Below are 282,899 nucleotides of genomic sequence, written 5' to 3'. Positions count from 1 at the left end.
TACCTCACATCGACGCGTACTATTATAAGGGTAACGCTCTTTTTCAGGGCATTATCATTTGCAGAAGCCCGAGGTCTTCCATTAACTGCCCGACGAAGGAGGGCAGTTGAAAAGACCAAGGGCTTCTGCAAATGATAATGCCCTGAAAAAGAGCGTTACCGTTATTATAGCTAAAATGGATGGAATTTATCAAATAAAAAGAAACAACAATATCGGTTTTGAAACATTTACTGCAATCAACACGAATGTCACTGACCCACTTTTACAAATATGGAAACGTCATAGAACAAACCAGATGACGTCACTATTATACGTGACGTCACTTTCTCTACCCTATGACGTCACCTAACAACGGGCTTGATAATGGCCCGCCGTCATGCAATATGAGGGAATTATCAAATTACAGTGGCCCGCTCATTTATGATAACGTGCGGGCGGTTTAACCCCCTGGATGCCAGAGGGACATATATGTCCCTGCTCTACAACCCTCACTTTGAAGTCGAATAAAATTCAAAATACATCACCCACACAACTACACTTTAGAGTTTTGAATAAGGTGGGAAATTCCCTGTTCTGTGATATCATCCACTGGCATTTTAGGCCAAGCACAAGTACTGAACATGACCTCTGAAAATTAGGTACATTGTAAATGTCGCCATTTTTTACACATTACTAAATCACCACTCACGGCGTTATTTACAGCATGTTTTGAAATCTAAATTTCGGATATTTACTCGGAGAAATGAATTTCAAAAATAGCATATTAGTGATCACGGGTATCAGTCTTTTATGAAATCACCAATGATCATTCCAAAACGTCTCCGATAACCCTAGAATCGTTTAGAATGTTTTGGAAAAAACGAAAACACGAACGCCGAATTGAACTTTCCGCCATATTGGATAGTGTTTACAAAATCACGTTTCAGGTACACCGGTTATGAGATGCCTGTAACATCACGTATATTTCAAACTTATCTGCGATACCTACATCCTTGAATTCCTCATACATTTTAGAATCAAATGACCAGTGGTCTTTGTCACCAATACAAAGTGGCTAGATGAAATCAAGCAAAATACGTTAGATGTGAAAACGAACGCTGTGCTCGAAAAACTGCACATGGTTGAAATGTAAACAAAGCAAAATTCAGATATTACACAGTGTAGCATATTCTCCTATTTTGAGCTATCCATTCGTCTAAGATATTGGCTCAACATTTTTAGAATATGCATGGGAAGAGAATCGTAGGAAGAATTAGGGAATTTCAAATAGATACATTGCAATGATTTGATATTTTCAACAGAAGTTGTCAAAGTTACAGTTCTGGTTGACGCCATGACTGATGCAAAATCACGCACAACGACAACGGTATTTATCGGAATGTCTGACTATTTCCGTTTGTTTCAATGAAAATTATGACAACAAATAACAGTACATAGATTGTCAGAATGTTTCTGATTACTTACATGTCACATTTATGTTTTTACGATCCCTGAATCAACGAAAGTCCCCTCGTACAATCCCGCGTACTGTTGAAAGTGTACACGCCATTTTGTAAAAGTGGGTCACAGGTAGTGATGTCATACGTCAACATTGTTGTACATATTTGGTAATTTCTTTGAGGTGAAGGTCCTTGAATGAGAGTGCACACGATCATTGTATCATGCTGTTTACAGTTTCAGTTATGGTGTATTTTTTGCATGTCTTTTATACATTTTTTCACACAATTAATTTCACTTTGGATATTTGTCAATGTTCAAAATGAAATCATACGTACATATAGACCACAACATGTATGAACGAACCTTTGATAATCTGAACATTGTTTACATAACAATGTGATAGGTTTATAGTGTCGACTACGATATTTCTTTCCTTTTGACAAGTGTTACAAGATGAAGTGTAAATGTAACTGCAGCATGTACGTATTTCTTGGGATGTGTAATAAGTCAATATCATAAGTTCATATAACCAATGTCCATGAATAGCCGTTTCATTTTATTTTATAACTAAAACTGAATACATTACTTTAACAAAATGGATAAATTTTTACGGTAAAATATATGCACACATTTCTGAAATGTCTTGGTCTTGGATTTGTCTTTTATGTCGTTGGAGACAGAGAACAGTGATATCTAACGATTCGCCAGGTGCGCGTTAGTCTCAAACAATTTACGAATTATTCCTCTCGTTTTGCATTAAATAATCAATGGTTACATTATTTTTTCAATATTGTGATCACAGGATAGTAAACAGTTTACTTTATTTCTCCAGGAATTGTAAAATGTATTAAAATAAAATCCATGCCAGGTACCCCGTTGGTTCAAACGTATACGATTATCCTGATAATTCTATACCAATAGAGCTTTCTTTGCATCTTTTATTGTGTAAGAAAAAATAGCATAATCATGAACAAATATATGTCCAATATTGAATATAATTTTGGTTGTTTTGAAATATTCTTTTGGGAATTTCATTACGTAAATTGATGCCAAACAGGTGCGTGTCTTGTCCAATTAAGATATACGATAAACTACCTAATTGTTTACATATTCAAGACATTATTTACTTAGTGAGAGCAGTCATTTTATGTTGTGTCGAAAAAGCGTCAAATTCCGTTCCACACATCGAGATTTTCCATGCCATGAACGAAAATTAGGGGAGATATATATTAATCAAAATACCAGTGTCGTCTTTTTCCGACGTTATCAAAGACATAAAACCAGCCATGACGTCAAAAGGAATCGTGTCATTTTTAGGGTATTTCATTACATTTGATGATAAGGCTTGTGCTCCATTAATAATGATGCAACATTAGTCAAATTACACTTAAAAAATCAGGAGAATGTTGGAAGCTAAGGACTAAGTTATAGGTTAGATAGGGCCATCCATTTCTCTATTACCTCCTTTTTATGAAGTACGATTTCATCATTTCTTATGGGTATATTTTATAACTAAACGTGTACAGTTTCAATATGGATATTTGTGTTGGAATAGTTTGGTTCCTCCTGAACAAAACACCACGAAAATATATTGTCCTTACCCACAGCTAATTCTCACCAAGTGACCTGAGTTACAACAAACTAGAGCTAAGCATAGCGGAGTTATGCCCCCTTTTCTTTGTACGTGTGTAACCTCTCTGTCACCTTTTGACGTCATAGAGAAAAATCTGTTTTCGTCATTTACGGCATGCTATTTTTGGAATTGAATGTATGTCGTTATACATACGCATATAACTCCATTTGATATGTAGTTATGTCGTTCAGATATTAGGCAGTATTTTGTTCGCTCACAGTTTCCGTAAAGCTTCTTAATAAAAAAAATTGTCGCACAGTACTTTTATCGGTGTACGATAAAAAGCGGAGAAATTTCATGTTTTTCAACGCAGAATAAATTCTCGGACAACACTTAGGAGTGTCTTTTTTAAAAACCGGTTTGATATTTACAGTTAAATTTAGACTATCAAAGAAGAAATTTAATATTCTCCACCTCTGCGTAATTTTATAGCCAGAGACAGATCCAGTGCCGCGTGAGCGCAATTCTCGCACAACCTTCACTTTTCCGATCTGAGGAAAATGTGCGTCAGAAAAAAAACTCGGCATCCAGAGGGTTAATGATAATTATATCCATTTTAGCTATAATATGTGCTATTGAACTCGTTAACAACTCTAGAACTTGTTAACCGAGACAGGACACACACATATAAACATCGTCCTACTTGTTGCGGACCACCCGCTACCTCTTTCTTCACAATGGTACGCGCCAGTTGGTTGGTTGGTTGGTTGTTTAACGCCGCACTCAGCAATATTCCAGCTATACGACTGCGGTCTGTAAATAATCGAGTCTGGACCAGACAGTCCAGTGATTAATATCATGAGCATCGATCCACGCAATTGGGATACGATGACATGCATCAGCCAAGTCAGTGAGCCTGACCACCCGATACCGTTAGTCGACCCTTACGACAAGCAAAGTCGCCCGGATCTTCACGGCTTGGTACGCGCCAGTTGGCGGACCTCGTGCATAATCATACGGGGTAAATTGTCAGGTCACAACTCAACTTATCCTGGCTTACCAGGAGAACATTATCCACCCGTACTAGATATGTAAATCAGACATATTCTATACACCTTATTTTGGGAGAGGGGGCACGGACGGCCCAGTCGTCTAAGGCGCCGCGATTCGTTGTGCAGAGTTGCGTCCCTTGGGTGCGCCAGAAACCTATGATTGTGGGTTCGAATCCCGGTTCGCCCCTATTATGTTTCTAGGTTTGTCAGCACCATACCCGTGCTCGTGGGTTTCACCGAAGTGGTAAACGTCTAAGACCTGCATCACTTCGGGCTTCCCTCCCACATTAAGCTGACACGCCGCGACATAACTGGAATACTGTTAAAAGCGGCGTTAAACCCAACTCACTGACATACTCACTTTTAGGCCCAGTGGAATCTGTTGCGGCGGAAAACGTTATTCCCTGGGTTTGACGTTTCGTGTATATTTGAGTTAAGTGACAGTCCAGTGATTGACATCATGAGCATCGATCTACGATAACATACATCAGCCAAGTCAGCAAGCCTGACCATCCGATCCCGTTAGTCGCCTTTTACGACATGCATGGGTTGCTGAAGAGCTATTCTAACCCGGATCTTCACGTGTCTTTTGAGGAAGTAGTCTAGTTGACCTCATTTGCATATTTATCGAATCGTGATACAAAGTTTATTGGTTTGGTGTATCTCATCGATAACACTATCCATTACATGACAGACAGTAGTCTCATAAGTGACATTTACCATAACCGAGAAACGGAAGGGTCAGTTTTACACTGCCATGTGCTGCCTCACTCGGCGCCTAACCATTGGTCTGTAAATTAAATGTATGGAAGTCAATGTCAGCTTAAATACATATGTCCATATCGATTTATGAAAAGTAACTGTAAACCTTTTAACTTTTTGTGATGAGTATGATATAGATATTATAGCAATTCTTTGTGACGTTCATGTTTCCTTCATTGATCCATGTGACGTTCATGTTTCCTTCATAGTACCACGTGACGTTCCCGATGCCGACAACTACGTGACGTTCATGTTTCCTTCATAGTACCACGTGACGTTCCCGATGCCGACAAATACGTGACGTTCATGTTTCCTTCACAGAACCACGTGACGTTCATGTTTCCTTCATTGATCCATGTGACGTTCATGTTTCCTTCACAGAACCACGTGACGTTCCCGACGCCGACAACTACGTGACGTTCATGTTTCCTTCATAGTACCTCGTGACGTTCCCGACGCCGACAACTCCGTGACGTTCATGTTTCCTTCATAGTACCACGAGACGTTCCCGACGCCGACAAATACGTGACGTTCATGTTTCCTTCACAGAACCACGTGACGTTCCCAACGCCGACAAATACGTGACGTTCATGTTTCCTTCATAGTACCACGTGACGTTCCCGATGCCGACAAATACATGACGTTCACCTTCATAGTACCACGTGACGTTCCCGACGCCGACAAATACATGACGTTCATGTTTCCTTCATAGTACCACGTGACGTTCCCGACGCCGACAAATACGTGACGTTCATGTTTCCTTCATAGTACTACGTGACGTTCATGTTTCCTTCATTGATCCATGTGACGTTCATGTTTCCTTCATAGTACCACGTGACGTTCCCGATGCCGACAAATACGTGACGTTCATGTTTCCTTCATAGCACCACGTGACGTTCCCGATGCCGACAAATACGTGACGTTCATGTTTCCTTCACAGAACCACGTGACGTTCATGTTTCCTTCATAGAACCATATGACGTTTCCGATGTCGAAAACTACGTGACGTTCTTGTTTTTGCTACAGAATCACATGGTGTTCATTGTTTCTTCATATAATCATATGACGTTAACCATCGCTACAACTACATGAAGCTCGGGTTTCTTTCACAGGACCGCCTCCGTGGTCTTGTGTTCGAGCGTCCGCCCGGAGCGGAAGGTCCAGGGTTCGATCCCGGGCCGCGTCATACAAAAAGACGTTAAAAGATTGTACTTGTTGTTACCCTGTCTGGCGCTCGGCATTAAGGGGCTAAAACAAGGACTGGTCGGCTCGGAGTCAGTATACTGTGTCTGAGTGGGGTATTCATGTTAAACTGCGGCATGGTTTCTCAGTGAGCTAGCACTATAAATCGGCATCAGTCCGGACTAGTACAAGCAGCCACACACACACATACACGTGCATGCACGTCGTTATATAAGTGCAATAATCTTGGACGCGACGTTAAACCCAATTTCACCTCACCTCACCTCATGTTTCCTTCGGAGAAATACGCGATATTCACCTTACCTCTATAGAACCACACGAGGTATTCACCTTACCTCTATGTTTCCTTCTGAGAAATACATGACCTTCACCTTATCTCTATAGAACCACACGAGGTTCATGTTTCCTTCAATAAAACGTTTCGATTAATGAATGACTATTGTTTTAATGTCGTTACACAAAGGACTATTTCTTTTCCTGTCCCTTTTATGATGATGTAAGACATGATTCATTCTTCTACTCTGAGGGAGTTGATCTTAACTATATTGAACGGTAATGCTAATTTTACAAAAATTACTAATCTAGATATCTTAAAATCGGTACATTCATGCATACTTCATTTCAAAAGGTTCATACTAACGTGAGAGTGTAAATCCCGAAAATATAAAAATCTTCTACTCTTTACACCAAACTGTTGTCCATGACCACTTGCTCTTGTTAACGTATTTAGTTTATTATCATGTATTGTTTTGTTTAATGCCTTCGTGAATATAACTTGGTCTGGAGAGTTATTAACACAAGCATTTTCGCTTGTTTACCGATCCAGATTCATTGAATACAAATATCACACAAAGGAAATGGCAGTGACCAATGATGTTTACTGTTGACTGTGCATATTATGTCTGGTACGGATCAAAGTAGGGTCAATCACCAGATTGTATGGCCACAAGCCAGTGGCAGGGTGATGATCAAGCGTCTGGAGAAGGGTCATGAAACAAATCACTATAGACAGCATAGACTATTCTGATTGATGACATATTTCTTCAGGGGCACACGGAGCGCGGGTGGGGGTGGGCGTTGCCAAGTCGTTGTAGGCGTGGAGTGTTGCCTCCCTAAGTCTTTATGAGTTATAGTAAGGTGTTATAACAAAATGTGGTACAAATCAGGCCACTATTGAATTAACGGCCAACAGATACAATATAATGTGAACCCTACATTTGGGCTCGTCTGTGTGGGGATCTCAGAATATGTATTAGCGGCAGAATATGTTTTCTGTCACTGATTCAAGACATCCATTTTTCCCTAATATATATACAAGTCCTCAGAATATTTGGGAAACTATTTCAAACTGCTGGGATCTCTCCAGTTACACGCCAAACCAGTTAAATCCTCCGCACGATACTGTAAAATCCATCTCGAAAAGTATGTAAGACCCAGTGCGTGATGAATGGGACCGCCATGTCTAAAGGCTTACTTTTTATATCATACGCAGTGAAGACCGATAAGACCTATAACGTTCGTTCTGGATAACCCGGATAACTCGAACTTTTTTCCAGGGCCCCACGAGTTCGACAAAACGAGGTTCGACAGGTTTGTATCCGTACGCTACTTCTGTAGTACTATATTATCAATGTGTATACGTTTTGACAAATATTATTACTGAATATGAGGAAAATACTTATGTTGTACATGTTTTACAAATATAGATTGCAAGCCTAAAAGACAATATACTTCCTGGAAAAGCCGTAGCCACTCAGTGAACAGCCTACGTGGTCGTGCAATCTGTGCAAGCTAACGTTCATATGACAGCGGTGTTCAGTTGCCAGGGACGAGATGACTTCGGCAGTGGCACTGTTTTTGGTCTGGGTTCAGATGGGCGCTGTTGCTGGTAAGTATATATACATAAAGCTTTCATTGAGGGCACTGCCATCTCGCACGGGCAGCAAACTGTCTATTTTAAGCGTGCTTCGTGTTTCCCAAGCTTACATGGATAGCCTTTCGTAGGGATCTACAGATTATATTTTGATATTTTTGGTTTTGGTTTTGCACTATTCGGAGTTATATCGAATGGCGTGTGCCAGATTAATTCAATGCCGGCCTTGATCATCCAAGTTGGTCAGTGTTGGTCCATGTCGGTCCATACTGGTCCAAGTCGGTCCATGTTGGACCATGTCGGTCCATGTTGGACCATGTCGCACCACACTACTGTGAATGTTTGCCGGACTACTTTCCAGTTTGCACCGTCTGTCTGTGGGTTTGTCTACAGCTTTGTATATACATGGCCGTGTGATGTGTGTTATTCGTATTGTACATCCGTGTTCGTCCATTTATCTGTGCGTTATTTGGTACCTATTACCTCATGTTGTTAATGTCAATCTGCCGCTCATTCTCATCAATTTGGTGTACTTACTACAGCTTGTTAACGGTTTAAGAAGCTAGATTGAAACGTCGCGAAATGAAAAACTCTCTCTCTCTTCTCTCTCCCACTCCCTCTATCTTTCTCTCTCCCTCTATCTCCCCTCCCTCTCTCCCTCCCTCTCTATCTCTCTCCACCCCCTCTCCCCCTCCCTCTCTATCTCTCTCTCCCCCTCCCTCTCTATCTCTCCTCTCTCACTCCCTCCCTCTATCTCTCTCCACCCCTCTCTCCTTCTCTATCTCTCTCCCCCTCCCTCTCTACCTCTCCCTATCTCTCTCCCCTCCCTCTCTATCTCTCCCCCTCTCTCTATCTCTCCCTCCCCCTCTCTCTCTCTAATATCTCTCTCAATCTCTCTCCCCTCCCTCTCTATCTCTCTCCACCCCCTCTCCCCCTCCCTCTCTATCTCTCTCCCCCTCCCTCTCTATCTCTCTCCCCCTCCCTCTCCCTCCCTCTCTATCGCTCTCCACCCCCCTCTCTCTCTCTCCCCCTCCCTCTCTATCTCTCCTCTCTCACTCCCTCCCTCTATCTCTCTCCACCCCTCTCTCCTTCTCTATCTCTCTCCCCCTCCCTCTCTACCTCTCCCTATCTCTCTCCCCTCCCTCTCTATCTCTCCCCCTCTCTCTATCTCTCCCTCCCCCCTCTCTCTCTAAATATATCTCTCAATCTCTCTCCCCTCCCTCTCTATCTCTCTCCACCCCCTCTCCCCCTCCCTCTCTATCTCTCTCCCCCTCCCTCTCTATCTCTCCTCTCTCTCTCCCTCCCTCTCTATCGCTCTCCACCCCCTCTCTCTCTCTCCCCCTCCCTCTCTATCTCTCCTCTCTCTCTCCCTCCCTCTCTATCGCTCTCCACCCCCTCTCTCTCTCTCTCTCTCCCTCCCTCTCTACCTCTCTAAATATCTCTCTCAATCTCTCTCAAATAATCAAAGATTGTACTTTCAACAACCTTCTTCAACAATCTTGATTCAGGTGCAGCCCTGAACTTGACCCAGACGTCACCTCAAGCTTTCTTGGGACTATCGTTGCAATTCAAGTGTGCCCTGACGACGGCAGGCACAACGGGAGCCTTGCTCTTCCAAAGGAACACATATGTCAAGTGTTCGGTGAAGAGAGATGATTGTACCCAATACACCTCCGACCATCGCTCCCAGACACAGTACACGTGTGGGTGTGGACGGCAGAGTGACGGCAACTACGTCTACATCCTCAACGCCACCTCCTTACACGACGATGTTGAAGGAAGCTGGAAATGTGAATATCAAGCGTTTAGCAACACCATCAACATTAAGCTGACGGGTAAATATGAACCTATACTTGGTCTAACATTAACTAGCGTTAAAAGTCCTCGACAGCAACATTCCTCTACTCTGTGGTTTGTCTTTAGGGTTATAAGTCAGAGGGAGCTAGGTCTGGAGCGTGTATGGCATGGGCATGTCAAGGCTGCTGCCACTGTTATTTGCCACGCCTGAATTGAGTGTGAGTGAGTTGGGTTTAACGCCCGTTTAACAGTATTCCAGTTATATTGCGGCGTGTCAGCTTAATGTGGGAGGAAAGCCCCAAGCGATGCAGGTCTCAGACGTTAACCACTTCGATGAAACCCACGAGCACGGGTATGGTGCTGACAAACCTAGAAATAATCGTGGCGAACCGGGATTCGAAACCACGATCATTGGTTTCTGGCGTGCCCAAGGGACGCAACTCTGCACAGCGAATCGCGGCGCCTCAGACGACTGGGCCACCCATGCCTCGCCACGCATGAAACAGCACAGAAATTCCCCGATGTGTTTCTTTCATAGCTTCTCTCGATTTATGCAGTTCTGTGTTATAGTATTGCCCGTCGATGGCCTGACCTCGTTGCCAATACTCCTTCCCTTACTGTTCCACAAACCAAAAGCCATGACTTTGCCAAATGACTCTACCCTTTGGGATGCTTTGTTCGGGCGAGGACAAATGTTTTCACTGTTTGCTCTGACGTTTTGGCTCAAAGTGATGGACCAAGATCTCATACTGGACACAATTCGCTTCCAACGTTAATCAGGATTCTGCAAAAAGATGGTTGAGAGGTCCCTTGATATATTCAGTCGAGGCCTCTGGTGTCAACATTCTGGTATCAGGATAATCTGGACTGATCGCAACTAATACCAATAGTGTCAGCGATTGAGCCAAGGTCTGTCACATCCACGCGATGGACAGCTTCCACTTGGATTCAGAAGTTGCATCATTAGGATGCTCAACCCTCGAGTCATCTTCTGTGTCACACAAGGATGGCAATTATTGTCATTGTTCTTTAAATGTGTCACTTCCTGGGTACCTACACGGCATGTGCAGATCTTGGGCTTGGTATGAAAAAAAGCCAAGGGATGTTATTACACACTAAAGTAACAAGCAGGTGCAAATACATTCAGGATACGAATGCTATATCTCAGTGGGCCCAAGTGTGAAAGAGGCGTCAGTGCTTGTCAAGTCAGTGATATGTAAGACGTCAGCCACCTCCCTCCATGCATTATGGGGCCCCTTATGAAGTTCACTAAAACATACCCCCCTCTGACTCAATTCCGCTTCAATTCAGCAGCCTATTTTTTAACCGTTTAATTCGAAGGGCAGTCATCCGAATGGGTACAAGACGAACGTATAGGCGGACGTGCTTCAAAATTAACATCTTTCTATTTCGACAAGGTCGGTCAGTGCGCTACCGTGTCGCTTGTTTCTCTGGTACATGGATGGCTTGATTGACTGATTAGTTTACAGGCCGCCGTCGCATGGCTGGTTGTGTTAGTGGCGGGTGCTACCAGTAGGGCAGGTCATGCTTACCCTTTTCGCGAACACCTGGTGTCAACACTGATTTTCAGTGACCCACATAATTTTCGCCGCTAGTTTATCCATTGCGCTCGAAGGGATCTGTTTCTGGCCTTGACGGGTATTTCTCATATCTTCATGCCTTTCCTTTGCTGACAAGGGGGCACGGGTGGCCCAGTTGTCTAAGGCGCCGCGATTCGCTGTGCAGAGTTGCGTCCATTGGGCGCGCCAGAAACCTATGATTGTGGGTTCGAATCCCGGTTGGACCCGATTATGTTGCTAGGTTTGTCAGCACCATACTCGTGCTCGTGGGTTTCACCGAAGTGGTTAACGTCTGTGACCTGCATCACTTTGGGCTTTCCTCCCACATTAAGCTGACACGTCGTGATATAACTGGAATACTGTTAAAAGCGGCGTTAAAAACCCAACTCACTCACTCAATCGTACAATGGGCTCTGCTTTCAGCAGAGGTTTCTTGCATTGTGGATCTGGAAATGACTTTTGTCGCTTCTATTTATCGAAGGATTGTTGTCATCTTATTATCAAAGAGGGATCCAATAACCCAATACGTTGATTACTAAGTCTTGTTCAATGAGTTAGATAAGTAACTGTTTTTCTCCCCCCAGACTCCGAGGGTCCAACACAGATGCAATTGGACAAGACAGAACCCCAGACAAAGGAGGGAGGTAGTGTCAACCTGACCTGCTCCGCCAACTGTCTCCCCGACTGTCGTTACAGCTGGACCAAGGACGGACAGGACCTGACCAGTCGGGCCAGGGGTAGTCGGGGTCAAGTCCTGGCACTGAAGGGGTTGGTGGGCGACGACAGCAGTAACTACACCTGCACAGCCGTCAACCCCTCATCTAACAAAGCCAGCGACATCTCCGCGTTCCTTCTTGTTCAGAGTGAGTACACTTATATTTTACTTGTGCAGACGCCGGTGGGTATTAAAAACACATGCTTATGATTACGAGTCGGAATCGTACGACGAGAACGCGATAGCACGAGACAAAGCACGAGACGAGAAGGCGATACCAGAGTCTCGTGTTATCGCTTTCTCGTCTCGTGTTATCGTTTCATCGCAATATCGCAGCCGTATTTAAAATCGATAAAGCGATGTCCCCTCTCGGCCACCATAGTCTCTAACCACTGAACTGCAAAATGCCGGCATGGGTTCACTCAATTTTGTTTTCGCAGTAACCTTTGTCAACAATGGCTAAGATTTCGCAAACTGCACTTGACAACGTTAAAGCAGTTTTTGCACTAAAACAATTATCAAGAACGGTATCGCCTATCAGGAAGTGTTGACTAATATCGTTGTTGACAAGCATGAAATTGTGGCTTATCAAATAAATAACAATCTGAAGGATGTATTGATTAGAGATTGATCGCATTACACCCTTCAGACTATGCTTGCCGTAAAAGACGACTATGCTTGGCGACTAACGGGATCGGGTGGTCAGGCTCGCTGACTTGGTTGATTCATGTCATCGATCCCAGTTGCGTGGATCGATGCTCATGATACTAATCACTGGATTTTCTGGTCCAGGCTCGATTATTTACAGACTGCCGTCATATACCTGGAATATTGCTGAGAGCGTCGTTAAACAACAAACCAACATCCTTCAGAATTTTTAATAGTGCTTGTGGCGGAGTGCTGGTGGACTGCATTACAAGTTACATTTGGCGTCTTGGGATACATCCCAAATTATAAATTATTTAGGATAGGGTTGCCCGCTTTACAGCAGGAACCAATTTATCCATTCTGCTTTACAGCAGATGGCTTAGTGTCCGCTTTACAGCGGATGGTCAGCTTGGCAACAATAGTTGCCCTCGCTCATGGTTTGGCAATGGTACTTGCCTGGCAGCGATAGCTGCATAGCAACATGGGTTGCTTGGCAACGGTAGTTGCAGGGCAGCGGGTTCTGCATTGGTAAGCAACATGGGTTGCTTGGCAACGATAGTTGCAGGGCAGCAGGCGCTGCATCGGTAAGCAACAACATGGGTTGCTTGGCAACGGTTGTTGCAGGGCAGCGGTTGCTGCAGTTGGGGTTAAGCTCATTGCTGCAGTCCACCAGTACCTCCACATCCACGATCATTTCATCCAATAATATCTCTTGTCTTAATTTGAAGTTCCGCTATCATGCATGATGGCGGAGCCTGTCATAATGGAGCCATGTCCTTATATAATATTGTTTTATGTGACATTCACAATAAATATATGCGACAATGGATTCGGTGTGTTTTGGAAATCACGATAACTTGTAGCAGGATCACGAGGGGTACATTGGGTTTTTAGATTTTATACCACGAGCAGGAGGTCATATAACGTAAATAGTGCTGCAACAAATTCAACTTACCTACATGATTTAATGTGACATTGTAAATAAATTAACACAAATTAAAAATTGATAGAAAACAGCTGTTCCATTGAGCTGAGGTTAATTTGTGCTATGTCACGTGACTTTCATTGACTCGGAAAAAGCGTGCGGTTTTTTACTTTGAAGCGGGGGATATATTCTGCCTCTCAGAAATCCACGTGAAGCCTGTACTGATCGTTGCGGGGTATAAGAGATATAATTAGCGAGAGATTATTACATATTATTTTATCAAGATCACGTCTGAACAATCATATCTAATCATTCTGGTGAGGTGAGGTGAGGTGAAATGGGGTTTAACGTCGCGTCCAAGACTATTGCACTTATATAGCGACGTGCATGCACGTGTGAGTATGTTTGTGTGGCTGCTTGTACTAGACCGGACTGATGCCGATTTATAGTGCTAGCTCACTGAGATACCATGCCGCAGTTTAACATAAATACCCCACTTAGACACAGTATACTGACTCCGAGCCGACCAGTCCTTGTTTTAGCCCTTTAATGCCGAGCGCCAGACAGGGTAACAACAAGTACCATCTTTTAACGTCTTTTGATATGACGCAGTCGGGGATCGAACCCCGGACCTTCCGCTCTCCGGGCGGACGCTCTACCACTAGACCACGGAGGCGGTCTTATTCTGACATGGAGGCATGATAGAGTTCGTTATGCATCGCACTTAATAGACAGGCATATTTAGTCTAATACAAATATATAATATAGCCCATGCAAGTCTATGTTTGGCAAGTCTAGATTATTGAAAATAAAGAGAGTGTCTCGGCTCCTTTTTGTAATATTTTTATTAAGATAATTTTACAGATTTTCTTTCTGTAATATGTTCACTTCAGACACTAGATGTTTGTCTAGGCATTGTGTGAATCCCGCCTTAGGCGGTAAAACCACCTCTCATTCCTTTCCGCGTGATACTTATGGAGTCGTGTTTAGGCGCGATAAAGCATTATTTATCAGGCCTGAACAGTTTCTAAGTAACCCAAAACACCGAGTGCATTTTTTACAGCATGTACGTAGCTTATTCAGGTTTTAAGTATGTTTTGAAAAGGTGTTTATTTATACTCCTCTGCTTTTTCCTGGTCAACTAGGCGTTTATGTTTCCTGCTGCCATAGCAAGGCTGCTAACTTGTATATTATGCCTTCTCTCATTCGCTCTGTGTTTGCGATAACATAGGTTTTATTATGATAACCTAAATACCGTCTATGGGTATCGCAATATGCACCCGGCCAACCTCAATCCCGTATTTCATGTCGACTGTCATTGGTATGAATTCATATGGGAACTAGTTTCACTCATTCACGTGACTATCACAAAAAAGACCGCAATCTGACTAGACTATCATGTAGTATATATCGTACAGAGAAAAAACAGTAACTGTTGTTGAATTATCGTAATAAAAAAATATTACAAAGTAGCCCATAGAACATTATATACTTGGATGAGCTGTATTTGATATATTTGTATCAGGGTCTGTAAGACAGGCTACAATCTGACGGCAGTCGTGACCCTTATATTATTGTTGCCAATATCAATATCAAATATCGCTTTGCGGAGTTGCGTCCTTTATATGTTCCAGGATCTTTGGTTTGAAACTAAGTTTTCCCTGGCTATGAACCCTAGTGAGTGCGTGAGTGAGTTTGGTTTTACGCCGCTTTTAGCAATATTCCAGCAATATCACGGCGGGGGACACCAGAAATGGGCTTCACACATTGTACCCATGTCGGGATTCGAACCCGAGTCTTCGGCGTGACGAGCGAGCGCTTTAACGACTAGGCTACCCGACCGCCCCCGAACCCTAGCGTGTAAGCGCAGCACCATTGCTCGTGGGTTGACCAAATGGAGCACTTCTACGGCCTTCCTTTCCTTCCACCCCCAGCTAGGCTGACACGTCGTGATATAACGTAAATAGTGTTCAAAGCGGCGTTAAACTATACATTACTTTGTGCATGCCACATCCTCTCCCTTAGGGGTAGAGACCGCCTTCGTGGTCTAATGGTAGAGCGTCCGCCCGGAGAGCGGAAGGTCCGGGGTTCGATCCCCAGCCGCCTCAAACCAAAAGACGTTAAAAGATGGTACTTGTTGTTACCCTGTCTGGCGCTCGGCATTAAGGAGCTAAAACAAGGACTGGTCGGCTCGGAGTCAGTATACTGTGTCTGAGTGGGGTATTCATGTTAAACTGCGGCATGGTATCTCAGTGTCCTAGCACTATAAATCGGCATCAGTCCGGACTAGTACAAGCAGCAACACACACATATACACGTGCATGCACGTCGCTATATAAGTGCAATAATCTTCGACGCGACGTTAAACCCCATTTCACCTCACCTTTGGGGTAATGCATACACGACGTGTCACTGTATAGTGTGTACGACACTCCGAAATATCACTGACAGTTTTATTGCGATTTCAGTTAACACACAAGCATCTCATTGTCAACCGCCCTTTATGAGGAAATATTCCAAATTTACACAGTACAGCAAACTACGTTTATAACGAACACGCTTATATCGGACTTACCGATATAACGAACTTATTGTTTAGTCCCGGCTATTTCTTGTATATATGGTGTATATATGCTTATAACGAACTACGGTTATTACGAACTAAAATTGGTGGTCATTCATAACCATGGTATACTGTATATCAATCAGGGTGTATGTCAAACCATAGCAACAGCACAGAAATGTTTGCACGGCCGCGATACAGTTATAATCAGTTCACCACATCATCAACACTCTTTCAACTGGTGTCGATTTCAGGCATTAAACGTAGGAAACTAACCTCATTTTACAAATCCATCTGTCAAGTTTGAATACACAGAGATAGCATTAATAGCTTCCCCGGCTGCAAAATCAGTTCCCCTGCCGAAGGACATATGTTAACATCACGTTATCACGTAATTGCCAAATTTCGAATGTTATCAAAGCAATTTTATCAATTCGACTATCGTAGGCCCACTAAGCATGGGTGTTACGACCACATTAGCGCTAAGATCGCTTTGTGGAACGGGTCCCTGAAGAGGGCTTTGACTTTCCTAGAAGATAGATCATTTTATATTCGGGTATTTTTTTTAACCGGACGTGACTCCGTTTCACCTTGGGACCCGTATCCTCATAATACTTTGGTATTACGAAAAATGTTAAAAACGTGTAACCTATTCTGTCACAGATATCGTTTAAAAAGAGACCACCTGGCCAACGTAGTCTGTCCAAATGTTTATGAATCAGACCCTTGTGTCACGTACATGCTCTGTCATATCGGGGTCCAAGATACGTCTCAGACGTTGGCCTCCGCTGCAATATATTATCTGAAAACTCTTTTCTCGGAGATTGGTCACTCGATATGTTGTTGTTGTTGTTGTTGTTGTTGTTGTTGTTGCTGTTGTTGTTGTTATCATCATCATCTTCACTCGATATATTATTGTTGTTATTGTTGTTGCTGTTGGTGTTAAAATCATCTTCTTCACTCGATATATTATATTATTGTTGTTGTTGTTGTTGCTGTTATCATCATCATCTTCACTCGATATATTATATTATTGTAGTTGTTGTTGTTGTTGTTGTTGTTGTTGTTGCTGTTGTTGCTGTTATCATCATCATCTTCACTCGATATATTATATTATTGTAGTTGTTGTTGTTGTTGTTGTTGTTGCTGTTGTTGCTGTTATCATCATCATCTTCACTCGATATATTATATTATTGTTGTTGTTGCTGTTGGTGTTAAAATCATCATCTTCACTCGATATATTATTGTTGTTATTGTTGTTATTGTTGTTGTTGTTGTTGTTGTTGCTGTTATCATCATCATCTTCACTCGATATATTATAATCCCCCGCACCGAAGTGGAAGGGGGATATAGAAATGGGTGCTGTCCGTCCGTACGTCATTCCGTCCGTCTGTCCGTCACGTTTCGTTTCCGGAGTAGAACTAAAAAACCACGAGATATATTTAACAAAACTAGGCACATAGATAGGTCCAGTGGTGAACTGGTGCCTTTTGATAGTCTGGGTTTGTTTCAAAGCAATATTTTCGCGTTTCGACAGCAAAACTATGACTTTGACTGAAAATGGCGGTAGTGCTTGTTTCCGGAGCAGATCTTGAAAACCGTACACTATTTCTTCACTATGGGCAGTCGGGTAGCATAGTGGTTTAAGCGTTCGCTCGTCGCGCCAAAGACCCGGGTTCGATTCCCCACATGGGTACAATGTGTGAAGCTCATTTCTTAAGTCCCCCGCCGTGATATTGCTGGAAGATTGATAAAAGCGGCATAAAACCATACCCACAAACTCACTCACTGTGTTATAAAATGTAATATTACCACCCAACATCATTTCGTGGAGGGGGTGCGGGTGGCCCAGTCGTCTAAGGCGCCGCGATTCGCTGTGCAGAGTTGCGTCTCTTGGGCAAGCCAGAAGCTATAGATGATTGTTGGTTCGAATCCCGGTTCGCCCCAATTATGTTTCTAGGTTTTTCAGAACCATACCCGTGCTCGTGGGTTTCACCGAAGTAGTAAACGTCTGAGACCTGCATCACTTCGGGCTTTCCTCCCACATTAAGCTGACACGCCGTGATATGACTGGAATACTGTTAAAAGCGGCGTTAAACCCAACTCACTCACTCACTCATTTCTTGGAGTTTATATAAATTTCGTACAGCCATCACTCGGTTTATATGTGTGAACATATCACGGTATGGCCGATAGAAAATATCTAACACACATCAGAGAGTGTCATACGACTCTTGCTCAAAAGTTGTTTGATAGGCATTACGGCAGTTAAGGCCTTTGCCTTCAAGAGTTTCCATGGTGGAAATGTGGAGGGCATTTTTTAATTCAACGCGCCAGTGACCAAAATGCAATTTGACTTGCCTTTGCATGTGTTTGTGACGGGCGTCACAGACAGGATAACTGATGCCCGGTACCATCGCTATTTGATAGTTATTCATAAACACATGTTTATGATAAAGTCGGAATCATACATTGGACATTGCGTTCAATATATATTACTTATGATTAGGGAGCAAGCTTTTGTCGCTAATATTTTATAGCTGGTCCGAAAAGAAAAGACGGCGCATCCTTCACTCCGACCTTGAGAACTTCGAAAGGTCAAACGGCCAGATTGGAGGCGACCTTCACCGGTGACCCTCGACCAGAGCTGACCTGGTGGAAGATTGAAGAGGGTGCTCTGACCCCTGTGAAGAATGGTTCTGGAGAGACGGTGCGTCAAGGTAGGTAGGACTCTTCTTTGGCCCCTTCACAAACAGGAGGGGCGGGCGGCATATGAAGGCGAGCAGCTCTGGCCGTTGTACAAGACGGGTGCGGGGAAATGGGACATCAAGGTATGTAGGGAGCTCTGTCCCTGGTACAGACGGGAGCGGGGACATGGTACATCAAGGTAGGCGGGGAGCTCTGTCCCTGGTACAGACGGGAGCGGGGACATGGTACATCAAGATACTCGAGGAGCTCTGTCCCTGGTACAGACGGGAACGGGGACATGGTACATCAAGGTAGGCGCGGAGCTCTGTCCCTGGTACAGATGGGAGCAGGGACTTGGTACATCAAGGTGTGTAGGGAGCTCTATCCCTGGTACATACGGGAGCGGGGACATGGTACATCAAGGTAGGCGGGGAGCTCTGTCCCTGGTACAGACGGGAGCAGGGACATGGTGCATCAAGGTATGTAGGGAGCTCTGTCCCTGGTATAGACTGGAGCGGGGACATGGTACATCAAGGTAGGCGGGGATCTCTGTCCCTGGTACAGATGGAAGCAGGGACATGGTACATCAAGGTGGGTAGGGAGCTCTGTCCCTGGTACATACGGGAGCGGGGACATGGTACATCAAGGTATGTAGGGAGCTCTGTCCATTGTACAGACGGGAGCAGGGACATGGTACATCAAGGTATGTAGTGAGCTCTGTCCCTGGTACAGACGGGAGTAGGGACATGGTACATCAAGGTATGTAGTGAGCTCTGTCCCTGGTACAGACGGGAGCGGGGACATGGTACATCAAGGTAGGCGGGGAGCTCTGTCCCTGGTACAGACGGGAGCGAGGACATGGTACATCAAGGTAGGCGGGGAGATCTGTCCCTGGTACAGACGGGAGCAGGGACTTGGTACATCAAGGTATGTAGGGATCTCTGTCCATGGTACAGACGGGAGCGGGGACATGCTACATCAAGGTAGGCGGGGAGCTCTGTCCCTGGTACAGACGGGAGCGGGGACTTGGTACATCAAGGTGTGTAGGGAGCTCTGCCCATGGTACAGACGGGAGCGGGGACATGCTACATCAAGGTAGGCGGGGAGCTCTGTCCCTGGTACAGACGGGAGCGAGGACATGGTACATCAAGGTATGTAGGGAGCTCTGTCCCTGGTATAGACGGGAGCGGGGACATGGTACATCAAGTTAGGCAGGGAGCTCTGTCCCTGGTACAGATGGGAGCAGGGGCATGGTACATCAAGGTAGGCGGGGAGCTCTGTCCCTGGTACAGATGGAAGCAGGGACATGGTACATCAAGGTGTGTAGGGAGCTCTGTCCATGGTACAGACGCTGGCGGGGACATTGTACATCAAGGTGGGTAGGGAGCTCTGTCCCTGGTACATACGGGAGCGGGGACATGGTACATCAAGGTATGTAGGGAGCTCTGTCCATTGTACAGACGGGAGCAGGGACATGGTACATCAAGGTATGTAGTGAGCTCTGTCCCTGGTACAGACGGGAGTAGGGACATGGTACATCAAGGTAGGCGGGGAGCTCTGTCCCTGGTACAGACGGGAGCGGGGACATGGTACATCAAGGTAGGCGGGGAGCTCTGTCCCTGGTACAGACGGGAGCGAGGACATGGTACATCAAGGTAGGCGGGGAGATCTGTCCCTGGTACAGACGGGAGCAGGGACTTGGTACATCAAGGTGTGTAGGGATCTCTGTCCATGGTACAGACGGGAGCGGGGACATGCTACATCAAGGTAGGCGGGGAGCTCTGTCCCTGGTACAGACGGGAGCGAGGACATGGTACATCAAGGTATGTAGGGAGCTCTGTCCCTGGTATAGACGGGAGCGGGGACATGGTACATCAAGTTAGCCAGGGAGCTCTGTCCCTGGTACAGATGGGAGCAGGGGCATGGTACATCAAGGTAGGCGGGGAGCTCTGTCCCTGGTTCAGACGGGAGCGGGGACATGGTACATCAAGGTATGTAGGGGGCTCTGTCCCTGGTATAGACGGGAGCGGGGACATGGTACATCAAGGTGTGTAGGGAGCTCTGTCCATTGTACAGACGGGAGCGGGGACATGGTACATCAAGGTGGGTAGGGAGCTCTGTCCCTGGTACAGACGGGAGCGGGGACATGGTACATCAAGGTATGTAGTGAGCTCTGTCCCTGGTACAGAAGGGAGCAGGGACATGCTACATCAAGGTATGTAGGGAGCTCTGTCCCTGGTACAAACGGGAGCGGGGACATGCTACATCAAGGTAGGTGGGGAGCTCTGTCCCTGGTACAGACGGGAGCGGGGACATGGTACATCAAGGTAGGCGCGGAGATCTGTCCCTGGTACAGATGGGAGCGGGGACATGGTACATCAAGGTATGTAGGGAGCTCTGTCCCTGGTACAGACGGGAGCGGGGACATGATACGTCAAGGTATGTAGGGAGCTCTGTCCCTGGTACAAACGGGAACGGGGACTTGGTACATCAAGGTATGTAGGGAGCTCTGTCCCTGGTACAGACGGGAGCAGGGACATGGTACATCAAGGTATGTAGGGAGCTCTGTCCCTGGTACAGACGGGAGCGGGGACATGCTACATCAAGGTGTGCATTGGGCTCTGTCCCTGGAGGCTCTCGATATCAACGTAAGCAGAGGCTAGGCACAGGGTTATCAAGTTAGACATAATTTTCTAATATGAGATTAAGCATGGATCTCTGGCCTCAGACGAGATTTGGGGACACGGTACATCATGGTAAAGGCATGATCTCTGGCCTCCTTACAGACGAGATATGGGGACACGGAACATCACGATGAAGGCATGATCTCTGGCCTCAGACGAGATTTGGGACACGGTACATCATGGTAAAGGCATGGATCTCTGGCCTCCTTACAGACGTGATTGGGACACGGTACATCACAATGAAGGCATGGATCTCTGGCCTCCTAACAAACGAGATTTGGGGACACGGTACATCGCGATGAAGGCATGGATCTCTGGCCTCCTCACAGACGAGTTTTAGGGACACGGTATATCATGGTAGAGGCATGGATCTCTGGCCTCCTAACAAACGAGATTTGGGGACACGGTACATCGCGATGAAGGCATGGATCTCTGGCCTCCTAACAGACGAGATTAGGGACACGGTACATCATGGTGAAGGCATGGATCTCTGGCCTCCTAACAGACGAGATTGGGTAGACGGTACATCATGGTAAAGGCATGGATCTCTGGCCTCCTAACAGACGAGATTTGGGGACACGGTACATCACGGTGAAGGCATGGATCTCTGGCCTCCTAACAGGCGAGATTGGGGACACGGTACATCATGGTGAAGGCATGGATCTCTGGCCTCCTAACAGGCGAGATTGGGGACACGGTACATCATGGTGAAGACATGGATCTCTGGCCTCCTAACAGACGAGATTTTGGGACACGGTACATCATGGTAAAGGCATGGATCTCTGGTCCCGTAAAAGACGAGCTTGGGGACACGGTACGTCATGGTAAAGGCATGGAACTCTGATCCCGTAAAAGACGAGATTTGGGGACACGGTACATCATGGTAAAGGCATGGATCTCTTGTCCCGTAACAGACGAGATTGGGGACACGGTACATCATGGTAAAGACATGGAACTCTGGCCTCCTAACAGACGAGATTTGGGTACGCGGTACATCATGGTAAAGGCATGGATCTCTGGCCTCTTAACAGACGAGATTTGGGGACACGGTACATCATGGTAAAGGCATGGAACTCTGGCCTCCTAACAGACGAGATTTGGGTACGCGGTACATCATGGTAAAGGCATGGATCTCTGGCCTCTTAACAGACGAGATTTGGGGACACGGTACATCACAGTGAAGGCATGGATCTCTGGCCTCCTAACAGACGAGATTTGGGACACGGTACATCATGGTAAAGGCATGGATCTCTGGCCTCCTAACAGACGAGATTTGGGGACACGGTACATCATGGTAAAGGCATGGATCTCTGGTCCCGTAAAAGACGAGCTTGGGGACACGGTACGTCATGGTAAAGGCATGGAACTCTGATCCCGTAACAGACGAAATTTGGGGACACGTTACATCATGGTGAAGGCATGGATCTCTTGTCCCGTAACAGACGAGATTGGGGACACGGTACATCATGGTAAAGGCATGGATCTCTGGCCTCTTAACAGACGAGATTTGGGGACACGGTACATCATGGTAAAGGCATGGATCTCGGCCTCCTAACAGACGAGATTTGGGTACGCGGTACATCATGGTAAAGGCATGGATCTCTAGCCTCCTAACAGACGAGATTTGATAGACGGTACATTACGGTAAAGGCATGGTCGTGGAACAGACAGTAGTCTGGGCGCGATACTTCACGGTAAGACCTCTGGTTCTGAAGGACATTCATGTTTAAGGGCTAAGAGCATGTATTTTGGGTGTTTCATGTAAACTATTTTTTAATCAATATTGTTTTGTAACTTATTTATTGACATCTTTCTTTCCACTAAGTTGCGCATGTTGTTTGTTTTAGATAGCACAGGGGGTGTGGGTGACAATCGGCGAGTTGTGTTGAGATTTTGTTGGACTAGGTAAGACATGTACATGACTGTTTCAGATACCCTAGGGGGAGCGGGTGACAGTCTGACAGCTGAGTTGGAGGTTAAGGTGGAGACGGACGACGACCTGGGCATGTACTGTGTCTCAGCCGAGAACATCGTCGATACGACCTTTGTCTACATTGACCTGCAAGGTGAAGGTCGGTGACAGTTCTGAAGGGCCAAATGCGTTTGTCTGAAGGGAGTGTATGTTTCTGTCTGTCTTTCTGTTTCTTTCTATGCCTGATTGTCTCTCTTTCCTGTCTGTCTGTCTGTTTGTCTGAATGTCAATCCTTCTCTCCTCTTCCCTCTCTTTCAACCTGTCTCATTTATCTCTCTATACCTCTCCTTTCCTTCTCTCAAGCTGCCTCTGCCTCTATCCACTTCTCTGTGTGTCTCTCTCTGCCTCGTCTCATCCTCTCTCCTTTTCTCAATATTTATCTGCCTCTATCCACTTCTCTCTGTATCTCTCTCTGCCTCGTCTCATCCTCTCTCTCCTTCTCTCAAGCTGCCTCTGCCTCTATCCACCTATCTGTATATGTCTCTGCCTCGTCACATCCTCTCTCCTTCTCTCGAGCTGTCTCTGTCTCTATCCACATCTCTGTATCTCTCTCTGTCTCGTCTCATCCACTCTCTCATTCTCTCAAGCTGCCTCTGCCTATTTCCACTTCTCTGTCTCTCTCTCTCTCTGTCTCGTCTTATCCTCTCTCTCCTTCTCTATTTGTCCTATTTATATCTCTACGTCTTTCCTCTCCTTCTCTCAATCTGTCTCTGTCCACCTATGTGTCTCTCCCTGTCTCGTCTCATGCTCTCTCTATCCTTCTCTGAGAGTCTCATCCACTCTCTCATTCTCTCAAGCTGCCTCTGCTTATTTCCACTTCTCTGTGTTTCTCTTTGTCTCGTCTTATCCTCTCTCTCCTTCTCTATCTGCCCTATTTATCTCTCCATGTCTCTCCTCTCCTTCTCTCAATCTGTTTCTGTCTCTGTCCACCTATGTGTCTCTCCCTGTCTCGTCTCATGCTCTCTCTCTCTCTCTCCTTCTCTCAGTCTGCCTTTACCTCTATCCACCTCTCTGTATCTCCCAATGTCTCTCCTCTCTTCTCCTCTTCTCTCAGTCTGCCTCTACCTCTATCCACCTCTATGTATCTCCCAATGTCTCTCCTCTCTTCTCCCCTTCTCTCAGTCTGCCTCTAACTCTATCCACCTCTCTGTATCTCCCAATATCTCTCCTCTCTTCTCCCCTTCTCTCAGTCTGCCTCTACCTCTATCCACCTCTCTGTATCTCCCAATGTCTCTCCTCTCTTCTCCTCTTCTCTCAGTCTGCCTCTACCTCTATCCATCTCTCTGTATCTCCCAATGTCTCTCCTCTCTTCTCCTCTTCTCTCAGTCTGACCCTACCTCTATCCATCTCTCTGTATCTCCCAATGTCTCTCCTCTCTTCTCCTCTTCTCTCAGTCTGGCCCTACCTCTATCCACCTCTCTGAATCTCCCAATATCTCTCCTCTCTTCTCCTCTTTTCTCAGTCTGCCTCTACCTCTATCCATCTCTCTGTATCTCCCAATATCTCTCCTCTCTTCTCCCCTTCTCACAGTCTGCCTCTACCTCTATCCACCTCTCTGTATCTCCCAATGTCCCTCCTCTCTTCTCCCCTTCTCTCAGTCTGCCTTTACCTATATCCACCTCTCTGTATCTCCCAATGTCTCTCCTCTCTTCTCCCCTTCTCTCAGTCTGGCTCTACCTATATCCACCTCTCTGTATCTCCCAATGTCCCTCCTCTCTTCTCCCCTTCTCTCAGTCTGCGTCTACCCCTATCCATCTCTCTGTATCTCCCAATGTCTCTCCTCTCTTCTCCCCTTCTCACAGTCTGCCTCTACCTATATCCACCTCTCTGTATCTCCCAATGTCTCTCCTCTCTTCTCCCCTTCTCTCAGTCTGCCTCTACCTATATCCACCTCTCTGTATCTCCCAATGTCTCTCCTCTCTTCTCCCCTTCTCTCAGTCTGCCTCTACCTCTATCCACCTCTCTGTATCTCCCAATGTCTCTCCTCTCTTCTCCCCTTCTCACAGTCTGCCTCTACCTATATCCACCTCTCTGAATCTCCCAATGTCTCTCCTCTCTTCTCCCCTTCTCTCAGTCTGCCTCTATCCATCCCTCTTTATGTCTAAATGTCTTTCATTCCCATCTCCTCCCCATATATCAGACTCGTCTCGTCTTCAATACAACTCTGTATCTTTCTATGCTCGCGTGCGTTTGGTTGTGTATATAACAAACACCCTCTACCCCGAGCCAAAATGCTCCATATAATGATAAGTTTTGTTTGTTTGTTTGTTTGTTGTCTTACGCCGCACTCAGCAATATTCCAGCTATATGACGGAAATAATCGAGTCTGAACCAGACAATACAGTGATTGATATCATGAGCATCGATCTACGCAATTGGGATTGATGACATGCGTCAACCAAGTCAGCGAGCCTGACCACCCGATCCCGTTAGTCGCCCTTACGACAAGCATAGTCGCCTTTTACAACAAGCATGGGTTGCTGAAGACCTATCCTACCCCGGATCTTCACGGGTCATAATGATAAGTAATGATATGAGTACATTGTATTTTAGGTCATCAGCCTGTGGGTGCAGTTTGCGGCCAAGCTGAAACAGGTGCGTTCTAAAATGTAAACTATACATCAAACATAAACGGCAGGTAAGATGTGATTTTTCATCATAGAACATTGTTATAATGTCACTTTATGGCATAAGCGTAACTGGGGTACGTAATTTTATATTTTTGTTTGTTTGTTGTTTAACGCTGCACTCAGCAATATTCAATATAAATAAGCAAATAATCGAGTGATTGACATCATAAGCATCGATCTACGCGATTGGGATACGACGATTGACGAGCGTCAACCAAGTCAGCGAGCCCGTTAGTCACCTAAGGAGGGGGGGGGGGGGGGGGGGGGGGGGGGGTAGGGGGGCTTGGAGTTTCAACATACCTGGTGGAAGTACGTGATACCATATCCTCATGGTGGAACGTCATAATATAGTTGTCCTAATGAATTACGTCCCAACATACCCATAACATGCCGTGATGGAAGTAGGTCGCCACATACTTTGACGCAGGTACGTCATAACATAACACACCCAGAAATAGAAACCTTACAATGTCTTCCTGGTTAAGACCAATTCCTCCTACGTATACTATACATAAACACATGCTCGTGATATAGTCACAATCGTACATTCGACTGTTCTTTGGGCAAAGATTTCTTTTGAATATAAAAATGTGTTGTCGCTATTTACAGGATATCCAACGTTCGAAATCGGCGTCAGCGTCGGCGTAGGTGCCATGTTTGCCATCGGAATCGTCGTTGCTGTTGTATTCTACATAAAGTACCAGACGATGAAGAGAGGTAACCATCCTTTTATCGGTATCATGAAGTACGATATGGTTCTTCAAATGCTTTGAAGGTATCAAACTCTCATGTCTCGTGGACTGACGAATTAATGAATGACATATCAGGCAATGGATGGATGAATTAATGAATGACATATCCTTTATCGGCAATGGATGGATGAATTAAAATGAATGACATATCCTTTATCGGGCAATGGATGGGTGAATTAATTAATGACATATCCTTTATCAGGCAATGAGTGGATGAATAAATGAATGACATATCCTTTATCAGGCATATGGGTTGGTGAATTAACTAATGACATATCCTTTATCGGGCAATGGATTGATGGATATGAAAGACATATCCTTATCGAGCAATGGGTTGATGAATTAATAAATGACAGATCCTTTATCGGGCTATGGGTTGATGAAGTAATGAATGACATATCCTTCACCAGGCAAACTCTCTTGTCTCGTGGATAGACGAATTAATGAATGACATTTCAGGCAATGGATTGATGAATTAATGAATGACATATCCTTCACCGGGCAATGGATGGATGAATTATTGAATGACATATCCTTTATCAGGCAATTGATGGGTGAATTAATGACATATCCTTTATCAGAAAATGGGTTGATGAAATAATGAATGACATATCCTTTTTCGGGCAATGGATGGATGAATTAATGAATGACATATCAGGCAATGGATGGATGAATTAATGAATGACATATCCTTTATCAGGCAATGGGTTGATGAAATAATGAATGACATATCCTTTTTCGGGCAAAGGATGGATGAATTAATGATTGACATATCCTTTATCGGGCAATGGGTTGATGAAGTAATGAATGACATATCCTTTATCGGACAATGGGTTGATGATTTAATGAATGACATATCCTTTACCAGGCAAACTCTCTTGTCTCGTGGATACACGAATTAATGAATGACATATCAGGCAATGGTTGGATGAATTAATGAATGACATATCCTTTATTGGGCAATGGAATGATGAATTTATAAATGACATATCCTTCACTGGGCAATGGATGGATGAATTATTGAATGACATATCCTTTATCGGGCAATGGATGGATGAATTCATGAATGACATATCCTTTACCAGGCAATGGGTTGACGAATTAATGAATGACATATCCTTTATCAGGCAATGCATGTATTAATTTCTGAATGTCATATCAGGTATCAGGTAGCGAATGGATGAATTAATAAATGACATATCCTTTATCGGGCAATGGGTTGATGAATTAATGAATGACATATCCTTCACCGGGCAATGGATGGATGAATTGTTGAATGACATATCCTTTATCGGGCAATGGATGGGTGAATTAATGAATGACATATCCTTTATCAGGCAATGGGTTGACGAATAAATGATTGACATATCCTTTGTCAGGCAATGCATGTATTAATTTTTGAATGTCATATCATTCAGTTAGCGAATTGATGAATTAATAAATGACATATCGTTCATCAGACATTGGATGGATGAATTAATGAATGACATATCCTTTATCATATGATTTATCAGACGACTGACAAAAGAAAAATCTAAAAGGCACATCATTCATCGGTCAATGAATGAGTGAACGAACAAATCAACGAATTTATGTTTTAGTTTAATTTTTAAAATTGTATGGCATTTTTTTAACGTTTTAAATATAATTGTATCACTGGCAGTATCGTTTGTCACATGTCTTTACAGAGTTGGAATCCCCATATGCTTCAACTAACAGGTACGTGGAAATTGTCACAAGCAGCTGATGAGTGAGTGAGTGAGTGATTTGGGTTTAACGCCGCTTTTAACAGTATTCCAGTTATATCGCGACGTGTCAGCTTAATGTGGGAGGAAAGCCCGAAGTGATGCAGGTCTCAGACGTTTACCACTTCGGTGAAACCCACAAGCACGGGTATGGTGCTGACAAACCTAGAAACATAATCGGGGCGAACCGGGATTCGAACCCACAACCATAGGTTCCTGGCATGCCCAAGGGACGCAACTCTGCACAGCGAATCGCGGCGCCTTAGACGACTGGGCCACCCGTGCCCCCAAGCAGCTGATGAGGGGTATGGGAAACATATAACATCAGCTTGGAAGTATATCAGGCTAAGTGAACACCTTGAGGATAGATACTGGTCATTTCATGATTTCCCAAGAATTAGAGAGAAATCACTTTGTCGGAACTATACTGTCACATTCATTTTATACGAAATGAAAACACTTCCCCGATTTCTGAAATTTGCGGATCCTGTGACGTCATTCTCGGGGAAGTGTTTTTGTTTCATTGCGTTTGTAGTGCAATCGTATTTTCATCAGTTACATATATCTGCAGTGAAGATCTGACGTCGGCTCCATAGAGGGTCTATCACGTTATGTGGACAGGATTGGCCTCCATTCTAAACATTATGCGAGGTTGATTTCAAATTTCTAAACATCGATTAGGTTTCATTTCTGTACCAACTCGATTTGGAAATGTCGATCTTAACAAAAGAAAACCAACTGTTTGCGCAGTCGTCGAAATCCAGACAGTTCTTTGTGCAATAAAGGTCATAAAACGTGGCTTATCCTATTATCGTGGGTTCGAATCCCAGATTTTCCGGATGGGTCTTTCCCACCATACATGTGCTTGTGAATTTCCTCAAAGTCATATAGGACCGACCATTTTTCGGTGGGTTGGGGGAGGATTGGCATTTTGTATCAAGATTAAATAACATTTCAGCTTCATGTGCAAAACCAGATTGATTAATATAAAACTTAAGAGCCTGATTTTTATAAAGAAAGACATATTGCAACAAAGTAATTTTTGTGGCAGGCAACTCATTCAATTCATCGTTTTCAAAGGTCTGATGCATAATTAAATATCAAGAATTTTCAGGGTCAATTTATGTTTTTCGATACAACACCCACCCAACCCCCCCCCCCCCCCCCACCCCACACACACACACACCACCAACCCGCCACCCCCCACCACCATCCCCACACCCACACCCACACCCACACCCACACCCACACTCACACCCACACCCACACCCACACCCACACCCACACCCACACTCACACCCACACCCACACCCCACACCCACATCACGTTTGTCTTTTATGCAACCTCCCTCACGTTTTGGTCTCAATAACTAACAATTCAACACGTAAGCATAAGAAACATTATTTATTACTATGGAACACAATATGTTTTCAATGTAGACGCCCCAGCGGGATGGATCCCAACCACTACCAGGAACTGCCCTGCCCCAAGATGTGGAGTAAACAGCTGGAGGACGGGGGGTACATTCTGCCGGTGGAGGGTCACCTTGAGGGTAAGGAAAAATGCTTTCTGGGTGAGGGTTAACTCAGTTCCCAGGACCTTAAAACCTTCTGACCAAACTGTAGGGGTTCAATGTAAGGAAATAACTATAACATTTGACTGTTCCCCTTATCATACTAAGGATAAAGGATCGTCCTCTTCGGATAAAGGATCGTCCTCTTAGGATAAAGGATCTTCCTCTTCGGATAAAAGATCGTCCTCTTAGTATAAAGGATCGTCCTCTTAGGATAAAGGATCGTCCTCTTAGGATAAAGGATCGTCCTCTTCGGATAAAGGATCGTCCTCTTCGGATAAAGGATCGTCCTCTTAGTATAAAGGATCGTCCTCTTAGGATAAAGTATAGTCCAAAGATGAAACACTCCCAGGATAAGCGACAATTTAACGTCTTTTGATGAGAGATTAGGATTTGGGACGTAAGTCTTTGATAAAGAACGAAGTCCTTGGGTTGAGGGAACGTCCAAGGGTGGTTGTATTGTAATAATAAAGGATTTCCTACGTCCTGGGGTCTCACGGTATAGGCAGGAGTAGTAGAGTGAGTGAGTGAGTTGGGTTTAGACGATACAGCAGTAGTAGAAGAAATGATAATAAATAATAGTGGTAGTAGTAGCCGTCGTCGTAATGGTTATGGTAATGGTGTAGTAGAAACGTATTGTAGTAGTAGTAGTAGTAGTAGTAGTAGTAGTAGGGTCGTGGCGAAACGAGCGACGCTTTAACATCTAAACATCCAACCGCCAACAAATAGTAGAAGTAGTAGTACATATAGGAGTAGGTGTAGTAGAAACGTAGTAGTAGTAGTAGTAGTAGTAGTAGTAGTAGTAGTAGTAGTAGTAGTAGTAGTAGTATCTGCAATAAACTTCTTTTTCTTGTAGTGTTCTCGACAAAGGTTGACATGAAGCCGGTTGAGGGCAAGGTCATCACTACCAATGCGGCAACCAATCCCGTCTACGACCACATCAGCCTCTTCGACGATGGTACCTTCCCTAGACAGTAAGCATGCCACCATGCACATTATGCATAGAACCTACTACCCAAGAAGCTGTGAAGCAGCCCAAACCCAAACCCCAAACCCATCCTTATCCATAGCCCCAACATCAACCACAACCTCATCCGCATACTGAACCCCATCATCAACACCAACCCCGACATCAACACCAACCTCATCGACAACCTCATCCACATCCTCATCTTCACCCCAACATCATCCACAATCTCATCCACATCCTCATCTTCACCCCCAACATCATTCACAACCGAATCCACACCCTTATCCTCACCCAAACATCATCCACGACTTCATACTCATCCACAACCTCATCCACATCCGCATCTTCACCCCAATCCTCATCCGCATCCACAACCCAATCATCAACACCAACCCCGTCATCAACCCCAACATCGACCCTATCCTCATCCACAACCTCATCCACATCCTCATCTTCACCCCCAACATCATCCACAACCTCATCCACACCCTTATCCTCACCCCAACATCATCCACAACTTCATCCACAACCTCATCCACATCTTCACCCCCAACAACATCCACAACCTCATCCACACCCTTATCCTCACCCCAACATCATCCACAACCTCATCCACATCCTCATCTTCATCTTCATCCTCATCCTCATCCTCAACCCCAACATCAACCCCAGCCTCATAACCATCTTCATCTTCATCCTCAATCGCAACCCTCATTTGACATAGAAAGTTGTACTTACTAGCTGATACACCTTAATTCTACCGATGGCTGTTATGCTGCCGTTTTGATGGATTTATTTCTTTTACCCTAGGAACAGCAACTGTAGCACCAGCAGCAGCTGAAGCGCTTGGCCTGACATGGACGATGTTGAAAAGGGGCACTGACCAATGTCCAGTCCGTTCACTCAAACGACGCCTATCTGTGGACACATCAGAAGAGAAGTGTTAAGAAACATTGCTTGTCTTTGGTCCTTCACAATACAATGTCCATGACCAACACTTGTTACATTCCAATGTTCCTATCACCTAGCCTCTTTATTAATGCTGGTATCAAAGTGTATATATTTCTCTGATATTAACTTGGACCTACCAGCTGTTGTTTGTTGCTGTTAAGATGAGATTGCCATGCATGGCACACAACATACAGTACCACCGTTAACCTCAACTCTACAACAACCCCGCTCTGTCGCACACACATCGGGAATGTAGGTCTGTGTGTCGAGAGAATCCATCTCGTCCAGCCCCCCCCCCCCCCCCCCCCCCCCCCTCTCCCCACCCTTCCCCCGCTCCCAGGCTTCTCACTGCGTCTCCTCTCTAAGATCACCCTACCCTAGCAGTTCTCCATTCTATTTTAAAGACTGTCACAAAACCCACTTCCAATGGTACGACCCTCAACCCAACAAACAAACTTTCTCAAGTCTCACCAATCCTTCCTCAATCTGTACTCGATACCCAATCCCCAATTATGTCCTCAGGCCTCCTACAAACCTAGCCTCTATTCCTACCCTCTACCCTCTTCTGCGGTCTCCTGTATCTCCATCTCTACGTTCAACTTTACCCTCAACCCAACCCTCAGATTAACACCAAGCTTTTGCTCACAACCCAACAGGGGACTTCGTTGTTACCAGGGAGTTTATGGTAACTGGGGACTCCATAGAAACAATAAATCCTTTGGTAACCAGGGACTTTACAGTAAGGGGGAGATTGTGTTGTTACCAGGGACTATAGGTAACCAGACACTTTACAATAACCAGGAATTTTATGGTAGTAAGTGAGTGAGTTGGGTTTACCGTCGCTTTGAACAGTTATCCAGTTTTATCACGGCCTGTCAACTTCATGTGGGAGGAAAAACCGAAGTAATGCAGGTCTCAGACGTTTACCAATTTGGTAAACCAACGAGCAAGGGTTTGGTGCTGACAAACCTAGAAACATGATCGGGTCAGACCGGAATTCGAACCCGCATAGGTTTCTGGCGTGCCAAAGGGACGCAACTCTGTACAGCGAATTGCAGCGCCTCAGACCACTGGGCCACCCGTGCCCCCGATTTAATACTAAGCAGGGTACTTTCTGATAACCAGTGTCTTAATGATAGCACAGGACTTGTGTAATTTGGAACATATATGACAACAGGGAAACGTTAGGTTAGCTTGGCTCATTTCTAACAGTTAACTTGAAATATGTTTGTTGAACCAGGAAGGGCTTTGTTATCTCACTGGGAAGCTTTGACACTTCCGTGTTTTGATGATAAATGAGAAATCTCAATCAACCAACCAACAAGGACATAAAGTTAACGGACATTTGTTACAGAACTACAGTGTATAAACATTTGTAGACCATATTGAATTTGGAACCGAACGCGCAGCGTGGGTTTTCAAATGATAGATCCTTTGACAAATCTAAATTCAACATTCGAAAATGCACATTTAACTGTCTCAGCTACAGACAACTAATATCATAGCTCTGTTCTGCCTTATAACTGTCCTGTTTTATACCATTATGCTGTACAATTATTTGCTGTATAATAATTCTCATGTTGCACCTTATGTTAATATAGGAAGCTAGATACGCATACCCCCACAGTAAACAACGATTATTATACGAGCATATGTGTCATTCTGATATTACGAAACGAATGTCAGAAGTCTTGTATTTAACGATCGAGAACAAGGATTTTGAAAAATCAGTATGGCATACTTGCAAGTGTATTATACATTATACCTGAATCATTTTTAGCTCCACTTTAGAAAAATGTATTGATCACGACCGTCATCTTAGAGACCCACAATTGTCGATTACGTTATGTCCAGCTATGACGTCGTTTCTGGTGTGACATAATTCCGACCTTACGTCACAAGATTCGAATGACGTCAACAATGCCGTCCGGATGACGGAATAAAAAAAATAGACTGGTGCGCATGAAGTGATATTTCCTAAGTGCACATAGCATTCTTACGAACTTGGTTATTTCTTACTCTATAGGTGATAAATATGGGATATTCCATCTGTCTCGTGAAATATCACGTTTCCCTCCCCGTGACTGGGGAAAGGGGAAAGGTACCAACATATTTGAGGACAATGAGATTCCTTATCACGCATTTGGATATGATTACATACAAAATAAACTTCAACATAAAATATTCTTGAAATCTACGAGACCGCATTTGGAAGCGAAAGATTACACGCTGGTCAAGTAACAAAAATGGCGCTTCGCGAAACGATCAATCTCGATCGAGTTAAATGCGAAATTTACAGTTTATAACGCAACGTTTTCAACGTTTCCATAAACGACCATCTTTCATTATTTGGCCATCTGTCAATGTGGAACTAACATAAAAAAGAAGTCGACAGTTCTCGTACGGGCTCGACACTGATAAAGGGGAGACAATTTGCGGGGAGGTAACTCTTATAAGACAGTAGTGTTATGTTCAATGTAGTGAAATATGAAAATGAAAATATCACTTTTCCTAACTTCAGAAAACTCTTTTATACTGAAGTACAGTAAACTAAGGTTATAACGAACACGCTTATATGAACTGACGGATATAACGAACTTACTTTTTTGGTCCCGACTATCTGCTGAAGTTATACTGTATATATACTTATAACGATCAACGGTTATAACGAACTAATATTAGTTGTCCCTTTGAGTTCGTTATAGCCGTACTTTACTGTATATAATAAATGAAATAATTGTAAGGCATAGTCACCAGCGCCAACCAAAGACCTGTTTCATTCACACTCCAGTGCATTTAAACAATAGCTCTTCCAGTATGACGTACAGTCGAGTCTAACGTATCCACCTGCATTATCAAAGTACAGGGAACTAGATTGTGCAAAATATTATGTCAAATGTTTTACCTCTCCCCTTTCAGCTTTTTGTTATCGTTAATAAATTTCCTAAAAAAATACGACTTTTTGTTTTGTCAAAACGGACTGGATTTCACAAGTAAGTATATTGTTGACCTCGGAACATTATATTCCTGGGACATGAGAAAGGGGTTTGTTTAACGCCTCTTTGAACAGTATTTCAGTTATAGCACGGCGTCAGCTTGAAGTGGGAGAAAAGCCTGAAGTGATGAAGCCTTAAATATTTACCACATCGGTGACACCTACTAGCATTGGTGTGGTGCTCACAAACCTAGAACCATCAGGACGTGGGATTCGAACCCACTGTCATAGGTTCCATGCACGCCTAAGGGACGCAACTCTGCACAGAATTACGGTGCCCTAAGTGACCGGGCTACCCGCTACCTGCGTCCCCATTGACTTGATTAAACGGCTGGCCCAGAGGTCTATGGCGACCGTAAGCAACTCAAGCAAGTCGAAGACGTGGGTTTGGGTCTGAGATTGACCCATATCCAGATTGAGGAGCGGTTGGGTAGCCTAGTGGTTAAAACGTTCGCTCATCACGCCGAAGACCGGGTGGGATTCCCCACATGGGTACAATGTGTGAAGCCCTATTCTGGTGTCCCCCGGCGAAATATTGCTAGAATGGGGCTAAACCGGCGTAAAACAATACTCACTCACGCACCCCAGATTGATGGTTTCTCATCCAGTGATCATGATTTTCACAACGTGGTCAACATCACCGAGTTGCGTAGACTTTTTTTATAATGTTCAGGTAATATCACAGCACATATTTAACACTTGCGGGAAATAGAACCCAAGCCTTCTCTTTAACCACTAACACAACACAACACACATCACACACACACACACACACACACACACACACACACACACACACACACACACACACACACACACACACACACACACACACACATCACACACACATCACACACACACATCACATACACACACACACACACACACATATCTCACACACACACATCACACACACATCACACACACACACACACACAAGTCCTAGTTGTCACATTCGACATCCTTTTTCAAGAATCTGACACGCTGTGATATTATACATTCGGACCCCGTTATCTCGAGATCTGTTGTGTCAAATGTACTGATATCTCGAACCTATTCTGCCGCCCCGACCGCCTTACTATGTAAATACTGCGCTATAATGACCACTTATCTCGAATTCGAGATAACAATATTTAGCGATATCTGAAACATTGGACACGTCCCGACTTTGACTTCTCGACCGCCTCACTGTATAAATACCGTTTTATAATGACGCTTAACTCGAATTCGAGAAAACCATATTTAGCGCTATCTTAAACATTGGACACGGTCCCGACTTTGACTTAACCGACCACCTCACTGTATAAATACCGCTCTATAATGACCGCTTTTCTCGAATTCGAGATAACAATATTTAGCTATATCTGGAACATTAGACACGGTCCCGACTTTGACTTTACCGACCGCCTCACTATATAAATGCCGCTCTGGAATGACCGCTTATATCGAATTCGAGATAACCATATTTAGTGATATCTGGAAAATTGGACACGGTCCCAACTTTGACTTTTCCGACCACCTCACAATGCCGCTCTATAATGACCGCTTATCTCGAATTCGAGATAACAATATTTAGCGATATCTTGAACCTCAGACACGGTCCCGACTTCACTGAAGGCGTTTTGCCCATTAAACTCGAAGTTGGCATTTGCCAAATGTTGTGGAAATAAAAACTACAATACTGTCCAAATCGGTGTTAAACCCACCTCACTCACTCGCCCACCCACCCACTCACTCACTCACTCACTCACTCACTCACCCACCCACCCACCCACTCACTCACTCACTTACTCACCCACCCATCAACTCACTCACTCACTCACTCACTCACTCACTCACTCGATCTCTCACTCAAGCACTCACTCACTCAACACTTACTCTCAGCATTAAGACTCTACTTTTGTTCAAGCGAGTAACTGTTAAGTATTATAGCTACAGCTGTAGGCAAAATGTATTTTCGTTTCCTGTGGGTTACAGTGACTTTTTGTAAATAATATACTTCCGTGCGAACTACATGGAAAGCAAGGATATCAAGGATCAAGTATGTTGTGTACCGATGATACAACATCTCTGGGAGACATTTCGTTGTGCTGACCTGTTCTCAAGAGCCAAGCACACATATGATAACACATCCTTCTCAGACAACAAAGTTCAAAAAGGTTTTGAGACAAAACGTATTCTCAACGAAGGCACAGAAAATGAAAAACAAAATTAATAATAACAGTCAAAGCCTAATTATTCATTTTCAATTAAATCATGAGACATTAACACCTTTTAAGAGTAATGTAATTTTTTTTAAACAAATGACGCCCAAACTTCATTAAATCGTTATGTCAATAAATCTTCCAGTGCGGTGAAACTGATGTTCCTAATATACTCATCAAGAAAGAAGGGATACATTCGGTATTCAAAGTCAAAGTAGCCGACTCTGTCGTACATTTTGTCATACTAATACCACGTGTGGACCCCACCATACTCCCATCGTTAAAGTAACAAAACGCAGTCACTGGAAAATTCAGATAACGGTCTGATATCTGTACCCTGTTGTCACGAACTACGGGTATATCGACGTATATTAATTGACCACACACACACACACACACACACACACGCACGCACGCACACACACGCACGCACGCACGCACGCACACACACACACGCACGCACGCACGCACGCACGCACACCCCCCCCCCCCCCCCCCCCCCCCCCCCACACACACACACACACACACACACACACCACACCACACCACCCCTGCCCACCCCCCTGGACTCGAATTAACGAGTTTACCGCATTGTGATTAAAATTAGTCGGAAGTAAATTCACTTTTGCCACGGGACAATCCGACAAACAAATAATTGATCTGATGTAGGGCACCTCGTACTTGTCACTTCCTTGCGCTAACATACAAGGAAATATCTGGTACAGAAACATAGTCAGGCTTGTGCTGTACTACATTCCACGAAATTGTGTGAGGAATAGGAACATTTGGCACAACCTTGGCACCGCTGGCTGTGCGGGACAAGATGGCCTTGATCTTTGTCTTGGCGCTCGCTTACGTACAGAGTAACACGGCAACCGGTAAGTACGTATAGTTACGGAAATGTTCAGTGTAGCATTTGATTGTGATAGTATTTTAGTTCTGTGTGTAGTGAGACTGCATGTCAACACTTTAGAAACAAATCTGCAAATGTGCAGTCGGTACTCAAATAAACGAGAGTGAGGGAGTGAGTTGGGTTTAACGCCGCTTTTAACATTATTCCAGTTATATCGCGACGTGTCAGCTTAATGTGGGAGGAAAGCCCGAAGTGATTCAGGTCTCAGACGTTTACCACTTCGGTGAAACCCGCGAGTTCGGGTATGGTGCTGACAAACCTAGAAACATAATCGGGGAGAACCGGGATTCGAACCCACGATCATAGGTTACTGCAGTACCCAAGGGACGCAACTCTGCACAGCGAATCGCGGCGCCTTAGACGACTGGGCGACCCGTGCCCCCTAAATAAATGAGAGAAAAGGGTAAACGTGAAACTAATGCGAGATACTCTTCTGGACTCCCTGTCGAATTTGGGGCTACAGATCGTTTAGGTCGGGGATTTCGGGGAGCCCATTTGGATAAGTGAGTGTGAAATTGTTTTAAGCTGTATTTAGCAATGTCCAGACCATATGAGAGCAAGGCAACAGAAATTGGCTCCACATATACTGATGGAAACGAATAAGGGAACAATTAATAATATGGGGAAACATTTGAAATAGCGCGCATACAAATTCAACACGTCAGAATCAAATGTTCAGATGTGGTTGTGTGCATTGTTAATGCGTATTTGGTAGACAAGGCTGGGAGCCCATGATAGCATATCATTTAACTGTGTCTAAAACTAAGTGTCCCCTTGCCATTTCTTTCAGTATATTGATGCTTTTATTCAGGTAATGAGGCCACCGGCCCATTATACACGTGCAGAGCATGATGGCATACACATATGACAGAGCGCTGAATTATAAGATTTACAATGCAGTATTCAAACTGTTAATATTGGAGTTAATTATACGACACAGGTATTCCCTTGAAAATGGAATTACGTTTCTTACCAGCAAGAAATACATATTTTGCTAAATTGTTGCAAATACTTTGATTAGTCGAGCTGAATAATAAGGACATGTTCTCACGACTTGGAAACATGTGATAATAACTGGGTATGAGATTAGACCGCAGATCAAGATAGAACGGACACACCATACAAAAGTGGAACTCATCTTCGATAGCACTTACAACACAGAGGGGACAGAAACGTTCATGTCTTGGTATATTATGGTATCTGCCTGTTTCAACCATAAGCAATGATACGATGATTGGATCCAAGAAAATTCAAGATATTAATTCGAAATAATGTTACATCAATTAATCGAATCCAGTTATTATAACCATATTGAAAATGGAACCCGGGCCTTCAGTGTAACGAGTCACCCTCAACTACTTAGCTACCCAGGGGACGGGATACATCTATGGGCTCTGGTTATGTCAATAGGGTAGAAAAGACACAGCTTTCTAAAAAGAAAGTAAACACTTGATTTGACAAAACAAATACAAACGTTATAAAAACGTTTCTAGTCTGAAAACAGTCGCCGAAACACTGCAAAGCTTAGGTCCAAAGACATCATGAGCATCGATCCAAGCAATTAGGATACGATGACATGCATCAACCAAGTCAGCGATTCTGACCACCCGATCCCGTTCGTCGCCTCTTACGACAAGCATAGTTACCTCTTACGGCAAGCATCGGAGCGATCGGTTTAACTTCTACTCAAACGCCCAAATGAAGGAGAAGGTTGACTTCATGAAGCAGAAATAACGTTTCAGTTGTGAGAGGATAATGTACGGTGGCCCATAAGGGACACGGAGTCTGTTTTTCAATATTTTGATATTTCACTTACATTTATCGTAACCTTTTGCAAATTAACACGATTTGTCTTACAAATATGTGATAAATCATGTGTAAAGAAGATATTGAATCGCTGAAAAACGAAACGAAAATGTCAAAAACTAAAACGAAACGAAAATGTCAAAAACTAAAATGAAAATGTCAAAAACACAAAACGAAAATGTCAAAAACTAAAATGAAAATACAGTAAACTATTTCCACCGCGGTGTAAATATTATCACCGCGGTGGAAATAGTTTTCTGTGTATTCATTTTAGTTTTTGACATTTTCGTTTTGTGTTTTTGACATTTTCATTTTAGTTTTTGACCTTTTCGTTTTGGTTTTTGACATTTCCATTTTAGTTTTTGACATTTTCACTTCACATTTCAGCGACTCAAAAGCTACTTAAAAGTACATTTTTTCTATGTTTTCGGATGTTTTTATACATGATTTATCACATATTTGTATGGCAGATTGTGTTAATTTGCAAAAGGTTAAGATAAAAGTAAGTTAAACATCAAAATATTGAAAAACAGACTCCATGTCCCTTATGGGCCACCGTAATAATGAGTTAAGGAAGAAGAAAGTACGCTTTAAGTGGTTTGGATACAGTAATGCATATTATTTAATAAAACGGAATTTGAAACACAATTCACATTATTTTATGGAAACAACACAAAACGTAGACATACATATGCTTATTACGCCAGGGTTCGAGCCCCCAAATGGGTACAATGAGTGAAGCCCATTTCTGGTATACCCCGTCTTGATATTTGTTAAACATTGCTAAAAGCGGCGTAAATCCATACTCACTCACTCACTCCAAATTATACGTTTGTTTGTTTCGTTGTCCTCTTTCCAAATCATACGTCAATTCTGATTAAAAAGCACATTGACCCCTAACCCCTGAAACGCCATTTCTGCCTCCGTGGTGTAGTGGTAGAGCGCCTGCCCGGAGAGTGGAAGGTCGATGGTTCGATTCCCGTCTGCGTCATACCAAAAGACGTTAAAAGATGGTACTTGTTGTTACCCTGCTTGGCGCGCGGCATTGAGGGGATAAAACATAGACTGTTTGGCTCGGAGTCAGTTAGCTAGCACTATAAAATCAGCATTAGTCCGGACTAGTACAAACACACACACACACACACACACACACTCACACACACACGTGTCGCTATGTAAGTGCAATAATCTTGAACGCGACGTTAAAACCCCATTTCACCTCATCTCATCCCATTGTTCTCTGACCATGACGAGTCCTATTTCAGGTACGTCCTTGACCTTGACCCAGACACATTCACAGGCCTTTTTGGGTCTGACGCTTCAATTAAAGTGTGACGTCAAAACAGCCACCAGACAACCACAAGGTCTGCTCTTCCAAATGAACACTGTTCCAAAGTGCACGGTGAAGGTAGATGATTGTACCCAATACACGCGAGACACTGATTCCCAGACACAGTACACGTGTGGGTGTGGACAGCAGAGTGACGGCAACTACGTCTACATCCTCAACGCCTCCTCCTTACACGACGACGTTGAAGGAAACTGGAGATGTGAATATGAAGAGTTTAGCAACACCATCCATGTGAACCTGACTGGTAAATATTCACATATATTTAGAATGAATGTATTTCGACGGACATGTCACCAATATGTTTTACATCGACTCCAGCATTGCGTGAGGGAGCTTCGTTTGAATAGCAAGAATGGTGTGTCTATCACTGCAGCTTCTCTCATCTGAATTGGTAATGACACAATGAGTGAGTGAGTGAGTTGGGTTTAACGCCGCTTTTACCAGTATTCCAGTTATATCAAGGCGCGTCAGCTTAATGTGGGAGGAAGTGATGCAAGTCTCAGACGTTTACCACTTCGGTGAAACCAACGAGCACGGGTATGGTGCTGACAAACCTAGAAACATAATCGGGGCGAACCGGGATTCGAACCCACAATCATAGGTTTCTGGCGTGCCCAAGGGACGCAAGTCACAGCGAATCACGGCGCCTTAGACGACTGGGCCACCCGTGCCCCCGACACAATGACTGGGTTGGTTTAGCCCGTGTTGAACATTTGTTTTGTAGTTATGTCACGGCGTTACTACTTAATGTCGTTTACACCATTGGGAAACCTAAAAACACCGAGATTGGTGCTTAAAAATATCAGAGTATCCTTGAACTAAGGGACACAACTCTGCACAGCAACTTGAGGCACCTAAGACCTCTTGGCCGACCTCGCCCCGTTGCATGACCACGAAGTATTATCGAAATAAATGACACAATAAACCCGGCTCCCCATAAAACTCCCCCATGACGTTGTTATTGAAATAATAACGAGTAAATTATTATGAGTTCTTGAGTCGGTGTTTTTTTCTCCCTCCAGATCCTGAAGGTCCAACACAGATACAAATGGTCAAAACAGAACCCCAGACTAAGGAGGGAGATAGCGTCAACCTGACCTGCTCCGCCAACTGTCTCCCCGACTGTCGTTACAGCTGGACCAAAGGTGGACAGGACCTGACCAGTCAGACCAGGGGGAGTCGGGGTCAAGTCCTGGCAGTGAGGGGGGTGGTGGGCGACGACAGCGGCAACTACACCTGCACAGCCGTCAACCCCTCATCTAACAAAGCCAGTGACACCTCCGCGTTCCTTCTTGTTCAGAGTGAGTACACTTGTCTGCACTAGGTCTCCTTGTTTCGAAACAAGAATGTTTTAACCTTTGGTTACTTGATAAAATTGAGAACCGGATATATTAAATTCGAATTCTATTTTTATTTGATTTTTTTTAGAAATCTATCACTTATTGATATAATGAAAGGAAAATCGGAACATGGCCGTCGACTTAAAAACAAACTGAAAAAACATCTACGTATCATAAATGCGACCAACAGACGTACTGACAAAACCCATCCTGCATAATAAAACAAAGTTGACACAGATAACGAAATATCGCGGAGAGCCTGTGTGGGCACAACATACTGACGTCACATATTGACGTCACAACCAACACGTGGATGTAAATCCTGCTGGGGTCCATGCAAAGGTACTGTAAGCCCCCATGGTCCCCAGAGAGGTGATCCACCTTCAGTTGCTGGCGATCTATAGCTTTTTTTTATAATGTATTGTTCTTTCTAGTGATGTATTTTTATGGTTCCATGCTAGTTTTAAATCAGAATCTGTGATAAGTCTAGTTATTTTACTGTCCCTTGTTGACAGGTTTTTATAGTTTACATCTATTTATTATGTATAACCTTTGAAAGTCACGATATGGCCGAAATATTGCGATGTGACTAAAAATCTTAACTCACTCACTCACGCACTCACGTATATGAATCCCTTAAAGCGTTAGTGTGTAGAATATTTATTTATCCAGAATATCCACAAAATGCATTAGCCATAAAAACAAATGCAAATATAATATGGGCACAATAACGTACATGCATGCCATGTACATGCTCTCCACCTGAGGCAAGGGAGTTAACTGACTTTAAAAGTCCAGTTTCCACCCTTGCCGAACTAGGCTGGAATTATGGAGTTACATTTCGGCTGGACTAACGAGTCTATGCATAGTCCAATCAAAATCGCGCAACGAAATCGAAATCCGGTTCGTAATCTGTCGTGCAGATTTCGGTCGATTGCAAGATTTGCAAAGCAGGTGCACCGCCAACTCGTTGTCAACAGATATTTTCCAAATCTATTCATGTTTTTAATCAAGTCGCTCGCGTGATTTGATGCACTTCGCGATGTAAGGCCCGTTTTATCACAATATCATATAGATCTTGATTATCGATCAGATCGTCATGACTGGGCGCCGCCATTTTGTTTGAAACAAATGCCAGTGATACGAGAGTTGGAATCTGATTGGTCCATAGGAGAGGCTTAGAAGGGACATAACTCGTAATACCCCCTAGCGGCGCTACGATCGAGTCCAGGAATTCCAGCCAAGTTCGGCAAGGGTGGAAACTGGACGTTTGAAGTCGGTTAACTCCCTTGCCTCGGGAAGATGGTACATGCAGACTGTGGGCCTTCACGTGACACAGCTCAAACCATTCGTCACCACTCGCCCTTTTCCGTAACCAGCAAGATGCCTCGTCCCTCTATCGATGAATGTTATGTGTGAAAATACGACAAACCAATCAGAATCGGCGTATGACTTCAAGTACTTCGGTCAAAGAATCCCTAAGGAATAATTTTGTATTTTACTTATGTCTTACATCTAAAAATATACTCTAGATACATTTAAATGTGTTCAATCATACTGTATAAATACCGTAAGACCCGATGTTTTTTTAATCGCATCTGGGCGATATATTTACATGGGGAAGTATACGTGAATCATTACGCAACGAGATGACAATTCTTTTAACTTTTCCCGTTTGCGCTCAGACTGAACCCAGTCGCATAAATGGCCACGAGATGGGCACAAGTCGCTATTCGGCTTGTCCCGGAATGACACGAGTTGGTCACGAATGAGCTCAAAATCGAACTCATTATCTTGTTGTGTCGTTTAAGGAGATATTACTTTTTGGCCCCGTAAGAATTCTTATAGACATCATGACCTATTACTCGAACTCCGTTTGTCTCTAACAACGGATAACTCGACATCTGTTCGAGTGTTTTCGAATTAACGACGTATCTATATGTACATATTCTCTTTATTTGACACTTTTGTATCATGAATGTGAAATGTATACATGCAACGATTGACTTCCGGGAAGTAGTTTTTTGTGCTGCTGGGGAAAATATGTAGACCTGGTTGATTGTGTGTCGTCGTGGATCGGTGTTCATGCTATCAACCACTTGTTTTACTGGCCCGGGTGTTATTATTTACAGGCCGTTGGCATGTGGTCAGACTGTAGCTGAACTTCAGTGAGTGAGTCGTTTTTAGCAATATTCCAGCAATATCTCGGCGGGGGACACCAGAAATGGGCCTCACACATTGTACCCATGTCGGGAATCGAACCCGGGTCTTCGGCGTGACGAGCGAACGCTTTAACCACTAGGCTACCCGACCGACCCCCACCACTATAAAGGATGCAAGCCATGCATGGATGCTGCTAACAGTCAACAATATACCCAAGGACATAAAATGAAGCCGGTTATAGTTTAATATTTGCTATTTTGGGAGCCTAAATGGTACATTGTCACGCTGTCGCCCACACAAAATTAAGCACCGAATGACAAAATTAAATGTCTCGTAACAACGAGACAACGAGACAACGCGACATTTTGACCAATTGTCGCGTTATCGCATTTTCGCTTTTTGAATAATTTCTGGTATTTAGAGAAGGCAATATATCCGACAACGCGACGATACAGTTTTCAAGGTAAAAATACGTCGGCGTTGACATTGTCGCCCCGTCTAACATATATTTTAAAAGGCCTTATAATGTACGACAACGCGACATATTAATTATGTCGCACTGTCACGATGTCGCACGGTATGGGGTACTGTCATAAGAACCCATTTATCACAATCCCAGTTATTGTGGGTATAGGTGGCCCAATCGTCTAAGGCGCCGCCATTAGGTTGCAGAGTTGCGTCCTTTAAGCATGCCAGAAACCTATGATCGTGGGTTGAATCCCTGATTCTCCCAGATTATGTTTTTGGTTTGTCTGCACCATACCCTTGCTCGTTGGTTTCACCAAGTTGTAAACATGTGGGATGGGCATGCCAGAAACCTATGATTGTGGGTTCGAATCCTGGTTCGCCCCGATTATGTTTCTAGGTTTGTCAGCACCATACCCGTGCTCGTGGGTTTCACCGAAGCGCTAAACGTCTGAGACCTGCATCACTTCGGGCTTTCCTCCCACATTAGGCTAACACGCCGCGATTTGACTGGAATACTGTTAAAAGCGGCGTTAAACCCAACTCACTCACTCATTTTAGGGTAGGAGGTGGTATGTGTGAATAATATGTGTGTGTGTGTGTGTGGGGGGGGGGGGGGGGGGGGGGGGGGTGGCGTTATATCTAATCAATGTCATGGGTTTTTTTATAATTTAGGTGAAACAATAATAGCTTTTAATCGTATTTTTATCGTGTATGTATTTTTTGGGTGCATAGGTATATATCAAAACTGTATTATGAAATGCGTTTTTCTCATACATTGGATTTTTCAATTTGCCATTTACTGAAATATACGCAGTGCCCTAAAAAGATAGCGGATGTGTTTGAATCCAAAAAAATGTATGTATGACGCCAGTATCATTTTAGTAACACCTACGGAAAATGCACTGCATATTTTAAACATAATATATATCTTTTGAAAATATCCTATGTGATTCGTTATATAGTCGTTCCAATGTTGTTAAACCGCAATTATCGGGACCACGTATAACACAGTGAGTTATCATTAGATAGAGACGTACGCAGTTCCAACGTTAGACCATTATATAATTTTTATATGTAACCTACACAATGACTGTAAGGATATATCGCCACCTGTAAACGGTACATTTGCACTTGGTTGTTATTATATGATTTATTATTAATTTTATGTTAAAAGCGGCGTTAAACCCAACTCACTCACTCACGTCTAAGATCATCCCTTATATTTTTAGAGGGGGTATCCCTTGTTCATAAGTAGATAGTTTTTAACAACTATCTTCACAAATCATCCCAAAAGGCTACACATTGTTCACGAGAACAATAACAAAGCTGAAACGCTGCGTTGTTTGTTCTTGTATATCTGGGGGCACGGGTGGCCCAGTCGTCTAAGGCGCCGCGATTCGCTGTGCAGAGTTGCGTCTCTTGGGCACGCCAGAAACCTATGATTGTGGGTTCGAATCCCGGTTCGCCCCGATAATGTTTCTAGGTTTGTCAGCACCATAAACGTGCTCGTTGGTTTCACCGAAGTGGTAAACGTCTGAGACCTGCATCACTTCGGGCTTTCCTCCCACAATAAGCTGACACGCCGCGATATAACTGGAATACTGTTAAAAGCGGCGTTAAACCCAACTCACTCACTCACTCACTCACTCACTCACTCACTCACTCTGATATATCTATTACATTGTACACATATTCGCTGGCAACAAAGAAGCAAATTCAGTTTCCCTAAACAACATTGTTAAAACATTTCCTTGTTCTGGCAAAAGGGTCAGGAAAGTTGCACACCCTTTCCCTTCTATACGATGTAATCATGAAAACGGAAGTATTTTACACGTTTAAACACTTTTGCCCGAATTGTGACACTCGGCTTGTTCCGGTGCCTATTTAAACGTGAAGGTGAAATGGGTTCGAGGTCATTGCCCTTCAATAGCGATGTACATGTGTCAGCACGAGCTTGTGCTAGTCCTGACTATTGCCGGTTATATTGTGCAAGCCCACTGAGATACCATGCTGCAGTAGGGGGCAGTCGGGTAGCCTAGTGGTTAAAGCGTTCGCTCGTCAGGCCGAAGACCCGGGTTCGATTCCCGACATGGGTACAATGTGTGAAGCCCATTTCTGGTGTCCCCGCCGTGTCATTGCTAGAATATTGCTAAAAGCGGCGTAAAACCATACTCTCACTCACCATGCCGCAGTATAACATGCATGGGTACCCAACTGAGACACAGTATACAGACTCCGATCCGATCCGCGGATACTTGTTATACCTCAATAATGCCGAGCTCCAGGCAGGGTAACAACAAGTACCATCTGTTGACGTCTTTTAGTATGACGTGGACAGGGGATCGCACCACCGACCTTCCGCTCTCCTGGCTGACCATCCATCTTCTTGACCACGGAGGCTGTCGCTACCTATATCAAACCTCGGACAGTACTTGTACTTGTGTAATGATTTCATTGTAACCCGCGCACCACAAGATCCCGCCCCTGTGTCTTGTCTAGTTCGTAACACATGTAGGTCGACTTCAAAACAGTTCTTTCTAGCCCCCAAACATACGTGGTCTAGTGGTAGAGCGTCCGCCCGAAGAGCGGAAGGTCCCGGGTTCGATTCCCGGCCGCCTTTTACCAAAAGACGTTAATAGATGGTACTTGTTGTTACCCTGTCTGGCGCTCGGCATTAAGGGGCTAACACAAGGACTGGTCGGCTCGGAGTCAGTATACTGTGTCTGAGTGGGGTATTCATGTTAAACTGCGGCATGGTATTTCAGTGAGCTAGCACAATAAATCGGCTTCAGTCCGGACTAGTACAAGCAGCCACACAAACACACGCACGTACATGCAAATCGCTATATAAGTGCAATAATCTTGGACGCGACGTTAAACCCCATTTCATCTCACCCACCAAACATACGATTATCATAATATTTGTGCAAAACGCTAACAGAAACACTGTGAAGGAATGCGACTGCCATCATGTCGTGTTGTCACATGATAGTCATGTGACCGAAATAGTTCAAATATGGTTTCCCTTTCACCCTGCATCCGGGTACTTCAGTCAAAGCCACGGTACCCGGATGTCTCCGACAGCTGAGGGACGCCACGTGATCCGAACAAATTCATATCTTCTCCAGGTGACATAGAAATGTGGTTATGTGGTTCCTGGCATCTGTTATATTCCTGCGTGGTATTCTTCCCGAGGAACACGACAACGGTGTTGTAAAACATCAAAGCGTTTGTTTTAGGGCTGGGACGAGTCCAAATTTACTACCCGGGTATCCACCTCCCTATTAACCGACCCTACCCGGGTACCCACTGTAGGTCTCAGGAGATGTCTCAAAATGTACGATTGGGAACATCTTTAGCATAGCCCTGTCAAACGTTTTAAGAACAACCTGGTTATTCATACACTTAAGTTGAATTGAGTTATATCTTCATTCAACCATATGAAAAATCAGAAGGAATGGGTGCGTAGTCAGAAAGAAATGCGAACATTAGTGACTTGTAGTGTTACCATAGAGTTCCAGATATTTTTTTGTCATTAAACAATATATCACGTGACTAACCACGAGTCCGGGTAGTCCTATGGGTACCCGGGTCCTACTCAGTTCCCACCCGACCCGGGTACCCAAGTTACCAATCACAGCCCTAGTTTGATTGTTATTAATTGCTTTACTGGTTCAACAACAATCAATTCCACAAATGGAGAGTCAAATTTAAATTATAATCATAGTTGGGTCTGTATTCCAAATTATCACCAAATGTCACAAACACGAAATTACTCGTGTCACAATTTACGTCTAGTTCACTTGGAGTATTTACCATCCTAACTGTATAAAGATCCTCAGATCTTGACGCAGAGATATAATTATATATCTTCAAGGATGTTTAGTCACAGCCTGTGATGAAGTATGATTTTGACATGTGGTCATACCGATAAAACGCAAGTATTCCATGTCCTGATAGATATTTTCTTCCGTTTTGCTAGCTGTGAGATCCTACACAGAGAGTGTATACAGTAGAGAGCTTACAAGATACCACAAGAAAATCCTCAACTTTTTTTTACAAAGAAACATACATACAAGATATGCAAGTCCTATGTATATTTCTTTGGTGGTATGTACACACAAAAAACATTATTCTATGTAAAATACTATCTGTGTCGTTACGAATATTTAATCAACTGGCATAGTGTCCAACTGCTTTTTGTGGCTTAATTTGGTTTTCACAAGCTCCGGGACATTAGCACATTAATCGCACGCTGCAGTCTCAAATAATACCGTAAACAATATCACTTGAACGATCTCACTGAGCATTAAGACGTGTTGTTTTTAAGCAGTGCATTACTATCGTTCTGGCTTTGGTTACAATGTTTCAGAAGCGTTTTTTAACCGAATAAAAATAACATTACAAAATGTGCGTCCCCGTATGTATCGTAACGCTACGGCATACTTGGGGCGGCAACCTCCCAAAACCCCTACATCCCATTTCCCCTACAGCTTAAGACAACATAGTTCACGGTCCATGGCACTGCTAATCCCTAGTCTGTTACCTATTTCATACAATAGAACAACCCAAGAAACACGAATAGATTGAGATAAATATTTAATAACGATAACGATATTATTCAAAATTCATAATACATTATAATAACATGTTCATTTTTCAAAATTCATAATACATTATACTTTCCTTTAAGTCCCCTAATCCCCTAAAGCTCTACCCCTTTCATTTCTACTACCTCTACTCCAGACCTTAAACTCTCCTTTAGGTGAGTTCATAATGCCAGACAGGTAAATGCCGCGTGTAGTTTTAACTAATTGTAGGGGAACTGGGTTGTAGGGGAAATGGGATGTAGGGGTTTTGGGAGATAATCCTTGGGGCGTATATGCCACATCCTGCAACGTAACGCTCCCTGAGTGAAAAATCGGTGTTTCCACGCGGTGCGAGCTTGCGTTCATCGCTTCTTAATTAGATGGATATTTCTTGTAAGAATTTTCTTTTTACCTTCGGCATCTTCGTTTCGAATTCTATATATTTATCTCCAATGCTTGCTGGATCTATCTATAATTTCAACAAACATATCAACCTTCATTGATCAATTGTACATGACAATCATATGAATAAAATCGTCTTCTGGCGAAAACAGAATCGACACCAGCATCCAAAACATAAATATTTATCTTTTACGGGGACATTTTGTATCTTTAAAAATGTATAATAATACTTTGATATTCATGATTTAATACATAATTATGCATATATGAATAATTTCCATCTTGGATATTCCCTAAATAATCAATGACGTCATTGGAAAACCTCCGTCGCAAAGAAAGCTCACTGTCTCAGCTAATACTTGTGTTAGGAGTAAGATATCTTTGGGATACGTTTAACACAACTTAAAGAATAGCTCTTATAGCTCTAGTCGTAATTTTAGTCGTAAGTCACTTTAAACTCCAGTGAAGCACACATACATTTACATGACATTTAGGAGACTGGAGCATTGACCTGTGACGATACACATGGTAAAATAGACATAATTGCGAAATTATCAATCGCAAGACTCTTCTTATCGGTAGCCATTCCAAACGCCAGCGTCCATTTGTTTTTTGTTGTTATTTTAAAAAATAATTAAAAACATTCTTTTTAAAAAAATTTTTAGGTGTGGTGAGGGGCGGGTAAATGCATAGTTTGTGCAGAAATAAGCCCAAAATGAATAGTTTGTTGGCAGTGGTGTTTAAAATTAATCGTTTGTTTTATAGAAAATACACCCTCACCCACCACCCAACTCCCAACTCCCAACCCCCATCCCGCGCATATTAAAAGGACGCTCTGGTATCCTAAAATAAAACAACGGTTATATTATCGCGCTAATTTAACGTCACTATTTTTTCTTCACAAAATGTCCTAACAGGTACTTGTAACTTGTGTGTAGTATTACTGGAGGTGTAAATATATTTGCAGTAATCATCATTGGCAGCTGTTGATCAAATGACAAGTACAAGTGGTCATGAGTGGCCCAGTCGCCCAAGGTAGCAAAATTCACTTTGCAGAGTTGCGTACCTTCGGCACTACAGTAACCTATGATTGTTGGTTCGAATCCTGTTTCGCCCCGATTATGTTTCTAGGTTTATCAGCACCATACCCGTGCTCGTCGGTTTCACCAAAGTGGTAAACGTCTGAGGCCTGCATCACTTTGGGCTTTCCCCCCACATAAGCTGATTCGTCGTGATAAAACTGTTCAAAGTGGCGCTAACCCCAACTTACTCACCACTACAAAATATCAAGTGCTGTCGTGGCCTGATTTGATCCACAAACGACAGCTCCGGGGCTTTACAGACTGGTTTTGTACTGTTATTTAGAGTTATCCACCCTTGATGTTGCTATGACCACAGCTGGTATGGTCGTGATGGAGAATCACATTATGTCGGGTTTTGGGGGGCGTTCATGATAACTCCTATCACATAATTTCCTGCTAAATAAGTAGCACTTAGAGACATATTATCTAAGCATGTATGCTGTGGCATACTGAATCAATCGGCCAATCTCGCCCTTTCCCGTAAGAGTACTCAGCGACTCTGGTACGGCAAGCATAGCCCTACTTTTATAGAAATAACCTCTTGCTTTTTGACACCGGCTCAAAGCCTATGCGGAAGAGAATTGGTGTCATTTACAATAATTCAGAGTTTAATATGGTGTATGTAAACAAAGCAATAAAAGTCAGCTGATATCAGCTACAATGTTGCCTCCTTGTCAATGAGTGAGTGATTTTGGTTTTACGCCGCTTTTAGCAATATTCACGGCGGGGAACACCAGCAATGGGCTGGGTCTTCTTCGTGACGAGCGAACGCTTTAACCACAAAAAGGCTACCCCATCGCCCAAGTCAGAATAATAACATAGCAGGGTTTTTTTTTAATAATGGTTTTATTACAGCTGTTGACTCGAACAATGTTTACGTTTTATTGCAGAAACCTGATTTATTTCAAAAGTACAGACGTCTGCCGCATCATTTTATCTATATTAGCACTTTTGTATTTCTCCCGCAAAAAAAACACAAATTACCATTCTTATAATCATATTATTAAACCAGTTGTCTGTTTGGCCACCATCAGGAACAAAAAGGTGTTAAGAGTTTTAATATGACGAAAAGAAATTTCAAACTATACAAGTAGATTTTACAATCACTGAACATGCATCTTCGAAGGCAATTCCTGCGACAGCCTCCCCAGAGTGTCACAAATGTCGTAACAATAATATTATTCTGAGAAGTTTTCTTTCTTCGCATCGAGTCTCAGCTATATTGGCAACAAATTCGTTCACAGGTAGGATAATAGGGGTACATATTTGGTTTGTTACAGATATTGACGGTGTACGCATGTGATGCAGGTCATGACGTGAGTGAGTGAGTTGGGTTTAACGCCGCTTTTAACAGTATCCAAGTTATATCACGGCGTGTCAGCTTAATGTGGGAGGAAAGCCCGAAGTGATGCAGGTCTCAGACGTTTACCACTTCGGTGAAACCCACCAGCACGGGTATTGTGCTGACAAACATAGAAACATAATCGGGGCGAAACAGGATTCGAACCCACAATCATATGTTTCTGGCGTGCCCAAGAGACGCAACTCTGCACAGCGAATCGCGGCGCCTTATACGACTGGGCCACCCGTGCCCCCGCAGGGCGTGACGATGAAACTGACTACGCCCATAAGACTATTAAGAGGTCTGTGTGATAGTCGATACCAGAATTCTCGCATTGAACTATCACTGCAATACACCGCTAAATTGCATTCAAATCAGTCAAATCCAGCATATAATTGTACTTTCAACCCTCCTCATGAGAACCTGTTTCAAAACTTATTAAGCCTGGTTGCACCACTCGGAATCAGAATTCAACCACATCACTGCAGCTAGAATAGATACCAATACTATATCACCTTACCGACTTCTGCAGATAGACCTAACTCTCACCCAGCTAAAAAGTGGCAAAGTTGCAAGTGCCACCGTCATTGGATCCAAAATTATTTCCAAGGAATACCAGATAATAGTTCAATCTTTATGACTGAGGCCAAAGCTATCTTGACAGTTTGAACCTACAGTATATGAAACAACAAAACTATTGTAAATATTTCATCATCTTTTCAGATTCATTGTCTTGCCTTCAGGCACTTAAAAGTGTCTCCCCAAATCACCCTGTAATCCTTGACATTTTAGAACTTTAAAATGATCTTTCTACTGGCCAATGTGACATGGTCTTTTGCTGGTTACGAAATCATGCAGGCATAGCAGATAACCCAAACGCCGATGCTGCAGCTTAAGTAGCTCTTAACAAACCGCTATCTCCATTCCTTATCTCGTAGAGTGATTTCAAACCAACCTCGGGATCTTATGCAATAAAGGCGGGACACCCGGGTGGGAATCAGTAAACTTCAAGAATTTAAATCAACAATCTGCCATACCTTCTCAGGTTGTCAGTCAAGACTGAGGCGTTTTGAGACTCGTATAGGCCACAGTCGGTTTACCCATGAATATCTGCTTATAACAGGACGAGGCTCCTAAGTGTATCTCATGTGAAGAAAGGTTCACCGTCACATATTTTGCTTGACTGTGTGGACTTAGCAATCGCAAAGGATTCACATTATCAAACAGTAAATCTGAAAGGACTCTTTTTCTCCGCGTAAGCGGGCACCTCATTCCAAGCTAAGTGAAAGAAACTGGTCTATATCATTAATTTTTTTTAAATGTATGTGTATAACTAAATGCTTGTTTTTAAATTGTCTGTGATGCTTTTATCAACATAGATCATTGAACGCTGTGCCCAGGAGTTTAAGGTATTGTCCCTCTGTGTGACACGTAATTCCTGTCATAATCGATGTAACTATCATCAACCAGTGTTTGAAGCCAACTCATTGCTGAGTATTTTTTAATATCGACTACCAATATCACGGCGGGGTACACCAGGAATGGGCTTCACACGTTGTACCCATGTCGGGAATCGAACCCGGGTCTTTGGCGTGACGAGCGAACGCTTTAACCACTAGGCTACCCGACCGCCCCTATTGTGCACAGCCACCAGTGGCTAAAGTGATGACGTTTATCCTGCTGGGGTATCGTGCAGGAAGTTGAGGCACCGTCAGTCACCACGATCCCCGGCAAGGTGGCTTAGCTTAGGTTACTGGTGACTTATTACCAGTGTTTTAAACTGTTATAAATAATATTGTTATGCCAAAACATGCATGGCAAATTTGCTTGTAAATATACCTTTCTGTTCTTGACACACTTGCCTATATATCAACTTGTTCTCGTTGCTACATGGCTGAAATAATGCCGATACGACGTTTAATTTGACCTCATTCACTCACATTTATCTGAAGGTCGTCAGCGGCTATGACACTGTAAAGGAAGAGTGGTTTAAAGAAAATGTATGATGCGAGAAACGTCTTTGTGTTACAGCCAGCCCGAAGAGGAAAGTTGATGCACCCTTCGCGCCGACATTGAAGACCGCGACAGGTCAAACAGCCAAGATGGAGGTGACCTTCTCCGGTGACCCTCGACCAGAGGTCAGCTGGTGGAAGATTGAAAGTGGCTCTCTGACCCCTGTGAACAACAGCGTTGGAGACACAGAGCGTCAAGGTAAGCAGACGGGAGTTGGGCCACGGTAGATCAAGTTGAGTAGGGAACTCTGGCCCTGGTACAGACGGAAGATCAAGTTCAGCTGGAAGCTCTGTCCTTGTGCAGACGGGAGTGGGGACACGGTACATCAAGTTATGCGGGGAGCTCTGTCCGTGGTACAGACGGGGGTGGGGACACGGTACATCAAGTTGAGAAGGGAGCTCTGGCCCTGGTACAGACGGAAGATCAAGTTAAGCGGGAAGCTCTGCCCTTGTGCAGACGGGATTGGGGACACGGTACATCAAGTTATGCGGGGAGCTCTGTCCGTGGTACAGACGGGGGTGGGGACACGGTACATCAAGTTATGCGGGGAGCTCTGTCCCTGGTACAGACGGGATTGGGGACACGGTACATCAAGTTATGCGGGGAGCTCTGTCCCTGGTACAGACGGGATTGGGGACACGGTACATCAAGTTATGCGGGGAGCTCTGTCCCTGGTACAGACGGGAGTGGGGACACGATACATCAAGTTATGCGGGGAGCTCTGTCCCTGGTACAGACGGGATTGGGAACACGGTACATCAAGTTATGCGGGGAGCTCTGTCCGTGGTACAGACGGGATTGGGATCATGGTAGATCAAGTTCTTTGTCAGTTATTATGGCAGGACGTGGTGTGACTAACGTGGAGGCTCTTCATGACAGAATTTTAAAACGGAATTCTTGGTTATGTGACTTTATTATACATACTTGGAATCTTCCGGCTTTAGAGCAGCCCAGGCGATCTTTATTAAGGATTTGTATGGACACTTTTGTAAGTAGGCTTCTGTGTTGGAAGTGTTTGGCACCAAGTTTACATACTAGTAATTGTTTCAGATACCCCAGGGGGCGTGGGTGACAATCGGCGAGTTGTGTTGAGATTTTTTTGGACTAGGTTGGAAATGACTGTTTCAGATATCCCAGGGGAAGTGGACGGCAGTCTGACAGCTGTGTTGGCTGTGAAGGTGGAGACGGACGACGACCTGGGCATGTACTGTGTCTCAGCCGAGAACATCGTCGATACGACCTTTGTCTACATTGACCTGCAAGGTGAAGGTCGGTGACAGTTCTGTGGGAGCCAAGTGTATTTTTGTGAGTGAGTGAGTGAGTATGGTTTTATGCCGCTTTTAGCTATATTCCAGCAAAATCACGGCGGGGGACACCAGAAATGGGCTTCACACATTGTACCCATGTCAGGAATCGAACCCTGGTCTTCGCCGTGACGAGCGAAGTATTTTTGTGGACTAGTTTACAAGGTGAAGGTCAATGGATATGTTATCTATGTTATCTGAGTGTATAATTACGTTAGGTAAATGTCGATGAATATGTCTTTCTCCATTTTTAGTGATCTGAAATCAAAACCGTAAATAAGTTCTATATTTGATATTGTTTTACTTGTAGACGAATTTGATGAGGATGCTCGCTGTCACTCACAGACTGCTGTCGCAGGTAGGGTTCAGCCTATTCGTTTTGGGATGCAGTTTAACATCCGTTTATAAAAGTACTTTATAAATATAGCCTTGATGAAGATAGTTATATCATCTACCGTGAAGATAGAGTAAAACTGGTCTTCGGCAACCAGTGCTTGTCGAACAAGGCGACTAACGGATCGGGCGGCCTGGCTCCTAAATTGGTTGATGAATTTCTTTATATCCCAAATTGCGTTTATCGATGCTCATGATGTCAATCACTGTATTTTCTGGTCCAGACTCGACTATTTACAGACCGCCGTCATCTGGCTGGGATATTGCTGAGTGCGGCTTTAAACAACAAACTGACACAACTTATGAAGGCACGTTGTAACACGGCCTATTTTGCTCATATTACGTCAGAAGGTGTTAGTGAGAAGGGCTTGTCCCATCAAGTAGCAAAGTTCAAATGCTCTCACGACAGATGATGAAGGTTCATTATGATATTCTGAGTGATCTAACATATCATGATGAAGGTATGTTATAACATATCATGATGAAGGTATGTTATAACATATCATGATTAAGGTATGTTATAACATGTCGTGGTGAAGGTATGTTATAACATGTCGTGGTGAAGGTACGTTATAACATGTCGTGGTGAAGGTATGTTATAACATGTGGTGAAAGTACGTTATAACATGTGGTGAGTGTACGTTATAACATGTCGTGGTGAAAGTATGTTATAACATGTCATGGTGAAGGTACGATATAACATGTCGTGGTGAAGGCACGTTATAACATGTCGTGGTGAAAGTATGTTATAACATGTCGTGGTGAAAGTATGTTATAACATGTGGTGAAGGCACGTTATAACATGTCGTGGTGAAGGCATGTTATAACATGTCGCGATAAAACATGTTATAAGATGTCGCAATGAAGGTACGTTATAGCATGTCTCGGTGAGGATACGATATAACATTTAGCAATAAAAGCATGTAATAACATGTGATGAAGGTACGTTATAATATGTCACGATAAAAGCATGTTATAACATGTCGCGATGAAGACACGTTATAACATGCCGTGGCCCAGGTACGTTATAACATGTCGCGATGAAGACACGTTATAACATGCCGTGGCGAAGGTACGTTATAACATGTCGCGATGAAGGCACGTTATAACATGTCGCGACGAAGATAGGTTATAAAATGTCGCGATGAATGTATGTTATAAAATGCCTTGAAAAAGGCACGTCGTGACACGTGTTGAAGGTACATGTCGTCATCAGGTACGTTATAACATGTGAGGAAGATACGTTATAATATATCGTGATGAAGGTGCGTTATGAAGACACATCATGCACACATGTCCTGACTAAGGAACCCTCAACAAGACGTTCCCACCTACAACGACCTTCATGTGTGATCGACAAATAACGTCTGTCTCTATTTATAGAAATGTCGATATTGAGGATCGGTGTCATTGCTGGTGCAGCTGCCATGTTGCTTGCCATCACCGTCGTTGCCGTCGTCTTCTGCAGAAAGTACAAGGAGATGAAAAGAGGTAAATATCCTTCAGTCAACTCCGCGTGTAACGAAGTCGATTAAACCGAAGTCAACCGTCTTGACAATACATCTCTGAACTTTAAAGGTTTGCTTATATCAATCGCTTTACCAACCCATGAAGATCCAGGGTAGACTAGGTCTTCAGCAACCCATGCTTGTCGTAAAAGGCGACTATGCTTGTCGTAAAAGACGACTATGCTTGTCATAAGAGGCGACTAACGGGATCGGGTGGTCAGGCTCGCTGACTTGGTTGATGCATGTCATCGTATCCCAAATCGATGCTCATGATGTCAATCACTGGATTGTCCAGACTCGATTATGTACAGACCGCCGTCATATAGCCGGAGTATTGCTGAGTACGGCGTTAAACAGCAAACAACAAACAAACAAGCCAACCTATCTTCACGTACAAATGCTATATTTCAACACAAAATAAATGTAAAATTTGTAATCATAAAAGTGCATTTAGAACAAGGGCATGTCTGCTGACCGCAATTGTTATGGAAGGAAGAACGGATTTTCAGGGAAACAGGATGCGCGTCACTGATAACTGTCAACTCTACAGTAAACTACGGTTATAACGAACTCAAAGGGACCACTAATTTTAGTTCGTTATAACCATAGTTCGTTATAAGCATATATACAGCATATAAACAACCAATGGGCGGGACTAAACATAAGTTCGTTATATCGGTCATTTCGTTATAAACGTGTTCGTTATAACCGTAGTTTACTGTATTTTTACTATATTGTAGGTAGTCAATCCATAAATGTTCTAATTTTACTTAATGCCACATTAAACATCACATACAGAACGAAATGCCCGGTTTAAGGCATCGAAAGCTTGCAGAGTTGCGTCCCTTAGCTGTGTCAAGATCTGCCAAGCCCGGAATTCGTTGGATGAAACCCAGACTCTTTCTGTTTATGATCACTGATTCGTCATGATCTATGACCATTAGATGTACTTTTCAGACACCCTTACTCACTGGCACTTAATTTAATCGATCGAGTGGTCATGCTTGGTGACTTGGTGGACTGTGTGTAGGGTTGTTCCACAACGACGGTGATTATTGCTCATGATACTGATCACCTGATTGTCTGGTCCAGACTTGATTGTTTTAAGGCCAACGTCGTACACGTTTGGCAGGAGTATTGCTGGGTTCGGCGTTAAACAACTTACACTTACTCTTTTAGGAACATTGTGTTATGTGAGGAACCCGATTCGCGAACACATGGTGTCATCAATGATTTTCAATGATCGAATCATTTAAGTTAAATCACTATTCGCCTTTCACATCCAATGGAATATTTATTTTCGTCACATAATTAAGATTGATTGGTCTCGGGAGTTGACGTTTGAAGAATACATTAGCGTGTTTCATAATTCATCTACGATAGCATACTGACCGCCTCCGTGGTCTAGTGGTAGAGCGTCCGCCCGGAGAGCGGAAGGTCCGGTGTTCGATCCCCGGCCGCGTCATACCAAAAGACGTTAAAAGGTGGTACTTGTTGTTACCCTGTCTGGCGCTCGGCATTAATAGTCTGAAACAAGGACTGGTCGGCTCAGAGTCAGTATACTGTGTCTGAGTGGGGTATTCATGTTAAACTGCTGCATGGTATCTCAGTGAGCTAGCACTATAAATCGACATCAGTCCGGACTAGCATAAGCAACCACACACACGTGCATGCACGTCGCTATATAAGTGCAATAATCTTAATTTCTTAACTCAATTTCACCTCACCTCACTTCGATAGCATACTGACACCTCATGACATGGCCAGTTATACTGATGTACGGTGTTAAAACTTGCGTGATGAAACTTGTTATAACTTGTGATAAAGGTACGTCGTGATAAAATGCCTTAGCAGAGGAGGTTCTATATGTAACGTAAAGGAAAATACAGTTACGTTATATCACTCGTGATAATGGTATGTTATAACATGTCGCGATGAGGGTACGCTATAACATGTCGCGATGAAGGTACGCTAAAACCTGTCGCGATGAAGGTACGTTATAACATGTCGCGATGAAGGTACGTTATAACATGTCGCGATGAAGGTACGTTATAACATGTCGCGATGAAGGTACATTATAACATGTCGCGATGAAGGTACGTTATAACATGTCGCGATGAAGGTACGTTATAACATGTCGCGATGAAGGTACCCTATAACATGTCGCGAGGAAGGTACGTTATAACATGTTGCGATGAAGGTACACTATAACATGTCGCGAGGAAGGTACGTTATAACATGTTGCGAGGAAGGTACGCTATAACATGTCGCGATGAAGGTACGTTATAACATGTTGCGAGGAAGGTACGCTATAACATGTCGCGATGAAGGTACGCTTTAACAAGTCGCGATGAAGGTACGTTATAACATGTTGCGAGGAAGGTACGCTATAACATGTCGCGAGGAAGGTACGTTATAACATGTTGCGAGGAAGGTACGCTATAACATGTCGCGATGAAGGTACGCTATAACATGTCGCGATGAAGGTACGTTATAACATGTCGCGATGAAGGTATGTTATAACATGTCGCGATGAAGGTACGTTATAACATGTCGCGATGAAGGTACGCTATAACATGTCGCGATGAAGGTACGCTATAACATGTCGCGATGAAGGTACGTTATAACATGTCGCGATGAAGGTACGTTATAACATGTCGCGATGAAGGTACGTTATAACATGTCGCGATGAAGGTACGTTATAACATGTCGCTATAACATGTTGCGATGAAGGTACGTTATAACATGTCGCGATGAGGGTACGCTATAACATGTCGCGATGAAGGTACGTTATAACATGTCGCGAGGAAGGTACGTTATAACATGTCGCGATGAGGGTACGCTATAACATGTCGCGATGAAGGTACGTTATAACATGTCGCGAGGAAGGTACGTTATAACATGTCGCGATGAAGGTACGTTATAACATGTCGCGAGGAAGGTACGTTATAACATGTCGCGATGAAGGTAAGTTATAACATGTCGCGATGAAGGTACTTTATAACTTGTTATTCTTTCACTGCGGCAATTATCTCAAGCCCTTTTAAGGTAGCATATTATTTTATTTTTATTTTGTCACTGCAGCGCTGGATTGCCCGTATGCCTCCACACAGCGGTATGTGAAACCATTCTTCAACTTCAAACTTTAACATCCTGACCAAACACATATTTTATATAGTTATACTTTTTTGTGTTCCGTTAGACAGGAAATTTGGAAGGAAATGAAATAAATTTTATCATTTAGATTCCTGCTTCATCCTTTTTATAAAATTCAGCGACGCGGCACGTCCTACTTCAACAACATCAAAACAAATGTAAAGGGATGTATTCATGTACTCAGTCTGAATCACATCCCTGAAGCATTGCTGGCTGACAGCTTCCGGGACATGCGCAGTCCGACTAACACGACAATATTTTCCTTAATGTATAAAAATATAAATTATAAAGTTTTCTCGGCAAAATGTCATCGGTAAAAGTTGTCGAACGTACTTTATTTTTGACTGGTCAACGATTGGGAATAGTTAAAGTTATTGAGGAAACTGACATTTTTATTTACCAGGTTGGGCAATGCTGTGGTGGATTCAAACCACTACCAGGAACTCCCCTCCCCGCAGACATTGAGGAAACAACTGCCGGAGGGAGGCTATACTCTACCGACAGGAGGCACTGGTTGGGGTAAGGAATGTAGTTCTGGGGGGTGGGTGATTATCTCGGAGAGTTGGGTTAGCGTGTGTGTCGGGGTTAGGATGGGGGAATAAATATCATGGGGAATGACATGGATAGTGAGGGTAGGGCGGAATAACGTAGGGGGAGGAATAACATTAGGGTGGGAAGTGTCAGATTGAAAACCATGACGTTGAGGAAAAACTTTGAGTGTCGTTGGGGGGGGGGGGGTAGGGCGGAATAACGTAGGGAGAAGAATAACATTAGGGTGGGAAGTGTCAGATTGAAAACCATGACGTTGAGGAAAAACTTTGAGTGTCGTTGGGGGTGGAGGTGGAGTGGTGATGTTGGGGAGGTCACACACACACACACACACACACACACACAATATATATATATATATATATATATATATATATATATATATATATATATATATATATATTGTATGACGCCACAAATACTACTGCGTCGTCTAGGACTACATTGTAAGTTAAAGTTTTCATTACACCTGAAGAGCCGTTGAACGGTGAAAGATCTTCTTGTGTGGATAAAGGAGTCTTGACAAGCACGAATATCTGGACTCTTTGTTTGTTGTTCATCTTCGCATTCATCAGTATTCCAGCTATATGACGGCGGTCAAACCTGAAGATAACCACGTGGCATTCTGTTCTTTCTTGCAGTGTTCTCGACAAAGGTTGACCTGAAACCAGTTGACGGCACACACCCCATCTCGAAAACAAACCCCATCTACGACCACATCCACGATGACAACATCATGATCAAATAAAACACACCGGGTCATGGGTCAGCCCTGAGGGTTGCCAAGGTCACATCGATCACTGCACGAATAACAGCGGTTCCCAAGTGACATACAACATTTCATAGTCGGCTGAACATGCTATCCCTCGAAGTATACGATGGATTATTTGAGGGAATACACAAGTTGCACTCCATTCTTCAGAATACAGAGCCCGATGTACTACTTACTAACTGTTGTATATCAGGGGATGAACTGTTTGACCTGACAGAGGACTGGCCAGCATCCACGACTCCTCCCCCCCCCCCCCCGGGAAAAAAATATAAATCCACACCCTGAACTTTAGCCTCGCTATCCTTACCCTTCATTCTACATATGGCTCTTATTTGTAAACCTCAGCTCCACCCACATCCTTACTCTTCACCCTACCATCCAACTAGTTCAAAGCCGCCCGTTAACCACAACCCAGTTGCTACCATCATTCATACTCCCAACTCATCCCAACCTTGACCCACTTTCCCACCCTCAAACCAATCCCCATCCTCACCCTACCCTAGAAGATCCGGGGTAAAATAGTTCTTCAGCAACCCATGCTTGCCGTAAGAGGCGACTAACGGGATCGGCAGGTCAGGCTCGCTGACTAGGTTGATGCATCTCATCGATCCCAATTGCGTGGATAGATGCTCGTGATATCAATCACTGGATTGTCTAGTCTAGACTCGATTGTTTACAAACCGTCGTCATATTGTTGAGTGCAGCGTTAAACAACAAACAAATCAACCATCCGCACCCCTAATCAAACAATGAATCCAATTCTTCTTCTTCTTCTTCTTCTTCTTCTTCTTCTAATAATAATCTTTATTTATTTATTATTATTTTTTATTATTGTTGTTGTTGTTGTTGTTGTTGTTGTTGTTGTTGTTGTTATTATTATTATTATTATTATTATTATTATTGGAACACATCATACTCTGGTGAGAATGGACATTCATGGCAGGAAGATCTTGTCGCCATATTGAAACTAAACTTCCTCTTTCAAATGGCCTTGTTTCGATTGATTAGTCATCACTGTCTTAGTGGAAATTAAAATAAGCTCGTGTTGACTTTATATAAACTTGGCGTGTTTTTGTCGAAAGTATATTAAGGAAACGTTGAGATAACGAGTCCGTTGTATAACAAGAGGGATATGTAACAGGATGGGTAATATGGTACATTGAAAACGTCAGCGCTTGAGAAAAAGCAGTCTCGAATATATGCCGATGCAGATTCCTTTAGGCGTAATAGTCAAAACAGTTATGACAACAAGGGAACATTGAGATAGTGAGTGAGTGAGATGGGTTTACGCCGCTTTTAACAGTATTCCAGTTATATCACGGCGTGTCAGCTTAATGAGGAAAGCCAGAAGTGATGCAGGTCTCAGACGTTTACCACTTCGGTGAAACCCACGAGCACGGGTATAGTGCTGACAAACCTAGAAACATAATCGGGGCGAACCGAGATTCGAACCCACAATCATAGGTTTCTGGCGTGCCCAAGGGACGCAACTCTGCTCAGCGAATCGCGGCGCCTTAGACGACTGGGCCACCCGTGCCCCCTGAACATTGAGATAACCAGAGATCCTTAGTAAACAAGTTCTTTCAGATAACCGGGGATCCTTTGTAAATAAGTTCTTTCAGAAAACCAGGGATAATTCGTAAACGAGTCAATTGAGATAACTATGGATCCTATATGAACGAGTCATTTGAGATAACCCGCGCATTTATATAACCTAAATATTTGAGATAACCAGGAATCCTTCATAAACGAATCCTTTGAGATAACCACGAATCCTTTATGAACGAGTCACTTGAGATAACCAGGAATCCTTTATGAACGAGTCACTTGAGATAACCACGAATCCTTTATGAACGAGTCACTTGAGATAACCAGGAATCCTTTATGAACGAGTCACTTGAGATAACCAGGAATCCTTTATGAACGAGTCACTTGAGATAACCAGGAATCCTTTATGAACGAGTCACTTGAGATAACCAGGAATCCTTTATGAACGAGTCATTTGAGATAACCAGAGATCTCTATAATTGAGAATTTTGAATTGACGATTTCTTTCAAATCCCCTGGTATATATATGAGGTGGACTTGCTTACATTTTACGGTAGTATCGTTATAGGTAGTCAGCAGGTATTCAACAAGATACTTTGGTGAAGCGGTTGGGACATGATATGTTCGAGAATCATTTTGGGAGTGTCACCTAGAACTGACATTAATTCGGAACGTTCTATTTTGTTATCGTGTTATATGTAAATAAGATGATGTATCACTTTTCAAACTCCAACCTCTCGCTTTCGTTTGTTTACGTGCTCTGTCGTAAATAACAAGGAACGTACTGTGCATGCATCCGGACAATGTTTGTCAGACAATATCATCTTATGTTTAGATTATATAAGATTGCAATAAAATTACTTTTAACATAAGATCGTCTTTCGTCACTATTAAAATGTCAGTGTCCAGATGGAACTGTGTATATGGCACTGTCTAGACAACTGTCTTTCATGACACGGCTTAAGGGGAAGGGAGTGGCTGACAGAAGATGTACTGTTACCTCACAGAAGAGCAACCCTTTCTGTCAATGTTCTCAAAGGCATAACCTTGAACTGTATTCTACAAGACACTCGATTTTGATTAGGTATCTGATTTGGATAACCCATTTGGCAGCCAATAGCTTACTGTAGTCGTTTAGTGTTCACAAATAGTATATCTTTTACGTATATTTCTGTACTGAAATATAACCAAACTGAAGAAAATGTGCACCATTTCCATTATTGACGCCTTTTTTTATCAATATTGACATCAATGTCAAGTGTAGTTTCATGATAAGAGGAATGGAGATGTATTATTATCTGTTAACTGATCCAAAACGTAAGAACGATTAAGTATGAAGGGTTTTCAGAAAACAATTACAAAGTATCGAATAGCATTGTGCCATGTACCGTAAAACCGTGTGGTCTGATCAGACTGCGGTGTATTGTGATGGTGTCCCCTACTCCATCCATCCTAATGTAGCAGGGCGTGGAGTCATCCAATAGATGACATCCTCATGTTGCATGCCTAAAACATATCAAGATCAGGACTGTTGATATATCAACTGGACTCACGTTCCTCATTCGGCGTCACCCTCTGTAGCGCCCCATTGTTGAATACGGAAGTGGAATGTCGCGAGTTATCCTGGTTCATCGAGTAGGTTTCATTCGGTGATATGATATACCTTAACCTGTAGTACAGTGAGTGAGTGAATGTTGTTTTACACCGGAGCTGGCAATATTCAAACTATGCCACCTTGACCTATTTATAACCAAACTTGGCCCAAGTGAAGGAGTCAGTTGGCTTTAAAGCCGCTTTTAACACTATTCCAGTTATATCCCGGCGTGTCAGCTTTATGTGGGAGGAAAGCCCAAGTGATGCACGTCTCAGACGTTTACCCCTTCGGTGAAACCTACGAGCACGGGTATGGTGCTGACAAACCTAGAAACATAATCGGGGCGAACCGGGATTCGAACCCACAATCATAGGGTTCTGGCGTGCCCAAGGGACGCAACTCTGCTCAGCGAATCGCGGCGCCTTAGACGACTGGGCCACCCGTGCCCCCTACTTGGCCCAAGTACACCAGTGACTGAGTGATTCGCTTTGAACAGTATTCCTGTTATGTCACGGCGTGTCAGCTTAGTGTGGAAGGAAAGCCCGAAGTGATCCAGGTCTTAGACGTTTACAACTTTGGTGAAACCCACGAGCACGGGTATGGTGCTGACAAACCATAACATAATCAGGGCGAACCGGGATTCGAACCCACGACCATAGATTCATGACAAAGTGACTGAAAGCGTGAACAACGATGAACGTCAACGAGGCAACATGACACGCCCACAGCCAGGTCCCAGACCCTAGCCATCCGATCCACGACAAGCATGCCGTGCCGTGGACCTGATCTGACCTGGTATCTACACACGGAAAAAGTAACCAAGGAAAATATATTGCAAATGTTTTATTTTTTATAACTCGTATCCACGCGTCTACAGAAAATGATTGCTAAACATACTCATGAATTTTACTGTAGCAAAGGCCACGTGCATCACAGATATTTGAGTAATTTCAAACAAATACAATTTCATAAAACGTATGTTTCTTTTATCACATGAATATTAACATAAATTTCTAACCTGTGTTGAAATGATGACTTTGGAGAGAAATAAGATACGAACTGGTTCGGAGGGTCAAGGTCGTGTTAAACACACTTAAGGTCACAGGTCACGCCATAAATAAAGCACAGTGTACAGACAATCGATCTTCACTCTGATTTAGTTCAAATGAACATAATTGTTTTCACCATAGTTTACCCAAAGCGTCGTTTGATATGCCTTGCTGAATAAATTATCACGGTTTTTTATTGTTGAGTGGGCTGTTAATTTGTAGATGTGTATTGAACAGTAAGTGTGACAGCATAAAACAAGGTAAGGACAAAACAATGTATATCGACGCAGGCACGCGCATAATGACAAAATAGAATAAATGCATATAAATTAAAATAAATATCAACTGGTACTTTTGGCCCCAGTTACAATATTAGAAAGTGTAAAATTGTTTTGAAAAAGTGTAAATTGGTTTTGCATGAATACATCTACATGCAGTAAAAATCATATTTATGTAAAATGATGGCGAATTGCATAGGCGGCGCATTGCACTAGGTCGTGTCGAAGGCTTCTGAGGTTTGAGCATTGGCATTTGCTTCCACTTCCGCTTCCGGAACTGGGACTTCCGGCCGTGGGGACAGGTGACTAGTATTCCTCACCCTCTTCCTCATCCTGGTTCTCCTCTACAGACTCGAGACCAACCTCTTCATAATCTTTCTCAAGTGCCGCGAGATCTTCCCGAGCCTCCGAGAACTCGCCTTCCTCCATTCCTGAAAACAAAATAGTTTTAATACAACTTCCTTGATACTGTCGTTTTAAAAATAAATGTAAAATATCAACATTGTGCCGTCGTTTGACATTTCAATGTGAAAAATATGTAGCGAAAATCTTGCCTTTAACTGATCATGCTCCCTTAGTACAAAACCAAGCCGCGTACTTTGCTTCAACTATTTCAACGGTTTCGAATTCTTCGTTGATACAATTTTCTGTAAGTTTGGATATACATAAGTTTTGCTCCAATTAATAATGATAATCACAATAATTTTTCAACCGACTTAACTGATTGGGTATTGATAGTTGTGAAAGTGAAACCACAGTCTAAAACATGATGAGCTTCCTTCTGGCGTCACCTCTTGATATATATATATTTCGGTTATAAACCAAGTGATTTCCTCAGTGGAGTCAAAAATAGTTATACGAAATCCGTGGTTTCGCAAAATTAGGAAAATGAATACGACCTGCTTCAAGCTGTGACTTCCTATGCGTTAAGTTGTTACCCGGTAATGTTGGTCAAACTTGATCAAATTTACTAAGAACGCGAAGCTCGTATTTAAAAAAACAACTAACACTACACCGCGTGTCTTTTGTCTAACGCGGCACTCAGCATTACTCAAGCTCTTAAATCTATTCTGGGTTAGACAATCTCGTTATTGAAGTTTGGAGTAAGGATCTACCCCTTACCCTACCTCTCGACCCCTTATGTCGCCTCCAAGAGGGGGTCAGTTCAAAGAATTGGGACAGAATGAGCTGCGATTAGAGCGTGTCTTCTCCATATTAGGGAGTTCTCATCCATTTCGCAATGTCAAGTTAGAACGATATGTAATATAGGCCTTGAGAGATTTATCGGAGTTGACGGCCAATTAGGTCTTCTTTAAGTGAGTGATTAAATTGAGGAAATATGCCAAATACTCGATTCGTTTGTCCCTCTACAGAAGTAAAACTCGACCAGCGCTTGTCAATTTCCCACGGTCAACCCCTAGCTTCTCCTGACTAAAACAACGAGCTCGCATCCTTTTCTTTCAGCAATATAACATATACTGTCGTGAAGATCTATCTCAGCAGAGTCGTGGATGGTTAATTTTGTAAAACCCCACCTCTACAAGCGACGTGGACTTTAATTCAAAGTACAGTAAACTACGGTTATAACGAACACGCTTATAACGAACTGACCGATATAACGAACTTACTTGTTAGCCCCGGCCATGTGTTGTATATATGCTGTATATATGCTTATAACGAACTTCGGTTATTACGAACTATAAAATGGGTGGTCCCTTTGAGTTCGTTATAACCGTAGTTTACTGTAGCATGCTCATTTAAAGTAAAAGAGATTATCATAAACAATTGACGGCTCGACTCACCTTCTCCAACGTACCAGTGTACGAAAGCCCTCTTGGCGTACATAAGATCAAACTTGTGATCCAGTCTTGCCCAGGCCTCGGCTATGGCGGTGGTGTTGCTCAGCATGCACACGGCGCGCTGAACTTGAGCAAGGTCGCCTCCTCAAAGAAACCCAACGAGTAACTAGTAGAGGCTTTACAATGAACAACTCCCACAATATTACTTCTCCGGCAGCCTATATCTGTATATATTCACTACGAAATTATATAGATTATATCTAACAATCTACCTGAACTGATTTTGTAGTTTACACTTAAGAGGTAAAAAAAACATTTCAGCAGCCTATACATGTACGTATAAATATGGATTAAATACAAAACATATTTGCCGAGCAGGCATGCCTACATATACAGATATATACCAAGATCCGGTCCACAAAGTGAACCGGTTTAATTTCATTAATGCAAAGGAACGTTCAATCAGATGCAGGTGTGTGTCAATAGTGTGAACGGATTTCATGTGGTATTTTACGGATGCTTCTATCGCCTGTATGCTTCTATAGCCTGTATACTTCTGTTCCCCGATTCCGTATGCGCAAACTGGGACTTTGAACATATCTAATCAAAGTAAAATGGCCAAATATCGAACTAATATTCTTTCCAAATCATATTTCCAGGACGGTTAATACGTCTGGCTGCATTAACTCGATATAGCGTTGAAGACGATGTCATTTTATTATCATCATATCATCCTTATCGACTCTAAAGCCTTTTATCGACACTCCCTTGAATCGAACTGCTGATAACTCGAGGTCTTCGAGTTAACGAGGCTTCAATGTAGTATAACCCAAACCTTCACCGATTTAAAAGTGAAGAAAACAGGCGTTAATTTGCCGGACAGAAGAGGTAATTAGGAGTTCGCTACACTATGACATGAACACGCCTAAGTTACGAACTAGTCTTTAATCACAATCAAATCCACATTACTATTACTGCGTGGAACACGTATGCCACCATAGACTTTGTTCTGTATCGCTACATGGCTGGAATATGTCCGAAGCGACGTTACGTTTTAAGTCACTCACTCGTTTTTCTGTAATGTCGATTTTGGATTCACGTCTTGTTATATACATAGATAGAACTTTATCATAATTATACGATACACTGATGTGTGCGAACATTTGTTTCGATACCCTCCCGCTTTGAAGTAGCAGTTGTGCGCTGAGCAAACAGGTCATCAAGTACACTTGTATTATTTGAGGGAATATTTGTTTACAATATTATACAGAAAGATTGACTGGGCTATGTGTATGGTGTGTTATGCCGGGAAAACAGTTGTGTTTCTTGTCCCCGACCGCGTCATTTACCACCGAAACAAAAGAGCTCGTCCAAATAGAAAACAAAAGTCGCGTCATTTTAGGCCAAACAAAAACACCAGAAACATAACATTTGTTTTGGCCTTCAATGTAAAGTAGATTTATTCCTATTCCCAATTCACGTTAATCCATGAATAGAAAGTGTGCACCAAGTTTGAAAAGAATCTTTGTTGTAGTTTTCAAGTCGCACGCAAAGATGTACTCTAAAGGACGGACGGAATTCCTTGGTATAACTATACACTCCCGCCCTTTTAGGTCGGGGGTATAAAAAATAATTAGGTGTATTCAGTAAAAGCTCGTTAATTAAGATAGTAAATCCCACTCAAATCGATCTGAATCACATATTTCCGGATTAACGAGTATTGGATTGAGTATTGAATAATGTCCCTTTGTATATATTTAGACGTCCCTGATGTAACTAGGTTTCCCTGTATGTGTGTAACCTGCTCGCCTTACACATCAAACCGACCTGGGACTACCGTTGGAGGCTGGTAGTTGATGCCGACCTTGAAACCAGTGGGGCACCAGTCGACAAACTGGATAGTCCTCTTGGTTTTGATGGTAGCGATGGCTGCGTTGACGTCTTTGGGGACGACATCACCACGGTACAACATGCAGCAGGCCATGTACTTGCCGTGACGGGGATCACACTTTACCATCTGGTTACAAGGCTCAAAGCATGCGTTCGTGATCTCGGAAACGGACATCTGCTCGTGGAAGGCCTTTTCAGCTAGAACAAGAAAAATTGGTAAAGTTTACAAATAGTGTGTTAGGTTTTTTATTGTATACTTCAGTGTGAAAGACTGAGTTTTCTGAAGTTTAGAAGAGTGATATTTTCATTGCAGTGAACATATAACTTGATATTCCACTGCATTGAACATAACACTTTGACGGAACTATAGTCCTACAAGAGTTACCTCCCCGCAAATTGACTCCCCTTTAACGTAAGTGTCTGGCCCGTACACAAACTGACTTCCTTTTTACGTTAATTCCTCATGTACAAGGCAAAATAATGACAGATAGTCGTTTAAAGAGTTATTATCGCTTCTTGTCATTTAACATTTTTGTTACCTGACCAGCGTGTATTCTGTCGTAGCTTTACAAGAATGTTTTAGAATATGTATGATAAAGAATTGACCTCAAATATTTTTTGTTGTGGTGGTGAAACGTCCCTTCGTGTTAGGTAGGGAGAATTTACGTTTCATGGTTTTACATTTGTAATGATATAATTTTAGTTTGCAGCAGAAACACAAAAAGTATATTCTAATTAGGATATTCAATGTGTCTCGTGAAATATCATGTTTCTCTCATCTCGTGACGGGGGAAAGAAGATAGTTTCGTGTCACTCGCTTTCTTTTGGCAGTACCGAAAACGGTTTCACACATTTTACCTATTTGAGTAATCAACCCTGGTAACTAAGCCACCCACCGTTCCATGTTAACCGAGGACAAATATACATATCGGCTTGCTATGTTTTAAATTGTGTTTTTAAAAGATCATCTTGTTGTCAAGTAAACGCATTACCGAGATACAACTGAAAAAAATTTCAAAACGGATTAAAAACCACTTCACTCTCAAAATTAATGAGATAAACACTCGTTGCGGTTACCCACACATAACTCACCAGACACAATAGGGGCATATGTTACAAGAGGGAAGTGGATCCTCGGGTAGGGCACCAAGTTGGTCTGGAACTCGGTCAGATCCACGTTCAGGGCACCATCGAACCGGAGCGAGGCAGTGATGGAGCTGACGATCTGACCAATCAGGCGGTTCAGATTGGTGTAGCTCGGACGCTCAATGTCAAGGTTACGTCTGCAGATGTCGTAGATGGCCTCGTTGTCGACCATGAAGGCGCAGTCTGAGTGTTCCAGAGTGGTGTGGGTGGTCAGGATGGAGTTGTAGGGTTCCACCACGGCAGTTGAGATCTGGAAAAGGTGAGTATTGCGTGAAGCGCACGTACAATCATCATATTCATGCTGCTTTCCTCACTTGCGGACAAAATGCGTCAAACGACACCTCTCGGGCACGTACGCGTCACTTTAAGAACCTGCGCAATTGGACTTTTTATTTCAGTTTGTGTTTTATTTCCCGTATCGTATGACGGTATTCAGGGTTTCTGCGGGTATTTTTTCAATTTGTGTTTTCAATAATAATACGTAGAAGTCATTCCTCCATCGTCACCCATGAAAATATAAGCCCCAGAAACATTTGATTTTTTTATGCAGCCTTACCGATTTAGTCTTTGCTAAAATCTGAACAGACCAAAATCAAAGTCTAAAATAACCGACGCGGAAAAGTGTGTCTCCGTTAAAAATGCGACTTTCTCGAATTCGAGTGAATGTGAATGTGAGTAAATATATACAGTTAATTACGGTTATAACGAATTCAAAGGGACCACTGGTATTAGTTCGTTATAACCGTCAGTTCGTTGTAAGCGTGTTAGTTATAAACGTACTTTTCTGTATTCTGTTCATCTTGTTCTCTAAGTAGAGAGTGGCAATGAGAAAAATAAGTTTTTGTTTGCCAATATATGTCGGTCCTGCACCTCTGCTCGCACATAGGCCTGATGTTGACATTACTCAGTTGATTCCAGGGAGGAATCGGTCCCCAGTATCCCGTGTTTGTCTAATAAGGAGGGGGCACGGGTGGCCCAGTCGTCTAAGGCGCCGCGATTCGCTGTGCAGAGTTGCGTCCCTTGTGCACGCCAGAAACCTATGATTGTGGGTTCGAATCCCGGTTCGCCCCGATTATGTTTCTAGGTTTGTCAGCACCATTCCCGTGCTCGTGAGTTTCACCGAAGTGGTAAACGTCTGAGACCTGCATCACTTCGGGCTTTCCTTCCAAATTAAGCTGACACGCCGAGATATGACTGGAATACCGTTAAAAGCGGCGTTAAACCCAACTCACTCACTCACTCACTCACTCACTCTAATAAGGAGCATCGTGTGGTTACAATGTAACTTGGCTGATTGTCTCATCGCACCCCGGCGCGGTTGTTCATGTTATCAACCACTGGTATGCCAGACAGAGGTTCCATTATTTATAGGCCGCTTTGGTATAACTGGAATATTGCTGCCTTCGGCGTAAATGTGGACTTACACACTGAAAATGATATATCAGAGCGAGGCAACAGGGGTCACGTGTCTACCTGAGGAGCTGGATACACCGCAAACTCCAGCTTCGATTTCTTCCCATAATCCACTGACAGCCTCTCCATGAGCAAGGAAGAGAATCCACTTCCGGTTCCGCCTCCAAAGCTGTGGAAGACGAGGAATCCTTGTAGTCCTGTACATTGGTCCGCCTGTAGAAGGTGAAGTCAGAGATTCATTTTTTTGCAAAATTTAACATGGCTTATGAAATTATTTACCGGAAGAAATGTTTTGTTTTATTCAAGATCGAAAATCCTTCTCAAAATAACTCTAACATTCCTATCAAATCGGAACGATTAAACTAGACACATGCAGTTGACAGATGATTTTTTAGCACCAGCGATTCAGTATCTTATTTCAAAAGAACACTGGCGACAACATGTCCAATCTCTTTCTTTATGCCTACATAAAGTGTTTGTGATAGTTTGAAATAATATAATCTTTCTGATTTTCACTAAATTGTGTCATTTCCTACAGCCCCGCTCTTCACAAACTAATGACTTCTACTTCCGGGTCTCTCCACCCGACGTAAACTTGTGACATGAAGGGACTGAGCAAAGTTTAGGGCTTCCACTTACCATTTTCCTAATTCTATCAAGAACTAGGTCGACAATCTCCTTGCCGACGGTGTAGTGGCCACGGGCGTAGTTGTTGGCAGCGTCCTCCTTGCCGCTGATCAGCTGTTCAGGGTGGAACAGCTGGCGATACGCGCCCATTCGTACTTCATCTAGAGTAAGAAACGTCACTATTATGAGCAAATGTTTTGTAGAGAAATATATATTAACATCATATTCTTTGGGGAGGTGTGTGTGTGTGTATTGTATTTTGTATAGCATATTTTTACCCTGTACTTGTGAGGTGAGATTTAAATAAATTATCTGTCCGTCTGTCTGTCTGTCTGCGTGTGTGTGTGTGTGTGTGTGTGCGTGCGTGCGTGCGTGCGTGCGTGCGTGCGTGCGTGTGTGTGTGTGCGTGCGTGCGTGCGTGCGTGCGTGTGTGTGTGTGTGTGTGTGGGGGGGGGGGGGGGGGGGGGGGGGGTCGTTTATCGCCGCACTCAGAATATTACAGCTATATGACGGCGGTCTGAAAATGACACTGGACCAGACAATCCAGTGATTGATATCATGAGCATCAATCTCGGTCTCCATATCTCCATGGCGCGCATTTCGCTAAACCTACACGAACACTCAACCCGGGATCCATTCCCGTGCCTCTCGCGATCTCAGATTACCCGCCCTTGCTTTTCATGAACATTTTCCCGACCAATCAAACGTCGAGATAAGGAAAAGGAAATGTGTAAGGGAGGTAACTCCTATTGTCTTGTTGATATCGCCAACCCAAAACTGAGGTTGGTTTGTAACTCACTGTCTGATTGACTGAATAGCGTAGCAAACAAAATTCGCTTATGAAAATCAAGGGCGGGTAATTTGAGAACAACGAGAATGGATCCAGGGGTGGGTGTGAGTGTAGGTTTAGTGAAATACGAGCCCTGGATAGAGGATGCATCGATCTACATATTTGGGATACGATGGCATGCATCAACGAAATCACCGAGCCTGACCACCCGATCCAGCTAAATCGCCTCTTACGACAAGCATGGGTTCCTGAAGACCAATTCTGACCCGGATCTTCATGGGTGTCGTGCATCTTGACACAATGTTGGTTTCAAGAAGCGAATACAATCGAACCTTTTTATCTGAAACTCTGCTGTTTATCTGGAGGTCGAATCTGGAGTTCGAATCTCAGATTATCCATGATTATGACCCTTGGTCAATAGCTCCGAATGCATTTTTGTGTAACATATTCCTTCATACTTGACATATGAACGGTTGAGACAGGTGATTCACTCTCCAAAGCAGGACCTTTTAGGACATACTCAGAACTGTTTATATCCTATGGAGTAAGTGAGTGAGTATGGTTTTACGCCGCTTTTAGCAATATTCCATCAATATCACGGCGGAGGAGGGGCGGTCGGGTAGCCTAGTGGTTAAAGCGTTCGCTCGTCACGCCGAAGACCCGGCTTCGATTCCCGACATGGGAACAATGTGTGAAGCCCATTTCTGGTGTCCCCCGCCGTGATATTGCTGGAATATTGCTAAAAGCAGCGTAAAACCATACTCACTCACTCACTCACGGCGGAGGACACCAGAAATGGGCTTAACATATTGTACCCATGTCGGGAATCGGAGCGGGTCTTCGGCGTGACGAGCGAACGCTTTAACCACTAGGCTACCCGACCGCCCTTTATATCCTATGGGTAATCTATTACTACCACTGCAGGAATCCTTAATACTAACGTAGATAATATCACATACGCGGGCCCTTTCATTGTAGAAATTATTAAAATTCGTCTCGTACGTAGATGTTATAACATACGAGAAAATATGACGACCTCCGTATAATACGCTCCCTCCTTCGTAGACATAATGACATATGCAATACCAATAATTACCAATAGAAAGTACATTTCATCCTCCGGAATTGATCAAACGTTTTCGTTTTGGCCACTGGTGTTAGCTTAATACGACGATCTACCTACCGACGACACTGGGTTCAAGGTCGACGTAAACTGCACGTGGCACGTGCTTCCCGGCGCTTGTCTCACTGAAGAAGGTGTTGAAAGACTCGTCCCCATTGGCCATGACCATCTTCTGGTGCTCCATCTGCCCATTGGGGTGGATGGAGTGCTCCAGACAGTACAGCTCCCAGCATGCATTGCCGATCTGGACTCCGGCCTGGCCAACGTGGATGGAAATGCACTCCCTCTGAAAGAAGAGGAAATTCGTGAGGGAGAATTGTGTTAAAATAAATAGAAGGGAAACGAAAATAATACTTTCGCTGGATTTTAATTAATTTTGATAAACATACGTACAAGATATATACAGCAACTGCCCGGAACACAAAAAAACGGTACGTTATATCTGTTAGTTCTTTATAAGCGTGTTCGTAATAAACGTAGTTTACTGTATCTCAATATTAGATAGCTAATCTGTTTTCTTATGTCATTGTAGGGAGAGGTCGAACTCCGATGTTTCCCCATACACGAGACAACATTAACAATCTCGACACATTGCGACCCACAATACATTAACCAGCGATTCTTAAATTAGATTGGGTAGTTCAAACGCATGTAGACACATTTAACGGCTGAGTAGATAAAGGTTCGTGTGCATTTATTTACACAGGCACTACAATCTAATGAAAATAGAAACTGTTGTCTTAACTTTGGGGGTTTCACGATGGATTGATGGAATGCAGGAGGGTGACGGTCTTGCCGCCTGTAGATGAAGATGGGTGAGGGGAGATAGACAGTGACAGCCACACTGACGGCAATGTTTTGGGCCGTGGGGTCACTGGCAGTGATAATTGCATAAGTTCAAGACAAGTAATCGCGCACAACCGTTTCGCATGCTGCACGTGAGTCATTGCTCGCGAGAAATCTGATAGTGTAAGAATCTCGTGCGCACTGCGCGCGTGCATGTGCACCACTCCAAACATGCATGTGCGGTGCAGCTTTATGCAAATGTTGACCGGGAAAAGTCAATAAAATACGAAAATAACTAGATACATATTTAAAGGGCTGAATAAGCGGGGATAAAAAGCTGAAAATGTCGGAACTCTAATAGGTGTTACTGTCGACATAAACGTTGATAAAGGCTCGTAGCATATATGGCTTGTTTAAATCTAGTTATCTACTGTTGTGTGCTCTTGACTTGTGACAGCGCTTCCACACTGCATGTTCGCTCCAAATACACGTGTACATTCATTCCAAGGTTTACGTACATCCAGGCTGTGGCAATATCGGCGGATCACGAGTGATAGCAATAAACAAGATCCATTGCCTAATAACAAGAGAAAATTATTAAACATTTAAAAGTGGGGGCACTGTACTTCCCCTTAAAGAACTGGACCACTTTTGAAAGATATGTAATGTTATCGGCAAGATATGTAGCTACCACGTGACTGTTAGTCTGTCATACAGACCCTGAAACAAAAATTTCCGAAACAAAGCAATTCTACAATACTTTGACAAATCTAAAATGAAAAGATTCTCTGAGCTTCTTCATATAATATATTGAAAGACAATTTAACCAAAATGTATTTAAGAATATTTTACTACTTGGCTGTTTTCAGTTGTAATAATGAAGTTTGATGTATAACGGATACATTATCATTAAAACAACATTTACGGTTACCGTATTTAACCCTCAAGGTTTTAGGTTGTAATTATAACTACATCAAAAACCTTGTTATCTTTAACTCCATTATTTTGATATATAATTTATGAAGATGTAACTATTGTTTCGGAAGAAAACGTATCGACATTATTGTCTCATATCGGCACTCCGCTTGTCTCGCATAACTCGAAATATTTCTAACTATCCCTAGGATTTCGAATTAATGAGGTTTCCTTGTATTTACGTTTAGAAATAAACACCATATATATACTTGGAATTGGTAACTGTATCTAAACTTTCGTGATTAAAAGTGATATCTTTCATAGAAATTTACACGACATATATAGTGAATAGAACGTGCCTGTTTAGAAAGAAATGCCTTCACTAAGAAAGTGTAACCTCAAATATAACGTACGTTACATTATATTCAATGTGAATTCCTATGTACAGGTATAAAAACATACATATTTCATACTATCAAAGACCCGTAAAGATCCAGGGTTGGATCAAAGACTTGGTTGATGCATGGCCCGTGAAGATTCCGGGGTAGAATAGGTCTTCAGCAACCCATGCTTGCCGTAAAAGGCGACTATGCTTGTCGTAAAAGGCGACTAACGGGGTCGGGTGGTCAGGCTCGCTGACTTGGTTGATACATGTCATCGATCCCAATTGCGTGGATCGATGCTCATGATATCAATCACTGGATTGTCTGGTCCAGACTCGATTATTTTACAGACCGCCGTCATATAGCTGAAATATTGCTGAGTGCGGCGTTAAACAACAAACCAACCAACACGATCCCAAATGCGTGGATCGATGCTCATGATGTCAGCACTGGATTGTCTGGTCCAGACTCGATTATTTACAGACCGCCGTCATATAGCTGGAATATTGCTGAGTGCGGCGTTAAACAACAAACAAACAAACATTCTATCAAAACGCTTTCCCTAACGCCGATATAACCTATCTAGACTTGCTGAGAGACATAAAGATAGCCCACAGTCATGTGTAATACAATGATCTGTGCATCAGATGTAAGTAACACCGAACTCCAGACAAGATCACACTGTGTCAAGATGGTAATACGCTATTTTGATAACGAGGTCGCAATATGGACGAGTAGCAGTAGACGGCACAGAAGTTAGTTTTGATAAGGCCAGCTGACTGTTAGGAGATACATTTCACACATGGCTGACGTGGAAGTAAGTTTCATATCAATTCATTTCTAACGGAGAAGTCTTAGATAGTTGCGGTGTCTCGATCACACGGATAAGTGAGCCGTATCGCTAGACGCCCTTTATGACAAACGCCGTTGTATGTTCCTGCCACAACATGGGTTGATAACACTATTGAACAGAGAGCCCATGCATCGAGCTCGAGGGGTTACTATCTGTGATAACGGAATAGCTGGATGGAATCTGTAGGAAACATGCATCAGTCACTTGATATGCGTACAATTGAGAGCAAGATGCTGGCGAAAATCTTCTCTTTTTTTAATTTATATATGAGATTTTGCTTACTATTTGTGCATGTCTATAAATTCATTTTTGTTTAGTCAGCGTTATTGCAGGTTTATCACGGCGTAGTCCGCGATTTTACAGCTATATCGCGGTGAAGTCGGTGATGTTACAGCTAGATTGCGGCGTATTCAGCGATGTTACATCTATATCACGACGTATTCGGAGATGTTACAGCTAATGTGGGCGTAGACGGCGATGTTACAGCTATATTGCGGCGTAGTCATCGATGTTACAGCTATAATGCGGCGTAGTCATCGATGTAACTGCTAAATTCCGACGTAGTCAGCGATGTTACAGCAATTTTGCGGCGTAGTCAGCGATGTTACAGCTATATCACTGTGAAGTCGGAGATGTTACCGCTAATGTGCGCGTAGTCGGCAATGTTACGGGTATATTGCGGGGTAGTCAGCGATGTTACAGCTATATTGAGGCGTAGTCAGCGATGTTACAGCTATATCACTGTGAAATCGGTGATGTTAAAGATAATGTGGGCGTAGTCGGCGATGTTACAGCTATATCACGGCGAAGTCATCGATGTTACAGTTTTATTGCGGCGTTGTCAGCGATGTTACATCTATATCACGACGTATTAGGCGATATTACAGCTATATTGCGGCATAGCCAGCGATGTAACTGCTATATTCCGACGTAGTCATCGATGTTACGGCTATATTGCGGCGTAGTCAGAGATGTTACAGTTATATCACTGTGAAGTCGCTGATGTTACAGCTAATTTTGGCGTAGTCGGCGATGTTACAGTTATATCAGGAGGTTACCAGCGATGTTACAGTTATATCACTGTGAAGTCGGCGATGTTACAGCAAATGTGGGCGTAGTCGACGAAGTTACAGCTATATTACGACGTAGTCGGCGATGTTACAGCTAATGTGGGCGTAGTCGGTGATGTTACAGCTTTATTGCGGCATAGTCAGCGATGTTACAGCTATATCACTGTGAAGTCGGCGATGTTACAGCTAATGTGGGCGTAGTCGACGAAGTTACAGCTATATTACGACGTAGTCGGCGACATCATACAGATACATCACTACAGTCTGAGATGAGCTGCAGCGACTGGATCAGACTAACCAGTGGTTGATAGGACGATTGCAAACAAACAGAAAAGTAACATATGACACATGTTTTTTCAGGGTATCCGTCAAACAACAACAACAACAACAACACTTTGCCCCGAAATATCCACACCATGACTATTTAAATTATTGTACCTACATGTACAGTATTGTACACCCAGGTGATGATCGACACGATACAAGAACAAGCTTACTGACTTACCATGGGTCGGTTGTAAGACATTCCCTAGCTCTACCGTGAGTCCACGAACTGACAACGCGATGTGCTAATAAGCCTTTTGAGTCATGGACGTTGCGATTCATCGTCATTAAAATTCCGTTTAATCCCCTTTCGGATTAGTTGCCATATATGATCGACCGTCTTCCAGTGGCCGCGAGCCTAACGCTATCACTGCAGTGGTCCAAGCTTGCGGAATGGGTTTTAAGAAGCGTGCATTTTGTCAACACATGACAGCATCAAGGAGATGGAATATCGTTATTGGATGCTTAAACGGGAGTTGTCTGCGTTAGTTAAACTCTACATTATTTACAGTTACGGTTATTTTTTATAGAACTGAAGATGGAGGGTTTAGGATGCGTCTGTTGATTATGTAAGCGACACTAGTGCTTAGTCATTACGTTATACTGAAACATTTTAGATACGCAACATCTATAACGGAGTAAGTGGGTTTAACGCTACATATATACCAGAAGGGTGTTTCAGTAAAACTGCTGCAGAGAATTGTGAGAGGAAAGCACTTAAAGGTGCAGGTTTGGGGCTATACTAACAAGTAGTTACAGAAAAAGGTTATCTTATTTCAAAATATGTACAAAATACAATATGAAAATGAAGCCCGGAAGAATGCTTAGTTTCGTTGTCATCCCACTTGATCTAATTTTTAAACCCAAGGTACCCAAAATCAATTAGGTCATATGGGAATGCACGCATGGTGACTTCTTGATATTAGATCGTGTGGGAATGTGTTGTCAAGTAGGATATGTCATTTCATGCCCATCTAAGATATATATATATATATATATGTAAATCAATAACAATGTCAATTCAAAGACATAAATATATAAATATCAGTGTGGCCAGAAATATGACTTGTGACCATAAATTTATCCATATGTACTTGTACATCAATAAACAGACTGGGTATTAGTATCACATTCCTAGATCACAGTCTCATTGTCTCTCTCATTCAAAGGCTAATCTTCTTCCCAAGCACACAACAGTCGAGCCATTCGTGACCAACTCGTGTTATTCCGGGACAAGCCGAATAGCGACTCGTGACATGCGGAATTATACAGTACGATTGGTTTTGGTTTGGTTTGTTGTTTTACGCCGCACTCGGCAATATTCCAGCTATATGGCGGCGGTCTGTAAAATAATCGAGTCTGGACCAGACAATCCAGTGATTGACATCATGAGCATCGATCCACGCAATTGGGATCGATGACATGCTTCAACCAAGTCAGCGAGTATGATTGGACACATTTAACTGTGTCTTGGGTATATTTTAGATGCAAGACATATGTGAAATCAAAACTTATTTCTGAGGGATTCTTTGACGGCATACGTGCATTCTGATTGGTTGGTCGTATTTTCTTACATAACATTCATCGATAGAGGAACGAATCTTCTTGCAGGTTACGGAAAAGGGCGAGTGGTGACGAATGGAGTCGAGCAGGTCTATCAGTATACTCCATAAAGGTGACAACTTAGGCTGCTTAAGCTGAGTAGAGCGGATTAATTAGCATTTCCTTAATTAACCCCTTATCCCCTATACTCGAGTCTCGATACGCCTCAGTGAACTCATGCTTTTTGATCAACTGGGATCAGAGTTACTTATAAAAAAATCTAGTTTAGAAATTAGCTTAAGTGCTTGGGACTTATTATTGCTTTGAATTAATTGTCTGTGCCACCTTCCATTTGCCAACTGCTATTGTCCATTGCTATTTACTATCAATGCTAATTACCCCTGCCTCCCTTTTGCCCACTGCTTATTATCAGTCAATAATAATAATAATGTAACTCCTGGCTTCCATTTGTCCATTGCTGATCATCTGTCAGCGCTAATTAACTGTTGACGTCCATTGTTAAGTTTCCACCTTTGTTATCTTTTGTTGTCTTTACCCGTACATATGCTCTCTGCTTCCTGACCCGTGAACGTCCGGGATAGAATAGGTCTTCAGCGACTCATGCTTGCCATAAAAGGCGACTATACTTGCCGTAAGATGCGACTAACGGGATCGGGTGGTCAGGCTCGCTGACTTTGTTGATGCATATCATCGTATCCCAATTGCATGGATCGATTCTCATGTCAACCACTGGATTGTCTGATCCAGAATCGATTATTGACAGACCGCCGTCGTATAAATGTGAGTGCGGCGTTAAACAACAACAACCAACCAACAACTATCTGCTTCCTAGCATCCATTCAACTGATGAAGGAGTATGTACATGCATATGCCCCGAAACGCTTCCTCATAATAAAGTCCATAAAGTTGTACCTCTTCTTACATAATAAAGAAGTTGATATCCATAAATTCTCTTCCTTATGTGTATCACGTCTAAATGCCACTCAAAGATTAGAAAGGGTTATACGTGATTCCGCTACCCTTAGTTTTTGTGCCATTTCTTCTGATTTGACTGGTGCTAGACAGAACAGAACAGAACAGATGTGTTGTGCCTAGTGGTAGTACCGCCTCCGTGGTCTTGTGGTAGAGCGTCCGCCCGGAGAGCGGAAGGTCCAGGGTTCGATCCCGGGCCGCGTCATACAAAAAGACGTTAAAAGATTGTACTTGTTGTTACCCTGTCTGGCGCTCGGCATTAAGGGGCTAAAACAAGGACTGGTCGGCTCGGAGTCAGTATACTGTGTCTGAGTGGGGTATTCATGTTAAACTGCGGCATGGTATCTCAGTGAGCTAGCACTATAAATCGGCATCAGTCCGGACTAGTACAAGCAGCCACACACACACACATACACGTGCATGCACGTCGCTATATAAGTGCAATAATCTTGGACGCGACGTTAAACCCAATTTCACCTCACCGCCTAGTGGTAATCGTGGCACTGGCATCTATGGAACAATCAGGAGAGCTTTAACCAAGCATGTCCTTATCTAGGCGTAAAACATCTTTAAACACTTCTGTACGTTTTCTTCAAACTATAACAACTAGTAGATCATTAAAATTCCGTTCAATCCCCTTTCGGATTACTTGCCATATATGATCGACCGTCTACCAGTGGCCGCGAGCCTAACGCTATCACTGCAGTGGTCCAAGCTTGCGGAATGGGTTTTAAGAAGCGTGCATTTTGTCAACACATGACAGCATCGAGGAGATGGAATTTCGTTGCTGGATGCTTATTGACAGACCACCGTCATATATATGTGAGTGCGGCGTTAAACAACAACCAACCAACCAACCAACAACTATCTGCTTCCTTCAAACTATAACAACTAGTAGATCACTTCAACACATTGTTAGAAAAGTGTTCAGTATGTTACGAGATTCTCTGATATATATATATATATATACTGAATCAACCCATTCACGTTGGAAGCGTTAACGTGTGTCATTGTGAGCCTCGTACACATTCAATTTAACCATGACAAAAACACCTTCTCGTTGCCAACAAACAGATCACGCCAAGTGATTAAATATTTAGGTGTGCGCCTGTCATAGCCAGCACTAGTCAGTAATATAAATATCTATTTATGTAAATCACTGCTGTTTCATACTGCATTCGTTTAACCATCCAAGTTCAACATAAAACTGACACGAGCGTGTTTATGTGGAGTACAAGTGCATATGGACTGTAAAAAAGTCGCTTGACATTCGCCCGAACGCGGCTATCTAGCATCTGCCGTTAATTTAAGAGCAGATTCCCCGCGAGTGCCTGAGTAATGAAAGGTCTTCTCTCTACAAGAGATATGCCTGTGGAAGCCGCATGTGTTGGTGGACGAAAACCTCCATCGCCAGCTGAGCCGTGTTTTTGTCTTTCCATCATGAACGGCTGTTGCTGTATGGAGAGATTGTTAATACCTTTTTGGATTGTGTTTACTGTGAAATGCTCCAACGTAGACTTTTAATAGATTTGTGTATGCCCGAATCTATCACACATAAGGTTGATGCAATCAGGGTCCTTTTACATGTACTTATCTTAAACACATGTAACAAGTTATATTTGAAACTCATCCACGTGTAGATATACATTAGCGTTGTGGTATTTCATTATGTAGGTGAAATCTGAGGTTAAAATAACATTGATGGATTCACAATTTACGATTAATTATGATACTGTCTTTTAAGGTATAGTGGAGTCTAAAAGTGTGCGACGAGAGACTCACACGTGCAGGTCACGTGATATAGCGCGAGGAAACACGAGACGTGAACGCTCCTAGCAGCACAAAATCGCTCGGCTAAAATAGCTTTCTAGATGTGATATAGTACTTACGTTAAAGTAAAAGACTCATGTGATAATTTTCTATGTTTAACAGCGTTATTTGTGGAAGGGGCATATCACATTATCCCTCTGTAAGTGGCATTTTGTCGTGTTATAGATTGCATTTGTCTGGCCCTGACAAGGCGAATAGGTAATTTCAAGGAACTGGGAAAACATGTATGTGTATACAGAACTATATGTGTAAACAGATGTGTCACTATCAGCAAGTAATCGAACCCATTAGCAATGATAATGGCAAACTACCGGGCAAAAGAATGTATACACGCATGGTTGCTGAAAATGAAACAAACAAGAATTCGTTATTCAAGTGAGTGAGTGAGTGAGTGAGTGAGTATGGTTTTACGCCGCTTTTAGCAATATTCCAGCAATATCACGGCGGGGGACACCAGAAATGGGCTTCACACATTGTAACCATGTCGGGAATCGAACCCGTGTCTTCGGCGGTCCCTGTTATTGAAAGGTGATGTATTATTTAATTTACATCGAGTTATCCATAGTTCGAGACAACCGAAGTTCATAAGTAAGAGGATACCTATTCACAAAATCACAATGCCTGAACGAAATGTTGAGATAATGTAGTTCGAGTTAACGCATTTTCGCTGTAATGTGCACTCCCAGTGACTTGGTAAGTTAACCCTGGATACATAAAAAAAACACCTAGGGACCTTGTTAAAGGGGTTCGTAATAACAGGTTCACCCATGCAGTGACTCGGAGGAGCTTAACATAGATATTACCAGAGACCATATAATCTGTTATATTGTCTCTGGTATTACGAAGTCCTAAAGTCTTTGTGGAAGGGATTCATCCATAGACTGACCTTTAGTCCCAGAAATAAGGTCCTCTAATTTAAAAATCTATATGTACTAAATATATTTTAAAATCCAAATGGAGCCCAGAACAATCCTTAATTTAGAGTGGAGGCAATGTAGACTTGCCAAATCATTCTAGACTAGCTTTCAATAATGTTATTGTAACCTACGGGTGCTTTGATGGTGTTGACAAACCAAGGATCATAACCAGCAAATCTGGAATTTAAACCAACCGCCATTGAATCTTACGATACATCAATCTTATGTCGCAGTCAAACCCTCAACGAACCCTCCACCTGGTCTCAAACTTTGGTAGGGACAATTTCTCAAATTTCACGATATTCTGAAGCTGCCATCTTCGCGTTATAACGAGACTTTACTTTTTTGGGGAGGATAATCTATTTTGAGGAGAGAAATTGGGAAAATTATACGCGTTTGAAATTCAAGTGTTATACCACCAAGTTCGGTCAGCATATAACCCTCTGTGACTTCAACTGTTGTCACAAATATACCGATATTTCAAATCTATTCTTTGGGGCCAACTGTTCACAAAGGGTTATCTAAAAATAATGAAATATAAAATATTCGCTCTCTTTAGGCTAAATAGTCAGTTCGCTATAGCTGTCCATTCACGATACAGAAATTGTTACAAAAATGAAATTAATACAAAAATATATGATAAAGCAGTTGTGACATTTAAAACACTTCATACAATTTATATATGTTCGATATTAACATTTTCTCAAACCTGTAAATACGGTATAAACAGGTTAAATCCCAAGTCATAATTTAAAATAGCTTTTCAAAGTTAACCTAAATTTTAACCTTCATATAAACCGATATGCATGCACATTAACAAAGTGCTCGAGGCATTTCAAAATATCCATTTTCAATTAACTTCCGAACATGATAACATTTGTAATTACAGTTTATATCGCTTCCATGATTCTGCAAAGATGTATTTAGCTTTTTTTCGGGTGTCACTAGAATCGCTATACTGTTTAACATATAGGCGATGCCCGTGCCTGACATCCAAAGACATTCTGACTTAACGAGCCAAGCAATGTGAGTCTACCATAATCTACTGGCTGGCAGGTGCGCGAGAAGATGCGCTATGGTTAGATTATAAGAGTTCTGACAAGAAATACGATCAGGGATTGTCTCAACAGCTACACTCGGGCTTGGAGAACGTTATTGGGGCATATGCAGAGAATTTTCTGACTTCGTTTCGTTTTAATGCATTTATAGATGATATACATTTTCTTTCGTTTTACGCGTTGTAGTGTTTCATGAGAACTCAGGATCCGATTTTAATCCTATCTAAGGCATTACTTGAAGTGGGATATAGTATATTTTGTTGCAGAGCAGAATGATAACTTCTTACGTTCCAATGTGTTACGTCGTTCGAAAAGTATGGTATGACGAGCGAATGCATTGGGCTTTGAAAAGTAGACTATAATAGACTCGGGAACTTAAAAAGAAGGATGTAACGGACCCACGAACTGTAAAATGTAGGCTTTAACGGACTCGGGAGCTGCAAAAAGAAGGATGTAACGGACCCACGAACTGTAAAATTAAGGATGTAACGGACTTGGAAATAAGATATAATGGACTAAGGCATTACGTGAAGTAGGATATAGCAAATACACTTCATATAAAATGACGAACAGCACATTTCTGTTACAAAACTGATTCCAAGACATTTTGTACCGCAAAGCAAAGTAATGTAAATTGGATCAGATTATCGAGTTTAGAGGTAAACACATAAAACTATGTTACAAATTGTTGGAAACACAGTAACATATGCGATGATACCATATGGCTATTTTTCCACTGTCCGTATAACATCTCCTTATGCCACTGAAGCAGTACTTGGTGAACCTTAGATGTCAATACTCGGACCATTCATCATAGAGCACGTGCTCTGAGAACACATATTCCGTTTTCCCTGTAACCAAACTCTTCCCTCTTCCCCCTGTCTACCTGAGATAACACGACCCGTCCGCACCTCCCGATCCCACTCCCCCTCCCCTCAATCTCCCTTCCGCTGCCAGCTGTTTCGTCCCTCTTAGTTGTCACTGAGCATCCCCTCAAAACCTCATATCTCACGCGCAAGTAGGGGAAGAAGTTTTAAACCCGCACTCATAACATAACTGTGACTTTTGCTAATAAACAAAAACACACATAGAACAAAACATTTAACGCTCTACGAACGTTTTCGGCTAAAGTCATTCTAAGAAGGTCGCCAAGCACTAGAGATGATAGTAGCGCGGATCTTTCTTTCTGCTGTGGGGTATATATACAGTAAACTACGGTTATAACGAACACGCATATAACGAACTGACTGATATAACGAACTTATTTTTCAGTCCCGACCATTTGTTGTATAAAGGTCGTATATATGTTTATAACGAACTACGGTTAATACGAACTAAACATAGTGGTCCTTTCGAGTTCGTTATAACCGTGGTTTACTGTATATATAAACTTGGTTTGATGGCAATGATCGTCTCTGGCGTTGCTGTTGTTTTTTATGTAAATATTGCATTTACTTACCTCATAGAATGATTTTAAATCAGCAAAGGTAAAAGTATTATTAGCGTTCGGAATTTCGGAGTATTTCTGTATATGTAATATCCCAGTCGAGTTAATAGAATAGGGTAGGATAACCTCATTAGTCCCATAGTACTTGAAGTGTGTGACTGAACTTAACGCTGCTTTAAAACAATATTTCAAATAAATCAAGGCGTAGGCAGGTAGTGAGGCAGGTTTTAGATGTTTACCACATTGGTGAAATCCTCGATCACGGATATCGTGCTGCAAAAACAAGAAAAATAAGCATTGCTAATCTGGAATCCGAACAAACTAACACAAACAAACAAACATGCACGCAAAAACACACCCAAGCACAGACACACAAACACTCACCCACAAACACTCACCCACTCACTCACTCACCCACTCTCTCTCTCTCTCACACACACACACACACACACACACACACACACACACACACACACACACACACACACACACACACACACACTATCCCCCAACTCCCAGCCCCCCACCCACACCTAAGTCCACATTTTGTGTCTAAAGACGAATGAAACACAACGTAAATCAATCCAGGTATCCAGTTATTGAAGGGTGAGAACATCAACAATGTCCCAGACGGTGCTGTGTCGGTCCCTCGACTAAAGCAAATAAGTCAGCCCTGGTGACGCTGGCAGCGCGGAGCCAACCTTTAAAGTTCTTTCTAAAAAAAACTTCATAAACTTTGAGTAGATATTCAAATAATGTCAGCTCGGGACCTACACATTCCTGATATCAAGGAAGAATGGGTGCACATGTTGAAAGAAAAGCTCCGTCAGTATCCGGTATCCTGACAAGTCCATCACTTGTTTTTTTCAGGCGTTGTTTCTTTTATGTCAGTTAGGTTTTTTTAACATCGCTTACATGTTTTGTGAATGTCAGTCTAAGAGACGAGATAATGCGAGATCTTAACTTCATCTCAACTTTCATGTGACATTTACATCACGTGGTGCGGCCATCTGTGACAGGGGGAGATAACACAAAAACATCCCCTTGTCAGTGCATCAGAGTCGGGCAGCAAAAGATGTTCCGCCATGGTTTATATCAATAAATACAAGAATGTTTATTCGACAAGGGTGAAGCGCAGGAGGGTATGGAATCGTATTAAAGCTATATTATAAAAAGAGATATCTTCGTAGACGCAAGTATCAACTACAGAGACATGATAGATGAAAGTATCATATACGGATTTCTTTTAGAATGTGGCACTAATACGTTTCCATAAAAACGCTTCCATGGGAGAAAGGTAATACAATGTACATGTATGTGGATGTAAGATGACAAGAACAGAGTGACAGACTGAAACAATATCGTAATATGAGTGTCATATCCAAGTAACATTCTTCAAACACCTATCCATCTGTTCATGTTTTAATACCCTTCCGGGGCTTGTTTCTTCTGTTAAAAGACAGATCTATTACGTTTAATTTGATTGTTTGTTTTCCATCTTAATGTTAAGTTACGTTGATGTTGTTCACGAGCTTTCAAATATTTCAAATAGCTTTTCTATATTTTTTTATGACCTTTCCCCGAGGGTGTTTTTTTTTTTACCCTCCCTGATTCACCACCCATTTCGTAATATGGCCAGTTTCTACAGCAGTCCCGATATAACGCGTCTCATTAAAATCTAATGAATCTATCAATGTAACGAGATATACACCGTCGAGAAGACGTGCAGGATTGTAACCGCCATCTCAGTGTGTGAGTATGGTTTTACGCCGATTTTTTAACATCATATTCCAGCAATATCACGGCGAGGGACACCAGAAATGGGCTTCACACATTGTACCCAGGTACCGCCATAACAAGCCAATAGGGTACAAACGCCTGCTTTTCATTGATGGGTCAAAGACGTTATAAACTACAACGACTGGTAATTTCTAGATTTATTTGATCCCAGTATGACGGAGATGTGGCTGTAACAAATTCAATATCAACAAAAGGATATCTCAGATAACAAAACCAGATGGCGATGCACACAACCATCCACAGGTTTCCCTGCTCGAGGTTGATCGGATTTTTTCAAGCACTTCTGTTGCAAATTACGCGTTAACTCAAATTCGTGTAATCGCTCAATAAACGCCTATTCATGATTCTCTGGTTTGTTTGTTTTTGGGTTTTTGGGTTTAACGCCTCACTCAGGAATATTCCAGCAATATGACGGCGGTCTGTAAATAATCGAGTCTGGACCAGACAATGCAGTGATTGCCATCATGAGCATCGATCAACGCAATTGGGATACGATGTCATGCATCAACCAAGTCAACGATCCTGACCACCCGATCCCGTTAGTCACCCCTTACGACAAGCACAGTCCCCTTTTAAGGCAAGCATGGGTTGCTGAAGCTATTCTTACCCGGATCTCGAGTCGATTCTCTGGTAGGCATACGCCTATAAAACACAATAATTAGTCACATTAGTGAGTCCTAACGGGTCATTGGTTATTCCGTCTGCGTACAATCAGTGGTCCATTCATCATTCGAAGAAAGTCTTTGCGTTCGGGCCACTCTGTTACTCACCCTGGTACAACAAAGATCTGGCCAACACATGTGTTTACCTTCTGAACGATCTTTGTTTTCCTGCTTATGTTTGCTATATGTTAAACTCTCCACTTTCATCTCTAACACCCCAATGATCTTCCTCTCGGGTTAAATGCTATTCCTTGATGTCAGCCTACATGGATTAAGGCACAAGAGGCCCCAGCTATCACTGTCAGCCTTAGGGATGTAATAGCAGCAGTCTCAGACATCAATAGAGGCCCTGCTTGTTCAAAGCAGATGACGAAGGGTCAAAGCGATGCCACTGAAAGGGATTCTTGCTTCTAATTTACTGGGAAAGTGAGTAAAAGTAGGCAGCCACTTATACCTGTTTGTTGACAGGTGCAGACAGACCAACCCTCATTCCACAATAGGTTCCTAGACATGCTATTGCTAATGAATGGTTGGGTTTTCAAACGTTATAGCCCTTTGGGCGAATGTATTAGCGACATTGGACCGTGTTCATTAGGGTCATACCAATACTGTCTACATTATACAGTGTTAATTATTTATATAGGTATAGGTCAAAGGTGAATTGTAGAGCAAAGCCTCTTAAAATATTTAACACATACAGGTAACACTGCCTGCCTTCACTGTTCTCAACGAACGTCCGTCCCTTAATCAACTACAAACAGATTAAACACATACTAAGGGGGGTGTGTGTGTGAGGGGGGGGGGGGGGGGGGGGGGGGGGGGGTGTCAGCATTTATAACGAAATATGTGTCTTAGATCTATTAATTTTAATTTTTGTTTTACCACTGTGGAGTAAACCACGGATAAAAGGCATGTTCTCGGCGTAACACCCCCTCCGAATCAAAAATCGGATATCAGACTGATATAATAAATGCTTTGCAAGTAATTCCCTGGATAAGTTAGCATTTTCAGCGTTTATGTTCCAATAAACTTTGGCCATGCCCACTGGCGGACTACTATTTCTTGGCTGGCTGATTATTGACAATAGACGGTGATTGTGTTAAACTATTGTGTTGATGTCACTGATTTCGTATCGTTAAATAGAGATGGGTTACTGTGAATGATATACCTTTTGTGGAGTTTTTATTGTTGATATTTTTATTTATCAGAATTGACGTCAATTCATAAATGACCATAGTTTGAAGTGGACATGAACCAGTTACACCTTTTCAAAGACATCCGCTTCAGTCTGTCAAGGGAGGCAATTTTCCAGAAAAGATCAACTCGACTAGCCTAACCACCACCAATGCCGACACCCCACCAACACACGGGACCCAACTAACTCCGGTACACGTGAAGCAAGAGCAGATGTTTCTAAAACTTTTCTCTTTGGTATTACACGTATATTTACTTAGCACTGGGTTGAAATATGTTTTATTGCTCATTATACATGTATTTCACATCAGTGGCTAGAGATTGCGATACTAGACGTGAAGGGGCAAACACGAATAGGCTCCATTATGGAAGTGGCGCAAGGTTGAGTAGCCCCTTTGCCTTGAACAGAGAATCTTAATGGCTCAGACAAGCTCTTCGCAGTTGGCAGGTAATTAGCCAATGGCAAGATCCCTTACGGTGATATTTTCTATTTTTTGCTTTTAACCTTCACTTGAATGATTCCGTCAAACACGAAGAGATCACTGTTTAGTACGCATTGGGGGAAAACGGAATAGAATATCTCTCGTTTCCGTCATACAGTTTCTTAGGGTTATAGTCACGTTATAGTCACGTAATGACTTACAGCTGGTCATGTGTGACTCATGATCACGCGAGAGGAGAAACAGTTTTTCACCTGGATTAAAGTTGCATCAAAGTGATAGATGTAAGAGGTAATTTATAGGATTACGTAATGTTATCCAGTCCGCCTTCAAAGGCAACCTAACTGACGAAATATCTTCAGAATTATTTTTATCCACTTTTTACAGTAACATGTTTTGGGCCACAGCCAAAACGTATTAGATACTCCAATTAGGTAAAAGTGCATGTGTTCTAAAAGAATACTCATTGAGAGTGTGAGTGAGTTGCCTTTCGCGCCGCGTTGAACTGGTATTATCAAATATTAGCAGCAAGTGCCATAGTACTGAAAAGAAAACAGCTTGTTTCGCCAAGAATCGTCACACACTCTTCGTATTGTTTGCTTGTTTGTTTTTTAACGCCGCACTATTCCATCTTTATGACGGCGGTAATCGAGCCTGGACCAGACAATCCAGTGATTGACATCATGACCATCGATCCACGCAATACGGAAACAATAACATCCATCAACCAAGTCAGTGGGCCTGACCACCCGATCCCGTTAGTCGGCTCATACGACAAGCACAGTCGCCACTTATGCCTTTGTATTGAGTATCGTGTCTGTGTGATATCACTAAGCACAGGCTATACTTTTCATACGTTCATCGCGCCTAAGACCGGGTTCGAATCCAGAGTAGGTGCATCGGAGCCATTCTTACTATATAATAGTGTCTTCCGCCATGATATTGTGTTCGCTTGGTAACCTCCCAAAACCCCTACATCCCATTTCCCCTACAGCTTAAGACAACAAAGTTCACGGTCCATGGCACTGCTAATCCCTAGTCTGTTACCTATTTCATACAATGGAACAACCCAAGAAACTCGAATAGATTGAGATAAATATTTAATTACGATTACGATATTATTCAAAATTCATAATACATTATAATAAAATGTTCATTTTTCAAAATTCATAATACATTATAATAAAATGTTCATTTTTCAAAATTCATAATACATTATAACAAAATGTTCATTTTTCATCTCAACTGTAAATCGTCTCATCTCAGTTTCTCAGTGTAATACTTGTTTCTTCCTATTGTTATTCTTGTAATTTCTAAAAATTGTCTTCTCATCATACAGGCATCTTTCATCACACTTACATTAATTTTTTTTTTTTAAACTTTCCTTTAAGTCCCCTTATCCCCTAGAGCTCTACCCCTTTCATTTCACTACCTCTACTCCAGACCTTAATCTCTCCTTTAGGTTAGTTCATAATGCCAGACAGGTAAATGCCGCGTGTTGTTTTAACTAATTGTAGGGGAACTGGGTTGTAGGGGAAATGGGATGTAGGGGTTTTGGGAGATAACCGTTCGCTTGCCACTTCGAAGACCCGGGTTCAAATCCCATTATAAAGTACAATGCAGCTGGTGACAGTGAGAATCTGGTAAATGCATTCATGAGCGTCACTTATGACACGACGAGGCGTTTGGCTGTCTTAAGAAATTGATGGTTGCTGATAGAGGATATATTGAAGTAAACATCCCACTCATTGCCATCCATGAAATTCTGAGATGCAATTGTGTCTTTTTCGATATATTCCTCTTCCACGGAGAACAAAATAAACTATAAAAAATATGTATATACCCCCATGGCCCTTAAGGCGAAACACCTTGCCACTGTCTAATCAATGCTGCATGCAGGCAGGGCGGAGAGAGAGGCACCATCAGGCATTGTGGCAGCCATCACGCCGAAACCCGTACCATATGTACGAAGCACCTTGACCCAGCCACGTGCCTCCGTCAACCAGGAAATCATTCTCCTTAGAGAACGCCAGGCACGTGGCTGCACATTGTTGATGCCAATGCTTATTGGTCAGAACATACAGCAGTTGCGTCAGGTTTCAAACACTCTCCTCCTCATCTGTTCCGATTTGTTTCCGATGAGTGAGTTGGGTTTTGCTCATTGTAAGCATTATTAGGCAAAGGCGTGACCTCACAAAGTATATAGTACCCATTTGAGTATCAAATAAGTGAGTGGGTTTAACGCCGTTGTTAGTATTAGTCCGGCCATATGACTCTAAGAATGAGTTGCATTGTGCCAGTACAGGGAATCAAACCTGGGCCTTTGGTGTAACAAGTCGTAACAAGTCATCACATTAACCACCAGATTACCCCAGTGCCCCCTGTGATTACCGAATCAGTTTCTCGAACTGCGGATAACTCGATAGTATCGATGGCACACAAGAGTTGAAGACCTTCAGTTCAGACATTGTGTATCGATATATATATACACTCTTTTCCTTCTTCGACTTTAATATCCACACGACTATTAAGACATGATTCCGAGGCGGAGTGGGTTAGATCGCTGACTTTGTGTGCTGGGGATTCGGTGCCTCACTCTCAGAGTGTGGGTTCCAATCTCGGATGGGACTCAACCCTAAAAAGTACTAGAATTTGTACTTTACTGAGGAAGTGTTATCCCAAACATAACATTAGTTAATATTAAGACGTATACTGTCTAAGAAAAGCTCACTCAGTAACTGAGGGTATTGTGTACACTATATTCCTCTTAACTACTTATCGTTTTCAAAGCAGCAATTCATGTGAGAAATAAATCAATATGAAATACTGAATATATTCTCAAGAAGAAATAATTATAATACAGGTAGGTCGGTGGATATGTTCAAAAAGGACAGTTACCTTGTCATTTTAGAATTACCCTAAATGCTGATCCATTTTTTTCAAAGTACAGTAAACTACGGTTATAACGAACACGCATATAACGAACTGACCGATATAACGAACTTATGTGTACAGCCCCGACCATTTGTTGTATAAATGCTGTATATATGCTTATAACGAACAACGGTTATAACGAACTAAAATTGGTGGTCCCTTCGAGTTCGTTATAACCGTAGTATATTATACTCCCCATGCACATGCACTTTCACATTTTATTTCTTGTTGTGTGATGTTACAGTAACACTGTTCGTAACTTCGTATAAACAACCACAAATGACCCTTCCCGAGAACCTGTAAGGTATTTGGCTGACCCTCGAATGATAATTATTTTGTCTCAGCCAGGAATTGAACCGATTGAACTGAATTGAACCAGCGTTTTTCTGTTATTGCACTGTTCTTCCCGTCATGCACCTCTTCACACCACTGCAATTCCTGACATACTCTCAGCCGTTGGCTGCTTTCCAGGTCCGCACTCCACACTCCAGTCTGACAGACATATGACACGTTACTTCTCTCTCAACAGACTACTCGTAACTGTTTCCCATTATGTCCAGTGTTTGTAAATCTGGCTTCATTCATGGTCGAAGCCGTGCATTCGAGGAGGTTAGAATAAGTGGATTCAGCGATGTAACACCAATGTAACTGTCTTAGTATATCGTATACCCCCATACGCGCCTGGTTGCCGTTGTACAAAGCGATCTTAACGCTAAGGTGATCGTAACTCCCATACCTTAACATAGACATGCGACAGTCGTAGTGCTAAAGTTGTTTTGTTCAACGGCACCTTGATCAATTACTAAACTCGGCGAGCTCACCTACCCGTCGCTTATTTGAAGCAAAGCGATCATTATTTTTTCCGGTCTCTTGTCACTTTGCTAATGTGGAAATCAGACATTTGGTAGAAATGACAACCCTGTATTCGAGTCTCTCGAAGACCGCAGGGCGTACTTTCGATGAAAAATTCAAAAGAATCTTTTCTCCTCTACTGTTTTCATGATCTGGGAAACTAGACTTGGTTTAGTTTGATATAGACATGCCTCGGCTTTTAGTAATATATAAACAAAAGTACTTGTAATTCGAGTGTACTGTCCAATATATATTTTTAAATTATTCCACAGCCATGACGCAGGATTAATTCACCCATCTTCTCAGCTCAACATATCTGGCAGCCTATAATCATCCCCTTTTCAGCTCCTAGCTGAAATTAAGAGATATGACGATTCCTTTATAGAATAATGTTTGTGTTACCTAATACAGAACATTATTTCACGGACGATATGTTAGTCTACTCGTATAGACCCGGGGGTTATGGTGTTCGTGTGGAATTACATCTACATACGACGATTAGCACATTTGTTATTATAGTCCTGCACAAGGACTGTGGAATATCTGCATATATGTCTTATTCTAGTTCTCGTTAAATACCAAATCTAGATGAATGACTCAGTGTGGTTTTACGCCGCTTTTAGCAATATTCCAGCAATACCACGGCGGGGGGATACCAGAAATAGGCTTCACACATATTACCCATGTGCGGAATTGAACCCGGCGTGACGAGCGAACGATTTAACCACGAGGCTATCTCATCGCCTTCAAATGGTTGAGACACCTCTATATAGATTGCGTTCCACATCAGCATTAGTGGAAATGCTTTTACGAATCGTTTCTGTTGCACAGTCATAAAATAACTTAAGTCTATTAAGTCTGACACAATACATCGACACTATACACGATGAGACCGTGCAATAATCAAATAAATAAGAGCCCAGATAGCCGACATGTTCTTGTGTTTATCGCGGAAACACCGACTGCGCATAGGCGTAGCTCGAGGCTTAGATAATATGGCGAATTGTAATGCAATTCTAAACCCATCCGAGCCAATATCTCGAAATTCGAGGATATAAAATCTGGGGTCACGTCAAAAGTACAGCTGTGAACATTTAGATGAAGCTAGTCAAAAGTTTAGATTGATTTTTTAAGGCTCTTTCCAAACAAGCAGCTGTGCTACTCCAATTACGTAATGTCGTCTGCTTGCTTTATCGATCGTCTGCTGGTCCTCGGAACCTTTGCAGCAGACTATCACATTCATCAAACCAGCAGATCGACAACTGACATGCTGACGATTATTCTACTCGTGAAATGGCCGAGCTTTCGTCACCTGGGATGTTTGTCACGAAAGACAATGTTTGTGACCCGCATGGAAACGACCCAGTTGTTTATCCTTTTAAATACAAACACGACTAATTTCTGATGTGACACGATAGCAGTTGAAGGCAGGCCCGCCGTTCTAAACAATTCATGTTTAAAGAACTCATATAATTAACCCTCTCTGCACTTCTGGTTTATGATAAAGATACGTCTGCAATTGATAACCCTAAATATACATCAGTAAACAATATTTCACACCAAGAAGTCTCTGTAATATCGAAACATTACCTTTAAATATCATTAGATTTCGGAACTTTGTGCACTTCTTCGAACATTCATTGATAATTTAAAAGTTGTCAAACTTAGTAATCAAACGTTTTAGATCACAATCGGAAAGTCAACATAATGTCAACACGATGACTCCATATACCGTTGAAAGTGTACAGTGAAACCTAGACATTCCGAACAACTTGCTCTACCAACTATTACGGCTGGGGGACATGTTTGAAAATTGCGCTACCCGATAATCCGGAAACCCGTTAAACCGGGCGGGTTATAATTGCCTCGTCTCGCTTTGGTTAAGGAGGTTCTGCTGAATGAACCAAGGTATGTGGTGTACTCCGCGCTATCACAGTAACTATAACACCGTCTGTACCCTGAGCCGGCTGCTGTCGACAGCATTCCCCACTCCCACAATGCCGTGGTACTACGACGTGAGGAAGCATGATATCACACACAAGCACTCCCTCTCATTGATAACAATGCAGATGCAGTGGGAAAAGTCCGATACACGCAACATGGGGGCAATGATATCAGAGTTCCAGTAATGAGATTTACCTCAGGCTCCTCTATATGAATCAGCACTCTGTCACAGCAGATATTTCTGGCTAGCGAAATAGTATTCCAGGTTTAAAACATGCGTCATGATAATATAGACTTGGTTCTGTCTACAGACATATGTCGAGCGAGTTCCAGACGGTCGCGTATTTCAACAAATGTACCAGTTTACATGGAACCCTAACACTCACCGTTACGAATCACTGTGACTAGATTGATGACTAGAATGACAAAAAAAGATACTTATCTATCCCACTATTAGTCATTCTAAAACTACGCATCTTAACGTCTTCCTCAGGGTCATACTGACCGTGTATGTAGAAACATATTGATTCTTTGATTCACCAGCATCCCCGGTGTTTTAATTGTGTTAGTTTGATAAGCACTCTCAATTTCGCTGTCCGTGTGTATTCCTGTGTAACAGTCATGCTATATTTAGCCATCTATTTGTGATTTAAAGGATCCTTAACTCTTCAGGAGAAATATGCGACCTGCTTAGAAACAAAGCCTGCTTTCATACTGTCTGAATAAACACTTCGGATTTGCTTTGAACACGAATCAAATATTTTTTTTCTCGTTCTAAGTTTGACATGCTAAGAAATGTTTGTTATCGTTTACTTCAATAAACAGTATCGGGACCCCTAGTCGGGCACGAGGATGAGACCAATGTGTAGAACAGAGGGAAGCATACATATCTCCCACAAACAGATGGCCTGATACACCGGTTAGCGAGCCAGGGCCACATAGACACAAGGGCTTGGGAGAATATCCATCGAAGGGAAAACCAGCGGAGGCAGGTAGAGTCGGGGATTATCCTCGGGGCGGACGAAACTTCCCCGGGCATCGGGTCTTAATGGAATATCATCATATGATGAGATATTCATGTAATGTTGGCTGGTTCACGTGTGGAATGTGAATGGTGTATACATTTGACATGGAAAGATTTAAAACGTACAGCAGTAAGACGATACACACAGAGGTATTTACTTCGCCCCTGTGCAAATCTTGGGGAAGTTCCAAATATTTATGGAAAACTACGCCAACAGACAATCTTTGCTACATTCCAACTAAAAGGATTACTTTCTTTACAAATTGTTTTAACCTGTTGTTTCAAAGACTTATAACAATATCATACAATCTCTGCTTCTTAATATTGAAATGATACATGTAGTTTGGCCAAAGCGTGTATTTATGTGAAACAAATACATCACACGGCCATAATGTACAAACACGTTAGAAGTAGACATTCCTTGCGTTTGTGTAATGCACATCAAGGCTAGATAATTAGCAGTTTTTATATGAAAATTAACGACGAGAAATACCGGACGAACAAAAAACCTAAGTACATTTTCGGTATAGATAAGAAAACTGTTCACTATCATTCTTAATCAATGTGTAAGTTTTTGAAGTCCAAGCAACTATGATTACGCAAGGCTAGGCCATGTGCACGTGCACTGTCTAGCAGACGACAAAAAGCAGACGATAGTAGATATGAACTCACCATATTGTCTGTGTTGGTGTGTGGAGTTTCACGGTGAGGAGAAAAGCGCCGGGTTCGGTAGTTGTACTGGGTTGCGCTACGGGCCCTGTACAAATCGGAACTGGCGAGATTTCCAGCAACGCAGGGGTTTTCTCAATTCCGTGACGTCATCGCTTGTGCTCGCGACAGCAACGGATTACTCAGACAATTGTATTCGGCAGAGATCACTCACGCGGAGCTCATCCCCGGAGCTGTTTTGAAGCTCGATGTTCTGTCATAAGTTAGTGGGTGCTTTTTGTCACATGTGTCACAGATTATTGAAAGTTGTTAATGAATACCAGTGTAACAGAATGGTAAGAATTTCAGTCAGAACGTATACTCACACAGAGTATTTGTAAATGTGTTTGTCACAACGGGCGATGGTTGTAACAATAATTTTCCTTTAAAGGGAGTTTATAGATTCAGGATGCCTGCTAATTTTCTGTGTCATTTTTTCTCACAAACCCAACTCAAACACTCCCACTTTGTTAACCTTCTACCGGCGCCATCTCGACATATATTTACCGAATTGATCAGAAACTCGTCAATTTTTTCGACCGTCAACCTCTAGTACGTTCACGCAGATCACACGTTAACGTGTTTGTTTCGAACGGTAAATGTTTGTTGTTGGTATTTGGATGAGTTTAATTAATGTTTTCAGATAATATATTTTCTTTGAAAACATAAATGAATTAAATAACAAGATCCAACTGTCGTTTATGATTGTCTCCGAATGCTGAGTCACCAATGCATCTTCACCACGTACATAGTTGGGTTTAAAGACTGAAGAGGGCATCAACATTCCGATATTTCACGTATACATTCCTCTACAAAGTGCATAGCATTATGCCCTGCTATTCCAGATTGATTGATCCATGGACTAAGATACCTTCCAGCGTCATGCTGGAACGCCACCGTGGATAGAGCGTCTGCACGAATGGTTGTGGTTCGATCCCCTGTCCGCGTCATACAAAAATTCCTTTAAAGATACATCTTGTTACCCTGCCTGGCGCTCTGCATTAAGTTGATAAAACAAGCACTGGTCGGTTCGGAATCAGTATACTGTCTGGGTGTCGTTTCCGTGTTAAACTGCGATATGGCATCTCAGTTGGCTAGCACTATAAAACCGGCATTAAGTCCACACTAGTACACGCAGCAAAACACACACGTGTATGCACGACGCCATATAACTGCAATAATCTTGAACAGTGTTAAATCCCACACTAAACTCCAAATATCCATAACGACAGTTACTATACAAGTAAATGCAATTAGTATCTGAGAGAAACTCCAAATATTCATGATAGATTCTGTTCAGGGAAACCCTTACTGGAAATCCTTAGAGTCATCGAATATATTCAGTTATCCATAGTTCGAGATACCGGTACTCATTTTAGACCACATTAATTGTAATGACCGCGAAGTACCATCGACGTGAGCACTATATGAGGTAATGAAGTCCGGGGTAACGGGATTGTACTGTAATAACCTGGACTGCAACCCCTGCTTGTCGCAAAAGGCGACTAACGGGATCACATGGTCAGGCTCGCTGAGTTGATGCATGTCATCGTATCCCGATTGCGTAGATCGATACTCATGATGTCAATCACTGGATTGTCTGGTCCAGACCCGATTATTTATGGACCGCTGTCATATAACAAGAATATTGCTGAGTTCGGCGTTAAACAACGAACAAACGAAACATTTGATGATTGTTTTATTGACAACGATATATACTCAATATACTTATCATGGTTGAAGTGCCTTTTTAATCACAAACATTTTATCTCTCAGGCCCGCTGCACAAAGCGAAAATAGTGCTACGGCTAACGTAACTCCTATGCCTTAACATGGATTTACGATAGTCGTAGGTAAGATCCCTTGTGCAACGGGGAGGCCTTGGAAAAACTCGAAAGAAGATTTTCTATGAGTAATATCTTTTCCATTTGGCATAAAACTACACTTACACGTTACCTTTACAATACAGTGATATCTACATAGCTCGACGTTCTTGGGGCAACCGAACAAACTTCGAGATATTCGTAGGTCGAGACAAACGGGGTGTCTTGCAGATCATATCAACGATTCTACATGGGCCATACCTAACATGGTCTTGACGAGGTTACTCGGAAACATGGACTGGGAACAAATATACTGTCAGGCAAAAGAAAGTATACACCCATGGTTGATGGTGGCTAAAACTGAAACAAACAAGAAAGCATACTCTAGGCGATGTTGACGCATCATATCAATGAACACCTCACAGGGGACCTTTTACGCGATCTTTTATTTATGAAAACCATACACTCTCTGAAAACGAAATGCACAACAATCACATAATGTGCAATCAGCCTTACGTCTGAAATCATGTAAACATAAACATTACAATAAACTTAGGACATCGTTGAGAAAAGATTAAACTGAAGTCACATTTGACTGAAATAGAAATATACATTTTGTATGTAGGTTGGTGAACGTTTGGCTGTATTACACTGGTCAACCCAAATCGACAAATGTGTTAAATTTGTTAAAGTAGACTAACGCTTTGTCTCTGGGGATGTATACTTTTGATAGGAACAAATAACTCCAAAAAAATTGAAAAGAAGCCTCAGTGAGATTGGAGATTGAGGAAAATCTAGACATGGTTTATTTAGGGATTTTGCATTTCAGAAAGGGCTGGGCGGAAGGGAACTGAGACAGACTATTGGTAAAGCATCAGAATCGGATCAATCTGACGCCAGGGGGCGCCTTCACACCCAGTGTCACTGACGTCACATTTCGTCATAGTCAGCTGTTTAGATCAGACCGTCCATCCTTATGTCACATCACAAAGTATTTTGTAACATGATGACACTAAACGATAACAAAGTCTAGATATGCATAACAGATCTCCAGGTGTGAGGGCACATAGTATGATCAATATCACCCGATTTCATATTACTGGAGGGGTGGAGCGTGGCCTTGCGGTAATGCACACATAACGGCTAAGACACTGGTTCGATCCCCAGCATGGGCACAGAGCGTGACGGTCATTATTGGTGTCCCCCGTCGTGTTACTAGCTATAGCTCGTGTTTTTAACAGTTATAAATAATATTGTTCATTTAAATATGTTTGACAAATTTGCTTTAAAATATAACTTTGTAATTATGATTTTGTATTTGTTTGTTTATTTATTGTTTAACGCCTCACACAGCAATATTCCTGCTTTATGACGGCGGTCTGTAAATAATTGAGTCTGGACCAGACAATCCAGTGATTGACATCATGAGCATCGATCTACGCAATTGGGATACGATGGCATGCATCAACAAAGTCAGCGGGTCTGACCACCCGATCCCGTTAGTCCCCTCTTTCGACAAGCATAGTCGTCTTTTATTGCAAGCATGGGTTCTTAAAGACCTATTCTAACTCGGATTTCCTCGGGTGGATGTCATATGTTATATAACGCTACCCCCGTCCGGTCGTTTTTATCCAACATTGGCCTTGATATATGATAGGCAGAAATTTCGTTTGCAGAATTAGTCGAATGTCCGATTGCTATCAGTCATGAAATAATGGCGACGTTGAAAACAACCTATCAACCACAGCCAATGAAAACGAAGCTTTTAATCCCCAGTTAGCTGTTGCACCACACCGAATGCCTGACAGCGCCCATGCGTCGAAAGCAGCGTGTAACAATGATCGCAGTAACTAGGCACAGATGTGAAAGTTGTTATCTACATGATCAAGGCACTTTATTTTTTTATGTTTTATAAAGCGGCAATAAAGTGCGATATTGATATGACGCTATGTATGGATTCTGTGTTTCGCCGATATTTAAGTGGAACGCGTGAAGTCGTGCTTGCAGCAGTAGAAGTAGTAAGCAGAAGCAGTAGTAACGGTAGTTGCTGTAGTCTAAATTGATGTAATAGTCGGAGTTACAGACGTTGTTGTCGTAGTTATTGTTGTGGTAGCTGCTGGTTCAGAAGTATTTAAGTAATTAGTTGTTGTAGTTATATGTGTGAACATATTTTACAGAAAGAAAGTTGTTACATAATACTTATAAAATATTATAAAAAAAGAGCCCAGAAACTTTCCAGGAATATAGACTTGCCAAATAGTTTAGACTTGTATTGGCTGTATTTGATATATTTGTTTCAGGGTCTGAATGACATACTGTAGTAGTAGTAGTAGTAGTAGTAGTAGTAGTAGTAGTAGTAGCAATGGTACTAACAGTAACAATACCTGTTGTAGAAGTAATAGTAATATTAGCATTAGTAGTTGTAGTGTGCATTACGAGTCATGCTTCTCATATATGGTTACGGCAGCGACTGAAGATAACAAGGTATATCCGCCTCCAGCGCCTACAACAGCTAGGCCTCTGTCGACATGCGGCGCCTCCAGCATGTCGGTCTGTGGTCGCTTCACAGACAAGATAACATCAGAAATAGATGGCTCAATGTTGAGAGATAGTCCTCGGTGTTACATGAGCTTGCAAAAGTCCACTTTTTACCCAATTTTTACTCGTTGTCATGACGACAGAGTGAAAATACAGTCGATGTGTTATAGCGTTGTCGACTACTCAACAAAGCCACATGTGTACGATGTATTTTTGCGAGTCTATACTATTTCAGGCATGTTTGATGAACAGACGGGCAGATGGGGAAAATCACTCTTTATGAGTGAACGCGTCAAATACCCCAACATATATGCATCTGTACAAAACAGTCTGTCAGTCAGATTACTATAAAGAGTATATTATAATATGTCTTGCAATAGGTCGAGTATAAGATGGCATCTTCATGACTGAAACGATCTCCCAACGGCTCCCGTGAATATCAGGCTTATAGTCGAGGCGACCTGAACGAAAGTAAGGCCACGCTGTATTTTCTGATATGTATACGGATTTTCTGAGCATGTTGAAAATAACTTAGGTAATGTCGTAATGAAATAAAACATAAATTAAAAAAATAACTTATAAAAAAATTATATTATGTCAAAGGGTGTTGATCTCCAAGTTAAAAGTTGTTTTATGGTTTTCAGGTCAGAAATATTGCAGTTCTTTTATTGAGACAATTTGACGCTCAACGGAAATACAAAAATTCAGCTGAGTGGAGATTAGGCCCTTTCATACTGATATTGTGTTTGCTCGTCATCTCCTATTGCCCGAAAATAATAATTATTCCCACCGCCTGATTGTATATGTATGCTGCTATTTATGCTATTTAGAATTAAAATAAAATAAAAATATAAATAAAAAAGTTCGAATGATTTAAAAACGAATACACTGACAATCCGAGGTGAAAAATGAATCTCAGGGACATTTCACAAGTCAATATTAAAGGAAGGGTAAACAACAACATCACAGATAGTTAATCATTAACACAAAAAGCTGAAGGCAACGATACGAAATCAGTAGCATCATTCAGCGAAATAATGCAACCCAAGTCCCGTCCACTCTGTTACCAGCCAATCAGGGAACAGTAGCCACCTAGAGGGCGTGGCCTTTTCTTTTCGATTCATCGTCGTCGTCGTCATCAACATCATTATCATCATCATCATGATCAATTCTTAAACTGATTTTAACGGATCATGTTCCATGTCTCTACATGGAAACGTCACACAAAATATTTAAACTAAATTATGTAATTTCTTCCTCTCTAGTGAATCTTTTCATCGGAGGTGGTGATGATGGTGGTGTTGGTGTGAGATTTGAGTATGGAACTAGCTTGAGCTTTTTGTGGTAGATCAATGATGTGTTTTTTGGAGTATACCAATGGTGTTCGAATTAGAGAGGTGCCGTGCTCTATTTGTAACTGTTTTGTGAAAAATCCATGGAGGCTCATGTGTAAGAGAATGGGTAATACATGAATTGTCAATTTTTTCAAAGTGTGTATTCATCTTTCGGATTAACTAAATATAAAAACCAGATATCAAGTTTACGTTAAAAGACTTACGTTCAAGTGATAATATCAAACAATGAAAGGCTGCAATAATGAGGGGAGGGTTTCATATGACTGCTCTTGATTCGTACACCGGGGCTACGATGGGAATGCGCGGCAGGGTCCGGCGATATCACACCTTACCCAGCTTGAACCACCTGGCACAAAAGTTGGTTGGTTGGTTGGTTTGTTGTTTAACGCCGCACTCAGCAATATTCCAGCTATATGACGGCGGGCTGTAAATAATCTAGTCTGGACCAGACATTCCAGTGATTGATATCATGAGCATCGATCCACGCAATTGGGATCGATGACATGTATCCAAGTCAGCGAGCCTGACCACCCGATCCCGTTAGTCGCCTTTTACGACAGGCATAGTCGCCTTTTACGGCAAGCATGGGTTGCTGAAGACCTATTCTACCCCAGAATCTTCATGGGTCGGCACAAAAGTACGTCGGTCACAGCACACAGCATGGTGTATATATTATTAGATTGAAACAGTCTTTTCTTTCGGTATTTATAAAAGAATATTTCTGGTGGAACACAAACATTGTCAGCATACATTGATTGTTGACAACCTGTGCACTGACAACTATGCAGACTCACGGGAACGAGATCGCATTAACAATCATAGTCCATAACTCACGATATAATCTATTGTATAAAAACATGGATCATGCTTCTGGACGACCTCGGCTGACACTCCAACTGCCTTTCTATAGTAACTGGGGTACCAATGGGTGTGGACAGCACCCGCAACTCATTCTTACACTTCACCATGAATGCGGAAGGTTATACTTTCCCCGCTACTCGGAACATTTTGACCAGCAAAATACACCCCTATATCTACTGAGCACATTCTTCACAGGGAAAGTCCAGCATAGCATGGCTTTCTCAGACTGGAGCACGCGTGACCACGGACAGTTGTAGTGTGTAACCCATGTCCAGGCACCTTGGTCGTCTAGGTATATTCTACTAAATGACATGTACATGTATGAATTAAATTCAGGTGAGGTGAAATGGCGTGCAAGATTATTCCACTTACATAGCGACGCGCATGCACGTGTGTGTATGTGGCTGCTTGTACTAGTCCGGACTGATGCCGATTAAAAGTGCTAGGCCACTGAGATACCATGCCGCAGTTCAACATGAAAACTCCACTCAGACACAGTATACTGACTCCGAGCCGACCAGTCCTTGTTTGAGCCCCTTAATGCCGAGCGCCAGACAGGGTAACAACAAGTATCATCTTTTAACGTCTTTCGGTATGACGCGGCCGGGGATCAAACCCTGGACCTTCCGCTCTCCGGGCGTACGCTCTACCACAAGACCACGGAGGCGGTCGAGTTGAATTCATGTCACCGTGATAATAAAACTATTGCCAGTTAATGTAGATACCGATCATCTTATATCATGTTGTGTTTATATCTGTACATGCGAGGGTTGATTGATAATTTCCGAGCCTCACATAGAAGGAATAACGTAATAGTAAAGTCCTCAGCTGGATGTCATAGAGGTATAGCCACAATTGAGTCAATTGTTTCGCTGCGACAAGTCAGTGAAATAGGCAGGAGTCTGTGACCTTTGGAGAAGGGGCAAACTCGAGGAACCACCAAAGAAGGCAAACACTGTCCCATCATCTCGAAAGGTTACGGGCATCCTTGTTCTGGGTGTCATCATTGTGGACTATCTTCCCAAAGACCAGACGGAAAATATTGATATGATGCACTTGAGAGGCAATTACGGGATAAAATACTAATAGACGTCAGAAGCTAACAAAAGGGATTCTTTTCAAGGCCAATGTACCAGGGCAGAGCACCAACCTTATTCTCATTATCTGGCTCCGTCAGACTTCCATCTGTTCCCAAACATGAAGAAAGCTCTGTCAGGAACTCATTGCGACTCGAACTATGGCGTCATAGCAGTTATGGGGAACTATTTGGACAGCTAGAGAAGGTCTCCTCCGAAGGTGGGGTGAAATAACTCCAACATCGTTGGCAAAAGTGTATCGATGTTAGAGAGGATGATGTTGAATATATTCCTATACCGCGGATAGCGATCTGAGAGTAAATAAAGCTCTGTCGTACAATTGTAGCTTCTTCAAGTTCGAATTAAATTTGGATTATCCATGTGACAAGCTGCATATTTGTCCTTCACAAGGGACGAATATTCAGATATTTTTCATTTTTGACATATTAGAAAATACTATTGCATTTATACAGATGAATTTTGCTTTTATTATTATATAGTTGAGTGTTTATTGGTTGTATTATGTCAAGGTATACCCAGTCAAAATAAAAACTTCACATTTTTAAAAGATATCCCATATATGATATACAACGGACAAATGTATCAGAGAAGGTAATTTTTAATCATTAATGTCCAAAGAAGGATTTTAATTAACGGTGGTAACCATAATTTGTTCCAAGCACCTACGGTATTCGGTAATAACATCAACAGTTTAAATCATAAGTCCCAAGCAATCTGATGGCACACAAGTTCAGTAGCGTGTATGGCCACCATGTGCGTTGACAACTGCCACACAATGATGATGGTGATGCTTGTGAACACCTGATTGGGAAGACGACGCCATTGTTGCTGCAAAATGGTGCCAAGATCTTGCAAATTCTGTGGTTGGTTCTGGAGAGTGCGCAGACTTCTGCCAAGAGCATCCCAGACGTTTTCGATTGGATTGAGGTCGGGAGACCTTGACGGCCAGTCCATGACGTTGACTCCCGCATTCTGAAGGAAATTCCTTGTCAAAATTGCTGTGTGGGGTCTGGCATTGTCGTGTTGGAAGATCAAATCGGGTCCATGTGCTGCCATAAAAGGCAGAAGTTCTGGTGCCAGCAGCGTTGAGGTTGCCACGGATGACAAGAAGCCTGGAACGAGCATTGCCACAGAAAGCACCCCACACCATGACACTTCCGCCTCGAAATCTGTCAATTTCGTGTACACAACATTGGGCGTAACGTTCATGACGGCGCCTCCACACCCTCGCCATACCATCAGCAAATCGAAGATTAAATCGGGATTCATCACTGAAGACGACTTGATTCCAATTCCTCTAAGTCCATCGTAAGTGTCGCTGTGCCCACAATTGACGTTGACGTCTCATGTAATTGAGTCAGAATCGGCCCGCAGTATGGCCGTCGTGCTTGAAGGTGATCAGTTCTCAGACGGTTTCGAACAATTTGCGCACCCAGTCTACCCCTAAACAGTTCATTTCTGGTTGATGTAGCCGTCAAAAATTACGGAGGTGATGTAAGACAATCTGACGATCCTCTGCATGTGACGTCACACGTGGTCGATCTGGCCGAGGGCGATCAGCGGTGGTATCCGTTTGCTGTAGACGCGTCTGTAAATCATAAACAGTCCGTCGACTACAACCCATCGCCCTTGCGACTTCAGCTACGGACGTTGCCGTCTGCAATATGCCGATGGCACGTTCACGTTGCACATTTGAAAGGCGTGGCATGACAAATGGCCGTAAATGGTTTTTCTTTGTTAATGACTGCTAACAAGTATGGCTGAAAACACGTGCGGTATTATGGCCACGTGACCAGTTGCACGCGAAAAACCACTTTTGCCACTATAGTGCTATGCACATGATTTTGATCGATTCACCTGCACAAAAACGGGTGTTATCTGAAGACAATACGTGGCCATTACTGTTTAAATACACAATAAGGGCCCACAATGATAACTGGTCAAAATGTTAAAATTTTAGGATTGTGAAGTTTTTAATTTGGTTCAGTATATTTATTAATACCGACCTGTTTCACGTGCTTACTGCCGAATGATAGCAACGGTGTTTTATCATTTCTTATACAGTTGAAAAATACATGTTTTTAATAGCTTACTTTTTGTACATTTGATAGAGCGAAAGGGGGTTTAGATTTAAACTGTTCTGAATTGGTATGTCATGGTCTATCAAAACCCCTTTTCACTTATATACAGTGTAGTTGTTGATATGTTTCTTCTCTAATTTGTCCCTGATGGTAACAATGCAGAAGGAATAAAGAATGATCTTATGTGTTCTTTTATCACACACTGATAAAAAAAAAAATGGCTGTTGAATTATGAATGCGACAATGTTAAGATAGCATTCACAACTGCACTTAGAAGTAAGAAAAATGGGATTAGACAATATTTAAAAGAATACTTAGTCTACTACTTTGCACCAGACATAAGCGCATTTGCATAGGAGGAGGCGACCGTGAAGATTCAGGTTAGAATAGGTCTTCAGCAACCATGCTTGCCGTAAAAGGCGACTATGCTTGTCGTAAAAGGCGACTAATGGGTTAGGGTGGTCAGGCTCGCTGACTTGGTCGATCCCAATGGCGTGGATTGATGCACATTATGTCAATCACTGGATTGTCTGGTCAAGACTCAATTATTTACAAACCGCCGTCATTTAGCTGGAATATTGCTGAGTGCGGCGTTAAACAACAAACAAACAAACAGAGGAGGAGGCTGTTGTTTCGAATATTGGTCTGTGCAATATGAGAATGAGTGAATGAGATGGTTTTAATGCCGCTTTGTACAATATTCCAGTTGTATCACGACGTACCAGTTTAATGTGGGAGGAAAGCCTGAAGTGATTAATCCGAATTAATTTCCTTCAAACTGTCATATAGTTGGGATATTGCTGAGTGCAGTGACTGAGTGAGTTAGGTTCAACGCCAATTTTAACATTATTCCAGGTATATCACGGCGTGTCAGCTTAATGTGGGAGGAAAGCCTGAAGTGATGCAGTTCCCAGACGTTTACCACTTTGTTGAAACCTACGAGCACGGGTATGGTGCTGACAAACCTATAAACATGATCGGGGTGAACAGGAATTCGAACCCACGTTCATAGGTTTCTGGCGTGTCCAAGGGACGCACTCGTGTCATTCCGGGGACAAGACGTGCCCCTCTCGAAGGTTTGCATGTCGACATGTGAACACAAGAACTACATAAAACAAGAAGGATAACTCTTATTCTTCCCATGCCTTACAGTAAAATGTAGGTTTTATTGCAGCGCTTGCCTATTCCTGTTGCCAAATTATTGAACCTCTGATATAAATAGAGATTCTATAATTCTGAGTGAGTGAGTTGGGTTTAACGACGCTTTTAACAGTATTCCAGTTGTATCACGGCGTGTCAGCTTAATGTGGGAGGAAAGCCCGAAGTGATGCAGGTCCCAGACGTTTACCACTTCGGTGAAACCCACGAGCACGGGTATGGTGCTGACAAACCTAGAAACATAATCGCGGCGAACCGGGATTTGAACCCACAATCATAGGTTTCTGGTGTGCCCAAGGGACGCAACTCTGCACAGCGAATCGCGGCGCCTTAGGCGACTGGGCCACCCGTGTACTTTCATGGACAACGTTCGCAAATAATATACACATTTTCTATGCGTTCATTACAAGAACTCTATGAAGGAATGGCATATCCGCCATGTCTGGAGAGGTACAGTCCGTTTGACTCCAAATGAGAACGATGAATTGCAAAATAACTCGAAATCCAGAAAAGTGTATGAAACATCAATACGGTACTTGACCATGAATACCCTGTACCCAACAAAATCTGAATTTTGTTTATTTTAAGACCCATGACGGATGAAGTTCTTTAAGAAACTATCATGTAATTTTGTATAGAAATGTGTACATGACACGTAGGGGGGACAAACCGTGGAAGGCACAGCGCAAACACGCATGCACTGCACGTTCTGTGGTAGGGGAAATGACAGAGCGTTAGAGGGGCCGGCTCATGATAATTTCAGTCGCAATCTGACTCGCTCATGCCATAGATCTCGTCGTCGGAACTGCTGGTGCCTGAACCGACTGCCACTATTATAGGTTGGACTGTTGCTGGCCGTAGTCCATCTCGTGACCAATAACGTGGCTCTATCTCGTCAATGACTGTGGCCACACAACGCCTCCATGTTTCTACTGTTACCCGACCAAGGCATTCCTTTACGAGTTGTTTAACGTCTCGTAATTTGAACGTTGTGTTCGATCGTCCAACGTCACCCTTGACGATGCCCCATACCAACTCGATTGGATTCAGGTCGCAGTGATAAGCCTTCATAAGGTAGCAGTCGTAAGACAGCGTGACCCTGACCCTTGATTTTACTGTCAACTTTATACACGGGGTCAGGTTTCATAGTTTTGATGATTTCATAGAGCTGTGGTGTCGTCGCTCGAGAAGGAAAGGTAATGTTCCTCCGTTGCAGCCAAGTAACCATGTCTCCTTTACGGTTATTAGAGGTTCGAGTCTTGCTTTCTGGATCCTGCACACTATGATACGGTGCATTGTTCATGACAATGAGAGACTTGGTAGGCAAAGCAGGGACTTATTTATCTTTCACCCACTCCAGAAATACATTGCCGTTCATTTCTGTGTGGTAGTCCCTGTTGTCTTTGGCCTTGGCTCTAAAGACGAGGTCACAGTCTGGGAGAAAACCCTGACTAGCAGAACCAGCATGGAGAACTATGAGTCTTTCACCCTTTCCCATTGGTAACTTTCTACCAGACTCCTTACAGTCACCACTGGGTACCCACTGACTGATGGCTGTGTGTGACGCATTTACCCATGTCTCATCTAAGAAGACGGGCTCATATCCTTCTTCACGTTTCTGCTTGATGATACGAAGGTAATGATTTCGGAGACGAACAATGTCAGACCGTTCACACAACACAGCCCTATTTTCTCCAGTTATCTTTTTGTATTTGTAACCAAATGTATGAAACAGCTGCCATAGTTTGTACTTTGTAACACGTAAATCATGGTCAGTTTCAAAGAGTTTTTTCAAAATTCTTAGGGACAGGTACTTATTTTCTGAGTGCAGTTTAACAATTGCACGTCTGACTTGATCCCTCTGAAAACTGTCTAATTTATCAACCTTGCGTGGTTTTGACATGTTCCCTACCTCCTTGGCCTGACTATTTGTATCTCGTCGACTAACAACATTTTTCAGTTTCTGAGGGGACATACCAAGAGCTTTTGAAGCTCGTTTCAAGAATTTATTAATTGCATAAAAAGGCTTTGCTCTTTCTGCTTCACTTCTAAAGAAATCATACACATTCAACATCAACTGTTTAACATCTGCTGAGTAGCGCATCTTGTCATTGAATGAACACGGTCACTGTGTAGCACGTGCAGATCGTGCTTGCGCTGTTCCTTCCACGGTTTGTCCCCCTACGTGTCATGCACACATTTCTATACAAAATTACATGATAGTTTCTTAAAGAACTTCATCCGTCATGGGTCTTAAAATAAACAAAATTCAGATTTCGTTGGGTACAGGGTATTCATGGTCAAGTACCGTTTTGATGTTTCATACACTTTTCTGGATTTCGAGTTATTTTGCAATTCATCGTTCTCATTTGGAGTCAAACGGACTGTACATGTATAGAAGTATTTCTAAATACATACAAACAACATAGTAAGACCAGTTTAATATTCAAACCCTGTTGAGAATCCCAGGTAGCCTTTGCTTGCCTTTTTGGATAGAATGGCCAGATTCGGTGAATAGGGGGATTGCGTGCCCCGTACCCCGACGATGTAAAACGTTGCTTACAGTATCAAAAACTGGTTTGCCTGGTCAAGTCTTGATTTATGTTAATCAAGTAAAGACATGTAGCTGGATACAAATAATATGCAGGATATGCCGGCTTTGGTATAGTCAGTATTTAACTGAATAAACTGTGTTGGAAAAACACAGTCCTTTACAGGTTTAATAAGATTTGTTTGTTTGTTGTTTAACGCCGCACTCAGCAATAATCCAGCTATATGACGGCCTCAAGGGCAGATTGGGTTGTGGGTTGTATACTTCCCTGGAAGCTGAGAATGAATATCGAGTGCACACTGATCCACTGACCGGGGACACCCGTGAATATCCGGGTTAGAATTGGTCTTCAGCAACCCATGCTTGTCGTAAGAGGCGACTTACGGCATTGGGTGGTCAGAATCGGTGACTTGGTTGATGCATGTCATTGTGTCCATCGATGTACACGATTGTGATCACTGGATTGGCTTATCCATACTCGATTTTTTATTGACCGCCGTCATATATTTGGAATAATGCTGAGTGGCCAAGAACAACAATCAAACAAAAGTTGCAAGGGCCATAATGTAGCGCTTTCAGTGTGGATTTGGCGCATTATGAATATTGATATTATTAATATGGTTTACATTATATGGTCAAAGACAGGTTGTTTAATAACATATTATGCACTTACCTTCTTTTCAACGTTCCCTCGGAAAATCACAGCAGCACGAGAACTCACGTTGAAAACGTTTCTTGGTGGACAGTCTTCATAAGTCAAAAAACACCATAGCGCCAATATTGGAGAAAATGCAATAATTATTTCATTATACAACCCATTTCATGTCGGTTTTAATGAATTTTTACCATCTTGTTTGACTTAGATCGACATGCACCGATGAAGTTGTTGAGTGTGTGCTACGTCTGCTTCTATCCACACTGGAATTAACGCGCACGAGAAACTTGTGCAACTAAAGTGACCTTTGATTGGTTGAAATCACAATGAGGCATCACGTGACACTGCTGGCGAACACCTGCGTGAAATATACATCGCCTCAAACCTGATATGACATTTGTTTACGTTAGTGATCTACAACCACGCCGTGATTTGAAAAAGGTTTAGACTTTGTACTTGTCTAGTGGTAACTGACATAGTAAATGCGGCATTACTACACTTAACTGTTATTTTCACCTACCCTGCAAAACAATTTATACATGTACACAATACATAAAGCAGAAATTTTCTTGACAGAAAAACTTCACAATGCATGCACGCTATCATTTGAGTTCATGTGATAAGCAAGTGATGTGGTTTCCACAAATATCAAAATTATCGTGCCCTGAATAAACATATCGGCATGGATGGCTCCGTCGTCCGAGGGTGGCCGAGTTGCGTCCCTTGGGTGTGCCAGCCTCATTTGATCGTGGTTTCGAATCCCAGATTCACCTGCTTATAATTCTTAGCTTGTCTCTCCATACCCGTGCTAGTGGCTTTCACATCAAGACCAGCATCACTTCACGCTTTCCTCCCTAATGAGACCCGTGAAGATTCCGGGGTAGAATGGGTCATCTGCAACCCATGCTTGCCGTAAAAAGCGACTATGCTTGTCGTAAGAGGCGACTAACGGGATCAGGTGGTCAGGCTCGGTGACTTGGTCGATGCATGTCAACGTGTCCCAGTTGCGTATATCGATACTCATGATGTCAATAACTGAAGTGTCTGGTCCAGACTTGATTATTAAGCGACCGCCGTCTTAAAGCTGGAATATTGCGGAGTGCGGAGTTCAACAACAAACAAACTGGGCATACAGGGTGAAACTGAACGAAAAGTATTTTTTTCTTTTCTATAAATATGTATAATATGAAACATGGCATCGTCTGCGGTGGTTCTTTTTCCCTATGAATTTATTCTGTCAAAGTACTTACACATCAAGCGTCATTTTACTCCGCTTCAAATGTTAGGGTCTGTAGGCATGTGCGTGATCTACAAAAGCTAAACAGGTGAGGTGAAGCGAACTGGGGTTTAACATCGCGTTCAAGATTATTGCACTTTCATATCGTGTGTGTGTGTGTGTGTGTGTGTGTGTGTGTGTGTGTGCAGACAAACAAATTAATCCGAATTAATTTTCTTCAAGCTGTCATATAGTTGGGATATTGCTGAGTGCATTGAGTTAGGTTTAACGCCGCTTTTAACATTATTCCGGTTATATCACGGCGTGTCAGCTTATTGTGGGAGGAAGCCCGAAGTGATGCAGGTCACAGACGTTTACCACTTCGGTGAAACCCACGAGCACGGGTATGGTGCTGACAAACCTAAAAACATAATCGGGGCGAACCGGGATTTTCACCCACAATCATAGGTTTCTGGAATGCCCAAGAGACGCAACTCTGCAAAGCGCAATCGCGGCGCCTTAGACGACTGGGCCACCCGTGGCCCCTAGTTTATATTCCAACTGCGACTGTTCCTTTATCTGGCAAAGACTCAACAGTTACAAGAGTTGTGTGGAGTTCACATGAAAGATTCAACTGAAGTTGCATCAGTTATGAGGATGGAAATGTCAGGCTATTTAAGGTACACATAAGCATTCACCTGTTTTGTTCGTTTCGTTTGTTGTTGTAGCTGTTTCCAGCCAAATGCCAGTCTGGTAACGAAACGTATCCTCATTACATGCCCCAAGATCTGTCCATATATACTAATCGGAGTTAATTTCTTATGCATACTTTCACATACGTTTTCATTCAAATAGGCCTGCCTTCGTGGTCTAGTGGTAGAGCGTCCGCCCGGAGAGCGGAAGGTCAGGGGTTCGATCCCCGGCCGCGTCATACCAAAGACGTTAAAAGAAGGTACTTGTTGTTACCCTGTCTGGCGCTCGGCATTAAGGGGCTAAAACAAGGACTGGTCGGCTCGGAGTCAGTACACTGTGTCTGAGTGGGGTATTCGTGTTAAACTGTGGCATGGTATCTCAGTGAGCTAGCACTATAAATCGGCATCAGTCCGAACTAGTACAAGCAGCCACACAAACACACACAAGTACATGCACGTTGCTATATAAGTGCAATAATCTTGGACGCGACGTTAAACCCCATTTCACCTCACCTCATTCAAATAGTGTGACTTGCGGGGGCAACCAATAGGGCAGCAATGTTTAGCCTTTCCGCGAACACCTGGTGTCATCACTGATTTTCAGTGATCCATTCATATAATTTTTACCTCTGTTTTGTCGTTTCGCCCAATGCGATCTGTTTCGTCGGAAAATCGTGACTGGTTAATCATTCTCTATGTTAAAAGATTCATGAACGCAAAAATGTCCCATGCATATTCGGGCCCTTGAAAAATGAACTTAAGCAGTGAATTGCCATCTTCCCGAGGCAAGTGAGTTAACTGACTCAGAGTTCGAAATACCTGCCTGCCCGACCGTCCGAGACGGGTTGATTTCAACTCGGGCTGCCAGATTTTCAAATCCCCCTGCCCGACGGTCGGGTTATATTTCATATGTGAAAATATTCAAAATATTTCCCGATGATAAGCATTAATTCACATGTAAAGATGAATGATAAAATGTAACCAAAAAGAAACCCCGTTAGCTTATCCTGAGAAACATATGATTATAGTGGGCAGGCAGGTTTTGGTCAGGGCTGGCAAGTATTTCAGCTAGCCAGTCCTGTGGTCTGGCTGAATTTTTTGGGAGTTTCATACCCTGACTGACTATAAAAGTCCAGTTTCCACTTTTAAAGTCAGTTAACTCTCTTGCCTCGGGAAGATGGTGAACTGCGTGTCAAACCCACATATACATTATCCCAGGTACGCGCCTGATAACATCAATCACGGGTTCGTCTGGCCTGCACTATTTACAGGCAGCTGGAATATTGCTTAAACAATAAGCAAATACAATTGCAACTGAGGTAACAAAGTTCTTTGTGTATTATGCAATGTAATCGTTTGTTTACCTTCACTGTTTGCTGAAGTCCAAGGTAATGTGAGGCTAGTGTTTATACACAGAGAAGAAAGCTTCTCCTTGTAGTCTACCCCGTTGCCGGATGTGCAGACAAGATATACATGCCCACGATGGTGTCGATGTCCTTGTTGCTGACCCACGTTCACGTGGAGGCACGCTCCACGCTAAATCGAATTTGGAAGCGAACGCGAACCGTGAGGTTTCAAATGTTCAATTTAACGCAATTTAACATAAATATCCCATTTAGACACTGTATATTAATGACTCCGAGCCGACCAGTCCGTGTTTCAGTCCCTGAATGCCGAGCGCCAGGCAGCACCAAGTACACAAGTACAGTGAGAGAGAGAGAGACAGAGAGAGAGAGACAGAGAGAGAGAGAGAGATGCACAATTTATATTTCAGCTTTGCCCTGATAATTAAGTCAAACGCAGTCAAAAACATATAATTTATTATACACTTCGGGTGTTGTTATCTTGTCTATACAAGCCTCAATTTAACAGGAGTAACCACAAATACATGCTACACATCCTGGTGTTCCGTTCATACACGCTCATCGAACATACATTGGCAATCATATACATCCCGCGTTTTATTTCAACAATTACAGCATTTCAATCTGTACTTTTCCGAGGTCAATATTTACATAAAAAATAGATGATGTTGGTGTAAGAAAGAATGCACGGTTTCTTCTATCCAGAGGGACGACAGTGCAGTCCATCGAATGATACTATAATGGTACTCACAAACCAAGAAACATAATCAGGCGAACGGGGATTCGAACCCATGACGGCATGTAATTCTGCATTGCAACTTGTGGCGCCTTTGACTATTGGGCTAGCTTTGTGATGGAGTTACATGAAGTTGATGAAGTGTATACAAACCCTCGAGTACTGGCGATGTGGGCACGTACAGCAATATCTATATACCTCGAACAGAATTATAAATTTCCACGTTTGCCGAACTAGGCTGCAATTATAGAGTTACACTTTGGCTGGTCTAACGAGTTTATGCATAGTCCAATCAAAATCGCGTAACGAACTCGACATCCGGTTCGTCATCTTCCCGAGGCAAGAGAGTTAACTGACTATAAAAGTCCAGTTTCCACCCTTACCGAACCGTTCATCTCGGCTTGGACACTCGCCCTGCGAACACGTCCATCCAAGCTCTCAACACTCCAACCGACTATGAGAGATCTCTCTAGGTCACTACCGAGGGAGCTTGTCTCCATCCTGGAGCCCCTGCTGGCTTACCGGGTTGGGGACTACTCTCTCAGGACTTCCTACAAGTCCAAAACCTCTACCATCTCCATCATCTTTGACTTAGGTCAAAAGAAGAGGCCTCTGGTCAAAGCCTCGGCCAAGACCAAGCCCAAGGAGAAACCCACCTCGGCCACAGCCCCTCCTGCACCCCATCAGGCGCAGAAGAAAAGGCCCCCACGGAAGAAGAAGTCCCCTCCCCCTGTCCTCGACATGGAGATCGAGACCACCCTCCCTTCCACCCCCCCCCCCCCCCCCCCCCCCCCCCCCCCGGCAGCTGCGTTGGAACTCGCTCCCCTCGAATCCAGAGGGGAGGAGCCCTTCCTCTCGCCGGAGGGCACTGGTCACGGAAGAAAAAAGAGGAAGAGGAGAGCCATCTCCTCACCTCAACCTTCTACCCCACCGACCACACAAACAGCGTCAACAGAGTCCCAGACCTTGGAGCCCGCCCTAGTGGACTCCAGCGTCCAGACCACGACGCCACCACCTACTCCATCCGCTGAAGCCCAGACCCAGACCACCCCGGTCGAGGCACCCCCTCCGGTCAAAAGCTTCGAGGATGTCCTAGTGGAAAAGGCACAAATCCTGATCCAGCACTACAGGACGCACCCGCAACTCCAGGCAGATAAGGTCCACACCTCCACGGATCACATCTACGCCAAGCCAGGAGTACCATTGGCCATCGTCCACAGAACGGCAACCGAGGAACTGGAGTACGACATTGCAGGCTACACGGAATTGCAACACTTCTTCCAAAACAGCAACGTCAAATTCTCCAACCACTTCATCGCCAACACCACCGCACTCCTTACAAAGGTCCTCTTCAGGGGTTCCAAACCCCATGAAGAGCAGGTCTCCAAGCACCTCCTGCAAGGACAGTGTCGGTAAAACTTCCAAGACCACGCTCGCCCGCCGACGCCGTGCCTTCCCACGCTTGACCCCCTCCCCTCCAACCCACGCCCAAATTTTTCCATATTATTGAGTATTTTATTACCACCCACACCCCCCCAGCCAACCCCACTGCCCCCCTTAGCTTTATTAGATTAGCACTGTAAAAGTTACATTTTTTTGGGTCGCACTTCTTTATTTATTTATTACGCTTTTTTTTCTCCCAATAGTATAAAGTGCTTCCCCGTGTGCGAAATACGCTTTCAGTCGGAAAGCGCACGTAAAATCTCCTAGGTACCTAACCTAACCTAACCTTACCGAACAAGGCTGGAATTCCTGGGCTCGATCGTAGCGCCACCAGTGGTTATTACAAGTTATGGCCATTCTAAACCTCTCGCTATGGACCAATCAGATTCCACCTCTCGTACCACTTGCATTTGTTTCAAACGAAATGGCGGCGCCCAGTCAAGACGATCTGATCGATAATGAAGACCTATATTGTGATAAAACGGGTTTTACATCGTTAAGTGCTTCAAATCAAGCGAGCACCTTGATTAAAAACATGAAATGATTTGAAAAATATCTGTTGACAACGAGTTGGCGGTGCACATGCTTTGCAAATCCTGCAATCGACTGAAATCTGCACGACAGTTTACGAACCTGTTTTCGATTTCGGTGCGCGATTATGATTGGACTGTGCATAGACTCGTTAGTCCAGCCAAAACGTAACTCCATGATACCAACCTAGTTCAGCAAGGGTGGAAACTGGACGTTTAAAGTCAGATAACACTCTTGCCTCGGGAAGATGCCGGTTCGTAAACAACATGGATTTCAACGTGCAGATTTCGGTCGACTTCAAGATTTGCAAAGCATGTGTAGCGTCGACAGATATTTTGCAAATTCTTTCATGTTTTTAATCAAGATGCTCAAGTGATTTGATGCACTTCGCGGGGTAAGCCCCGTTTTATTACAATAAAGAAATTGATTATCAAGCAGATCGTCTTCGACTGGGCGCCGCCATTTTGTTTGAAGCAAATGCAAGTGATATGAGAGATGGAATCTGAATGGTCAATAGGAGGAACATAGAAGGGACATAACTCGCAATAGCCACTGGTGGCTATACGACCGAGTCTGGAAATTCCAGCCTAGTTCGGCAAGGGTGGAAACTGGACTTTTATAGTCAGTTAACGCCCTTGCCTCGGGAAGATGTCAAGTCTTGTGCAGCAGCAGTAACATGGAACCAGCTGCCATTTGGACTCGACCCTGTCTTGTCTACTCAACGTTCAAAGAACTTCTCAAGAAAATGAAGATCCGGGTTACAATTGGTCTTCAGTAACCCATGCTTGTCGTAAGAGGCGACTAACGGGATCGGGTGGTCAGGCTCACTGACTTGCATGTCATCGTATCCCTGTTGCGTAGATCGATGATACTAATGTCGATCACTGGATTGTCTTCTCCAGACGCGATTATTTACAGACCGCCGTCATATAGCTGAAATATTGTTGAATGCGGCGTTAAACAACGAAACTTTTAATTGATGGGGTTTTTTTTAAGTTAGTAGTAGTAGTAGTAGTAGTAGTAGTAGTAGTAGTAGTAGTTTTTGAAAAAGTATTGTCATTAAACGATTCACTAAGTCCACAGTGCATCTGGCATACAGTTAAGTGCAATACGCTCACATTCGGATTTCAGGGTTTTTTCTCTGCTCGCACACAGTGTCTAGTAATAATAATAATAACACGTTGTTGTACCGAAGGGTATACACCGAGAACAGAAGGATGAGAAAAACATCCCTTCATCACATTTCAATACACCCATAGTTCTTTCTCTCTCGCATCTGAGGTACCAAGGGTAGTTGATCCGGTTTGGCAGAGCGTGGTTCCCATTCGGTTTACCAACACAAGATGGCCGTAGCTCCGAACAGGGCAGACAGTGTAGATCTGTGCATGTGATGTTGAGAGCTTGGTAGTCGCCTGTTGGTAAAGTGTGAAGACGTTAGAAATTGACACTAGTCCTAGAGTGATTGCCAAACTGCCCAATAGTTAAGCTATCATAAGGACTAGTAGAAATTTGCTGTCGTTCAGGGTTTTGCAATATGTTACCATTTTAGGACAAGTGGAAAAAAAAAAAGTTTTATCGATGAAAGTCATATATTATAGTTTATACGCGGTATGTGGTGAATGAGTGATTGGTAAACGTTTCTCGCCGATTTCGGAAAAATCAAGCAATATGACAGTATGGCGGACACATCCGTGTACCCCGGGTCCCGTCAAGTTCTTCAGCAACCCATACTTGATGTCGACTAACGTATCGGGTGGTCAGGCTTGCTGACTTAGTCAATGCATGTGTTCGTATCCCAGGTGTGTAGGTTAAAATTATGTCAGTCACTGGAGTGTCTGGTCTAGACTCGATTACTGACATACCGTCGTCATATTGCTGGAATATTGCTGAGTGCCGCGTTAAACAACAAAAAACTGGCCTCTTCGGGTCTGACGGACGACCCGGGATACAGGGTGAAACTGAACGAAAAGTATTTTTTTCTTTTCTATAAATATGTATAATTTATTATAAAACATGGCATTGTCTACTGTGGTTCTTTTTTCCTGTGAATTTATTCGTTTACGATTATGATTACTGATAACAGCAAGACTGTTACATTTCACATTAATCATTGCAGTGACAAAAAATACTGTGTACTAAAATGTGAAGTGTGTAAGCATTTATGGGACGCTTTATTGACTGTCCTCCTACGAACTTTGTTTATTTAGCGTGGTAGCGAATAGATGTGATTTACCAAACAGTAATTAAATATATATTCTTATAAAAAACAACAATTAATAACAAGCTCACCTCATTGTCTCTAATAAATGAAACATCTAACCGGATTATTCACTAGCTATGCATGAAACAACAGAGTTTGCAATATCACTTGGTTCACGGTATCCCATCTTCCCGTGGCAAGAGAGTTAACTGATTTTTAAAGTCAGGAAGATGACGGTACCCCCAATACATTGACTATATATATATGAGCATGGTGAATACGTAATTAACAACATACACCGCCGTCATATAGTTGGAATATTGCTGAGTGCGTCGTTAAACAACAAAGAAACATTAAAAATATACATTCCCATATGTTGTGTCAAGCCTAACACTAATGCATAAATTCAAACTTATGTGGGAATTAAGCGGTTGGGTAGTCCAGAGGTTACAGTGTTCGCTCTTCACGCCGAGGATCAGGTTCGATTCCTCACATGGGTACAATGTGTTATGTCGCTGGATTACTACTCAGAGAGATGAGTTGCCATCATTCTAGTTGCTACAGACTCAGATCATTAAGGAGATTCAGTGAGTGAGTGAATTGGGTTTAACGCCGATTTTGACAGTATTCCAGTTTTATTACGGCTTGTCAGTTTGATGTGGGAGCAAAGGCCGAAGTGATGCAGGTCTCAGACGTTTACCACTTTGGTGAAACCCACGACCACGGGTATGGTGCTGACAAACCTAGAAAACCTCGGACCGGATTCGAACCCACGATCATAGGTTTCTGGCGTGCCCAATTCTACAGAGCGGATTGGGGCGCATGAGACGACTGGGCCACCCGTGTCCCTTAAGGATATTCAAAAAAGACCCATTGCAAGTATGCAAGTCCCGCACACCGGATATGACACGAACTAAAATGTCTCAAATAATCGTTGTTTAACCTCTTTTCATTACAACGGATCTTATGTAATATATGTTTATTTCTATTTGATATCCCGCCCTTGTTCAAGTATGTATACGGCAGTAACTTACATGGGGCTTTCGGCACTGGCCTCCCGTGACAATGTTTCTCTGCAGACCGGAAGTCCTCGCAGAGCCCGGATGTTGGGTTGAAGAGGCTGGGGTAGGGGCACTCCCCCTTCAACCCCTGAGCACCCCCACTGCAGTCATAGAACGAGGCGCAGCTTAGGGTGGAGGGATAGCGCCCTCTTGCGGTCAGGCGACAGAACTCATTCCAGCGAACTGTCAAAGACAAAAAGGATAAGATTGTATGTTACTGTGTTATTTCAGGTAAAGGTCACACATTTAATAATTACCTAATGTTTGTGGTTTAATTGACATTTGTCAAACTTAGAAAACAAATTATTTCTTCTTTTTGTTGAGATTGCACCTAAAATAAGTTTCATTTGTTAGTGATATTGTACACCTGAATTGAGAATTATTCAACATATTATTTCATATTATTGTGACTGAACCATTCAGAGAGGTTTCGTTGTTCGTTAATATCAACCAAGGGTCCAGCATCTTTAAAAGGGTGATTCCAAAATATCAAAATCCTCGCTGTCTACAACATGCTACTGCCTACAACATACTACATTTGATTTTCAAAAGGGGGGGCGGACCCCCTGGACCCAACCTCTGGTTAACTGTACCTAACAAATAGAAACAGCGTTTAGTTCATTGTACATAAAGATCTAGCGCAAGAAAGTATACATGTATGATTGATGGTAGCTGTTTGCAGTGTTTCAGCGACATAATCACTGTAACGTTTTGAACACATTTGTAATTTTTGGGTCAAATTCAAGTCTCTCTTTTGCAGCTTATAACGTTAAATGTCTTAGCGAGTTGTCATGCGTAAGCGTTTTCGACATTTTCTATGACTGTAATTACAAGCATTATATATATTCGCATAAAGTCTTGCAATATTCAATATTTCGTTCATCTTTCACATAGTCCCTACCTTTCTCCTGTTTCTTACACTCCGTGCTGTCCATCACACAGATTGGTTCCCGCAAACCAGTAACGGTTCTAGCATCCACCGGGCACCTGCTCCAGTAGGCTGAATCTCCAACACATCGGACATACCCCGTACAGGCCCAGGGCAGTAGAAACATCACCCCGTCCTTGCCCTTACACAGGTAGTTCAGCTGAGGGTAAGGAAATGCCGGCCCTACGTGGTAAAAGCGCGTTTGGCTGGTGGGAGGGTCCATGTATTTAGTGAGGCGGTACATGTACTGGGTCGAATCTGTGGTCGACAGGAGGACGCTGAGAGCGAGGAGAGTGGGGATGCTCATCTTGGACTGCTTCTCGCTTCATTCGATGTTTCTAGTGAATAGAATAAAACATATGAATACAATAAACTACGGTTATGACGAAGACGCTTATAACGAACTGATTGATATAACGAACTGTATTTTCTTGGTCCCATCCATTTGCTGCATATATGCTTATAAACAACTACGCTTATAACGAACTGAAATAAGTGGGTCCCTTTCAGTTCGTTATAACCGTAGTTTACTCTACAAAGGAGCCTCATTACGCCGGAAACCTGTCTGGGGTTTTATTGTTGGTAAAGTTTATATTTCAAGATACAAGTTGGCAAGTGGCTCAGGAATTATATTAATCCGGATACTTAATTTAGATTAGTACGGTATCTTACAGTAACACTATTTCGTAAAAGAGAGCGGGAAAAGAAACACTCGGGTATTAAGTTGGCACCGTTACCACGAAAATAAATGATTTTACGTCCGCATCAATCAATGGACAACTACTGTACTAGTATCTTAGAGTTAAATGAAAGTTCTGACTGAATTCATTACTTCTTACTGACCACTTTATTTATTCGTGTCACATTTGGAGAAGGTATGAGTTTTTTCTAACTTTAAAAAGGGAAGTTTCCTAATAATGATTAATGGTGTTTCTACACAAAAGCGCCTGCAACTGTAAAGGATTTTTTCATTCTATTAGAGATCCTTATTTTGGATTGAAATTAGAGGAATGAATATTCATTGTAATCGGTTCGACTGCATTAATACAAGAAGGTGTGTTTTAGGACTTAATGAGATGCAACAAATGTTATATTTGGGAAAACACTTTCTTTGTAAAGTTCAGATTCTTGTACTTTTGGGGGTTGAGGCCCATCGTGTGTTCACGAATTAATGAGACTTGTACATTTTATAAGTACAAGAGTAAATTATGTTTGTATTTTATCTTTAAAAAACGGATAAGTGAAAAATCATGAATCGATGGTTACTTCATCATAAGGTCAAACGGAAAATCTAAACTTAGAGAAATGCCTGACTTTTTTATTCTGCATTTCACCAGAATTATACTGGGATGTTTCCCTAGAATACTTACCATCAAAAAGCAGTTAAATATTAATTAACAATTATAAAACGTCACTTTACGCTAATGACTGATGGAGTGAGTTTCGTTGTTGTCTCCCCATATACATCACGGTGTGTCAGCTTAATGTTGGCGAGCCGAAGTAAAGATCGATGAAATTCATTACTTTGCTGAAACACACGAGGGTAGGTATGACCCTTGCAAACCAAGAGTCGCAATCTGTTCGAATCTAGGATTCGAACCAATGTTCAACACCCTCTGACGCACGTAAACCCGGCCACCCTATACCCTCTTTTGGTTACTGAAATTGCTAATGTTTCTCCACATCAATGAACAGATTCTAAATTCTACCTAAAGAAGTTAATTGATTAATGTTCATAAAAAAATATGATACTTACACAGAGCTGTCTTTTAAACCTTAACACTAACGCTTGCTCACCTGTATGTTGTCTGTTGATGTAAGGAATGCCGGCCTGGTCATACACCACGGCTTATAAACCTGGCCATGTATCACTCGCCGTGACAAATTAATACTGTCCATCGCAACTTGAGCCACTGGACCGTGGGCGGACAGCTTTGCTGGCTATAAACAACACAATTTATACAGGTAGTCAAAGGGTCACAGCTTACGTACATGTGTTTATGTATGTTTATTGCAATGTAAACATGTACGAATGTGTTTTTGGTTTACGAACACGCCCTAAAGATCACCAACGGGACTTGAAGTTTGATTTTTGAGAACAGTATTTTTTCTCCCTGACAATTCTGTTAATTAATTTCAGTAATTACAAAACCTTAAGTGTATGCTAATCGGGATAGGTGTTAGTAGCCGCTTGACTTGCCATTTAAAAAATAACATATTTGCCTTTAATGTTATAATTCTATTGGTTTGTTTGTTGTTTAACGCCGCATTCAGCATAATCCGAACTGTATGACGGTGGTCTGTAAATATTGAGTCTGGACCAGACAATACAGTGATTGACATCATGAGCATCGATCTACGCAATTGGGAAACGATGACATGCATCAACCTAGTCAGTGAGCCTGACCACCCGATCCCGTTCGTCGCCTCTTACCACACGCATATTATATATGTATATAATATAATATATAATATGTGTGTATATATATAGCAACTTCGTAAGCTTCTATCATCACTACTGCTTCTTTAATTATTGTTTAAGAGGGACGGTGGAATGGCTTGGCGGTTTAGGCGTTCGTCACGCCGGTCACTGGTTCGATTCCCCATGTGAGTCATTGTGTGAAGTAACTTTCAGATGACCCCCGTCGTGATATTGAACCCCTCTTTACAAACACCTGAACAAGCCTGTGCGTGCAGATGCTTTAGCCACAATCTCCACTGGTTTTCTCCACGTGGGGGTGGGGGTCTGCCATACAGACCCTGACACAAATAATAACTGTGCTTCATATAAAGTGGTGTAAATGTTATGTTAATAATATGTTCTCATTCTCATAACTAGTATATACAGTGTGATCACCATTTGCGTTTGATGCAGGCGAATAGGACCAGCGCATTGAAGACACCGGATGATTAAAAATAGACTGGATGATGATGTTTCAAGTGTCGACCAATGATTTGCCCAACTGAACTGGGGTTACCGTCTGGTTCCGATCCTGTCGTAGGCGTCGCTTCATCTAATCCCAGACGTATTCTAGGGGGAAGGTCTGGAGAGACAGCTGGCCATGGCAGTCCAACAATGTTACGCTGCCTCAAAAAATATGTTACAACACATGCAATTGCCCTGCTATAGCGTGACGTCACGTCCCTGTATTTGCACAAAAGGTAGAAAATGATCTCGAACGATGTCGTCTGGTAGCGTAGACCATTCAAATTGCCATTTACAATGATGAGTTGTGTTCTCCCATGAGTTTTGATGCCACCCCATACCACTACACTTGCAAACTGACGACGTCCGGGACGCCTGTAGACCCTTGCACGGCCATCAGAGATGTCCAGATGAAACACTCTAAGAATGTTTACGAATACCGCCTCTGGCCCCACTAAGCTGGGCGTGCCTGAGGATGGTGTGGCAGCAAAATTGGACGTCGGGGCCGGATGTTGTGCTGCCTCAACTGGTTCGCATGGTTTTGACACTAATTGTTCTCAAACCAAGAATTGTCCAAGCTGTTGATGTGTCAGTTTGGTATTGATTCCGTAGGTGCACCAACCGAACATGGTTGTTGTGTTGACGTGACGTCAAGTGACTGGTCCGTGGCAAGTCATGAGTGTTGTCCTGCTGTAGATAACGTCTCCAAAGAGGTGATATTTTGTTTCCGATGAACATTAAAATGTCTGGCAACTACGTTCAGGGCCATTCCTGTTTGCAGCATACTTCAGCATGCTGTAGCATAGCTTTATTTACGGTTATATATTTATTTACGGTTAAACAAAAGTATTTTTATGAGCACCTGGTAGCTAAACATTTTTCTGTCTCCTGTTAACATTAAGAAATGCACGTGAGTGTCATGCTTCCAACAAACACGCAAACACCCACATTCTTCAAATTGTAAATCGCGACCTTAATGTCAAGGGGATGTCTTCATGAATATGTATTGAATGTTGTATTATTTATTTTCAGAATAAATCTATTTTTATGTATCTTTATATGAAGCACCGTTACTTTTTTCCGTTAGTATACATTGGACGTTTCTCGTCCATAACGCTGAGACGTCGATATATGTATAGTAATATTGTTCAAAGCGGCAGCGTTATATTTTATTCACCCACCTTGATAATAGTCATTTATCGGAATCTGCTTGTTTGTTTGTTTGTTTTTGTTTAACGCAGCACTCAGCAATATTCCAGCTATATGACGGCGGTCAGTAAATAATCAAAGTTGAACAAGACAAACCAGTGACTGACATCATGAGCATCGACCTAAGTAATCGGGATACATGTAGCAGCCATATCAGCGAACCTGACCACCCGAGCCCCTTAGTCGCCTATTACGACAAGCCTGGGTTGCTGAAGATCAATTCTAACCCGCATCTCTAGGGGTCAGAAAACCCTTGTACAGTACAGAATTGGTTGCACTACGAATATAACCAACAACGATACGGCGAGGGAAGATACGAGCAAACGTACTTTTGGAAAACTTACTCTCACTCACTCATTCATTCACTCACTCACTCACTCACTCACTAACACACACACACACACACACACACACACACATACATACATACTTGCAGCGAACAAAGAAATCTCAAGTGTCACTGACAACTGGCTGTACGCAGTCAGCGGTGAATGAACACAATCGCGGCGAATCAACACAATCAGCGGTGGTGGATCAACCTTGTTAAACTTAAATGAATGTTATGAAATGTTATCAATTGAATTATTTATATATGAAGTGATCACTGCTATTACAAGTCAATGCTCCAATTATGTGTAATGTGTTTTGTTTTATCCAAGATGGTGGAGGTTTCCCAGCGAAAACGTATATAACGAACAACGGATATAACGAACTGATTTCTCCGGTTCCTTGTACATGTAGTTCGTTATATCCATGTTCTACTGTACTTACGAGTCACCCAAAATCCTATGGGAGGCCTCACTCATGTGATTATATGAGAACATGAGAACTTGTGTTCTCGGTACAGTCACGTGCTCAGGGATGTGTTGATGACACGGGAGCATGTGTCGTTTATATCCTACTTTGTCGCTCGGGCAGTGGCCAGCATAAATTGCCCAAACGAAGCAATAAATAAACAGGAATAAGCAAGTAGGGTGTTTACACCATCCAGCGACAAGGGATTAGTCTGATGGATGGTGCATGGATACAATATCGGGAGAAGTTCGTTCATCCGAGAAGAAATGGTTCATAAACACATACATGTTTGAATATCGCTACTATACACATGTGTACGTTGCATCGTGTGCATATTAACATCGACCTTTGTAAACAAAACATATAGTTCTTCTTAGTGTCATTTGTTTTATCGTGAAAACCATTTCTTGGTTAAATATATGTTATGTATTTCCCTGTACGCGACACTCTCTTTGTAATATTTGTTTTGTTTGTTTGTTTTTAACACTGCATTGAGCAATATTCCAGCTATATGACGGCGGTCTGTAAATAATCGAGTCTGGACCAGAAAATCCAGTGATTAATATCATGAGCATCGATCCACGCAATTGGGATCGATGACATGCATCAACCAAGTCAGCGAGCCTGACCACCCGATCCCGTTAGTCGCCTCTTACAAGCATTGTCGCTTTTACGGCAAGCATGGGTTGCTGAAGAGCTATTCTATCCCGGATTTTCAAGGGTGTTCTGAAAAGAAAGCGGTGTGGGTCTAAAAACTGTGTGTATCCTCCTTTCATAGAAAAAAAATGATTTTTTTGTCTTGAAGCGCGGACAGAAAACATTCTGTCTCCTATCCCCTAAGATATTAAATTGCATGTCCTTTATCACCTTATATTTGCACAAAACGTGAGTGAATTGTGTTTATCTCGAAAGCCGCAGTAACAGCTATAATTATGGTAAGAGTCAGCTTAATTTGTTATATTCTGTGTCCGATGGCATGGTTTGATGTTCATGTTATCAACACCTGGTTTGCATGCCCCAGACTCATTTGCAAGCCTGTCGCCTTGACATCAATATTGAATTTGTGAAACGTTTAATATCACATGTTCATCGATGTACTTGTGTATCGTTTAAGCCTTGCTGTTAAAACATAAAATGTTGAAAAAATAGAACAGAAAAAGTCGCAAGCAAACTCTCTAAGAGCGTGATTAAACAGTTCAGGCCCTTTGCCAGACATTGCCAATATTGCTCGGTGAGTGTGTTGTCCAATCGTGAATTCTTTTGAACCAAAGCAGAATGTCTACTCTGTGTATCTCACGCCTAGGCATAACTATATGTATAATTGATGCGCATACAATTACAATTTAAAACATAAAACAGTAGATCAAATTGAAACAATACTTGCTTGAATATGTTGAATCTATACATTTCGCCGTCTTTCGGTATATATATTTTTTTTCTTCTAAAATCAAGGCACGTATCACATATAGGTGAACTTGTCAATGAACATTAAAAAGCAAATAAATAGCCAATATTCATTAAGTATTGAAGTACTGGCTGTCACATCTGAGACAGATGATATTGCCTTCTGTATATTCCCTGACGTAATTAACCGTCATCTTATTAACCGTATTTCATTATTGGTTCCATAAAGCTGTTCAATCTAGTTAATTAGGTTCATTGTGAATGCATGCTAATTACTGTTGGCTATTCAGGTGCCCAGTGACCCGCTATTCGCCCAGGTGTGACGAGTACCTGTTGAGAAGAGTTAACTCCCTTTGGGCACTCCTTCGTGAATAAAGTCCCGTTTGTATTACAACATATCCCAACATGCACAGCGAGTGTCCATATTTCAGAAAAGCATCACTGGCAACAAGCGATATGTTCGTAGACAAGTGTCAGTTTGAAGAAAATGCCAGTGTTCGCAGTCTCATTTTTATCTAGTTTGCATGTAATCGGTAAATAATTCAACGGGACGGGAGGATTTTACCAGAAACCGATGACATCATCATGTTAAGATCACGTAAACTAAATTTTAGTATCTTGTCTACTTGCCAAATATTTATACAATGGTCGTAAGTTGTCATGTGTTGCCTGGAGTCTTATGGATTGAGAAATCCTCTGAATATCGTATGACTGATATTTGTCATGGGTTTTATACAGCTGTCATGAACACCATATACTCAAAACATAAAATGGGAAGACATTAGTCATTTCTTAAGTAATGTTTATATTGTGGTGTTTATAAGAAGCATTTGATAACTAGAAAAACAACTAAGAAGCCAAAATGTCACTTGATGAGTTTGATAAGATGAAAGTTGTTGGTAAAGGAAGTTATGGAGAGGTGTGGCTGGTTCGTCACAGGAAAGACCGAAAACAGGTGCGGATTATTGACTTTTCCTTTCCATGTTTTCCTTTTGTCTCAGTCATTATGCTTTATCTGTGAAGATCTGGGTTAGAATAGGTCCTCCGCAACCCATGCTTGCCGTAAGAGACGACTATGCTTGTCGTAAGAGGCGACTAACAGGATCAGACTTGCTGACTTGGTTGATGGTTGATGCATGTCATCGTTTCCCAGTTGTGTGGATCGATGCTCATGATGTCAATCACTGGATTGTCTGGTCTAGACTCAGTTATTACAGACTGCCGTCATACAGCTGGAATATTGCTCAATGCAGTGTTAAAAACAACCAATCAATCATTGTGTTTTAAAAGTTTAATGCCCAATTTATCATGTTTATGTGGAAATGTATCCTTGTTTGGGTAGTTTGAACTTTTGTCTATTTTCACAATGTTTTATTTCCCAAGAGGTAGGGCCTACTTGTACAGATTATTGTATACAGTGTCATGTAGTTTCAACATATGGTGGTGCAAGAGAGTGACATCATGTGTACAGTAAAACAACTTTTATTTTATGTGCATGGTTACATTTTGTAATTTGATATATATACATGATATATGCAGCGTGATATGATTAACAATGTTACATGTTTTACAAGCGTGTAGTTCTTTATCAGTAAATCATAATTATACAAAGATTCTTCTTAAAGAATATTTGCTTGATAGCCATTTCAACCCCTATGTTATTGAAATTAATACTAATATGTAATCACTGTAAAATATATGTACAAGTAGATACAGTTTGCCTGTCCCAATATCATGTATATTATTATTATTATTAATAATAATAATAATTATGAATTTATATGGCGCCTAATATCCATCAACAGCGGTAGAAACTAACATTTTTGGTCCGCTAGTCCTTATAATGATAATACATGTATATAGCAAAACCCTTAAAAATGGCAATTTTCTACTAGTCCTTATGATACCTTAACTATTGGGCAGTTTGGCAAGGACTACAGGACAAGTGCCAATTTCTAATCCTGCATCAATAGGTGCTCAGTGACACTGAACACATAAATTAAACACATGTTAAAAGATGGCATGGAATTGCATCTATTGTTTGCCATATGTATGGATGTATACTTTAAGCATGAAAGAGTTATGTAGGGGGTCAAACACGGAGAAGGTCAAACACGAAGAGGGTCTTGCCCCTATTCAATGTAACAATGGATGCTGTGGGTAGTTATCTTAGCGAGTGACCAGCAAAGTACATGTCCCCAACGCTTTTTGATCTAAAATCTAAGGATTGTTTTAAATTATGTCAGCATGAATCATGCACCTATGTTTTTGTCTTATCCATCAGCAAAAGAAACTAACATTTTTAGTCCACTAGTCCTACTGATAACATATAGCAAAACCCTTAAAAATGGCAAATTTCTACTAGTCATTGTGATACCTTAACTATTAGGCAATTTGGCAAGGACTATAGGACTAGTGCTAATTTCTACTGCTGTTCATAATGATCAGAAGTACACAGCTTATTACTTTCTTTCAGTATGTGTTGAAGAAAATGAACTTGTCACGGGCGTCCAAAAGAGAGAGGACGTCTGCCGAACAAGAAGCTAAGCTTCTGTCCAAACTGAAACATCCAAACATCGTGTCATACAAAGATTCATTTGAAACACGAGAAGGATATTTGTACATTGCTATGCAATATTGTGAAGGAGGTGACCTCTACACAAAACTTAAAGAACAGAAATGTGTGCTTCTTGATGAAAGACAAGTGGTGGAGTGGTTTGTACAGATAGCTATGGCGATGCAGGTAAGGTTTCTTTTCTTTTACTGCAACACTGAAGTTCTTTTGTCAGAGAACTTTCTTTCAAGTTGACATCCGACCCATGGGGATTCCTGGTTAGAATCATGTATAATAGGTCCCCAGGTGGTTGTAAGAGGCAACAAAATGGATCAGGTGGTCAGGCTTCTTGGCTATTAATATTTCAGCACTGTTCAGAGCAGGTTCAAAAGGTAATGCTATCTGTAGACACATGTTCGGACAAGCTATTTTTAGTTGTGAACTTGAAACCCTAATAACAACATATTTCGGGATATTTGACTGACGAAAATGTTGGGTGCCATTAACATGATTAAGCGAGTAGTAAGTAGTTTATTTAGCAAAGTGTATCATCTTGTATCATTACAGAAGAAACATATGCATAGCATCGTCTCATGACAACCAACGATGCACCAGTGCATCGATGTACCATTTCACCCCTATTCACAGAGCCCACGAGCCTATATGGTTCTGCCCCACAACATTGCTTTTTCAATCTCTGAAATTTAAAATAAATGATTCAGGATTTTCATTGGTACCTGCAAAAACAAAGAATATTAACTTATGAAATAAAAATACTGTATCAGGATGCATATTGCACCCATAGTATCGGGATACATATCATATCGCGACCCCACCGTATCATAACACCTCTCTATTATATCTCTCACCATAGTAACTGCAAACTGTGTATTTATGTTTTCAGTATATGCATGAAAGGAATATACTCCACAGGGATCTGAAGACACAGAATATATTCTTAACCAAGAGTAAAATAATCAAAGTAGGAGATCTTGGTATAGCAAGGTTAGTATTGATATGGTTGAGTGATTGAGATACCAGCCTAAAGATATCCAACAGGTCCAGGGCTCAATGGTGAAGATCCGGGTAGAGAATAAGGTCTTCATCAGCCCATGCTTTTCATAAGAGGCGACTCATGGGATCAGATGGTCAGGCTTGACGACATGGTTGATGCATGTCATCGTATCCCAATTACCTGTATCAATGATCATAATGTCAATCACTGGATTATTTAGTCCAGACTCAATTATTTACAGTGAACCGTCATATAGCTGGAATATTGCTAAGTGTTGCGTTAAGCAACAAACAAACAAACCTTTCCCATCATGCTTATTCAGTGTATGTTTCGACCCACACCACCCACCCCTACTGCCACCGAACTTATACATGTTACATTACAAAAGGAACTCCAAAAGACCTTCATTGTTTGTGGTCAATATTTGATAAGATGAATATTTTACAGCTGCTGTTGTATACATGATACAGCTGGAATATCGCTGCTAGCAGTGTTAAACAACAAGCAAACAAATATCGAATTCTGTATTTTTATGGTTCATTGATATTGTTTTGGTTGTTTTTCAGAGTGCTAGATAGTTCAAATGATATGGCGACAACGCTGATAGGAACGCCCTACTATATGAGTCCTGAGCTATTCTCCAATAAACCCTATAACCACAAGGTAATTCCAGGACAGCACGGCCAGCCACCTTCCACCAAGTGATCTTAGTGCTAAGACGAACATATCTCCCATACTTTAACACAGACTTTGGGATTTCTCCAGAATTGCAATGAAGTGCCCCTTGCCAAGCATTTTGGGGAGAATAATTAGTTTGTGCAAATTGGTCATTGAAATACGTGTGAGCAGTACAACATAACATTAATTATTACTACAGTAGAACATGGATATAACAAACCACAATATTTACAAAGGAAAGGAGAAATCATAAACGTTCGTTATGTACTTTTTCTCTCAAAAAGGTCCGCCATCAAAACAATAATTGCAGCATTTACTAGTTGAATGTGTATTTTACAGCAAAGATTTGTACAATTACGGATAAAGATTAACATGAAGCAAGTCTAACCAATTTTATAAACCTACTGGCTGTTTGTGTAACTCGATATGGAGTTTTTGAAATTGTGGTAACACCTCATAGGAGGTATTACGATTGCAACACCTCGTGGGAGGTAAAGATTGTAACACCTCGCAGGAGGGCTTACAATCATTGTAAACCCTTGATAGAACAAAAACTACGAACAGCCTACAAGACGCACGATATTTCATCTCCGTTACAGGTTATACATTTGAGAGTTTTTATTACAGTTATTTAATTAAAAACGTCTATGCGATGAGTCGCTTTATAAGTTGGACAAACCATGTCTCCTCGAAATTACTAGAGATTGTAAACACTCACATTCGGGAACGTCCCTCATGTGAGGGTTTACAATCTCTAGTAATCCCTCGGAGACATGGTTTCTCCTACACTTAATCCTCACCACTGATTGTGTTGATCGAGTATAGTAAATTGTCAGTGTGACACTTAGTGACACTGTGTGTCTACATGTCATTTGGTATATGGGCTCTTCGGGGAACAAATATCAGTTCCCTGTATATGTTAATTTGCTGTAGAGAGTCGGTTATGTACATTTCATGATAATATACATAAATTAGGGATTTTGTAACAGTGTGTTGTATCTGTTTGTTGAGTCTATCCATGTTTGATTCTGGAAATTGATAATTCCAATATTTACTGACATTTGTTTTGAATATCGGTCTAGCAGGCCTAGGTAATATAGGTCCTTATAATGATAACATATAGCAAAAACCCTTAAAAAGGGCAAATTTCTACTAGTCTTTATGATACCTTAACTATTGGGCTACAGGACTAGTGCCAATTTCTAACACTGTAATTCTCTGTTTATCCATGTTTGATTCTGGAAATTGATAATTCCAATATTTACTGACATTTGTTTTGAATATCGGTCTAGCAGGCCTAGATAATTCAGTTTTCGTCCACTGGTCCTTATAATGATAACATATAGCAAAAACCCTTAAAAAGGGCAAATTTCTACTAGTCTTTATGATACCTTAACTATTGGGCTACAGGACTAGTGCCAATTTCTAACACTGTAATTCTCTGTTTATCCATGTTTGATTCTGGAAATTGATAATTCCAATATTTACTGACATTTGTTTTGAATATCGGTCTAGCAGGCCTAGATAATTCAGTTTTCGTCCACTGGTCCTTATAATGATAACATATAGCAAAAACCCTTAAAAAGGGCAAATTTCTACTAGTCTTTATGATACCTTAACTATTGGGCTACAGGACTAGTGCCAATTTCTAACACTGTAATTCTCTGGACTTACAGGGGTGGGAGATGGGATAATCATGATAATATGAAGCTGAGAAAACTGAAATGGGGTCACAACATGTATGTATATGATCATGCTTGTGTGACCCTGACAATCTTTAGACTAGCAACCCCTGGTTTGTCTGGTCAAGACTCGAACCTGTACAGCCCACTGTGATAGACATTGCTGACTGAAGTGTAAAATAATATTCACTAACTCAATCTTTTTCCTATAATTTGTTGACATTTCAATAACCAGTTTTCACCAGAGTTATCAGCATATGAGATAAATTTTATGAAACTTATTAATAAATTCTTCTATAAAAGCACATCACCTCCAAGTTTCTAAGTGGAAAAATGAGAATTGCTAAGGCATGTAAAGAAGTACCTTTTCACATCCAATGCATTTCTTCCATGTAGCATGGCCACATTCATTTTCTAAAAGTATAGAGTGTCTGATCTGAAAGTGGAAGGTCAGTGATTCTATACCTTGCCGTGTCATACCAAAAGAGGTTAGAAGATGGTGCTTGTTGTTACCCTGCATGGAGCTCGGCATTAAGGGAATAATACAAGGACTGATCTGCTCGGAGTCGGCATTCTGTGTCTGAGCTGTGTATACACATTAAACTGCGGCATGGTATCTCAGTCATCAGGCACTTGAAAACCAGAGTACCGTATTCAACGTAACAAGCGCCCAGGGCGCTCTCAAAATTAGGAATAGGGGGCTCTTATTAGAATATTGTTTTGGGAAAAAAACAGAGTTGAAAGATAAATTTCTTGGTTTATGCTGACAATCTGAAATGTTTATGTACGACAGATATATTTTTCCAGAATTTAATTGCCCATAATTAAGGGTGCATATAACACACGAGTGCATATTATACGCGAATAGATAAGTCTTGCATACATTGATCAATTGGAAGGGGTGCTAATTGGGATTGTTCACTAGCCAATATATTAGCAAATGTTGCCGTGGGCGCTTATTAGAGCGGGGCACTTATTACGTTGAATACGGTATGTCCAGACAAGTACATGCAAACGTGCACCAAGTTGCTATACACTGCAGTAATCTTAACCCCGACGTTAACCGCCATTTCATCTCGCCTCATCGGTAACCGAATGTTTTGTGGCTTCAGTCGGATGTGTGGGCCCTAGGCTGCTGTGTGTACGAGATGGCCACTCTGAAACACGCCTTCAATGCCAAGGACATGAACTCCCTGGTGTACAAGATACTGCGAGGCAAGGTGAGTAGGGCTAGCACATCCAGACGGGAATGTTAGACCGGTAAACATAGCGACGGATATGTTATCCCAATCTGTGACTTGAGCCACTAGTGCGAAGCCCGAGTAGTATTTTTTCCTGTCTAGTAAGAAAAGCTGGTCATAGTTCCTGCAGACATTATGCTGAAATCCAATTTTGGGGAGTAGGCATAAAAGGGAAGGGAAGAGATATGTTATACTCCTGAGAACTTTGAGGAAATATTCAGGTTAGAGTCCTGGGGGGATGATTGTGTTCTGGACTAAGATATCCTCCTGTGGGGATTATGTCGTAAGTTTCTCCTGTGGGGATTATGCAGTAAGTTCTTCTGTAGAAATTATGGAGTTTGTTATACAGCTGTGGGCATTATAGATAATGTTATACAGCTGTGGGCATTATAGATAATGTTATACAGCTGTGGGCATTATAGATAATGTTATACAGCTGTGGGCATTATAGATAATGTTATACAGCTGTGGGCATTATAGATAATGTTATACAGCTGTGGGCATTATAGATAATGTTATACAGATGTGGGGATTATAGAGTCTGTTATACAGCTGTGGGGATTATAGAGTATGTTATACAGCTGTGGGCATTATAGATAATGTTATACAGATGTGGGCATTATAGATAATGTTATACAGCTGTGGGCATTATAGATAATGTTATACAGCTGTGGGCATTATAGATAATGTTATACAGATGTGGGGATTATAGAGTCTGTTATACAGATGTGGGGATTATAGAGTATGTTATACAGCTGTGGGCATTATAGATAATGTTATACAGCTGTGGGCATTATAGATAATGTTATACAGCTGTGGGCATTATAGATAATGTTATACAGATGTGGGGATTATAGAGTCTGTTATACAGCTGTGGGGATTATAGAGTATGTTATACAGCTGTGGGCATTATAGATAATGTTATACAGATGTGGGGATCATAGAGTATGTTATACAGCTGTGGGCATTATAGATAATGTTATACAGATGTGGGGATTATAGAGTCTGTTATACAGCTGTGGGGATTATAGAGTATGTTATACAGCTGTGGGGATTATAGGGTATGTTATACAGCTGTGGGGATTATAGGGTATGTTATACAGCTGTCGGGATTATAGAGTATGTTATACAGCTGTGGGGATTATAGAGTATGTTATACAGCTTTGGGGATTATAGAGTACGTTATACAGCTGTGGGGATTGGGGATTATGTCCTACTGCTGTCGGGATTATGGAGTATGTCCTACTGCTGTCAGGATTAGGGAGTATGTCCTTCTGCTGTCAGGATTATGGAGTATGTCCTACTCTGTCGGGATTATGGAGTATGTCCTACTGCTGTCAGGATTATGGAGTATGTCCTACTGCTGTCAGGATTATGGAGTATGTCCTACTCTGTCGGGATTATGGAGTATGTTATACTGCTGTCAGGATTATGGAGTATGTCCTACTGCTGTCGGGATTATGGAGTATGTCCTACTGCTGTCGGGATTATGGAGTATGTCCTACTGCTGTCAGGATTATGGAGTATGTCCTACTCTGTCGGGATTATGGAGTATGTCCTACTGCTGTCAGGATTATGGAGTATGTCCTTCTGCTGTCAGGATTATGGAGTATGTCCTACTCTGTCGGGATTATGGAGTATGTCCTACTGCTGTCAGGATTATGGAGTATGTCTTACTGCTGTCAGGATTATGGAGTATGTCCTTCTGCTGTCAGGATTATGGAGTATGTCCTTCTGCTGTCAGGATTATGGAGTATGTCCTTCTGCTGTCAGGATTATGGAGTATGTCCTACTCTGTCGGGATTATGGAGTATGTCCTTCTGCTGTTGGGATTATGGAGTATGTCCTTCTGCTGTCAGGATTATGGAGTATGTCCTTCTGCTGTCAGGATTATGGAGTATGTCCTACTCTGTCGGGATAATGGAGTATGTCCTTCTGCTGTTGGGATTATGGAGTATGTCCTTCTGCTGTCAGGATTATGGAGTATGTCCTACTCTGTCGGGATTATGGAGTATGTCCTACTGCTGTCGGGATTATGGAGTATGTCCTACTGCTGTCGGGATTATGGAGTATGTCCTACTGCTGTCAGGATTATGGAGTATGTCCTTCTGCTGTCAGGATTATGGAGTATGTCCTTCTGCTGTAGGGATTATGGAGTATGTCCTTCTGCTGTCAGGATTATGGAGTATGTCCTACTGCTGTCAGGATTATGGAGTATGACCTACTGCTGTCAGGATTATGGAGTATATCCTTCTGCTGTCAGGATTATGGAGTATGTCCTACTCTGTCGGGATTATGGAGTATGTCCTACTGCTGTGGAGATTATGGAGTATGTCCTACTGCTGTCAGGATTATGGAGTATGTCCTACTCTGTCGGGATTATGGAGTATGTCCTACTGCTGTCGGGATTATGGAGTATGTCCTACTGCTGTCGGGATTATGGAGTATGTCCTACTGCTGTCAGGATTATGGAGTATGTCCTTCTGCTGTCAGGATTATGGAGTATGTCCTTCTGCTGTAGGGATTATGGAGTATGTCCTTCTGCTGTCAGGATTATGGAGTATGTCCTACTGCTGTCAGGATTATGGAGTATGTCCTACTGCTGTCAGGATTATGGAGTATGTCCTACTGCTGTCGGGATTATGGAGTATGTCCTTCTGCTGTCGGGATTATGGAGTATGTCCTGCTGCTGTGGAGATTATGGAGTATGTCCTTCTGCTGTCAGGATTATGGAGTATGTCCTACTGCTGTCAGGATTATGGAGTATGACCTACTGCTGTCAGGATTATGGAGTATATCCTTCTGCTGTCAGGATTATGGAGTATGTCCTACTCTGTCGGGATTATGGAGTATGTCCTGCTGCTGTGGAGATTATGGAGTATGTCCTACTGCTGTCAGGATTATGGAGTATGTCCTACTCTGTCGGGATTATGGAGTATGTCCTTCTGCTGTCAGGATTATGGAGTATGTCCTTCTGCTGTCGGGATTATGGAGTATGTCCTACTGCTGTCAGGATTATGGAGTATGTCCTTCTGCTGTCAGGATTATGGAGTATGTCCTTCTGCTGTGGAGATTATGGAGTATGTCCTTCTGCTGTCAGGATTATGGAGTATGTCCTACTGCTGTGGAGATTATGGAGTATGTCCTACTGCTGTCAGGATTATGGAGTATGTCCTACTGCTGTCAGGATTATGGAGTATGTCCTACTGCTGTCAGGATTATGGAGTATGTCCTTCTGCTGTCAGGATTATGGAGTATGTCCTTCTGCTGTCAGGATTATGGAGTATGTCCTTCTGCTGTGGAGATTATGGAGTACTTTATATTGGTTGGGGATTATGGAGTACTTTACATTGCTGTGGGGATTATGGAGTAAGTTATACAGCTGTTGGGATTATGGAGTAAGTTATACAGCTGTGAGGATTATGGAGTATGTTAAACAGCTGTGGGGATAATGGAGTACTTTATATTGTTTGGGGATTATGGAGTACTTTACGTTGCTGTGGGGATTATGGAGTACTTTACATTGCTGTGGGGATTATGGAGTAAGTTATACAGCTTTTGTGATTATGAAGTAAGTTATACAGCTGTGGGAATTATGGAGTATGTTATACTGCTGTCAGGATTATGGAGTATGTCCTACTGCTGTGAGGATTATGGAGTATGTTATACTGCTGTGAGGATTATGGAGTATGTTATACAGCTGTGGGGATTATGGAGTAGGTTATACAGCTGTGGGGATTATGGAGTATGTTATACAGCTGTGGGGATTATGGAGTAGGTTATACAGCTGTGGGGATTATGGAGTGTGTCATACTGCTGTGAGGATTATGGAGTATGTTATACAGCTGTGAGGATTATGGAGTATGTCATACTGCTGTGAGGATTATGGAGTAGGTTATACAGCTGTGAGGATTATGGAGTATGTCATACTGCTGTGGGGATTATAGGGTATGTTATACAGCTGTGGGGATTATGGAGTATGTTATACAGCTGTGAGGATTATGGAGTATGTCATACTGCTGTGAGGATTATGGAGTATGTCATACTGCTGTGAGGATTATGGAGTATGTCATACTGCTGTGAGGATTATGGAGTATGTTATACTGCTGTGAGGATTATGGAGTATGTCATACTGCTGTGGGGATTATAGGGTATGTTATACAGCTGTGACGACTGTGTATCTTACTACACTTATTCTAGAAGGTTTACAATCCCAAGCATAGCAGAGGAGTATTTTACCTAACTTGGACACCAACAAATAACAGACAAAATTTTTTTGACAAGGCCACTTGCAATTCATTCCTCGCTTGATGCGTATCCTGTTCTTATAGATGCCAGCCATGCCAAAACAGTACTGCACCGAGCTGACATCACTGATTAAACTGATGCTGCACCAGGATCCAGAAAAGAGGCCCAGTGTTAACAGGATACTCAGGGATCCCTACATTAAGAAGAATATTGCAATATTTTTAGAAGACACAAAGAAAAGGTAGACACAGTGCTGCTTTGTGGAGGTTCTTGAACAGAAATAATTTCGCTTTCCTTTGTTTGCTTGAAGCAATTATTAACTGATAACAAGATGTGACCCTCAAAGATGGTCAGGATGAATCTCAGCATCTTGTGGTAGATTTGAAGTGAATTTTCAAGGCAAAACCATTAGGATGACATCATGCTTTTGTTGTTGGAGTCTGGAATTCACTGGCCATTCTGAACGTGCGTTTTATGCATGTAAAACTAACACAACTATTGGTCCTTGTTCTATACTTATAGAGACCGCCTCCGTGGTCTTGTCGTAGAGTGTCCGCCCGGAGAGCGGAAGTCGGGTTCGATCCCCGGGCCCGTCATACCAAAAGACGGTAAAAGATGGTACTTGTTGTTACCCTGTCTGGCGCTCGGCATTAAGGGGCTCAAACAAGGACTGGTCGGCTCGGAGTCAGTATACTGTGTCTGAGTTGGGTTTTCATGTTGAACTGCGGCATGGTATCTCAGTGAGCTAGCACTTTTAATCGGCATCAGTCCGGACTAGTACAAGCAGCCACACACACACGTGCATGCACGTCGCTATATAAGTGCAATAATCTTGGACATGACGTTAAACCCAATTTCACCTCATCTCACCTCACCTCACCTCACCTCACCTTACCTCACCTCACCTCACCTATACTTATAGAGACAAAACAAAACATAACATGGTTGAAGTCAGAGTAGAATCAACAGATTCGAGTGATTTCTCTCGGGGCCCGTTTACTCTACTTCCAGAACCAACAGATTCGAGTGTTTTTTCCATTACGGAATTCACTCCAATCTGTTGTTTCCTGAAGCTCAATCAACAAGCCCCAAAGGCGTGTTCCCCTTCTAGAGGGGGCACGTCTAAGGCGCCGCGATTCACTGTGCAGAGTTGCGTCCCTTGGGCATGCCAAAAACCTATGATTGTGGGTTCGAATCACGGTTCGCCTCGATTATGTTTCTAGGTTTGTCAGCACCATACCCGTGCTCATGGGTTTCACCGAAGTGGTAAACATCCAAGACCTGCATCACTTCGGGCTTTCCTCCTATAATAAGCTGACACGCCGTGATATAACTGGAATACTGTTAAAAGCGGCATTTAACCCAACTCACTCACTCACTCCACTTCTAGAATCAACAGATTGGAGTGATTTCTCCATTTCAACTTCAAATATATCCTTTATATTCAATCAGGCTATTCTCCAATATACTTAGTCTCTCTGTTTTTTTAACCATTTATACCCACAATGACCCACAATGAGTCTTTAGTACATTTTACTACCACCATTGCATTCCTTAGGCATTGATGATTCGGAGGATGTAATTTTCTAAACAAGATTCCACACAAGAGATTGCAGTTTGTAGATGATATGACCTGACTTATTGGGTGAATTTTACTCATTTTTCATTTCATCAATAAAAGTTGATATTTTTCACTTTGCAATGATACAATACAATCATTAGGAATCTATATTGCTGTCTATGTCCTTTATTTATATGTTATACTTCACTGAAGACGAAAAGGGATAAGATTGTTAGAAGACATGAAAGATCTGAAATGAGGTAATTGAATTCCAAAACTTAACAGAATTAACATTTAGGAAGGTGCTTAAACAGGTAATTCTGACTGATAATTCCATCTGCAGTAGTCGACGCCCGTCCAATTCGAGACCTCCGTCCGCCTCCGGTACAAGGCCTAGCTCCGCCTCCTCCAGTCGGCCAACATCTGCAGAGTCTCGCCGCTCACTGCCATCTTCCAACAACAACCTTCCCTCCGTTGTGTCGCGGGATGTCAACAGCAGGCCGCCCCCTGCAGTCAGGGACAACTCAGACAGCAGGCCAACCCCAGCTGCGAGGGAATACGTCGACAGTAGAGCACCTCCACCTGCAGAGAGGGACAACGTCGACAGTAGAGTTCCTCCTGCAGCGAGGGACATCGACAGTAGACCACCTGTCAACATACCAGTGGAAGCTGAACCAGGATGTTAGTAATCATGGACGTTCGATTAATTCGTTGTCATGTTTGCAAGATATGTTTATACCCCCCTCCACGAAGTGGAATGGGGATATGGGAATGGGTGTTCTCTGTCATGTTTCATTTTCGGAGCAGAACTAAAAAATCATGAGAGCTATCTTAATCAAACTTGGCACATAAATAGGTCTAGTGATGAACTGCTGCCTTTGGATAGTTTGGGATATTTTAAAAATTTATTCTTCGAGTTTCAATTGCAACGATTTAGATTTAGACTGAATATGGTGGGAGTGCTTTTTCCGGAGCAGATCTTGAAAAACGTACAATATTTCTTGCCTTGGACACAACCAGACATGTCATATTGGTAGGGGATATGAGTATTCCATGCTTGAATGTTTAAAATATTTCATTTTGTGAAAATACTGAATAAGGCACACCTGGTCATAAATAATAAACAACTTTAACATTAAGATGTAATCGTGCTGAGAGGTGAAAGACAATATTCACTCACTCACCTGGGAGAAATGTCACATTCCAAGGTTCTGCAATTGTGTCTGTGTCAGGAAAACCAATGATTGACAGCATGAGCAAAACTGAGCACCATGGTGACACATTATGATCATATGTTCCTCATAACAAGGAGGGATACTGAAGACGTATGGTGCTTATCAAAATCACAAAATAGTTTGATCTTTTGTTCCATGATTGTTGTCTTATCTGTGCAGTTGAAACAAATGAAACATTTATTTTTTCTGCTGCCTCTTCAGACGACAGAGGCGCTGGTGATGCTCCGGTTGTGGCTGAAAGGAAATCAAGTCACAGTCGGAAACCCTCTGACGCAGGTCGCCCTGACCTCGAGCCCATCCGAGAGAAACATGAGGAACGCAGCATGCATTCATCATCAGGGTCATCGGAGTCGCATGACACCATCATACCTAAGACAGTCAAAGAGGTAGGTGATAACACTGATATCGCAGACATCCTCTGATTATCGGAGTCATGAGACACTGTCATACCTCAGCCAGTCACAGCCCTCTTATTAGCGACGGAATTTTGACATTGGCGCACTTATTTTAATTTTGGCCGCAAATTTGGCTCTTTGATTACTGTCATCTTTACAGTGAATTAACTGATGCATAGCTGGAAGTTGTTCACAAACCCTACTTGAGAAAACAATGTCTGTATTCCATTGCACATGTCTGGCATATGAATACTGTAATATCAGATACTATGCTTCGTCTTATATTATTTTCAAATACAAGTCATAATATGGCATACACATCTTCTTTGTACTTAGTAGGTAGTGATAACACTGATATGCTGTAGACATCCTCTGATATCTGAGTCACACAACTCTGTCATACCTCAGACAGTCAAAGAGGTAGGTGATAACACTAATTAGCTCAGTCACATGACACCATCATACCTCAATCAAACAGGTAGGTGAAAACACGGATATACAACTGACATCCTCTGAATATCTCAGTCACATGGCACTGTTGTCCTTCAGACAGTCAGAGAGGTAGGTGACAACACGGATATACTGTAGACATCCTCTGAATATCCCAGTCACATGACACTGTTGTCCTTCAGACAGTCAGAGAGGTAGGTGACAACACGGATATACTGTAGACATCCTCTGAATATCCCAGTCACATGGCACTGTTGTCCTTCAGACAGTCAGAGAGGTAGGTGACAACACGGATATACTGTAGACATCCTCTGAATATCCCAGTCACATGGCACTGTTGTCCTTCAGACAGTCAGAGAGGTAGGTGACAACACGGATATACTGTAGACATCCTCTGAATATCCCAGTCACATGGCACTGTTGTCCTTCAGACAGTCAGAGAGGTAGGTGACAACACGGATATACTGTAGACATCCTCTGAATATCCCAGTCACATGGCACTGTTGTCCTTCAGACAGTCAGAGAGGTAGGTGACAACACGGATATACTGTAGACATCCTCTGAATATCCCAGTCACATGGCACTGTTGATCTTCAGACAGTCAGAGAGGTAGGTGAAAACACGGATATACAACTGACATCCTCTGAATATCTCAGTCACATGGCACTGTTGTCCTTCAGACAGTCAGAGAGGTAGGTGACAACACGGATATACTGTAGACATCCTCTGAATATCCCAGTCACATGGCACTGTTGTCCTTCAGACAGTCAGAGAGGTAGGTGACAACACGGATATACTGTAGACATCCTCTGAATATCCCAGTCACATGACACTGTTGATCTTCAGACAGTCAGAGAGGTAGGTGACAGCACTGATATATATGATGTAGACATCTCACAGTTATCTGAATCACATGATGCCATCGTCCCTCAGACATTCAAAGAGAATTTCTGGATGTCAACTTCTCAATTGTGAAGAACATGTTTCCGAGTATATTCTTAGTCCTTCATCAGGTGAATGAATGATATGGGGCAGAGAACATATATATATGTACCTGCAAGAACAACAAATATGTCTTCTCTGCCCCATACAATAAAGAAGTTGACATCCATAAATTCTCTTCCTTATATGTATCACTTCTAAATGCCTTTTAAAGACTTGATACGACATCAACATGGAGATAATGCAGTAATATCCATCAACAAGTACAACAATAACTATCAGTGTTGTTTTCACATGCACATACAGGGATAATTCTACCATGGGGCCTCATGCTTTTAGCCCCTAAATTTAAAAAAAGGCCCACATTTTCAAATACAATGGGGCATTTTAACATTGTGCGGTATGGGCGTACCTCTGGAATATTTTAAATTTTCACATGAAGGGCCCATGTCAGAAGCCCATAAAGTGAACCCTGCACTGACATACCGGATTATGTATGCCCCCTGCATCCTAGCATTCATTCACCGGATGAAGAAGTAAGTATATACTCCAAAACATTGCGTTACTCATAATAAAGAAGTTGATATCCATAAATTCTCTTCCTCATATGTATCAATTCTAAATGCCTTTCAAAAACTTCAGAGGTGAAGATGATAGCTCTGATATACTCGGGGGCGGTCGGGTAATCTAGTCGTTAAAGCGTTCGCTCTTCATGCCGAAGACCCGGGTTCGATTCCCGACATGGGTACAATGTGTGAAGCCCGTTTCTGGTGTCCCCCACCGTGATATTGCTGGAATATTGCTAAAAGCGGCGTAAAACCATACTCACTCACTCACTCACTCTGATATACTGTAGACGTCCTCTGAATATCGGTCACAACTTTGACAGATGGAATTGTTAAGATGACTGTACATCCATTTTCAGCCAAAAAAGTCTCCAAAGAAAGAAAAGGCAAAGAAGGAAAGCTACCTGCGAAGGAAAGTGGACAGTGCTAACAAGTCATCAGCAGAGTCGAAGCCAGAGAGATCCGAATCCACAGCCAGTGTCAGATCAGCAGCCAGTAACTATAGCAACAGCAGCCGGAGCAGCGTGAGTGATGCATTTATAAACTCTCTCCTGATACATAAGACAGGGGGGACCTACAGACTTCAGTAGACTAAGCCGTGTTCAACATTGAGCACGAAAGTCAAGAGATCTTTGTCAGGACCTTAATATTAAAAGATAAATAATCAGGGGTGAAGAATCAAATACTGAAGGAAGAAAGTTCAAGGGCCCCAGGACCACCTTAATGTCAAACTCTGCTAAATAGTCATAATACCAAAGGTGGTGGGGTAGCCCAGTAGTTACAGTGTTCGCTCTTGACGCTGAAGACCCAGGTTCTGTTCCCCACGTTTGTGAAGGTGACCCCTGCTTTTCAAGACAATTGCCATAGTTTTTAGTTCTTTCCGAACTTGATGAAGTACACAATGTACATAGTCCAGGGTTTCTGATTGTTTCTAGTATACTCGGACCCTGTGGTACCGCAGCATTCATCGTATCGCGGCATTTGTGATTTCCGGTAGCTCACACGGGACACACCTCTTAGCGGCTGTCTATTAATGCAAATCAGTAACCAGGAAGTGCTCACTTCGTAAACAATTTCAGTTTCCTCGGAATGTTCCGTCTGCTGTAAGTAAGGAGTTATTAATGCGTTGATACTTACTTCTGGCATATTTTTTAATATTGCCTTACCCCCTACTATCAATGGCCAACGATATAACCCGCAGTTCCCCAAGTAAACTTTCTCTATCGACCTGAACTAGATCATCTGCATATTCATGGCGACTCATAAGGTAACGGAAGTTACGTAGTCCGCACATTTTTTCCCGCTCTGTGCCGAGAATCTATTGGGAGATCATAAGGACCATAATGCCAAACTTAGAAATACGTTCTTCACTAGTAGCCAAAAGATAAATACATACTTTGGGCATACTAAGAGTGCTTTTTATATATTTATTGTTGACTTTTAACATTTTTCCATTTTGTGACAAATTATTGTCATCCATTTTTTTTTTTAAACAATCTTAGAATATCATTTCTTATATTTTGTTGTTGATTTTAAAAATATTCTTTCCTTACTTTTCGGTTAATATGCATTGAATACCTAATACTGATAACACATTTAGAATTTTACTTGTGCTGTCTTTGCACTTGTCTGGACAAATCACTGATGTCTGGCATGATCATACCAAGTGGTTGGTAGAATTATGTCCTCTTTTTGTTCACTTCTGACCTCCATACACAATTTTTCTCTGTACCGCGATATGATGGAGTTCTCTCCCTTGTCAAACTGAGCTCGTGGCCCGGCTTTTACTCGGAGCTACTAATTTAAATAATGAACTTTTGTCAATAAAATATGCATTGTTAGATAAAATATAATACACCTGATATAGAGAACACGAAAAATCATAAAGGTTAGTGAGTGCATTTTGTTCTGCTTAGCGTACATGACAAGTACCGCGATACCCCGAGATTGCAGGCTACTAGGACATTGACTGACTAAAAGAACGAAAATCGGGTTGTTTTCGGAGGTTTTTATAGTTGTTGTTCTCTTTTCTTGCATTATATCAGGTTACTGTAGTGTAACAATTGAGAAAGTTCCTCCTACCTTCTCAAGTAGATTGTAGGAGCTGTACTCTTGACAAAGGGAATATCGAAATTTCAGATAAAAACAGTTTGTGCATCTGAAGAAAAACACTAACCTCGAAAAATGTTGATATTTCAACCCCTTTGCACATTTTGGTAACTTTAAATTTGAAATATGTGACAGTCAGTGTTGTGAATAGTGAACTTGAAGTTGGAAACAACATGGTTTGTAAAGTTTCTGCATTAGTTAAGCTCAGAAAGAAAAACAAAAGTTTGACCAACATCCGGAGATGTTGGTGATGGTTAGGGAAACTTCTGAGGCATCTTTCATAAAACTTGAGAAACATCAATTCAACATGTACCTGCTTTTTTTAAGTCTTCCTGTTCTTGTTTTTGCATCTTCTGTATCTTACATTTCTGAAAGAAATTCCCATGTCATTTATTTGGCCTGGCTTTATAACAAAATAAAATGCCTCCTGTAGCCATCTTCCCGAGGCAAGAAAGTTAACTGACTTAAAAGTCCAGTTTCCACCCTTGCCGAACTAGGCTGGTATTATTGAGTTATATTTTGGCTGGACTAACGACTAACTGGCTATTACCAGTTACGCCCTGTCTAAGCCTCGCCTATGGACCAATCAGATTCCACCTCTTGTATCACTTGCGTTTGCTTCACACAAAATGGTGGCGCCCGGTCAGGATGATAAGCAAGATATATATTGTGATAAAATGTGTCTTACATCGCGAAATGCATTAAATCACTTGAGCACCTTGATTAAAATCATGAAAAGATTTGGAAAATATCTGCTGACAACGAGTTGGCGGTGCACATGCTTTGCAAATCCTGCAATCGACCGAAATCTGCACGACAGTTAAGAAACCAGATTTCTATTTCTGTGCGCGATTTTGATTGGACTATGCATAAACTCGTTAGTCCATCCAAAATATAACTCAATAATACCAGCCTAGTTCGGCAAGGGTGGAAACTGGACTTTTATAGTCAGTTAACTCCCTTGCCTCGGGAAGATGCCTGTAGCACATTTGTTAATAAATTGGATGAAACTCTTGTAATCCTTTTTTGTGGCCTTCTTTAGCTGGACTATAGCTAAACATGCTCAGTGCAGTTAAGCTCTCACTTTCATAATACATGGCCACGATGAGGCATGCATCTGCCAGTGTCTCTGCTTGTAACTATGAGGAGTTGTCTCCCTTTGATGCCAGGATCTGCTGTTTGTCAACTTGAATCCTATGTTTGACCAGAATAATGATTCTTGTACTCTTACCTGGGCACAAGTAATTCAATCAATAGTTTTCATTGTTTATGCTTCTCATGATGTTTTAGAATTAAATGAACTGTTTATTTCATATGTTATGAATTAAGTATTATCTGAGGTATCTGTTGTGAGGAAAGAGTCGATGAGAACTACCATCATTGGATTGTTACTTGTCCTCAGCACAAATTAGTAGATGTGGCAAGCGGACTTGCGTGAATTTTGAAGGCTGAAAGATATGTAATGATTGATAATACATTAGCCGTTGAAGTTTCTCAATATCAAGCACATGATGATGTTGTTGCTGCAGATGACACCGCGACCGCTGCCAGTGCCGAAGGTGGAGGAGAGCTCAGGACTTCCCCAGAAGAGGGAGGAGTTGAGGCTGAAGGAGTCCTCTAGCTCGTCCTCCAAGTCCTCCAGTGTTTCCAGCTCCAAGGAGGACAACGCCAACATAGGAGACCTGGAGACTCCCAGGGTTAGCGGCTATTTGTTGTCTTGTGTTAGAAACGAGGATTGGTAAAATACCTGTATGGGGATCTCCAGGACTTAGTGGTGCATTGCAGGGCTGGGACAAGTCTAAATTTACTACCAAGGTACCAATCCCCCTATTACCCGACTCTACCCGGGTACCCACTGTAGGTCTAAAGAGATAGGAACAAAAGAATGTTTCACAAAATCAACATCCACGACAAGGGTAGTATCTAGGCCTTGATATAGGCTAGTGGACACGCTTTCCTTAGGAAGATGATGATAGGAAGGAGAAAGTGTGTTGACATTCAAACAGAATTCTGGGAAAATAATAGGGCAATACCCTAATTTAATGACACATTAATTGAAATTTTACACTTCAGGTAGACAGTTTAATTACATCTTTGTACAGCCCTTTTTAATGCCAGCATTAACTAAGGAAACATTAACATGATTACAAACCCATCAGCTCATGAAGTTTAGATACAACCAGATCCATCCCTTCAAGCTTGTTGTAACCATGGTAACAGCTGACTAAAATGGTGACCTGGTGGTCAGGCTAAGTTGTTGATTGTAGGTCATAGTACCCTGATGGCTTGGGATGGTCTTCCTGACCCAAACTTGATTATTCACAGGACAAGACATGGCAAGACAATATAGCTGGAGTATTGCTAAGTGCAGCATTAAACAACAAACAAATAACATTATACAGGGTTCTACAAACATCGTCACATTTCCCAGTAATGTCGGATGTAGTTGACAGATGCTGTTAATGTTAGATGTAGTTGACAGATGCTGTTAATGTTAGATGTAGTTGACAGATGCTGTTAATGTCGGATGTAGTTGACAGATGCTGTTAATATCGGATATAATTGACAGATGCAGTTAATGTCGGATATAGTTGACAGATGCTGTTAATGTCGGATGTACTTGACAGATGCTGTTGATGTCGGATATAGTTGACAGATGCTGTTAATGTCGGATGTAGTTGACAGATGCTGTTAATGTCGGATAAAGTTGACAGATGCAGTTAATGTCAGATAAAGTTGACAGATGCTGTTAATATCGGATATAGTTGACAGATGCAGTTAATGTCGGATATAGTTGACAGATGCTGTTAATGTCGGATGTACTTGACAGATGCTGTTGATGTCGGATATAGTTGACAGATGCTGTTAATGTCGGATGTACTTGACAGATGCTGTTGATGTCGGATATAGTTGACAGATGCTGTTAATATCGGATATAGTTGACAGATGCAGTTAATGTCGGATATAGTTGACAGATGCTGTTAATGTCGGATGTACTTGACAGACGCTGTTGATGTCGGATATAGTTGACAGATGCTGTTAATGTCGGATGTACTTGACAGATGCTGTTGATGTCGGATATAGTTGACAGATGCTGTTAATGTCGGATGTACTTGACAGATGCTGTTGATGTCGGATATAGTTGACAGATGCTGTTAATGTCGGATGTAGTTGACAGATGCTGTTAATGTCAGATTGATTGTTTCAGAGTTTACCCAACTTGTCAGCCCGTCAGAGACGCAGACAAAAGAACCCAGCTGCCGTTTGTAAGTCATCCCTCCACTTCACTCTGTATGTTGATCAGCTTGCATAGATTGTCATGGGATTCCTATTGAACATGCTCACAGTATCTGATAGTATCTGATAATTTTATTATAATTGTTATAACCTTGTGTTGTTGTCTTCCAGCTCTAGAGCAACCGAAGTCAGCAAGGATCCGATTGGTTGAGAGGAGGTCATCTGACAAGGCTGAGAGGAGCAGGGTATGGCTAATGACTGTTGTTATATCAGGATGGGTAGGTGATTGTGGTTCACAGTAGGTGCCCAACACCCCATGTGTCCCAGTTATCCAAGGCACCGAAATTTTGCCATGAAGAGATGCATCCCTTCGCTCTGATTGTGATTCTTTGGTTGGTCAGCACCATGCACGTGCTCGTGGGTTTCAGCAAATTGGTAAACGTCTGAGATCTGCATCACTTCAGGCCATCCACCCACGTCAATGTTTACAGGTCCTTACAGTGTTGTTACTACCCCTAGTGTACAGAACATTCACCCTGTGCACTCAAAAGAACCCACTCGTCCGATGGTAGATGGCCAGATGGTGGAAACACGAATACAAACATACACCCAAAACACAAATGTCAACACGTGTGGTGTCACCCTGGGCAAGTGACTTGGTTCACATGTGCCTTTAAAGCGAGAGATAGATGATGATCTTGATGGAATCATACAGCCCGTAACTGTCATTCGGAATGACTTGTATTAACCTTTTCAAGGTTGCATGATTAGAAAACACATTCGGATTTCATTTCGCGACCTTGTAAGTAACACTCTGGATAGTTTGAAGGAAAGTCATTCTGACATGACCCATAACTGGGTCTCCTTATCAGGGTTATTGAATAGTCCTATAGTCCTTGCCAAACTGCCCAATGGTTAAGGTATCCTAACAACTAGTAGAAATTTGCCCTTTTTCTAGGGTTTTGCTATGTGTTGTCATTATAAGGACTAGTGGTCTAAAACTGTTAGTTTCTATCGCTGCTTGTATATATGTGTAGCAGTAGCGAGCACTAAGATCTGATTTCAATGAGATTGTTCCCTGTCCTACACGTTCCAGATTTCTCACTATGTAAAATATAATGTGTGTAGGAGGGTCCAGTGAGGTCGAAGCCCCTCCCAAAGAAGGCACCCCGGCAGCCATCTATCGACGCCGAGTCCAGCAGCTCCTCAGAGGAGGTGACCCGGTCCACGGACAGTGACAACAAGGAGAAGCAGAAGCGCAGGTATGCTCAGCACCATGTCTAGCAGGATTCTGTACACATTCCAGGTTTCACCCTGTCAGTCAGCTGGACCAGGCAAGGTTGTAGGGTACAGTGATGTACGTCAGCCTGGAGACCCACCCAGCTGATATAACTCGGATCTCTGTCATATCTGCCAGACCTTCCATAAGGCTCAGAGTTCATGTCAAGCAAATTAAACCCCGAGGAAACTTTGAAAGCCTCATCAAAATGTCAAGTTTGCCCAACTTTGTTATCAGCCAATGGGTATGGAGGTTTCTAAATTCTCGGTTTAACAAAGCATTTCGTGCCTGATGTCTGCTTCTCAGGAAGACCATAAAAGAGAACTCCACTATTTTGTGTATATGTTGCACTGTTGTTTCTGTCACATCTTTCAAGCAACGACAGAAGATTTTCTTTTTGCCATGGTTTCAGTGATTCATGCATAATTTTTAAGAATGGCACATAAAAAATACACACAGGGGCCTGCATACGCGTTAGTTTTCTTACACCACCAAATTTACATTGACTGACAAATCACAGTTTAATTTCATTGCCACCAGTGAATTGCTGGTTTGCCGCCATCTTTGTTTACACAACTGTACTCATTCGCACAAAATCGTTCAGGGTTTTTTTTCAAAATGTTCCGATTACATATGATTTGATCTGGTTACACCATGGATTTGCTCAGGGCTATTTACAGTGATTCGGGTGAAGTTATGTTGAATTTGTGGCCCATTGAACTTATCAATGGGCCATAGAGTGAAAGTTATGGCCTATTCTTGCCCAAAAATGGCCCATAGATTTTGTAAACATATTGCCAAAGGCCTATGAAGAAAATTTCCTTCCCAATCACTGAACCATAAGTAAAACCTGCCTGTAAAGCACTGTCTAAGACTGACAGAACTAACCCTTGCTAGCAACTCCTTAATACAGTAGACTGCTTCTGTGGACTAGGTGATAGAGCGTCTGCCTAGAGAAGGGAAAATCAGTGGTTCAAGCCCAATCCACATCATATTCAAAAGGGGGGCGGGGGTGTCCCAGTCGTCTAAGTTGCATCCCTTCGCACACCAGAAACCTATGATTGTGGGTTCGAATCCCGGTTCGCCCCTATTATGGTTCTAGGTTCTAGGCACCATACCTATGCTTGTGGGTTTCACCGAAGTGGTAACCGTCTGAGACCTGCATCACTTCCGGCTTTCCTCCCACATTAAGCTGACACGCCGCGATATAACTTGAATACTGTGGCGTTAAACCCAACTCACTCCCTCAATCATACTCAAAAGATGTTAAAAGATTGTACTTGTTGTTACCCTGGCTGGTGCTCAGCATTAAGGGTACGAAACAAGGACTGGTAGGCTCGGATTATACTGTGTCTGAGTGGGGTATTCATGTTGAGCTGCAACATGGTATCGAACTAGTACAAGCAGCCACACACCCACACTTGCATAATAAGTGCAGTTATCTTGAACACGACTTTTGACCCCATTTCACAGATACTGAATACGGTATATGTTGGTATACACTGTATCCCTATGTCTTTGAATAACAGCATGTCATGAAGACACTCTGCTATTTCAGCTGTCAGCAGGTCAGTTGGCCAGCCATGAACAGTGGTCATAACAAATACTACTATGAGCATGATGAGTGAAGCCCATTTCTGGTGTCTCCTGCCGTGATATGGCTGGAATATTCATAAGCGGCATAAAACCATACTCACTCACTCAAAAGAAGTTAAGGACCACCCATGACGGATTGACTGTAGTAATATGAAAGTATCAGTTGGTCCTTAACTTCTTTTGAGTCATATATATGTGTATCTTTTTCAATTGAAGTTTGGCTGTTTTGCAACTTATCTTTATAATATCTTGCTCCTCTACTGTTTTATCTGTTTGCATTATTCACCTATTAATTTGTTTTTTTATCTGTTTTTTACTCAATTTTTTGTTATTTCTTGATGTTTTTCTGTATTTCTTCTGTTGTTTTGTTGGCAGCAGGTGGTATGTTGACATATTGCTCAATGACACGGGTGTGCCTTGTGATGCTGACGTCGTCAACCATAGGTACATTCCCACACACACATCACACGGGAGAAGGCTGCACATGCATGTGTATACAAGCTGTAGCATGTTAACCTGTAGGACAAAATGCGCTTTAAAATAACAAAGCTTTGTGGATGTTGCAGATATATAGCCATTGTGTTTGGGGAAGGGGAGGAGGATCATGCTTATACATAAAACCATCTTCCCGAGGCAAGAGAGTTAACTGACTATAGAAGTCCAGTTTCCACCCTTGCCGAACTAGGCTTGTATTATGGAGTTATATTTTGGCTGGATTAACGAGTCTGTGCATAGTCCAATCAAAATTGCGCAACTAAATCGAAATCCGGTTCGTAAAATGTAATGCAGATTTCGGTCGATTGCAGGTTTTGCAAAGCATGCGCACACCAACTCGTTGTCAACAGATATTTTCCAAATTTTTTCATGTTTTTAATCAAGGTGCTCACATGATTTGATGCACTTCGCGATGTAAGACCTGTTTAATCACAATATAGATCTTGATTATCAATCAGATCGTCTTGACTAGGCGCCACTCTTTTGTTTGAAGCAAATGCGAAGTGATACAAGAGGTGGAATCTGATTGGTCCATAGGAGAGGCTTTGGAGGGACATAACTTGTAATTGCCACTGGTGGCGCTACGATCGAGCCCAGGAATTCCAGCCTAGTTCAGCAAGGGTGGAAACTGGATGTTTTGAGTCAGTTAACTCTCTTGCCTCTGGAAGATGACCTAAAACCAGCTGGTTCTTGGGCAATGACTTTTAAGAATTGCATACAAGTAGTTGAGCTGTTTTGGGTGTCAGTGTGACAAGGAGTGCTTGCCTGGTCTTTGAATTTTCACTTTTTGACTAAAAGAAGTAATAAGATGAAATCATGGAGGATGTTTAAACTGATACCACCATTCTTGTCCAGAGAGCTGACTATAATGAGACCCACTAAGATCCGGGGTGGAATAGGTCTTCATCAACCCATGCTTGCCGTAAAAGGCGACTATGCTTGTCGTAAGAGGCGACTAACCGGATCGAGTGGTCAGGCTCGCTGACTTGGTTGATGCATGTCATCGATCCAAATTGCGTGGATCGATGTTCATGATGTCAATCACTGGATTGTCTGGTCCAGACTCGATTATTTTCAGACTGCCGTCATATAGCTGGAATATTGCTGAGTGCGACGTTAAACAATAAAGAGACAGACAGACAGACTATAATGAGGAACAAGTGGCCAGAATCTCTGACCATACTTGACCAGCCTTTGAAATTCACTACTGGTACTTTATTGTGCTGAGGGCAGTAAATTCCAATGATGGTAGTTAGGGCTGTAACAATTCACCGACACCTACAATATCATCAATACTTAGGTACACACGATACTTGAATCGTCAGTTTGTGAGATTGGGATACTCTATAAATAGAACAGTTACCTCCCATAATAGGAAAGGAAACAACAAACATCTGGGCCGGGTTAGTGACAGTATATTTGTTTGTTAGACATTTTACTCTCTGGTCAGCAGAATCAAAAACACTGAGTTTCTTTTATTATATTTTTTTACATTTTAATTTGGAGTCATCAAATTCATTAACAACGTTTTAAAAAAAGCCTTAGCGAGAGTTGACTGCACATGGTGGGGGATGCCTTTTTTAACCTGAGTCTAAAGAGGAAAGCATGCACAGTCATGTACTGTATGTGATGTTCGCAGGTGCTGGTAACATTGCAAAGTGGATGCTTTGACAAGGAGCCCTGACTTTCATGCTTATTGTTTTCAGATTTGCAGGTGTTATTGAGTATTGGATGGCCAGAAACTTTAACATTTGAAACCTGCTGCAAAAGGCATCCATTCCAAATGAAATTTGACATCATCAAATACTCAGTAACGCCTGCAAATCTGAAAACACATGTTTATCTCCTAAGTGAGTGAGAAGAGCCATGCATGTCGGGATCGATCTGTGTGTGGGTGGTAGATCAGCTGGTAACTCCATCAGAGTGGCTCTACTAGTGGAGATATTATTGTGTGATGGAGCATCCATAGATTCAGATGCGTGTGTATTTTGATACCCTCTGAAACACCAGTGCTCCAGGTTCATGGTAGAAGTTGGAATAATTATGAAAGTCGTTGATGCAATTCAGGGGTTTATCACAGGATTCTTGGTGCACTTGGTGCAAGCAAATCGGGAAGTATTTTAACATTTCATTGTAACATTGCATTTATGCAATGATGTAAAATTAAGCCCCTTCTTCTTTTTGGGTCCAGTTACAGGTGTAAGTCACTTTGACCTAACCATCACATTATTATAACTACATTTACATGAAATAAGAACTTTTAATTCACATTTGGGAATCTTTACCGACAATAACTACAGACTTGGTGATGAATGTGACCTCTGAGCAAGTCTACGTTTGTTGTCATATTGACAAAGTTGTTGATGCAGTTATTACTTATATTACTTATATGTCGGTCAGATACTGAATGATAAGGAAAATTAAGATTAGAATGTTGACCTCAGTTTTCCTGACAACAATGACCAATATTGCTGAATTACAGTCCATTATGGATATTATTTATAAATTATATTTTATTGATCATAAATTTCATGATCAGTGCCTTGGTTGGAAAAGGAAACCTACCAGTCAAGGATGAAATTCATTTCAGCTTAAGAATGGTGTAAGAGTCTACATTGAGCCATCGCCAGAGTAATTGAACTGAAGATGTCGTCCATAAAGCCACACGTTTTCTCTAACTTGCTTTAAAAGTTTTACAGGAAAATAGCTGTCAGAAGGTGGGGGCAAAAAAGCAATTCAGTTCGGTATTTTTAGTTTTCTGCTCCACAACAGGTCAGCTGGTAAACAATGCAGACCTGATAACTCAACAAGAATACCGCTGTGCATCTGTTCATCCTATCAGTTTCAGGAAGAACAACAAACTTTATTTTGACACCCATCATTAATACAAACCAACTTCAGCTTATTGGCATGATAAAAGAAGCAAATTCAGAATAATTTTTTTTCCATTTCAAGAAAATTTACACTCAGTGGATCCGTAAAGCAAATGCAAAAAAAGTGTGGCCTAAAGTTGTGTTTTCTTGTTTACTCACCAACGTGTAGAATGCCAATGAAACAGTTAACATAGCTGTTTTGACACATCTTCACACCGCAACCTGTCACTGAACTATCGGTGCAGTGGGATAGCCTAGTGGTTAAAGCATTCGCTCATCATGCTGAAGACGCGGGTTCGATTCCCGACATGGGTACAATGTGTGAAGCCCATTTCTGGTGTCCCTTGCTGTGATGTTGCTGGAATATTGCTATAAGCGGCGTAAAACCATGCTCAGTCACTCACTGAACTATCCTCTTGATCTTGTTGATGCTGCAGGGAGAACAAGGAGATGTCCAACTTCATCTCCCTCCTCAACACCACTCTGAAGATGAACAAGCAGGAGGACAAGTCGGATGATGACAGTAACGACATCATCTCCCCCAGCAAAGTGAACGGCAGCAACCACCCTCCACCTGAACCTGTAGAGCCGGAGCCGGAGGAGCCTATACACAGGCCATCATCTATGCCAAGTGAGTTGTCATGGTTACAGTCCACATGGTATGATAGTCTCGATCTTCAGCAAATAAGGCAATTACATTGTTTATTGGGGGCAGTGGGGTAGCCTAGTAGTTAAAGCGTTCGCTTGTCAGGCCGAAGACCCGGGTTCCATTCCCAACATGAAATATGTGAAGCCCATTTCCAGTGTCCCCCGCCGTGATATTGCTGGAATATTGCTAAAAGCGGCGTAAAACCTTACTCACTCACTCACTGACATTGTTTACTGCAAGCTTTGTTCTGACATGACAATAAACTCCAATATGTCCAGATAAAATGTGTCCCTTTATTAATGCGAGCAAGGGAAACTCATTTTTTTCGCTTTATTTCCATGATTTACAAGGTTTAAATTTTAACCATGATTTCCCAAGTATTTCTGTTTTTTTCTTCCTTAATCTCTAATTGTTTTGGATTTGATCACCTTGTTCTGTTTAATTTCCAGGTGTTGAAACGCTCACAAGTACAAACAGATTGATGGAAAGAATACGTCTTTTACAAAAGTAAGTTCTGAGGAAAATAGTTTGCTTGGATTTTCGTATCATGTCAATATCATATTCCCATAACATGGGTGCCACCTCAGTGGTCTACTAGATAGAGGCTCTGCCCGGAGAGCGGAAGGTTGGCTGTTCGATCCCTGGCACGTCATTCCAAAGAAGTTAAAAGATGCTATTCATAGTCATCCTCTCCATATTTGACACTGCTAACTCTATATCATCAATGTGCCAGGTATTTGGCAATCCTGTCTTTGAAAATTGTGGCTTACGCACCACAGATATGAGCACGGTAATCTTAATCTCTGCATATAAAACAATGCCGTGGAGACCAAGAAATACATTTTAGATGGTAAATCATCAAGTCTAGTGATGTTTTATATCAAATTTCTGATATTCCTGAATTCGTTGAAGGGATACGATGTGTTTTTTTTAAAGCACATATTAATACTTGATAAGTCTTTTTTTAGACTATGAATCATAAACAACTTCTATTCTAATCTTTTTTTAAACTCTGAAACATGCAACATAGATCGTGTTAGGTAAGCAGAGCATGTATACAGTTTTGTTGGTCATCTACCACCTACGACTCGACCTTCGTTATACCGCTGATCATCAAAACGCTCATCAGTTATTTGGACCCCGAAGGTGGCGTTGTAGCGAGGGATAACTGTATTGTGATATGTATGGGATTGTGAGCAAGGTATAGTGATACGTATCGTATTGCACTGTTAGAGTATCGTCCCAGCCCTAATACATAGACAGTGATGTAATATGTGTACATATTCAGAGTATTCATGTATCTGTTCCAGGGATTGTGTGACAGGCGTTGGCTATGACATGCTGAAGAAAGCCTACAAAATACTGGAACGTATTGAAGACGATGAAGTCGAGGTAAGCGCCATTTTGATTTATGACTCGGTGCTCCAGAATGACTGTGTGTCCTCTAGGGCTGGGATGGGACCAAATTTACTACCCAGGTACCCACCACCCTATTACCCGACCCTACCCGGGTACCTGCTGTAGATATTTAGAGATACATGTAGGTACAAACTGTCCGATTTGGAAAAGTTTGACCATAGCCCTGGCAAAATGTATTTAGATGCACGTGTAAGACGATCCGCTCATGCATACACTGAAGTTTAATGCATGAAGTTTTATCTTATTTTATCTTATTTTATCTTATTTATCCATATTCAAACATACAAAAGTCAGAAGGAATGGGTGCATTGTCAGAAAGAAATGTGAACATTAGTGTCTTATAGTGTAACCATTGAGTTTTAGATAATTTTTGTCATTAAACACGGGTCCGGGTAGTCCTGTGGGTACCCGGCTCCTACTCAGGACCCAGCCGACCCGAGTACCCAAGTTACCCATCCAAGCACTAGTGTCCTCATAACAAAACTATCACCATTACCCAATCTATTAAATTATAATTTTTTTTATAAAAACACTACTGAAATAAGATTGCATTATTAGCCGATGAAGCCTTGTCAGCTTGTGCACCTGTATTTCTTTACTGATCTTTTGTAACTGATCGAATGAACGTACATGAACTCTGCTGCCCTGAATAATGCATAAAACCACCAACTCTCTTATCGTAACTTGTATGACTGTTGTGATGATGAAGTGTGCTGCCTGACTCTCTCGTTAAGGAATCTAAGCATTAAACTACTTCATTTGTGTATATAAAGAAAGCAAAACCAAGTGAGTCCTTTCACCTGAAACATCAGTTAAGATTATAGCTTCTTTGGAAATGTCCAAATCATCTGTTGAAGAATATGCAATAAATTTGTAAGAATACATAGAACCAAAGAAAAATCAAGGACTTCAAGAATTATCTGAAGCCCTGTAGCTATGGTATGGTATTTGTCTGTAGTTATTATTCTTTCAATCTAAAGTGAGGACAAAATGCAGTCTGAAGATCTGGGATATGCTTGTTGTAAGAGGCGACTAACGGGATCGGGTGGTCAGGCTTGCTGACTTGGTTCATGCATGTCAGTGTATCCCAGTTGCGTGGATTGATGCTTGTAATGTCAATCACTGGATTGTCTGGTCCAGACTCAATTATTTACAGACCACCGTCATATAGCTGGAGTATTGCTGAGTGTGACAAACAAACAACCAAAATAAAGTCTGATGACATGGTGCACATGTTTGCATGTTTGTGTCATCAAAAGTCCTGATAGATGCCTGATTCATAAGGTGGACTTTTTCTGGGTGCAAGTTTGGTAGGTAAAAATTGATAGCTCCACAATAACAAATGTGTACAAGATGAGTTACCTGCCCTTGTTTCAGCCCCGCCTGGTAGAGTTGCTTGGGAAGGAGAAATTTGACCTGTTTGCTGGCAAAATCTGGCAGCTCAAGTTCTGTGAAGAGTCCCTCTTCTCATAGCACCAACTGGTAGAGGTGGTCTACTTGGAACCAACCAGTGGAGATGTCCTACGTAGAACCAACCAGCGGAGATGTCCTACGTAGAACCAACCAGCGGAGATGTTCTACGTAGAACCAACCAGTGGAGATGTCCTACGTAGAACCAACCAGTGGAGATATTCTACATAGAACCAACAGCGGAGATATTTTCCATAGCACAACCAACCTGCCATCATGCAAACCCTTGGAGGTTGGACATGCAGCATCCAGTCTCCATCTACGTTGACACAGGAGGTCACCTTCAGCGGAAATCAAAGGTCATCAGGTCACCAGTTGGGGTGATGAGGATATGCATCTGTGTTTTGACAATTTTATTCTGTTCACCATCTACAGGAACAGTGTAACTGCAGCTGGGACTTATTATTTCACAGATGAGGGCAATGCAAGACATATCCACATGTTCAGACATGAGGACATCAAATATATCTGTATATAAACCAGGTTGTGATATTCTGTAGTATAGATGCATTCAACAGTATACCCAAGCATTCTGCATTCATGAAGTATGCAAGTCACATGTGATACTGTCAATGGTCTTCTTGTTTCTAACTGTCAAACATGTTGATATGGGCAGGGTTTCAAATTAAGAGGGGTCCTTGATTTTTGCTCCTTTGGTATTTGAATCTGGGGATTCGGGCTGGGATGAGTCCAAATTTATGAGCCGGGTACCCACCCCCTATGACCCAACCCTATGACCCAACCCTATCCGGGTACACGCTGTAGGCCTCAAGAGATATTCAAGAGACCCTTTCATCACCGAAGCTTCATATTCGAAGTAACATCACCATCTCAATAGCATGTATCACTTACTTGGCACAACATTTCCAACAACCAATCAAAATGACTCTCTAAATGAGAGTTCTGCATGAATCTGCATTAATATTAATCAAATTGCAGACTCATCCTGTTACCAGTTCTCAATATATTTAGTCGAATCAAAAGATTTGGAAATGAACTTTTTGCTGGAAAAGATGTTTTCTTGAGTATCAACATAGGAGGAGGGTAGTCAGACTGCCGTCAGGCATCCCCATTTGTATGTGAGACGGTAGTGAGGATAACGTCACTTGTTTCAATCATGGATTACAGTGTTCATTCTGAGGAGCCAACCACACTTTGGTACACCTGATTCCCAGCCCTGTTAAGTGGTGTTCTGGATGCCTCAGTGTAGTACCCTTTATTTTTTATTTTAATTTTTGAAAGAGTCAGGAAATACACTGTACACTGATATGACACAAAAGTTCTTAAATTGGATGCCAAGAAAAACGAAGTCATATTCCCGACACCTAGAAGCATCATCACTTTTAGTGTTGTGTCTTGTCCTTTGAACCAGACTCAAACTGAAGCTATGGTTTGAAATGGTCCAGGGTTTTTATCATTATAGAATGGCGATAAAACACCCTGGATAATCGAGGATGATCAATATTGATATAAAATTTAACAGACCTTGTCACATGTGTGATAGCTTTCCTTACATATCATTTTTGGAACTAGTGCCTCGTGAGTTGATTTCTACCACTGCAAGTGTATGTTTTGCATTCACCATCAGATCATACACTAAAGTGACAAAAACGTATTTGCATCATTTCATAGATCATGGCTATATTTACACATCTCTCCGTCCAGTAGGTACAAACATTTGGCTGTCTGTGTACTGTGTCTTGGATTTACTTTCCCATGGTTACAACAGCGCTCATAGTAAGTAGATCATCAGTTTAATGTGATAGTGGTTGCTCTGGGATGTGTGCCTTTATTCCCACATGTCTATATTTCATAAGAGAAATATTTTGTACGTACTGCTTATACCGCCCTTTTCCATGTCGGTCTGATTGTTTGTGACTGGTATGTCTGCTTACAAGATTAGATATTTCCTGTAAATGTTAAATTCCTAGTTGCGTATTGACAACTGTGAGGACAATCTATGCAGTAGCTCCCTGCGTGAACAGCCAGGGGAAGTCGTTCCATCCTCACTGAAAATGTCCAGTACAGAAACAGCAGAAGAGGTGGTACTGATTTATTAGAAAAGATTGCTTATTTACGTTCAAAACCTGGTTCTCACCAATCTCCTTCAAATCAGATCGAAGTTCTCGCTGCCGCAAAACAAAGATCTGAACAACCTTTCGCGAACTTAGACCAACCCCTGAAACAACTTACAAGAAGTCGACATCAGCCAATTAGAAAGCAGCTTTCTTGAACTTTACGACACTCGTTTCAACCTGGCTACTTCTATTTCAGACTACGCTTGAAAAATATGTTGACACAGTTCTCGATTAAAATTCTGAAAACTGAACAAACGATCATTCCGGAATGTCTAATATATGGTTGCGATTGCATGACAGTGCTTCCCATGTACTGTGCAACGCCTCCTCCGTTCAAATGTTTATCCCACAGAAGCGAGAGTTTGACAATAATTTTGACGGAATCAGTCATACGAGCCGTAACTGTCGTTCGGAATACTCCGTGTTAATGTTTTCATGATTGCATGATTAGAAAACACATTCCAACTATCACTTTCATGATCTGGTAAGCGACGCTTTGATTGGTCGGATGAAAGGTCGTTCTGACATGACCCGTAATGGGATGTCCTCAGATCTTTGTTTGGCGATAGTTACAACTAAGATCTGTTTAAATGAGATTGTCTCTCACTCTTGTAACAATGCCTGAAACCATTACAATTTTTCCAGTTATTCTTACCTGTCTCATTTAAATATGCCACATTTAGCATCCCTGCTGCTTCTTCCATGGAAGTCTGATCACATGCCAAGTCAGTTCCTTTCTTCTAGTAAGGAAAATGATATTATTTTTCTTAATCTGCAGTAAAGGTGTTGTCATTAATTAATGAATTAATTTCAAAGTTAGGGTTACTTGCATTAATTTAATGATTTATTATTGGATAGGGGTCGGCACTTGTATTAATTTGGTGACGTATTAATTTCATGATTTACAGTATTGCAAAAAAAAGAACACATGTGACCCTAACTACTAACTACACAAATGCCTTATTTCACTACTGGTACATTGTTAACCAAAATGACTTAGTAATGGCTATAAATAGCTTTTTCAATATGGCTGCCAAGACGGCCATTTTGTCACATTCCAGCACTGAATTATTTGAACACAACCTGGTTTTACTGTAAAGTGCCATGTGTCCGTCTAGTACATGATTACATCATAACCTGGACTGTTCCTCGTATGTGTCAATGTACATACTGTTTATTGTCACAATGTCTGTTTTCTGTCCCGAGTGGAATACATCACACGTTTGACTGCCAGTAATGCCATATATATACATGATATACAAACATGGAGGTACCTCTTCCCGGGAAAGAAGTTGTTCTCAGGTGGATGAACTGATCATGTATTTCTTCAATATTAATGTTGAGGATACATCTCAATCTGCTTGTGCAAATCGATTGTTTTATGTTGTTTTGTCTGTCCATGACTGTCTTTGACCTGACGTAGGTCAGTAGATCATGATCTAATGTTTACAATGATGATGATTAATCTGTGATAATTACAAATGTGACAAGAAGTTTATATCAAATCGGAATAAATATCAAAACACAAATGTGAATTCATACTTCACATGCTCATACGGACTTGAATCGTCCACAGATGTCATATCGTGGGGTTGTTTCTGCGAACTGTTTAAATTAGACTCCCCTCGCCAAACTAAACAATGTAAAATGTTTTAAAAAAATAATTTTCCTGTCACTGTCTATATAAATAGATTATTTAAATTATGACTTTGGACGAATCCCTATTCCTCTCACCTCCACCTTTTTTCCTACCCACTTAAATTTTTTTTAAATATTTGAAAGTTGATTTCTTTATTATTGACCTACCGACCTGAAGTTTAAAATTCTGTAAACCCCCAAAACAAAAAGTCTGGCCTTATGAACATTATAAAGAGAGAAGCATATGTTAGGCTGAAATTTTGTATAAATAAAATATATGGCTATGTCAATCATTTTATTTATTCATTTTCATGGAAGTCATTCTGCCATGGAGTCAAAACTGCAGCTGGCTTCTTGAATCATTGATAGTAATATAGACATGGAATTGATATATATATAATTTTTTTATTGTACAAGAGGGTCTATATTACTTGCGGAAGACATAATAAAAATAAAAATGTTGTTATATTTAATATATTTCTTGGATCGGCTGCTTTCAGTAGGGGCGGCGGTCCTGTAAAACAACAAGATAAAAAATGTGTGGTCTCATATAGATTGGGCAATCAAAGTTCACACAGGTCTACCTTCTAGGGAGGGTTTGTCAGGTCTTCAGGTAGTGAGGTATAGTTTTGGAGTAATGATCTGATCTTAATAAGATTGATAAATTTCCATTTCCGTTTGTTCCTCATATATTTCCAACAGTATACCTTGGCAGGTTCATCCCGATGCATATCACTCTACTGTACCCTACGTTCATGTTGCATCAGTAAGTCTTATGATAAGGACAGTGACAGAATGTGTGACTTATTCACAGTAAGGGCCTGTGTGTCACCTGTGAGGCCCTTACCCAGTACTTATATAATACACCAGCATTATGTATTTATTAGTGTTGTGAATGATTGTAATATGAAGTTTCATGTGAAACTATTGCCACAAAACTGTTTCTGATGAAGTTTTAGAATTTTATATGATGACAGAATCAGGTCAGGTTTTGTTCTCATGTTTTGTTTTGTTTCGTTTTGTTTAGTCTTGTTTCTAGTTCTGATGGGTTTTGTACAATTTTAAGTAGAAATAGTATAGTAATATATATACCGAGAATTGTATCTGTATATGTCATAACAATGCCAGTCAAGAGAACACAAGTTTAGTAGCTTTACATTAACTCAGGCTGAGGTTTGGGAAGATATTTTAAGCAATATTTTCCTGGGATCATATCCGGGTTCAGACTGGTTCTCTTTCTAGGACATTGACTCATTGTCCGTTAAAATATCCTGAATATTGTTCTAAACTTTGTAGTGATATTGAAGAATGTCCTGTCAATAGTTGATAAAATCATAAAAATATCATTTGGCCGTTCGTCTTCTTCAATATCACTGTTTGTGTTTGAGAAATTGTATGAAATATGTGGGTTAGATTTATGAGGACATATTGTCCAATGTCTGTCCTGTGTTGTTGAGTGTTCCGAACATGTTTTAAGCAACATTTCCTAGGGGAGACCTCAATAATATTTGTATCAAATATGTCATTATGGTCATTTACAAATAATTTAGGAAGACTTGATTTTTTATTGTTCCATGTCTCCTGTTATATGATTGTGTTGAGAAGGACACAGTGTGTACATCTGGAAGACCTCCGAGGATATGTCGCCGTGCTTGATCTTCATCCACTCTCTTCATCAACTCAGGTCATCCGGTCCATCTCATCATCTCATGATATGGCAGTAGATGCATGGGTGGCTGAGACATCTCAGGTGCTGCAATTCACTTTGCAGAATTGCGTCCCTTGTGCACGCCTTAAAAACTTAGGATCGCCCCAATTACCGGTATGTTTCTTGGTTTGTCAGTACCATACCTGCGGTAAACCAACATCTGAGCCCTGCATCACTTCGGTATTTCCTCCCACATTAGTTGACACGCCACAATGTAACTGGAATACTGTTCAAAGCGGCATTAAAACCCACACACTCAAGTAGAGATATATAGCATGAAGCATTTGGTAAATCAGTGTGAAAAACAACTCTCACTACATACCAATTTCCCATATGAAGTTATGTTTACATTTACATGAAGAAACATTTACTTCACTTTTAGGTGAACAGGTACTTTTAATGATCACTGGTTTTAATGGCTGTAAATATCACCACAGCCGCCTCCATCCCACTCCATCATCCACCTCTCCACCCCATCCCACTCCATCACCACCTCTCCACCCCATCACCGTCACCCCATCACCGTCACCCCACCACAACCTCTACCCCCCACCTCCAGTTAGGTTAGGGTATTCTGCATAGCCATGACATGTATTTACTCTTATGTGTTAATCACCAAATGCAGGCTAGGTCAGGTAGTCTTGTTTGTCCAGATGTGTTATCTCCCTTTGCCCACTGTACATACAGGTCCAATGGCATGGTGTCAGCTGTGCGGAAGTCATTACTGATCAGTCAAAAACAGATGTGAAGCACCATCACTGTTTGCCCAATCAGACGTCACCTTCACAGGGAACAATGCCACAATGATCTCTTCCTGAGACAGAGACATTTTGACCACAGTGGTCATAACTCTCCATAATTTAACATTGAACTCTTGTAGTCATTCCCTTACATGGAACAAGGCTAGGGCTGGGATGAGTCCAAATTTACTCCCCTGGGTACCCCACCACCTTTTACCCAACCCTACCCAGGTACCCACTGTAGGTCTCAAGAGTTTGGAACAAAATGTCTGTTAGGGAATTGTTTTTTCCCGCAGCCCAGGCAAAACCTATTTAGATACATGTATCAAATGATCTGATCATGCTTACATGGAAGTTGACTGAAGCTTTATCTTTACTCCAACATATACAAGTCAAAAGTAATGGGGGCATAGTCAGAAAGAAATGCGAACATTCGCGACTTGTAGTGTAACCACTGAGCCATAGAGTTTTTGTCTATATACAATATATCATGTGACTAACCACAGGTCCGGGTAGTCCTGTGAGTACCTGGGGCCTATTCAGGACCCACCCGACCCGAGTACCCATCCCAGCCCTAAACAAGGCCCAGGGTCTAGCTTAAATGAGAGTAAGTCCCGAAATGTTGGAAGTCATGTATGGGATTTTTGGTAGTTGTTAGTAACCTCTATGATGATGCCTGAATTGCTTGTTGGTCGCCCATTTGCCGTGATCTGGATCCGGTGGTATAAGAAACACAGTGCTTGTTTTGTGTTGTCCGTTGTTTGGGCAAGGATACTGCTGAAAACAGGGTGAAGCCGACTTGTGGTGGAATCCTATTTTGTATCATATTCTGACAACATTTTTAAATATGACATCGCCATTCAATTTAGTTATTGATCTTGATAAAGGTATTGTCACATCTGCAACCAATTAATAACGATCGCTTGTATGAGCTTGGGATGGGCAGGTTTGCAGAAATTCAATGCAAAACGATTTATTTTTATGAAAATCATGCAGTAAATTATGCTGACAGTTACTGCAATTTTATTGTAAATTTTTTTTAATTTTAGACCCATATTATCTCAGATGTTTTTAATTTGCCTCAATTTGGTATGTGCATCTCTGGATGAAGAGAGTTAAGATTGTATATTATTCTAGCTTGTGTATTTCTGAATATGGCCATCATTGTAAATATATCATATTATCAACATACACCATTTGTATAAATATATTTCTGTTCACATGTACATCAAATGCAGGGGCCTTGTCCACTAGACTGACGAATGCAATGTTGGACACATTTTGATATGACTGACTGTGGTGGACTTTGACGCATCACATATCTGATATTACAAACCAACATAACAGGAAGCTGTGTTCACAAAACAATAATGCTTGCTTTAAGGGGAACACTATTGCAAACTTACACTTACTGTGTGCATGTTTTTTGTATCTTATTATTTATACAAATAGATAACTTGCAAGACTTTGGGGACTGTTGAAAGTGTCCTGTTTTGCCTGAAACAAGTCGCATGGCAGGACTAAACATACCACTCAACATTTTCTAATGATCACTCCTTTGTCTAAAGATGACTATTTTGGTCCTTAGCAAATGGGGGCTTTGGGGTAGCCTAGCGGTTATAGCGCTGAAAACCAGGGTTCAATTCCCCACATGGGTACAATGTGTGAAGCCCCTTTCTGGTGTCCCTGCCGTGATATTGCTGGAATATTGCTAAAAGGGTGTAAAAAAACATAATCACTCACTCACCTTAGCAAATGTTGAGTAGCATATCAGGGTGGGAGGGACTGATATGGAAAATTATTTGAATAAGGCATATATGCAAGAACAGGGAAAAGCTGTTTCAATTCAATTTATGCAGTATCTTGAGGGTGTCCCTTTTCCCGAGGCAAGAGAGTTAACTGACTTTAAAGGTGAAACTGGACTTTTATAGTAAGTTAACGCACTTGCTTCGGGAAGATGGAGGTATCCTGATATGATGCATGTTCAGTTTCTGAAACCATATTGGAATGTTTTACCACTATTTCCTGCAAGTATTTTGAACACATGAAGCAATATGGACTAGATATTTTAGTATACACTTTGCTTGAGTGGTCAGTGTGTGACTGAAGTCTGTATTGTAGGTTCAACACGGTCAGTGCTCACTGCTAGAAGTCCAGCTCATGTCTACTGTCTCACAGAGTATTAAAATATGGAATAAACTCAGCTGGATTTGGGTTTTTTCATTAGTATCTTTACAAATATGGGATTGTAGGGCAGAATAGGTCCCCCAAGACCCTCTGTCTCACAACGACCTGTGACCCCAACGAGCCAGCATTAATCTCCTACCTGGGGGTCTCGGGTAAAATAGGCCCCAAGAAGCCAGTGTTCATCTCCTACCTGGGGGTCTCAGGTTAAATAGGCCCCAAGGAGCCAGTGTTCATCTCCTACCTGGGGGTCTCAGGTAAAATAGGCCCCAAGGATCCAGCATTCATCTCCTACCTGGGGGTCTCAGGTAGAATAGGCCCCAAGGAGCCAGTGTTCATCTCCTACCGGGGGATCTCAGGTAAAATAGGCCCCAAGGAGCCACCGTTCATCTCCTACCAGGGGATCTCAGGAAGAATAGGCCCCAAGGAGCCAGCGTTCATCTCCTACCAGGGGGTCTCAGGTAAAATAGGCCCCAAGGATCCAGTGTTCATCTCCTACCTGGAGGTCTCAGGTAGAACAGGCCCCAAGGATCCAGCGTTCATCTCCTATCTGGAGGTCTCAGGTAGAACAGGCCCCAAGGAGCCAGTGTTCATCTCCTACCTGGGGGTCTCAGGAAGAATAGGCCCCAAGGAGCCAGTGTTCATCTCCTACCTGGGGGTCTCAGAAGAAAGAGCGCCTGCCAAGAAGGCGGAACATCGGTGGTTGGATCCCCCGGTCATGTCATACCAAAAGACTATATATTATGGTACTTGCTGTTACTCTGCCTGTCATTAAGGAGATAAAACAAGGCCTGCTCAGTATACTGTGTCTGAGTGGGGTATGCCTGTTAAACTGCGGCGTGATATCTCAGTGGGCTTGCACTTAGTTTATGAAACCAACATTTTTTCGAACCAGTACAGGTAGCCACAGACAAACACGTGCATGCACGTCACAATATAAGTGCAATAATCTTTAACATTAAACCCCCATTTCTCCTCACCTTGTTCTTGTCTGGTTGAGGGATTGGGGTAAAATAGGTGCCCATTTCCACAGTGCTTGTTTGTCTTTGGGGGATTTGGGGTAGAAAATGTACCCATCATTACTAGGTGGTTTAAGGGCAGACAAAACAGGACTGGTATTTTTTGGAAACAATGGCTGACAAGCATGGCTAGAACTTGAATGAACTTTGGAAGACAGACCTTCAGTAGCGACCTGGCTAATTGTGTCAGGACTAGACCAACCAGTGGTTGATATAACACCGTCTACGTTGGATTGCACACACGCTTTTGGTATGTCAACGAATATTGATAAAGCAGCGTAAAACCATACTCACTCTTTCCGTGTCTCTTCAGAATATTAGACCTTGTTCAGTCAATGAACGTTTTAATGTGTAATGATACAAAAAGACGTTAAAAGATGGTACTTTTTGTTACCCTGTCTGGCGCTCGGCCTTAAGGGGCTAAGACAAGGACTGGTCCACTCGGAGTCAGTATACTGTGTCTGAGTGGAATATTCATGTTATACTGCTGCATGGTATCAGTTCACCTCAACTCCCCTAATGTAAAGCTTTTGTAATATGGTTTCTGAAACTGAAACCGTTCAAGCGATCTCAAGTTGAGGGACATCAACAGCATTTCCGTTGGATTAGGGAAGATCAGGGAATTAACACTGGAGAGACTGTGCGAATAACATTCTTTGTACCGAGGCTTTAATGTTAATGTCAAACCCATTTCTGGTGTCCCCCCCCCCCCCCCCCCCCGCCATGATATTGCTGGAATATTGCTAATGCGGCGTAAAACAATACTCACTCACTGAAAACAATATATACTTTGCCGGAACTCCAGCGGATACAATTTCAACAAAGTACAGTAAACTACGGTTATAACGAACTCAAAGGGACCACTTATTTTACTTCGTTATAACCGTAGTTCGTTATAAGCATATATACAGCATAACTACAGCAAATAGTCGGGACCAGAAAAGTAAGTTCGTTATATCCGTCAGTTCGTTATAAGCGTGTTCGTTATAACCGTATTTAACTGAAACACCACATTTGTACTCGGGTTAGAATTGGTCAACCCATGCTTGCCGTTAAAGGCGACTATGCTTGTCGTAAAAGGCGACTTTGCTTGTCGTATAAGGCGACTGTGCTTGCCGTAAAAGGCGACTATGCTTGTCGTAAAAGGCGACTATGCTTGCCGTAAAAGGCAACTAACGGGATCGGGTGGTCAGGCTCGCTGACTTGGTTGATGCATGTCATCGTATATCCCTGCAATTGCGTCAATCGATGCGTATGACAACAATCACTGGATTATCTAGTCCAAACTCGATTATTTACAGACCGTCGTCATATAGCTTGAATATTGCTGAGTGTGGCGTTAAACAACAAACAAAACAAAACACTCCCCGTTTGTATTTTGCTTACTCCATTGGCGACTATGATGTGAGGATTGAATGGACATAACGGCATTGGGGTGTGGCTGGCGACCAACATTATCCCGGCTGTGATAGTATGTAAGTGTACGGCCGCACAAGCAAGGTTGTGACAGACCCTAAATATCGGCCGCACCCTAAAGCACCACATGAATTACTCTCGAAAACGGCGTTAACCCCAGAACATTTACATTAACCCCTGTTCTATCGCACGCATGGTTTCAAACAGATTTAGGTTCTGTGTAACCAGCTTAAATGAATAAGGTTTTACGCCGCTTTAAATGTACTTTGAATTAGTGTAGACAACAGGACCTATTATAATTGTATACAGGCTTCCTGCGTGACAAGCAAGTTAATCGTTTAAATTTTAGTGGTGACACGGTGTTAATGGGTACATCGCACCAAACAGCCATGCAGGTGGTCGTGTTTACGATGCCATATAATTAGCGGTTGGTTTAATGGTTATAGCATATTATCAGGATACGGCAGTACATTTTGTACCTGGCCCGTGAAGATCCAGGTGAGAATAGGTCTTCAGCAACTCATTCTTGCCGTAAAAAGCGACTATGCTTGCCGTAAGAGGCGACTAACTAGAGCGGGTGGTCAGGCTCGCTGACTTGGTTGATGCATGTCATCGTATCCCAATTGCGTGGATAGATGCTCATGGTGTCAGTCACTGGATTGTCTGGTCCAGACTTGATTATTTACAGACCGTCGTTATATATACAAGGAATATTGCTGAGTTAAACAACAAACAAACAATCAAAACATATTGTGCCTTTGTTTCAAACTGAACACGTGCAGCCTAGACATGGTCATTGAAACACTATGTGTAGAACTACGAGATTACAACGGTTCTTTTCAAAATTCACTTATATTTATCGGTACAGCTTAAGGTGATCCTCTGATTTAACAAACATGAAAAGCTCTTTACGGCAGCATATTTAACTCTAACATTTGAAACACGGAATTTCCCGGTACCGAATTAGGAGATAAAAATACTGTTTTCAATGTTGAGCGAGCTAGGTTACCTGTAGATGTAACCGCGCTAAAATGAATTTGCATATGAATGAATTCATATACGAAACACTGAATACTCCTCGCTCGCTAGTGTATACACAAATGTCATATATAATGTACGTGACAAATGTCAATCAAAATTTAACTGGAACCCAAGCACACATTTCTATATATATTTTTTCCTCCTCGAGGTCGGATCACGTGATAACAGCGTAGAACGGAAGAGGGAAGCGCCCCGTTATCAAGGCTTCCCAAAGACCAAACGCGTTTTGTAGCTGTTATGCTGGATGTAATCAATAATATTGAATGTGTTTACACCACGTGGCAGCTGTGGGAAGTGATTTATCACATAAACTTCATTTGTCTATATTCATCGCAACAGCTGATAATGACTGTAGAAGCGTGTTATCACTTCGTTGTTGCGTTATAGCGGGGAAAAGGGGTAGTCGACTGTATTATTGGGTGATATCCCGTGTTTACATAATGAAATAAAGGGGAGTATATGTTCAACCAGTTCATAGATTTGCGACCATGGGGCGTACATGGACAAAATACAAATTCGTCTGCTGACCACACCCATTAAAACATCCGGGTCTATCATCGTCGAGGGTCGTAAATTAGTGGACGAGAAGAGTGAGTGGGTAGTAGAGGAGGAGGTGAGTTATTGAGGGGCTACGAGGAGAGTGGGAGAGGAGGGGAGTGAGTGAGTGAACGGGAGAGGAGGGGGGCGAGTGAATGAGTGAGTGGGATAGGAGGGGGTCAGTCAGTGAACGGGAGAGGAGGGGGTGAGTGAGTGAGTGGGAGAGGAGGGGAGTGAGTGAGTGAACGGGAGAGGAGGGGGTGAGTGAGTGAGTGAGTGGGAGAGGAGGGGTGAGTTAGTGAGTGAGTGGGAGAGGAGGGGGTGAGTGAGTGAACGGGAGAGGAGGGGGGCGAGTGAGTGAGTGAGTCGGAGAGGAGGGGGGTGAGTTAGTGAGGGGCGACGAGGAGAGGGGGGAGTGAGTGAGTGGGAGAGGAGGGGGGAGTGAGTGGGAGAAGAGAGTGAGTTAGTGAGGGGCGACTAGGAGAGTGGGAGGAGGGGGGGGGGGGGGGAGTGATTGAGTACTATTCCAGTAACTGTTATATTACGGTGTGTCGGCGTAACCCAAGTGATGCCGGGTTCACAGACTAACCCCACTTTGGTGAAACCCATGAGCATGGGTATGGTGATGACAAAAACCTGAAAAGAATAATCGGGCGAACCGGTATTCAAACCCACGACAACAATACAAAATCAATGAGAATATTCAAGGCAAAATGGACGCACAAGCCCGGCCAACAGGAAACAACATAGTCCACTCGTGGGCGTTGTCCCTTTTCGGTTTATTGATAACATGAACGCAACAATGTTGCTTGGTTACCCAATTTAATGCCATGGTATCATTTACAATTTAAAGTGTATACGCCTATTTTTAAGTTTATTTCCCCATAAAAACAAAATTATTAAAGTCAATTCCTAATTATTACTTTTTTTCGAGTAACGCCAGGTGGTGAGCAAAAAACTGAAAACCAAAAAATAATGTGTGGTCTAATATACTGCATGCACTTATTGGAGGTACATATTGACAAACCTGAGATCAAAGCTTGCTTTACCTAGTCGCTTCTGGGGTGTGTGTGGCGGCATTAGGGTAGCCTAGTGGTTAAAGCATTCGCTAGAAGGCCAAGGTTTGATTCCCTACATGGGTACAATGTGTGAAGCTTATTTCTGGTGTCCCCAGCGATATTGCTGGAACATTGCTAAACGCGGCGTAAAACCATATTAGTTCACCTGGATGATGTGTGTTCCTTTTGACGTTGTCCGCTAGCTCTAAGAGTGTAACAAAGGTCTGACACCTTCGTTACACTCTCATAGCTAGCGGACATGACGCTGGGAAGGAGCTTGCTAACTTGTTTACCAAGGGAGACAACTCTGGTCACACTTTACAAATATGATACGCGAATTTGTCTCCCTTGAATCAATGAAAGCATTGGTTCTATACGTGTACACACCTTTCATATGGTGAATATTGATGGTCAAAATGATTTGAAAAATTCTCAATAATTTTGGTCAGACTATACCATGCCGCAGCTTACATGTATGCCCCACTCAGACACAATATGCTGACTCTGAGACGATCATTCCTGCAGTCCTCGTTTTATCCCCTTAATGTTGGGGCCATACAGGGTAACAATTATTAACTTTTTTTATGGCGTCTTTTGGTATGACGCGGCCGGGGATCGAACTACAGACCTTCCGCTCTTCTGACAGACTCTCTATCCGCTCGTTGACAGAGGCGGTCCGAGAGAGTCACAGTATTAGTATTCCAGAGACCTCTTTTGTCTTTAGATGTACTTTGTATTGCTTTTTGTCTGAGATCAAAGAATATGGAATGGATATTGAGTGGGTGTGCCCCTGGGTGACCTTTCAGTGTAAGAATGTACATTTAACATATCTCAGCAGTTGATATGCTGACGATATGGGTCATGGTGCAAATTTGCATTCCCCATGTCTTGGAAAAACTTTCTGGTTCAGAGCACAATTTGCGAAATTTGTCAGTTATGTGAGCAAATCGAAATTACATATCCTTTTTAATATAGATCTCTACCCAGCGTTGATAGACTTACAAGCAACAAATCAATATTGAGGTTTACTCATTTGAAACTTAAGATTTGTACATAATATTGTTTTTCTCTGTTTTTAAAACGTATAAACTTATGTTACTTGATTGAGTATTGATGATCAGCTAGTGTGTATACTCTGTATCAACGGTATGTTCAATATCTATGTCATAAAAGAGTAATATCGAGAGGTTCCGGGACATCCTCCATGTGATGGGAAAGAGCCCTCCATCGATAGAGACTTTGGGGCGATAACTCTATTCTAACCAGAGGGCGCTCAGTCACCGGCAGGTCACACACTTCCGGTTTGTTCAGTCGACTATGGTGGGTGTATTCGTCTAATTTTGTTTAATCTTATTTGACATTCAGGCTCGACAATTGTGTTTGGTAACTCATTTTGACACCACAGTGTATTCATGGAATCGTCAGTTTTTAGGAAATATTGTCAATTATTACTTTTTTGCCTTTTCGATAGAAGTAAAGATCGTCCGAAATCCGGAAGTGCAACTGGAAAGGAGCGAACTTGAGTAACTCTGACTCATGAACTCTGCACCTGTAGAGAATTAACAGCTAATCCTGCTGTTGTTTTGTGCATTAACTCTAGTAAAGTATTGATTTCAGCCACTTTAACGTAATGGTTACTTTGTTTCTAATCTTTCTGTGAGGCCGGCGGTTGTTTCGTAGGCCGGCAATGTACGTCCATTCACTGATGGCGAAATGAGCAATTTTACTTCCTTCCTCGTTGTATGTATTCAATGCAAGGTGCAGCCCGAGGCTGGTGCTGTCATTAGTGACAGATTTTGTGTCTGTGCCCCTTCAGCTCATCGTTTGACTTACTGTTACTATTAGGCTTTAAAATAATACAAATATTAATTATATTACATTAACAACATGCCATCAACGTGGAAAATTTGTTAAGGAAGGAATTTGAAAATTTATTTAAACCTGACCTTAGATAACAGATGATACGCGGATCAGTGATTGTATGTAGCTTTCACATGATTAAGGTGTGGGGGGGGGGAGGGTGGCCCATTCGTCTAAGGCGCCGCGATTCGCTGTGCAGAGCTGCGTCCCTTGGGCACGCTAGAAACCTATGATTGTGGTTCGAATCCCGGTTCGCCCCGATTATATTTCTAGGTTTGTTTGTCAGCACCGTGCTTGTGGGTTTCACCGAAGTGGTAAACATCTGAGACCTGCATTACTTCGGGCTTTCCTCCCACATTAACATGATTAAGCTGACACACCGTGATATAACTGGAATACTGTTAAAAGTGGTGTTAAACCCAACTCACTCACATGTTTAAGTTAGAAATGCTGTTCAACCATGGATTGAAACATGCTTTCAGCTTATTCAGGGCCTTATTTTTATATGAGTAACAATTTTGAGATTGTATTAATGACAGTGATATTTATACTGGAAAACTTGTAGCCAAGAGCCATGGAGGGTCCAACGCTGAAGACAAAACCAGCCTCAAGAATGAGAACATAAAATTAATAAATCTATAGGTACTTTAAAGGCCAATTTAGGGAGCTAATTTTATCAGATCTTTTATACATAGTTAAAAAAAGTCATTTGGGACCTGAATTATTTATATATCCATCTTGGTCACGTATACCATGTATACAGCAGTCATTTATTTAATGTCTGCATATTTATGTATTAACATGATTAAAGTCCCTTTAACTTTACATGTTTACAACTTTGTTGTGCTATCAATAAACTTGTTCTTGTAGTTGACATTCAGCAGATACATTGTTTTCAAAAGAAGACTAGGGTCATTCAGGTGATAAATGTGATAACCGCTATTTTTAGTATTATGAAGCCATGTTGTAGTGTTTTGGAGGGCCATGTGAAATTGTTTAATCCTTGATAATTTGAAATTGATTTGACAATGAATTAGCCTGTTGTACATGTATAACATTGCAACTATTTAAAATGACTTCATATGACAAACCTATTTAGAAATTGTAGTTTATAAAGGGAAACATGGTAAATAAGGACACTTATTATTTATTACCTGATTTTGGTTGGGGTGACCATGGTAACCTAGTGGTGAGAGTTCACTCACCACAACTGCAACATTGTTCAAAAGTGGCTTAAACATGTGAAAAAATACTTCCTCTTATCATACTTATTATTTGTGCACACAAAAAATAGGGATTTAACTGGGTCTGTTTATTTTCGGGGGCGGTCAGGTAGCCTAGTGGTTAAAGCGTTCGCTCGTCACGCCGAAGACCCAGGTTCGATTCCCGACATGGGTACAATGTGTGAAGCCCATTTCTGGTGTCCCCCGCCGTGATATTGCTGGAATATTGCTCAAAGCGGCGTAAAACCATACTCACTCACTCACTCACTGTTTATTTTCGAGCCCTGGGAACTCCCAGTAATAAATTTGGTGGGTCCTAATTATTGAACATGGGGGACCCTGGAGGTGACATGTGCCATGCTTCATTTCATTTCCAATAATTTTAGTGCACATGCTCAGAAGCCTGAAGCCTAATAAAGATGAGGGTTTCAATTTTAGATTAAGGAAAACAGCCATTGATACCCTCGACATTGATTGTATTCCTTATCAGAATAGAAAAGTTGGTTATATCATGTATACAACATGTAAGAACAATCTACAATTTTGTTACATTTAATGTTTTAAACAGCCCAACTGTTGAGCGTCCCACAGGACCCTCAATGTAAAATATTTGTGTCCATCATTTGTAATTGTATGTGTATTAGACATGTTAGATGCAATAGTTTGTATCAAACCCTGAGGAAATATGAATGTTGCATTTCAATGACAGTTGTTGACTTAAGTTATAGTATTGACATCTGTATGGTATTCTTTCCAGGCAGCGACATTGAAGCCATATCTTACAGCGGTTAAGCATACGCTTACCGCTGCAATGTGCCTGCAGAACTTTGATTCACAAATAGTGGAACGACATAATAAACCCGAAGTTGAAGTAAAGTAAGTATAAACAAAAAATAAATATAAACCTGATGCTTACTTTTGTTTCAGGACCCTGTTCCACAAAGCGATCTTAGCGCTAAGATGATCGTAACTCTCATACTAGCCTTAGGACAACTGTAGCACTAACATCACTTTGTGGAACAGGTTGAGGTGGAAGCATTTGTTGTTTAATGCTGCATTCAGCAAGAGTACAACTGTATGTCAGCAGCCTCTAATAATTAAATCTGGATTAGACAAATTAGTGGATTACTGATTTGAGGGGGTGCGATTACAAACCCTCAACCAAGTAACCAAGTCGGACCAGCAGATTCATTCAGGCACCTTTTGCTGCCGCCATGATTTGCTTGGGACATAGTCTACCCCGGAATCCCCTTGGGGGCAGATGGAAAAAGTGAATAAAATGGTTACCGTATTCGACGTAATAAGCGCCCAGGGCGCTCTCAAAATTAGAATATTATTTTGGTGAGTAAAAGTTGAGTTGAAAGATTAATTTCGTGGTTTATGCTGACAGCCTGAAATGTTTATGTACGACACATATATTTTTCCCGAATGTAATTTCCCATAATTAAGTGTGCATATAAATAAGTCTTGTGTACATTAATCAATTGGAAGGGGTGCTAATTGGGATTGTTCATTAGCCAATATATTAGCAAATATCGCCGTGAGCGTTTATTAGAGCGGGGCGCTTATTACGTCAAATACAGTATTACTGTTAACTGGTTAAAGTTTAACTCTTAAACATGTTAAAGGAATAATTTTTTCACAGATTGTATATTTGTCAGGTTTTATTGTGATTTTATTTATTTAGTATCAGTGTCATCAGATTACTTAAAATCTAACTCTTCATGAAAGATAAAGAAACTGAATCATTGCTGATCATGCTGATATTATTAGAAGCTGTGAGCATGTTGAGACGTGGACTATAAAAACCAATATGTTTATAGACACGATAATAGACTTCCTTGTGTTTCCAGCTGTTACATATATTCACAGCACTGTGGATGTGATTTATTAATCTAAACCAAATCTTGATTTTCTTTTCCAGAAGCAGTAAAGAGTTGCTCTTAGTACCTGTAGTTATTAGCAGGAATGAAAGGGAACGAGTTTTAATAGAGGGGTCCATTAACTCACTACGAGTTAGTATAGCAGTGAAACAGGTGAGGACAATTTGACTGAATGATTGAGTTGTATGGGCTACAATTGTGGCAGTTATCACGTCATGTCATGTGTTTGTTGGTTAGCACCAAACTCAGCGACCCGTGAAGGTCCGGGGTAGAATAGGTCTTCAGCAACCCATACTTGCCGTAAAAGGCGACTATGCTTGTCGTAAAAGGGGACTAACAGGATCAGGTAGTCAGGCTTGCTAACTTGGTTGATGCATGTCATTGATCCCAATTGCGTGAATCGATGCTCATGATGTCAATCACTGTATTGTCTGGTCCAGACTCGATTATTTACAGACCGCCGTCATATAGCTGAATATTGCTGAGTGCGGCGTTAAACAACAAACAAACAAACGAACCACACTCAGCAGTATTCAAGATATATGACGGCAGCTTGTAAACAATCAAGTCTTGACCAGACATTCCAGTGATTGATGTTGTACCAACGATCCATGTTGTACCAACCATGATGACCCGATCCATTTGGTTGCCTCTAACGACCAGTATACATGGTATTGGTTGCTGGGGACAACTTCTAACCCAGAATCCCAACAGGGTTATGTTACTGAACATTTGAAATATCTGTATAACTAAGAATTTTAAAAAAAGCATTATCACCATTCACATCAGCAGCAAGATCAGGTTGAGAGGATCAGTTCTGCAGTCGATCTTCTTATCATTAGATCTTAGTGCTTGCTTGAGCTACCCAGGTTAACGCTAGCAATCTCTACGATCTAATTTTCATGAGATTGTCCATGTGCAGTGTATTGATCAAGTGTTTCTTTCACCATGTTCACTGGCCACTTGCTGCAAGATTGTTGATGCATCTTGCAGCTATGTTTACTCACTGAAGTGGGGACACGGGTGGCCCAGTTGTCTAAGGCGCCGCAATTCGCTGTGCAGAGTTGCGTCCCTAGGGCACACCAGAAACCTATGATTGTGGTTCGAATCCCGGTACGCCCCAATTATGTTTCTAGGTTTGTCAGCACCATACCCATGCGCATGGATTTCACAGAAGTGGTCAACGTCTGAGACCTGCATCACTTTGGGCTTTCCTCCCCCATTAAGCTGACACACCGCGATATAACCATGATAACTGGAATAATGTTAAAAGCGGCAGTAAACCCATTTCACTACTCACTGAAGTCACATCTTGAAGCATTGTGGACAGCCATCTGTTGTGACCATTGTTATGGTGATGTTTATCATGTATATGTGGTAGGTATGGTTGTTTCTGTTAATCTGTGCATGAATTGTTATCCCTGCTGGTATGGGTTTGTCTACTTATGCTGCTTTTGTATTGCAGGCTGATGAAATTGAGAAAATCTTGTGTCACAAGTTCATGAGGTTTATGATGATGAGAGCAGAAAACTTTATTATCCTCAGGAGAAAACCAGTAGAAGTAAGTGAAGACTGACCAACAAGGGATGTGTGTGTTGTACTTGGGGCAGTGTGTGTGTGTGTGTGTGTGTGTGTGTGTGTGTGTGTGTGTGTGTGTGTGTGTGTGTGTGTGTGTGTGTGTGTGTGTGTGTGTGTGTGTGTGTGTGTGTGTGTTGTACTTGGGGCAGTGTGTCTGTGTCTTGTGTGTGTACCTGTGCGTGTGTGTACCTGCGTGTGTGTTGTACTTGGGGCAGTGTGTCTGTGCATGTGTGTGTGTGTGTTGTACTTGGGGCAGTGTGTCTGTGCGTGTGTGTGTGTGTGTGTGTGGTACTTGGGGCAGTGTGTCTGTGTGTGTGTGTGTGTGTACCTGTGCGTGTGTGTTGTACTTGGGGCAGTGTGTCTGTGTCTTGTGTGTGTACCAGTGTGTGTGTGAGTATCTGCGTGTGTGTTGTACTTGGGGCAGTGTGTCTGTGCGTGTGTGTGTGTATCTGCGTGTGTGTTGTACTTGGGGCAGTGTGTCTGTGCGTGTGTGTGTGTGTGTGTGTGTGTGTGTGTGTGTTGTACTTGGGGCAGTGTGTCTGTGTCTTGTGTGTGTACCAGTGTGTGTGTGAGTATCTGCGTGTGTGTTGTACTTGGGGCAGTGTGTCTGTGTGTGTGTGTGTGTGTTGTACTTGGGGCAGTGTGTCTGTGCGTGTGTGTGTGTGTGTATCTGCGTGTATCTGCGTGTGTGTTGTACTTGGGGCAGTGTGTCTGTGCGTGTGTGTGTATGTGTGTGTGTTGTACTTGGGGCAGTGTGTCTGTGCGTGTGTGTCTGTGTGTGTGTGTGTGTGTTGTACTTGGGGCAGTGTGTCTGTGCCTGAGTGTGTGTCTGTGTATATATATGTTGTACTTGTGACATTGCAGTGATGTATTTGAGATGATGCTAACGTCTTTTTGTAGCATCAAATTGTTGTTGCTGGTAGAGGCGGTGTCATAGCCTATCGGGTAATAGTTTAGGCTTTCATTTGCTATGCAAAGACCCAGGTTGGTTTTTTAAATGGTAAGGTGTGAGTCCATTTTTGAAGTCCCACATGCCATGATATTGCACGAAATATTGGTAAAAGCAGCCTCAAACCTAATTCACCCATATACATTTTATGACTAAGGTGCACTTTGCTGTGCAGTTATTTCCCTTTGCCATGCAAGGATTCATTGGTCATGTGTTTGAATCCCATTTTCACCTTATTACGTTTGATCCTTGATCACCAAAGTGGCAAGATGCATACTTGGCTTTGCCCAATCGGCGACACATTGATATGACTGAGCTACTGTGGTATAAAATAACAAAGTGGTATAAAACCAAACTCTATCCTCGAGGTGGCATAAACCACGACATGCACCTTCCCACATCGTGGGGTCTGTGTCATGCTATCTGAAATACAGTAATGCAGTTCACAACAAACTCACTTCACACACACAAAATGCCTTTGTCGGAAATAGAGAAATAGGCACAGGGACTTCTGAGAACAAATCAATCTCATTAAAATCAGATTTATAGTTCTCGCTACCGCCAAACAAAGATCTGAGGACAACGACCTTTTACGAACTTTGTCTGATCAATGGAATGACTGACAAAAAGTTGACATTAACCTAGCTTCAAAATGGCGACTATGCTTTGAAACTTATTTTTACAAATTCTCGATTAAACATTTGAAAACTGAACAAAAGAACATTCTGAAATGGCAGATAGATTGTATGGATTCTGTCATAAACACCTCAACTGTTGTTTGGAATATCCGGTGTTAAAATTTTCGAGGATGCGTGATTAGAAAAGACATTCTGACTGTCTCTTTCATGATCTGGTAAGCAAAGCTCTGATTGGTCAGATAAAAGGTCGTTCTGACGTGAACCTTAATGGGATGTCCTCAGATCTTTCTTTAGCTGTAGCAAGAACTAAGATCTGAGTTTAATCACATTGGAGAACAAATATGCATGACGCACAGCCCAGGAAAGACCAAAACTCATGACCCAGTGGAATTGTGTACCCAGTGCAGTGCAGAGTTGTGTCCCTTAGCTGTGCCAGGATCTGAATAACCACCCTTTCGTCAGAAACCCGTGATATGATCCTGTCTGTGCTCATGGGTTTCACTAAAGTAGTGAACGCCTATGATCGGTGTCAGGTTGGGATTTCCTGTCTCGTTTTCATGTTCAAGGGTCCCTTTCTGAAATACTCCTTCACAATATTGTGTTGTTGCAGGGCTATGACATCAGTTTCCTCATCACCAACTTCCACGCAGAGCAGATGTACAAACACAAGTTGGTGGACTTCATCATCCACTTCATGGAGGAAATAGACAAGGAAATTAATGAAATGAAACTAGCTGTCAACTCAAGGGCACGACTTAGTGCAGAAGAATTCTTGAAAAGGTTTTAGGCATCACATCTCCACAGCGTGCTGGTAAAATGTCCATGTAAGCCCTGCACTGTATTTAGTCTACGTAGTACTAATAGTGTGATCGACCTGTGACGATCAGGGGTAGAATGGGTCTTCAGCAACCCATGCTTACAGTAGGAGGCAACTATACTTGTCGTAAGAGCTGACTAATGGGATCGGGTGGTCAGACCCGCTGACTTGGGTAAATGCTCGTCATCAGATCCCAATTGCGTGGATCGATGCTCATGATGTCAGTCACTGGTTTGTCTGGTCAAGCCTCGATTATTTACAGACGATCCTATAGCTTGAATACTGCTGAGTGTGGTGTTAAACAAAAAACCAAAAAAAAGGAGATTGAGTGGATTATGACTCGGTGTCATAGTTGATTGCATGTCATCGTACTCCAATGATGTGGATCACTGTTCACAATATCAATCACTGGATTGTCTGGTCCAGACTCGATTATTAACAAAACTCCATCATAAAGCTGGAATATTGCTAAGTGTTGAGTCAAACAACGAATAAAACTTTCTCCAACATAAAGCTGACAGGCTGGGATATGACTGATGTTCTGTTTAAAGCAGCATTAAAACTCGCCCACTTCTGTTTTCAGATTCAGAACATGCAATGGATGACGGGACTTCTGGTCCCACTTTGAAATGGAGGAACATGCAACTAGCCTTTGGCCAGCGCAGTCTTTGTGACATGTCTTCATGGACGGTCACAAGTGTTGTAAATATGTATGCATTGTAACGGCTATGTTTGAATACAGAGAATCGGTGGGACAGAGACGTATTCTGAACAACGTGCCTGGGGAATGCTATAAACCCGCTTAATCATACTCTGAGAATACGGAAGGGAGTATGGCCTAGAACGTAATATGCGTAAATATAAATTGAAGTACATGTTAGAGTTCAATATTGACAGTTATAGGAGGAATGTATTATTACAAACCTTGATTTATTTGATGAGGTTGTTCCTGATTGGTAAAAAGTTACGTGATGGAAGTCGAGGCGTTGAGTTTGTTGTGTGTGGCTACCGTATTCGACGTATTAAGAGCACCGGGCCTGTAAGAAATTTTCAAGTGTGATTGCTTATCAAGGACTTCCCATTCCATTTTGTTTTCACTAGATTAATCTTCTGAATCAATTATTATTCGTCTAATATAAAAGAACATATCTAGGTGTTATGTTAATTGGAGGCTTGGAGTTTTGTTTTCAAAACTTGTTGAAAGTACTCATTCAATCATGGTGCTTAAAGGCCACAACATCGACGGTTCTGGGTGTTTTTTAATCATGCATGAAATTTCCGTGTGAAACTCAAAAAGTAGATTACAATGTAAAAGCCTGTTGTTAAGAAAGCATGGGGTATTCACTGGAAAGAAGTGCTTCCTGACCAGCTAATGAGCCTACACCCATAGTGTGGTCGATGGAGCAGAAACTTCTCTCGCAGCGTAAGCTTGGCAGTTATCGGTATTGTTTGCAAACAATGCTTCAGAACGGTCGACGTCCTGGCACTTTAATGCATCAAATACGGTACAACATTAACCCAATATTGTGAAGGACGCTATAGAAATTGTGGGTGAACATTCATTGTGATTAATTATGACTTAAGTTTCATTTTTCTTTAAAAACAGGCCAGTTCAAGTATTTTCGTTTGCAAAGATTCAAGCTCTGTATTTACACTATTTTGTCATATCATGGTTTTCTTATATTTCTGTTCAGAATTGTCGATGTCCACATAGTAATTTTACCTTGTGCTAAGTCATCATCAGATAAACAAGGTTCTGTGTTGAGCCCAGTATCATCCTCGATAATACAGGGTAATTTATCTCCATTCCACTCCGATAAGTATGCAGGATTTATTCACCACCATAGCTTTGTTTTGAGTCCATAATGAATGACATGATGCTAAAAAATAGCTGGCCAATCAAATTATGAAGACTTTTCATTAGAGATAAGTGGCAATACCACAGTACTCGACTCGATAGCTAAGTCTCAAATACAACTTGGAACTAGTAGCACAAGGACCTCTGCCCTCACTTTATATATTTCAAAATTTTTTTGTCTTGTTAAAAGTACATACACGAAACCTTCTGATTTGAGTAACGATATGAGCATGCTCCTACGAGGCCTGTAATTTAAATGTGGATCTATGTCAAGCTCTTGGTCGGAGGAATCATGTAGACTGGGTGTAGATTTCAAACTCTGTTCAGTGAAAAGAGAGATGGAGACAAAATGAAACATTGACAAGGAATAGGTCCAGGATCTGTATCATATTATACTACTATAACAGTTAAGGATCACCAGACTCTTTCATAGTACTGTTGTTAATCGGGTTGTCCTTAACTTTTTTGAGTGGTATAGAATGGAGATATAATACACTGGAAAGTCAAAGATGTAGTGAACATGGTGATAGTAAATTGTTTCACCTTCGAAGTGATGGATCGCGGTACCAAATGCACTCTTTCCTTATATTTTGTTCAGATTTATTTTTCTACAATACCAAATGAATCTTGATTTTCAAATTATTACTAATATTCATATATTTATTCCACACATAGATTTGAAAGTGCTTGATTTGTAGTTTAGGATGATTTTTCAGTTTCTTTCATATTGTGTAATCACTCTTTGTGGCATTGAATAGATTGAACGGGTAACCTGTTGTCTGCAGCTGTTTGTGACCTTGTTTGTCATTAGGAGATTAATTTTAGCGCTAATTAAATTGGCATTATGAAACTAAACCGTCTTCTTCAGAAAAATATTCGTGATTTTCCTTCGAATGTTTGAGCATGTTGAGTACTTCCGTCAGTTTGAAAGATAGTGCATTTGGTTAAACCCGGGGATAGGTTGTCACTGGGATGTTAACGGTAGTTGGAATACAATCAGAAATGAGAATTAGTTGTTTTGTTCGTAAATTACATAGACATAATTAGACTCTGTCTAACCAGACCTGACAATGCCTAGTGACATGGTGGAAATTTAATTTTGTCTCTGTAGTTCTTCTTTAATTATTATTATTATTATTATTACTATTAAAATTGTTTTCACATAATTCTTTATTAATCTTTTGTAATCACATTGGACACAAAAAGTAGTTTTTGCTTATTTTGTAGACACAGCAAGTCTCTTGGCTTTCCAACACATTAATGATATATATCTCCATGCTAAACAAATATATCTTGCATTAACTGGTAATGCCACGACTGGGACTTTGAGTTGCCAGTGATCTAAGGTGGTATCTTAAATACAGTGTATGATTTGTAAAATTGATTTGAATATAAAACGTGTACAAAAGCTGTCACTTAAATAAATGAATCCTTATTATTTACAACTGAAGTTTGTTTTCCTTTTACTATTGGGGCCGGTGTGTGAGTGAGTGCCTTTTTATGCTTGTATTTGATTTGAAAGCATCTTGCCAAGAAAGACCATTTTGAATGAGATGAAGAAGATGTTGATACTGTTCATTCTCGGCCACATTACGTCTGAGAGAGGTAAGGTGAGGTAAAATGGGGTTTAACGTCGCGTCCAAGATTATTGCACTTATATAGCAACGTGCATGCTTGCGTGCGTGTGGCTGCTTGTACTAGTCCAGACTGATGCCGATTTATAGTGCTAGCTCACTCAGATACCATGCCGCAGTTTAACATGAATACCCCACTCAGACACAGTATACTGACTCCGAGCCGACCAGTCCTTGTTTTAGCCCCTTAATGCCGAGTGCCAGGCAGGGTAACAACAAGTACCATATTTTAACGTCTTTAGGTATGAGCCGTCGGGGATCGTACCCCGGACCTTCCGCTCTTCGGGCGGACGCTCTACCACTGGACCACAGAGGCGGTCCTCACATCTGAGAGATGTTTTCTGAAAGTATTAACTGTCCATACTTTCATGAGAGTGTTATGCTGAAGTCCGAAATATACCAGTGATATCTTGGCAGTCTGGATATGAGGTCTGCCTGGCAAACTAGTGGTTGATAGGATGAGAAGAAAGCTGTGTTCGGGTTACGATGGTCCGATATGACCACATTTGTTGTCTGGATCTGACAAACCAGTGATTGATATTATGAGCAAGGTTCCGATGCTGACAGGGTACAATGACACGTAATTAACCAAACTACCGAGTCGGACCACATGATCCATGTAGTCGCCTTGTACATGTTGTATGAAAAACATCTTCCCAACGCAAGTGAGTTAACTGACTATAAAAGTCAAGTTTCCACCCTCGCCGAACTGGTATTATGGAGTTACATTTTGGCTGGACTAACGAGTCTATGCATAGTCCAATCAAAATGGCACATCGAAATCGAAATCCGGTTCGTAAACTGTTGTGCAGATTTCGGTCGATTGAAGGATTTGCACAACATGTGCACCGCCAACTCGTTGTCAACAGATATTTTATAAATCTTTTCATGTTTTTAATCAAGGTGCTCATGTGATTTGATGCACTTCTTGATGTAAGACTCGTTCTATCACAATATAGATCTTGGTTATCGATCAGATCGTCCTGACTGGGCGCCGCCATTTTGTTTGAAGCAAATTCAAGTGATTCAGAGTTGGAATCTGATTGTTCCATGAGAGAGGCTTTAAAGGGATATGACTTGTTATAGCCACTTCTGGCGCTACGATCAAGCCCAGGAATTCCAGCCTAGTTCGGGAAGGGTGGAAACTGGACTTTTAAAGTTAGTTAACTCTCTTGCCTCGGGAAGATGTATGATCCGTTTCCATTTTTGCCCTCCAGTTATCATTCTCAACTCCCTGGGGAGTAAACAACCCAAGCTGCCTACGGGCGCTAGCAGGTTTTCCGACTCACATATCAAGTATCCATTACCTGTTGGGTGAACAGAGGCACACTTGATCAAAGTCACTTGCCCAGGAGTGACATACTTTTTCACACTTGTGTTTCAGGTGTTTGAAAGTATTCGTGTTTTCACCATCTGGACCCACTTGCACAAAGAGATCTTAGCGCTAAGATGATCTTAACTCCCATACTTTAACATAGGCTTACAATAGTTGTAGCGCTAAGATCGCTTCGTGCAAGTGGGCCCTGGTCACCAACCATCGGATGAGTGGGTTCTTTTGAATGCACAGGGTGTATGTACTACTGTACACGAGGGGTAGTGACATTACTAAGGACCTGTAAACATTGTTTGTCTCAAGGCTGAGTATCAATCCGGTCAATAGCATGGTTGGTTGTTTAACGCGCACTCAGCAATATTCCAGCTACATGACAGTTGTTCGTGAGAGAACAAAGAGTATTAGTGTCTTGAGATAATTTAATCCGCTGCAATCGAAGAGAAATACACAAATGGGCTTTGGGATTGAGTTGTGATTGTGTTTTACCCATCATTACTTTGTTTTTCTTCGTGACTGGCATGCGAAATCAACGGCGACATGCAATCCTCTCCATAATAACCAACACAAGGGAGATAACTAAAAGTTAATTATAATGGACTACCGCACAAAAGAAATAATCAAATTAATGCTGGTCATTAACATAGCCACTCCCCTGACAGGGTCAAAAGCATTTGCTTCCATTAATAACCTAAATGTCCAAGTAAAGAAAATGATAATCAATAAACCTAGATGAATGTTCATAGGAAATCTGAGCTCTGTGTTCACTTTGTGCAAGTCCTACATCTAAGCGTCACTACACACAGATTCCTCCAGCACACACACCTTAGCCGCTGGTCTGATGTACTGACCATTTTTGGTTTGGACTTTCAAAGCTCGAACACGTCCATCAACATCAGCGTAAACCTCGACGATCCTTGCCAAATCCCAATGTCCTCTGGGTTTAGCTTCGTCGACCACCAGAACGAGATCTCCAACTGAAACATTCTGAGATTCTGATCCCCAACACCTTCTCACAGTGAGCTCCGGCAAATATTCCTTTTGCCAGCGCTTGTACACATGATCCGCAATGACTTGAGCCTGTCTCCACCGTCGTCTACTATTGATTTCGTTATCATGAAAAACATCAGGTGGAGTACAAACAGCAGCTCTCCCAAGAATAAAGTGATTCGGAGTAAGTGCCGTAAAGTCGCTTTGGCTGGTACTGTTGTAGGTCAGTGGCCTGCTGTTCAAGACAGCTTCAACCTCGATCAAGGCAACTCAAAGAACAGTTTCTCGAACACGGAGATTTTTCAGGACTGACCTCAAGGCGGCTTTGACAGAATGCACTAATCTTTCCCACGCTCCACCAAAGTGAGGACTGAGAGGGGGATTAAAATGCCATTCAATCTTCATCGGGGTGAGGTAGTCAGCAATTTTGGTTTGCTGGAGGTTCTGCAAACATTGATACAGTTCATTGTCTGCACCGCGGTCTGTAAATAATCCAGTCTGGACAAGACAATCCAGTGATTGACATCATGAGCATTGATACACGCAGTTGGGATAGCATGACATGCATCAACCAAGTCAGCAAGCATGACCACCCGATCCCTTTCGTCGCCTCTTAGGACAAGCTGAAGACCTATTCTACCCCGTTTCTATACAGGTCCGGTCAATAGCGGGATACGATCTCAGCACCTCATGCTTCCTAGCCTGGCATCTTGACCACTTGCCCACTCCGCCCCCTTACCCACATATTAACCATTGTGGCATGGATATCTTTGAAATTATTTCCTGCAACTCTCACCAAGCATTATCATTTTTGCTTCAAAACCGATTTTCTGGTATCATATCAAAAAAAATTGGTGATTACCTCATCCCTTGTACATGATGTCATTTTTTGTTGTTGTTTAAAGCCTCACTCAGCAATATATCAGCTATGTGACGGAGGTCTGTAAATAATCAAGTCTGGACCAGACATCATGAGCATCGATCTACACAATTGGCATCAACCAAGTCAGCGAGCCTGACCACACAATCCCGTAAGTTGCCTCTTCCGACTAACAGGATCGGGTGGTCAGGCTCGCTGACTTGGTTGATGCATGTCATCGATCCCAATTGCGTGGATCGACGCTTATGTTTTCAATCACTGGATTGTCTGGTCCAGACTCGATTATTTACAGACCGCCGTCATATAGCTGGAATATTGCCGAGTGCGGCTTTAAACAACAAACCAACCAACCAACCAAAATCTTCCGACAAGCATAGTCGCCTTTTACAGCAAGCATGGGTTGCTGAAGACCGGATCTTCACGGGTATCATGATGTCACCGAGATATTTTGCAAGTATAAATTATTTTATTTCAATAAATATATGTTGCCTTTTTTCAAGGAATCCTTAAAAAATATTCAAAAATACAACCAGTGGAACAAGCTATAGACACAAATACACACAACTCTGGGTCTCTTCGTGTGGCCAGATCGAAACTGAACGTTATTATCTCTGACCTCATCCATATCTAACAGAACAAAATGGAGATTGATGAATAGCAAAACATGACACTTAATGTGTTCAATCCTAAAATATGAATAAATAGCATACAGTACACTGCCGTCGAGGTAGATATACACAAAGTACTTCAGCTAAAAAAATATAAGTACTTATTCATCCTTGATTATCTAGTTATTAGGCTGTCCATAAAATTTCCCTCACCTAATACAATCCCACTTTTTACGTACACCATGCCATTCAAAGTTCGTCAGATTTGCGAAGAAACCAAGCAGTGTTCAGCATGGCATTGCCAAAAGAGGTCATGTGGTACAATTAACTTTATTTTTATAGATTTACAGTGAGTGAGTGAGTTGGGTTTAACGCCGCTTTTAACAATATTCCAGTTATATCACGGCGTGTCAGATTAATGTGGGAGGAAAGCCCGAAGTGATGCAGGTCTGAGACGTTTACCACTTTGGTGAAACCCACGAGCACGGGTATGGTGCTGACAAACCTAGAACCATAATCGGGGAGAACCGGGATTCGAACCCACAATCATAGGTTTCTGGCGTGCCCGAGGGATGCAACTCTGCACAGCGAATCGCGGCGCCTTAGACGACTGGGCCACCCGTGCCCCTTATAGATTTACAACCTACTAATAATATGATAAACTAAAAAGACAAAATACACGTACTCTCTCTCCACCCATACATTTAAGAAAGTCAAGAGAAACAAGAATATGTTTTTACTAGCCTTGTATCTCCCATCAATTATGACAAAGACCCGTGACCCCTTCGTTACCATAGCTTCATTTGGGAGGTGTCGTCACTATCTCAACCTCTTTGTTATCTAAGTAAGGATAAGATATATGGTTTAACAACCTCGTCATTACAATAAGGAGCGACGTTTCGGTGTAGGTTCTAACACCGTTATAAAGCAAGTGATGCTATCTTATCCTTACTTAGTACTCCAACTTCTAAATGCCTCTCAAAGAAGCTCTTCTTTATCAGTAAGTTTCCAAATTAATTTTACATACATTGGTGTAATTTGATTGGATAGCTATATTTATAACTTTGATAATAAGTGGGTCCAAGGTTTTAATGAAAATAGAATAGAGACACAATATACTTATAATTGAGGATGACTTTTGCTATGAATTATAATTTCGCTGAAATTAATGTTTCATGAAAAGTAACAATTTAAAGGCACTGGTACATATATAAGAAAGGTATTGAAACACAAAGAGATCTTACCGCTAAGATGATTGTAACTCTAATACTTTTAACATAGACTGACAATGACCATAGCGCTAAGATCATTTTCTGGAACAAGGCCCAGTTGATTGCACAGGGCGCTGGAACTCACCTTGTTCGATGTTAGCTCACCTGGTTTCATTAGCAAATATACCAGTAGAGTTGATACCGATACAATCCATTTCTCAAGAAAATATTTAATTTAAATTATTAAAGAAACACACTCCATTTCTGCATAAATATTGTAACACATTTTCAGAAACATATCTATTATGGTGTCGAGCTTAATTTATCAGGGTCAAGTCAAACTGCAAACTATTTATAGGATTACAAATCTTTTCAAACATGTTGATGAACACAGGACTATTTGAACAAAATTTCAGCGTAGTTTGGTAGAAGTAAAGAATATAAGCTGCTTATGACAATGGATGACAGGCAACATGCCAAGAACCATCTTCCCGAGGCAAGGGCAATAACTGACAATAAATGTTCAGTTTCCACCCTTGCCGAACTAGGCTGGCATTCCAGAGTTAGTTTGGCTGGACTTATGAACTAGGCCCTTGGTTTGCAAACATTGATTTCAACGTGCAGATCTCAGTCAACTGCAGGATTTGCAAAGCATGGCGTCGATAGATAGTTTGCAAATCTTTTCATGTTTTTAATCAAGGTGCTCAAGTGATTTGTTGCACTTCGAGGGGTAAGACCCATTTTTATTACAATTAACATCTTGATTATAGATCAGATCGTCTTGACTGGGTGCCCCTTTTTTGTTTGATGCAAATGCAAGTGATATGAGTGAAAAAATCTGATTGATCAATAGGAGGGACATAGAAGGATTTTAACTCGTAATAGACACTGGCGGCGCTACGACCGAGCCTGGAAATTCCAGCCTAGTTCAGCAAGGGTGGAAACTGGACTTTTACAGTCGGTCAACGCCTTTGCCTCGGAAAGATGGCTACGAACTAGCACCTGAGTCTTCAGATTAGACTACAACATGTCCACAAGCATGCGGCTATACTGAAAACATGAACAGAATCAGTACAGTGGGTGAAGGTTAGTAAGCAGTCAGCAGTATTCCAGCTATATCACTGCAGCCTTTAAATAATCAAGACTGGACCACGTAAACCAGTGATTGAAAGCATGAGCAACACATCTGCACTCGACATCAGTGCTTGCCGTTAGCAACATACCATGACATCCCTACCTGTCACATTTGTACAGACTCTTCTTACAGTGAGTGAGTGAGTTTGGTTTAACACCGCTTTTAACACTATTCCAGTTATATCACGGCATGTCAGATTAATGTGGGAGGAAAGCCCAAAGTGATGCAGGTCTCAGACATTTACCACTTCGGTGAAACCCACTAGCACGGGTATGGTACTGACAAACCTAGAAACATAATCGGGGGGGAACCGGGATTCGAACCCACAATCATAGGCTTCTGGCGTGCCCAAAGGACGCACCTCTGCACAGCAAATCGCGACGCCTTAGACGACTGGGCCACCCGTGCCCCCCTACTCTTCTTACAACAAGCATAGGACCATTGGACCAATGCTAGGTGGGAATCGCTCCCTATAAGGGAAGTTATTACAGGAATGAGTCTGCTGAACAAGCTGCATGACAAGATTCACAAGATGTCCTGCATCTGTATCACAGTCTCTGCCAGATACACATGGGGTACAGAGCAGCCACTTTGGTTTCTTAAGGCCAAAAACATTTATACTTGTGTTTCAGGTAACTGATCTGTGTTGGTAGTTTTAAAAAAAAATTTTTTTTATTATTTTGATAATGATGTTTAACACAGATGGCTCATTTCGGACTGATGGTCGTTGCAATGTTTGTAAGTCAAAATCGCTACAGCAACAATAACATGCAGAAACATTTGATTTTATTCCTAACGCTGAAAAGTGGTTTCTTGACAGCTGTCTGCAGGTGTGGTAACACATTTGGGCAGCAAATGAAACAATGGTTCGGGGGTGGTGGAGTGGTGGGGGGTGTTACCTGAAACAAAACTTTGGCTTTTTGGGCCTTAATAATAAAAAACAACTTTATCTGACACAATTTGTCAGAATCTTGCCAGATTTTTCTACTAAGGAATCAGGCCCTTTAATGCTACCATATTTCTCTAACCAGTTTCCAACACAACAGGTCAATACACATCAGTTATGTAAAAATCTTTATTTTCATCAAACTTCTGTATGCTTGACTGAAGTTCATGTTTAATAAAATGTACACATATTTTATTCTGTGGATTATTGGATGGACTTGATAATATATCAGTAAGAATTCTCTCCACAGTCGAACACTGCTTGAACAGATACAGGTATAATTCCTTTCACACATCCACTTCTCCACCATACACAAAAATCAGATACTACAGTGCAGTCCTACTATACAACATACAAACGACACACAGATAACACTGTGTAAAATAAATGTGCTGAATATTTGTGAATAATATGCAACAAGGGGCCTTATAATTATATTTAGTAGACCCACCGACCCCAAAAGAATCTGAAATTGTAAACATATTAAAATGATTTTTGACAAATTGATTTTGGCCGACCCTGTTTAACAATTACGTGAAATGGGAAAATCACCGCTGTGAGTAAAAATTCTAAATAACATGTACAAAATCTTTATTCTAAAAAAAACCCAATCAATTATCTTTCAGTATCTTGCCATGTTAAAACTCTTCTGTTTTTCGTTCATTAGAAGCAGTGCTAATCTGGAAGTTGAAATTATTTTTTCGACCATCCACATTGAATTTCAGGCCGAAATCTTTGTAAACCAACTGATAAAAATAAAAAGGCTGAAAGAGATCAGTAACAACTTGCAATACACCACTGAACCATTCTCTTCACTTTAAGGATAATCAGCACTCACTCACACGACATTGTCAGCCATAACCAAACACAAATGAATTGTAAGATGAATGGGAGTGGGTGCTGCAATCTGTTTGTAGACAAATCTTCCAGAAAGGGATTGGACCCCGTACGTATTCTGGACTTGTCACTGCACATGAATATGTAGACAGGTATCTGTTTTTCTCCATCCCACACTATTTGCTATTTGACTTCACAAAATGGGTACCACATTTAAAGATAGGGTTCATGGATGAACATCTTTATTACAATTAAGAGTGACATTTCAGTGTAGGTTCTTCTCCCGTTATTACGCAAGTGATAACCGACACCAAAACGTCGCTCTTAATTGTAATAAAGAAGTTGTTTATCCATAAATCCTATCCTTACTAATACTCCAACTTCTAAATGCTTATCAAAGAAGTTATTTAAATATTAAGTTGATCAATATTTAATAGAACAATTTCAAACAGTTTCTTTTCAATATTCTGCTGATCAAGCAGCTTCAGTTATCAATGAAAAAATGAACTTTAGGTGTTTTCAGATAATAAATAGAAAAAAAATATTCAAATCTTCTGCCACATTCCATCAAGACATAGTAATCATTATTTACCTCCCTTTAGACATGCTAGTGAGTATGGTTTTATGACACTTAAGCAATAATCCAGCAATTGTACCCATGGGGGGAATTGAACTTGGATCTTCTGAGTGCAAGCAAACGCTTCAACCACTAGGCTACTCTACCGCCCCTAGACAGGCTATAACATAACCATATGCTAAACACTAACCATATCACAGTGAGGCAAAACTTGCCTGGAGAAGAAATGTTCAAAAACTGAATATTCATAACACAACAGAAATGTCAATTTACAATTGCCTGTAAACTGGAAGGTGTGTTGTATGGGCGTTTGTTAGAGGAAATCAAGGGATAATAGCTTAACATCTTCCTGAGGCAAGAGCATCCACTAACCATTTTAAGAAAGTCTTGTTTCCACCCTTGCCACATCAAGCCCACTTTCCTGTGCTAAATATGATTGGACTATCACACATATCAACTGTCCAATCAGAGAACGTTTCACAATGTCAACATCCACGACTGGGACATCTTCGTATGAAAGTGATTTACCACTGCCTGTCTTTGATGAAACAAATATGTCCCCCCCCCCCCCAAATGACAAACGATTGCCTATGTGTTTGTGTCAGGGATGAAACCACAAACGTTTTCGTAATCTGATCGACTAGGTCGTCGCCGATGGTAGTCGCCATCTTTGTGAAGCTATACGAGATAAGCACAGCGATCTGATTGTGTTTTCCTTACAAGGGGCACAACTTGTGATCCACGCGAGGTGGCGCCAGGATCGAGCCTAAAAAGTGGCCTTGATGTGGCAAGGGTAGAAACTAGGCTTTGATATAGGCTAGCGGACACGCTTGCCTCAGGAAGATTAGGGCACAGTGAAGTCTGTGACAGACACATGGCGACAAGGTTCTGAGCATGACATCAAAGAATGAGGGCCCTGAGATGTGAGGAGGAGGAACTGGCATACGGGACATCACACATCTCTAGCTCTCCGCAGCATCAAAACATATAGTTCAGGAACTGCATCGCCTTCTCAAAACCAAAGAAACACATCTGAAATAGAAGAGTTTTTGTGTCAGAACGATTCAATTCCCTTTCCATATAGAATAATGACTGTAGAATATCTACAATGAGAATTCTGTAGAGTGAGTGAATTAATATGGTTCTTCCCTGATATAGCAATAGTCAAGCCATTCCCGGGAGGAGGATGCCAAGAATGTTATCATTTTTTTATTTGATCATAATTTTTTGTTAGTTGATGAAATTAGCAAAATTCTGTTGTTGTTTAAGCGGACTCAGCAATATTCCAGCTATATGACAGCAAATAATCATGACTGGACCAGGCAAACCAGTGATTGATCTGATGAGCAACGTTCAGGGAACAATGACACACAATCAACTGAGCTTGATCATCTTGTCCATTTAGTTACCTCGAAGAACAAGCTACTGGCTACCAATTCTAACCTGGAACCGGGGTGAAACTTTTAACAAAAGTCAATAATGTCCAACTTACAGCATTAGCTGGGAATGCCCTGATCAAGACGGGGGTGAAGCCCTTGTAGAGAGCCAGGACGCCTTCCTCCTTGACCATGTGTCGGAACACATCCCGGATCCCGTTGTACATACCGTGGGGAGCTGCAAGACAGGCAGGCCAGTCAAACTCAATTCAATCAACACAAATTCACAGATATTTATATGGAGATCAATAGTCAAGTCAGGATGGAAAGATCCACTTATACAGAGCTCCAGATAAGCTGCATATTTTTTAAATTACGCAAGATATATCACCATACATATTGTATTGTGACATTCCTATAAATGTAATCGTGATACATATTGTATTGTGACATTCCTATAAATGTAATCGTGATACATATTGTATTGTGACATTCCTATAATTGTGATCGTGATACATATTGTATTGTGACATTCCTATCGTGACACATATTGTATTGTGACATTCCTATAATTGTGATCCTGATACATATTGTATTGTGACATTCCTATAAATGTAATCGTGATACATATTGTATTGTGACATTCCTATAAATATGATCGTGATACATATTGTATTGTGGCATTCCTATAATTGTGATCGTGATACATATTGTATTGTGCATTCCTATCGTGACACATATTGTATTGTGACATTCCTATAAATGTAATCGTGATACATATTGTATTGTGACATTCCTATAATTGTGATCGTGATACATACTGTAGCAGTGAATGAGTGAGTGAGTTGTGTTTAACGCCACTTTTAACACTATTCCAGTTATATCACAGCTTGTCAGCTTAATGTGGGAGGAAAGCCCGAAGTGATGCAGGTCTCAGACGTTTACCACTTCGGTGAAACCCACAAGCACAGGCATGGTGCTGACAAACCTAGAAACATAATCGGGGCGAACCGGGACTCGAACCCACAAACATAGGTTTTTGGCATGTCCAAGGGACGCATCTCTGCACAGCGAATCGCGGTGTTTTAGATGACTGGGCCTCCTGTGCCCCCGCACATATTGTAGCAGGACATTCCTATAATTGTCATCATGATACATATGTAGAAGGACATTCCCTTAATTAGGTATGTATCATTGTATGGTTTGATGTTGATGTTAGTAATACTCCAGCAATATCATGACAGGGACATTAACAATGTTTTCACATATTCAAGCCACTGAACCCTTGAACTCCACTGTCACTACCAGACTCCACCTCCTCCCAGGTTCTACACAGTCCAAGAGTGGGGAAGACAGAACACTGTACCTGTCTGGAACCTGGACTTGAGCACATCTTGCGGCATGGCCACCATCCAGTTTGCGATCCCCGCCATTCCACCGGCAAACAGCAGCCTAGCTGCACCCAAGTCACTTGTACTGAAGACACAAGCACCACACATCAGTCTACAATACTCACAAGTCAACATGCACAATGTACTAATAACAGTGATGACAAGCTTTTAAAGGAATGTTACCATAGTTACTCCATCCATCTGCACTGCTTCAGATCATTTTGACACCCCCAAACTAGGAAAACACTTTGTTACTTTGCAAATTTTCCAGGAAAAACTTTGCATAATTGTTTGTTTGTTGTTTAACGCCACGCTCAGCAATATACCAGCTATATGACAGTGGCCTGTAAATATACAAATCCAGACCAGATGATCCATTGATTGGTGTTGTAAGCAATGATCCACACCATCAGGGGTATGATGACACAGAATCACCCAGATCTGGGGACCAATTCTAACCCAAAACACCACAGAGACTTTGCATACCGTATTTGACGTAATAAGCGCCCCGCTCTAATAAGCACCACAGCGATATTTGTTAATATATTGGCTAGTGAACAATCCCAATTAGCACCCCTTCCAATTGATCAATGTACACAAGACTTATTTATTTGTGTATAATACATGTGTTATTTGCATCCGTAATCATCAGAAATTATATTCTGGAAAAATATATCTCGCGTATATAAACATTTCAGGCTGTCAGCATAAACCACGAAATTTACGATCTTTCAACTCGATCTTTCACCAAAATTATATTCTAATAAGAGCCGCCTATTTCTAATTTTGAGAGCGCCCTGGGCGCTTATTATATCAAATACGGTAATATGGAATCTGTGATGGCTGTTATAATGAGGGTGATCTGTTGAACTTTACTAGTTACGTTATGGAATCCAGAAAGTAGGGACATCATGGTTTGAAAAATCTCGAACCAGTTTCTCGTCTTACAGAAACTGTTTCGTATCCGATTAACCATTTTCATAGCAAAATATACAAACCATCTAAAGTAAAAGCTACAACTGTCCAAACAAAACAATTCACTCCACATTACATCCTGACTGACAGTCATTGCATTACTCCTTGTTTTCATTTGCATAACAGCAAGTGATTATTATTAATATTGAACTTGGAAAACGAATACCGGTCTGCACATTCTTTAACTAGTTACGAATTCTAATCAAACCATCAACCAGTTATCAAGTAATCGTGAGTGAGTTTGGATTAACACTGCTTTGAACAGAATTCCAGTATGACATATATCTCAGCGTAATGGGGGAGGAAAGCCTGAAGTGATGCAGGTCTTAGACGTTTACCACTTTGGTGAATCCCACTAACCCATCATAGTTTTCTGGTGAGCTCCATCTTCCCGTGGCAAGAGCGTCCACTAACCTTTCTATCAAAGTCTTGTTTTCCCCCTTGCCACATCAAGCCCACTTTCCTGTGCTAAATATGATTGGTCTGTCCCACATATTGATAGTCAAATCAGAGAATGTTTCACAAAATCAACATCCACGTACGACTGGTACATCTCGTATGAAAGTGATTTACTGCTGCCTGTCTGTAGACATGTCTTTTTCATCTTTTAACACCCCCTTATCTGATCCACTTGGTCGTCGCCTATGGCAGTCGCCATCTTTGTGAAGCTATACAAGATAAGAATAGCGAATTGATTGGATATCGTGTTTTTATTAGAAGAGGCACAACTCGTGATCTACTTGAGGTGGCACCAGGGTCGAAGCAAGAAGAGTAGCCTTGATGTGGCAAGGGTAGAAACTAGGCTTTGATATAGGCTAGTGGACATGCTTGCCTCGGGAAGATGGATGAGCCCAAGGGATGCAAATTGTGGCTCCCTAGACAACCGGGCTACCTGTGACACACACCCCATCCCCCCTTACTCCCTCACTCAGTTGTGAAGGGCCACCAGAAAGAAATACCGAACTTATCATGTTACTTATAGCATGTATACTTCTATCATAACAAAGAGCTCTTTTCTTCCCCACCAATGGAGATGAACCATTTATCACATCTTACTTGTTATTCATGTTGAAATAGATACATTTATCAGGCCTCTTACGTCTAACGAACAACATTTAACCATGTATTCATGTGATGAACTTATTCATTCTTTTCTTACAAAGCCTAAATCCTTCTATGACAAGCCAGGTGTTAATCAGGTTATTATGCTTAAGAGGTGACAACAAGGTAGTTCGTTTACTGCTTACAGAACACACTTTTCCTCTTTTCTCTAACTTCAGTCTATTGATCAGGCATAAACCAGCTCTTAAGGTTTCAGTGACAAGATGATTCGTTTACTGTTTACAGAACACCTGACCCCAAGTTTACCCCTTAAGTCTTTCTCTCTGGTGTAAACCAGCCCCAAGTTTTAGTGACGAGAAGACTTGCTTACTGTTTACAGAACACCTGAGCCCAAGTTTACCCCTTAAGTCTTTCTCTCTGGTGTAAACCAGCCCCAAGTTTTAGTGACGAGAATACTTGCTTACTGTTTACAGAACACCTGACCCCAAGTTTACCCCTTAAGTCTTTCTCTCTGGTGTAAACCAGCCCCAAGTTTTAGTGACGAGAATACTTGTTTACTGTTTACAGAACACCTGACCCCAAGTTTACCCCTTAAGTCTTTCTCTCTGGTGTAAACCAGCTCCAAGTTTTAGTGACGAGAAGACTTGTTTATTGTTTACAAAGAACCTCCCTGTCTAGACTTACGTCTTTCCCTCTGGTGTGAGCACCCTCTTCAGCCACTCATAGCTCATGAAGTACATGCCAGTAGCGGGCACGTCCCTGCAGAGTGTGGCGAATGTGCCGCGGTATACGCCCCTGATCCCAGACTCCCTGTAAATCTGCTTCATACAGTCGATGGGGCCCTTGTACTTGGCCTCGCCGCCTTGTGCGTTCTGGATCTGTTCAACACATGGGACAACTGCAGTCAAGTCTCCATATTGTATTTGAGGAATAGAAATTGTAATTTACTAAATTCGCCCCCCTCCTTTTTTTGTGATTCATAATACCCTTTTCTATTTCTGAATAATTTGGGTCACCATTGCTGGAGACAATAACTTTGTTGGCAAAAGTAAAGGTGGATGGTGAAGGAGTGAGTGAGTGAGTATGGTTTTACGCCGCTTTTAGCAATATTCCAGCAGTATCACGGCGGGGGACACCAGAAATGGGCTTCACACATTGTACCCATGTCGGGAATCGAACCCGGTCTTCGGCATGACGAGCGAACGCTTTAACCACTAGGCTACCCGACCACCCCGGATGGTGAAGGAGAATGTGTTATGAGACTGCCTGTTCTTCCTATATATTTCCTATATTATAAATATTATTCCTCAAAATAAGCTGTCCTAGGAAGATCTTACTTTATTTTTGATAATACAATTTACATATATTCTCAATATACCGACCCATTTAGCTTGTATCGCAATACATTTGTTACATTTGTTTTGTTTCCTGGTGTACTAGTGTACCGATAATATCGAGCAGTCTCACTGTTTAGTATGCTTCGGATTTTCTAGGATTTCTTTAAAACATATAAACATTTAATGTATAAATCACTTAAAAAACTCAAATTCTCCATTTTTTGCAAGTCTAGAATTCTAGGATTGTTGAGTATATTAGTGAGTGATTATGGTTTTACGCCACTTTTAGCAATATTCCACCACTATCGAGGCGGGGGACACCAGAAATGGGCTTCACACATTGTACCCATGTCGGGAATTGAACCCGGGTCTTAGGCTACCCGACCGCCCTGTTGAGTATATTAAATAGCAACTCAAGTGTAACACCACACTAACAAATGGATTATAAATGAGAGAATTCAGACATTTGTTGTACATGACGTACCTGCAGCAGACACTTGATTCGCTCCCCCGGCGCCATGATGACAGTGGTCATCACTCCAGCCAACATACCAGCATTGAATGTCTGAATGTGCCTGTGTAGAGACAATATTCATCTACATAATAATTCACACCATGTTTCCGCATATACAAAAATGTCATCTCCTGATGAACAAAACCAAAGAAAGAGTGAGTGAGTGAGGTGTGTTTTAACGCCGCTTTTAACATTGTTCCAGTTATATCACGGCGTGTCAGCTTAATGTGGAATTGCTTATTGTCACTTTGTGAGAACAGGGTTAGAACTAAACTCAAATTCTTTACTCGCCTAGGTAAAGAAGAAATGATCCTGTAATGTTAAAACAATGGGGAAAGCTGGAAATTGTACTAGCCCACAAGAATTTGTACTAGCCCCGGGCTAGTGGGCTAGCGTTACTTTCTAACCCTGGAGAATATCTTAGATATTCAAATGGTGAGTTATTAAAAGCATATTATTATAGGTCTTTTTCATATTACAAATGTAAAGGACTTACGATAGTTCCTGGTTTGGAGTCTTCTGCTGCAAAGTCTTCCCCACGCCATATCCATAGAAGCATATGGCAAAGATCGGTGCAACGCCCGTGATGGGAGCTGCCATGCCCTTATACAGGCCCAGGACGCCCTGCCAATGTTGAACTTTTGTACAAATACATGCAGCTTATTTCTTGTTTATGTTACAGAATGTATCTGTAAATTAATCACAAGTCAAAGTTTGTGTCTGCAGTGTTAGAATTGTCGGGGTCCTTCAGGTTTGATGTGGAAGTTAGGGCCCCCTTTAAATATCAAACTTCACCATGTTGGCTACATCATACATTCAACTTACATGTACAACAGGGATTTATATATACATATATGTATATAAAAACTTGCAACTGATTCCTTGGCAGTTGACTGACTAAACAAGCAAAACATTGTCCTGAATGGGAACAGGGCACGCCCACTATCAGACATCTTCCCGAGGTAAGGGAGTTAACTGACTATAAAAGTCCACTTTCCACCCTTGCCGAACTAGGCTTGAATTCCCGAGTTACAATTTGGCTGGACTATGCATAGTCCAATCAAAATCTTGTAACAAAATAGGCATCCAGTTCATTTGATTGGACACTAGGAGGGATATAGAAGGGACATAATTCGTAATCATGTAGTGGTGGTGGCACTAGGATCAAGCCTGAAAGTTCTGGACTAGTTCGGCAGGGGTTGAAACTGGACTATTATAGTCAGTTAACACCCTTGTCTCGGGAAGATTACTATCAGACTACTGTTTCTTGATTGGTTGACAATGCAATGGGCAGGGCTTGTGTTGCATTACTGCTCTGAACGATGATGCTGATATCAATTATCAACCGCAGATTTACACTGTATGCACATAAGTTTTTACATCTATACCTCCATCAAAGCGAAAAAATGTTGACATGACTCTCGGTAATAAGTTTTGTGGCCCCAGGCATTAAAATGGGGGTTCCTGGGTGACCACTGTACCAACAGGGAAAAATTACAAATGTTGTGTGATGCCTTATTCTAATTAAAGAAAAATAATTCTTGTTTGAATTGAAACATTGAATGAGTACCAGTTTTCAAAATTAAAGATGGAAATGAATAAGTCATTGTCATATTTCTTATGTCAAAGTTTATAATTTAGGGGGTCCTTTGATTAAAGTAACATGGCAGCAAACCCCACAGACCTTTGAACCCTGCTGTACAGCACTAAACTAGTCGGGGAGTCCAAAGTCCAGTCCATGAACATGACACAGTGATTAAGGTACTTCAAACACATCGACTGAGAAAACAGTCATGGCTCTTTGCATCATTTTCAGAATATGTTCTTAAATGCGATTATACATAGATATTTAAGTACTACAAGGACTGTTCGCTGAGCTTACTTAACAGAATTTCACTACCGCGTACAAGGGGCTAAAGTCGCAAACTGACCTCTTGCCTAATTGTCTTCATGGCACAGTCAAATGTGCCCTTGTATAATGGAGACTGTCCTGGTTCAGGTTTTGGCATCGTCTGAAGTCGCACCTGCAAAAAAAAATCATTGATCAATTATAATCTGAAGGGGCATGGTGGATTTCAGTCTGTTTAGGTGTGCAAATTGTTCGTGAACAAATGTACCATTTACTGAAATGGCATAAAGCTACTCTGTTAAAGTGTGCTGCTTGACTTTTCATTGGAGTGGCATCAACCTCAAACATGAGTATTACTGCTAGGGCTGGGACGTGTCCAAATTTATTACTCGGGTACCCACACCCCTATTACTCGACCCTACCCGGGTACCCGCTGTTGGTGTCAAGAGATAGGTACAAAATGTCCGATTGGGAATCGTTTCACAGTAGCCCTGGCAGAATGTATTTAGATACACATAGAAAACGATGTGGTCATGCTGAACAACACTGAAGTTGACTGAAGTTTTAGCTTTGTTCAAACATATATAAGTCAGAAGGAACGTGTTCATAGTCATGAAGAAATGCGAACATTAGAGACTTAAAATTGTCGGCTAACCATGTAGTTATCATGGTTATATGGTGATTTTTTGTCATGAAACAATATATCACTTGACTAACCACGGGTCCGGGTAGTCCTGTGGATACCCGGTTCCTACTCAGTACCCACACGACCCGAGTTACCCGTCCAAGCCGTAATCACTGTTGTATGTATGCTTTAAACAGATATGAATTTTATAAAACATATTTATATTAAAATTACAATTAAGTTCCATTTCACGTTTAAATGAAACAATGTTTCTATTATTTTTGTTGTTGCTTTTTGCTCTCTCTTTTTCAACCAATGTGAGATCTTAACTGTACTTTTTGGAGACAAAATTATTTCTTTGGCAATGTCGAGTACAACTGAAATACAGCTGACATCTGTAGAGTCCAAAGTCCAACGGACAAACATATCCCTTAGGATGTTACACTTGCACATACAAACCTTGATGGTGTCTAGGGGATGGCCAGTTGCAACACAGCATACTCCTCCAACTCCACCAGCCACAAAGTTCTTTACGCTTTCCATGTTGTCTTATCTGTTGGCCTCACACTCACGAAATGGTAAATACCACGACTGTAAACTCCGCAACAGAACTGTGCTTTCTCCGTTCTTCCCTGGCGTTGCAGTAGTGAAGCAAGGCAAGTGAACTTTAGCCTCTCGTTGATTATGCAAGTCACGGACGACTGGTTTGGGGTTTATGCGTTATGTCCGAACATGTGACTTGACCGATGCTGAGAACCAGTTCTGCTCGCCTGCTCAAGCGAAATGCAAGCCGGTTTGGGAGACAGTTTACAGTTATCTGCCCTCTGCAAGAGTTGTCGTTCTTGAAATACGGCGCTCTAACCGGTACTGTTACTCGGATACGCAAACGCATCTATGAGCTCTTATCACTTCAATAATAATATTTGTAACATGAGTGTAAAATGTTGCTTGGCTAGTGAAAGGGTTCGATACTCAGCACAACTATATGTATCAATTCGGATGATAAATAATTGTCAAAGGGCCTTAGAAGGAATTATGTTCTTTGCCATTTCGTGCTAATAGATGGAATGTCTTAAAGCACCTTACATTTATATTTTTTATCGTTATAATTCAGTCATTCAGTTTCACAGACTGACAATTATTATGCGTATAATTTACGTGGAACTTATTGATATAATCGCACATGGCACAAGAAGTAATTAGAGAAACTAGCGTTTGTATTACCAATTTCAGGAATGGTAACTTTCCATTACCAGATAATACATACGCACCACTCACAGCGAGTAACACGTGACCCACTTCACACGACAGCTGACCGTTGTCGCCTTGTAGAATTTTGTCACCTGCAGTAATGTTTTAAGAAAGTGTTTTAGGTCAGTACAACGTGCAACTTTCTTTTACTAAAAGATATATGATTATCAAATAGAACGAGAAAGTGATATTCCAAATTTACATGCATTGAAAAAATGATATTACGTATATACTTGCATTTATAGCAGAATAATGGATTTCGTTAGGTTTGTCTTAACATTTAGTTTAAAAACACGTAATGTGTGTACCTGTTCTTATCGGATCCGTCGCTATATGGCTGAAATGCCGAAGCGACGTTAAATGTTTACTCACTCACTTACCGGATCCACTGACGAACACGTGTGAAGTTATTGAATGAGCATCCGTTTGATTTAAATGTTTGTTTGCGTTTGTGGGTTAAAAAGCTAGTTCCTTCTTCATCTGTATCAAACAAACTATTTATTACGTGAGCACAATCAAACAATCTATTCATTTTCACCATTAACACATTTTAGGTCAAACCGTTCATTTTTTTACCACTGTTAGCAAACGAATAATTTTGGGTATATTTTTATTCATTGATAGCCCTATTTACAGTTTTACACTTAATGCATTAATACATAAATACATTCACAACAACCTACATTTCCTGTGCTGCATAATACATTTCCAGTGTTGCATCAATTAATAAATACAATAATTGGCAGTCGTTTCTTAATGGAAAACGTTATTGATTTGGGTCTCCATTCAGACACAATGTTTATGCTACTCTGATTAAGAATAGACAACTATATATGTTTAATTGTCAATTGACAAACAATGGGCGAGCTGTCTCTACCGATAATGCATGCATATCATATCATGTACCGCTCTGCACACTGAAGAGCTGTCATGAGACAGCGAAAGTACTATGTCTGAAACTGATATAAAGAAGATGATGGACTAACGTGGACTTTATTATATTATTATATATTACATGTACACCGAGTGAACATTTACCTCATTTTTGTGTATATATATATATATATATTTATATGGAGAGAGAGAGAGAGAGAGAGAGAGAGAGAGAGAGAGAGAGAGAGAGAGAGAGAGAATCTCACCCGAGTGTTGATATAAACTGACGGCCAAAAGAAACGTTACCAACGATATTTCTAGGATAAAATATGACCAACACAATTTGAAGCAGCAATAACAATAGTATTGTAGAAAGTCATCATTCATAACAGTAAAATGCGAATTTACTAATTCAACAACAGAGTCCTTGACCTCCAACAGGGACATTTCTTGACAAGGGGTCTTTCGTCCAGTATTCGATCAACAACATTGGTTACAACTTTAAGGTGACGACGGTCCAGACCGTTCAATACGGGATATGACCTCCATGAGCGGCAATGCATCTTCGAATGCGGCGTCGAACTGAGTAGACAAGCGTCCTCACATCGAATGCAGGTATCCGATTCCATTCGTGAAGGAGGGCAACGATCAACGCTTGTCTCGTGAAGGGAGGATGTTGACGTTTCCGAAGACGACGCCCCAGCTGGTCCCAGAGATGTTCTATGGGTGACAGATCTGGTGATCGAGCTGGTCACGGCAGGACAGTCACGTTGTTGGCGTTGAGGAAGTCTGCAGTAATACGGGCTTTATGGGGTGTGGCGTCATCGTGTTGGAACACCGTCCGTTGTTGACGCTGGATGAAAGGAAGAACCACTGGCCGTTAGATATTGTCAATGTAGCGTTGTGCTGTCAGATTGCCTTCGATGATAACACGTTCCGTCTTCTCGTCACCGCAAATGCCGCCCCAGACCATCACACTTTCGCCCCCGTAAGGTTCCACCTCCTGGACACAACAAGGAGCCGTACGTTCACCACGTCGTCGATAAACTCGCGTCCGCCCATCAGGTTTGAAGAGTTGGAACATGCTCTCGTCACTAAACAGCACTCACCGCCTCCCTTTGTTGCCATCGCTGAGTTTGCCTGCACCACGTCAATCTGGCACGTCGATGTTGACGGGTCAAGGTCATGCCCTTGAAAGGGCGATAAGCCCGGAGACCATAGTCGTCTGGTCACTGTTTGTCTGCTGACCGGATGTCCTAAGCTGTTGGCAGCTGATGACGTCACAAAAAGAAATCTGTTCCTCAGATGAAGTACCCGTAAAAAGCGGTCATCCTGCGGGGTCGTGACCTTTGGTCTGCCAGTCCGTGGTCTGTCTGCGGTTCTGCCAGTCTGTCGGAGACGTGCGACCAGTCTGGTAATGGTCATCTTGGAGCAGTTCATGTTAATGGCAACCGCTCTCTGTGTCGCTCCCATCTGCAGCATACCTATGGCTCTCTCCCTCTGGACAGCGGTCAGTCTTGGCATGTTCGTTGGTGTTAATCATCGCAACCAATGATAGGGAACAGATCCGTGCGTAATTTATACCCGGAAATTGCACGATAATTTGGGAAAGAATGTTTTTAAAAATTGCTGAAAATACCAATATCTCCCAAAATCCACAAGGCACGTGCAAAGAACGACAGAGAACATGAAGGCTGTATTCGTGAGATGTGTTCTTTACTGTTTTTGAACAGTTTGGAATCTTTGTTTCAAAGTGGCAAATCAGTTAATGTTGGTAACGTTTCTTTTGGCCCTCAGTTTATTTGATATCAAAAGACACGAGGGTGAGATTTTATTTATCATCTAACATCATTCTTCCAACTTTTTCAGTTTGTAGACAGTAATAAGCAGTGTCAAAAAGTACTGCTAACAGTTTCAGCAGCAGAGCTATTAGTGATGTCATTTGATTGTGACGTCATGGTAACAGAGCATCAAAATGGTCTGCAAAGCATTGTGATGCAATTTTATTGCAGCAATATCTACAATGTAGACATCGCTTGATCTCACCTAAGCGATATCTCCTGTGGGAGCCAGTTTTGAATAATAAATCTATATATATATATATATATTTATTATGCCTCAAAGTGAGATTGGCCAATCAGAGAGCAGAACTACTGACCCCCACATGAGCCCGTATACCGTCAGTAAAAATCCAAGATGGTTGTTACTGACCTAATATGAGACCGTATACCGTCAGTAACAGTGGGAATTCGACCCGTGAAGATTCCGGGGTAGAATAGGTCTTCAGCAACCCATACTTGCCGTAAAAGGCGACTATGCTTGTCGTAAAAGGCGACTAACGGGATGGGGTGGTCAGGCTCGCTGACTTGGTTGATACATGTCATCGATCCCAATTGCGTGGATCGATGTTCATGATGTCAATCACTGGATTGTCTGGTCCAGACTCGATTATTTACAGACCGCCGTCATATAGCTGGAATATTGCTGAGTGCGGCGTAAACAACAAACAAACAAACAAACAAACAAAACACATGGAAATTCTGGTACAGAAATTCGTTATTCGACACTCTTTTGTGTTTTAATATGATTAATTGTGATGAGCAAAGACATTATTTATTAAAGAAACCACGTTCGTGACTTTATTTACGAAAAGAAAATATCGAGAAAAAAAGTTTACAACGGAGGTCACTGAGTTACAAATAGCAACGTAATAGAACATACTAAAGGGTGACGTCACAAACAAGAAACGTGACGCCAATGACGTCACATAGTAATAGAATAGATAGGGGAAAGCGGACTGTTATCTGTTATCTGATTTCTGTTAACATGCGGGCATTTTTATGTTAATTCTATCCATTTTATCTATAGAACTTTGAACGTTCACATTTTGTGCATTACATATTCCATTGTTAACGTTTATGTTTGCAAGCGTTGTATCGGAAACATATGTAGTGGTCCTGTCGTTTATACCGGTTGCAAGTGTCAAGTTTTCATTTTTACGTGACGTGTGCGACAAAGATACCAAATAGTGTAAACAGAGACCATATACCGATATGGTCTCTGGTGTAAACTATTCGGCATCATAAATTCGTTATTGTGTCTTTAGTTGCCACGTTGTCATATTAGGTTAGCAGGAAAATGTTGGGCCTAATATGACACCGTACACGGCAACTTAAATACACCATAACTAATAAAATACCTGCGTCTCTATACATAATGCGGCGCTAAACAACAAACAAACAAATAGGGCACTGAACGAAGAGGTGTCGGAAAACACAGGGTGTTTGTTTGAGAGATACAGGTATACACAGATAGATATTTATCAGAGATTCCGATGTACATACAATGTGATTGTATTTTGCTGGTTTAATCAAGAACACGTGTCAGTACATATTCTTCAACAGCTGTTATTGGTATAAAAACCGACAGCTGGCGATACACGATGTAACAGCCCGGGCCAGGAGTGTACGTAATTCATGACCTGTAGGTCACACAGCCCCGGAGATTACCTATACTGTTATGAATAAGCCGACATGGCGTCACAGGTAATCATTACGTTGCATCCAGAGATCGGTCATGGTTGGATGTCTTACAAGTCAATGTTCTCATGGTTTTTCTTTGTTTGTTTGTTGTTTAAAGGGCAAGTTCACACGGAAATGAACCTATTTTTCTTGTACTTTTTCCACATTAAAAGTGTTAACCTAGAAGTGTCATAGACAAAAATATAAAAATATCACAAATAATTAACATATTTTTTGCATTAAAACGATTTATATTTTTCACATTTACCAAGTGTTCTATTTCCATAACAAAAACACCATGGCTAATGCCCCTTGCAATATGACGTCATTGGTGCCAATTGATAAACTTTATGACGTCATCATGCTTTGTTAGAGCCGCTTCACGTGGTGTAGGTACAGGTGACCTTGAGGGAACCAGTGGTGTTGAGATTGTAGGAAATGGTCTTCATCCCAAGATTCACCACACAGGAATAATTTGTTTCCTGTTAAGGCTGTAGTAGGCAATATTCCAGCTGTATCAAGCCAGTCTTAATTAGACAAACCAGTGGCTGATATTACGAGCATGCCCTATATGGACAATGACACACAATCAATCAAGTCACCCGATCTACGTAGTTGCCCCTTGTGAACGACACAAACAATGCCTTCTTTGTGAACATTGAAATCTGTAGCTCAGCTTGTCACTGGGTTTCACTCAATTTCTGTGTGATTGAGTTAAAGTTGGTTTGGCTACAGGCAGCAATATTCAAGCTGCATTATCATGTCAACCGCCTCCATGGTCCAGTGGTTGAACATCTGCCCGGAGAGCTGAAGGTCTGGGTTTCGATCCCCGGCTGCTTCTTACTAAAGACATTAAAAGATGGCCCTTGGCACTGAGGGGCTAAAACAAGGACTGGTCAGCTAGGAGTCAGTATACTGTGGCTGGGTGTGGTATTCATGTTACACTGCGGCATGGTATCTCAGTGGGCAAGCCCTATAAGATCGGCAGAAGTCCTGAAAATAATGATTTCTGGACCAGGCCACAGCATGATCAGGGCAGTCTGGTCATGAAAAACTGCTCCCCACCCCCTCCCCCCTATTCTTCAACAATACTGTTTGGGGCAAATGGAGAAGTGCACTATGTGGTCATAATAAGGTGCAAAGCATTCACAAGTATGCTTCAAAGAGTGTACTCTCTCTGATGCACTGCTCTTCTGGATCTGCCATCTTCCCGAGGCAAGGGCGTTAATTGACTATAAAAGTCCAGTTTCTGCCCTTGCCGAACAAGGCTGGAATTTCCAGGTGTGATTGAGAGCCACTAGCAGCTACTACGAGTTATGTCCCTTCTATGTCCCTCCTATTGACCAAACAGATCCACCTCTCATATCACTTGCACTTGCTTTAAACAAAATGGTGGCACCCAGTCAAGACGGTCTGATCGTTTAATCAAGTAATAAAACTTGCCTAACCTCTTGAAGTGCATCAAATCACTTGAGCACCTGGATCGATTGTTTGTTTGTTGTTTAACACTGCACTCAGCAATATTCCAGTTATATGACAGCGGTCTGTAAATAATTGAGTCTGAACCAGACAATCCAGTGATTGACGTCATGGGCATCAATCCATCCAATTGGGATACGATGACATGCATCAACCAAGTCAGCGAGCCTGACCACCCGATCCCGTTAGTCGCCTCTTACAACAAGCATAGTCGCCTTTTATGGCAAGCATGGGTTGCTGAAGACCCATTCTACCTATTCTATAGGTTTCACCCACCCTAACCATGTGAATAAGCAAATCCAGGTCCTCGTCTTGATACCTAGATGCTTCAACCACTAAACTTTCACAACTCCCTTCTAAGAAAGAGTCCAGTATTATGTTCAGTCTCATCTGTATGCACACTTCATGACACAGCAAGACCGCCTCCATGGTCTTGTGGTAGAGGGTCCGCCCGGAGAGCGAAAGGGGGGGGGTTCGATCCCCGGCCGCATCATACCAAAAGACATTAAAAGATGGTACTTGTTGTTACCCTGTCTGGCGCTCGGCATTAAGGGGCTAAAACAAGGACTGGTCGGCTCGGAGTCAGTATACTGTGTCTGAGTGGGGTATTCATGTTAAACTGCGGCATGGTATCTCAGTGGGCTAGCACTATAAATCGGCATCAGTCCGGACTAGTACAAGCAGCCACAAGCAGCCACACGCACACACACACGTACATGCACGTCGCTATATAAGTGCAATAATCTTGGACGCGACATTAAACCTAATTTCACCTCATGACACAGCAAAACAAACAAAACATACAGAATATCAGTTTTAATATACACCAGTGCATAGAAAAACTTACTCTGGTACAATATTTACAATTATACATCATAACATGACTTGAGGATGCAGCAAAGGATGCACAATGTGATGACGGTGATGAATGTGAAAATGATACAGACTCCAGGGATTTATTTGAGAGTATTTATTTACATATTTACGAAGTCCTGACTTTCAATAACAGTTTAGGGCTGTCTCGGGGTGTACCAACAGCAAATATAATACAAAGTATGTGTCACCCCTTAGGCTTATCATAAATGTGAATTTGTTTGAATTAGAAACTTGATTGAACTTGTATTTCTTGTCAGCACAATTTTTTTAGATAAATGTTAAGTACATGTTTCAATTTTACTAGGTTCAATCATTTAAATATTCACACTCATTTGCATCCAGAGGGACTGACAATGGATATTATTTACCTTTCTTAATTTTTAAGTGAAGAAGACTGAATATTTTATATCGGGTAGAACCCCGGTTCTTCAATCACATAATTCTGTATAATATAGTTATAATTATTTCAATTTCCAACGTTTATGTTTTAGATATTAAACATGATTTATCTTCCAACAACCTATATTTTTTCAATAATTTTATCACAATATATGCAGAAACACACACACATATCTGCTTAGAAGACTAAATGGCAGATTTCCACTCTTGACATAGTAATTAGATACAAGAACTGTCTCTCTTAATGGACAAAATAAAGATAACACAAATCAAGATAAACATTGCTTCTCATGCAAGTGTATCATATACAATAGTGGTCCCCTTGAAATTAACATGCTGTTAAGGTGATGAGCAAAATCACCGTTCTACATAAAAATATTCAACCTGATGTGAAGGATTTGCAATTATAAAGGCACTACAAGAAGACAACTTGTATAATCTGCCCAAACTTGTTATAAATAATTTAATGGTTCTCTTGTCGGTAGGAGGAAAAGTCATGGTTTTGATGCTGATGAACTTATCGAGATGAACCTGGATTTCGAACCCAATGAAAGGATTCTGGCACACCTAAGGGATGCAACTCTGAACACCAAATTGTGAAATCTTAGATGACTAGGCCCCCTTGAATGGTGTATTTTACACACATACAGTAGACTCCATCAATCTGGAAAGTTATACCTATCTCAAACTGAACCATCTGTAACAAAAGTCTCCCTACATACATATAATTACATTTGCTCATATATCATGAACTGGGTCACTAAAAAGCTATATAATTTGTATTTTTAAATTAAACATCAATTTTAAACATAAATGATTCACATACACACTCATTTCTAAGATCAAACAATTACTTAGCACATTGATAATGACTTCATACTCATCCATTGCTAAACATACACATCTAACATTTGTGTCGGATGATTTGGTAAACTGGTCAAGTAGTAATTATTTGGTTTTAACACAGGTCACAAAATAATCTTGACTAGTGAGATGTTATCATGACGTTTCACAAGCAGTAATTGCCAAGAATGAAAATAATATTGGTAAAATGTTTGTATCCATAGGCGGATCAAGAGTGGGGTCCTGGGGATTTAGAAAACCAAATGTAGTATGTTGTAGGCACCAAAATTGACAGAGAGGAGTTTGATATTTTGGACCCCTCTTTTTTAAAATGCTGCTCCACCCTTGGTATCTGTATCTCGAATCACAATATCTTGAACTAAACGGTTGTTACTTCCAAATAGGGCTGGGACGATACACAAGGTCACGATACGATACGTATCACGATAGTGGGGTCACGATACGATACGTACGATACGATACAAAAAAAACGTCACAACTAAATACCTGGATTTTCTGCAATAAAAATGCATTCTAAATGTCATCTGAACAGCAGAACTATTTGGCAATACGTTTTGTTACTCGTAGTATATCAGCTGTGTATCGTTTTGTATCGATACATAGACCCACGAATCAATAGTCGTATCGAAATGTAATGTATCGTGATACATCGATGTATCGGCGAATTGTCCCAGCCCTACTTCCAAATGGAGATAGGGGAGTCTACTCTATGATAGTAAAGTACCTGTACAGGCTAAAGTAATGTGTTCTGCAACCATCAGGATAAGGGTACTATTTGGCAATGGAAATGACAATAAGAATATCTACAGCACATGTACTCCTCGCACTGGAGAAGAGTTAACCAGTAGACTTTGGCACAAACAGTCTACTGAAGTTCCCGTTTCTTCCATTGGTTATATGCAGATCTTTAACCCACTGTGTAGCATTCAATGCTCTACTAAAACAAAATGTTTCACGAAAATGAACTTTCAATGTCAAGGACTTGGTTCACATTGGAAAATGTTGCATCAAAAATAGAAAAATATTTTTGTGAATTTTAATTAATGTTGTTAATCGGCATATTTAAATCCTTTTTTCTTCAAATCGGCTCTGGCTTCCTTTACTTGCTGCAAAATAAAAACGAGAAAGCATGTTTACTAAAATAAAATTGATAAAATGACATTAGCAACTGATTAGTGTTTACACCTCAATAATCTAAAATACAGCTTGTCATGAAAACATACAATAAATAAATAGAGAAGACAAGAAATATTTACTGGGAAATTGCTCTAGAAACCAATGTGTTAAAAATCATCAACAGTGTCCATCGGTCAAAGGGAGATAATTACATACCAGTTACCATACCATATTCGACGTAATAAGCGCCTAGTGTGCTCTCAACATAAGAAATAGAAGGCTCTTATTAGAATATTGTTTTGGTGAAAAATACAGAGTTGAAAGATAAATTTCAGGGTTTATGCTGACAGCCTGAAATGTTTATATACAACAGATATATTTTTCCAGAATTTAATTGCCCATAATTAAGAGTGCAAAACACACCCGAGTGTGTATTATACGCGAATAAATAAATCTTTTGTACATTGATCAATCGGAAGGGGTGCTCATTGGGATTGTTCACTAGCCAATATATTAGCAAATATCGCCGTGGCGCTTATTACGTCAAATACGGTATATTGATTACATGGGTACATGGGACTTGTTGCTATCACAGCTACAGGGTTTTTTTTTTCCATGGCCCTGTGTAATGTTAACTGCCTGTCCTGCTTCACTTCAGTCAACATTACAGGAGCTATGGGGAGCCAAATCTGCCATGTCATTGAAAAAGAATGTTTGCCAGAGCATAAATAATTTATTGTAAAATATTTGATTTTACCCTTTTCAGTTCCTCTGATGCATCCACACAGTCATTAAATGTCGCCACCCTGTATCCTACCACAGCCAGGGAATAACACTGAAATGGCAAGGGATTATTACTGACAAAAATGTCTACTCACGACAAAGTGAGGTGAAATGGGGTTTGACGTCGCGTCCAAGATTATTGCACTTATATAGCGACGTGCATGCACATGTGTGTGTGTGTGGGGCTGCTTGTACTAGTCCGGACTGATGCCGATTTATAGCGCTAGCCCACTGAGATACCATGCCACAGTTAAACATGAATACCCTACTCAGACGCAGCATACTGACTCCAATGTGACCAGACTTTGTTTTAGCCCCTTAATGCCGAGCGCCAGACAGGGCATCAACAAGTACCACTTGTCACAACAGGTTCTTCAATAAAAGTAGCTTTACACTGTAAAAAGAATGTTACATCTCATCACGCCTCAAGTCGAAGCATCATATGTTTTGCGGACATGAACTTTGCAAAGCAATGCATTTTATAAACTATTGTATATCAAATGTAAATATTTGCATACTCACAGCAAAACACATCAACAGATATAGTGGCATCTGAAAAGAATATATATAGTGAGTGAGTTTGTTTTAAACAGTTATATCATGTCCTGTCTGCTTGATGTGGGATGAAAGATGAAATAATCAGGTCTAAGACGTGTATGGGTTTGGTGAAGAACCCACAAGCATGGGTGCTCAGAAACCAAGATAAGTCATCAGGGACTTGAACTCATGGTCCTAGTCTCCTGGCACATCAAAGGGACACAACCCTGCACAGTGTATTCCAAATGACACTACCATGGTGCACACTATGTGAGTGAGTTGGGTTTAATTCTGCTTCAAACTGTATTTCAGTTATATCACAGCATGTCAGAATGGTGTGGGAAGAAAGTGAAGTGGTCCGTGTCTAAAAACTTTACCACTTTCATGTGAATGATGCTGACACACCTAGAATGATAATCAGGTCCAATCAGAGATTCGAACTCATGAACATAAGATTTTTGGCCCCATCCAGTTTCAAATATTTAATATTTGTATTTGATTTCCTCAAAATGTTAAGAAGGTAACAAAAATTAAAATTTGGGAGGAACAACAGAAGAAACAACAACATATTTCTAGTCTGGAATGGCTTCAGAAAATGGGTTGTTTTTTATCATTTTACTTATAAAAGATTAAGGTCAGCAGAAAAAAACAACTGATTGTCATTTTTTTGTTTGCACATTTTAATTCTGGAAATGGGTGGATTTGTAAACCAAGTTCTGAAAAATGTCTGCACTAAAATATAGAAATGAACGTACCACTTGCACAACATCAAGGCAGTTTCCTGGCATATCAAGTTTTACGTAGCCAAAGACTAGGCTGAACCATACTGACATCAACAGGCTGACGCCAATAAGCCACTGGAACAATTTGGGAACCTGAAGTGCAAGAAACAACATAGACATATTATGATCTTCATGACAGAGTGGCATTTTCCTCCCAAACACATCATACTGTTTCAGTGTTGGATCACAGATGTCCTTGGCCAAAGTCAGCTAAAGGAAAAAAGGAAAATATTGACCTCGGCCTCAACCTTTGATTTATCAAAATACATGATACATTCATCAACTTTATCTAAAATCTAGATTAATCAATTTATTATGCACAAAATCCGCTCATTTGGGGATGTGTTGGCTAAAAATATAAATATTGATAATCATAGGCCATTCATATTGCACATTTTTCTACACCACTCCGGGGTATGCTCAAAGCGGTATTATTATCCCTGTTACTAGGCCAGTGTGCACTCAACAATCATTCTCAGCTCCCTGGGGAGTACACAACCCAAGCTGCCTGTTAGGCGCAAGAAGGTTAACAACCACATTGTCATCTCATCCAACCAGGTATCCTTTCACTGCTGGGTGAACAGAGGCCCATTTCGAACAAAGGTACTTGCCCAATGAGATGCAACATGTGTTACATGTGTTTCAATTTGGTGCAGGACCGAAGCCCAAGAAACTCTCAGGAGCCAAGCTGCCAAAACGTGGTCACCCATCCAAGGACTCTCTACGACTGATGTTGCTTAATTTCACCTGATTTGTGACCTGTGTGCTGAGCACAGGACCATGTGCCATTCACTGCATACATTAAATATGGACTTATTTCTTCTCCAATTTTTAATGAAAATTGTTTGATGGATACATGAGCCAACAAATGAAAAAAATATAAGGGCCTAATGTTTTGTTTGTTGTTTAACGCCGCATTCAGCAGTTTTCCAGCTATATCAGTGTTAGAACTTGGCACTAGTCCCGTAGTCCTTGCCAAAGTGCCCAATAGTTAAGATATCATAAGGACTAGTAGAAATTTGCCATTTTAAGGGTTTTAAGTGGAACGTTCTTATTAGCATCAAGATTGCCTTGCTACTACATGCTTTACTTGATGTAATCCTTATGCCAAACACACTGACCCTAATTTCACTGACACAAAAACTTAATACATATAACGGGTGAGACATTCTTTTCAAATAACCTGACTCAAATTTTAGGCAACATTTAAAGAAAATATTGTGCATTAATCCTCTCACCCAAAGCAATGTTCCCAATACAAAAGATTTCATTAGGCCTCAGATATGATTATTTGTTTCATAAGTGACCCCCCAAAATAATTACAAGTTGCATTTTTTAGTCTCTGACACTGTGCAGGTTAGGTCTTATTTAGGAATTTGTGTTTTGCATATCAAGCACAGCTTGAAACTCTCACCTTGGGTTCAAAGTCGACACTGGTTATACTACTACATGTATGTACATGGGTTTTCCAAAATGTAGACTATGAGCGTCAATGTCAGTCAATGCCAAACTGTTTTGAATCTGCTCAAACATGGCTCTAAGCATAATTTTCAGTAGAGCTTAGTGTTATCACATGGAATCTTATTAGCTGAGTTTACTAGACAGTACAGGATTTTACTAGACCCAGGCTTCAGACTTGTAGGTTAAGTCATGGACTTCTATCTAGTCTGGCCTCGTATAGCCCAGTTGCATCATCCCCCACACATATCAATGATGTTTTTTCCCAGTCCTTTTCATTCATTCTCATGCATATATCAATGTTGTTGGAAAATGTCCATGCATGTTCCTCTCCTAACCATGCTAACAATCAGCCTAATCAACTAGCTTGAAAGGCTGTTTGATCAGGTTGTCTATGGACCATCGTAAACACTGTGGGCAACATGATAGTTGTAAAAAGGCTTGCTGGACCAATTGGACTTATTCCTGGGGACGTAAAAGATGAGGGGCCTTGAGGTTAATGAGAAAAGGGTTTAGGCTAACACCTAAGGGTAATCTTGATGATGTGATTAGTTTTGAGTTGGGTTGCTCTCATCAGCCTTGAGTTTAGATTACCGGGGTAATAATTAGTGTAGCCTGGTACATCATATACATAGTTTAACCTATGTTGACAACGACCTAAAAGCTCAACTTACACCTATATAAACACATGGATCGATGTATTTACAGGCACAAATGAACCTAATTAGTAATATTCACAACTACTTTCACCGCAGTTGAAGAGATCAATCTCCAGCTGCAAAATTATAACATCAACCGCTGTTACTCTCTGATATCCACTGGTCGCTAATACAAGTGCAAATTACAGAGTATCATGGGAATAAAACCTTGTTTCCACTTCCAAGACCATTTTTTTTTAATACAGCATTTATTTCAGGATTTTGAAAGGCAATTATTTTGATTAAAAAAGGTTAATTTGTGCCTAAAAAATGTATTTTATCCAAATTTATGAACCTGTAAACAGAGACCATGAAGTCAATGTGACACTTTCGAGTACTTAGAAAGATTAATTTGTGCCTAAAGAAATGTATTTTATCAAAATTTAAGAATCTGTAAATAGAGGCCATGAAGTTAACGTGACACTTTCATGTTTTTAGACCCATAACCCCTTTTAAAATACATTTCCAAAGGTTTAGCTGTAAAAGGTAATTGATTTGGGAACGATATGAAAAAGGCGGAATAAAAATGTCCATGATATAATGTATTTAGCACTCTGTTGAACATTGTGAATCAGCATCAGAGTTTTGACTAATGTTATGAAGTTGTGAATCGTTGCTATGTATTAGCGACCAGTGGATGTTGGATAGTAAAAATGCAGCAATCCTTATATATTTATGTGGGTTTGAGTAAAGAAATGACATCAGCTGGCCATGACAAGCATTGCATCAGCCTTGTCAAATGTCAATTAGCAAACTGATCAGCTACAACTCGGTCAAAGGTCTAGAATACTGCTACGAAATATCAAGATCGTGTTTTTTTTAAAAATATATGTCAAATAGAAATTTACGTATTATTCCGACAAGTTTAATTATTACATTATTTACATATGCACTTTCATACCTCGTTCTCAGCCTCTGCAATTTTTCTGACTTATAATTATTGTTTTATCATAATGTGAGTACACCTCATCCACCCCTTACACCATATAAATATGGGTACCGTTAAGTACGTAAACACAATGAACGAATTACCATGTTTTGGGCTTAAAACAACTGGACATGCGGTCGGCTATTTCAAGAAAGTTTGCCTCCGATCCTCGGCCACGCCAGCAGACGAAAAGTGGACACGCACCGGCAAAGATGTTTTCTAAACGTTAACCCACGACTGGAATATTAACTTGATAAATATCTACAAAGTCAACTATATTTGAATAAACAAATAGTAAAATAGATACCTTTGAGCTCATTTAAAACAACTACTTTTAAATCTACAACCAGTGTATCTTAATATGTAATAATGTTATTACATATTAAATGTTTTTCCGTTTTAATAATCATTTACTTGAACTGTTTTGGATGAACAGGGATACTAAAGTTTATTGTATTTAGTGCCTTTATTTTCCAAACAATACAACAACTAAATTAAATAAGAAAAATATATTCATTAAAGTATATTCTTAATACATTACCTGACATAGAGTTTTTATTAGATGTGAGATAATTAGCAATATTTTGCCTTACAAATGAAAGGAACAATAAAGCGTCCCCTAACATAAAACATAATGCTAAATGCTGCTAAACATCTAATTCTTTATCAGTTGAAGAAAGTTAACTTCACAACCATAAAGGGTCGGCTATTGCGTCGTTTAGCCTCGGGAATCTTTCGTATTATCATTATTACATTTTCCGGTATTGCATACTTTTACGTCAACCATATATCGTCACAAGCGGTGTTGTAGGAAATAACTCACCCTAAATATTGGTTCATCAAATTAGCATGAGTATGAGCAATAACTCAAAATAAAAAAATACATGGTTCCCTTATTAACCAAATTATTCTATTTATAATGTTGAATAATGTGACAATATCACAACAATAACCTACAGGGTGCCATTATGAAAGCATTGTTGTGAAATTATGTTTCCCGGACATTATTGACATGGTACACTGTGTAGTCCGAAAACCGGTTTGTTAGGCGTGGATATATACACCACTGTTGACTGCTCAATGCGTTCTTTTCGGTATAATCCAAGCGGGAGGAAAGTGATGATGGAATCGTTTGTTTCAAAATCGCTGAAGATTGCAGCTGTGGTTGCTGCATACTGGTAAGTTTGTTGTAACATTCTGTCTGTCAATGTAGTCAACGCGAACTCAGTTGACACTAGGCTACCACGTTGACAGTATACCGGTCAGCCGGTAGTCCTGTTTGTTTATCGAGTTAACCTAGTAGAGCATGTCCGCATTCAGCTGATGTTTGTGGGCCGCTGGCCTAATCTCTTGGAGTAAACGTGTTGTCGGCTTGCATTGGTATTGTCAGTAATTTCTTTGATAGTCATTTAGAAGTTGTAATACAAAGTAAGGATACGAATTTATTGATGAAATTGTACTAAAGAAGTTGTTCATCCATAAAAAAATTTCCTTACATTGTCAATAATGTAAGGTGCCTTGAGAAACGTTAGAATAGACCTGATAGACATAGGTGAGTGTATTAGAGACAGAATAATCTACACAATTTATTGAACGCACTTTGATAAAAAAAACCTCTCTGTAACACAACTTTATGTTGATGAATGCATTCTCGTGAATGTATCCCCCTCAAGACTTGAAGATTTGTAATTTACAAAATTTGCGATTTAGTAAACATAATCAGTGCAAATTTGTTACCATGGTTGCCATATACCCATGAAGATCTGGGTTAGAAAAATGTAGGTTATGAGAAACCCATGCTTGTCGTAAGAGGCGACTAATGGGATCGTGTGATCAGGCTTGCAGACTTGGTTGATGCATTTCATCAAATCCCAGTTGAGTGGATCGATGCTCATGATATCAATCTCTGGATTGTCTGGTCGAGATTCGATTAAAATACAGGCCGTAGTCATATAGCTCTAATATTGCTGAGCGCAATAACAAGCAAACAAGCAAAACAAACATGGTTGTTCATGCTCACCAAATTCCCTGTAAACATCGCAAAAAATAACGAAGTTTGGGACTGGTCCCCCCCCGATCCTCCACAAAAAATGCCCAGTCCCTTCATTCTGTTAATTGTCTATTGGCATCTTAGTTTTTCGGTGTTATTTCTGAAATATTCTGTGTATAACATTGACTGTACCAATAACTTTGATTTTTGTGAAACTATTAACAAATCCGCTTATGAGTTTAAAATGATTCCTTTTATAACGCGACAAGAGAGAATCAAAACTGATGATAGGACTTCCTCGTCAAATCTCTTCAACAGTTACCAACATGCTCCACAGAATCACGAGCACCTCTTCAGTTATTTTTATTTTCTCTGGTATCACATATAAATATTTGTTCATTAAAATTAACAAGATATGCTTTTATCATTTTGTTGTCTGGGACCATTGTAAACCAATATTCCCCAAATTCGATCTACACATGCTTATCAGTAAGTTAAAACACTATGAACTATGATTTTTGCGATACATTCAGGTCATGTATTTTTGAAAAACACTGCAAAACCACTGTACAGTGTGTTGCAATTTGGACCATGTGCTACAGGGTGTGGTGATTCTGTGCACTATGCTGCAGTATTAGTTTACATGTAATGAATCTGATACTATGCTGATCTGTGCATGGAGAATACAATGTCAAACAGGAAGTTTGTGGTATATCCAATGTACAGAGCTCCAGATAACTTTGAGCAATTGAGTTTTTACTCTTGGGTTTCTATTTTAATTGGGTTATCACATTTTTCATTGGGTAACCAATATTTTTTCACTCATCCATTCATCGCTCTATTCGTTTTTTCCCAAAATAAGTTAACATTTTAAGATTACAAAAAAGTGAAATAATGTTTTAGATGTATATAGTGGTTCTAAATATATAGGCTTGACTCAGAAAGTAAACTAGCGCCCCGTCCAATTGATCAAAGTACACAAGCCTTATTTATTCGTGTATAATACGCACTCATGTGTAATATGCACCCTTAATAATGGGCAATTAAATTCTGGAAAAATATAATACGTATAATACGCACAGACTTTTCTTTTGTATCATTTCAGGCTGTCGACATAAACCACGAAATTAACTATCTTTCCAATAAAATTTTATTCTTATAAGAACCCCCTATTTCTAATTATGAGAGCGCCCTGGGCCCTTATTACATCAAATACGGTAATTGGGTTTTGAATAATTTTGGGGAGTATTTTACGCAAATAAGCAGCATATCTGTAGCTCTGAATGTACAATGCTATGTTGTCTAGTTTAGTGTGCTATTGTAAGATTTACTAAACATACAAATGTGTTCACTGTTTCAGGTCCATCTCCATATCAATGGTATTTGTGAATAAATATTTACTCAGCAGCAAAGACCTTAAGGTAAGAAAATAGAAAAATAATAATTTTAACATATTTTTAATCTGTAAGCCAAATGTTTTGATGGTGTTTTTCTTGATTTGTTTTTACATTTCTTCATTTACAAGACTTGTCCCATAATTTGTCATTATTACCTGAATGTTATGTGAAAGTGAAGATCCAGTATGGTTGTTAGCTAAAAATAGATTCATCACGCCAGAAACCAATGATTGTGGGTTTGTCAGCACCATACCCATGCATGGGTTTCACCGAAGTGGTAAAAATCTGAGACCTGCTTCATTTTGGGCTTTCCTCCCACATTAAGCTGACATAACGATATGTCGCAGTTAAGCGATATAACTGGAATACTGTTAAAAGTGGCGTTAAACCCAACTCACTCCAATGGTGTCCACCCCTGCAGTTAATGTACACAGATGTCTTCAGCAGTTTCAGGACAAGGCGTATTATGGATAACAACTTCTTTGTTATTTATGCACGTGCCTGTAGTTTGTGGATAATAAAGAAGTTGTTATCCTCAGTACTCCATGTGCAGGTTCCATCCCCAAGAACAACGAAGACCGAACCGTGGTTTATTTCACGATAAAACATTGTTCTATCTTGACGTCATTTCTGGAGATTCAAACATGCCCTCAAAACTTGATGATGTAAATTGGACGACATTATTTTTGAGAGGAAGTGTCCAGTGAGTTACAGGGTTAAACATGTGCATCAGTTTCTGTATCAGTTTCTGCATCAGTTTCTCTTACAAAACTTCACAACATTGGGGACCGCATCCGTGGTCTAGTGGTAGAGCGTCCGCCCAGAGAGCGGAAGGTCCGGGGTTCGATCCCCGACCGCATCATACCAAAAGACATTAAAAGATGGTACTTGTTGTTACCCTGTCTGGCGCTCGGCATTAAGGGGCTATAACAAGGACTGGTAAGCTCGGAGTTAGTATAATGTGTCTGAATGGGGTATTCATGTTAAACTGCGGCATGGTATCTCAGTGAGCTAGTGCTATAAATCGGCATCAGTCCGGATTAGTACAAGCAGCCACACAAACACACACACATACATGCACGTCGCTATATAAGTGCAATAATCTTGGACGCAACGTATAACCCCATTTCACCTCACCTCACAACATTGGGGACGTATATGGATGCCTTTTTGTGGAAGGGATGCTGTATTCAGATGTAACTGAAATCACGTAATTTGTAAAGCCTCAAGATGTTGTATTTATTTCTTAGCCTCTGTTTGTTGTATTCAAACGAAAATTGCCCAATGGGCCAGTGATCCATACTCTCATATAAATACTAATGTTTTAAGAGGAAAAAAATCACAGAATAATTAAAGTGATTAAGAAATTATAGTCTAGCCATGACTTCCATCATAATATTCAATGTCAAACCCAGTCTTGTTTTCCCCATCATATACTGACTCACAATGAAACATATATGTTCATGTTTTCAAGCATCTCTGGTCCATTTGTCCAAATACTACAAAAATATGAAAAAAATTGTAAATTCATGTTGTCAAGAAACCGACAAGATGTGCTCCAGTCCATCTTGAAGCACATCAAATGAAATTTGAACCTGTACAACGACGTTGTATAGTGTTTGGTTATCTCATGCCTAAATACACAGAGCAACTTTTTTAAATTTTATTTTTGGGGCCATTTTGCCAAATACTACAACAATTTGAAAATGCGTTTTCAAAGTTGTCAGTTTAAATCATGTACATGTTATAATGAAATTATGTATTCAGCTCCGCAATGTCTGCTGTAAATGGACTATTTTAAATACAGATGTAATGTCTTGTCACACAGTATTTGTTTAAAGTGTTAAACATGCTCAAGAGCCTTCCAAGGATTATTATACAAGAGAATGTATTTGTTAAAGGCATCAGGGACTATAGTCTGGAAGGTAATTTAAGGTACCGATGTTTACTACAATATCTGAAAAACTATCGGACCTACTCCAGTCAAAGTTGGTATGAGATTATCACGCACGCACGAATACGGTGTTAGCGTTGGGCGTCTCAACGTACGTGATTCCCGTGCACCCTTTCGAGTTGAGTTGATTGGTTCAACTGTGTCATATGGCCCTGTGACGCAGGGGTAGCATTATGCAGATGGCTGTTACAATGAATGCTCGTTCCACCCGTGACGAACAGGTCTGGTTGTTGATGAAATATAGTGATAGCTAAATAGACAGATTTTTTATTCATGCACCGATGGTCTTTAAATGTACTATCCAGTTATGTAAGACTGTTTAATAATCTCATACCAACTTTGACTGGAGTAGGTCCGATAGTTTTTCAGATATTGTAGTAAACGTCGGTACCTTAAATTACCTTCCAGACTATCATGACTATAGTAATGCTGATGGCCAGTGATGCGAATTTCCATTTGGTAGACAGTTGCAGTATTGATCATGACAACTTGCTGTATATTTGCTTGTATGATAGTTGTCTATATATTGATCTTGCAGCTGTTGCATGTAAAAATCAAGGTTACCATGGTTTGAACTTCCTTGTACTAAAGTGCCAGTGGCGTGGTTGAAGATGTAATGGCATGGACAAAAAACTGCCCCGCAAAACGAAGTACATGTATACACAAATAGTTGATGGTGGTGAAACATGAAACAAACAAGAAATGGTTAATCGATGGCGATGTATTTGATAGGGTATTGTAGTTGTGTTTTGGACCTTAAATTTGCAGTTTTACGGGAACTGTTTTCAGCTTTGTGATGTTTTGATAAATTTGTAATTTTTAAGGTCAAATCTAATTTTCAAGTGTAAACTTTCTTTTGCCTGGCGGTTAAATTTCAGTTTCAAGTGCCTTAGGGCACACTTAGAAATCATACTTATGTAACAAAAATACTTTGTGATGATGAAAAACATGAAAGATTTACATAAAGATATGTAAATTACATGCTGTATGAGGTATAAAATACACCTGGTATCCCAGAGGACTTGAAACATGAAGTGGGCAGACTTTCTATGTTATAATTGCTTGTTTTGTTTATGATTTGTTTATGATGAAGCTGTAAACACAGTAGAGAGGAGTTTTTTAATTATTTATTTTAGAAATTGAAACATGCTTAGGTCAGTATTTTACAACAGTGTGTATTCTGTGAGTTCTCTTCTATGTGTCGATTTCATTCCCAGCATGGGTACAATGCAGTGTTTGAAATAAGTGCTTGCCCGTAGGCCTGTGGCAGGTAGATTTCATATCAGGCCCGGGGCGGTCAGGTAACCTAGTGGTTAAAGCGTTCGCTTGTCACGCCGAAGACCCAGGTTCGATTCCTGACATGGGTACAATGTGTGAAGCCCATTTCTGGCCTCCCTCGCCGTGATATTGCTGGAATACTGTATCCGGCGTAAAACCAAACTCACTCATATCAGGCCCAAAGATCCAAATTTGAATGGGGACGGTCGGGTAGCCTAGTGGTTAAAGCGTTCACTTGTCACGCCGAAGACCCGGGTTCGATTCCCGACATGGGTACAATGTGTGAAGCCCATTTCTGGAGTCCCCCGCCATGATATTGCTGGAATATTGCTAAAAGCGGCGTAAAACCATACTCACTCACTCACTGTATTATGGTGTATGGGTCCTTCTATCCTGCAGTAAATTTACGTCTTGATTTATCTGTCACAAAAAGCTGCATTTTTTTTTAAAAAGGAGGACCTGAAGAGTTAAGTCAGGGCCTGCAGCTCTGAAGCCTGTTGGTCCTGATGGCAGCCTGGCATATGTTTTGTTCCAAGCAGTGGTACAATGTGTGATGCTGATGTGGTTAGTTTATACAACCATCTGTTCAGTTACATTATGATTAAAACAGGGTGTGCAACAGCTTGTTGACTTCTAAATCCATGCATTACACACACAATAGCCGAAGCTTTTTAACACCCTGGCATGCTGTTATAACGGGACCGCTTGTGGACCTATTTACCCTGAAGTTATAAAATCCGCTGGAGTTTTGCAGTCAGCTCGTAAAACATGTATGAGCTATACCCAGGGGAAAGGAATGTCTATCTGTGTCTAGTCATAGATAAACTGATGCTTGCTATTGTGTCTTGCCAGAGGCAGTTCAGATAGTCACTGTGATTTTTATGGCCATCTTGATTATGGTGTTGACAAGGATCTTGATAGAGCTCTTGACCTTTATAATTTAGGGAATCTTAGAATCTTTTATTATATTCATTTCCTTTGAAGTAGTCCCCAGCTGGCCAGCATTGTGCAACATCAATTTAACGTTAATTGTGAGAGTGCACTGTTGGCAACACATTGTATGATTAGTTGGTTTGTTGTTTAACGCCGCACTCAGCAGTATTCCAGCTCTATGACAGCGGTCTGTAAATAATCGAGTCTGGACCAGACAATCAAGTGATTGATATCATGAGCATCGATCCACACAATTTGGATACGAAGACATGCATCAACCAAGTCAGTGAGCCTGACCACCCGATCCCGTTAGTCACCTCTTAGTGAACTACAAGTCGTTGGTTTTAGCAGGGTTAGAAACTAACAGTTTTCGTCCACTAGTCCTTATAATGATAACATATAGCAAAACCCTTAAAATTTCTACTAGTCCTTATGATACCTTTACCATTGGGCAGTTTGGCAAGGACTATAGGACTAGTGCCAATTTCTAACGCTGTTTTAGTCAGATGTATTTTCTTAGTGAGACACCTTGCATTGCCTCTAGGAGCTATAGCAAGCAAATTAGTCGCAAAATTGAGTGTTGAATATATTGCAAGCCATTTTTCATCTGTAATTTGTTATGAACCTGAATAAGAATTGACCCATACATTTGACTCCCCCTGCAATTGCGTAGTCATTTTGTTGGATACACACATTAATAAAATAGTTTCGCTTTTTCGATCACAGGTATCAGTTGCTAATTTCTGAATTTTATAATTCCAATTAGACTTCTCACTTATCATGCTTATGTTAACTTTGTAAACAAGATGAAAATATGCATGATTTTGAAAAACACAATATACCAGTATTTTCCAAACATATTTTTGTATGTATTCGTTTTCAGATCGTGTCAGTATACCGATAATACTGCATTCCACATGTTTATAATAATGGATATTCAGTACATGTATCACATTGATGTGTCTGTTGGGGTTAACAACACTTATTAAATACATGCAGTTTGGTAGGGCTGTAGATAATCTTTTGAGTCGTTTACAACTCATCATTATTAACAACAACCACGGTCAGATTACCGCTATTGACGCCTTGAAACAAACTTTAGTTGCCAGATAATGGATACATATATCATAACTGCCATACTTAGACTGGACCGCCTCCGTGGTCTTTTGATAGAGCGTCCACCCGGAGAGCGGAAGGTCCGGGGTTTGATCCCCGACCGTGTCATACCAAAAGACGTTAAAATATGGCACTTGTTGTTACCCTGTCTGGCGCTCGGCATTAAGGGGCTAAAGCAAGGACTGGTCGGCTCGGAGTCAGTATACTGTGTCTGAGTGGGGTATTCCGGCTTTGTTTACGAGAAAAAACACAAGGTAATCTTAATCCCTGGATGTAAAACAATGCCTAGCAGAACAAAAAATACAATTTAAATGGTAGAACAACATGTCTGGTGATTTTGTATCTCAAATTTCAAATTTGTACTGACCAAGTTTCTTATCACCTGTTCGTTTACTTGAGTTCGCTGAAGGGGTGCAATGTAATTTTTTACTGCGCATAATATTTGAATTCTTTTTTCCCAAAATACTGAATTCACTAGAGGGGATTGCGCACTATACTCAAGGAAATACCGTAGTATTTACTCACAAGTTATCATTCACAATTGATAATGACAGTCTTCTTGAGTATACATTTCTGGTGTCCCCCGCCGTGATATTGCTGGAATATTGCTAAAAGCAGCGTAAAACCGTACTCACTCACTCACTTCTGGAGTATGCAATATATTGGTACTCCCTTGGTCTGTTTAATAGGTAGTTTACACCAAAGGGTAGACATTTGTTTAAGGATAATTCTGCTTAAAATGCTGTTTTGGGTGACTTCTGATTTGTATATGTGTGCTTCCCAAGTTTGTACCAAGTTTGTAACATGTGGTATTTTCTCACAACAGCGATATATACATATATCTAATTGACAGTAAGTGAGGCGTAGAGCCTTTTTATGCTTTATTGACTGCAGTAGAGTTGATGGATAGGTGATGCCTGCATTCAATTAATAAATAAAGATCTAAGGAAATGCTGACACGCTACTTGAAATTGATACATAGGGTAATTAAACTGAGTTTAATGCTATTGGTTTTTGCAATTTTTCATGCATATTTCTTCACAAGAAACTAAAAATTAATTGTGTTATGGGGATGTTTGTGTGTGTATTTTATGCAAATACACTGCCTATCTGGAGCTCTGACTCGGACTGAGCAATACAGGGGCATGCTGACCCAGAAATGTGTAGCCAGGGAAATTATAAGGTTGCTGTAATGAAAAGAGCCTCTTCTGTCATGTCGGTGGTTTGCAGACTGAACAGTGAACAGTTGCTGTAGTGTTGATACCTGCGGTGTACTGGAGCGTTCAGCTGGTCACACAAACTCTGTCTATGTGTGTGTGTGGTTGGGGGGGGGGACTTCATGAGACAGGGCCCATGGCTTATAGATAGAGTTAACAGATACATGACATAGGTACATAGCACACATATGTATGACCCATAAGGTGTACATTGTATATGACACCCATTAGAAACGTCATTGATTTGGCTCACAGATGTATGACACATTGAATGTAGATATCATTGACAAATGTCATTGATTTTCACCACTGTTCATAAGAATAGCGAATAATACATATAACATATATTTTCTAACAAAAAGACCCAATCAGGTATTTTTCATGTCAAAAGTTGTCTGTTTTATGTTCATTCATTGGTGGCAGTTCTTATCACAATAAATATATGGCAATAGACAATGAAATGATAGATGACACATTCATGCCATCAGATGTATTGTGACCCTATCTTGAAATGAGCGGTGGGTTTACTTCATTTGCCAAAAGCCAGGTTTGACTTCCCACTTGGGTGTAGTGTGTGAAGCACTTTGCTTGTGCCCCCCTCCACCACATTGGTTCCATGAATTTTGCTGAAAGCAGCATAAAAAAACAACTAATTTTCTCACAATCATAAAATAGATCCATGACACAATCATGGCAATAGAACTATGTCACAATGAAGACAATAGAACCATGACACAATCAGAACATGAATCTGACACAATCATGACAATAGAACCATGACATAACCATAAAATAGATCTATGACACAATCATTACATAGATCTATGACACAATCATGACAGTAGAACGATTACACAATTATGAAATAGATCTATGACACAATCATGACACAATCATATCATAGATCTATGACTCAATCATGAAATAGATCTATGACACAATCATAACATAGATCTATGAAACAATCATGACAATAGAACTGTCACAATGACTATAGAACTGTAACACAATCACAATACTAGATCTATGTCATGTCAGTCATGACAATAGATAATACTCACAATCATGACAATAGACACTGATAGATCTATGACAATAATGACAATAGACATCGGACACAAATATGATAATAGAATTATGACACAGTCATGACTTGGGATCAAAGTTTGGCCTGACCTGTGAAGATCCGGGGTAGAATACGTCTTCAGCAACCCATGCTTGCCGTAAAAGGCGACTATGCTTGTCGTAAAAGGCGACCAATGGGATCGGGTGGTCAGGCTTGCTGACTTGGCTGATGCATGTCATCGATCCCAAATGCGTGGATTGATGCTCATGATATCAATCACTGGATTGTCTGGTCCAGACTCAATTATTTACAGACTGCCTTCATATAGCAGGAATATGGCTGACTGGGCGTTAAACAACAAACAAATAAACGTAAAAGGTAACTATGCTTGTCGTAAGAGGCGACTAACAGGATTTGGTGGTCAGACTCGCTGACTTGGTTGATGCATGTCATCGCATCCAAATTGTATGGATCAGTGCTCATGATGTCAATCACAGGATTGTGTTGTCCAGACTGGATTATTTACAGACCGCCATCATATAGCTGGAATATTGCTTAGTGTGGCGTTAATCAATAAACACACAAACAAAACTTTGGCCATGAAGAGCAGGACGGAGATTCCGTGTCCACAATGGCTGGAGAATGTGGACATGTGACCCACACTGGACTTTTTCAGCCTTAGAAATAAATTTTTACAAGACAAGTCCTAAGGACAAGCATACAAGCATAAACCTTTATTTCAGAGTCCCTAGAATTTGTCGTTGGTCCTTACATCTTCCTTCAGCTTATTCAGTTTTAATCTCATTAAAATCAAATCTTAGTTCTCGCAATCGCTAAACAAAGATCTGAGGACATCCCAGTAGGGATCACGTCAGAACAACCTTTCATCCGACCAATCAGAGCGTCGCTTACCAGATCATGAAAGTGACAGTCGGAATGTGATTTCTAATCATGCATCCTCGAAAACTTTAACACGGGATATTCCGAATGATAGTAACGGGTTTAACGACTGAATCCATACAATCTAGACTATCTATTAGCGATTCCAGAATGTTTTTTTGTTCAGGTTTCAAACTTTTAATCGAGAATTTGTCAAAATATTTTTCGCAGCATTGTCGCCAATTTGAAATTAGTGCCTTAAAGCACGAGAAAGCTGCCTTCTGATTTGTCATTCCACTGGTCGGTCAAAGTTCGTGCAAGGTCGGTCTGAAGTGACCCGTAATGGGATGTCCTCAGATCTTTGTTTACCGGCAGCGAGAGCTTAGATCTGATTTTAATGAGATTGATTCAGTTTAAGTTCGTAACAAAATTGAAGCATTGAGAACTGGTTCAGAGTTATTGCCCTCAAATGCAACTATCAGTGAGGACTATTATCTGATCTTTACTGTCCTCAGCACAATTTAGTAGCTAATGGACTAGCATGAGTTTCAAAGGATGTCATTGCTTTGTTGTGATGTTTCAGCTGGATGCTCCCCTGTTTGTGACCTGGTTCCAGTGCGTCGTTACTGTTCTGCTGTGTGCTCTGCTCAGCGTTTTTGGACAAATATTTCCAGGAAAAGTCAACTTCCCACCTTTTGTGATCGACCTTAAACTATGCAGAGCAGTGAGTAGACCCTTTTGTTGCTTGTATGATGTAATCACGTTGGAATTAGATTAGTAATGATGTCAATTGACACAAATATACATATATGAAAATTAAACTTCCTGAGATGGCTGTACAAGCTTCAAGGGGCCTTGTATTATGATGTCAGGTATTTGCATCGTGTAGATCAAGGACTCGATTTTAGGAACTTGATTTAACTTGCACCAGTAGCATGTTGACATGAAAGCCAAGTTCCCTCAAACCAAAACAGGTTGAAAACTGGTTTCCTAAATTTTTCAAAGTTGATACATAGGCCAGTCCGCTGCTAGTGTCACATAAATTAATGACTCATTGTTGTAAAACACACCCACAGTCTGATGATGTCAAGCCTAAGAAAGCTTGACAAACTACTGTTTGCTATTTGCTATTTGCTGTTTGATTTGATTAAGGAAAGGAAATGTATCATTTCACTGGGGATGAGGGGGCATCACATTTATATTCAGCCCCATTATTTTTGGCTGGGAGCCAGCGGTCGTAGTTATTTCCACATTTACAGTTCAAGGTATTTCTAGTGGAGCGTTGATTAGATCATGGCAGTGTTAGAAACAACCTTAAAACCCAACAAGACAGTCGAGCAGGTGACCCATAAGGTTGCCTGCCCATCTTCAAAGTTATCTGCCTGCATTCACACATTATAAATAATGAAAAATCACAAAAGCTCATGTCTTGATTAAATTGAAATAATGCAAACGTGAGAATCTACAACAAGTTATAATAAAACTGAATACATAAGTATTCTTAAAAATATCAGTCAGGCAGGTGGAAGAAAATTTCATGCAGCCCGACAGAAAAGTTACCAGCCACGGGCAGGCAGGCAGGCAGGCAGTTATTTTAGACACTTGATAAGGATTGTGTTGGTATTAAATTGTGGTTTTGATGAGGATTGTGGTGTTGATAATAAATTGTGGTGTTGATATGAGATTGGGATGTTATATTAGATTGTGGTGTTGATAATAAATTGTGGTGTTATATTAGATTGTGGTGTTGATGAGGATTGTGGTGTTGATAAGGACTGTGGAACTTCATGATGTACATTCTGTTTCAGACGCTGCCACTGTCGATCATCTTCGTCTGTATGATCTCCTTCAACAATCTCTGTCTGAAGTTTGTTGGTGTGGCCTTCTACTACGTGGGCCGCTCTCTCACTACCGTGTTTAATGTGGTCAGTAAAGGCTTATTTTGGGCACTTTGTTTGTATGCAGTATTTCAGCTATAATGTGAATAAGTCTGGACCTGACATTCCAGTGACTTTGTGAGCAACGATCACACAGTCCCAGGTCGATAACTGCAGTTAACCAAGCAGAGCTCCAGATAAGCTTTTGGTGTTGTGGGTATTTTACCCATGCATTTTAAAATCATTGGGTATCAGTAATTCTATCTGGGTATTCAAATTTCTGTTACCCACTAGTTTTTACACATGTGGGTATTTAAGTTAAATATTTAAAAACACTATTCATCAAATCCCTGCAAACTGGTGTCGTGTGGGTTCGAGAGCTTTATAGGACTAAAAAATACCACGATACTTCCAGAAGAAAGTGTGATGGCAAATGATCATGATGTAACTGTCATCGTAGAGTTTGGCAAGGTTGACGGAATGCCCGTTTATAATTTCAAAATAAGTTGCTGATTTGCTAATCGAATATGCAGGGTTACTTCACAATATTTTGATGATACCCGCAAGTTTTATTTTTGTAGCGTATCTGTAATGTGCGTTGCGTATTTGATACACTTGGATTTTATTTTACTGCGTATTTCTGCATTTCCGATGCGTATTTTACGCAGATAGTAGCTTATCTGGAGCTCTGAGCCTTTTGTGTAGAGGTGAAACAATACATTGGTGCCCCCATACATCATTAGGTTTCATGCGATGATACAATACACAATACGTTTCTACCTGTATCGATATAAGACGATACACTTTGTTAAAATAAATTATTTACTACCCGCTTAATGACCCCCCAGCATTCAAATATCGTAAAATGTGTTGTTACAAGTGCTTAAAGTTCACGACTTAAAACAACCGCTACAAACATGTCTCCACAGCTAACTTTTCCTTCTGAACCTGCTCTGAAATATTTATAGTCAAAAAGTTTCTGTGCAATTTGTTGTAAATATGCGTATAACTATACATATTGTATCGTTACCTATGTTTCGTGATATATATCCTATTGTGACCATGCCATATCGTTTTGGATGCTGGGGAGAATATCTACCCACAACCCACATGGGGATGTGGACAGTGCAGAGATGGAGTGCAGGGAGTCGTGGAACCAGCAAACATTATTATGGCATGGGACATACACATTGACTGTAGACTATTACAACCCTATTTAGTTCCGTATTGCAAGCTATTCTCAGGTGCCCAGTATTTCATATTGCCAGCCATTCCCTGTATCTCATCTCGTGGTGGCACATAGTCCTGTGCACAGGTCACAAATCAAGTTAATTTAGGCAAAGTTGGTCATGGCCTGTCCTTGGATGTGTGACCGTGTTCGGGAGCTTGGCTCCTGAGAGTTTCTACAGCTTCGGTCCTGTCCTACACTGAAGCAGATGTAGCACATGTGGCGTTGCCTTGGGCAAGTGACTTTGTTCCAAATGTGCCTCTGTTCACCCAGCTGTGAATGGGTACCCGGTAGGATGAGATGGCAATGTGGCTGATAACCTTCTTGGCCTGAATGATTGTTGCTTGACACTGATCCATTGACCGGGGATGATGATCCGCTTTGAGCATGATATTCAGCATGGAAAAAAAGCACCATATGTTATTGTTGTTATTATTATAATTTAAATATTTGCAGCTTCTAACAGCGAATTCTCATCCTTTCAGATATTTTCCTACTTTCTGCTGAAGCAGACAACGTCAGTGAAGGCGCTGATATGCTGTGGCGTCATCATTTCCGGTTTCTTCCTTGGGGTGGATCAGGAGAAGGTGTCAGGTAAGCCATGTCACGCAACGTGTACTGCCATCATGTAGGTCTTGTGTCATGCTGCCGTCATGTAGGTCTTGTGTCATACTGCTGTCATGTGGGTCTTGTGTCATACTGCCGTCATGTAGGTCTTGTGTCATGCTGCCGTCATGTAGGTCTTGTGTCATACTGCTGTCATGTGGGTCTTGTGTCATGCTGCCGTCATGTAGGTCTTGTGTCATCACGTACTGCCATCATGTAGGTCTTGTGTCATACTGCTGTCATGTAGGTCTTGTGTCATACTGCCATCATGTAGGCCTTGTGTCATGCTGCCGTCATGTAGGTCTTGTGTCATACTGCTGTCATGTGGGTCTTGTGTCATACTGCCGTCATGTAGGCCTTGTGTCATGCTGCCGTCATGTAGGTCTTGTGTCATGCTGCTGTCATGTAGGTCTTGTGTCATACTGCTGTCATGTAGGTTTTGTGTCATACTGCCGTCATGTAGGTCTTGTGTCATACTGCCGTCATGTAGGGTTTGTGTCATACTGCCGTCATGGAGGTCTTGTGTCATACTGCCGTCATGTGGGTCTTGTGTCATACTGCCGTCATGTAGGTCTTGTGTCATACTGCCGTCATGTGGGTCTTGTGTCATACTGCTGTCATGTAGGTCTTGTGTCATGCTGCCGTCATGTAGGTCTTGTGTCATCAATACTTAACATATTATTAGATTTTACCTCTATATTGCTCATTAGGACCAGGCCTCATTCCACCTCAGTTATCGTGTCTCCCATATTCTTACATAAGCTTAGGATGATTGGATCTCCAATAATGTACCACAGTCTTACGATTGACATAGTTCACAGATGATTGGAACTCCCATACTTTACCACAGTCTTAAGATGAACAGAGCTCTGAGATGATCGGAACTCCCATACCTTTTCAGAGGTTTTATGATAGACATTGTTCAAAGATAATCAGAACTCCCATACTTTACCACAGTCTTACGATAAACATTGGCTTACAACAGTCGTAGCTTTACGATCGTTACGTGGAAGAGGGCCATGGTCCACAAAACCAGATAAGCCAGGATTTAATTTACATGATGATCAGAATCAATTCAATAAAGACATTCCTTTTATCCTGCAGGGTCGCTATCTTTAACGGGTATCTTCTTCGGCATTATGGCGAGTGCCAGCGTAGCTCTCAACTCCATCTACGTGAAGAAAGTACTCCCCCTGGTGGACAACAACATCTGGCGCATCACCCTCTACAACAACATCAACGCAAGCGTGCTGTTCCTCCCACTCATGCTGGTGACAGGGGAATTCAAGGAGGTCATGTCTTTCCCGAAGATTGGGGACTTCCACTTCTGGAACATGATGATCGTCAGTGGTATTTTCGGCTTCGCCATCGGCTACGTGACCGGCATGCAGATTCAGTTGACGTCACCGCTGACCCACAACATCTCCGGCACTGCCAAGGCGTGTGCTCAGACAGTGATCGCATGTGTGTATTACCAAGACATTAAGCCCGCACTTTGGTGGCTGAGCAATGCGGTCGTCCTCGGCGGTTCGACAGGCTACACGGAGGTTAAACGACGGGAAATGAAACTAAAGCATGCAGAAGAAGCCAAGTTAAAAGAATTACAAGAAGCTTCCAGTGACGAGAAGGCACCATTACAAGCATAATAATGTGGTGGTGTTCATACAGGGTTATTATAATGCATTGCTTCATGCATGGGATGTGTATATTTATATGATTTCCATCTTGCATCATCATCCGAGGCTGCAGAATGGCTGGGCCATAAATGTTTTGTGACAATCTCATTAAACTCATATCTTAGTTCTCGCTACTGCTAATCGAAGATCTGAGGACATTCCATTATGGGTCATGTCAGAAGTCGCTTAACAGATCAGGAAAGTGACAGTTGGAATATGTTTTCTGGTCATGCATCCTCAAAAAGGTTAACAAGGGGTATTCCAAATGACAAATACAGGCTGTACGAATGATTCCGTCTTTCTGTCCATCCCTCGCCTCAGTGGGATAAACATTGAAATGGAAGAAACTTTTCATATCCCATGAAAAATACTGCCATCTGTTAGACATTCCTGAATTTTCTTTAGTTCAGTTTTAAAATTTTGTATGAAGAACTTTGTCAAACTTTTTTTCAAAGCATAATCTGGAATCAAGGTTGCCAGTTTGAAACTACAATGTAGTTCTGTTTAACTTTGGAAAGCTGCTTTCTGATTGGCCTAGGTTGACTTCTTGTTAGGCACTTCATTGACTGGTCAAAGTTCGCGAAAGGTCGTTCTGGCCTGACCTGTAATGGGATGTCTTCAGATCTTTGTTTAGCAGAAGTGAGAACTAATATCTGATTTGAATGAGATTGATGTTTGTGATAATCCGAATGAAATTGGATTTGAATTTACAAATATTTGGGGTATGACTACCTACTTGTTACATTGTGTATATTTAGCATGGGAACAGCTTTGTTTGATCTCTGAACTGTGATGTCAGGATGGAATTTAATCAGTGGTAACGACAAGCATCATCACTACTTCATGGGCTTCTATACTCTATGTGGGGGCACGGGTGGCCCAGTCTAAGGCGCCGCGATTCGCTGTGCAGAGTTGCGTCCCTTGGGCATGCCAGAAACCTGTGTTTGTGGGTTCGAATCCTGGTTCACCCAAATTATGTTTCTAGGTTTGTCAGCACCATACCCGTGCTCGTGGGTTTCACCGAAGTGGTAAACGTCTGAGACCTGCATCACTTCGGGCTTTCCTCCCACATTAAGCTGACACGCCATGATCTAACTGGAATAATGTTAAAAGCGGCGTTAAACCCAACTCACTCACTCACTCACTCTATACTCTATGTTTATACATCACATGTGAATACATTCATACGTACATACATGCTAAGCAGTGTGGTAGTGTTTTTTGTTTGCTGTTTAACGCCGCACTCAGCAATATTCTTTAAATGGTGGTCTGTAAATAATCCAGTGATTGACATGATGAATCGATCTATAAACTTGGGATACGATGACAAGCATCAATCAAGTTCGCGAGCCTGACCACCAGGTCCCATTAGAAGTTGGTTTGTTGTTTAACGCCGCACTCAGCAATATTCTAGCTATAAGACGGCGGTCTGTAAATAATGGAGTCTGGACCAGACAATCTAGTGATTGATATCATGATCATCGATCAACGCAATTGGGATCGATGACATGCATCAACCAAGTCAGCGAGCCTGACCACCCGATCCCGTTAGTCGCCTTTTACGACAAGCATACTCACCTTTCACGGCAAGCATGGGTTGCTGAAGACCTATTCTACCCCATTAGACGCCTCTTACAATCAATTTTAACCAAGAGCTACCTATTTTTAGTCAGACACCGGTGTTCACAGGTGTTGGAGGTTCATAGAGTATACAAAACCCATGAAGTATTGACGATACATAGCCTGTTGTTTAACTGGTATTTTCATCCAACCTCAATATTTATGTCAGCTGCAGTTGCTAACATCATCATGATCATACAAATTTAAGTTTAAAAAATTTGAAATCATGTGAATGCTGACATTTTGAAAATTTGGCATTGACATTTGCTATACTTTCTATGGCCTAAAAGTGTGTGCTATTTGGATGAATTTGAATGCTTGTCAGAAGGATCAAATATATTTTTCATGCAGGTGTGGTTTACATATTTGGGAATGTTAGAGGATGGTTTTAGCCTCATCCCTGACCAACAGGCTGTTGAGAGTCTGCAACCAGTGGTGTTACTTTACTCGATGTAATGATTATCCGTAACAGGGCCCAAAGAAAATCTATGAAATTACAAGCTCGTTCTAAACATGAACCAAAAAGCAAGACGTTTTGAAGTCCCACGTACAATTGGTTCCAAAGACTGGTATTCAAAATAGGGGGGACTATTGAGATTTTGTTGTTGAAATAGTATTGTGATAGTTAAGACGCTATGATGGTATTTGAATCGTTTGATAGTCATTTCTTTGTGTTGATGGATGACAAAGTAGACACAGTTCGGAATTTATGGACAACAACTTTTCTATTTTACTGTAATAACGACATTTCTGTATAGATCTTTACACCGTTGTCAAGCAAGGCTGAATAATGAACACGGTACAGAATATGTATAGGAGGTAGAGGATTGACAGTAACAATTGCTTACATGAGAGGGATTAACATGAGGAGGTTAAATAATAACAACTGAAGGATGATATTGTAACAACATGATAGACAGAGAAAACACGATGAACCATGTTTATTATTCAGTCTTGCTTGACAATGGTGAAGAATCTATACAGAAACGTTGCTATTACGGTAAAATAACAAAGTGTCTACTTTAATATATTACCAAGAAAATAGGTAGAACTCTTGCAATAGTATTGCAGTATTTATTGGTACCTCTTGTCTAAGGCGCCACGATTCACTGTGCAGAGTTGCGTCCCTTGGGCACACCAGAAACCTATGATTGTGAGTTCGAATCCCGGTTCGCCCCAATTGTGTTTCTAGGTTTGTCTGCACCATACCCGGGCTTTCCTCCCTCATTAAGCTGACACGCCGTGATATAACTGAAATACTGTTAAAAGTGGCGTTAAACCCAACTCACTCACTCTCTGCCTACAATTTAGATTTCCTTGCACATGCAACATAATAACAAAACCTAAAATTCAAAACACAATACCATATAAACAATATTGTGCGTATTTTCTCAATGTAGTCTTTTCAGTTAGCATACTTGAATATACGTCTTTATTTACTGATTAAAGGCAGGCATCACCTATTCATAAAACCATCACCAGTATCAGTACCTAGCTTGTCTCGTACTGACATTTCATATATTTACCAATCAGGTTTTTTACTTTCAAGTCTGGATATGATGAATTCCATGGGAACCTCAAGAAATACTTGGTACTGATGCCTTTTAAACAGCAACCTTAGTACTGTTGTATCTCCCACACTTCAACCTTGACTGACGTAGTCGAAGCACTAAGGGTGCTTTGTGGGAAAGGCCTCAGTCAGTCGCGTAGATTGTCAGTTGTATAGGTTTCCATATATTCCTGTGGTTGTAAGGAAGGATTTGTATACAATCAGAGCATTTGTACAGGGACAGTAACAGTATGTGATATGATGTTGATGTCTGGTAATAGCCCACAGATGATGCAGTTGCTGACATCATCAGCAACATCATCAGCAACATCATCAACATCATCAGCAACATCATCAGGAGATCATGACTGTAGCCTGTTCATTTTGCAGCCAATTCATGATTCACAATGATGCAGACCTAACAATCATTTTCTTATGCCAAATTCACTATTTTCATGATTATACAATATGTTTTGTTATGTTTACTGCTGCTTCACACCATACTTTGCTTCATGTAGCGTCAGATTTTACCATTTCCATGCTAACTAATTCCTGTACTTATATAGGGCCACACATTTTTTATTTTACGTTTCACGGGCCCCCCGCCCCTACTGAAAAGCATCCGGTCCAAAAAATAAACTAAATATAAAATATTTATTTTTGTTATGCCTCCTGCTAGAAATACAATACCCTCTTATACCCCTAAAAATGTATACATAAACTCCATGTCTATATCACTATCGGTGATTCAAGAACCCAGTTGCAGTTTTAACACAGCAGAATGACTTTTATATAAATAAAATCTGTGAAACATAAAATCTGTGAAACACAAAATGAAAAAAGTCTGGCCTAAGCAAGCCTGTGTGAAGGCTTAACCATGTTCAGTGGTGTCTTTGTTGTGCCAGGATGAAGGGTAGTTTGTGTTGCTGATGTTGGTCCTGGTTTACAGGAGTGACGTGGAATGGAAATGATCACTGGAATGCATTAGGATCCGCTGATCGGGGAACAAATGAACCACATTTGGGCAGATACTAGTACCTGGATAGGTGCGGTATATAAATGTTTAATAGGGATGTCACGATTCAACGATTGTACCAATGCATCCGTAGATATTTGTCATGATACGATACAAGATAATGTAAATTTGTATCTATACAAAATTTTATTGAAATCGGTATCCATTTGTTTGCGTATCGATTGATTTTTCTTTTTCAAATTGAAATGTCATCATATTTTCTGAATTTGACACATACGAAAACTTGTTAGTGTCTGAACCTTTTCTAAGAATTATTAATAATATTATTTTACAAAATAATCTACTGATAGTCAGTAGAACACAGAATTGTGAATTTGATATGTAATTAAAAAGTTTGCTCCTAAATTTACGCTTAAAAGGTCGGTATTGCTGTATCGAGATGCGTATCATATCTTGGCCTCAAAATCTAGATATGTATCGTATTGTGACATACCTGTATTGTGACACACCTAATGTATAACATAATAATCTAGCACAAATAGGCTCACAGATATATTTGATGAATTCTTTTTAAATCTAAAAAATGATTCAAAGCACTGGAAGAATAATTGTTGATATGTTCTCTTGATTGAAATTCTAAAAGTTAAATACCGAATTTGACGTAATAAGCGCCCACAGCGATATTTGCTAATATATCGGCCAATGAACAATCCCAATTAGCACAATTTCACAATTATTTTCCCGACAGATTGACTTAAAGTTATCATGAAGTTTAAAGGGGTATCTTACATTACAATACACCAATTATGCTGGGACTAGAAGCCCCCAAATTTTAAACTTTTTTCCGTTAAATTCTTAATTTTCAGTTACTGTTTGTTGAAATAGCATAAAAGTGTTTCGTATTCGTTATCATCATGATCTAATAAATGGAAAGTAATTGCAAAATGACTGAGTTTTGGAAATTGCCTAAGCCCAAATTTCAGTCAATTTACACAGTGACTTATCTTACACATTGACTGTACCATATATCTATATAGGAGGCATGGGTGGCCCACTTGTCTAAGGCGCTGCGATTCGCTGTGCAGAGTTGCGTCCCTTGGGCACACCAGAAACCTATGATTGTGGGTTCAAATCCTGGTTCGCCCACATTATGTTTCTAGGTTTGTCAGAACCATACCCATGCTCGTGGGTTTCACCGAAGTGGTAAACGTCTGAGACCTGCATCACTTCGGGCTTTCCTCCCACATTAAGCTGACACGCCGTGATATAACTGGAATACTGTTAAAAGCGGTGTTAGAACGATCTGGTCAGGCTTACACTGAAGTGGACTGAAGTGTTATCTTTATTCAAACGCAGAAGGAATGGGTGCATAGTCAGAAAGAAATGTGAACATTAGTAACTTGTAGTGGACCATATAGTTTTTGATAATTTTTGTCATTAAACAATATAGCACATGACTAACCATGGGTCCAGGTAGTCCTGTGGGTACCCGGGTCCTTCTCAGTACCCACCTGACCCGAGTACCCGAGTTAACCATCCCAGCCCTAGTATTAGAGGTATGGTATTGGAGTAGAAGATCTGATTTTAATCAGATTGTCCCATGTAAGGAACTAGGTTTCCTACTCTGGGAACATATGGTACAAGACAAAATAGGGAATTGCATCGGGTGTCATTTTGGTCATGTGTCAAATTTGGAATTGACCTCCATGTATCTACCACGTTTAGAAAGTTTAACTGAGGCCTTGAATCCTGCAGCAGTTATGCCTAAATTAATTGGGTATTTTTTTGTATCCCTGTCTCGATACACTGTTATGTTTAAGAAGTCTATTCATATTTATTATGTTGACATGATTGTTTTTCAGACCGTTTTTTCTTTATCAAACCGTTTTTCTTTAAACTTTTTGTAATCGCTACAGAAGTACAATGAAACCATTTTAGTCCAGAAAGCCCTTCTCTATGGACATTTAACCCATCGCCAGAGCAGAGTATACACTAAGTTGTAGCGGTCTTACTCGGGGTGTATGTGGTTTTATGCATCCCGCGCTAGGTTATATACCACGAGCTGGAGGCGAGTGGCATAAAAGCACATGAGGGATGCATAGAACCACATATACCCTGAGTGATACTACGACAGCGATTCTATCGTAATGGCATGTTGCAATCTGCAGTTGTAAAAGAATTAAAACAAATTGAAATTGATAGAAATTGATAGAAAATGGCGTTTGATTGAGCTGAGGTTAACTTGTGCAGTGTGACGTGACTTTCATTGAGTCGTAACATACCTTGTTTGTATTTCCCTCCCAGGCAGGATATGTATTAATTTATAAATAATTGCTTTATTACATAATTTTAAGAACAAGAATATTTCAAATTCAACAATAATTGAATCCGATGTTGCGGAAAGTCACAGAAGATGCACAACAAAATTCTTTGCGTTACGCTCTATCTGATTGGCTGAAAATATCTCTTCTTGAGTTCATTGACTTAATCATTCAGGGCAAAATCACTTTAGATTGCTCCACGGCGGGTGGGTCTTCTGGCAATACCATGCTAAAGGAGTTCATGTGACCTTTTCTCAACCAATGAAAATACAGAAATAATTTGTAAATGTAATAAATTCTTTTATTGCTCAAAGCCCAATAGTACAATATATGACATTAGATTGGATTACCATAGATATCGAAGGACATATTGCTTGGTCTCACCCAAGTACTATCTCCTGTGGGAGCCAGTTTTGAATGACATATCAGAAATACTGTTTTCCAGGCAGTGTAGAAAGCTACTCATTCGCTACTTTAGGGGTAGATAGATCCTTGAGTTCCAGCGAAAGTAAACTCTTGGGGATTCCCATTTAGTATAGGTTGCCAGGAAACTATGCTGGTTGGAAGAGGTTACAAAATCAGGTTAGAAGCGGTTATTTGGTTGATGGTATGTCCTCTGAAAAGACATCTGATTAAGACCATCGACTTGTAGTTCACTGAGAGGCGACTAACGGGATCAGGTGATCAGGCTCACTGGTTTGATTGATGCATGTCATTGATCCCAATTGGGGGGATCGATGCTCATGATATCCATCACTGGATTGTCTGGTCCAGACTTGATTATTCGTTGCCATCATGTAGGCAGAATTTTGTTGAGGGCAGCATTATACAACATACGACATCAGGATAAGAGTTTCGTGATTACAATGAACGTGACTTCTACTTACCACTGAGACAATCTAAATGAAATCCATGCTGGAGTCTTCCACCCACCCTTCTCTACTGGTGAACTGTTGTTTTTTCCTGACTTGTGTTTTGTGTAGTTGATGTTTTGTTTATACTGTAGTTGGTTATGTTTGTGTAGCCATGGTAAGGAATGTGGAGTTATTGTTACACATCTTTGTACTTATACAAACGAGGGATACACCATATTTTCTTAATAATAAAATGGGAAGATGAACTTTCTGATATTGTCTTTTTTATATAAAATAAATCCTCTTTGTGAAATGGACAGGGAAGAGCTTCACTGGACACAGGGTAGTTCACCTTGACCACCAGCAGCTTCACCTCAGATTCAACATTTGGAGTGTCCCCTTGCAACCTATGCTTGTAAGATGATAGCAGACCTGACTGGATTGATTGTGTGCCACCGGACTCCAACAAGCATGGTACATCGTTGCTCATAATATCAATCACTGGTTTGTCAGGAGAAGATTATTTACAGGCCGTCCTATAGCTGTAATATTGCTGAATGTGAGATTAAATAAACAAACAAATCAGTTCACCTGGCAGTGTTGATCTTAAAATACATGTTAAATCTTACAATTCTCAATATACTATTTACCCTCCTACATACACAGGGGCGGTCGGGTAGCCTAGTGGTTAAAGCATTCGCTGGTCAAGCTGAAGACCCGGGTTCAAACCCGACATGGATACACTGTGTGAAGCACATTTCTGGTGTCCCCCTGTCTGATATTGCTGGAATTTTATAGAATACCTCCGGGACAGAGGCACTTTCTATAGAATATCCCTGTGACAGAGGCACTTTCTGTGGAATACCCCTGGGACTGAGGCACTTTTGGTAGATTATCCATGGGACAGAGGCACTTTCTATAGAATACCTCCGGGACAGAGGGACTTTCTATTGAATATCCCTGGGACAGAGGCACTTTCTATAGAATATCCCTGGGACAGAGGCACTTTCTATAGAATATCCCTGGGACAGAAGCACATTCTATAGAATACCCCTGTGACAGGCACTTTCTGTGGAATACCCCTGTGACAGAGGGACTTTCTATAGAATACCCATGGGACTGAGGCTTTTTTTTTGTAGAATATCCATAGGACAGAATGACTTACTATAGAATATCCCTGTGACAGAGGCACTTTCTGTAGAATACCCCTGTGACAGAGGCATTTTTTGTAGAATACCCCTTGGACAGGGCCACTTTTTGTAGAATACCCCTGGGACAGAGGCACTTTTTGTAGAATACCCCTGGGACAGAGGGATCTTTTGTAGAATACCCCTGTGACAGAGGGACTTTCTATAGAATACCCCCGGGACGGAGGGATTTTCTGTTGAATATCTCTGGGACAGAGGCACTTTCTATAGAATACCCATGGGACTGAGGCACTTTTTGTAGAATACCCCTAGGACAGAGGGACTTTTTGTAGAATATCCCTGTGACAGAGGCACTTTCTGTAGAATATCCCTGTGACAGAGGCACTTTTTGTAGAATATCCCTGTGACAGAGGCACTTTTTGTAGAATATCCATGGGACAGAGGGACTTACTATAGAATATCCCTGGGACAGAGGCACTTTCTGTAGAATATCCCTGTGACAGAGGCACTTTTTGTAGAATATCCATGGGACAGAGGGACTTACTATAGAATATCCCTGGGACAGAGGCACTTTCTGTAGAATATCCCTGTGACAGAGGGACTTACTATTAGATATCCCTGTGACAGATGCACTTTCTATAGAATATCCCTGTGACAGCGGGACTTACTATTGAATATCCCTGTGACAGAGGCACTTTCTGTAGAATATCCCTGTGACAGAGGGACTTACTATTGAATATCCCTGTGACAGAGGCACTTTCTGTAGAATATCCCTGTGACAGAGGGACTTACTATTGGATATCCCTGTGACAGATGCACTTTCTGTAGAATATCCCTGTGACAGAGGCACTTTTTGTAGAATATCTCTGGGACAGAGGCACTTTCTGAAGAATACCCATGGGACTGAGGCACTTTCTATAGAATATCCCTGTGACAGAGGCACTTTTTGTTTATTTTGTAGAATACCCCTGGGACAGAGGCACTTTTTGTAGAATATCCATGGGACAGAAAGACGTACTATAAAATATCTCTGGGACAGAGGCACTTTCTGTAGAATATCCATGGGACAGAGGCACTTTCTGTAGAATATCCCCGGGACAGTTCCTGCTTGTGAGTTTATAACATTGATGATGGGCGCATCCAATGCACCTGCAATCGAAGAATATTCCACTATTCAATATGAATATTAATAGAAAAACAATTTATAAATCACCTTTTCGTGAAGTTCCGATAACAGTCCGGCAACAACCAGGAAACGTGTGGCCGTCGTTATTTTCACAAGATCGTGTTAACGATGTAAACTGACGCTAAACTGTTTCGCAGGTAGGCGGATCTGCAGGTGTGTTCTCACACTACGACTGCCGTGAAGCTCACAGGTGTGTCGGAGGCAGCTTGTGTGATAGCACTATAGTATGGTGGCCGAGAAGGGACATCGCTTTATCGACTTCAATCACGGTCGCGAGAAATATAGCAATAAGCGATAACACGAGTTTGTTTTATTTCTGGCCACCATCAAACAAACACTGGTGTGTGCTTTCTCTTGCTCTGCAGTTTATATCTCTGTTTAGGAAAATGTAAATGCAACTTGTGGAATAAAAATGTTTAAAATACAAAATAGTGCTTGTCCATGTTCAGGTGCCTGTTAAGAGAAAACTCAGCCCTGTTCACATGCACAGAAAATGCTCACGTGCGTAAATATGCATATGTGTAAATATACCTGTCTATATGTAAATCTACTATGCGTTCACATGATTTTAAGAAAGGCGTGTATGCAAATAGTGTAGGTCACCAGTTTTAAGAAATCCATCACTCACTTCATGAGGTTTAAGATGGAAAGGTTACTCTATTATCGAAGGCGTTTGAGAAGAGAGCTGCCGTGCAAATTGTGTGCGACTTTCGTCTTTGGTTTCTCAAGCGGTTAGACTGGTTTGAACAAAAGATCGTCAGTCACCTTGGAGGGACAAGTTAAATGCCTTCGATGATGAAAGGGAATGGTATGACAACTTTTGCACGAAGTTCTTGCGAAATATTCAAAAGCGCCATAGTTTCATCGTCATCCTCGTCTCTTCGGCATCTTTGAGCTGTCACACTTTCCACTCAAATGAGAAGCTTAAAAAAACAAGTGAGATGATCTGCAGACATCTGGGCTATAAATAGAAATGATGACACTGATGTCCAGACGATTTCCGGTGTAATGTAACAATTAATCTGCAACTCTGTCCCTTTTCACAAGTAAATGCACATGTGTATATTTTACTATGTGTTCACATGACAATTTTTACATACAGTGCAAATTAATTTTTGCGCCTGGTCAAGACATGCTGCAAATTTGCTCCAGGTGTAAATATACACACATGAGTAAACGCGTTCACATGTCAAGTATACACACGTGTGTATATTTGCACGTGTGTAATGATACACACATATGTAAACAGGTGCATGTGAATGGGGTATTAACCCTGGACAACAGGAGGGTAAATCTATTAGTTTCTGTTGACGAAAACCAACCAAATCTCTTGCACATTCAATGTATAAAATAACATACTGAAAAACACACACACATCCCCATTCATGAACGCACGAAACCCGTGAAGATCCGGGGTAGAATTGGTCTTCAGCAACCCATGCTTGCCGTAAAAGGCGACTTTGCTTTTAAATGATTAAAGCCCCATTCACATGGACAAAATTTACTCATGTAAGCAAATTTACTCATTGAGTATATTTACTCATGTAAGCAAAAGTATATTTACATTGCGTTCACATGAAGTTTATGCAAGGCAGAAGTAAACATCATTTCATAAATAAATTGTGGACTTTGAGGCCATGTCGCTGTCGAAGATAGTCAACCAGAGGCGAAAGAGAGACTTTCCATACTTTCTTAGTATGGGATTAGTCTTAGGATTATGCCAGGGAAGAGAACTGTGGAAGAGAGAACGTTCTCATCACTGGTGGAACAATGTCGTCAAACGATCATTTGATGATAAACTGTGGATCGATTACTTTCGTATGAACATGTTATGTACTTTGCAAGGAACTAAAGCCGTATTTTCCTGATTATCAGTATCTTGGATTTAATATGCTTACGTAAGCAAATAGAGAACCTGTTCACGTGACCAGAAATACTCCAGGAGCATTTATACTTATGAGTAAATATACTTTTACTAGACCTCATCAGGTGTAGCAAATATACTGTTACTCATGCCTCTTTACTCCTGGAGTATATTTACTCACGTAAGCAAATGCGTTCACATGCCACCATAAGTAAATTTACTTATGTAAGTAAATATACTCACGTAAGTAAAAGTGTCCATGTGAATGGGGCTTAAGGGTTCGGGTGGTCAGGCTCGCTGACTTGGTTGATACATGTCATCGATCCCAATTGTGTGGATCGATGCTCATGATGTCAATCACTGGATTGTCTGGTTCAGACTCGATTATGTACAGGCCGCCGTCATATGACATAGCTGGAATATTGCTGAGTGCGGCGTTAAACAACACCAAACAAGCAAGCATAAACGCATGAACTATTAGTCTTGAACTATTAACTGTTCATGCCACAGAACTTCTACATTAGGTAGCTTTCTTTGTGGACTTTGTGGTTTCGAATCTCTCTGGCGACACACATGTCGTCAAATTGTTCTTTCATCAGCTATACCTGGTTGTAACAGTACTTTTCAAGAAATTTGTTTTATACTTACTGTTAATATGAAATAGCTGGAAATATGAGTGAATTGGGTGTTCTTTAACTTTTTTTTAGAAGTATATACTGTAGTAGTACTCTGAACTGTAACATAACCTGTTAGCAAAGTTAAGTCCTTGACACAAAAACCTGTTTAGCTAATGGACGTATTGTTAAAGTATTCCTCGACACCTGAATACGTAGAGGTGGCAAACTGATTGGATCGCTCTATATCATTGACTCCATCGTGTTACTCTGTACTCTATGCTAATCGATATTTTTTAGTTCACGCTTTGCTGAGCACATATCAGATGGGATTTTAAATATTATGGTGTGAAAGTCCATTTCTGCGTGGTGTTTATATACTGCCCATCCCACATGTTCCTGCCTCGCTGCATCACCGCCTCGCTGCTTCACTGCATCACTGCATCACTCCATCACTGCATCACGCATAGGTAAGATGCTTTTCCTAGTGTCCCTTTTTCAGCTGTAGCATTCTTTCATTAGCTTCATATTGTGCATTTTAAATATTGAATTCAAGTTTATTCGTAAAATGATTTAAATGATTGAGAGTATCATGTGCATTTAAGTTTGTATACTATAGGATAGTATTTATGCACACAGCTGTGAGGACAGGACCATAGTGACTGTTTGATTGGCATTCTAGAGGTTGGTGAGTAGATAAGAAAACATACAACTTTATGGATAACAACTTCTGGTTGTAGATTTTTACACCGTTATCAAGCTGAAGAAAACAAAAAAACAGAAGTTTTTATCCATATAGTTGTATAATTTTTATAGGCCCAAATTACATACGTGATAGAGCGTCAAAATACATATGCATTTCTAATTGATAAATATATACATAGCTAAATTACGAACAATATTACGAACGAAACGTATTTCTTAAGACATCATATTTTGTAATATTTTACTAATCGAAAGTGACATTTGTCTTCAACTAGTAACGTTTTCATAACGTTTGTAATTTTTAGTCAAATCCAATTTTAAAGTGTACACTTTATTTTGCCCGGCAATTTATGTTCGCAAGTTCTAAATGATTACTCTCACGGTTCGAGGGGATTCCCCGTACCTAGACCCGCCGCTGGACCCTGCCTCATCGTGCTGACCTGTCGTGATGAAATGACTGTTTGTTTGTTTGTTTGTTTGTTTGTTTGTTGTTTAACGCCGCGCTCAGCAATACTCGAACTATATGACGGCGGTCTGTAAGAAAATGGAGTCTGGACCAGACAATCCAGTGATTGATATCATGAGCATCGATCCACGCGATTGGGATCGATGACATGTATCAACTAAGTCAGCGAGCCTGACCACCCGATCTCGTTAGTCGCCTTTTACGACAAGCATAGTCGCCTTTTACGGCAAGTATGGGTTGTCGTGATGACTGAACTACTGTTCAAAGCGGCGTTATACCTAGCACACTCTCTCCCGTTGTAGGGGACAAGGGTGGCCAAGTCGTCTAAGGCGCAGTGATTCGCTGTGCAGAATTGCGTCCCTTGAGCACGCCAGAAACCTATGATTCAGAGTTCGAATCCCAGTCCGCCCCGGTTATGTTTCTAGGTTTGTCAGCACCATACACGTGCTCGTGGGTTTCACCGAAGTGGTGAACGTCTGAGACCTGCAACACTTCAGGCTTCACCACATTAAGTTGACACGCCGTGATACAACTGGAATACTGTTAAAAGCGGCGTTAAACCCAACTCACTCACTCTCTTGTTGTAGCTCCCACAGGAAGAGATCATGCGCCTGCCTCTAGTGTTTCTTCTCCTGGCACTGGTCACGCTACCCGACACAGAGGGATGGTTGCGCGCGAACCGAAGACATCGGATATGGAACAGGATCAAATGTGCATTCGTGCGCTGTGGTGAGAGTTTATACATTCGTGACCAACTCGTGTTCTTCCGGGACAAGTCTTCTTGCAGGTTACGGAAAGGGGCGAGTGGTGACGAATGAGAGATTATACTGCGTATACTGCTAAAATTAATTATGCCTCATTTTTGCCCCCAAAGTAAAAAAAAATGGTTCCCTGAGTGTTCTAAAATATGAATATTAATCTAGCTATAAACACATACTATAATTAGAGCGTCGATGTCTCGGGACACAAATTAGACAATAAGCAACGGGCCATGTAGCCATAATGTTTAATTATGTCACGTGCTTTTTCTTCGGGATGCATTCAAAGCGTTCTGCAAAACATACAAAACTGAGGAAGCCCAAGTGAAATTTATGTTTATCCTTATATATGATAAACCACCCTTTCGAAGCACATGGTCCATTTGCCGTTAAGACGTTGCATCCCTCTATTACAGAACTTTCTGATTTGCCCCCAAACCAGACCTCAACAGCGGACTTCAAGGCAAAACGTTGTTCTCGCAATGCTTTTTTTTGTTAGTTTGTTGTTTAACGCCGCACTTGGCATTATTCCAGTTATATGACGCCGGTCTGTAAATAATCGAGTTTGGACCAGACGACCCAGGGATTGACATCATGAGCATCGATCTACGTAATTGGGATAGATGCATCAACTAAGTCAGTGAGCCTGACCATCCGATCCCGTTAGTCGCCTTTTTACGACAAGCATAGTCACCTTTTATGGCAAGCATGGGTTGCTGAAAACCTATTCTACCCCGGAATCTTCACGGGTCGTCCGGCGCTGGGCATTAAGGGGATAAAACAAGGACTGGTCGCCTTGGAGTTAGTATACTGTGTCTGAGTGGGGTATTCATGTTAAACTGCGGCGTGGTATCTTAGTAGGCAAGCACTATAAACCCAGCAGAAGTTTGGCTAGTATACACGCAGCCACACACGCATGCACGTCGTGTATATATGTGCAGTAATCATGTATACGACGTTAAACCCCACTTCACCTCACCTCACTTCATGAGCGACAGACATTTGGTGATGTTATATGTATCAGCCGGAAATATTATGTTCTTGTTCATCAATCGCAGGGATGGCGCGGGTGGCCCAGTCGTATAAGGCGCCGCGATTCGCTGTGCAGGGTTGCGTCCCTTGGGCACGCCAGAAACCTATGATTGTGAGTTCGAATCCCGGTTCGCCCCGATTATGTTTCTAGGTTTGTCAGCACCATACCCGTGCTCGTGGGTTTCACCGAAGTGGTAAACGTCCAAGACCTGCATCACTTCGGGCTTTCCTCCCATATTAAGCTGACACGCCGCGATATAACTGGAATTCTGTTAAAAGCGGCGTTAAACCAAACTCACTCACTCACTTAAGTAGTTTAAGAGTGTCGAGGCTGGTTCAACTTTTCTTCAAACTGATTGTGGTTTAAATTAACTATGTGAAATAGCAGCATAATATATGTCGGGCCATTCTATTTAAGAAAGGAGAGTTCAAGGACGTGATGTCGATGCAAATAACGATGATGCAATCGACCAAACTGAAGCAGAAAATGTTATTGACGCACGTGCTGTGAAGGATGTACTTTCTCTTGCGGATGATGGTTAGTGGATTTTATTTTGAGCGTAACTTTGTTTTTTTCAAATGCTTATTTGTATGGTACAGTATTTATGAGTCACATTCACTGAAGTGTGGCGCCAGGGCGGTCCAGTCATCTACGGCACAGACATTCGACGTTAAATCTTAACTCACTCACGCAATTACGCTCTTAGGCATGCAAGAAACCATTAATTTGGTGTTCGAATCCCACATTCCCTTTCGGCTTTTTATGTAGGATAAAACACGTCCGAGTGTTTTTATGAGATTTTAAACGTCAGAAACCTGTGATCTTAGGATCAAATCCCGGTTTGTCCCAATAATGTTTCTAGGTTTGTCACACCCTAAAATTGCTCGTGGGTTTCAGCAAAGTGGTTAACGTCTGAGACATGCATCATTTCTGACCTTCCTCCTACATTAAGCTGGCACGCCGTTATATAACAGGAATACTGTTCAAAGCGGCGTTAAACCCAACTCACTCACTCACACACTCACCTCACTGTTTGTAGATGCTGATCTGAGACGAGCGGTCGAAGACGAGGAGGATGTCGAGAGTCACGTCAACCAGTAGTGTTGTCATGGCAGCATGTCCTGGATAAATAAACTTGCAAACTGTCACACTTTTATGTCTTGCTTTAGGCTGTACATATATCTTGCCATCATGCATTCAGCATGACCAACGACAACTATTGTAGGTAGCGGGTAGCCGTTATGACTGATTGTTTGTTGTATAACGCCGCACTCAGCAATATTCCAGCTATATGACGGCGGTCTGTAAATAATTGAGTCTGGACCAGACAATCCAGTGATTGACATCATGAGCATCGATCGATGCAATTGGGATACGATGACATGCATCAACCAAGTCAGCGAGCCTGACCACCCAATCCCGTTAGTCGCCTCTTACGACAAGCATATTCGCCTTCTACGACCTAAACTACCCCGGATGTTCACAGGTATCATACGTTTATGAATGGGGATGTGTGTGTTTTATTCAATATGTTATTTTATACATTGAATGTGCAAGAGATTTGGTTGGTTTTCGTCAATATTCATTATTCAGCTATATATGTCACGGCAGTCGGTAAATAATCGAGTCTGGACCAGTCAATCCAGTGATTGACATCATAAGTATCGATCTACACGATTGGGATACGATGACATGCATCAACCAAGTCACTAAGCCTGACAACCCGATCTCGTTAGTCGCCTCTAACGACAAGCATGCATGGGTTGTTGAAGATAAATTCTAACAGATGATGAATCTCTCCTTGTTTACATACCACGACGTCATAGATAAATCCATATCAAGCAGAATTACTGAGCATGAAATTCTACAGGAAACAATTATGTTTTTAATGTTTTTCGTAAGTGTGATTTTCGGCTTGGCAGTAATAGAATATAGTTAAAACTGGGATTAAACATTCCTGATTTAGTTGTCGGCAGTTCCGTAAACCAAATACTATAAACGCTTCATAAAAAAACAACAACTTATAATATTATATACTGAAACCAAACCTCTTTTTTGAGGTGTCAACCTGCTTTTGGTACACCGGATGCCGAGCCCTGTTAACATGGTAAAGTGGTATTCCCATGACATGTTTATCTGTACACGCGGATGCAAATAACTCTACATGTTGATGAAATATTATATTTCAAGCTCTTGTCGAATGTCAACTCCCGGTGAGCTAAGGGAGATCACTCTAAATACTTCCGTGAACCTACGCGAAGTGACTGAAACAGTCATATAATATCTGAGACAACCACGAGATCAATTTGCGGTGGTACTCTCATTTAGATTCAAGCGACAGGTAGTTTAAAGCGTTCAGTCGTCAGGTCGCCACATGGGCACACTATGTAAAGTCAATTTTTGTTAAATATTGTCATTTAAGTACCAACTTTCCTATAGTGAAGGATTTTGAAAACAATCTATTTTTTTCCAGCTGGATCCAACAAACTATGTATTTACCAAACACTCTATTCATTTTCACTATTAACACCAAAAGGATGACGTTTGATTATTTCCCACAAAACAACTATTCATTAGTTTCAGCAAACAAACTATTAATTGTGGGTATATTTCTGTATCCTCACATCCCACCCCCCGAAATTAAATGGATGCTCCCAAAGGCCCATATTCTAACAGGGACACTGGTCAGTTGGCTCTGTTCTCGGCTCCTGAGTAAAATACTCTAATACTTTAAGAAGAACCGACTTCGTCAAGAGTGTCTGGGTGTCGCTTACAGCAGTTTTCCAGCAATATCACGACGGAGGACATTAGCACTGTACCCATGTGGGGAAACGAACCCGGGTCTTCGGCGTGACGAGCGAACGCTTTAACCACAAGGCTACCATGAAGAAGGGGTAAGGGTTGTTGACGAGGCGGTTGGGTAGCCCAACTGCTAAACGTTCGCTCGTCACACCGGAGACCGGGTTCGAGTCGTGATTGAAAGTCTTTTTGATGTCCCCTGCTGTGGTATTGCTATTGATGGTGTGTCCAATTTGCCTAAACCATGTTTCTGTTCATTCGGGGTAGAATAGGTCTTCAGCAGGCCATGCTTGCCGTAAAAGGCGACTATGTTTGTCGTAAGAGGCGACTAACGGGATCAGGTGGCCAGGCTCGCTGACTTGGTTGATGCTTGTCATCGATCCCAATTGCGTGGATCGATGCTCATGTTGTCAATCACTGGATTGTCTGGTCCAGACTTGATTATTTACAGACCGCCGTCATATAGCTTGAATATTGCTGAGTGCGGCGTTAAACAACAAACAATCAGTCATAACGACTACATATGTACCTGCTACCTACAATAGTTGTCGTTGGTCATGCTGAATGCATGATGGCAAGATATATGTACAGCCTAAAGCAAGACAAAAACGTGTGACAGTTTGCAAGTTTATTTATCCAGGACATGTTATCATGATAACACTACTCGTTGACGTTACTGTCGACATCCTCCTCGTCTTCGCCCGCTCGTCTCAGATCAGCATCTATAAACAGTGAAGTGAGTGTGTGAGTGAGTGAGTGAGTTGGGTTTAACGCCGCTTTGAACAGTATTCCTGTTATATAACGGCATGCCAGCTTAATGTGGGAGGAAGGTCAGAAATGATGCAGGTCTCAGACGTTTACCACTTTACTTAAACCCACGAGCATTGTTAGGGTGTGACAAACCTAGAAACATTATTGGGACAAACCGGGATTTGAACCTAAGATCACAGGTTTCTGACGTTTAAAATCTCATAAAAACACTCGGACGTGTTTTATCCTACATGGAAAGCCGAAAGTGAATGTGGGAGTCGAACACCAAATTAATGGTTTCTTGCATGCCTAAGAGCGTGCTTGAGTAAGTAATTTAACGTCGCGTCGGCAATATTTCTGCCATATAGCGATCTAAGAGCGTAATTATGAACGTCGAATGTCTGTGCCGTAGATGACTGGACCGCCCTGGCGCCACACTTCAGTGAATGTGACTCATAAATACTGTACCATACAAATAAGCATTTGAAAAAAACAAAGTTACGCTCAAAATAAAATCCACTAACCATCATCCGCAAGAGAAAGTACATCCTTCACAGCACGTGCGTCAATGACATTTTCTGCTTCAGTTTGGTCGATTACATCATCGTTATTTGCATCCACATCACGTCCTTGATCTCTCCTTTCTTAAATAGAAAGGCCCGACATATATTATGTTGCTATTTCACATAGTTAATTTAAACCACAATCAGTTTGAAAAAAAGTTGAACCAGCCTCGATACTCGACACAACTACTTAAGCGAGTGAGTGAGTTTGGTTTAACGCCGCTTTTAACAGAATTCCAGTTATAACGCGGCGTGTCAGCTTAATGTGGGAGGAAAGCCCGAAGTGATGCAGGTCTTGGACGTTTACCACTTCGGTGAAACCCACGAGCACGGGTATGGTGCTGACAAACCTAGAAACATAATCGGGGCGAACCGGGATTCGAACTCACAATCATAGGTTTCTGGCGTGCCCAAGGGACGCAACCCTGCACAGCGAATCGCGGCGCCTTATACGACTGGGCCACCCGCGCCATCCCTGCGATTGATGAACAAGAACATAATATTTCCGGCTGATACATATAACATCACCAAATGTCTGTCGCTCATGAAGTGAGGTGAGGTGATATGGGGTTTAACGTCGTATACATGATTATGACCCATATGGGCTCAAATATGCAGTGTAATAACTTTTTGATATTTGCACAGTGTGCAATTAGTGATTCTCGAAGCTGATTGGTCAGTGGAACAAAGATAAATTTTCATTGGACAACGGAACTATTTTTTCTTTCATCCCATTCATTCACAAATCCACGCCTTTCTCTTCAGATGTTTTACGTGCTACAATCTCACTGATTCGCGATTTTTAAGACAAGACAAATAGTTTCATATTAACAACATGATTTCACATTATCAATTTTTTCATTTATTTCACATGATTTTCATTTTACAGTAAACACCAAAACTACGTCCCCGTTTGTAAACAAACATGGCTGGCCATTTGAGACCTGTCAAAGTAAATGACCTCGTTAAAGCGGACGGAGATCTGACTGTCATGAAGAGTTATTCGTTTAATTCAACCTCTGAACACATTTAATGTCTTTGTTGTCAAAACTGCATATGGCCAGATTGAAGTTCCAAGATTCAGATTGTGATGTTGCCAGAAACTGTTTCTAGGGCGCCAAGATCATCACCACCAAGTCCTTTGCGTCTGTGTTAGAGGGCTTGCTGTTTGATGAATGTTTCGACAACCCGAATCCAAAAACCGGACATTGTATAGACAGGTTTGCCTTTTTGAACGATGATGACATCGATAACTGCCAATGAAAATGAAAACACAATGAAAAAGACTAAACTTGACAAGTTGACATGAACTTAGTTCACAAATGTATACAGGTAAGAAAAACACGAAAAATATGACTACTCACACTTTCAACGATGGCATGAGAATAAAAACAAATTCATTTTGCAACAACATTTAGACTTTCCGAAAGACATCATAACGATACACTATTTCGTACAATTTTGTAACGTTGTGTGAAGAAATAAGAACGTGACACTTTTTTATACAATGTATACGTTTTTCGTAACCGCGACGTCTGCAAAGTACGGCGCTGAGCGGTATGCAGGCTGACTGACGTCCGGGGACCATATGACTATGAGGGTTAATGACACAGGAAAGGTGCAACTGAACATTATTATTTGCAAATTTATCATTTCGGCATGCACATCAGACAGTTCAGAATTCGAACTGTCTACTTTAAAGGAGATCAAGGGTAGCATAGAGTGTTACCTTAGCGACATGATTACCAGCATCTGGTTGCGAATTCGAAGCACTTTGCTGAATTCGGAGAGGTTTTGAAATCAAAACAAAAATAATTAAAAATACAAGGAAAAGAAAACTTACCCGAGCGAGCTGATCCTGTGTCCGATATTGAACTAAATGAACTCCGTGAATGCGGACAGCTTAGCACCAAGTCTCCATGCCAGATACCGTGTTTGTCTATAAACAGGTATTCGACCATTCGACCATGCAAAGTAGAAGTTCGAAATTCTCCAAGGCAAGGCCTGAGGCTTTGATGATGAATAGTATCTATATGTTTTTTTAAATTACTGGTTAATGCTCCTCCATAGACGATGGCGCCATGATCAAGTAAATGGATCAGTGATTTGTGTAAAGAGGGATGTCTGATCCCCTCCCCCCTTGAATTAGTTGCAGCTTTCAACCAATCAAGTGCCTTCAGTCATTTACCTTTAACGTATTTAATGTGCGGTAAGAAACGTAGATGGTGATAAAAACTATTCAAACATAATTCACGTTTCTTATGTGTCTTATATTTTCTGCAGTGTATATAATTAATTTTTGATTTAGGAAATTTAAACCCATTTTCATGGGACCACTACAGATTTGTAACAACAAACAATATTAAAATTATCCACGAAAATTGATCCATCTACTGAATAATACTAAATAGTGTGACAGACAAAATACTGCCTTGTGGAAGACCCTGATCCTGATTATAAAAATAATAATCAGACAGGGTTCAGTACTCTCGAACTTGAATTTAACTGTCTGTTACAAACAGTGATATAAAATGAGGTAAAATGAGGTAAAATTTGCATAATAAATATACAACACACCATAGCATAAAGCTTATGATACCATATGGAAATATGGAATTTTAAAAGATCTGAATGAGATTGGTCTGATAGGTCGTTTACCCCACTTTGTGTCACAGTTTTTAACAGATAGGCATTTCCAGGAACATATGGGTTCCATCTTTTCTGATATTTACAATCACAATCAGGGTGTCCCTCAAGGTAGCATATTATCGGTAACGTTAAATAAATAGTTGACCTAAGGTTTTAAATGCCTCTGTTGATGGGTCCATATTTGTTGATGATGTTAATGTATCATGTCGAGGTTGTTCTCGTTGTTGTTGAACAGGGTCAAAGTCAAACTTGTTGCCATGGAAACAGGAATTTGTTTGTTTCTTTTAAAATGCATTCCTAAATTGCACACACACGGTATCATCACTATTTGACAGTGATACATAAACATATGCTTATGTTATAATGGGATTCGCACAATGAACTCTGCTTTCAGAATAGATTTGTCATGATCCTGGAAAGCGTTTGTCATTTTTAAAGAGAGATTGCCATGAGTGGATTGTCCCGAGAGATGTAAATGTGAATGATATGCACTGCGTATTATGACGCAGAAAAGAGACCCATGTTTCATCTTAAAAGCAAACCTATTGTATATCAGTTGTACTAAGTCTTGATATACATTTTGCTGATTATGTTGTTGTACGATTGCAGATCCGTATCTTGAAGGAGATGTTTGCAGTGAACACATTGGAAATCAGTTACAAGTATTACATATTGGATCACCTGCTGTTTAAAATGACTGCTATTAAGACATGTAATTAACAAGGCATGACAAAGGTGATTGCTATAGTGATTTATTGAAACCATTTTTCAGTAGGAACACTATTCAGGAAAACATCCTTGAGAACGTCTTCAAAGTGCGATGCCAGTGCCTCTTCGATGGAGTGCTCTACAAAAGAAATACATCAAATCATATGATCTTGCCATATTTGACATGAAATCGCTGCTTAAACATACATTTTCACATACAGACATGTTGAACGGATGACGGTTTCTACTTCACAAAACGGAATCATTGCAGAAAGATTTGCTCTACCTTACATTTGACTCACTGCTCCAAGTTGTTGATGCTCCTTGCGAACTCTTCCAAACTCACGCTTGAGTCTCCTAAGTGGAGAAAGGTTGTTGCAGTCAGTCAGAATAAATATTCATGAGTCTATCGGATATATACTTTAAAACGGGTCCAATTTCCCAATGATGGTCAATGTAAATACAAACACACAAGTATTCATCTTCTATGCTATCAAGACTTCTTGACAAATGAAGAAAATCATTTCATTTGTATTAATGAAATTGTATACAAAAGCTCTAACCATTTTCATCAGCGAACGAAAGGAGCTCCATGGCCGATCGTCTGTCCATTAGCGTCTCAGCTTCTGACAGGTCAATTGTCCCATCCTTGTTTGTATCAAGGTTATCCGCATTACGTTTGCCTTAAAAGAAAATAGTCATGTTTGGAAAGATACAAAATGAAAGAACATGAATGGAGTTTCGGTTATGGAAGATGTGTTAGTAGTCATGTTAATCAGGCGATGAATATGAGTATTTAAATAAACTGAACACAAAGCTATTCCATTACTCTTTTCCTTTTGATCTCACCGCATGTAGCTCTTCGGGGGACTGTCTAAGATATACTTATAAACATTCAGTAGTGCTTAATGACATGTGCACATTTTCATTACGTTTGTGTACTACAATAGACTTTGTCAACGAAAACTTTCATGTATTGTAAAACAATATTCTATTGAGTCCTTGGTTGTTTTCTATCAGCAATATTCCAGGTAATATAACAGCAGTCTTTAAATAATGGAGTGTGAACCAGACAATCCATTGACTTACCTCATTGGTCTAAGCAGTGGCATGATTATGGAAAGCATCTTGTCGGTTATATTTCTTACACTGAAAGCAGATTTGTCTTTTCAGTCTTTTCATTTATTACCTTCATTTTAACATGATGTAAAGGAGTGAGATTTATGCACTTTATACATCACCCACTACGTCTCACTACAGCCTACGAAAGCCGCTGATTCTCCTATAAACCTAAACCTTAACTAAATGTACAGTTTTTAGAAAATAGAAGATACTGTATTAAGGCACTTTATGAAGTACTCTTTGGCTTCGCTCACCCAACAACAGCCCTGCTCCAGTCAATGCTAATCTGCCAACTGTGCGCCATCTGACGAACCGTCGTCTCCGTCGACCCCAGGCATCAGACTGAGGGATTGAGACTATGGCCACAAGCAGGAGGACAAGGAACAAACGCATTTTGGGATGTATTCTGTATTGAAAAGAAAGAATTTCCCCAAATTACACCCATGATTATCATTACAAACAATTGTCTCAGCTAAATTATGTAACAATGGCAACTTTAAGACAGTCTGCTCCGAAAAAATATATGATAAGTTATACGTAAACTAATCAGGACAGATAGTGTATAAAGTATTACTCACCAGAAGGACACGAGTCAGGTCAGTGGTATTATGAATGTAGTGACCCTGGTATTTATACATTCTTTCCGTTGAACAACCCGTGAATTAAATCTGTTGCCAAAATATATTAAGTGCTTGTTTGACAGATACGTGATAATGTAAATATGACAAGAGATAAGTATCTACTTTAGTCCACACTTCCTAATTGTCATCTTCGGGAGGGTTGGGCATGAAGTGTGTTTGTGTGTGATGTTGATTGGATTGCCATTTGATATTCTTGGGGTGATGGGGGTAATAAGTGAAAAAGGATTTGAAGAAATTAGTTACGAAAGTGGTGCATTATATGCACAACAACAGCCTCAGGTACATATTTGAAAGACTAACTTCCGAGCTACGACTAATTACGAATTCTGTGTCCCTAGTGTACCTGTTATATAAGCCATGGCGATATGGTACATACATGTTTGTGAGTACAAGTAGGAATAGAAAAATGCTTCGATCGTGATTCATAGGTTCTTAGAGAATGAACTCTACAATATTCAATGAGCAAGAAATTAGTTCAAACAGGGACCATGCATTTTTTTCAAACTTATGTAAACTACTCTAATTTGATGTCACCTTTCTTGTGTGATATATGTTAAAGTGGTTAACAGATGTGACAGCAGCTGAACCAAAGTGGCCAGAGGACGCCCAACAGAGACAATATCTGTAAAGTGCGCTTATACAACAAATTCAATTGACCTGTGACCCAGTGATATTTTCATAATACGTCAGTGTTTTTGTTGTCTTCCAGTGTTTGCTTAATGAAAAGTATATTTGTCTCAGAGATTGCCATATACATCTCTGGAAAACAAATATTACAAGTTGTAGAACTATCCGGTTCCTAGGAAGGCACAAAATCACGAATTCCCTCGATTATTTCGAAAAGCTGGAATATTGCTGAGTGCGGCGTTAAACAACAAACCAACCAACCAACCTACACATCTGGTACACAAATATTTTAATTGTAGCAGTATCCGGTTCGTGTGACGAGGGACGCATGAAACCACATATACCCTGAGTGATACTGCTGTAAAGAATGGAACTTGCCGCCATGTCTCAGTCTGACATGGTAAAATAATTAAAACAGATAGAAAACAGCTGTTCGAATGAGCTTAGGTTAACTTGTGATGTCTTGTGTGACGTTCTTTGACTCGCAAACAATGTGCAGCTGTGTGCTTCGTAGCAGTATTCCAGCTATATTGTGGAGTGTCAGCTTAATGTTGGAGGAAAGCAGGTCTCGTACGTTTACCACTCCGCTGAAACCCACGAGCACGGGTATGTTGCTGACAAACCTAGAAACATAATCGGGGCGAACCGGGATTCGAACCCTCAATCATAGGTTTCTGGCGTGCCCAGGGGACGCAACTCTGCACAGAGAATCGCGGTGCCTTAGACCACTGGGCCATCCGTGGCCCCTCAATCCGTGTGTTATTTTCGGAAATTCTATATTTTTACTACAGAATACATCCCAAGATGCGTTTGTTCCTTGTCCTCCTGCTTGAGGCCATGATCTCCATCCAACAGTCTGATGCCTGGGGACGGAGACGACAGAGAATTAGATGGAGCACAGTTGCCAGGATAGCTTTGACTGGAGCCAGGCTGTTGGGTGAGCGAAGCCAAAGAGTACTTCATAAAGTGCCTTACATACAGTATTTTCTCTTTTCCAAAACTGTAATTTAGTTACGGTATAATTTTGTAGAACAATGAGCAGCTTCAGTAGGCTGTAGTAGGACATAATCAGTGATGTATATAGTACATTAACCTCCCACCTTTACATCCGATTCAAATGGATGTACTCTATGAAATTACTAAAGATACAACTTTGCTTTCAGTGTAAGAAATACAATCGACAACATACTTTCTATAATCATGCAATTGCGAAGACCGATGCCCATGATATAAGTCACTGGATTTCTAGTAAACGAACCTCGGATCATGTTATTAAGCACTACAGAATGAGGCAGCATGTTGTTCGCTATTTGTTTTAGAGTAAATCCTAGACAGTCACCCGAAGAGCTACATGCGATGACGAGATGAAATGGAAATAGAGTATGCGTTTTCGGATGTTTCTACAGATGTTTATATGTTCATTTGATATCAATACTCATATTCATAGCCTGATTAAACTGACTACTAGCTCATGTTCTACCACCGTAATTGTACACGTTATTTTATTTTGTATCTTTCCAAACATTACTTTTCTCATAAGGCAAACGTAATGTGGAGAGCCTTGATACAAACATGGACGGGGCAATTGACCAATCAGAAGCTGAGGCGCTAATGGACAGGCGATTGGCCATTGAGCTTCTTCCCTTTGCTGATGAAATTGGTTAGAGCTTTTGCGTTCGACTTCATTTATACAAATGAAATGTGTATTCGTATCAAAATAATTTTCTTCATTTGTCAAGTGATGATGACATGGAAAATGAATACTTGTGTGTTTGTATTAGGAGCCGTTTTGAAGTATAAATCTGATTGACTCCATAATATTTATTCTGACTGAGAAGCAGGATTGTAAGTCCCCACGGTCCCAAGTATGGTGGCCTAACTTTGGTTACTGGCGATCTCTATCTCGTTTTTATCATGTTTTCATGTTTTCATGGATCTGTATGATCCCGGCCAGGTTTTGCTATGGGGACCACAATGGCATTATGCCACGAAGGAGGAAAACTCACTGACGGCCATAGTAGGTCAAATATGTGTAAATCTCAAGACATGATTCAGGTAAATGCTTCAATTACTGATAGTGGATATTATCATCCCCTGCTTGCTAAAGGGCGGTATTTAACTCATGTAATGAAAATACATTGTAATCTTCACCGTTATTTAAATCACAGGGCCATATTTTGATGATGAAGAAGTTTAGGAAAAATAGAAGTAACATTGACCATTTGGTGCGATTGGAAACGTTTGTTAAAATTTGCATAATAAATATACAACACACCATAGCATAAAGCTTATGATACCATCTGGAAATATGGAATTTTAAAAGATCTGAATGAGATTGGTCTGATAGGTCGTTTACCCCACTTTGTGTCACAGTTTTTAACAGATAGGCATTTCCAGGAACATATGGGTTCCATCTTGTCTGATATTTACGATCACAATCAGGGTGTCCCTCAAGGTAGCATATTATCGGTAACGTTAAATAAATAGTTGACCTAAGGTTTTAAATGCCTCTGTTGATGGGTCCCTATTTGTTGATGATGTTAATGTATCATGTCGAGGTTGTTCTCGTTGTTGTTGAACAGGGTCAAAGTCAAACTTGTTACCATGGAAACAGGAATTTGTTTGTTTCTTTTAAAATGCATTCCTAAATTGCACACACACGGTATCATCACTATTTGACAGTGATACATAAACATATGCTTATGTTATAATGGGATTCGCACAATGAACTCTGCTTTCAGAATAGATTTGTCATGATCCTGGAAAGCGTTTGTCATTTTTAAAGAGAGATTGCCATGAGTGGATTGTCCCGAGAGATGTAAATGTGAATGATATGCACTGCGTATTATGACGCAGAAAAGAGACCCATGTTTCATCTTAAAAGCAAACCTATTGTATATCAGTTGTACTAAGTCTTGATATACATTTTGCTGATTATGTTGTTGTACGATTGCAGATCCGTATCTTGAAGGAGATGTTTGCAGTGAACACATTGGAAATCAGTTACAAGTATTACATATTGGATCACCTGCTGTTTAAAATGACTGCTATTAAGACATGTAATTAACAAGGCATGACAAAGGTGATTGCTATAGTGATTTATTGAAACCATTTTTCAGTAGGAACACTATTCAGGAAAACATCCTTGAGAACGTCTTCAAAGTGCGATGCCAGTGCCTCTTCGATGGAGTGCTCTACAAAAGAAATACATCAAATCATATGATCTTGCCATATTTGACATGAAATCGCTGCTTAAACATACATTTTCACATACAGACATGTTGAACGGATGACGGTTTCTACTTCACAAAACGGAATCATTGCAGAAAGATTTGCTCTACCTTACATTTGACTCACTGCTCCAAGTTGTTGATGCTCCTTGCGAACTCTTCCAAACTCACGCTTGAGTCTCCTAAGTGGAGAAAGGTTGTTGCAGTCAGTCAGAATAAATATTCATGAGTCTATCGGATATATACTTTAAAACGGGTCCAATTTCCCAATGATGGTCAATGTAAATACAAACACACAAGTATTCATCTTCTATGCTATCAAGACTTCTTGACAAATGAAGAAAATCATTTCATTTGTATTAATGAAATTGTATACAAAAGCTCTAACCATTTTCATCAGCGAACGAAAGGAGCTCCATGGCCGATCGTCTGTCCATTAGCGTCTCAGCTTCTGACAGGTCAATTGTCCCATCCTTGTTTGTATCAAGGTTATCCGCATTACGTTTGCCTTAAAAGAAAATAGTCATGTTTGGAAAGATACAAAATGAAAGAACATGAATGGAGTTTCGGTTATGGAAGATGTGTTAGTAGTCATGTTAATCAGGCGATGAATATGAGTATTTAAATAAACTGAACACAAAGCTATTCCATTACTCTTTTCCTTTTGATCTCACCGCATGTAGCTCTTCGGGGGACTGTCTAAGATATACTTATAAACATTCAGTAGTGCTTAATGACATGTGCACATTTTCATTACGTTTGTGTACTACAATAGACTTTGTCAACGAAAACTTTCATGTATTGTAAAACAATATTCTATTGAGTCCGTGGTTGTTTTCTATCAGCAATATTCCAGGTAATATAACAGCAGTCTTTAAATAATGGAGTGTGAACCAGACAATCCATTGACTTACCTCATTGGTCTAAGCAGTGGCATGATTATGGAAAGCATCTTGTCGGTTATATTTCTTACACTGAAAGCAGATTTGTCTTTTCAGTCTTTTCATTTATTACCTTCATTTTAACATGATGTAAAGGAGTGAGATTTATGCACTTTATACATCACCCACTACGTCTCACTACAGCCTACGAAAGCCGCTGATTCTCCTATAAACCTAAACCTTAACTAAATGTACAGTTTTTAGAAAATAGAAGATACTGTATTAAGGCACTTTATGAAGTACTCTTTGGCTTCGCTCACCCAACAACAGCCCTGCTCCAGTCAATGCTAATCTGCCAACTGTGCGCCATCTGACGAACCGTCGTCTCCGTCGACCCCAGGCATCAGACTGAGGGATTGAGACTATGGCCACAAGCAGGAGGACAAGGAACAAACGCATTTTGGGATGTATTCTGTATTGAAAAGAAAGAATTTCCCCAAATTACACCCATGATTATCATTACAAACAATTGTCTCAGCTAAATTATGTAACAATGGCAACTTTAAGACAGTCTGCTCCGAAAAAATATATGATAAGTTATACGTAAACTAATCAGGACAGATAGTGTATAAAGTATTACTCACCAGAAGGACACGAGTCAGGTCAGTGGTATTATGAATGTAGTGACCCTGGTATTTATACATTCTTTCCGTTGAACAACCCGTGAATTAAATCTGTTGCCAAAATATATTAAGTGCTTGTTTGACAGATACGTGATAATGTAAATATGACAAGAGATAAGTATCTACTTTAGTCCACACTTCCTAATTGTCATCTTCGGGAGGGTTGGGCATGAAGTGTGTTTGTGTGTGATGTTGATTGGATTGCCATTTGATATTCTTGGGGTGATGGGGGTAATAAGTGAAAAAGGATTTGAAGAAATTAGTTACGAAAGTGGTGCATTATATGCACAACAACAGCCTCAGGTACATATTTGAAAGACTAACTTCCGAGCTACGACTAATTACGAATTCTGTGTCCCTAGTGTACCTGTTATATAAGCCATGGCGATATGGTACATACATGTTTGTGAGTACAAGTAGGAATAGAAAAATGCTTCGATCGTGATTCATAGGTTCTTAGAGAATGAACTCTACAATATTCAATGAGCAAGAAATTAGTTCAAACAGGGACCATGCATTTTTTTCAAACTTATGTAAACTACTCTAATTTGATGTCACCTTTCTTGTTGACCTTTCCTCTGTGATATATGTTAAAGTGGTTAACAGATGTGACAGCAGCTGAACCAAAGTGGCCAGAGGACGCCCCACCGAGACAATATCTGTAAAGTGCGCTTATACAACTAATTCAATTGACCTGTGACCCAGTGATATTTTCATAATACGTCAGTGTTTTTGTTGTCTTCCAGTGTTTGCTTAATGAAAAGTATATTTGTCTCAGAGATTGCCATATACATCTCTGGAAAACAAATATTACAAGTTGTAGAACTATCCGGTTCCTAGGAAGGCACAAAATCACGAATTCCCTCGATTATTTCGAAAAGCTGGAATATTGCTGAGTGCGGCGTTAAACAACAAACCAACCAACCAACCTACACATCTGGTACACAAATGTTTTAATTGTAGCAGTATCCGGTTCGTGTGACGAGGGACGCATGAAACCACATATACCCTGAGTGATACTGCTGTAAAGAATGGAACTTGCCGCCATGTCTCAGTCTGACATGGTAAAATAATTAAAACAGATAGAAAACAGCTGTTCGAATGAGCTTAGGTTAACTTGTGATGTCTTGTGTGACGTTCTTTGACTCGCAAACAATGTGCAGCTGTGTGCTTCGTAGCAGTATTCCAGCTATATTGTGGAGTGTCAGCTTAATGTTGGAGGAAAGCAGGTCTCGTACGTTTACCACTCCGCTGAAACCCACGAGCACGGGTATGTTGCTGACAAACCTAGAAACATAATCGGGGCGAACCGGGATTCGAACCCTCAATCATAGGTTTCTGGCGTGCCCAGGGGACGCAACTCTGCACAGAGAATCGCGGTGCCTTAGACCACTGGGCCATCCGTGGCCCCTCAATCCGTGTGTTATTTTCGGAAATTCTATATTTTTACTACAGAATACATCCCAAGATGCGTTTGTTCCTTGTCCTCCTGCTTGAGGCCATGATCTCCATCCAACAGTCTGATGCCTGGGGACGGAGACGACAGAGAATTAGATGGAGCACAGTTGCCAGGATAGCTTTGACTGGAGCCAGGCTGTTGGGTGAGCGAAGCCAAAGAGTACTTCATAAAGTGCCTTACATACAGTATTTTCTCTTTTCCAAAACTGTAATTTAGTTACGGTATAATTTTGTAGAACAATGAGCAGCTTCAGTAGGCTGTAGTAGGACATAATCAGTGATGTATATAGTACATTAACCTCCCACCTTTACATCCGATTCAAATGGATGTACTCTATGAAATTACTAAAGATACAACTTTGCTTTCAGTGTAAGAAATACAATCGACAACATACTTTCTATAATCATGCAATTGCGAAGACCGATGCCCATGATATAAGTCACTGGATTTCTAGTAAACGAACCTCGGATCATGTTATTAAGCACTACAGAATGAGGCAGCATGTTGTTCGCTATTTGTTTTAGAGTAAATCCTAGACAGTCACCCGAAGAGCTACATGCGATGACGAGATGAAATGGAAATAGAGTATGCGTTTTCGGATGTTTCTACAGATGTTTATATGTTCATTTGATATCAATACTCATATTCATAGCCTGATTAAACTGAGTACTAGCTCATGTTCTACCACCGTAATTGTACACGTTATTTTATTTTGTATCTTTCCAAACATTACTTTTCTCATAAGGCAAACGTAATGTGGAGAGCCTTGATACAAACATGGACGGGGCAATTGACCAATCAGAAGCTGAGGCGCTAATGGACAGGCGATTGGCCATTGAGCTTCTTCCCTTTGCTGATGAAATTGGTTAGAGCTTTTGCGTTCGACTTCATTTATACAAATGAAATGTGTATTCGTATCAAAATAATTTTCTTCATTTGTCAAGTGATGATGACATGGAAAATGAATACTTGTGTGTTTGTATTAGGAGCCGTTTTGAAGTATAAATCTGATTGACTCCATAATATTTATTCTGACTGAGAAGCAGGATTGTAAGTCCCCACGGTCCCAAGTATGGTGGCCTAACTTTGGCTACTGGCGATCTCTATCTCGTTTTTATCATGTTTTCATGGATCTGTATGATCCCGGCCAGGTTTTGCTATGGGGACCACAATGGCATTATGCCACGAAGGAGGAAAACTCACTGACGGCCATAGTAGGTCAAATATGTGTAAATCTCAAGACATGATTCAGGTAAATGCTTCAATTACTGATAGTGGATATTATCATCCCCTGCTTGCTAAAGGGCGGTATTTAACTCATGTAATGAAAATACATTGTAATCTTCACCGTTATTTAAATCACAGGGCCATATTTTGATGATGAAGAAGTTTAGGAAAAATAGAAGTAACATTGACCATTTGGTGCGATTGGAAACGTTTGTTAAAATTTGCATAATAAATATACAACACACCATAGCATAAAGCTTATGATACCATCTGGAAATATGGAATTTTAAAAGATCTGAATGAGATTGGTCTGATAGGTCGTTTACCCCACTTTGTGTCACAGTTTTTAACAGATAGGCATTTCCAGGAACATATGGGTTCCATCTTGTCTGATATTTACGATCACAATCAGGGTGTCCCTCAAGGTAGCATATTATCGGTAACGTTAAATAAATAGTTGACCTAAGGTTTTAAATGCCTCTGTTGATGGGTCCCTATTTGTTGATGATGTTAATGTATCATGTCGAGGTTGTTCTCGTTGTTGTTGAACAGGGTCAAAGTCAAGCTTGTTGCCATGGAAACAGGAATTTGTTTGTTTCTTTTAAAATGCATTCCTAAATTGCACACACACGGTATCATCACTATTTGACAGTGATACATAAACATATGCTTATGTTATAATGGGAATCGCACAATGAACTCTGCTTTCAGAATAGATTTGTCATGATCCTGGAAAGCGTTTGTCATTTTTAAAGAGAGATTGCCATGAGTGGATTGTCCCGAGAGATGTAAATGTGAATGATATGCACTGCGTATTATGACGCAGAAAAGAGACCCATGTTTCATCTTAAAAGCAAACCTATTGTATATCAGTTGTACTAAGTCTTGATATACATTTTGCTGATTATGTTGTTGTACGATTGCAGATCCGTATCTTGAAGGAGATGTTTGCAGTGAACACATTGGAAATCAGTTACAAGTATTACATATTGGATCACCTGCTGTTTAAAATGACTGCTATTAAGACATGTAATTAACAAGGCATGACAAAGGTGATTGCTATAGTGATTTATTGAAACCATTTTTCAGTAGGAACACTATTCAGGAAAACATCCTTGAGAACGTCTTCAAAGTGCGATGCCAGTGCCTCTTCGATGGAGTGCTCTACAAAAGAAATACATCAAATTATATGATCTTGCCATATTTGACATGAAATCGCTGCTTAAACATACATTTTCACATACAGACATGTTGAACGGATGACGGTTTCTACTTCACAAAACGGAATCATTGCAGAAAGATTTGCTCTACCTTACATTTGACTCACTGCTCCAAGTTGTTGATGCTCCTTGCGAACTCTTCCAAACTCACGCTTGAGTCTCCTAAGTGGAGAAAGGTTGTTGCAGTCAGTCAGAATAAATATTCATGAGTCTATCGGATATATACTTTAAAACGGGTCCAATTTCCCAATGATGGTCAATGTAAATACAAACACACAAGTATTCATCTTCTATGCTATCAAGACTTCTTGACAAATGAAGAAAATCATTTCATTTGTATTAATGAAATTGTATACAAAAGCTCTAACCATTTTCATCAGCGAACGAAAGGAGCTCCATGGCCGATCGTCTGTCCATTAGCGTCTCAGCTTCTGACAGGTCAATTGTCCCATCCTTGTTTGTATCAAGGTTATCCGCATTACGTTTGCCTTAAAAGAAAATAGTCATGTTTGGAAAGATACAAAATGAAAGAACATGAATGGAGTTTCGGTTATGGAAGATGTGTTAGTAGTCATGTTAATCAGGCAATGAATATGAGTATTTAAATAAACTGAACACAAAGCTATTCCATTACTCTTTTCCTTTTGATCTCACCGCATGTAGCTCTTCGGGGGACTGTCTAAGATATACTTATAAACATTCAGTAGTGCTTAATGACATGTGCACATTTTCATTACGTTTGTGTACTACAATAGACTTTGTCAACGAAAACTTTCATGTATTGTAAAACAATATTCTATTGAGTCCGTGGTTGTTTTCTATCAGCAATATTCCAGGTAATATAACAGCAGTCTTTAAATAATGGAGTGTGAACCAGACAATCCATTGACTTACCTCATTGGTCTAAGCAGTGGCATGATTATGGAAAGCATCTTGTCGGTTATATTTCTTACACTGAAAGCAGATTTGTCTTTTCAGTCTTTTCATTTATTACCTTCATTTTAACATGATGTAAAGGAGTGAGATTTATGCACTTTATACATCACCCACTACGTCTCACTACAGCCTACGAAAGCCGCTGATTCTCCTATAAACCTAAACCTTAACTAAATGTACAGTTTTTAGAAAATAGAAGATACGGTATTAAGGCACTTTATGAAGTACTCTTTGGCTTCGCTCACCCAACAACAGCCCTGCTCCAGTCAATGCTAATCTGCCAACTGTGCGCCATCTGACGAACCGTCGTCTCCGTCGACCCCAGGCATCAGACTGAGGGATTGAGACTATGGCCACAAGCAGGAGGACAAGGAACAAACGCATTTTGGGATGTATTCTGTATTGAAAAGAAAGAATTTCCCCAAATTACACCCATGATTATCATTACAAACAATTGTCTCGGCTAAATTATGTAACAATGGCAACTTTAAGACAGTCTGCTCCGAAAAAATATATGATAAGTTATACGTAAACTAATCAGGACAGATAGTGTATAAAGTATTACTCACCAGAAGGACACGAGTCAGGTCAGTGGTATTATGAATGTAGTGACCCTGGTATTTATACATTCTTTCCGTTGAACAACCCGTGAATTAAATCTGTTGCCAAAATATATTAAGTGCTTGTTTGACAGATACGTGATAATGTAAATATGACAAGAGATAAGTATCTACTTTAGTCCACACTTCCTAATTGTCATCTTCGGGAGGGTTGGGCATGAAGTGTGTTTGTGTGTGATGTTGATTGGATTGCCATTTGATATTCTTGGGGTGATGGGGGTAATAAGTGAAAAAGGATTTGAAGAAATTAGTTACGAAAGTGGTGCATTATATGCACAACAACAGCCTCAGGTACATATTTGAAAGACTAACTTCCGAGCTACGACTAATTACGAATTCTGTGTCCCTAGTGTACCTGTTATATAAGCCATGGCGATATGGTACATACATGTTTGTGAGTACAAGTAGGAATAGAAAAATGCTTCGATCGTGATTCATAGGTTCTTAGAGAATGAACTCTACAATATTCAATGAGCAAGAAATTAGTTCAAACAGGGACCATGCATTTTTTTCAAACTTATGTAAACTACTCTAATTTGATGTCACCTTTCTTGTTGACCTTTCCTCTGTGATATATGTTAAAGTGGTTAACAGATGTGACAGCAGCTGAACCAAAGTGGCCAGAGGACGCCCCACCGAGACAATATCTGTAAAATGCGCTTATACAACTAATTCAATTGACCTGTGACCCAGTGATATTTTCATAATACGTCAGTGTTTTTGTTGTCTTCCAGTGTTTGCTTAATGAAAAGTATATTTGTCTCAGAGATTGCCATATACATCTCTGGAAAACAAATATTACAAGTTGTAGAACTATCCGGTTCCTAGGAAGGCACAAAATCACGAATTCCCTCGATTATTTCGAAAAGCTGGAATATTGCTGAGTGCGGCGTTAAACAACAAACCAACCAACCAACCTACACATCTGGTACACAAATGTTTTAATTGTAGCAGTATCCGGTTCGTGTGACGAGGGACGCATGAAACCACATATACCCTGAGTGATACTGCTGTAAAGAATGGAACTTGCCGCCATGTCTCAGTCTGACATGGTAAAATAATTAAAACAGATAGAAAACAGCTGTTCGAATGAGCTTAGGTTAACTTGTGATGTCTTGTGTGACGTTCTTTGACTCGCAAACAATGTGCAGCTGTGTGCTTCGTAGCAGTATTCCAGCTATATTGTGGAGTGTCAGCTTAATGTTGGAGGAAAGCAGGTCTCGTACGTTTACCACTCCGCTGAAACCCACGAGCACGGGTATGTTGCTGACAAACCTAGAAACATAATCGGGGCGAACCGGGATTCGAACCCTCAATCATAGGTTTCTGGCGTGCCCAGGGGACGCAACTCTGCACAGAGAATCGCGGTGCCTTAGACCACTGGGCCATCCGTGGCCCCTCAATCCGTGTGTTATTTTCGGAAATTCTATATTTTTACTACAGAATACATCCCAAGATGCGTTTGTTCCTTGTCCTCCTGCTTGAGGCCATGATCTCCATCCAACAGTCTGATGCCTGGGGACGGAGACGACAGAGAATTAGATGGAGCACAGTTGCCAGGATAGCTTTGACTGGAGCCAGGCTGTTGGGTGAGCGAAGCCAAAGAGTACTTCATAAAGTGCCTTACATACAGTATTTTCTCTTTTCCAAAACTGTAATTTAGTTACGGTATAATTTTGTAGAACAATGAGCAGCTTCAGTAGGCTGTAGTAGGACATAATCAGTGATGTATATAGTACATTAACCTCCCACCTTTACATCCGATTCAAATGGATGTACTCTATGAAATTACTAAAGATACAACTTTGCTTTCAGTGTAAGAAATACAATCGACAACATACTTTCTATAATCATGCAATTGCGAAGACCGATGCCCATGATATAAGTCACTGGATTTCTAGTAAACGAACCTCGGATCATGTTATTAAGCACTACAGAATGAGGCAGCATGTTGTTCGCTATTTGTTTTAGAGTAAATCCTAGACAGTCACCCGAAGAGCTACATGCGATGACGAGATGAAATGGAAATAGAGTATGCGTTTTCGGATGTTTCTACAGATGTTTATATGTTCATTTGATATCAATACTCATATTCATAGCCTGATTAAACTGACTACTAGCTCATGTTCTACCACCGTAATTGTACACGTTATTTTATTTTGTATCTTTCCAAACATTACTTTTCTCATAAGGCAAACGTAATGTGGAGAGCCTTGATACAAACATGGACGGGGCAATTGACCAATCAGAAGCTGAGGCGCTAATGGACAGGCGATTGGCCATTGAGCTTCTTCCCTTTGCTGATGAAATTGGTTAGAGCTTTTGCGTTCGACTTCATTTATACAAATGAAATGTGTATTCGTATCAAAATAATTTTCTTCATTTGTCAAGTGATGATGACATGGAAAATGAATACTTGTGTGTTTGTATTAGGAGCCGTTTTGAAGTATAAATCTGATTGACTCCATAATATTTATTCTGACTGAGAAGCAGGATTGTAAGTCCCCACGGTCCCAAGTATGGTGGCCTAACTTTGGTTACTGGCGATCTCTATCTCGTTTTTATCATGTTTTGCTATGTATAGTAATATCTTTTTTTCGTCCCATACTAGTTTAAAATATGTCTGTGATACTCTAGTTATTTTACTGTCCTTTGCTGACAGGTATTTTAGAAAGTTTACACATATTTCGTATGTATCTATAAATTGTTGTCGTCACGATATGGCTGCAATACTGCCGATGTGACTATAAATCTTAACTCACTAAATTATTCTGACAACAACTTTTGTACAAGTAGGAGACTCAAGCGTGAGTTTGGAAGAGTTCTCAAGAAGCATCAACAACTTGGAGTAGTGAATTAAAGGTAAGGTAGACAAAATATTATTGCAGTGATTCGGTTTCATGAAGTAGAAACGCCGTCAGTTCAACGTAACTGTATCTGAAAATGTATGTTAAAGCAGCGAGTTTGTGACAAATATGTGAAATGCATATGAGTTGATGTATTCTTTTGTAGATCACTCTACTGCAGAGGCATTGGCATCGCACTTTGAAGACGATCTCAAGGATGTTTTCCCGAATAGTGTTCCTAAAAGTAAAGGGTTTCAATAAATCATTATAACAATCACCTTTGTCCTGTCTTTCTCATTAAACGTCTTCACATCAGTCATTTCAGACAGCAGGTGATCCAATATGTAATGCTTGTAACTGATTTCTAATGTGTTCACTGCCACCATCTCGTTCAAGATGATATTGATCAGCAATCGTACAACAGCATGATAAGCAAAATGTATATTATATCAAGTACATCTGGCATACAATAGATTTGCTTGAAAAATGAAACGTCGGATCTTTTCTTCGTCATAATTCTTTCTTCGTCATAATACACAGTGCATAACATTCACAATAATAAAGGAACGTCTCTGGGGACAATCCACTGATGGCAATCTTTCATAAAAAGTGACAAAACGCTTTCTATGATCATGCGAAAGGTCTCCTGAAAGCAGAGTCCATTGTACGATTCCTATTATGAGGTAAGCATTTGTTTCTGAATAAGTATCAGATAGTGATGATACCATGTGTTGGCGAAATGTCGTGCGTATCCTTCCCAAACCGGTGACACCCAATGACATAATATCTCCAAAACTCTTAAAAATTTGCTTGACTTGTTGCAATCTCAGAAAAGAACCAAGTTCATTTCTTTTAAAACAATCTCAGTTATGCTCTTGTCCCAGTTGTTTATCTATACAATGCCGGGATTGGCAGAAAAAACACGGGCATTTTGCAAAGACGTTTAACCTAAGATTTAGGTACATCAGTGATCTGATATTGCTCAACAATTGTAAAATGGCCTATTCCCTTTCACTGATTCAGCAATCTGAATTCGAAATTAAAGATACAAGGAATTCAGATCGATCTGTTTCATATTTAGATCTATGCATAAACATTCAGAGTGACGATAATGTATCCAAAAACTGGAGTGAGTGAGTTCAAAGCTACTGGTACATCTTATTATCCTCACCTGCTGCAGTATCATGAGCTTGCTCAAGAGTGGTATGTAAATAAAGCAAAAAAACCCTTTCCATATCTAATAGAAATTTCTTCATAAAGCAGAGTCGATTGTATTGTTTGTTTGTTTGTTGATTAACGCCGCATATGACGGCTGTCTTTATAAATAATCCAGTCTGTACAAGACAATCCAGTGAGTGATATCATGAGCATTGATCCACACACTTGGGACCAATGACATGCATCATTCAGGTCAGCGAGCCTGACCACCCGATGCCGTTTGTCGCCTCTTGCGACAAGCATAGTCGCCTTTTACGGCAAGCATGGGTTGCTGAAGACCTATTCTATCATGATACTTGAACAGTAAATAGGTACTTGAATCGTCTATAACTTCGAATACATAATTATCAGAAATAAAATCTCGAATGACCGTCCGCTTATTGTTGGTACCAGCCCTTCCCCATAGAATGTTATGCCCATTGAAATTCGACTATGGTGATCCAGGCCTTAAGCAGCTGATCATATAGATTCTGAAGATCAGACTGTCGAAGAGCAGGTGAAGGTGGGATATACAGAAAGAACAAAGTAAATGCAGTGTGCAATGTAAGGCGGAAAGCAACCTCTTACAGATACGTACGTAAATCAACAGCGCTAGGAATGATGTCCTGCCTATTTAAAATAGTAAAGCCTCCACTCGCTTTATCACCTGGAGGAGAAAATGAATGCTGACAGTTGTACTGACTTGTGTCCAATGTATCGGTATGTTTAAGATATGTCTATTGGAGACATATAGCTGACCGTGTGAAATCCTGAAGTAATAAGTGTATCTAATTTAAATTCTTCCTACGTTCTCTGCAATTCCATTAGATCAAACTCAACGATTGTGCCATGGTGGCGCAAATGGAGACCTACCGCATGAACGTGAAGAAGAAACAATCCTTCCTCTGTCCTGTGATGATGATGTAACCTCCAAAGGTCAAATGTGTTAGTATGTTTGATACGTCTCTTGAAGACAGATGGCTGGCGGCTTTTATCTTGTTTAAAAAGCGTCACTCATTACAATTTGTCCTGGCACCTCTGCAATTCCACTGAATTAAATGATGTGTGTTACTCATTAAGGTGGCCCCGTTTGGAACCGGGGCAGAATGTGTCCACAACACCACATTGCTGGTCATAAAAGGCGACCGAATTGGGCAACCTGTTTGCCATGGGTTGCGCCCCTGTGTCGGTGGAGGACGGGATTCTGGTGGTTGAGGGCACTGGAGCCAGGAACAGTGTTCCTTTGCCCAACACACCACTTCGACCCTTACTTCACCTAGAAGGATGGTAGAATTGGCCCGTTTCTATCAATCGGCTGGTCACGCCATGCCCTGTGCATGGAATACTTGAAAGAAATGGTTTTGAAATGTATCAAACTATTTTGGATCAGTATATATCATAAACTTGATCATGTAAATTTCAATTTTGCCTAGAGTCCTATGCCAGAAGGCGGTGGCTCGGGCCAATCTGGCATTATAAACCTCTGAATTCTGTGTTTCTCCAGAGAAGTGTCATTTGGGAACCAGCCTGGTATTTCCCTTTTCAGATTCCATAGCTATTCAAGTTTCTATTTGCTGGAGTATAACATCCCTGAAGCTTCCACTGCACCATCATCCTTGTTGACACTCCATGGCGGCTGGGGAGCAGAGATGTTGAAACCTCTACTTACACCATGGTTCTTCCCATTACTTCTGGTTCATCAAAGAATAAGCGTAGAAATGTTGAGTCTTTATCATCCGATGAAGGCTCGTCTAAAATTGTTGACTCGTGGCCAAGGTTCATAGTGATTTCATCTGCAGAGGACAATCCCTTGAAACTGAACCCATTTGCTATCTTCTTGGGTATTAAAGGTGTCTGTGGAGAGGTAAAAAATGTAACACGCCTCCGAAGCGGTTCACTGTTAGTGGAATGTGCGCGGAGACAACAATCTGACAATCTCTTGAAATTAAAACAGGATTGTGAATAAACCAGTTGTTGTCTCAGTGCACCAGACACTGAACTCCTGCAGAGACATAGTCAGAGACGGGGCTCGTTGTCTTTCTGACATGAGCGAGGAGGAAATTGCAGCTGAGCTGAAAAATCCAGGAATAATTGCTGTAAAGCGATTTACTGCAAAAAGGAAAAATGATGGCACAATTACAAAACTAAACGCTTATCTGTTTACATTTTCACTTTCTTCAATTCCCAAGAGTATTAAAGCTGGATACTTCAACATCGGAGTGGAGGTATACGTACCAAATCCACTCCGATGCTTCAATTGTCAAAAGTTTGGTCATGGGGCCAAGTTTTGCCGTAACCAAAGAGTATGTTTCCGTTGTGGTGGAGCTCATGAGGGCTCTGAGTGTTCCAACAGCATCAAGTGTGCTAACTGCATCAAGTGTGCTAACTGCAATGAAGACACTTGGCCTCATCCAAATCCTGTCCTTTATACGATCGTGAAAACAAAAATTTAAAAAATCAACCATACAACTTCTATTTCGTACTTCGAAGCTAAAAAGTTGGTACCTCTTCCTACAAATTCAACTTTAACATATTCAGCTGCAGTTTCCTCTCCAGTTCCTGTTGCCAGACCTACCATGACATCGACATCGTGTCAAACATCGATATCTTGGGTAGATGAACAGTTCATCTTTGATGATCATACACAGTTCGTTCCTTCTCTGCCAGATATCTCCACATCAGCCTCACAGACAGACATTGCATCACCTTCAGAGCCTTCAGTAGATCCATCATCTAAACCAGATATTGTCAGTGAAACAGTACAGGGCCCACCAGCATTTGGAGGTGTCTTCTACTCAGTCAACATCTATAAAGGTTCACAATCAGTTTGAACCTTTGGAGATGGAGGTCAGTCCTTCACTACCCGTCCATGGGAGTGGACCCCCATCCCGCTCGCGATCTCCAATTGAGCCGCCATGAACAGCTCAAATACCATTATTCAGTGGAATTGTAGAGGACTAAAGAATAATTTTAATGACTTACAGTTATTGATACAGGATTTTCAACCATCAGCATCTTGTTTACAGGAAGCCTATTTTGAAGTTACAGATCAACTTGATATAAGACAATATATTTCATATAATTTCTTTTCTCCTCCAAAAGCCAAAAGCCACTGGAGGGTCTTCAATCTTAGTGAAGCAGGGAGTGATCCACAGCCCTGTTCCACTGATTACTCCACTACAAGCTGTACAGCAATATCCGTGTGACCTTGCACATTGTGTTTACTTTGTGCTGTGTCTATGTTCCTCCGATTTCATCTCTTCAGCATGTTGATCTCCAGGCCCTCTATGACCAGCTACCTAAGCCTTGCATCATTATGGGTGATTTGAATGGACACAACCCCCTATGGAGAAGTTCACATTCTAACAATAATGGTAAAGTCCTGGAAGATTTTATTTCCAACAACAATTTATGTCTTTTTAATGATAATTCCAACACTTATTTACATCCTGGTACAGGTACATACTCTTCCCTGGATTTGTCAATTGCGGATTCTGATCTACTGAATGAGTTTGAATGGTTAATCAATGTCGACCTGTAAGCCAATTGGACAAGCTCGGAAGGCTCGGAAAAAGGCAGAGCATTATTTCCGTCGCCATCCTATGGTACATAATTTGAATCAATTTTAAATTTTAAATGCTAAAGCTCGGCGAACGTTTAAACAAAATAAACGCCAGTCTTGGCAGAGTTACCTTTCAAAGATAAACTCACGTACGCCAATGTCAAAAGTATGGAACATGATCCAACGAATCAAAGGTAAGGGTTCTAAATCTTACATTCGCCATCTTAAAAATGGGAATGAATTATTGACAAATACTTAAGACATTGCAAATAAACTTGGTGAAACTTTGGCTAAACATTCTTCTGCATCTAGCTATGTACCTCAATTTAAAAAATATATATATAAAAGCAGCAAGAAAAGAAAACTATTCATCTTAAATCAGTAAATGGGGAAGATTATAATGAAATATTTTCTATTCATGAGCTTCACACTGCCCTTGGGCAAGCTCATGATTCTGCCACAGGAGTTGATAACATACATTATCAACTATTAAAACACTTACCAGAAACTTGCTTAGAAATCCTTCTATTAATATTTCATGAAGTATGGACATCTGGCAACTTTCCGTCTTAATGGCACGATGCCATAGTTGTTCCCATACCGAAACCAGGACGGGATCATACGGATCCCTCAAATTATAGACCTATTTCATTGACCAGCTGCCTTTGCAAAACCATGGAACGCATGGTCAACAATAGATTAACATGGTACTTGGAATCTTATAATTTAATTACTAATATTCAGTGTGGATTTCGGAAAAATCGAAGTACTGTTGACCATTTGTTTCGATTAGAGTCATTCGTTAAGAATGCCATTATTAACAAGCAACATGCAGTATCTATCTTTTTCGATTTAGAAAAAGCATATGACACTACATGGAAGCATGGTATTTTAAAAGATTTACATGATTTTGGAATACGCGGCCGTTTGCCTCAATTTATTTTTATCAGATAGACAATTTCAAGTTCGTGTGGGTCCTACCATGTCTGATAATTATAATCAGGATCAGGGTGTCCCACAAGGCAGTATGGTGTCTGTCACTTTGTTTAGTATTAAAATAAATACTCTTTCCAAGGTTTTAAATGATTCGATTGATGGATCCCTTTTGTGTATGATTTTAACATATCTTGTCGCGGTAAAAATATGCATTCTATTGAAAGACAATTGCAATTATGTCTAAATAAAATATATAAATGGTTTTAGAAAACGGTTTTAAATTTTCTAAATAAAAAAACAAATTGTATACATTTTTGTAGAAAATACAAACCACATAACGACCCAGAACTAGTTTTGGATAACACTCCTATTCAAGTTGTAAAAGAGGCCAAGTCCTTGGGCATAATATTTGATAATCTTCTGACCTTTTTGTCGCACTTAAAATATTTGAAAAATAAATGTATGAAGGCCCTTGAATTGTTGAACGTCGTTTCAAATTCCAAGTAGGGAGGGGATCAGAAAACGCTCCTCCAACTGTACAGAGCACTCATTCGCTCTAAACTAGATTATGGTTCCATCATCTATGGTGGGGCCTGTAAAAGTAATTTTAAAATATTGGATGCCATCCATCATCAAGGTCTGAGACTCTGTTTTGGTGCTTTCAGAACTTCTATCAACAGCTTGTATGTTGAGGCTGATGAACCACCCCTCAAACACGATCGCTTAAAACTATCCTTACAATACATTACAAAACTGTTTTCCACTCCATCTAATCACTGCGTATTTAATCAACTGTATGAGGATCTCTATCTCAAGAAACAATCCCTTATTCTACATCTTGGTATAAGGATAAAGCCTGACGTTTCTGCTGCAAATATTAAACTTTCTAACATATCTCCCACCAAATTACTGTCGTCTCCCTCGTCCAGATTTGGTGAGGTCATTATGCGACGACGTCGTATTGGCCATTCAAGATGTACTAATGAATATATATTGAAAGGTGAGGATCCTCCATTCTGTATCCCTTGTGATGAAGGGATGAAGGGATGAAAGAATCACAGTCTAGCATGTACTGCCTGACTGTATTGATTTTTCCATCACAAGGGATACATATGCTCAACAACAAAAGTTCTTGTGACACCAATATTTTAGTGTATTGTTCAAACA

The 282,899-nt window shown here is 41.2% G+C and overlaps 9 protein-coding genes and 5 long non-coding RNA genes across 21 annotated transcripts; 6 read left to right on the top strand and 8 right to left on the bottom strand.

Annotated features, from left to right (window-relative positions):
- Positions 1-7,766: 7,766 nt before the first annotated feature.
- LOC124151825 lies at positions 7,767-32,380 on the top strand. Of its 2 annotated transcripts, none has more exons than XM_048401752.1 (11): positions 7,767-7,918; positions 9,412-9,738; positions 11,865-12,143; positions 18,672-18,851; positions 23,435-23,569; positions 26,029-26,070; positions 26,715-26,822; positions 28,546-28,576; positions 30,043-30,155; positions 31,033-31,150; positions 31,957-32,380. In XM_048401752.1, exons 1-11 carry the CDS (start codon positions 7,864-7,866, stop codon positions 31,985-31,987), a joined length of 1,419 nt encoding a protein of 472 aa, XP_048257709.1. In that variant the 5' UTR covers positions 7,767-7,863; the 3' UTR covers positions 31,988-32,380. The 2 variants fall into 2 exon arrangements, with proteins under 2 accessions (XP_048257709.1, XP_048257708.1); XM_048401751.1 differs by having other exon boundaries at positions 23,435-23,575.
- Positions 32,381-37,961: 5,581 nt separating this feature from the next.
- LOC124151826 (muscle M-line assembly protein unc-89-like) lies at positions 37,962-63,230 on the top strand. Of its 2 annotated transcripts, none has more exons than XM_046524470.2 (10): positions 37,962-38,174; positions 41,281-41,610; positions 42,389-42,667; positions 54,784-54,963; positions 55,894-56,028; positions 56,380-56,427; positions 57,846-57,953; positions 61,055-61,085; positions 61,530-61,645; positions 62,317-63,230. In XM_046524470.2, the coding sequence occupies exons 1-10, from the start codon at positions 38,120-38,122 to the stop codon at positions 62,421-62,423; spliced, it is 1,389 nt and encodes a 462-aa protein (XP_046380426.2). In that variant the 5' UTR covers positions 37,962-38,119; the 3' UTR covers positions 62,424-63,230. The 2 variants fall into 2 exon arrangements, with proteins under 2 accessions (XP_046380426.2, XP_046380425.2); XM_046524469.2 differs by having other exon boundaries at positions 55,894-56,034.
- Positions 63,231-66,419: 3,189 nt separating this feature from the next.
- LOC124151827 (tubulin alpha-8 chain-like) lies at positions 66,420-99,492 on the bottom strand. Of its 3 annotated transcripts, none has more exons than XM_046524473.2 (8): positions 99,345-99,492; positions 75,765-75,990; positions 73,804-73,952; positions 73,225-73,377; positions 71,698-72,001; positions 70,543-70,803; positions 68,719-68,859; positions 66,420-67,347 (listed from the first exon to the last, which is right to left on the bottom strand). In XM_046524473.2, exons 1-8 carry the CDS (start codon positions 99,345-99,347, stop codon positions 67,223-67,225), a joined length of 1,362 nt encoding a protein of 453 aa, XP_046380429.1. In that variant the 5' UTR covers positions 99,348-99,492; the 3' UTR covers positions 66,420-67,222. The 3 variants fall into 3 exon arrangements, with proteins under 3 accessions (XP_046380429.1, XP_046380427.1, XP_046380428.1); XM_046524471.2 differs by lacking the exon at positions 99,345-99,492 and adding an exon at positions 80,217-80,252; XM_046524472.2 differs by lacking the exon at positions 99,345-99,492 and adding an exon at positions 80,217-80,252 and having other exon boundaries at positions 68,719-68,856.
- Positions 99,493-117,212: 17,720 nt separating this feature from the next.
- Positions 117,213-119,575, bottom strand: LOC125383462. Its single transcript, XR_007222744.1, has 2 exons — positions 119,237-119,575; positions 117,213-117,885 (listed from the first exon to the last, which is right to left on the bottom strand). It is a non-coding gene; the product is annotated as an uncharacterized LOC125383462 (long non-coding RNA).
- An 828-nt stretch (positions 119,576-120,403) lies between these two features.
- On the bottom strand, positions 120,404-125,506 carry LOC124151780. 2 transcript variants are annotated; one of them, XM_046524423.2, is made up of 4 exons: positions 125,468-125,506; positions 123,644-124,008; positions 122,716-122,925; positions 120,404-120,893 (listed from the first exon to the last, which is right to left on the bottom strand). In XM_046524423.2, the coding sequence occupies exons 2-4, from the start codon at positions 123,975-123,977 to the stop codon at positions 120,640-120,642; spliced, it is 798 nt and encodes a 265-aa protein (XP_046380379.2). In that variant the 5' UTR covers positions 123,978-124,008; positions 125,468-125,506; the 3' UTR covers positions 120,404-120,639. The 2 variants fall into 2 exon arrangements, with proteins under 2 accessions (XP_046380379.2, XP_046380377.2); XM_046524421.2 differs by having other exon boundaries at positions 125,427-125,471.
- A 4,904-nt stretch (positions 125,507-130,410) lies between these two features.
- On the top strand, positions 130,411-163,720 carry LOC124151829 (serine/threonine-protein kinase Nek4-like). 2 transcript variants are annotated; one of them, XM_046524475.2, is made up of 18 exons: positions 130,411-130,959; positions 132,481-132,747; positions 133,463-133,563; positions 134,140-134,236; positions 137,046-137,153; positions 141,506-141,663; positions 143,327-143,664; positions 144,420-144,604; positions 146,931-147,095; positions 150,210-150,377; positions 151,889-151,946; positions 152,089-152,162; positions 153,046-153,179; positions 155,168-155,236; positions 158,598-158,791; positions 159,259-159,316; positions 160,120-160,201; positions 161,606-163,720. In XM_046524475.2, the coding sequence occupies exons 1-18, from the start codon at positions 130,867-130,869 to the stop codon at positions 161,699-161,701; spliced, it is 2,445 nt and encodes an 814-aa protein (XP_046380431.2). In that variant the 5' UTR covers positions 130,411-130,866; the 3' UTR covers positions 161,702-163,720. The 2 variants fall into 2 exon arrangements, with proteins under 2 accessions (XP_046380431.2, XP_046380432.2); XM_046524476.2 differs by lacking the exon at positions 155,168-155,236.
- A 12,659-nt stretch (positions 163,721-176,379) lies between these two features.
- On the top strand, positions 176,380-187,365 carry LOC124151830 (actin-related protein 2/3 complex subunit 4). The gene is made up of 6 exons (XM_046524477.2): positions 176,380-176,437; positions 178,958-179,076; positions 180,125-180,236; positions 181,549-181,644; positions 183,859-184,072; positions 184,649-187,365. Exons 1-5 carry the CDS (start codon positions 176,435-176,437, stop codon positions 184,033-184,035), a joined length of 507 nt encoding a protein of 168 aa, XP_046380433.1. The 5' UTR covers positions 176,380-176,434; the 3' UTR covers positions 184,036-184,072; positions 184,649-187,365.
- Positions 187,366-194,772: 7,407 nt separating this feature from the next.
- On the bottom strand, positions 194,773-206,036 carry LOC124151831 (mitochondrial carnitine/acylcarnitine carrier protein-like). The gene is made up of 8 exons (XM_046524479.2): positions 205,660-206,036; positions 204,658-204,750; positions 203,223-203,350; positions 202,697-202,787; positions 201,560-201,753; positions 198,814-198,923; positions 197,564-197,685; positions 194,773-197,103 (listed from the first exon to the last, which is right to left on the bottom strand). Exons 1-8 carry the CDS (start codon positions 205,741-205,743, stop codon positions 197,050-197,052), a joined length of 876 nt encoding a protein of 291 aa, XP_046380435.1. The 5' UTR covers positions 205,744-206,036; the 3' UTR covers positions 194,773-197,049.
- Positions 206,037-214,077: 8,041 nt separating this feature from the next.
- On the bottom strand, positions 214,078-220,983 carry LOC125383483 (dolichol-phosphate mannosyltransferase subunit 3-like). Its single transcript, XM_048401750.1, has 5 exons — positions 220,870-220,983; positions 217,655-217,774; positions 216,885-216,914; positions 216,337-216,414; positions 214,078-215,569 (listed from the first exon to the last, which is right to left on the bottom strand). Exons 1-5 carry the CDS (start codon positions 220,870-220,872, stop codon positions 215,513-215,515), a joined length of 288 nt encoding a protein of 95 aa, XP_048257707.1. The 5' UTR covers positions 220,873-220,983; the 3' UTR covers positions 214,078-215,512.
- Positions 220,984-221,807: 824 nt separating this feature from the next.
- On the top strand, positions 221,808-238,968 carry LOC124151832 (GDP-fucose transporter 1-like). The gene is made up of 6 exons (XM_046524480.2): positions 221,808-221,943; positions 224,116-224,176; positions 233,179-233,319; positions 234,404-234,520; positions 236,186-236,294; positions 237,411-238,968. The coding sequence occupies exons 1-6, from the start codon at positions 221,846-221,848 to the stop codon at positions 237,950-237,952; spliced, it is 1,068 nt and encodes a 355-aa protein (XP_046380436.1). The 5' UTR covers positions 221,808-221,845; the 3' UTR covers positions 237,953-238,968.
- Positions 238,969-250,478: 11,510 nt separating this feature from the next.
- Positions 250,479-254,222, top strand: LOC124151781. Of its 2 annotated transcripts, none has more exons than XR_006863405.2 (5): positions 250,479-250,584; positions 250,754-250,802; positions 251,873-252,014; positions 253,494-253,613; positions 254,116-254,222. It is a non-coding gene; the product is annotated as an uncharacterized LOC124151781 (long non-coding RNA). The 2 variants fall into 2 exon arrangements; XR_007222743.1 differs by having other exon boundaries at positions 250,483-250,584; positions 250,754-250,798.
- Positions 254,223-260,573: 6,351 nt separating this feature from the next.
- Positions 260,574-262,335, bottom strand: LOC124151782. Its single transcript, XR_006863406.1, has 5 exons — positions 262,246-262,335; positions 261,922-262,073; positions 261,109-261,228; positions 260,837-260,902; positions 260,574-260,684 (listed from the first exon to the last, which is right to left on the bottom strand). It is a non-coding gene; the product is annotated as an uncharacterized LOC124151782 (long non-coding RNA).
- A 3,683-nt stretch (positions 262,336-266,018) lies between these two features.
- Positions 266,019-267,780, bottom strand: LOC124151783. The gene is made up of 5 exons (XR_006863407.1): positions 267,691-267,780; positions 267,367-267,518; positions 266,554-266,673; positions 266,282-266,347; positions 266,019-266,129 (listed from the first exon to the last, which is right to left on the bottom strand). It is a non-coding gene; the product is annotated as an uncharacterized LOC124151783 (long non-coding RNA).
- Positions 267,781-271,468: 3,688 nt separating this feature from the next.
- Positions 271,469-273,230, bottom strand: LOC124151784. Its single transcript, XR_006863408.1, has 5 exons — positions 273,141-273,230; positions 272,817-272,968; positions 272,004-272,123; positions 271,732-271,797; positions 271,469-271,579 (listed from the first exon to the last, which is right to left on the bottom strand). It is a non-coding gene; the product is annotated as an uncharacterized LOC124151784 (long non-coding RNA).
- Between the last annotated feature and the right edge of the window lie 9,669 nt (positions 273,231-282,899).

This window comes from Haliotis rufescens, unplaced genomic scaffold, assembly GCF_023055435.1.
Source record: "Haliotis rufescens isolate VD_foot unplaced genomic scaffold, xgHalRufe1.0.p SCAF_23, whole genome shotgun sequence".
In the NCBI taxonomy this organism is placed as follows: Eukaryota; Metazoa; Mollusca; class Gastropoda; order Lepetellida; family Haliotidae; genus Haliotis; species Haliotis rufescens.
Note: the sequence above shows the minus strand (reverse complement) of the source record. Positions and strands in the feature narration are given on the sequence as shown.

Bases quoted from the DNA above. Each gene is read 5' to 3' on its own strand.
- LOC124151780 (XM_046524423.2), bottom strand. From the start codon at position 123,977: ATGAGCATCCCCACTCTCCTCGCTCTCAGCGTCCTCCTGTCGACCACA. The intron at 122,926-123,643 runs GTAGGGACTATG...TGTCTTTGACAG, and splicing joins GTGTAAGAAACAGGAGAAAG to TTCGCTGGAATGAGTTCTGT. The intron at 120,894-122,715 runs GTAAGTTACTGC...CTTTACCAACAG, and splicing joins GCCAGTGCCGAAAGCCCCAT to GCGACTACCAAGCTCTCAAC.
- LOC124151830 (XM_046524477.2), top strand. The intron at 179,077-180,124 runs GTAAGTATAAAC...TTTCTTTTCCAG, and splicing joins AAACCCGAAGTTGAAGTAAA to AAGCAGTAAAGAGTTGCTCT. The intron at 180,237-181,548 runs GTGAGGACAATT...TTTGTATTGCAG, and splicing joins TTAGTATAGCAGTGAAACAG to GCTGATGAAATTGAGAAAAT.
- LOC125383483 (XM_048401750.1), bottom strand. The intron at 216,915-217,654 runs GTACGTTCATTT...TATTCTTTTCAG, and splicing joins GCCTTGATGTTGTGCAAGTG to ATGCCACTATATCTGTTGAT. The intron at 216,415-216,884 runs GTGAGTATGCAA...TTGCCATTTCAG, and splicing joins ATCTGTTGATGTGTTTTGCT to TGTTATTCCCTGGCTGTGGT.
- LOC124151827 (XM_046524471.2), bottom strand. From the start codon at position 80,237: ATGTCTTACAACCGACCCATG. The intron at 73,953-75,764 runs GTAGGTAGATCG...TTCTTACTCTAG, and splicing joins CCTTGAACCCAGTGTCGTCG to ATGAAGTACGAATGGGCGCG. The intron at 73,378-73,803 runs GTAAGTGGAAGC...CACCTTCTACAG, and splicing joins TTGATAGAATTAGGAAAATG to GCGGACCAATGTACAGGACT.
- LOC124151825 (XM_048401751.1), top strand. From the start codon at position 7,864: ATGACTTCGGCAGTGGCACTGTTTTTGGTCTGGGTTCAGATGGGCGCT. The intron at 26,823-28,545 runs GTAACCATCCTT...ATGTCTTTACAG, and splicing joins GTACCAGACGATGAAGAGAG to AGTTGGAATCCCCATATGCT. The intron at 30,156-31,032 runs GTAAGGAAAAAT...TTTTTCTTGTAG, and splicing joins GGTGGAGGGTCACCTTGAGG to TGTTCTCGACAAAGGTTGAC.
- LOC124151832 (XM_046524480.2), top strand. From the start codon at position 221,846: ATGCGTTCTTTTCGGTATAATCCAAGCGGGAGGAAAGTGATGATGGAA. The intron at 233,320-234,403 runs GTGAGTAGACCC...ATTCTGTTTCAG, and splicing joins ACCTTAAACTATGCAGAGCA to ACGCTGCCACTGTCGATCAT. The intron at 234,521-236,185 runs GTCAGTAAAGGC...TCATCCTTTCAG, and splicing joins TCACTACCGTGTTTAATGTG to ATATTTTCCTACTTTCTGCT.
- LOC124151826 (XM_046524469.2), top strand. From the start codon at position 38,120: ATGGCCTTGATCTTTGTCTTGGCGCTCGCTTACGTACAGAGTAACACG. The intron at 41,611-42,388 runs GTAAATATTCAC...TTCTCCCTCCAG, and splicing joins CATCCATGTGAACCTGACTG to ATCCTGAAGGTCCAACACAG. The intron at 42,668-54,783 runs GTGAGTACACTT...TTTGTGTTACAG, and splicing joins CGCGTTCCTTCTTGTTCAGA to CCAGCCCGAAGAGGAAAGTT.
- LOC124151831 (XM_046524479.2), bottom strand. From the start codon at position 205,743: ATGGAAAGCGTAAAGAACTTTGTGGCTGGTGGAGTTGGAGGAGTATGC. The intron at 204,751-205,659 runs GTTTGTATGTGC...TTTTTTTTGCAG, and splicing joins ATCCCCTAGACACCATCAAG to GTGCGACTTCAGACGATGCC. The intron at 198,924-201,559 runs GTAAGTCTAGAC...TTGTGTCTTCAG, and splicing joins CTCACACCAGAGGGAAAGAC to TACAAGTGACTTGGGTGCAG.
- LOC124151829 (XM_046524475.2), top strand. From the start codon at position 130,867: ATGTCACTTGATGAGTTTGATAAGATGAAAGTTGTTGGTAAAGGAAGT. The intron at 132,748-133,462 runs GTAAGGTTTCTT...TTATGTTTTCAG, and splicing joins AGATAGCTATGGCGATGCAG to TATATGCATGAAAGGAATAT. The intron at 147,096-150,209 runs GTGAGTGATGCA...TTGTTGCTGCAG, and splicing joins GCAACAGCAGCCGGAGCAGC to ATGACACCGCGACCGCTGCC.